Source organism: Micromys minutus (assembly GCF_963924665.1).
Source record: "Micromys minutus genome assembly, chromosome: 4".
Taxonomy (NCBI): domain Eukaryota; kingdom Metazoa; phylum Chordata; class Mammalia; order Rodentia; family Muridae; genus Micromys; species Micromys minutus.
In genome coordinates, this window is record NC_137973.1 from 67484758 (window position 1) to 67773115 (window position 288358).

General features: G+C 37.7%; 2 protein-coding genes and 1 pseudogene across 3 annotated transcripts; 2 read left to right on the forward strand and 1 right to left on the reverse strand.

The window, feature by feature from the left end:
• Positions 1-12559: 12559 nt before the first annotated feature.
• On the reverse strand, positions 12560-128647 carry BANK1 (B cell scaffold protein with ankyrin repeats 1; the record flags this gene model as incomplete). Its single annotated transcript, XM_080916043.1, has 8 exons — positions 12560-12571; positions 15130-15326; positions 34302-34407; positions 42792-42931; positions 47460-47598; positions 55018-55169; positions 90314-90712; positions 128578-128647. The coding sequence occupies 8 exons, from the start codon at positions 128645-128647 to the stop codon at positions 12560-12562; spliced, it is 1215 nt and encodes a 404-aa protein (XP_080772169.1).
• An 82766-nt stretch (positions 128648-211413) lies between these two features.
• Positions 211414-212390, forward strand: LOC308420134 (acidic leucine-rich nuclear phosphoprotein 32 family member B-like; annotated as a pseudogene). The gene has a single exon. The product of its transcript is annotated as an acidic leucine-rich nuclear phosphoprotein 32 family member B-like (transcript).
• A 19102-nt stretch (positions 212391-231492) lies between these two features.
• Positions 231493-233244, forward strand: LOC308419392 (ezrin-like; the record flags this gene model as incomplete). The annotated part of the gene is given in 3 exon segments (XM_080915114.1): positions 231493-232482; positions 232484-233066; positions 233069-233244. Coding segments are annotated over 3 exon segments (1749 nt in total).
• Positions 233245-288358: the final 55114 nt, after the last annotated feature.

Here is a 288358-nt window from a genome sequence, read left to right on the forward strand (position 1 = left end):
GTGTGTGTGTGTGTGTGTGTGTAATAATGAATATTAAATATAGTATAACCACTTGATGGATATTACAAAATGATTGTGATCATAAAAACAGTAATGGTTCTTGCATATTCTTCAATTGTATTCAGTGCACATAGAATGAAGGAAAAAAAATACAAGAATGCTAGATGTTTGGAATCGGCTCATCCAATGAGGTCTTATTACTTTATTTGGATCACACTGTCTTCTTTTGTCCTAATTCAAAACCTTTCCCTTTCATCCTTGAAACTAATCTGAATTTGAAAGAACCCTGGTCACTAAGAAACTCATGATACAGCATCATACATAAGTAGGATCTTACTATAGGAGTAGTTATCTATCTTTGGAGGACTTGTTCCATTGTTCACTAACTTGACAAATGTTTTTTTCCCCTGACAATATAAACTAAATACAAACTCCTTAGAGGCCAGTGAAGACACAGAATGCGGGACGATGCATAAACTTCTAACCTAGGCTAGCACATAATAGACTATCAAGAAATTTCAACCTCCAAGTGCTTAACTCTTCCAGAGCAATTGAACTGTGCTGCAGGCTTGTTTAGCAATGTGACCAATATTGCAGTAATGAACCAGATTGCTAAGATAATTGGCATTCTCTCCCCCAAATGCAAGATTGATGGGTTCAATATAAGCCTGTGCAGTTACCCGTTCTTGCAATAGAGAGTTCTCATTAAGGAAATGGATTAATTGGCTTACTGATGTTTTACTGAGAGCCAGATTTGAATAAGTGGACTTGGCAAAACTGAGAAAAGAAAATTAAACACTAATAATGGGAGAAATGTACGTGCTTAGGCTGAAATCTCATCTACAGGCTCAAATCAAGAATCTCAGATTGGTGTTTGTCAGTGGGAATAAACATTTATGTATAACTGATAAAAATCTCCGCCCCCCCCCTCTCTCACACACACACACACACTCACATACATGCCCACACACATATTCACACAGAGGCAGACAGACAGATGGAATGGCGAGCAGGCAGACATTAAATGCAATCATTTCTCCTAAAATTTTATAGTGAATTTTGAAAATTTTATTTTTATAAAATTTGTATCTGAGCAGAACCATGTTATATTATTATTCACTATTGTTCTTCTGGAAAAAAAACCCAATTATAGTTACTAAACTTTGCTTATGCTTTTCCTCAAGGTTTAGTTCCCTCAACTATCTATTTCAAAATATGACCCATTCCAAATTTTCTTAAGTACTATTCTATACAAGGTGGAGACTTACTTCATTCCTGACCTTCAACCTTCAACACTAGTTCTCATCAGATACATCATATGAAATATTATTTCCTTGTTCGAATTTATCTCTTCTGTGCTGGATAGGGTTTTTTAAATTATGTATTTATTTTTCTGTCAGCTTGACACAAACTAAAGCAAGCCATGGAGAGCAAGCCAGTAAACATCACCAGTGCACAGCCTCTGTATCAGCTCCTGCCACCATGTATGTCCTGAGTGAGCTCTTGCCTTCATAGCCATTGATGATAAAATGATATATGGAACTGTGAGGAAAATGAACTCTTTCTTCCATAACAAAGTTTGGTCATATTGTTTCATCACAGAAATAAAAAACCCAACTCACTGTCTCATGATGCTGAAGGTTTGGTTTCTTTGAAATTTCTTGGTATCTCATATTTACTCAGCATTATAATTGAATCAGTCAGTGAATAAAATTGACCTGTGGTGAAAATTAGGGATGCTCTTGGTTTGGAGCTAAAGTAAGAGCTAATTTATGTAAAAAGAATCCTAAATTGTAGTCTGTATTGGAACCATTCACTTTTCCATTTATACAACATGTTTAGGGATACTGTAAGTCGATCATAATGTTAATAATAGCACATCCAAATGTACCACAAAGGAGGTGCTGCTGTCTAAAAAGAAGAGGAAAATCATATAGCACAGGGTATGGGCTTTGCTGTTTGATTATATTCCTTTCATTTTAATATTAAGATCTATGCTTTTAATATGAATTCAGAGAGATCTTTATATAAATTTAAAGCTGTAATCATGCTTTGGTATTAATAGAAAAGTACATATCCAGTCTTCAAAGGATTATAGTAAATACACATCTCTGTCTTCAAATTTCAAACAAGACTGAAACACAAACCCAAATATTAAAAAAGACTCTAAGATGCCTGCTTTACCAATCACATTTGAATAAGTGGTAGTTGCCTACCTTTCTTTTAAAGGAGCAAAGGTATTGTGTTTATTTCATGAGGTCTATTCTCAGACCCTCTGGTATTGCTAGCCATTGCTTTAATTACCATTTCTGACTTCTTTTGCAGATAGGATTTACACTTCCATTAAATGACTCTTCCAGACATAGTTAGTTTTACATGAGTTAGTTGGGAGAAAGAGCCAGGGGGCAGAGAGGGTAACCTGCAGTTTAGGAAGTTCACGAGAAATTAAGAATCAGAGAATTACCCACGGGAAGTTAACGATCATTTAGCCACCATAGTCAGGAATACAATTCTTAGTATGATATTGGAACTGCCAGTACCTGAAGCAAATATGCCAAAGATAATGAAGTACTTGTGTGTAATGAGACACTGTTTCAACCTTGACAAATATTTAACATCTGTATTGGAAAAGAACTGAAAGAACACGGATATTATCTGTCATTGTTACTTCCATGAATGAGTGTATATTACCTTTGTTATTCAATTAATTTTAATGTAGCATGCATCGAAATCACTGCCCAGTGACCCAATAGGTAATCAAAATCATATCGCTGTTTGTCATTTTAGTTCATGGCTGCATTCCCAGGAGCAATGACATTCAAGAGAGTGAGGATCAGAGCTGAGCTATTATAGCTTCTGCATTTCCCATTTGCCACTGGCCACGTATGTCACTCAGTTCTCCTCTGGCAGAAGAAAGTGGGGAGTGGCTTAAACTAGAAATTGAAGGGGCTCACCCTGCTAAAAACAGTAGCTTTCAAAAGGTGAGGCAAAAGGGTCATTCCAATAAATAGTGTGGAGTTAAATATCATTTTGAAATAGTATCAGGACCTCGTTACCAAGTTGTATGTCTCTGTTTCCTTTTGCTCAGGATAATGAGCATATGCCTGTTGTTTGGAAAGAAGGAAACTCTATCAAGAATCATTAATCTTCCAACAATTCTTAACAATCAATTGTGTTAAAGTACTGATCATACATTTAGAGGAAATTGATACAAATGCAGAAACACTGATATTATGATATATGTATATACATATATATGCATATATATTCCCATAAAATAGTACTTTTAGTATATTAAAATTCACAATCAGCCCCACTGAAAAAAGTTTGAAACATGTCTGTATTAATATTAGAGAATATCTGGACTGTTGGGATTGAGGGTTGATTTCACTCGTGAAATAAATGCTACAATGAATTTTCTGCTGGACAGTTTTGTGTCAACTTGTCAAAAAGCTAGAATCATTTGTGAGATTGGAACCTCAGTTGAGAAAATGCTTCCTAAGACTGGGCTGCAGGCAAGCCTGTAGGACATTTTCTTTATTAGTCATCAATGTGGAAATGCTCAAGCCATTGTAGGTAGAGTTACCCCTGGGTTCTACAAGACAGCAGACTGAATAAGTCAGGCTGAGGAAAGGACAAGTCAGTAAGCAGTGCTCCTTCATGGCCCCTACATCAGCTCCTGCCTCCAAGTTCCTACACTGTTTGAGTTCCTGTCCTGACATCCTTTGATGGTTAACAATGATGGAGGCAGAAGTATAAGGCAAATAAGCTTCATTTCCTCCCCAAATTTCTTTTGGACAGGGTGTTTCATCATAGCAGTAGAAACCCTAACTAAGGCAGGGTTACTTGTCTAAACTAAAAGAATATTTGAGATCCATTCATGTTTTCCTCACCCTTATTTTCCCCTAAAGTGAACTGCACTGTGACAGGAATGAACTTTTATCTTCCTGACCAGTGGTGGTTCTCATTCCCCTCAGGGAAGCCGAGTAATGGGAAGTTAATTAGGGAAACGTAAAAATAGTCTATCCTGTAAACAGGCAAGGAGAGAGAATACATGGATGCTGCTAGCTATCCTAGAAACTCTGAGTATACAGGTCATTTATGTACATAGATATACAGTGAGAAATCAGTCACTGTGGCTCCTGTGGGTAGGATTTACTCGGAATTACAAATATGTTTTTACTTGGTTTTGGTAAATCACACCAACACTATTTCAGAGATTATTGTAAAATGCCTCATGCATTGTAAACATGGTGTTAATAGCCATGAGAATTTTTTTCTTAGTGGCCATTTAGATGATGTACAGCCTATGGATGATCGTCTTAATTGGATTCTTACAGTTAATAAAACACATTTGTTGAAATCACTATAACAGCTTCTCTGGTTTGAATTCAACTATGTCTCATACATGTTGCATTAAGCATATTAACTTGTGAAAGGATATATGAAAAACAATTACAGTATTTTTTCCATAGTTAGCAAAGTAGACAAATACCTGCAAACCTATACTCTCAAATATCTACTATTACGGGGTAAGTGAGATTGTTTGGGCCCTGCAAATAATTCTTATTGGATATAAAATAAAAAGCCTATCATTAAAGGTTTTCAATAGACTTACTGTCTTTCTTCTATGTACTCACTGTAAGAAAAACAAGGCTCACATGCATGGTGTGAAGAGTAGTCAGTTACCAAACCAACTTATGGGCCCAAGAAATTAAAGCTTACATGAACTCTGCCTTCTTCCAACAAATTTAATTCTTTTCTCATAGATATGTTGTGTGTATTTCCATGTGTTGTGTGTATTTTCTTAATAGTAACATTTTCATATCTCATTTATGACTTATTGTTTCATACAAATTGAACATAATTTCTGTTGTTTTCATTATGACACTTACAATTTGGGGTATTTAAAATCTTAAGCAGGTATGTAGACATTTTTGTTCACTTTTTAAACCATACTTGGACATTAGCTACCACTCTGTCAAGAAGTTCAGCACTAAAGAAATGTTCTTTTTTTCACTGAGCATATGCTGTTGTGGGGACTGGAGCCTTCTGCATTCACAATTTTTAAAAAATTCCCTTTTTCCTATTATGCAGAATTACCTTACTTAATCAAATGTATATTTTTATTATAGACAAACATTGAATCCATATGTTTTACTATAAATTCCAATAACTGTTTTCTCAAAAAAATTCACCAAGTCCTATCAGAAATGACTATATGCTTTGCTGTTAAACTGTTTCAGCAAACTATTATAAACCAAAAGTAAAAATTTGAATCCATTTCCTATATGATTGTGTTAAAATGATTCACACATTAAATGCAAGAAACCAAACACACAAAACACAAAAAACAAAACAGAACAAAACAAAAAAAAAAAAAAAACCAATCCAACCAACCAACCAACCAACCAACCAACCAACCAAACAAACAAACAAACAAAATCCAAGGTAGAGGTCAACCAGATGGCTGAGCAGGTAAAAGTGCTTGTAGTAGAAGCCTGATAATTTTCCTGATATCCCTAAAATTCTCATAAATGTAAAGGAAAAGAAAGTTGTTTGATGACCTCCCCACATGCTCTGTGGCACCTACTTGCCCATATTTGCACACATGATACTCATTTTGTTTTTATTTTTTAAGATTTATTTATTTATTTTATATACGTGTAGCTATCTTCAGACACACCAAAAGAAGTCTTCTGATCCCATTACAGATGGTTGAGAGTTGCAATGAGGTTGCTGGTAATTGAACTCAGAACCTCTAGAGAGCAGTCAAGTACTCTTAACCGCTGAGCCAACTCTCCAGGACACCCTGTACTCTTATACTCAGAAAATAAGAAAAGAAAATAGTGTGGGTGAACAATCTCTAGAGTCACAGTATAAACATACTTCTTGGTTTGACAAATGTTTTTTATGCATTTAGATATAGATCTGTTTTTCTCTTTCAGCTCTTTTATTTTGCTGCTTAGAATAATGTACTTTTCATATATCCCAACTTTAAACTTATAAATATGTTTATAATATTATCAAAACATAAATAACAAAAGTACATATAGCAATAGTTTTCTACTTTGAAAAAAAAACTGAGATGTGTAACAGTGTAAAAAAACCAAGAAATACAAGTGATATGAAGATGAAAATGGCTAAAACTTAGAGGACTTTACTTCATGCCAGAGGATAAAGGTCAATACAAGATACTGATGGTAGAGGAAAAATAATACTAACAACATTTGAACAATATATAAGGAATTATTTTATTTACCTAACATATATTATAAATATGGATATATGCAAATGCTTATGCATAGTTTAAATGATATTATGCCATTAAGGGCTAAAAATGTAGCTCTCCTAGAGCCTCAGACTATCTAACCTAACCCCTAGTATCAGGCATGAGAAACCTCATTTTGAGTTGTTAGCAGAGTCGAAGAGACTTCCTAGAACAGTAGAGGTTACAGTTTGCTTCTGAATAATGGCTGAAGTCAGAGTTTTAATATTCAGAGTAGTCTGGTCTATTGAGACACTATACTATAGGTAACAGTTGAGCTATGTTTCTATGGATGCTTTAAAACTATGTTTTCAGTGGGGAGATAGCTCAGTGGATGAAACACTTTCTACAAATCTGTGAAGACCAAGTTTGGATCCATATTTCCAATAATATAATATAGGCAAATATGGCAACTACCGGTAACCCCAGCACTCATGAAGCTGAGACAAGATTTGCAGAAAAAAAACCCTGCTAGTTAGTGTAGCTAAACCTAAGCTTTAGGTACAGAGAGATAACCTGCTTCGGGTAATAAAGTGGAAAGCAATTGAGGAAGACACCAAAAATTCTAGATACTATGAACAATTAATGTATTGAAACATGGTTAAAGATTAAATTACGTGTGCACAAACATGTTAAATGAACATCAGTGGGTAAGTAAAGGCTGCTTCACCTGCATGTGTGAAGGCAACTATTTTTTACTGTGCACCTCCAGATATATAAGACAGAAAACATATACAGGCTAAGTTGTATATGCTTCAGTATAAATACATATAATATGAATATATAGTAAGTTAAATAGAACCATCTAGATGAGAGCAAAATAATATATATGAAGTGCTAGGTTCCCAGTGCTAAGAATTACAGAATAAAGGCTCTGAAAGGGTCACAAGCTCAAGCACAAAGCCTGATCACTGAGTGGGAAGGTTACCTTACACTGAAGGTTCTGAAAAGCACCTTGACAGCTACCTTTCCATATTTATTCCAGGCCTTGACAGTGAAAAGAAGAATTGTAACTAGTAAGATTTTAATGCATACTATCAAACCTTTAAAAAAATCAAGTACTGACAAAAATGTATTCATATACTTTTATGCAATAATGCTTAAAATCTGTACATTTATCTTTGTTTTTTCAAATAAAGTTTTTCAATTAAAAATATGAGTAGGTTTATTGGGCGGGAACCAGTTACAACAGAATTTCTCTCCCTTCCAGGCCATCTGGACACACCTACCACCTATGTACCCATCCACTTAAACACATGGCTTGATGACAAGTAGGGAAAATTTCATGAGAACCTCACAATCAAATTCCTCAGCAAAACGCATCTCACATTTCCCATTTCATAAAATGTCTTAAAGGATCTTTACAGTTCAGAGCTTTATAATTTTTACACCAAACTACATCAACAAAGATGAATAAAGATATTTTCTGAAAGTTATTTCTAATATAAGTATCGGTTGCTTTCCCAGTTCTTAACTAGCCTTCAATAGAGGATCTATATTCTTTTTTTATTGGGACTTTAATGTAAGCATTTCTTAAAGGTTTAATGCTTAAAACATTAAAGCAGGCTAGAATGATTGGGTGACAAATTATTGCAAGGATATGTTACTGATATTATTTTTGCTTTAAAAGAATTTGGGGCATTCTTTATCTTAAACATCAAAGCCCTTTCTACTTTGGTGCCAGCTTCCAGTTTTGCTTTTAATTTCTTAATCTTTATTATTTCAATCACATTTTTACAGCCTTATACTAAGGCTGTATGTTTCTACTTGCCACTTCAATAGTTGAGGCCTTCCTCAAGAACTCTGGTAAGCAAGCTGTGGTTTCTATCCATTTGTAGGTTTATCACCCATTGTCCATACACTTTTAAAAGTAATTCCCAGAGTAGATATCGTCAGACACTAAAACATGGCTATTTAAACTCTTCTGTAATTTATAGAAAGTATGGCTTTTATTTTTAATCTTCGTACATGTATACAATGAAATATAATCATATACTGCCCTCTTCTAGCTCTACCCTTACCTCCCTAACATTACCATCTCCAACTTCATATTTTATTTATTTGTTTACTAATTTCAATTGTGCCAGCCAGAAGAGCATGGGCTTGGTTGTCCCTGGAGCCTGTGAAAGTCATTTAGACATTACATTAACCTGAGAGAAATTCCAGTGTCAGACAGACACGATTGTCAGTTTTGCTTGTGAACATGACTAGATGATGTGATATAAGGGCTTTCATATATTCGTTTCAATATTCTCGATGTCTGAGCTACCATCAACCTCAAGCATTCAACTCTTCCTATAGCATGGTGGAAAGTTTTTAGTCTATATCTTTAAATAAGTTTTTTCAAATATCTCTAGTTAAAAAAATTTAAAGAGAGAAAGATAACTGTTTTTTAATGAGAGGTCACAATTTCATGAGCTGGGGTTTCAGACTGAATGAGAACGAAGAGAGGAAGACAGTGGGGAACAGGTATCCTCCTTTTTCTTCTTTCTGTATCACTGAGATGTGACTGAGCAATTCCTTCACACTCCTGCCACTATGGGTGACCTACTGCCATGGTCACCCCATAAGGACTGATAACTTCAAGCTGTGAGTCAAAAATCAATTTCTCCTCCTCGGATGCTTCTTGTTTGATATTTCATCATGGCGACAAGAAAAGTACCCAAGTTCTTTATCAATACCCCAAAGCTCTTTACAATAAAAATTTCCATTCATAAACTCAGTATAAATTATTTAATTCTCATAGGAAAAAAGGTAATAAAAGGTAAGATGATGATTTAAGAATTTCTCTTGTTTCTTGGCATCAGCAATAGTGTGCGGTTTGGTGTCTGTAGATGGGATGGATTCCTAGGTGAGGCAGTTTCTAGATGGCCTTTCCTTCAGTCTCTGTTCAAATTTTTGTCTCTACCTTTCCTTTAGACAGGAACATTTCTGGGTTAAAAATTTTGAGCTGTGTGGGTGGCTCCATCCTTCCACCGGAGGCTGAGACTTCCTATTGGAGGTTGTCTCTACAGGTTGTATCTCTCCCTTGGTTTGGAATTTCAGTTAGAGTCATTACCATTGGATCCTGGGAGCCTCTCATTTCCCCAGAGTCTGGGACTTTCTAGTGGCTACCCCCAGTTCTCCATCCCCCACTGCTACATGTTTCTATTCAATTTTATGACTCTGTACTTCTCTCTTGTTTTTTCAATACCTGTTCCTGTATACCGTTTTCCTCCTTTCTCTCCCAGGTTCCTTCACCCCTTTACCTCTTATGATTATTTTGTTCCCCATTCTATGTAGAATTGAAACATCTACACTTTGGTTTTCCTTCCTCTTAAACTCTATATGGTTTGTGGGTTGCATATTATGTATTCTGAGCTTTTGGGCTAATATCCACTTATCAGTGAGTACGTACCATTTGTGTTCTTTGTGTCTGGGTTACTTCGCCCAGGATGTTTTTTTTTTTTTTTTTTTTTTTTTTTTTTTTTTTTTTTTTTTTTTTTTTTATTGGATATTCTCTGTATTTACATTTCAGATGTTATCCTCTTTCTGCCAATCCCATCGCACCTCCCCCTCCCATTGCTTTCACGAAGGTGCACCCTCTCCCAACCTCCCTTTCCCACCTCAGTGCCTTGGCATTCCTCTACACTGGGAAAAGAGCCTTTGCTGCACCAACGTCCTCACCTCTCACTGATGGCAGAGAATAATATCCTTTGCTCTATATGCACCTGGAACTATGGGAAATCATTAGTTGGTGTTTTCATCCCTGGGAGCTGTGGTGGGTTTGGTTAGTTAATAATTTTGTTCTTTCCATGGGGTTGCAGACCCAGACCATTTCAGCTCCTTCAATCCTTTCTCTAGCTCCTTCCTTGGGGGTCCCTGTGTTCAGTTCAATGGTTAGCTGCAAGCATCCTCCTCTGTATCAGTATGGCTCTGGCAGAACATCTGAGGAGGCATCCATATCAGATTCCTGCCAGTAAGCACTACTTGGTATCAGTATTATTATGTGGATTTAGTGGCTGCATATGGGATGGATTCCCAGGTGAGGCAGTCTTTCCATGATCTTTCTCCAATCCTTCCTCCTTTATTGGTCCCATTATTTCCTTCCATGGGTGTTTAGTTCTCCCTTCTAAGAAAAACGGAGGCATTCACCTTCTGGCCTTCCTTCTCTTTGAGCCACATAAGCTGGTGTGAATTGTTTCTTGGTTATTCAGATATTTTTGGACTAGTATCCACTTATCAGTGAGCACATTCCATGAGTGTTCTTTTGTGACTGGGTTACCTCACTCAGGATGATAGCTTCAAGTTCCACCCATTTGCCTAGGAATTTCATGAAGTCATTGCTTTGAATAGCTGAGTAGTTCTCCACTGTGTAAATGTACCACACTTTCTGCATCCATTCCTCTGTTAAAGTACACCTGGGTTTTTTTCAGCTTTGGGCTATTATAAATAAGGCTGCTATGAACATGGTAGAGCATGTGTCCTTGTTAGATGCTGATGCTTCTTTTGGGTATATGACCAGGAGTGGAATAGCTGGTATACTTAGGTAGTACTATGTCTAATTTTCTGAGGAACTGCCAGATGGATTTCCAGAGTAGTTGTGCCAGCTTACAAACCCACCAACAGTGGAGGAGTGTTCCTCTTTCTCGACATTCTTTTCAGCATCTGCTGTCACATGAGTCTTTGATTTTAGCCATTCTGAATTCTTAATGGTGTGAGGTGGAATCTCAGGTTTTTTTTTTTTTTTTTTTTTTTTTTGATTTGCATTTCCCTGATGACTAGGGATGTTGAGCCTTTCTTTAGGTGCTTCTCAGCCATTCAGTATTCTTCAGATGATAATTCTTTGTTTGGCACTGTATCCCATTTTTTAAAAAATAGGATTATTTGATTCTCTAGAGTCTAACTGTTTGAGTTCTTTGTATATATCAGATACTAGCCCTCTATCTGATGTAGGACTGGTAAAGATCCTTTCCTAATCTGTTGGCAGCCATTTTGTCCTTTTGACAGTGTTCTTTGCCTTACAGAAACTTTGCAGTTTCATGAGGTAATATTTGTAGATTCTTGATCTTAGAGCATAAGCCATTAGCATTCTGTTCAGGAAAATTTCCCCTGTGCCTATGTGTTCTAAGCTCTTTCCCGCTTTCTGTTCTATTAGTTTCAGTGTACCTGGCTTTATGTGGAGGTCTTTGATCCACTTGGACTTGAGATATTTTTTAGTTCTATCTATTTGCTTGAGACTTTCATGATGTCATTGTTTTTATTAGCTGAGTAGTAAGTACCCCATTGTGTCAATGCTATTGCTGCTGCCAAGAAATGCTTGCTGACCTGACCCTGATAAGGCAGTTTTCTGAGAGCTTTTACCAGCACCTGACTAATACAGATGTAGATACTTACAGCCAACCACTGGATTGAGCCCAGCCATTCCAATGGAAGACTTAGAGGAAGAACTGAAGACGCTGAAGGGAATTGCAACTCCATACAAAGAACAAAATCAACTAACTGGACCACACAGAGCTCCCAGTGACTAAACCCACCAACAAATGTATATACATGGAGGGGCCTATGGTTCTAGTTACATATGTAGTGGAGTATGGCCTTATCTGACATGAATGGGAGGGGCGGGAGGCTTGATGCCACAGCATAGAGGGATGTTTGAAGGGTGAGGCAGGAGTGTGTGAGTGAATGGGGGAGCACCCTCATCGAGGCAAGAAGAAAGGGGAGAGGGGAGAGAGGGAAAATGGAATGGGGGGATTATAGATAGGTAACAGGGAAGGGGATATCATTTGAAATGTCAATGAATAAAATGATTAATAAATAAAGAAATTATTTTGCTCCTTTCTCTGTGCTTCTATATAGTTAACATCATGATAAGGAGGATATGACTTGCTTATGAATACTAGATAATGTCTTTTGTCTATGTTATTCTGAAATAATAATCTTATTTTCCCTTCACTTATTATGACCCAATAAACTAAATATAGCTTCTTGTAAATCAACTATGTCAACTGATAAAAGATTAAGAAGAATTAAATAAATCAGCAAATTGACCAAGGCTAGATTGTGTTTGTAGTGAAAAGTAGTATTCTTTTTTCAGTAAGCTAAATAATATGTCAGTATACTATAAGCTTCAAATTTGAATAGGGGTTGCTTCTAAATTTTTGGGAAAAATAGTTTGAGAAAAATTTGAGGCTATGTCTGAATACATGTAATGGATTAGAATAAGACACAATACTACAGTTACATAAATATTTAAGAAACAATAAGATATTTTAGTAACATAATGAGACTCCAAATCTTTTGTAACTCAGTTTAGATACACATCTAAAGACAGAAATAAAATTATTTAGAACAAGTAACATTAATACTGGCTTATCTTTCATAGCTTTACTAAGGAACTCTTAAATTTGTTTATACAAAATTGATAATTAGAGAAATAATTTATGTGACCTGTAAATCATAAGAAGCACTTTCCAAAAGTGTCACCACATCCTGCAGATATTTACAGTTTCTTAACCACCCAGTTTCAAGAGGAAATTTGATTGCTTGAATATTTATTAAAGCTTAAGTTATCCATGGTCATCAAAATGCTATTACAAATCATCATCCAGTAGTACAGTCACAGCCACAGCTACATTCTCAGTCACAGAAGAATGATCACAGATTGATATCCATCTAATCTATAATGATAAAATCTTCTGGAAACAGCCTGGCAGAATGATTGCTTACACATAGCGTATAAAAATTGCTTTATAAATTCCATGCAATAGTAATCAAGTTGAACCCTGTAAAGTTAGTAATAAGCTAGTACCATAAATAGTCACCTAGAGACCATGAGAACACACACTTTGAATCCATGACATATGCATGGAAGCAGAGACATAGATACCAAAAGAATACAAAACGAAACAAACCAAAAATCCCTACTGTGTCTTATACCTGCCAGTCTTCTTTTTGTGACTCTATACTGTGTTTCATAAGCACTGTCACCTGGATGCTCTAAGTGGTATCTAACAGGCACATGCAATTCTCACTGAGTATCTGAAAGAAAAGTTAAGTCTCCAGGAAAAGACAAGTAGAATTATAACTCTAAAACTAGGGGATTATCTTTTAAAGTAATTGTGGCTGATGAAGATTTAGGCAGAGTTCACCAGAGACTGAAATTAGAGAATCGAGTTTAGGAGACTTGAGGACCGAAGAATGTCAGATGAACATGTTACAGGTGATGTAAAGGTGATACGAATGGCGGACCCGAAATGCACACAAATCCTCTGATCAATGACTTTGTATAAAGGGCATGGAGTAAAATGAATGCATTTATCAGCCCATGTGACAGTCACTACCCACAGTGCACCAGGAATCAGGTGACCATGCTTCGTATCAAAGGCTGTAAACTGGAAAACTGTGCTTCATTAACTTCATTACTAGACTGTAGGCTCTGTTTATTTTGAATATGTGCAAAATACATTCTGTTGCCACTTCAGAGAGCGGATGGCATGCACACGCTCCTGTAATATGCTGATAGTCCTGGTAAATAGAGAACAGTGCCGCATTGATTTTTTTTCATCTTATTCTTTGGGAACTACAATTGACCACTATATTTGTAATTCCAATATCTTATTGAATTTCTGTGATAATCAGTTAAGGGCTAAAAGAGCCAGAATCCATTTATAGGGCTCCATCTTTCTACATTAACTGCTTATTGGCAATACAATTATATTAGTTGTGAAAATTCGAAGATAAATTTTGACATATTTACTGGCATAATGGCTGTCACAGTCAACTTTCTCCTGTACCTTCACAAGTATAGTTTGTTTTCTGAGGCAAAATGTACACTTCTCTTATAAAGCAGTGGCGCTTCTAAACTTGGTTATGAGAACACAGTGTATGAGCTTTATTTGATGCCATAATATCATTCCCTTCTAAAATCTTTCACTTGGTGCCTTCTCATTAAATTATCTGTCTAGAATGTTCTGAAGTTAGGGGTTTATATAGAAACAATAAAGAGGGAAAGTCAACAGAGAGATAGAAGGAATCACACAAGAGAAATAAATTCCAACAATATAAATTCACTTGCTATTGAGCAGGTATTTCTGCATGATTGCCAAAGTGTTTCCCTTTAAGCCAGCACCTACTGACCTGTGTCCATGTACTTAACAGACAGTAGATTCTTAAACAAAGAAACGAAGGTAAATAGTTTCTTTGCCTTTTTGCCATCTCTTCTCTAATATTGGATTGATTCCTGAGATGCCAGAAGGACAAATTGGATTCAAAGACAGATGAGTATGGCTGAGTCAGATTTGGGTTATATAGTTCACTAATCTTATAATGTTTTTTTAAGATAATGGACAACTCTAAGCCTTTAAAGGCTAAATAAAGTTAAGCTGTGAACCTCACTGGCCTAGGAACAGATACACTATGAGCTACTGGAAACTGTTGTCCATACAACAGGCCACATGTTTTCACCCAGCAAAGCAACCAAGTATACCTCATGTGCTTGGTCACACATAGCTGATAGGTACATGGGCAGGAGGTACATCTGAATGTATACTTGGATAATGGTGGAAAATACCTTAGCACCATCAGGGTTTGCTTTTATGGGCACCCTACTGGCCTGAATTTGGGGTTATTCCTTCTGGAATCCCATGTATGGAATTGATCAGTGTCCATTTTCTGGGCCAGTATCAAATAAAGTTTGATAGTTGTGAAACTGGTTTTGGTCCTGAGGATTTTCAGATTAACAAACCAACAGAAGCTTTTATCCTACACAAAGTTTCTAGTTGTGGAAGTTCACCGTTTTCAGAATAGCAAAGTATTCATGTTTAGACACATGCACATGTTAAGAACCAACTGCAGATATATGAGGAGAGAAAAAAACTTACAAGAAAGTCTTCAAAGATTTTCTTGAGTTCTTCATGACCATGCATTTCAGCAACATGCAGCAAATCTGACCCGTTTGTAGACATCATCCTAGCTGCCCATGCAGCTCCTGAACACTGCAGCAGATGAAGAGCCAGGTTCTTTAAGCCAAACTTTGCAGCACAGTGGAGGAGTGTTGGGAGCTTTGTGGTGTGAGTATCTGGGGACACACAAAATACCAAGCTTGAATATTTCCTTATATCTGTGCTGACATGAAACAGAAAACTCAACAGAAAATACAATCTATTCTCGAAAGTCACACTCAGAAAGCTGAGCAGAATTTCAGTAAATGCAAACAAAACAAAACAAAACAAAACCCACCAGTGGTTGTTTCAAGGTAGACTATCTTTTCTACTTTGTTAAAATAAATACAAAGGACTCTCTAGCCTTTATACCTTAATCTTAATTGTGCAACAGCCTAAAATTTCTATAAGGATCTTACCTTTCCCATTTCAAAAACTATACTGGGCCCTTTATGATATGAAATGGGTTAAAGTCTGACATTTTATAAGGTAAGAGATGAGATTTATAGGCAATAACTGACAGTATTTAAAATTGGTACCAATTTTCAATAAAAGTAATGTATTCTCTTGAAAACAAGTAACATATAAATTCCTATGTACTTGCAATAATTTGCATTATGGATTTTTTTTGCTGTAGTTAAAATAGGTCAAAGTTAATACAGATATCTACCTTATATTGATAAAATTCTTTTATACTTTGATCAACTCATCTTTTTTGCTACAGTAGAAAATCTACTAACAGTGCCATCTCCTTTGAGCCCATGCTGCCTTTCAGGTTGGTTAAGTTCCTATATATCAGTTCCAGCATTTTATTAAATATGTATTTATTTATCATAGGAATGTACACATTCATAACATTAACAATATTTTTTCAGTATTTCCAAGTTAGTATACTATATTGCACCACAAAATAAAAATCTTCCTTGGTAATCTATATCCACACAGCAGAAGGAATGGCCACCATTGTCTAATGGCTCTTTTCTGTAACGTGAGCATGTCTCCTGTATCAAAGAAAGCAAGTTGATCAGGTTTTGTACCCACAACTCCATTGTATTATGGCCCTTTTTTTCTATCATCACCACCCTGGTTAGTTTTATGTCAATTTGACACAAGCCATACTCATTTAATGGTAGGGAAGCTCTATTTAGAAAATGCCTCTATTATATGAGGCTGTAAGCAAGCCTGTGTGACATGTTTTTAAAATCAGTCTTTTTTGCCTTGGTACATAAATGCTAGATTAACTCAATAAAATTAGCTAAAGCTTGAAGAAGAGCTAAGGCAAACAACACACAGAAAAGCTGGGTTTAGTCTTTCTATAGTTGTATGTGGAGTCAAAGAATTTGCTTAATTCTTTTAGTTGAAATAATGTATTTTGACCTGTATTAAAATTTATTGATTCATTCCTTATTATGTTGTTTCAATTACTAATTCTATCTTTATCTATCTGTCTGTCTGTCTGTCTGTCTGTCTATCTATCTTTATTTCTATCTATCTATCATTATCTATCTATCTATCTATCTATCATCTATCTATCATTTATCTATCTCTCTATCTTTATATTTATCTATCTATTTATCTATCTATCTATCATCTTTTTATCTATCTATCGATCTTATCTATTCATTGTCTTTATGTCTATCGTTGTCTGTCTATCACTTGTGTATTCATCCATCCATTTATGCATTCATCCATCCAGCGGTCAATTCATTCGGTGTCTTACTACATAGGTCTGGCAAGCTTGGAACTCACCATGTAGACCAGACTAGTCTCAAACTCATGGAGAGCCCCCTGCCTCTGCTTTACAAGTGCTGAAATTAGTGGTATGTGGTACCATGCCTGACAGTCCATTTATTTTTAAACAGTTTTCTTTGAGAGTTTTTCTTTACTATGTTTTCCATTTCACTGATGAAATTTCTCCTTTTATGCCTCCACATCAACTCACTTGGTAGGCTCAGTAGAATGATCACTTTCATTATTTAAATGCCCATTACTGACACGTTCAGCATTAGCAGTATTTCCATGACTGCTTGTTTCTGATGCTACTTCCATAACTAAGGAACTCTCCCATTCTTCCTTTTCACACATCTTGCAATATTACTGCATTGCAATATTTACATGGTACAAAAGGACCAAAATAATCAGAGTTTATCTTACAATAGGGCATAGAATTCTTAGAAAGCCAAGCCTACTCTGATGGTTGAGAATTAATGTGTAGAGTGAGCAGAGGGTGCATTTCCGAGCCAGGGCTTTACTCAGGCTCAGATGATCATCAACATCAAATATACTGATGGTCAGGTTATAGCTTCATCTTCAGCAAGGAGTGAAGACTGAGCCCTGGTGTGCTACCAGCTTTTCTATAGACACTGTTTGGCTCCTTAGGGTTTGTGATTTGCCCTGGGATTACTTCACATTTAAATCACTTTCAGCAGGTCCTCTGCAGGGCAGTCAGACAACATGCATAGCTCAAGGCATTATAGCTTGGAATTGCTTTTTCCAAGCATTCACTGTACACTGTATTTACATTTTCATATGGCCAAAGATTTTTGCAATATTTGGCTCTGCAACTGTCTTAGTAAATATTCAGTTGTGGTGAAAAGGCACCGTGATCATGGCAACTTATAAAGGAAAACATTTAATTGGGGCTGGCTGAGAGTCTCAGAGGTTTAGTCCTTTAATATCATGGTGTGAAGCATGGCGTGTAGCTGGCAGGCATGTGCTCAATTGTAGCTGAGAGTTCTAGATCTGGATTGACAGCAGCAAGAGAGTGAAACGCTGGGCCTGGCTTGAGCATTTTGACATCAAAATCCACCCCCAATGACACACTTCCTATGACAAGACCGCTCCTACCCCAACAGGCCACACCTTCTAATAGTACGGCTCTCTGCTGACCAAACATTCAAATCTATGATCCCATGGGTTCATTCCCCATTTTTCTTCAGTGGCTTTTATAGATGCCACAGCATCTTGTCATGGGTCTATTCTACAACATTTGTTATTAGAGCTTATAAGCAGTACCTTCCTCTATAACAAGGGCTCTTTGCCACAGACAATCATCACAAAGTTTACCAAATAATCTGTTGCGAGATTTTGTCTTATTCTATCTATGGGTGTAGTTAAGAAGTTCTTATTCTTACTTGCAATGGATCTTTCACATTCTGGGAATAGGTTTATCTATGTTTCTTCTGTAATTAATTTTCTGCTTGGTAGTCCCAAGGGCCAGCAAAATAAATGGAAATGTAGAACCTTGGGGGCTGTGAGGTGGAAGGACCCTCTAGAAGATACTATTGACCTGGAAGGTAAGAGAATCTCAGGACTCAAAGGGAGGGACCTGAAATGGGCCAAAAGTGAGAAGAGGAAACTTACAGAGTCTACTTCTAGTAGAATAACAGGAAATTAACTAGAAGGATGGAGTTGCTATCTCTCAGTAAAAAATTTTGACCCAGATTGTTCCTGTCTAAAAGAACTACAGAGGCCAAAATGAAGAAGAGACTGAGGGAAAACCACCAGACCAACTTGGTATCTCAAGGGAAGGCTCTATGGCCTGGCACTTTTACTGATTCAATGGTGTGCTTATAGACAGGAGCCTAGCATGGCTCTCCTCTGAGAGGCCCAACCAATAGCTTACTGAGACAGAAGCAGATACCTATACCCATAAATTGGACTGTAGTTGATGACCTTTATGGTTAAATTAGAAAAAGGTTGGAAGAAGCAAAGGAGAAGAGTAAAACCCCATAGGAAGACCAGCAATCTCAATTAACCTGGACCTCCAAGTTCTCTCCAACCCTGGGTCACCAAACTAGGCAGAACACACAGCTAATCTGAAGCCTCTGGCACATCAGAGGACTGCCTGGTCTGGCCTCAGTGGGAGAAGATGCACTTAACTCTTGAGGGACTTGAGGCCATAGGGAGTGGGGAGGCCTGGCATGGTGTGGGGGAAACATCCTCTTGGAGACTGGGAAGGAGGAATAGGACTAGGAACTGTCAGAGGTGGGCTGGGAGAGGGATAATGACTGAACTATAAAAAAATTTTAAAAATGTGTTTTGTGAGGTGTACACTTATACTCTCGGAACATGGGAGGTAAATGTAGGAGGAACAGGAGCTCAAGGTTCTCCTTGACTATATATAAAATTTGAGACCAGCTTCTACCACATGAGAAACTATCTTAAAGCACAAAACTAATGTCAATATCCACAAATAAATAAACTGTGAGTTTTGAATTACGTATTTTTATCTCAGTGTAGGAGTAATAAGAGAAAAGTAATACATCCCAATTGGGGGAGGGGTTCTATTAACCTTTGTTCTTATTTAGACATTTTCTTAAACTAATTGCATCTAATCAACGGACAGCTCATAACATTATTAGAAAAAAGTAATAGATTTCTTCAAAAACTACAAGAATCTGCTAATGGTTAGTTATCAGTACATAAATTTTTGTTCAGTTTTATTTTTGAAACAAGGTCTCATGCAGTGCTGGAATTGCATGTGTGTGCTGCTATGCCATGCAATAATTGTAATTAATCAAGGTTTCTTGTGAATTTGTGTTATTATTGGGGGACAGAATTAAAAGGCTACTATTCACAGTGAGATATGGCAAAGATCACTGGGTTCCATCTACCCCAACTAAAAACTATTATATTTTAGATCTATCAGCCAATGTTTGCCCAATGAAAATTTTAGAATAGGAGACTAAAAGGTCTGGGCGATTCTTCGAAAAGACCATTTAATCAGACATGTCTTTTACCAGGTAAAGTAAACAGAGAAGGAAATTGAGTCATGGACATTCTGTACAGGGTGCTTAAACTGTCTAAGGTAATCCCTAAAACTGATAGCCAAGAATGAGATTGGCATATTCAAACCAGGGCTTTTAAAGGCTTAACCTGGCTAAATCGAATAAAAAATGGAATGGAACGTGTCCAGGTATAAAATACAAGAATTAATGTACAATTTGACAGTGAGGAGAGCATGAGAACTGGCAGTGCAAGACACATAAGCCGTTTGTTCTCACAAATTACTCTCTTGGACATTAAGCTTTCATTCACATACAGGGAAGGGCCAGGTGGCCACTTTGGGACAACACAGTGAGTCACATGAAGAAGAGATTAAAAGACAGGTGATGTGCATTTTAATCCCAGCTCAATCAGTAAATCTTTGCCTCTTAAAACATTCATTCCTTCAACCCTCTGTACCTCAGCCTCTCTATTTCTAAAAGTAGAGGGTTAGAAGTGAGGATTACAGTAACTCTAATAGTATTCTGTTTATGCCAAATATGCTGGGACAGGGAGATTTCCCTGGATGTAAAATGCAAAGAAGTAGGGAAAGGGGCTGGAGAGGTGGTATAGTTGGCAATGTATTTGCCATGAAGGCAGGAGGACCTGAATTTGAATCACTAGCATCGCTAGCACATTAAAAAGCAAAAGACCACCCACCACCTCCATCAATGCAAGTTCACACACACACACAAACACCATCACCACATCACCCCCACCACACTGATAAAGAATGAACAAATCCAAAGTCAGGTGTGCCACTGCCTGTATTTGTAATGCAAGCACTGGAGCACTAGAGAGACAGACACAGGACAAGAGAGTGACTGGAACTTGCTAGCCAGCTGGTCAGGCCAGCAGGTAAGCGCCATAAACCTTTAGATGTGTTTATTCTCTCTGTCTCTGAATGTCTGTCTGTCTGTCTGCTTGACCCTCTCCTCTGTGTATGTATTTGTGTGTGTGTGTGTGTGTGTGTGTGTGTGTGTGTGTGTGTGTGTGTGCTTGCCCCATGAAATGTCCAGCCCTGACAGACACAATGGACACCAGAAGATGGAATGTAATAGGAAGAGGACCAGAATGTCTACTGCAAGATTTTATCTTCTATATAACACAAACAAAGAATGACCAGTGACATCAGCTGTCATAGCAAGTTGGACTTGTAAATTTCACAATTTCTCAGTAATATGTAAAGAACTATAGGAAATTAATGACTTCTGAGACAGTGAGTTCCCTAATTAGTTATAAAGTACCAAGGGATCTACCTTAAAACTATAGAATCAATATTAATTGGATTAGCATGTTGTATTAATACATTTATATGTAACTTATAAATTATAAGCATAACATACATGTAACAATAATGATCAAAAGGAAGCAATAGAACATAAATAAAGCAGGAGGAGAGTCTGGAGGTAGAGAAATAGAAATTATTTGAAGAACAAGTGGGATAGGATAATGGAGGGACTTGCAAAGCATCAGTGTATGAAACAGTCTATACAATAAATGCTGATAAAATGTAGGTTAGCCAATAAAAACTATTTGTCAACTTTCAACTTTGCATCTACAGTGTGCTTACTGTAAAAGAATAAAAACCAGGAGAACCAGGAACAATAGAAGTATGACAGCAGACATGAGGGTTGAGATCATGAGTCACTGCTGAAGACCATGCCTTACAGGGGAATTGCTAAGCTTATTTCCCAACATGGATATCACAAAAGTCCAAATAATGTGTGGTACAAAGCAGTGAATGGATATATAAGGTTGGGGTGCTCCAGTTCACTAAAGAGGAATGGTTAGCCTTTATTTCAAGTCCTTTGTTGTCTAGAACCTGAGATAGACTTACAATATCAAATGACTAATATTGTAAAAATAATCAAGGCCATGAAGAAATTTGGACAGTCTTTGACATATTAAAGGTACTGGGAAGTATTTGACATTATTTTCAGGAGAAGTATCATATATAATACTGAGATTTTTAAAAAATATAATATTAAAATGATTATGAAACATCTAAAGTTCACATTGCCAGTACAATTAAATACACATCTATATCCTAGCATCCTTACAGTGAGGTGGGAGACAAAGAAAAGAAAACTTGGGAATCCTGAGGCCACATAACTCAGTATATGTAGTGATGGACAATAAAGAGACCTATCTCAAACAATGTGAAAGTTAAAGATGATACCAAGGATTGTTCTAAGACATCTACACACACAAACACACACACACACACACACACACACACACACACACACACACACACACACACACACACACATTATTCAAACACATCATACATACCAATTTTTGAAGTGTATTTTATAACTCTATGTCCATTAATATATTCAGTTAAGATTTATTACATACAGTTTATATATAGGTCTAGTCTGTCTATCTACATAAAAGAATTTTAATCCAACAACAGTGCTTCTCTGGCAAGGGATCACATCCAAAGACCTTCTAGGCCTGCTGATCTGGCTGGAATACAGATACACCTTTAATTCCTCTGGCTGGAATACAGACATGCCCTTAGTACACACCTTTAATCCTAAACAATGGTGGTAAATTTAGTTTGTAGAAGGAAACTGTCATGTTTGAAAGTGATGCCTAATTGAAGGTCAGACAAAGTGACAAATCAGAAAGATTTGACAGGATGAGTCAGAAATGGGTACACCCAACTAGTATGAGAACAGATAGGAAAGAAAAACAACTTAGGAGCATCTGAGAGTGAATCAGGTATGGAGAAGAGCTCAGTTGAATAGAGTTTGTGCAATTTGTGTAGTACAGGTCAGCAGTGGCCATTAAAGCCAGAGATTTTGGAGGCAGAATATTAGAACAAATTGAAGGTGCAAGTTTGAGACCAAGCAGATTGATTCAGTGAGAAGCTGAGAAAAGCTTAGTTTGAATCAGTCAGCTTGGAGAGGAGTTTGAGCCAAAATAGCTGAGTTGAGCCAGTTAGCCAGGGTACACAGAAAGAACTAGAAAGGGTGAGCTGATTCAGAAATAAGCCCCTGAGATGACAATTAAATCTGGCAAATAAAATAAGTAATTACATATACCTGTATGTCTGTTAGTCTATCTGTCTGTCTATCTATCCATCTATCTATCTATCTGTCTGTCTATCTATCCATCTATCTATCTGTCTGTCTATTTATCTATCTATCTACCTATCTATCTATCTATCTATCTATCTATCTATCTATCTATCCATCCATCCATCCATCTCATATTTATCTATCATCAGTATATGTATATATCATCTATCTATCATTTTTCAATGTACCATCTCCTCATCATCAATCCTTTTATACATCACTTATCATTAATCTATCATTTATCTCTCATCTGTTTATCTATCTCTCTATCACCTGTCTATCATCCACCATCTACCCACACATCCATTTCTATGTTTATCTAAGGAAGTAAGGTGTACCACAGAAAGGAAGATGACTGTGGTACTTTGCAAAATATTGCCTATCAGAATAAGATATGTGTTCTTCCATTACTTTCTGCCTCTTTCCTTTTATAATAAAGCAGTTTGAGGGTTCACAGTTTTAGATATTTTAAAACAGTTTAGTAAAAGCAGCACTCCTAGAACAGTGTATCATTTCAAAAAGTGAAGGAAGGTTTTCAAGGTGTAAATTTTTAACCAAGTGGTAAACATAACGGTTTGGACATGCCAGGATTTGTAAAGAAATTTAGGTCTGAGCAACATTGCCTCACAACTACAATTGAGGAGACTCTGTAGTTATTACCTTATGCAGGACAGGAATGCGATGAGTATTTTCATTACACTGTTTGTGTGTGCTTCTGTGTGTCTAATTGAGGCTAACCCAAACATGCATTTTCTTTATTAAAATGGATAGTAGAGAGTTTATTCCCTATTAGCTGTCGCTAATAGCTGATGTTTATGTTTCCTTTCCCGAAACTGACATACTCATAGATGTTTATTACTTTTGACCCTAATAATAAACCTGAACTTTTGGTGCTAGATTTATAGAAGCAGAAAAGAAAGACTCAGTGCATAGGGAGGTCATTGAAGCATCTTAAGAAGGCACAGGGGCCAGAATTTTACTCTGTTTTGGCAGATGCTAAGAGAAGAGGATAAACTATAGGCAAGAATCATGAGATCTAAATATTTGCTTTATTTTACTAAAATAAAAACTCATTTTTATATTTGAAGCTCAAATGTATTTCCATCCCTATCTATGGGTGATAATTTATAGTAGTCTGTTGCCACTAATGAATAGATAAATCTAATAAATTTGTACTATTCTATTGCCACTAATGAATGGATAAATCTAGTAAATTTGTACTGATACTTGAAATTTGGGAGCACAGAGTTTTGTCTTAAAGGGAGGAATTTGCCATGAAATGAAATGGATGCTTTGAAGCCAATCTTGCTAAATGAGATAAAAATCACCATTTTTGTTGAGTTGAAAGATATAATAATGTGAATGCATGAAGTTATTTCAAATTTATTACATATTAGAATGATGTATATAATTTTTAGAATGGTAAGCATTGTTACAATGCTATAACATTTTTCTTCAAACATGAGAACAATTCCCTATATCTCTTTTTAGCTCCAGCAAGCTCTCATCTTTTTTCTCTTGTCTTTGCTGTTGTGATCTCTAACATTCTGGAAATATTTCCCATGGTGTACATAGTTTCATTGCCTTTGTTGCTATAGTGCAGAACGGCCTGTGGTGCATCCTGCACTCTGGACTGAACATTCTCCATACACATCTCCTATGGCCCTGCAGGATTTGGTACCAGTCTCCTCATCTGATGCCACTTTGCCTCAGTACCATAGAAGCATGCAGGTCTGTGGGATTTCAGGATATTTTTTTATCCTTCTGTTGTACTGGAACATGTAACTTCCAGGATGTTTATAGGACCACATCTTGCTTCTGGCTCCTTCTCTTCTTTATTATGTGTTTTCTACTGCCATATATCAGAACCTACTGAGTACAGCAAAGCCCTTTCATGTGCAGTCTGTTGGTACAAACTGTGAAACTAAACTCTAAATTTAGAGATGATATCTGGATTTGGGAATGCCAGAGTACCCAAGGAACTGACATGCTCTCATGCTTTGTAATGTGTGTAATTGCTTCACAGACTCTCTTTAGTGTCCTCAAACCAACTGACCATTGCCTACAAGTCAACTGTTGGACTTCTCCATATTTGTGTGAACAATGAGAAAGTGGTTCTTTCAAAACAAACCTGTTTAGCTTTCAAGATAAAAGGTTGTTACAAGACCTCATGAAGAGATAAAAGTTATTTTTATACCCACAAATAGTGGGACTTTCAAATGTAAGTTCCGTGTTGCTTCTTGGCTACTTTCAGCAGATGCTGATACAATATTGAAAGCAAAGCTCTGGGAAGCAGAGTCAGCCTCACTCCAATTATTGAAACTCCTGTTATTGAGGTAGAAACAGAAAAGAAAAGTGTTCTGGATTTCAGAAACTTGACCTACGAAAACTGGAAAGCTCTCCCACTAGAGTTAATAAATAGGACACAGTGCCAATCAAACTGATTATTAATGCTACTGATAGTGAAATTTTTTTTCTTCAAGCAACACAATCTGGCCAAAGACAAAGTTCTGGAAAGAAGACAAAGAGAAAAATGTTGTGTAGCCAATGGTTTCTACACATCAAGGAAAGTGACTAAGTCAACTGCTACTCGGAGGTTGAAGCATATGGCTTGATCACTCTCATCTCAAGACCTATCGAGTTGCTCCCATGAGTCCTAGAAGTACCATTGCTTTCCTGAAATTCAGTTTTGATGGAACCCTTTAAAGCCAGAAGCATCTATAACTCAAAATGGAGCAAATGAAATATTAGCACAGAAAAAATGAAATTATGAAGAGCTTTAGATTCACTAACAGACTGTAATAAAGAACATGGCTTAAATAAAAATGAAGCTTCTATTTCAAATTCCAATCACCTTTCTATGAAAGGAGCCATATCCCTTGAAGTTCATGAGTTGTCCTCTAATTGAGCGTTTGGTTAAATCATTTTCTGTACTTTCTTCTGAACATTATTCTGAAAGATTTGGAACAATTATGTCTTTTAGCAAAGTTGTGCCTGACAGCAAGGCTATAAGGGACCTTCTAAGGCAAAAGAGGCTACTGATGGTAGGTAGTGAGAATTTTGCTATCTTAAAAAACACAGTTTTGTTTTGTAAGCATGTATTTGTTTTAATCCTAGGTTTAGGATATGAGGATACTTCCTATTGTCCACAATGGTAAACTATTTTCCTCCTAGGTGCTTTGTCAGGGGTGCGGCTCTACCAGATGAAGATAGTTTAATTTTAGGGATTCTAGAAAGGGTATAAACAGACCAAAGCTCTAAGAGAGGAGGTGTAGCTATTACTACTACTGGTCCCTGCTTTTGCTGGTTTGTCAAGTGATTGAGAGAAAAGAGACAAGAAGAAGTTGGAGGTGTCCTGATGAGACAAAGATTGAACTTGTCTCAAGGAACTCAATGCCACTAACCAGCAGGAAGTAGTCTAAAAGGAACTCAAAATCCCTTTTCTCAACTAACTTTCTTTCTCCCCACCTTGGGGTGTTGAAAGGTATTAGGGTGCAATAAGGGTTGGAAGAGAGGTAGATGTACAAGGACCCAATAAAGTATTTTTTAAAATGCAGAGAAGCCTGATACTCAGAGCAGCAAAAGTCAACATGCTTTGTATCATAGAGAACAAGATTTAAGTGGCATAGACCATAATGGAAACAAGATAAATGTTGAAAAGGATCGTTTCCCTGTTGGATGGATGAATTTGCCTCTTCCTAATGATGGAATGGCAGTTGATGATAATACTAACCAAAACACCAACTTTCAGGAGTGTAAGGAATGGGTCATTCTAAAGCTACCTCTCAGGATGTGCTGATGAGTAACCTAGAGAAAAATAGCAACTCGCAGAATAACTCCTCCAAGAAGAAGCCAAAATGTCCCTGTAGGTACCATTATGTAAAAGTCTCACATCAGAAGCTTCCTTCCTGAGTCATCAGTCCTAAGGAGGAGACCCAGTGCCAAGATCATACCATACACTTGTCTTATAGTGGTGGTCTTATCATCTTCTCTCCTCTAAGGCCCTAAAGAACAGGAGGGCTTCCAATTAAAAAATAATTCCAAACCCTTTTCTTCACATCATTAATTCTCTGATAAATTCGTAAACTATTGGAATATGTAAACATATGCACGAGTATTCACTTCTATTTGATCAGTATATATTATATTATATAATGCTTTAATGTTCAGGGGTCATCAAGACACACTTTAGTGGTGATACTTTAAAACTTCTCTAGGTTATTTAAACTATTAAATATGAAGCAAGTTAAAAAACACATATGTATAATTGTGGTTTAACATAGCCATCCCTTCAGCAGACATCTTCCCAGGACCTATGGCTTGGGGAGGTGGGGTCATGGCCTGAGAGATGGAAAAATTCTGAGCTACAGAAAGAAGAGTCATTTCTGAGCTTTTTAGCCAACATTAATAATAATGTAATGGTAATAGTGAGGTTTTAGAAAATGTCATTCTTGCATCATAATTTGGTGGAGCCATTGCTGTTCCTATACTTGCCAGAAAGAGACCCAGCATTGACAAACCACTGAGAAAGTGTGCATTTGTTACATGCTCATGGAACCAAGAACAGAAGAGAAGGTAACGCTACAGCACCCATTAAGGATCAGAGTCTTTCCAATAGACTTTCTCTTCTGGAAAAGGTACCTGACTCAGCTCTTGACTTTCACTTAAAATTAAGAACAAATAGTCAAGAACACAAGATAGTCATGCCCGCTGCTAGAAAGCATCTTGAAGACAAGACTCTACAGTGTGATTTCAGCCATACGAGCATATTAGAAAACTGAGAAACTTTAAACACTGACAAACTTGGACGCTTCTTTTAATGATGAACAATTTAGGATGATCATTTAGAATAATATTTTAAACAACTGGAAATTTTAGGGATGATCTATGAAACAAGAAGACAGTAATAACCACAAAATGCATTTAAGTTACCTGCAAATGGAAACAGTATCTTCAACTATTGGATGAAAGCAGAAACATAATACAAGCCAACCAAAGAAAGCATCTCTGACCACCCTATTGTCCTCATCCATCCCCTGTGAGTTCCCAATTGCCCTTGAGAATTCCCAAATTGAAATTTCACATTTGGTCTCAGCACTTAGGTTCCTTCCCTGTTGTTTTCCTTTTCTCCTCTTTCCTAAAACAGTTTTCTGAAGTTCTTAAGGCAAGAGAGAACCTCTATGGAGTTTTCTCGTCCCAGCTTTTCAGTTCTTTTGACACTAAGAAGACTGCGCAGAGACTTCTTGGCATTACTGTATTGTCTGTGGCCACACGTGAGAAGATCATCCTTAGTCCAAGCTTTATGCCGACCACTCTCAGTTCATCAACGCTAGGCAGGAAAACGGCATGTGAGCTGGAGTGATGGATGGATGTGCATTGAAGCAAGGACTCTGCTGATGAAAGCCACAGACGCTAGCTTGTCCCTGTAAGCCAGAGGCCAGCAGGTCACACAACAGACAGCAATGTCACAGAACTTATATGCTAAAACAATACCTGGAAATGTTTGCAACAAGGTACAGTATCTGAATATGGTGAAGAGCACCAGGTATTTAGCTTTCTTCTCAAACAGATTAAAGATCAGATTTTTTTAATATATTTAAGCATATCTGAACCAAATTTTAGTAAGTAATGTTCTTTGAAGAATTGGGGAAAAGGAAAACATAATCAAGTATGTGGGGAAGACAGGAGAGAATTCCCCGAGAGTCAGAAGAATGAATGAAAATATGCAACCTTGGGGGTGTAAGGTGAGGAGACGCTCTAGAAAGTACCAGAGACCTGGGAGGTGAGAGACTGTCAGGATTTATAGGTAGAGACCTTAGGTGAAATGTCCAACAGTAAGGAGAGGGAAGTCAGAAGTCTACCTCCAATAGAAAGACAGGGCATCAAGGGATGGGGTTTCCATCCCACACTCAAATACTCTGATCCAGAATTGCTACTGTCTAAAAAAGCTTCAGGGACAAAAATTAAGAAGAGACTGAGGGATAGGAGGTTCAGGAAGAGGTCCAAATTAAGACTCATCTCAAAGGAAGACTCCAGAGCCTGAAACTATTACTGATGCTATGGTATGCTTAGGGACAGGAGCCTAGCATGGATGTCCTCTGAGAGTCCCAACAAGTAGTTGACTGAGACAGAAGCGGATAGTTATACGCACCTATTGGACTGAAGTCAGGGTCCCCTGTTGTTGAATTAGGAAAAAGCCTAAAGAAATCTACAGGAGGGTGACCCCATAGGAAGACCAGCAGTCTCAAACCAGACTCCTGAGATACCTTAGACACTGAGCCACCAATCAGACAGCATGCACCAGCTGATATGAGGCTCCAACACAGATACAGCAGAGGAGTGCCTGGTCTGGCCTCAGTAAGAGAAGAAGCACCGAACCCTCTAGAGACTTGACACCTCTGGGAACTAGAATGACTGGCATGGGTGGAGGTACATCTTCTTGAAGACACGGGAAGGAGGAATGTGATGAGGAACTGTGGGAGGGCAGACTGGGAGGGGGCAATAACTGGACTGTAAAAAACTAAAAGTAATAAAAATAAATAAATAAACAGATACATAAAATGATGCCCCACTCAAAAAAGGGGGCTTCCTATATGTGACTTGACATCTGACATCCCAACATCACTTCTGTGAGGTAGAGATTAAATGGTAGCACAGGAACCCTAGAGGAATTAAGTTAACATATGTAAGGCATTTCATCTCCTGTTTGACACAGTTAACCACAAGTCTCAGGAGCTAGCTGTCAAGGAATAGCATTTATTCTTGTGGTTTTCTTTTCTCTTTCCTCCTCTGTTCTTTCTCCTCTGAGAGGGAGAGGGAAGGCTGTCACTTACTGGGCTTAACTGAGGCATCTCACATTTCTTAGTGGATCTAACAGTTTGGGTAAAATAATGTAGTTCCTTCCTTTGCCTAAACTAACTCCCACTTGAACAATCAGATTAATTAATTTTTTTCTGTCCATGCCGCAGAATGGCCCGTATTAAACAGATGTTAGCAGGACTATGAAGAACATTAGGGGATCGTGAACTGTTTTAAGTGGTTCAAATGTGCAAGCAGCCGAGAGCTATAGAACAGTTGCAGCAATTGCATAGACCCAGCCTTTCCATCACTGAAGCTGCCTCCAAACTTCCCGATAATGAACAAACCACGAGTGTTCATATATAAATCAAAAATCAAGTAGCAGATGCTGAATGTGGTCCTGACTCCTTCTAGTGCTGTTCTTTGATAGTCTTGGCTTTAGTATCTGGTAGACCAGCAAAAACTCTTCAGTAAATCCCTTATGTAGATTTACAGTCCACCGTGAGCCACGTACCAGCAGGTCACACATAAATTCAGGACTCTCCCAAATTTGTTTGAATGTTTCTTGTTCTTTTCCAAGAGAAAACTGTTTGTATTTGGAACGTTTTGTCCAAGAGAAAAATTATTTATAAGTCAATAGGAGCATTACAAAGAAAGAGAAGGTTGAAGCAGATTTAACCTCTTCAGTACGTCTACCTTATCATCACCCATCCACAACCTTGTCTGCTGGGAGTAAAGAATGAACGTTCATGGAAAATGAGGAAGTGTGTTGTCTAGACAATGATGAAATAACTGAGGTTGGCTTGAAATAGTTTTTTTATTTATTATAAAAGAAGAGTCAGGGAACTGAACCTAGAATTTCCTAAAATGCCCCTTTAAACAAGACTGTGTAGGAAAATAATAGGGTCATCACAAATATAGCTCTTACTTTTAAATAAACACAATGTCTGTGGTTCATCCCATGACATTATATAGGCAAGTCTGTGTTGAACACATTTTCAGTCCCCCATGGGTACATTCACCTAACAATGCCCTGGCCTTCTATTCATTTAAACTAAAATATAAAGAAACAAAGAATATATCTCAAATAATGAAATATTTCAATGAGTTGGAGACCTGTTTTTGGAAACACACTTATGGTTATACCTGCTTCACTGTTTGGGTTGCCTACTGCTCAAATATGTTTTGTGTCTCACTCAAAATCTGTGCTTCCCCCTTGATATTCCTGGTAAGGTTTTGAGTAAGACACAGGGCATCTAAAACCTTTTCATCAATGCAACATGAACATGATGAGACACAGGTGTGGGGGCTTTAAAGGAAGACATTTTGAAGAAAGCATTGAAATAGAATTTCAGTGACAGAAAGATAAGTTATTTTGTTGCTAAACACCATGTTCCAAGAACGTTTAGGAGAAAACGGTTTCGTTTAATGTAAAGTTTAGTCCACAATCAAACGAAGCCAAGGGAGAAACTCAAGGCAGGAACTGAAGGAGAAACCATGGAGAAATGCTTCTTTTAGGGTTTCTTCTAGAGACATGCCCCTTGGCATTTGATACAACCTAGGACCACCTGCCCAGGTGGCACCACCCACGTGAATCAAGCAAAGACCCCATAGACTAGTCTACAGGCTAATCTGATGAAGGCAATTTTTTAACTGAGGTCCCTTTTTCTTCTACTTTATGTCAAGTTGAGAAAATCTCATTGGCACCTGAACTGAACCACATTCACATCTATCTTGGTATTTTATTGTGTATTGTATTTCAAATGGGAATTCTTGTGTCATAAGTTTTGTAGCAACTACTTTTCTAGGTATACTCAGCCATAAAAATTAATGAATTATGCAATTAATTTTCTTCGTTATTCAGTGCTTTGAAAAAAGTTATCTTATGAAAAGTTTTGTTTTAATTTATAAAAATTTATCAAATTCTAGTAATGGTTCACAGCTTCCTTTAGCCACCATTTTTATAACTTCCAAAGACAGACTAACAAATGTTCTATGTCAAGATCTGGTATAAGGATAGATTGTTTTGCTGGTGTGTTTTTAAATACTTTCAGATGGGGAAATGCATGTCACTGGGGATTGCTGGCGAATGTAATCACTGTTGATACCCTGAGTTCTCACTAATTTGTGTTGAGCATGGCTGTAGATGATTAAAGTATTCAACCCTTGATACTCAAGTGAGGCCCAAGGGTTATTAGCATCATCTTTATCTGTGTTTGTTAGCAAGCTATTTAAGACTGCCTTACTGCTTCAGAGCAACACATTCAAAGGTTGTGATTCAACTCATGTGATATATACCATTTAAGAACATAAAGGACCCATCCTATTGCACCCATTCTCACTAATCAAGTTGACCTTATTTATAAATAAAATACTCTCAATACCAGAAGGAAGAAAGGTTTAGGTTCGCCATGGTTTTAAAGAGATAGGGAAGGGCTCTGATTCTCCAGTCCAATTAAAGCAGCTGTAAAATCTACTCCTAGGCCTAATCTGCAAAGGCTCAACCACCTTGTAACATAAGCAGTGTGGGAACTTATGCTTTAATCAGCGATGCCTGAAGAACCATCCAGGTTCAAACCAGGACACACATGCACTCAAAAATTCTCATTCTTTTAAAGTTATTCAGAATTCTCCTATGAAATGAAGGACCTAAACCATTCCATCTTTCTCCACTCCACAACTCTGATTTCATAAATCTAAATAAGTATAATGCTGAAAGAGTTTGTGAAAGCTGTACTTCAGTTCCATTTTCATACCTGAGCACATACTTTCACTCATCTAGAATTCTTTTTTCCTTTCTCTCCCATCACTGGGACTCATTGTTTGCGGCCTAAAGTCCTATTTTTTTCTGATAACTCCATAGGCCAGAAAGTGTGTTCACACTGTTTAGATTATCACCTGCATATTATCTTGTTTCCTCAGTGAAATTATAAGTATCTTGAATAAAAAATTAGGCTACATTCCTTTTCTCTCCTAATTTGGTTCCTTATCTTGTACGTAAATTACACAATTCAACTTTTTCCGCTACTCTTACCTTTTAAAACACTATATGTCTCTGGTGCTTCCATGTAATTGACCCCCTGATTATTCAGCCATTCACTTATTTAGCTACCTCACAACCAGATGGGCTTTGGGATTCTTCTTACTGCAGCCCTGAAGGCTGAGTAGCTAATACTAAATCTGCGTACGTAGCATAAACACCAGAAAGAAAATGCCTTAACCTTTCCATGTTAATATGCAAATAGTCAACTTCTCATGTTGCTCAGCCCTGTGCCTGTCTCAGGTACCATTATATCTATCTTTGTGTTTACAGATGCTGGATAGCAAGTAGATTAGAAACATTATCTCACTAAACTAAGCAGGAACAAAAGTATTTCTAAAATAGGCCATGAAGTCACATTAATATTGTGGTTATATAACTTTGACAGGCAGCTCTGATATATCTTCTTCATGTTTTTATATTTTTGTATCACACAAATAATAACTAATAATTTTAGAAAATAGACAGTCAGAGGTCAGTGTGATGGCTCAGAAACAAGTGTCTCTCATACATGGGGCCACATCTTAAAACTTCAGTGCCTTTGTTGTGATCCAATGGAGAGAAGAAAATTGACACCCAAAATTTGTCTTCTAATTTCCATGCATTGTACACACACACATGTACAAATAAGAAGTTTTAGAATTTTTTTAAAAAAAGAAAACCCATAATTTGTAAAGTAAAAATTCTACAATTACTTAAATTTTATAAGTCACACATAACACTACAATTAGGTAAAATTATTAATTTACATGATACTGTGTATATTTATTATTCAATATCAAAACAATAAAGCCAGGAAGACATCATGATAAAATTAATTTCTGTTCGCCACCTTAATATCTGTGTCAAAATTTATATAACCACTGACCTTAGAATAATAAGTTATTTCAGTTTTGAGAATCTATAAACAATGATGTGATAAATAAAATTCATCACTTATGTCATTATTTAAACATACCCTTAGAATAAAAATCAGGAGGTAAGAGCACTAGTTTTAGAAAGTACACCCAGTTGTCCAGCATGTGATAAATACATGGAACCATAAACATTTGAACTATTGGGGTTGACACAATAGATCAGCAGATAAAGTGTTTCCTGAGAAAACCTCCTGATGAGTTCAATCCCCTGTGTAAAGGAAGATGGAGAGAATTGACTGGTCCAAGTTATCATCTACCTGCTGCATGTGTGTTCATATTTATATTCACATATATACATCACACATACACACATGTGCATGAATGTGCATATACAACTATATACTAATAAGACTTATTTCAATTTTGTTCTACTTTAGTATGCCTTCAAGAGTGAGGATTTATGTAAAACTCTAAGTGGTCTCTTTGCTACCTCATTTCTTAAGTGGTTGCAGAGATTAGGATATAACAAAATGAATTATAGCTTTGCAAAATACTCACGTCCTTTTTGAGGATAATTTTCAGTTTGGAGATGTTTGAATTCATAATATGGTATCTCACATTTGAATATAGATGTAAGAACATTATCAAGCTCTTCGATGTTTTCCTGTTTTCAAATAAAAAGGAAATTTAAAATTAGCCAGTAGGATGTTCATGTTCCAGTGAATGGCTCTGCCTTAATGCACATGTAGGTAGTATTAACTAGACTTAATGGGTTATAAACAAGAAAGATATGACGTTAGCATTGGGACATATTGGGGAGCATATGTGACTGTGCTTCACCATACACATACACAAGAACAGGAAAAAAAGACAAAGGAAAAAAATTGGTGTCAACCCCAGATTAGAGAGTTAGGGAGCTGGTAGCCTGATGATTCCAAGTCATGCTTCTATTCTCTCATATTCATAGCCATAGATTCGTGAGTCACCCATGAGTGATGCCCCTTTGTGCTGTGGGGGACAGTTAGTACAGAAACCCATCACTGGCCAAATTACTGAGCAAAGCAGATGCTGGGATGATTCACTTAGGAAATGAAACAGTTGCATGCCCAGTGTAAGGCTCAGGAAACACCACAGAGCAAGAGCTGAAAGCCTGGAAGATGTGCAGCCGAAAGATGCTTTGTGGATATGACACGGCTGCTGAACTCTGGAAACCACTGAAGCCATGGAGACCAGCATGAGATCGGTCAAGTCAACATTTCATTGAGGACAAGGAAGCAGTTGATGAGGTCCCATTGCTCCATGATAGACTATTGGCAGTTAACAGTTGTTGCAGGATGGGTTATCATTTCTTTAGCTGAAAAGCAACTCATGTGAACATAGAAAGTGGAAGCAAGTGGGATAATGGCTGACTTCGGGAGCTGATGGGTCCTACCAGCTACACTGATGCACTTGCACACAGGAGAGCAGAACTCAAGAGCTGTCTTCATATATTTCACGTCTAAAAATCTCTCACACAACTATATTTAGTGATAAGACGGGTGAGAACCTACCTTGTGGAACAGTGCATCCCCAGTCTTCATCAAAGGAGCTTCTCCTTACAGTGAATGATAATTAACATGGAGACTCTCAATTGGTCAATGGACAGATCATAATAAACCATTTTATAACCATAAACTAAAGCCTGAAGACACTATCTCTTCCTTATCTATTACCAATAATTTGTAACAACTTATTGCTAAGTATGTAGCAACAGGACTTTGAGCACTTATAACACTGACATATTTAAAGAAGTATCTTTTGAAAATAGCTTATAACAGGATGGCACAGTTTTTTGCTAAAGGAGTTTTGGTGTTTTTCTTTTGGCTCATTCGGACAGCCGTTTTGTTCTGATCGTGTAACACATTGGTCACATCACTCTGTTCTTACAGCCATTATCTTTGGCCATGCTCCTTCAGTGGCCTTTTACTTTCTGCTTTCATCAGAAGCATTAATATTTCAGCTATGTCCCACTAACTCCCAAAACATCTTTTCCAGTGTTATAATGGCTGTTGGAACACAGAGCTCTAATTATTTGGTGATTAGAGACAGGGAGAGAAGCTGACTGTGTACCGTTCACTGTGACCCTTTCATTCATTTCCCCAACAAAGTGCATATCAAGCAATCATGTGCCTAGCAATATCCATGGTTCTGAAGATGAAGTGGAAGCATGAATAGAGAATGTTGTACTTTGGGGCTTTCTTAGTTAGGGTTTTATTGCTGTGAACAGACACCATGACCAAGGCAAGTTTTATAAATAACATTTAATTGAGGCTGGCTTACAGGTTCAGAGGTGCAGTCCATTATCAAGACAAGAGCATGGCAGCATCCAGGCAGACATGAAGGAGTTGAGAGTTCTACATCTTCATCCAAAGGAAGACAGGAACAGACTAAGCATCCTCCGGCAGCTAGGAGGAGTATCTTCAAGCCCACCCCCAGAGTGACATACTTCTGCCAATAAGGCCACACCTTCTAATAGTGCCACTCTCAGGGCCAAGAATATACAAACCATCAAAGGGGCCTTGAATATGATGACAGACATTAATTTAAGAAATAGTGTACATTAAGTTAGATGTCATTGGTATTATGAAAAGATACATTAGGAGATCATGCTTCAGTCCTTCTTAGAAGGGTGAAACTATTCTCAAGAGGAAATATGGAAACAATGTTTGGAGCAGAGACTGAAGTGAAGGCCATCCAGAGACTTTTCTTTCTGGGGATCCAGCCCATATGCAGCTGCCAAAGACAGACAATATTGCTGATGCCAAGAAGTGCTTACTGACAAGAGCCTGATATGGCTGTCTCCTGAGAGGTCTTGCCAGAGAATGACAAATACAGAGGTGGATGTTCACAGCCAACCATTGACTTGAGAATGGGGTTCTTAATGGAGAAGTTAGAGAAAGGACTGGAGGAGCTGAAGGGCTTTTCAATCCCATAAGAACAACAATACCAATGAACCAGAGCTCCTGGGAACAAAACCACGATCCAAAGACCCATGGCTGCAGGTGTATATGTAGCAGAGGATGGCCTTGTTGGGCATCAGTGGAAGGATAAGCCTTTGGTCCTGCCAAGCTTTGATGCCCCAGTGTAGGGGATGCCAGGGCAGGGAGATGGGAAGAGGTGGGCAGGAGGGTAAACACCTCAGAGAAGCAGGGGGTGGAGGTGGGATAGGAAGTATGAAGGGAAAACCAGGAAAGGGGATAAGACTTGAAATATAAATAAAATATATCCAATTCTAAAAAGGAGATCATGAGAGAACATCACTAAAAAAATACACTGGAATTAAAAAATGTTGTAAGTTATAATAAACTAAGTGAGGTTAGTAGTGAAGGAAACGAGAAGATTCCTTAAAAGAGATGTGCAAAGGCCCTGTGGCAGAGTATAGAATCTGGCCTCAGAAACAAAATAGCATACCTCATAGGTAGAAAAAAAAGAGGAGTGATATCAACTTGGGCAGAAAATTAGGGTTAGTGTCTGTAAAGCTGTTTCTCTTATTCAGCATTCTTTATGTATATAAGTTGAGTACATTTGTACCTATTATGAGTGTATGCATATGGAAGCCAGGATCCAATACTGGTTGTCTTGCTCCATTGACCACCACCCACCCATCTTTTTCATAAATGGTCTCTCACAGAATCTCCAACTCATGTCTACCCCTTTTGTCTTCCATAAATGGTAGAAGAGCTCAATTTGGATGTGGGAAAATGACTAGCAGATAAAGGGAAATGTGATGGTGGCAGCCATAGGTAACTGAGTAGTAGGTACACAAAAGCACACACTGCAGAGGTAAGTTCTAATAACCAGAGCATAGTGCAGTGGCCTCATCTGAGTGTAACCTACTCCATACTGTGAATGGCATGGGTAGAAGAGCCAGTGCTGTGCAGATGAAGAATGATCCAGGGGAGAGAAGGGTCATGACCTGCATTTCATCAGTATGCACTGGACATGTTGGAATACCACATTATTCTAGTCGATGTGTATAATTATTAAATTTTAATCTGAAAGAAGACCTGGAGAGCCTTCACATAATTGCAAGTCAAATCACTTGAAAGGAGAATTGTTATAATAGAGTAAATGAACATTTCATCTTCGAACACAAACTCATGGGATATTTGAGCTTGAAGAAACCACAGTGAGTGAGTATTCAAGATACCTCATTGGACACCCAAAAAGTCCTTTATCATGAAAAAAAAAAGAACTCCCACAAACTAAGTGCTTGCCATTTTAATAAGGAATTACAAGGTATGACCATGATCAACCCAAATCCCTGAAGTTGCTCAGTGGACAGCAAAATGTGCCAGCACACGGTCTATCGCATTGTAAAACATGAAGAGGAATTAGAGCTTCATCTGCCTGGCCTAACCCACTTCTGAGAGTGCTGATGGCATGAGCTGCAGCTTATTTTATCTATGAACCGCAAAGTATTTTTAGGGGAGACTTTCACTTCCTTCCCTGTCTTCTTTGCATACTGGGTCGATAGTTTTTCACTAAGTTATTCAAATGATGTTAGAAAAGAAGGTGTCACTGAGTTTTCCTCATATTCTGAAGTAGTAAATGCTAATTGTGAGCCATACACAAGGAAATAACTGTGGGAAAGACTGTGGTTTCACAAAGATGAAATCATAGCCACCCGTTAACCAAGTGTGTTATGATACAAGTGAGTAGTGCTGAAAAATATTTTTGCATAATAAAGACACAAAAGGGCCTCCAAAGAATTCTAAGTTGAAGGATGACACAGTGAAGAAACATGGAGGAGGGATGCTCTGATAAGAGATGGTTCTGGAAAAGGTATGAGGCCCTGTATCGTGCACATAAATGATTTTCCACTCTTGTCCTTTGAGAGGGTAAAGTTGGCTGCAAGAGTGCATTCTGACTCAAGTGTGACTCCCTGCATTTGCACCTTTGCATCAAAGGGGACTGGTGAAAATAGTCAGGTTGGCACCAGCATTTTGAGCCTGATAAGAGTCTGATGGAAAATTTAGAAAATTACTAGAAAGAGAAGGGGTTCCCAGAAGAGAATCTTCAAAAGAAACAATCTGGGGCTGGAGAGATGGCTCAGAGGTTAAGAGCACTGACCGCTCTTCCAGAGGTCAATTCCCAGCAACCACATCATTTCTTACAATCATCTACAACAAAATCTGGTACCCTCTTCTTGTGTGCAGAAATATAGGCATGAAGAACACTGTATACTAAATAAATAAATCTAAAAAAGAAAAAAGGAATGTGGCATTCCATTCTCAAAAAGCACTTTGCATATAAACCTCCTTTGTTAGAAAAAAAAACCTAAAAATAAAGAAAGAAAGAAGAAAGAAAAAAGAAAGAAAGAAAGAAAGGAAGGAAGGAAGAAAGGAAGGAAGGAAGGAAGGAAGGAAGAAACAATCTGGGCACAAGCTTAGCCACTTAGCTGGGTGAAGAAATTCCCCTTAAGGAAATTAATATATAAGAAGCACACTGGGCACACTTGCACGGTGTTAGGTTCCCAAGCCAGTTCCCGTCTCATTCCAAGCCCACTTTACCGTTGGTGAGGTTTTCCTCACTGAAACAGAATGGCTGAGAGATATGGCAAAGGAGGAAAGGGAATTCTGGGTCAAGGATTTCACTTCATGGTCAACTGGCATCACCATTTTTAAGCCTGTACCAAGGCAGAACCACTGGGCAAGAAGAGAGTGAGAGAGGCAAGTGGCTCCTTTTGGCAGCTGAGAAGAAGGAAAGAGAGAAAAGCTGGGTCTAAGAACAAAATCTGTCCTTACAGGGCACACCCAATAATATAAGGTTCTTTTAAAGAACAAGATGACTAAGAATTACTTTATTCTTTTAGCATTTGGCCTAGTTTCACATGTGTACCCTATGTAGTGACTTCTTTAATATAGACAACATTTTGCTGTCCCCAAGACACTTGTGTAAATGGGATGGAAGTCTCATAGGTTTTAATTATCTTGGTGAAAGAGAAATTGCAGTATTTCTACCTCCAGTATTTGAATCTTAATTATCTCCCCCCTCCAACTAAGTTTAGATTTTTTTTTCACTTGAAGAGCTCATTTTGTATGTTTTAAGTGAGGCACTATAAATTGAGCCTTCATTAGCCTTTGACTGGAATTTTAGTATTTGTCACTCTGGGAAAAAAGAAAAGAATGATGAAGAAATAGATCATGAAGTTAATTGAGGTAAAGTGTTCTAAACCTTAATGGACATCATTACAATAAACCAAAATCAGTTCTTTCATTAATTCTTTATTAAGCCTCATAGAATGATTATGATACCCTGTTGTTCAATAGCTGTTAAATACCATGTAAAGTCTCTTATCGTGATGCCTGGAAGAACCAAAGAACAAAATGCACAGATTTCTCATTAATTACTCTTTCCTCAAACTCAAACCGATTTACACTATTATATGCCCAATAGCATTGAAGTGGCTCTAGAAGAATCCTGTTAATAATTTCAGGCTTACTGAAATCATATCTGCCACTGAGCTGTGGGAGAACTTCACAGCAGAGTTTCCAGTATGTCCTTTCAGCCAAGCAGGCAGGGTGTTGACAAACTCACACTTGTTGGTACATTTTCTTGAAAATAAACAATAATTATGGTGAGAATGATTACAATGGCGTTGCGTTTTGAATAGAGGTTGTCAATGGGCCATTTGCAAAGTGTACAATTATTGGGTCTAGTGACAGTGTCACAGAAGGGGAAGAACCACTGTAGTGTTCTATCAGAACTCACAAAAGCAGTTTGTACATGACTGATCTTAAAATGCACCAAGAAAATGTCTCTGCAGTTCTTCCTCCATCAAATGTAGGACCTTTCTTACAGTGAGTTTACAGATACTGTGAGCAGATTTAGACAAACCCCAGTCCACATGAGTCTATGCTCTAGGATACAGAACTAAGCCAGGCTACTTGCTCTTTCTAGCCTATGATAGAACACATGGGCTGGCCTAGAGCCCAGTGAACTTGCCCAGAGCCCACTGTGCCTGCCTTAATCCCCCAGTACTCCCTGGGCCCTAAGCTTAGTAGCAAAATCTTCACAGTTCTCCCTATTCAGGTACATTAACCTTAACTCTAAGGTCTCTCTTTGCCAGAGGGAAGGTTGCTGTCCTTAGGGAAGACTAGCTCTGTCTTTGGAGACTCAGACTTTGCACGCTGATCCTGATGGCAAGGCTGCATCCAGTCCATCTTCCCTGTACAAACTCCTGGGCTTGGGGGAGGGAAAACTTATTTCACAGCCATAGTCTTTTCTCACCTCCCATTTCAGACATAGGGTCAAAATAAATTAGCATTTTTCTAGTTTCCTAAAATCTGCAAATTTACTTCAAGCTACAGTGGAAATCATAACTTATACATTATTTTATTCTTAAAAATGCATTCATAAGTACTACATTAAATTTTCACTATCTATTATCTGCCCCCTGGCATTAAACTTAGTGCAGACATGTATTTGGAAACTACTTTACTTCTATACCAGCTGTAGACAGAGAACACTGTATATTCCCTTTATTAAGTTTTAGTTATGAATAGAACTTTTAATACAAGACAAGGTAGACCTGACACAAGAAAATGAAGCAATATGGATTTCCAGCTCTTAGGTTTGTACTTGTTTTGTGACTGCAAAGTAGACAACTTGTCAACTGCTTCAGACTTTCCAGTTTGATAAATGACATTTCAGTCTCTGTTCTTTTCTAAGACATTTGCCTTTTCCACTCTCCTAAAAGGTACCACTCACAGAAGAATGCTGAAGAAAAAAGTGTGGCACAAGGTAAGTCCTGCCCCCAGTACCAGTCGATAAAGGCTGTTGGCAGTCCTTTGACTTCAGTGTCACGGCCAATTTTGCTATAGTTCTAGAAGGGCTTGCCATGGTCACTGTGAAGATCACATGGTTTGACTGAACCAAACCTACCTCCTCTTCCACTCTCTCCTAACCTTCTCTCCCAGTAAGACAACTAAAGAAAGTTTATAACTCTAATTGCCAAGTAGAAAAAAATAAAACTAAGCAACCAAACAAATAAACAACTGAAAAGAACAAAAAAATCCCACAATTTTTTGTACTTCTCATATAACATCAAGACATAAATTTTCTATTTCACACTAAAATATGTATTTCATTTTGAAATGCCATGGAACAAACATATAAATGATTAAAAGTTTATTAAAAGTAAGTCAAGATTTTTTTAAATGCTGAATTTAAATGGATACCTTAAGTTTTCTGAAAAATAGTTCAGATTCTTTCATATATCCAACACATAAGAAAACATGCCAAGTATTGGCAATTCATCATGAAATCCCCTTCTCTGAGCCAGATTTTTTCACGTGACAGGAAAGATCTGGTGATTAGGACTCTTTCTCATGGCATAGTTTGTCTGATTTTTTTTTTTTGTTGTTGTTTGTTTCCTGTGTAGTAGCCCTGGCTGTCTTAGAATTTGTTCAGTACACCAGGCTAGCCTCTGAACTCATGAGATCAGCCTGCCTCTACCTCCTCAGTGTGTCACAAATTCTTAATGAGCATGGGTGACTCAAAAATTTTTACTATCAGGTAACAGTAAGAAATGAAAGTGAGAACAATCTAAAAACGTCCACATGAATGTAGATACAAGGTTCATTCCAAGTTCTCCCTGTTAGGTGGTAGCTTGGATCTCTGACAGTCTTAAAGCATCAGACACACAGTCTGATTTTCTTTAGTTTTGTGTAGTTCACATCTAGGTAAAGAAACTCATTTCTCAATGGTGCTCCTTGATTCTTTCTCTTCTATTATCCATCTGCCCTGTAATCGCTTTAAAGAGAATCTGTCCCGATTGCCATGATGTAATGAACAAGCTGTCTCTGGCTGGCATTATCAGGAATGACTTGACTGAAGCAAAGAAATGTGTCTGTATCTCTGCACCTCAGAAGATGGCTCCTTCCCTTTGTGTGGATCATCCATCCATTCACATTCTACTAAACCTTACACCAAATTAAGACTTCTCTCTCCCTGCATTACCCCTTTGGCGTATACTTGATTAGCTGGCTAGACAGATCAACTTACCTGGCCCAAACACTTGTCGGAGTCTGACACTCTAAATGGACTTCCTGTTGCTTTTGCGGCTGAGTAGTATTTAATCTCTGTTGTGGCCTTGATGACTCCATCACAGTGGAGATTGACAGTAACCGAACCAGCTGGAAAATCTTACAAAACACAAACAGGAGTGAAGAGCAAAGTATAATGCACACCTGGGCGTCTGCTTCAATTTTATGAAGAAGAAATACAATTAATTACATGCAAGTGTCTAGAAATTTTATGTTGAGGTAAGATTTATTGAAAGTCCAGAAAATGTATCAAATTATTAGAGTGAGAGACCCTGGGGAAAGCAACTACATCCAGAATCTTCAGAATGCTCTCTGGGTAACATCCTTCCCTTCTCTCCCTCCATCCCTCTCTCCCTCCTTACTCCATTTATCCATCTTTCCATTTATCCAACCTTCCATCTATCCATCTATCCATCTACCCATTCACCTGTCCATCTAAAGCCTTTCTGTAAACAAGTTGTTCAAACTGTTTTTTGACTGACAAACTGTACTTTGGATTTTACTGTAATATACCAACAGAATTAAGATTACATAGAAACCTAGGACATTTCATCTAAAAAAGCAATTATTTCAATATAAAAATGATGTTGTAGTGTAGCAAGTTTAAGAAAATTTTGTTCTTGGATCTATTTGAAGGATAAATTTGAACAGCTTTTACTCTGTCATTGAGGTATTACTCAAATTATCCTGGAAAATGTCATTCAAAATCTGTAGTTCAGAAGCTGTCTAATGAAAAGACTGACATCCTGCGCCATGAATGATTAATTTTCTTAACCATTCTTCACAGTCATCTTTTTTATTCTCTTTTTTATTGGATATTCTCTGTATTTACATTTCTTTCACATGTCATCTTGTGAAGAAGTAAATACACCCTCACCATTTAGCTCAGGTAAATTTAATGCCAACAAAAAAGAATCTGAAACTGAATAAGAACAAGATGCTAAAATCTCCATCTTTATGTTTTTGAAAAGGTATTTTACTTGTATTATTAAAATGCTATGCACCTGAAAGTATCACAGTCTTTCTGCCAAATAGATATCCAAGGAGAATAAGAGAAATAACATAAATCTTATGAGCTAACGTGGGGACCATGTGGTTGAGAGGAAGTTAGTGTTGCTAGAACCAAATAAAATTGGTTTCAGTAGATTTTATGTAACTGGTTGCAGCTTAATGTATGGTTTCAGATTAAAACATTTTTAGATTGTTTTCCAGAAAAATACCTAGAACTCATAAGTGGAACACAAAGATCAGTTTGAACCATAAAAGTTCAGTACAGTAAGCAGGGTCTCCCAACATTGCTCTTTTCATGAGATATGAAGTTATAATTTATATTACATAGAGCACAGTTTCATAATCAATAAAAAGATCCAATGCTTTTGTTCGTGTATTACATATTTCTTTCAACTTTTAATTAGTTTCCCCCATGCTGTTAGGTTTGTTTCCTCGTGGTTTTGCTGGCACCAGAGGGATACTTTGTTTCTCCTGCATAGAAATTAGTTAATATTTCTAGTTGAAAACTTTAGCATGTTTTAAAGATGTAGCTATAGGCTGAAACTATAGTAATTTCTAATGGCTTTAGCCATAGGAAAAATTGGGCTTCTGGGAAAAATCAAGTGATTAGAGAAACATCAAATTATTAAGCAGATAGTGTGGGTAGGCAGGCCCCTAACGTTTTCACAGGTAAAAAACTGACCACAATAGTCAAGTAGGTCAAAGGGAAGGAAAAAAGTATCGACATTCCTTCCTTCTGAGCATTACTGATTATGGTGTTGAATTTTTTTGCATGGTTACCAGATGAAAACATGTTCCACTGGTGTTATCTCCTTCAAAAAGTCAAAAATTCAAGAGTTACTGATTCAGTTTCCAACATTTAGCTCAGTTCAAATTTCACAAACGAATGGCACTATGGGGTATCTGCCTTTTCTCTTAAATGGCTTGTTTCACTTGGTGTCTCTATTTTCCTTCAGCTTGTTATAAATACATGGTTTTATCTTGTATATGGTTGAATAATCTTCATATAATTGCACATAAATCACATATATCATTTTTACCCATTTCTCTACTAATGAGCAAGGAGGGTGATTTCTTTCCTTGGCTACTGTGGGCAATTCTGCATTCAGCATGGCAGTGGAGGTCCTCCTTCATGTATAATGATCCCCCTCCCCGGGGAATACCCCTGATTGAACCTGTGGGGTCAGAAGGCAATGGTATTCTCAACCTCAATAGGAGGCTTTCTTTCCATAATGTTGAATTGTTCCATTCTTAGCAACAGGGTAGAAATTCTCCTCACATTCTCTTCAGGGCTTGATACTTTTTGTCCTTTTGATAATAGCCATTCTGATGGAATGAGGTGGTAGGCCTGCTGGTTGTTGTTTTATTCCCTCATGATTAGGGATCCTGAGCATTTTACTTTGTATCTGTTGGTCACTTCTTCTTTTATCTGTGTATATGATTTTCCTATTCTTTGTAATTGAAATTTACACATACTTTGATCAGAGCTTGCTCCTCCCAATCCACCTCCCTTCTCTTTCCTTCCTCCTCATACATCCAACTATCTGTCTCCTTTCTCTCTCTCTTTAGGAAAAAAACAGGGAAAGGAGAAAAAAGCAAACAAACCAGATTTTTAAAAAATAGCAAAACACACACATAAGAAATAATAGGACTACTTTATTGGGATTGAATTTCATATTTTTCTGGATATTAATCTCTTATCAAATAGTTTATAAAATCTTTCTCTCATTCTCTGTCTCTTAACTCTGCCAATTCCCTGCTCTGTTGTAGATCTTTTGTTTGTGTTTTTATTTTTTCTGTGAGTGAGTGAGGGGGTTTGTGTGTGTGTGTGTGTGTGTGTGTGTGTGTGTGTGTGTGCATGCGTACACACGTGCACACACACACACACATGCATTTTGGAGTTTTTGTTTAGTTTTGTTTCTTTGGTTTTTTTTTTTTACTTTTTATTTTAATAAAATTTCATTTTTCTATTTTTGTATTTCTTGCTTATTCTTTAAAGTATCCCACAAAAATTTAACCCATCTCAGTATTAAGATGTTTTAAAAATGTTTTCTTCTAATTGTTTTAGAAACATTGGTGAATTTTATTCTTTCTATCACTCCAGGCTTTAAGTATACCAAGCAAAAATCTTAAGTAATGTGACTACCTTTATTTGACAACTTGATCTCATACCTGGGAAATATTATTTAAGTCCTTCCTAATTTGTGATATTGACATTTCTGTATTGATTTATTTTAAGTACATTTACTTTGATCCCTAGTACTAATTACTTAGAAATTGTTATTCATTTAATCATTTAAGAACCTGACAAGTGTACTAGGGGCTAGGAAGAAAAAAATAAGGAGGGGGGATAGGGTTCTTCTCTCTACATTGCTACATGTTTCTCCACAATAGGAAAGAGTGTCTGAATGTCTGCTGAGTTACTAGAATAGAGATTGTGCTTCTGAGAGCCCAACTGCACTCCCAGCTCAGTGCAGGAACGACAGTGAAATTAAAAAAAATTTAAACTTGCTTAGAAATATAAATACACTGTATAACCTCTAGCTCAAGATTTACTTAATATACTTTGCAATTATAAGTACTTTATATTTTCATATTTGTACAATTAAATATAGTTTTCTATAAGATATTTACAATGTTCCTATTTTGAAGCCTTGCATAATAATTTTGTGCTAATTTTTTTGAAAAGCCATAAAAATAACCAGTAGTCTTACATTTTAAAAATATTGATTTTCACTAATTTTAATATTTGCATCTAGGTACATCTGTGTATGGGTACATGTGTGTAAAAGCAGATGCCAGTGGAAGCCAGAGTGGGTGTCACATCCTCAGGAGCTAGAAATATTGGAAGTTGTGAATAGCTCAAAGCAGGTGTTGGGAATCACTGTTGGGTCTTCTGTGAAAACAGTATGTACTCTTAACTTTCCAATCATTTCTCCAGCACAAAGTACTCTTTTACTTAAGTAAAATGTTTCCAATATTGATAAGCTAATTTGTATTTAAGTACAAGCATATTGTACTATGAAGAAAAGAAACATGCTTATTCTGTCTTAAATTTAGAATTCAGTGCAGTTTAGTATGGAGCAAGAAAAAAATCAGTAATCAAATGATTAGCTTCACAAATAAGAAAAGGATGAGAAAAAAGGTATAGAAATGATACCAAGATTAGAAAACACTAAAAAAGAACTAGAATTTGTAAAACAGCCAAGCATTTTCCAAGGCTAGGACTGAAGAGAGAATAAAAAAAAAGGAAACAGAAAGTTCTTTAATAAAAGTAAACACATATGAATCCTCATGCCACATAATGGAAATAAATTTAATTCCATATTTAATAGCTACTATATATCAACATATTCTCCACTGACATATTTAATGATGGTTGATGTTTCTGGCTGCCATTTCCCTAAATGGTGGACAAACTAAGTTCTAAGGATTTACACAATCTCACTTTTGCAAATCAGATTAATAATAACAAAGTTGAACATGTGTGAATTAACACAGGAAGCACCTGCAGAGCAAACTCAGTTTCTGCAGGGAAGTGAAACCATTTATCATAAATCACAGGAAAGGAACTCACGGAGCGGATTTATTCTTATTAAAACACAAAATTTCTCACCTGCCGCTTTCATATGCCAGACACTCTTATTCCAATGTGCTGGCCGTATCCTGAGGCGCTTGCTGGTTGATATAAACTCAACTTCAAGAATTTCGCCAATTAGTTCATCTTTCAACAGAATGAATATCTCACCAGGATTCTGTATGACAAAGATGGAATATATTAAGCATTTCAAATAGTTGTCCTTCCCCAAAATGCCTGCCGTGTTGATTAGTGATCAGATTCTAAAAATGTCAGTACATAAGTCTGTCCTGTTGTAGTTTCAACCATGTTCAAGTATAAATTCATAAGTTGTATAAGATGACTCATTGCATTTATTACTTTGCTTTCTGTCACATTCAATTCTATCCCTGAGCCATGCTTTACAACTGAGATTCAGTGACAACACAGTTCCATCCTTTACCCTGGCTTCTTTCTGCACATGGCTTTCCATTCCAGGGTATCAGACCTCAGACCCAGTGCAAAGACAGGAAGATTGAGAGCAATTAGTCCAGTAAGCAAGTCCTTTGCCCAGTACATTCTCTTACCTTTCAACAGTTTCATTTACCTCTCTCTATCTCCTCTGTCTCTGTCTCTCTTGTCTCTGTCTGTCTCCGTCTATCACTGTCTCTTTGTCTTTGTCTGTCTCTCTGTACCTTTGTCTCTTTTTATCTCTGTCTCTCTGTCTCTCTGTGTGTGTGTGTAAACAATGTGTTTAACTTTAGAACTTCCTACAATTAAAACACAATGAAGAATATTGATGCTGTATAGTTCCACAGTTTGTGTAGTAGACATTCTCTTGGTGTTTGCTTATATAAGGGACTATGATAGCTTCCGACATGAATAAACTTACACAATTGAAATATTCAAGATTCACTTGTGTTGAAAAACTTTGATCTGATAACAGACATGAAAATATAGAGACTGGTTTTGGGGGTACTAAATCTAGAAGAATATACAATAATCAGAAAGAAGAAATTAATATGGAGATTAGGATTAGATAAGCATTTTTAGATTTCTAGCTACTTTATAAAAACTATGACAAATACTTTTTATATAAGGGTATCATCTCAAACAGAAACTGAAACACAGATAAATACATATATGCACACTCATGTGCACACAAAGCACACAATATACACACATGTATGCATGTTCTGCATGCACACATACAATCACGTGTTTGCACGCACATGCATATACACATATCTACACAAACATACTCATGCATATACATACATGCATGTATGCACTGCATGCACGCGTGTGCACACACACACACACACACACACACACACACACACACACACACACTTGTTCTGAAATGGAGAAGACTATAGCCATTCTCTCTCACAAGTAATACTATTTAATATTATATTATAAAACCTATTAATAATTATCTAACTTGCAGATCCACATTATTTCTTATGTTATCAGATATTGTAAAAGTAAAACATTTTATGATTGTCTTTTTTAAAGTACATTGTTTTTAGTAATTTTTAGAGTTTATATATAGTTTCTAACTTTTTTTAAACTCTTTTTTATTTATTTTATGTATATAAGTACACTGTAGCTGTCAGACACACCAGAAACGGGCATCAGATCCCATTACAGATGGTTGTGAGCCACCATGTGGTTACTGGGAATTGAACTCAGGACCTCTGGAAGAGCAGTCAGCACTCTTAACCACTGAGCCATTTCCCCAGTCCCCTTAAGATTGTCTTAGGTATCATCTCTCAAAAGCTCTTGTCACTGTAAATTCCTCCTGACAGTAAACACATAATTCACTGATATATTTTCATGATACATTTATTAAAAAGCCATCGATTTAAAGTTTTCTTACTCCAGTGTTACTGCTTTAAGTGAAATCACACACTGGTAAAACTTCCATCTCAGTGGGGAATACCAAGGCCTTCTGACAAATGCTCTGTGATGCTACCAACCACACAGGTCCACTTTAGGCATTCTCTATTGCAGTATATTATCCACATCCGCTTTAAATTTCTCTTTACATGAGAGAACAGATCCCACCTCACAGTAATCGCCATCATCTTCTGCTCCTGCCCCTGACATGTAACCTGTCAGCTCCTAAGAAACGTGGTCATATCTGTTTTTCATATGTTCCATGTCCTCGCACCTCTCACTCAATTTTGAACAATGACTTCACATTTCATTTTGGGTCTAGCCTGCACTAGTCATTGTTGAAAGTGTTCCAGCGTCCGTTTCAATGCCCATGTTGCTCCTTTCTTGACTCTCTGGAATTGGTAAGCACAGCTGTGCTCTCCAAATATTTTATTCACTAAGATCTCTCACTCTTTATGAGCAGCCCTACATATGATGTTTCTGATGCACTCAAGTCCTGTAATAATAGAGGGCAGAATGCCATCTTTTAACCATTCCACTCAGGCTTTTATTTGCCCTATTCCCCAGCAGGGCAGGAGGCGATTTGATAAACCTTAACCGCAGTCCCCAAGACAGGAAATCCCAAAAAGGGCGGGATGGTTTCCACTACCCCTTCCCTGCACCCAGAACATGATTTAAGTTCTGCTTGCTTCTTTAGCAAAATATTCTGGTTTCTAGAAGAGGAAGTCTCTCCAACAAGGCCCCCATGCCTCAGGCACCACAGACCACAGTCTGAGAGGCCACAGCAAAACCTGTCCTGGGCCACAATACCAAGGCCAACTCTCAGGACCTCAGGCAGATCATCCTCAGCTGGATTTGATCTTTTTCTTCAGCTTTGCATGAAATAAAGAATCAATGCAGCCACAAAAAAAAAAAAAAAAAAAAGAGTTCCAAGCAGGAGACACCCTAAGTGAAGTGCCCATTTGTACCTTGTACCGTGGTCTGGTTTCCTGATTCCAAGACCCTCACAGGCTCACAGGGCTTAAAAAATTTTCTGCCACTGTCTTGAAATGCAAACTAGTTTGAGCAAATGCTTGCATTTGCATTCTGCACTGCAAGTAGCTGCTTCTGTTTAGAGACAGTGCTGATTTTTGATCAGCTCTTCCTTCCTCTGCTTCCTCACAGTGATGCTTTCTACAAAAGTCTAACTCAGATGTTATAGCAACCCTCCTCTGTCTTATCCTGTAAGAATTTTAGAACATTCAAGTAAGCACTAACACGTTCACATCTGCCTCTGTACCTGGCCGTTGCTAAGTCAACCTTTTAATTCTTTAAGTCTCCTCATCCAAAATACTCTGATAGCATTTTTTCCTTACCACTTTATTTTTTTTTTAACAAAGAGGGGTATATATACATATTTTTAAAGGTATTTTGTCATAACATCAGATGAATATTTTTGTCAGTACTTAATTCTTTTAGAGATTTGATAGCATGCATTGAACTCTGATAGCATTTTTATCCACAATACTTTGATACATCATTTTCATATCTTCTGAGCATTGTGGATATAGTGAATCCTCTAACAATAAAATATGTCTGTGAAAACAGACAGCTGTGTATTGAATATGATAGGCTTTGTTATGAACCACCCTCCATGTGGTGGCCTTACACACATTTGCATCTCCCTGAAGAAAAGTGAATAATCCAGGAGGGAAGGTCTGGCTTTAGTTTCATGGCTACATTTGACCCAAGGAGAAAGCTTTAGGATGTTCAAATATCATAAATTTGTTTTTTATCAATTTTGAAGCTGTCATTTAGTGCTTTGTCTTTTTGACCCTGGAGTTTGTATACTTTGTTGGGGGTCCAAGAATTCACAGAGACAATGGATTATGATAATTGCTACCTTTAAACTCTGAAAATTGCTGTACTGTTCCAAAAACTTAAAAATTTCATTAAAACCAGTGATTTGGTCTATAATAAAATAAGTACGCAGTGCAGTTTTGCTTAGGTCTTTGGGCAAAATTTAAAGAAAGGTAGAAGATTGAGACCTCAGTAGATTACTGTTAGCTCAGTAAAGCTTTTGTGCAGTGGCCTATGGTTTTTTCACACATTTATGACTACTTTATGTTAACAGACACCACCTCTACAAATATAGGCGCATGGGACTTGTTAAACTTAATTTGTGGGCTTCTGCAGTTAACACCAATTTGCCCCAAAACAGTAGAGAAAGAATTAGAAGGAAGGAAGAATTTATGCAAGAGACGCATGAAGGATCTTCCACACAGATAAAAGAAGATGGACTTTTAAAGAGCTAGCCTTCAACTGCTGTGCTTCTGCAGAGGTAAGAGAGACTTCCTTACATCATCTGTGATGGGGACTCACAGACCTAGCAGGAGAGGCGAGGGTTCTGAGAAGAAAACTGCTGAAAGCTTTGTGGAAGATGTTAATGTAGTCACAAAAGAGCTGGCATGTCTCAAAACGTAAGTGAACACGGAACAACTGCGCCAACCTCACAGAAGCCTCAGGCAGGAACACGAGTTCTGAGTGCCACCATTAGGCAGAAGTGATGATGACTCATTGGTTGTAGGTGTACACCAGGAGGTAGGATTAAACTTTAGTAGGATTGCTACTTTGGATAAGTTGCTGTCACGAGGGTGCCTTGTACATTATGTAATACTTTGCATCTTCTGGTTTCCGCCAACTAGGTGTCAGTAGCAATTGCTATAATCAGAGATTCTTGCAGGTTTGTTCAGCTTCTACCCCTATGAGAAAAGGGAAAACTCTTCCCAGTGGAGAATCACTATAGACTCAAGTCTTTGAAGCCTTGGACAGTGCGCACCAGAGTTGCTGGTCTAAACATCATCAACGAACTCCTCCCATGTGGATTTCATCAGAAAGGTGAAAATGGGTGTGTTATTTGAGCAATAGACACTTTAAACAGTCCTAAGTAACACCAAATTCCTTATATCTGTTACTCCACAATACAAAATCCAGAGCAATGTGCTACAAAGCCAAATGTCCTGAGCAATAAATACATGAAAAGGTTCTATGCTAAAATAGAACGAACTATACAATCCTATAGAAACTTAAAGAAAGGCTCTACCAACCACAGAACATATACAGGCTGGTCAGAGACTCCCAGCACATATGCAACAGAGGGCTGTCTTGCCTGGCCTCAGTATGAGAGGATGAACGTAATCTTGTAGAGACTTGATGCCTCAGAGTTGGGGACATGGAGAGGGGCACTCCCTCAGAGGCAAAGGAGAGGGATGATATGGGGAGATCTCTGTGAGGGGGACCATGGGGGGAGCAACATTTGGAATGTGAAGAAATAAAATAATTAATTAACAAAAATAAAATATAACAATTTATTTTTTTAAATGCTCTATCAAGAAGCCAGTTTAAGTGAACAGAGAAGGCACCTACTTATTTATTTCTGTAAGAGTTAGGGAAGAATCCTTATAAGTAGAACAATGGATCAATACTGAAGAGAAAAATCACATTTTCTCCTGTTTTGAAATAGAACAAGATTGTCAAGGCTTATGGAATTGATAATCTGTGGAGAGAAAGGTGCTGGGAAAGGTCACACAGCAGAGGGGTCGATGCTCCCCATCTCCTGGGCCCACAGGCAGTGAACAGGCTACAGTTCCACCTCAGTTAGCACTTTACAAAAGCCATCTCTGTAGAGCAAGAGTGAATAGTGAGCTAAAATGCCATAGGAGGCAGGTCTATAGACCCAGTTTCTGGACAGCTAGAAGAAACAAGGCAGGGGAGGTGGTGGAGAACGCAGTGGGGAAGAGGGACAGCAAATAACTAATTCTCTTCATAGGGAAGGAAGTCTGTGACCTTATCAGACATGGTCATGTCAGCATGTTGGAAACGTAAAACTACAAAATGGATTTCAACAGTGCTAGGTATGAATGATGCTCACTTCCAATGGCCTGGAAACGAACAGGGATAGCTCTGCTAGGTTCTGGAAGTTTTAGCATCTCAGTTGTCCCTCTTTAGAAAAGTCACTGGTCTCTGGTCTCTGCCCACCTACTATCTAGACGACCTCTCAGAAATGAGGTGAAGTTAGAAGGTTGATATTTCAGATATTTGGCATATACTGAACATTCTTCAGGGAAACCAGACATACAATTTTCACTCATCTGGAACCAAATAGCCTTTTCTGTGGTGCTTCAAGTTATACTAAGCTCTACCTACTGAAAGCCAAAGATTTGTCTGGGATAACTATTTTTGATCCAAAGAATGAGATTATTTTGAAACTTTGAAGCATAATGCTGGGTTAAAAATGTCCTATATGATCTCTTGATTTCTAGGGTTCCTTTTTAATAGTAGGTTTCTCAAGACAGGTTTGAAATTGAAATCATTTAACTTCATCAGGCCTGAAAGAATTCTATCTATATTCATTTCAAAAAGAAAAGAAAAGAAAAGCCCAACATGATCTGTAGAAAAGACCGCCGATGAGTCAGCCATATAAGGAATGTTCACTTGAGGACAACTGAAGCCTGCTACCAAACGTCACTTTTTGTATGACAAATATACGGAGGGTTTTATAATGCTCAAATTATACTGCTGCAGGTATTTTTTAAATCAGCTATTTAGACTCATTGCATAATTCCTGGGGAGCTATTTTTACTCTAAGTGTCATTTTATTTCCTACTTGGATTTCATCTCTTTGAGACTATATCATATGGCTTTTGTTACCTTCCTTTCCCAGTTTTCTTTTTTCCCATTGTTTCTGACTCTGTAGGAGCTGCCAGTTTGGCTATATAGCCCCTGTCTCCCCAGTGTAAGTTATGTGGTAACGTCTTTGCCTATGCATTTATGGCTAGTATCTGGAATTCCTAGTGTGTCTTTGGTAGTATCGGAGTGGTTCTCTTTCCTAAAGACCTGAGAGGAAAGCGACTTAAAGAAGCAATTTTCTCAGAACTGCATGCTGAGTGGAAGTAAGGAATTTAAACTTTGGTCACCCTACTAAACATTCAGCTTTGATGACCACAGCATAGACAGACAGCATCAGAGACTTCCTGATGTCAGGTCATGTAAATCCAGCAGTCTCTTCCAGATGGACCTTTTCAAGAATCTCCCATGAGGCTCCTTTGTGGTCCTTTCTGCCCAAGAATACCATGGGTATTGTGATCCAGCACCAAGATCCAAATTCTTCCAGTGGTTTATTTTATTTGTTCAATCCAAGAAAGACATAGGGGAAGAAACATCAAAAATGCTTTTATATTGTTACTTTCTCCAACCCTCCCTCTAAATATATTCTTATTTGTGAGATTTAATTCTTCTACCTTGTATAGTGCCACCATTCTATAACATATTTACATTTTTCAAATGGTGATAAAAATAAACAATTTTAAGTTCTATTTCAGAGTGAATATTTCTTTAGGAAAATAAAATATTTAACTTGCTTATTGTGAAATCAAGTTATTAAAAGTAGCTTTATATATGATATATGTATATAAATAAAGTATATGTATATATAAAAATATGTATATATAAAGTATATATATGTATATATATATATATGCCTCTATGTATCTTTTTAAAGTGTCAAGTCATGTGTTATAAAAGCCAAACATTTGTATTAAATGCCTACTAGGTGCTAGACATTAGTCTACATTCTGAGGACATAGTTGTGAAAAAGAGCAAAGTACAATCAAATCACAGTAAAATGTGGTGTCTGTGAAAACAACAGGGCACATTAATGAAGGCCACCAGCACTGACCTCACATGAAATTTCCGCAGGAAGCACTAGTACCCGAGGCGCAGATGGTCTCAAGGCCTCTAAGCCGTCAGTTCCCTTCTGTTCACTTATGTCCTCAGAATATTTTGCTCTTGAGTCTGTTGGAATGCTGAATTCAAGGTAATCTTCAGTACCTGGAGAAAAATTACATGAATATAAGTTATTATATAGTTCCATCCACTACTAAAAGACCAATTGCAGTGGAATAAATTTTATCAGTACAAAGAATGAGTCTTGGATAGTTGAAATAATAATCTTTATTGTTAAAATAATATTTCTTGATTAAATACTATTATAATGCTTATGACTAAGCCACACTAGTTATGTGATTATATGTTCATCTGCTTGTTAAATGTTCACAAAGCTTTCAAATATCACAGTTTTCTATTGCTATTAATAAACTAGTGGATTATTAGAAAATTCATTATACATGACAACAATAAAGAATAAGTTCTGTTAGTACATTTAAGCTGAGGTACTAACTTGTATATACATATTCTAAACTTTAAGTACTAATTATAAGCCATATATGCCGGGAACAATCATTACACCTGCAATTCCAGAATTTGCAAGAGGGAAAAGGTAGCTATGCTAAAAGTTCAAGTTCAGCTTGGGTTACATAATGAGTTCCAGGACAGTTATGGGCTAAAACATAAATATGAAACAATTATTAAGCAAAATAACACTACTCATTAAGTTTAATAATGAGACCTATGCCTGGCTAGATGACTTAGTAGTTCAGAGCCCTTATCGCTTTTTCAGAAGACCCAAGTTTAGTTCCAGTACACATATCAGGCAGCTTGCAACTACCTGGAACTCTTGCTCCAGGAGATCTGATAACTTCTGCTAAACTCAGACACTCATACACATGTACATATACTTACATTGATAAATATACACATATATAATAAATAAAAATAATAAAATATCAGTACTCATCAAAATAATCAAGTGTTCTATAAAAATAAGCATTAAACTCATATGAGGTCTTTATGGCAATTCTAGGAACAATGAAATATATTTCTATGTATTTCAGAGCTTAAAGAGGGGTAAAATGACTGTTTATATAGTTTAACATGTAGCAGTAGCATTTAATCTCATCCAAACATTGTTCTCAGTTGAGAGAAAAAATTAAAATGTGATGGATAATAAACTTATTAAAAACTATTCAGTGTCTCAAAATCTAAAGAATGGTCATTCAGACCGTACAGTTTGAATTAGAATTTTCAGAATGAGGTCACATGTGTAACTTTTAAGATAATCTTAAAGTATTACTCATACCCCCAAAGAAGAGACTTGTGAAAGAAAAAGGAAATTTTCCAAAACACTGCCCTGGACAAGTAAAAAGAGCTTGTCTTTCCAGGATAGGTTCTTGCTGTTGTGTTGAGGAATACTTCCATGTTACCAGACAGGGTCTTCTGCCATTTAGAAGACATGCTGCAAATATAAACAGTATCTATTCATTAAAGATGACCAGCCACCCCCAATTCTGGCTGGTGCGAGTGACTGCTATTTCTTTACAGCATTAGTGTCCATTCTAAGAAAAGCTGTTGATGTATAAAATCTGAAAATTACCCCGTGATACCTTAGATGGACTCAACACTTCTCATAGGTCTGTAGCAGAGAGTTAAACACGACTAGATATTGTTAGGATTAGGGTTTCTGATGGCATCTCTACATTGTAGGTACCCTTAAAATTCACTGTTCCTGGGATTAACCAAAACCTCTCTGGCCCCTTGAATGACAGCTAACAGAACTTTCTTTAATATTGCTTGCTATAAGTATGGGACTACCCATATCTAGGTGATATGATATAGGGTTAGTATGGTCACCTGACTGCTTTGAACATTTCAATGATGCCTCGAGGGAGCACATGTTTCTCAGAAACACTGGAGACTCAAATGCTGATGCCACTTAGCAAAAGACATGGCATCAGCCATACAAAAATTGCTACTGCATAACTATACTTCTGATAATGTTATAAATTGTTATATAGATATCTGTGTTTTCCAATGGTCTTAGGCAACCCCTGTGAAAGGGTAGTTAGACTCCATAAGGGAGACCACCCCACACTGTCCTAAATGGCCTTTGGTGCCCTCTTGTTGTCTTATCACAGACAGTACAGAGAAGGCTCTAGTCAGAGCTTCCCACCCCAGGATTGGCAGCAACAGTGAGAAAAAAAAATATGTTTCAGAGAACAATGAAAAAAGTAAATGCCAAAAATTATCAAAAGCTCAGAAAATCAAGAGGCAGTATAAGAGAATCTAAGTGTGACTAAGGGCAACAGGGACAGAATCTAATACTACTAAGAAATGAGGTAGTATTGACAAGAGAGATGATGAGCATCCAAAGGCAGAATCTGAGACTATGAAGACCGAGAGTCTCCAAAGCTGGAAGTGCTAGAGAGTTATCAAGAATTCAAGAGCTTCAGGTTCTCAGAATCCAAAGTCCATGAGCTAGCACTCTGTTAAGTGTTAACTGTTAAGTGTTGTCAGCATAATCCTAGAACCGTAAGTCAATGCTTTGATCATTTGATCAAAAGCAGTGGTTTCCACCTGTGGATTGCAAACAACTTTGAGGACTGAATGACTCTTCCCAGGAGTTGCCTAAGATTTTCTGCATGTTAGATATTTATATTATGACCAATAACAGCAGCAAAGCATAGTTGTGAAGTAGTAATAAATATAATTTTATGTTTGGCCCATCATTGTAACATGAGAGACTGTATTAAGTGGTTTTAGCATTAAGATGTTTGAGAAACACTTATCTGTGGAGGGTCTGCCCTGATTTTTGTAGCAGGAGTTGCCACTTAAGCTATTTTTGCTATCACAGTATTTGTGGAATTTCCCCACCCATGTTGGAAGTTCTGCTTTTGACCTTATAAGAACGACCTGTACTGAGAAAAGGAAATCTATGCCATTGGTTACTGGCATGAGGTGATTTACATTATCAGTCACATCTAGGGGTTGGGCTTATGGGTTTTGCCTTTATAAGCCTGCTGCTTTGCAATAAAATTGGGCCTTGACCAGCACTTTGTCTTGGCTCCATTCTTCTCTCATCCTTGTTCTTTTATTCCCAGACTCCCACTCAAGGTACCTACATTGACTGGTGGTCGAGGGCTAACAACACTTATCTTAAACTATATGTCCTTGATCTTGAACAAACAAAACTATATGAGTTTAATGCTTAGAGCTTAGAGCTATAAACTGCGGAATTTGTAGCCAGGTATGAGTTCAGAAGTCAAGGCCATCAGCAAGAGAGATGTTCATTTTCAATCTGTGCTTATCCTACTGGCTCACAGTATTATAGAAAATCATCTGTCACCTTAAGCATACCTTTTGTGCTTGCTTGCAAGAAAACACCTTGACCATCACTAGTGAGCCTGTGAATACCAACCAACATCCGATGTGGAAGGATGGGATCTGGAAGACCATTGGACTCTCATGTGAGATCTGAGCTTCTACACTCTTCCTCATTTGTACACAGCTCTGCCCTAATTGCACATGGTGTCTGGGTCCCTGGAGGTGCTAAGATATACAGAATGGCAAAGTGTAAGTGACAGGGAAACTTTTCGAGTAGCTATGGGAAGCCACTACTATACTGGTCAAAGACATTCCAGTGAAGTTGCTTTAGAGTCTGCCAAGTTTCTGTTAAACTGATTGATTCCTAGTGGTGAATTTTGCTGGAAACATACTTCAGTTTGTCATAATTGTGGCCTTTTAAGGAGGAATTATATGGTTCTGTCTGTCCATGGAAAGAATCTTTCTATGCTGGAGTGAACGAATATCTATGCAACCATTTTGACATCTCCTGGCACAAGTAAGTCCTATTTACCTGGCTCTCCTGCAGTTCACATAGCGCCAGATTAATTTTATGTTCTTTACTAATACACTTATTTGTACGTGGTTCTCCGTAATGTATGTCTCTTCATTATAGTATATACAACATCCAGATAATCAAGAAGAGGTATGTTTTTGTGGTCTTCATCTAAACAGAAAAGAGTCAAAGATGGCGATGGCTCGGCACAGTTAGATTTTTGTAACAATGACGAAAAGACCCCCCTATCCTTCAGGGAGAGAAACTTTCTCCTGTTCCAGCTCATTTTCTCCCTTAGGTTTCATTTGCTATAAAGAAAATAATTTCTACTTCTGTATGTGTCTTGACTCATCTCCTTATTTGGGGACACAAGTATCTAGAACCACTCTGAAGGTTGATCCCAATCTTGTCCAGACAAGGAAGTCACCATCTCCAAAATGAGAATGAAGATTAGAGAAGCTTCTAGAATGGGCAATGGAGCAGACTTCATCTGCTTGTAAGAGCAACTGCATTTTGTTTGGCTTCACTTCTGTTTTGTGAAAATCAAAGAATCAGGGCACAAAGCAACCTACATTTTCCGATTTCTGCTATTTCTTTTCTTGTTTACAACAGATAAAAGTGGGCCTTTATTTCTCTAGCAATTTAAAACTGTTCTTTGAGCAGTCTCCTTGTGCCTTTTTGCCTCGTCCCCCGTATTCAATGTTGCATAAAACTGTGTTTTTAATTGATGAGAAAAGTAAGAGTCAGATTTTACCTAATATAGCATAAAACAAGGCATCCTATCATAGCAGTATCAAAGTGTTGTTGTCTTGAAAAAGATTTTTTTCTGTAATATTAGATTATAAAGAGCTATTTATTTATTCTAAGGATACATCAAAAAGAGATCACTGTGATTACAAACAGAAAACTGGAAGCCAAATAAGCAACATAAAAACAGATAAAATATGCTGTAAGATAAAATATTTCACCAATTAAACTCTAAGAGATAACAGTTAATATTGAGAAATACTTTTAAAGCATAACATGAAAAATCCAAACTGTGAACTTAAAAGGTTATGCATATAAATATTTATATATGGTACTATGAATGATGAAGAACAGACTAACCATTTAGATAACAAAATCCTAGGAGTAGCTGTCTCTAGATTCTAAGTTTTATCATATATATTATATTGTAACCCTTTTAATAAATCAGTTGGGGAGTGTCAGTCTCATCATCTATCTATTTGATACACACACACACATAAACACACACACACATGTACACACACACACACACATATATGATCAATTGTACATACAATCATGGTTTTCTACAATAAATGTATTTTGCAGAATAATTTATAAAATAAATATATGCATTTATGTAAACCAAGGAATGAATTGATCATGATCACAGGCTAAACATATGCATCTATCTCCTTCTATAATATGCGAGTAAGACATAAATTGTCTAAGAAAATAATTGCCTGAGAACACTAAATATTGACATGTACCACTGAGTTAGAGCAAACACTTCTGAAAGTCTCATGTTAATCAGAAATTAGATGAACACATGATGCCCAAGCAGATCAAACTGGGCCCAAAACATGATTGAAAAACATAATTTCAAGTATAAGGTTGGCTGTCCAAAACTAATTACTTTCCAAAAATAAAGAAATTCCAGATTCAAAACCAACAAGCAGGGCCTCCTGAGACAAACAAATCAGACCAGCAGAGGCCACAGGAAATCAAAGTTCGTGTCAACAAATTAAAATCAAAGTTCTGACAACTCAGAATACCGGGACTTTCCCAGCTATAACTGTTGTTTGGGAAAAGCATTTTGCTTTTGTCTGAGTAACACATTTATTTTTTAGATAAAATATATTAGACAAAAATGCTGGGCGCGGAAAAAGTAACATGCGGAACTGAATATATTTTCTACTCAGTCCAAGTAGGCAGAGAAAGATAAAAAGAGCTAGCTAGTGCTTCTCAGAAGTTTAAGAGAGTTGGTGAACATGGCTTTGTGATGTCTGTGTTAGAATGAGTGTGATCATGAAAGCTGCAATAGCAACCAACATTTGACAATAATTTGCAAGATAAGCATGGTCTCTCACTAAAACTAATCACTCGCTGGATCAAATATCTATCACATAAGAGTCACCAAAATTAATACAAAGAACATTAACACTGACAACATCAGTTTTATTTAATAGAACATTTCAGAAAACTCGTTAGTCATTGTGATAGTTAACTTTCCATCAATGTGATAAAATATCCCAGACAAATATTTAACATAGCTTGGTTCAGAGAATGCTTGAATAGAAGTCATGAAGCCCTGTGTTCTAGCCCTGGTGCTAACTAAAGGAGGCATGGGATCAAATGGACTTGGCTGGATCAGGAGTTCAAGATACCTGTGGCTACATGAGTACAAGGCAGGTGTGGACTGTATACCATCTTCATACTGATACTTCCCACACTCTCTTCTTTTCAGGTTTATTTTATTTTCAATAACACAAAACTAATCTCCAGTCAAAGCTGGGTTATTCAATTTCAGTTGATCATTCAGAGTGATTTGTAGATAACTTTTAATCTTATGGGTTAAATAATTCTCCTCCATAAATTGTTTAGACAAAGTTCTTTCTTTCCTAAAACTTATCAAAGTCCCAAAGGAAAGAGACCTTTTTGCAATGGTGTTAAGATTCAAAGAAGCAGATACAATTAGCCTAAAGTTATAAATAGTGCTTAACAGTAAAATTTTGACTTGTACGAAGTAAGGAAATAAAAAAACTATAGATTTTTCTTCGCTGAGAAAAATATAAAACTGCAATATTTCTTAGGAAATAGTTTGGTTATTTGCTACCATGTAAACTTTAACATTCATAGGGGATATTTACAAAAATGTAATTTTTGGCATGTAAACACAAGTTGTTGTATATAACTTACATAATATACATAACATGTTATTTGTGTATAGAGTATACTTGTAAATATATATATTTATTCAAGTTATATATATTTTAAAGATATAAGTATAAATTTAATACACATAAATTATGTGTATAAATAAGAATTATAAATATAGTATCTTAAGAATTCTTGTATAAATATACATACTTCTCAAATATGAGTTTATCTTTTGTAATGAATCTCATATAGCATTAGATTCCAGGTTGGTTTCCTCAACAGAACAATGACTGAAAAAGAAAAATCTTAATAGAAATTGAATACATTTTCTTACTACTCCTTTCTCCATTCTCTAAAAAAAAAAATACTATTTGGTTCCATGTTGAACTTGATAGGCACTCAATAATTATCTGTAAAGACAATTGGCTTTTTCTCAATATATAAATATAAATGAACTCCCATTTAGTAGAATTATAAAATTTTTTATCTCCAAAAAATATTTAATTTTAGATTAAAATACCTAGTATGACCCTGTCTCTTTCTTTGCTTTATATGTGAAGTGTAAAAATCTAAGTCGGTCCCCAGTACATCCTTTAGCAACTAGCTTTTAGCTTTGTTTTGATCCTTTATCTTACAGCATGAAATGGTAGAGTGGAGTAAATATTACTTACATTTAGGAAATACCATTCAAATGTCTTTCCAGAAAAGTAATTATTGTGACTATTAAGAACTGGTTGATTACAAGTTAGAGCAGAACATGTCTAAGTAAAACAAACATTGTGGATAATGAGTAAACATTTCATTCGAATGGTTCAATCATCATAAAGGGTTTTTTTTTTTAATCTCTGCTTTACAGGTCTGTGCACCTCAAGATTTAAGATTTAAACTCTTGATGTAGCTTGAAGCTTTGTATTATACTGAGCTAATGGAGATTAAAAGTCGACCTTTTTACAGGCTCTATGCAAGTGGCCCTCTGCTGCTGTAAGTTTTGGATCTACAGATCCAATCAAACACTGATTGAAAGTAGTTTATAAAACTATGCCTCTACTAGACAGCGACAGACATTTATGTCATCACTATTTTCCTAAATAATACAGTACTTACAATATTATATTACATTAAGTAAAAGTAATTTAAAGATTGAAAGTACTTGGGTAGATGTGCATAGGACATACACAAATGCTGAAGTTTTTACATAAGGGGTGTGGAGAACTTTTGAGTATGATAAACCTGACATTCTGGAGTCAACTCCCTGCAGGTAACAAGCTCTGCATTTTCAGGGTTTCTTCACTTTGATATTTACACGGATGTTCAGGAGAGCCTGGGAGTAATGCAGATGACTGCTTCATTTTAAACAAACATAAGAACGACCAAAAAGAACGGAGTAAAGAAACAAATGCTGCAACAAAATAAAACCAAACAAGAACTCATCAAGATTCAAATAAAAATCTTTGAAACAACTAGAATATGCATCATAAACTCAGAATTTTGAAACCTGAGCCTCTCAGAAAAAAAACATCATTTATTTAATCAATTACGTAAAGCAGAGAAGTACTTTAGGACAAAAGAAATCCCTTTGTAAAGTATCAGATACCTAAACTCACATTCATAATTCAGATTTTTGAGGAATATACATTTCAAACAATCCATCATTTTAATTGGAATTCTGAAGTAATAATGAACCATTACTTTCTTAGAGAAAGAAAATGGCAGATATCTAATTCCAAAATGTTAAAGTCACATAATAATTTTTCAGAATTTACTAAGTTCTATAAGTTACAAAACAGTACTACTAGCCTTGATCTTAAATGTATTAAGCCATTATTTTACCTTTACTGTTGGAATCAACTAATTATTGTTTAAATTAGGGGAAAAACAATGTAGGTTATCTTAGAGTTTACATTGCTGTGAAGAGACACCATGACCACAGCAATTCTTATAAAGGACAATATGTAATTGGGACTGATTTACAGAAGTTCAGAGGTTCAGTTCAATATCATTATGGTGGATAGTATGACAGCATCCACGCAGGCATGGCATTGGAGGAGCTGAGGGCTCTACCTCTTGTTTTTAAGGCAACTAGGAAAGACTAACTTTCAGGAAACTAGGATGTGGTTTTTAAAGCAACACCCACAGTGACACACTTCCTCCAACAAGGCCACACATCCTCCAACAAGGTTACATCTCCTAATTGTGCCACTCTTTGGATCAAACATGTTAAAACCAACACACATGGCCTCTGAATCCTGATGGTAATTAAAAATGTTCAGGTAGAATTAGATGCTGAGAGATCTAGAGGAATTTTAGTATATTTTACAGGTCGTGCAGAATCCCCTAACTTAGTGAGCATTTGAGGAAAGAGGGAAGACAAAGGCTACTCACTAGGAAATGCATATCTTGCAAGGATAGCTGCTGATTTCTGCCAACAGATGAGAGAACAGACGTGTATACAGCAGGGGTACAGTTAAATGGGAGAGAGAAAGGTCTCTGTGATAGCTTAGAGTCATGGTCAATGGCACAGTGTTTAATATAGAACATAATAATTAGACTCATTTTTTTATAGAAGCAAGAGAGGAGAAAACAATGAATTAGCAAATGTTAAGATGGGATAGAAGTAATATGAAGCCTAATAAGAAAAGTGTTCATTAGAACAATGAACAAGAGTTCTATAAGGATTTGCCAATTTTCCCAACCCACCAACCTACAAATAATTGTACTGTGATACAAAAACAACTGGAAGTGAAGCAGCTGTCATTCAGCATGCAAAAGTCAGAAACACCAAACACTAGTAACAATGCAACTACAATTTAAAACAGTATACAATCTATTTAAGACTGTCCCTCATGATGCAGTAAATGTCATGGCATTGAATTTTTTTCTGAAATTTTATAGCAGTTCACAGACATTTATCTATACAAGTTTAATCTATCATCTATCTATCTATCTATCTATCTATCTATCTATCTATCTATAGTGAGTATATATACATATACACTTTCATGAGAATTTATATATCTATGTGTATATCCATTTATGTTTACATGGACACATATGACCAATATATCTGTGTAATAAAATGTAGGTTCATGTTAAGGTAATACATGATTGGACAGTGGAGAGGTAGGAGTGGAAAGAGTGTAGAGAGAATAAAAGGAGGGGGAGGCAGAGATTGATGGAGGAAGAAGATGGAGGCAGACATGTATGTTTCATTTGGCGTATCTCTAGCTTGATAGTGTTATGATTATTTCTAAGGGTATCTATGAGTCTACTTTATCTTTTCTGTATGGTCAGTTTGTATCTTTGTCCACTGGTTGTAAGCATATTGTGTAGTTGGTTTGCAGTTTGAGAATTTAACATGTAAACCTGTTTGATAAGTTAATGGATGAGGGTCATGTTTGTACTGGCTGCAGTGGACAGTGTGCGAATGCAACATGCTGAGTAGGTCATAGGCCACCCAGGACAGAAACAGGGATGGGTGGGGTGAATCACACCTCAGTTTTTAGAGGCAGCATAAAGCCACCAAGCTAGAGATCCTTGCAGTGCCAGATGGATGGGAGCCGGCAAAGTGCGGGATTAAAGGTTATGACATTCTTATTAATATTTACAGCAACAATAAAGCTCTGTAAATATTTGTATAGACATATACATTCATTTGTCTTAGGTAAACAGTAAGAAAATAGCTGGAAAATATGGCAGGTTTTAGTTTGAGTAGCTAAGAAACTTTTTTCCATAGTGGCTGTACCAAAACAGATGTCTACAAACAAACAGCATTGGGAGTTCTGCTGCTAAAGAACAGCCTTGTTAATTCCAGACATTATAGTCGCTATGTATGGCTTATAGGGGTTTTAATTTTTATTTACCTAATTAATTTTAACATTGATAATGCTTTCCTTGCTTCCTTGCATTCTGGATATTTTGTTTGATGACATATCTATTTAAATCTCTCGCTGAAAATTTTGGTTATATCATTTGATTTTTTTATTATTGTGCTTTCTGGATCTCTACATATACTGGATTAAAGTCCTATACAACAGATGTTCTTCTTGTTTATGAGGGAAAAGCATCTTCTTTGTATGCTAGGCCATTTTTAATGTGCTGCCAGATGTGAACTTTAACATGTGTTTATTTCTATAGTTATTCTTAGGTTTGTTTGGAGTAGAAGTTTTATTATTATACCAAAACAGCTTGATTCCTTTTAAATCTTACTATTAAATTTTGCAGAAGAACCAGTACAGTTCATTACGCAGGAATAATTTTGCCTCCAGTTCCCAAATATCTGATGCTTTGGAGGTAATGCATTTTTACCACATTTGCTAGAAGAAACGCAAACTACAATTTGCCTTGAGTGAGCCTGTGTGTTTCTTGGATCCTTAGGGTGGTTCATTGGTTTTGTGTAGATTCTTCATATACATGAATGAACTTATGGACAGAATCCCACTTAAGTGCATTCTGCACAGCCCTCTGTATAGGTTCTTTTCCACCACCAGCCTCCAAACTCCAATTACGTTAGCCTTTTTGAAACATCCTTGCCATCCCTTGAACTCTGTGAAGTCACTAGTCCACCTTCATTATTTTTCCTGATGAGGCTTGGGAAGCTTCAGTTTGCAGGTAGAAATGGTAGTCATTTCAGTACTAGTCCAACTATTGTCTCTCTCTTTAAAATGATATTCTTGAGCTGCTAGATTCCAGCATTTCAACAGTATTGCTTCATATCTGTCAGATAAACAGAAGTCCCAAGTAACCTTTTCATATTCTGTGTGTCAGCATGCATAATATATGTTTACAGTTTAAGATCAATACTTTGAAACCAAGATGGCTTCAAGACTTATTCTACTGAACAGTGAACATGTTTTTTTGTGGTCAGTCAGACTTCAATTGTGACAGGGATCTTGAGAAAGATTAAAGTTGTATTTGTTATTGTGAGTAAGACTAATAATATTCATTGTTATTGAGAAATCATGCATCTTTCATGAAAAAATAGGATTTTGGAAGAAGCATATGCCTACTATGAGATGGAAAGCTTCCAAAGACTTTCCTGACTAGGGTAATAAGAAAAATTGTTAATGTGGTTTTGGGGTGCTATGTGATGCAGCATGTCAGTATTTAGAAGATTGGTATAATTTGTAATACCAGAATTTTGTAAGTGGTCACTGTATGATGCCATGTAGATAACCATGAATGCCAGAGTGAGATTAGCCCAAAGTAACAGACACTGTGAAAGCAAGATTCTGAGATTATAGGAACGCTGCTCATAGAGGCTTGGCGTGGCACTGAAGAACCATTTCCCTTACTAACTGGAAAACGGGGAAAGAAAGAATTGTATCTATTTACAACATATTGATCAAGCAAGTATAAGAATGTAAATAATTTCTCTTAAACTGAACATTAAAGACACTTGAAAATGGAAGAAAATGTCACTTTTCCATTGAGTTTTGTTTTTAAAAATATGTAATTTCTGTTCACATGTGTTTTAAGATTTACTGTGAATTAATACTTTTAAATTTTTATGTGGTTATTTTCCTAAGGCAAATAATAAAAATTTAATGGGCCTGGTTGAAAAAAAAATGGAAGACTAAAGATAAATAAGAACAAACAATACACACACAAAAGTCACAACTCTGTATGTATGGGTATATAAAAATATATATGCATATAAATATATATTCTTGAATATTAAAACACCACAATAATTTTTTTAAATAAAAACCAATATGTATTCTTTACTTGTGTATGTGTATGTGTGTATATGTTTACACATACTACTCTATGCAAACAAATACACACTTGTATGGAAATCAAAGGACAGCTTGAGTGAGTTGGTTCTTTGCTTCTGCCATGGAGATCCTAGGCTAGAGCCCAGCTCACCAGGGATGGAAAAAAGGAGTTTAATCCTCTCAGCTCTCTTGCCAGTACCTCACAAAACACATTTCACTAACAGTAAAATGAGCTTCCTGGGGATCACAGCATTTTTTACAAAATTGTGTTGAGAATAAAATATTTGAGAATTTCTAGGCTAAAATATTCCATCCAGCATTTGTCAGTATAGAGATGACTTAAACAATACATTGCACAAGGATTCACTCTGAAATAGGACTCCCTTTTGTCTGCTCAACTGTTTCCTATTATGTCAGTCATAATTTATCTTGTTAATTCTTTCACTGAGGTCTACATCATGTCTCCCAAGTCATTATAACATCTAATTCTCCCTAGGCACAGGAGGAATGATCTATATATCACAGTGGTAGAGTAATTACACCTGGTTATATTTTATTCACAATTGGAAGGACTTTGAATTCAGTAACCCAGAGGTAAAATTTAAACTCCACAAGAGAAATTGTTTCAGACTTCCACCTACCACAGTGAAACACTCTGGACCCTTTTAAACAAACAAACAAAAAAAAAATCACATGTAAATCTTCCATTGTTGTCCTTTAAAACTATGCACCTCACAAAGCATGTTCATTCCAACCACATTAACATATTTCAAAACTGAAGTAATTAAAAGAAATAAGAACAAATAATTCCATCAAGAAATTTCCATATAGACAGGTGCTTAGGACATCTCCCACAAGAAATAGCGGAGATCCAGGGACACAGGCCTGGTGAGACAATACTCCAAGAAGCAGGGAAACAAAGAGGCCTGTGCCTAGTGCTGAGAAAGTGCACCCCTGATTGGTTCAGAGGAGCAGGAACCCTGACTTAGGGTGTCTGTTTCCACCAGGCAGCCAGTATGTGCAGAACAGTCACTCAGGCCATCAGCCACAAGGAACAGCGGGGATCCAAAGACACAGGCCACATACAAGGGAGAGACAAGAACCGATCACTGACAAGAAGACCATGTATAATCACAGTCAACAAGATGGCAAGAGGAAAGTGAAAGAACATACCACAAAGGAACCAAGACAACCTAGCAACACCAGGACCCAGTTCTCCCATCACAGCAAAAAGCAGAATGCCAAACACTCCAGAAAAAGAAGACACAGACCCGAAATCATACCTCAAGATGATGATAGAGATCCTTAAAAAAGAATCGGAGGAAAAGCATAAAGAAATATAAGATTTTAAAGAGGAAACAAGAAAAACACTCAAAGAAGTCAAGAACTAGAGGAAAACAGAACCAAAGAGATGAAGGAATAGAAGAAGGAGTGTAAAATGGAAATGGAAACAATAAAGAAAACACTAAAAGTGACAACCTTAGAGGTAGAAAACTTAAAAAAGAAATCAGGAGTCACAGATGCAAGCATCTCCAGCAGACTTCAAGAGATGAAAGAGAGATTCTCAGGGGGTCAAAGACAACATCGAACACATAGACAAAACAGTCAGAGAAGATGCAAAAACCAAAAAGCTCCTAATCCAAAGTGTCCAGGAGATCCAGGACACAATGAGAAGACTAAACCTAAAAATAATAGGAATAGAAGATGGCGAAGAATATCAACTAAGGGGCACAGTAAATATCTTCAACAAAATTGTAGAAGAAAACTTCCCTACCTTTAAGAATGAGATGACCATGAGCATAAAACAAACCTACAGAACTACAAATAGAGTGGACCATAAAAGAAATTCCTCCAGACACATAATAGTCAAAACGCCAAGTGCCCAAAACAAAGAAAAAATACTAAAAGCAGTAAGGGAAAAAAGTCATGTAACAAATAAAGGCAGACCAATAAGAATCACACATGATTACTCAACAGAGACTATGAAAGCTAGAAGATCATGGACAGATGGACAGACATCATGCAGACCCTAAGAAAACACAAGTGCCAGCCCAAGCTGCTATACTCAGCAAAACTCTCAATCACTATAGATTGAGAGACAAAGATATTCCAAGACAAAACTAAACTTACACAATAACTGACCACAAACCCAGAACTACAATAAATTATAAGTAAAAAAACCAATACAAAGAGGGAATCTACATTCTAGTAAAAACAAGAAAATATCTAAGCAAGAAAACCAAAAGAAGAAAGACACACAGGCACAATTCTACCTCTAAAAGCAAAAATAGCAGGAAACAGCAACCACTATTTCTTAATATCTGTTAACATAAATGGACTTAATTCCCCAATAAAACGATATAGGCTATCAGACTGGATACATAAAGCATACCGAGCATTTTGCTGCATTGAGGAAACTCATCTCAGAGACAAAGACAGAAACTATCTCAGAGTAAAAGGTTGGGCAAGAAACTTCTAAGCAAACGGCCCCAAGAAGCAAGCTGGAGTGGCCATTCTAATATCAAATAAAGTAGATTTTCAACCAAAAGTTATCAAAAAGATAAGGAAGGAGACTTTTTACTCATTACAAGGAAAATTTGTCAGGAGGAACTCTCAATCCTTAACATATATGCTCCAAATACAAGAGCATATTCATAATGAAACCCTATTAAAGCTCAAAAAATATGTTGCAACCCACACAATAAAAGTGGGAGATCTCAATACTCCACTCTCACCAATGGAGAGATCATGGAAACAGAAACGGAACAAGGACACAGTAAAATTAGCAGACGTTATGAACCAACTGGAATTAATAGATATCTACAGAACATATCATCCTAAAACAATAGAATACACCTTCTTCTCAGCACCTCAGGGCACCTTCTCCAAAATTGACCATATAATCGCTCACAAATAAAGGATCAATAGATATAAGAAGATTGAAATACTCCCATGCCATCCTATCAGATCACCATGCTCTAAGGCTGGTCTTTAATAACAACAAAGAAAACAGAAAGCCCATATACACATGGAAACTAAACAATGCTTTATTAAACGATAGCTGGGTCAAAGAAGAAATAAAGAAAAAATTAAGGATTTCATAGAACTAAATGAAAACAAAAACACAACATACCTAAACCTATGGAATGCAATGAAAGGAGCACTGAGAGGAAAAGTCATAGCTCTGAGTGCTTCCAAAAAGAAACTGGAGAAAACATACACTAACAACTTGGCAGCACAGTTAAAAGTTCTAGAACAAAAGAAAGTAGATACACCCAAGAGAAGTAGACAGCAAGAAATAATCAAACTCAGAGCAGAAATTGACCAAATAGGAACAAAAAGAATAATTCAAAGAATCAACAAAACCAAGAGCTGGTTCTTTGAAAGAATTAACAAGACTGATAAGCCCTTAGCCAGACTAACAAGAGGGTAAATAGAGAGAATACAAATTAAGAATACCTAAATTGTAGGGAGCCATTTGTGCGGCACCCAAACATGGCGCCGGCTTCCCGCCGAGAGCTCAGCAAACAGAGCTGCTGCCCAGCCAAGAGACTTAATGCGCATGCGCCACATATGTCATTAGCCCGCTCTCGGGGCATACTATTGAGTTACTGGAGGGCACACCAATCAGGTAGCGACACAAGTCTCCTAGGCATATATAGCAGTGCATTTCTTCCCCCAAGAGGAGAGGAAGACAGGAGAAGAGGAAGACAGAGAGAAAAAAACCACGTGGAGGGATGGCGGAGAGATACCACGTGGAGAGAAACCCAATAGGAGAGGTTGCGGGAGATCCCACGTGGAGAGAGACTCGGTAATAGTGATTGCGGGAGGTCCCGCGTGGACAGACTGGACAGAAAGATCGCTCGTGGGGGACTGCACGTGAGAGGCCGTCTAGATAGTAGAACTCGGTAGGGAGTCCCCGACTCAGAGACAAGTTTCCTGCTCATGAAGCCCCTGCTCAAAGTGCTGTTTAATAAAGGTTATCCACAGAAGAAGCTGTTCGTTTTGTTGCACGCCTGTTCCTAGCGGCGGGAAGCGTGGGCGCGTGACACTAAATGATAGTAGAGAAATAATAACTGAAACTGAGGAAATTTAAGAAATTATCAGATCCTACTACAAAAGCCTATACTCAACAAAGCTGGAAAATCAGCAGGAAGTGGGTGAATTCCTAGACAGATATCAGATACTAAATTTAAACCAGGACCAGGTAAACTATCTAAATAATCCCGTAACACGTAAAGAAATAGAAACAGTCATCAAAAGCCTCTCAACCAAAAAGTGCCCAGGTACAGATGGATTCAGTGCAGAATTCGATCAGACATTTATTGATGACATAATACCAATACTCTCCAAAGTATTCCACAAAATAGAGTCAGATGGAGCACTACTTAACTTAATTTCTGAGGCAAAACAATCCTTGTTCCTAAACCACACAAAGACCCTACAAGGGAAGAGAACTTCATACTAATTGCACTTAGGAACATTGATGCAAAAATACTCATCAAAATCCTTGCAAACCAAATCCAAGAACACATCAAAACGATCATTAACCATGATCAAGTAGGTTTCATCCATGGGATGCAGGGATTGTTTAATATACAGAAATACGTCAACATAATCTACCATATAAACCAACTCAAAGAAAAAAAACACATGGTTATCTCACTAGATGCTGAGAAAGCATTTGACAAAATTCAACACCCCTTCATGTTAAAAGTTTTGGAAAGAACAGGAATCCAAGGTCTATACTTAAACATAATAAAAGCAATATACAGCAAACCATCGACCAACATCAAACTTAACACTGGGACTCATTAAAATCAGGAACTTGACAAGGCTGCCCACTCTCCCCCTACCTATTCAACATAGTAGTAGAATTTGTGGACTGAGCAACTAGATAGCAAAAAGAAATCAAAGAATACCAATTGTAAAGGAAGAAGTAAAAACATCACTACTTGCAGATGACATGATAGTGTATGTAAGTGACCCCAAAAATTTCACCAGGGAACTGCTACAGCTGATGAACAAGTTCAGCAAAGTGGATGGATACAAAATTAACTCAAACAAATCAGTAGCCTTCCTCTACTCAAAGGACAAACATGTGCAGAAAGAAATTAGGGAAAAGATACCCTTTATAATAGTCACAAACAATGTGAAATACCTTGGTGGGACTCTAAGCAAGAGAATGACCTGTATGACAAGAACTTCAAACCTATAAAGTAGGAAATCAAGGAAGATCTCAGAAAATGGAAAAATCTCCTATGCTCATGGATCAGAAAGATCAACATTTTAAAAATGGCCCATCTTACCAAAAGCAATCTACACATTCAATGCAATCCCCATCAAAATTCCAACTCAGTTCTTCATTGATCTGGAAAGAGCAATGTGCAATTTCATTTGGAATAACAAAAGTCCGAGAATAATGAAATTCATCCTCAACAACAAGAAAACATCTGCAGGAATCACTATCCCTGACCTCAAGCTATATTACAAGGCAATTGTGCTGAAAACTGCATGGTACTGGTACAGAAATAGGCAAGTGGATCAGTGGAATAGAATAGAAGATTCAGAAATGAGCCCTCACGTACATGGTCACCTGATATTTGACAAAGGAGCTGTAAACATTCAATGGAAAACGGACAGTCTATTCAACAAATGGTGTTGGTCCAACTGGCACTCAGCATGCAGAAGAGTGAAAATAGACCCTTTCTTATGTCCTTGTACAAAGCTTAAGTGCAAGTGGATCAATGATCTCCACATTAAACCACGTACACTACAATTATTAGAAGAGGAAATAGGAAAAACCTTAGAACACATAGGCACAGAAAAAATTTACTGAATAGAGGAAAAAATGGCTTGTGCTCTTAGGTCAAAGATTAAAAAATGGTACTTAGTGAGATTACAAAGTTTTTGTAAGGCTAAGGACACTTTTAAGAAAACAAAATGGCAGCCAATAGAATGGGAAAAGATCTTTAATAACCCCACATCTGATAGAGGCCTAATATCCAAGGTATACAAAGAACTCAAGAAGCTATACACCAGAGAATCAAACAACCCTATTAGAAAATGGGGTACAGAGCTAAACAAAAAGTTCTCAATTGAGGAATATTGAATGGCTGAGAAGCATCTAAGGAAGGGCTTGACATCATTAACCATCAGGGAAATGCCAATCAAAACAACCCTGAGATTCCACCTCACACCAGTCAGAATGGCTAAGATCAAAAATTCAGATGACAGCAGATGCTGGCGAGGATGCAGAGAAAGAGGAACACTTCTCCACTGTTGGTGGGGTTGTAAACTGGTACAGCCACTCTGGAAATCAGTCTGGCAATTTCTCAGAAAATTGAACATAAAACTACCTGAAGACCCAGTTATTCCACTTCTGGGCATATACCCCAGAGAAGCTACAACATACAACATAGTCACATGCATCACAATGATCATAGCAGCCCTATTTCTAATAGCAAGAAATTGGAAAAAACCCAGATGTCCTTCAGTAGATGAATGGATACAAAAATTGTGGTATATTTACACAATGGAGTACTACTCAACTATCAGAAACAATGACTTTATGAAATTCTTAAGAAAATAGATGCATCTAGAAAATATCATCCTGAGTGAGATAACCCAGTCACAAAAGAACAGACATAATATGCAGTCACTGATAATTGGATCCTAACCCCAGAAAGCTCTGAACATCCCAGAAACAAGTCACAGACTATATGAAGTTCAGGAAAAAAGAAAAGAAAAAATGAAAATTAAAAGCTATTTTGCTTAATCTTTACATACCAAAAATCTTTGACTAATTCCAGGTTACATGTACTTTATGTACTTGTTTTTTACATGTACTTTATGCTCTTTGTTACTAGCAAGATCTTAATGCACACTATCAAACCTTTAAAAAAAACCAAATACTGACAAAATGTATTCCTATACTTGTATTTAAAAATGCTCAAAATTTATACATATATCTTTGTTTTTTAAAATAAAGTTGTTCAATTAAAAAATTTCCATATCTATATCTATATCTATATATCTCTATCTATCTACCTACCTACATACATACATACATATACATATACATATACATATACATATACATATACATATACATATACATATACATATACATATACATATACATATACATATACATATACATATACATATACATATACATATACATATACATATACATATACATATACATATACATATACATATACATATACATATACATATACATATACATATACATATACATATATATATATAATTTGGGTGTGTTTCGTATGTGTGATGTATGTGAACATGTGTATCATGAGACATGTTTGGAGGTCTGAGAACAACTTTTGGAGTCTGTTCTGTCTATCTGTATGTGAACTTTTAAGAGATTGCACTCAGATTTCTAATTGCCTGGAAAATCTCCTTACCCTCTGAGCCACCTCCCTGGCTCTTAGATAATGCTTAATTACTACATGCATCTAGCTAGCATGCTTTACTTGCATGTTGTAACTACATAATAATTACTAAAAGAAAATTTCCTTCCAATCTGATAAATTTGTTTCATTATAATTGTCCAAGAATGATCTAAACAAAATGCTTTATATTCTTGGGGAAAAGCTTTTTTTTTCTCTTTTATGATGTCTTCAAATTAGAGGGTGCCTGCTCACTGCATTAGCCTGGAGATTTGATGTAAGTTTTAATGGGCTGAGGTAATGAAGATTTGTGTTGTTAAGTAATTTATAAATAAGTTTAAAGTTTTTTCAGTTTTTTAAAATTTTCGATGATGCTACAGTCATCTCTCCAAACATCCAAGCAGTGGCCTGGGCACAGGTTTAGAGTACCCGGTGGACAACACACCCAAGGGGTTCCTTATTGGAATACAGACTGCTGGAGTTTTACACTAGAGGGAGTCTCCAAAGATGGTCCCAAGGGGATAATTTTTGAGATATGGTGTTACTGTTACAACTTAATTAATGTCCCATACACATGTTATTCAATTCTCACATTATAATTCAAATAAATAAATAAATAGGTGGTCTTCTACTTTCACTAGTATAAATGTATTTTTGATCTGCTTCTGAACCTAGCGTGTTGATATCATACATAACAACAAAATATGGACCTAATTATTTCATATCTTGCCTACAATGAGATGAGGTACTTATCATTCTTCATAACTCAGGAAAGATGAGAAGGTAAAAATGCAGGCTGCATATATTCAAGTAGATCTTGTAAGAGCCACAGTTGGTTTATTGTGAAAAAGTGACAAAGTCTCAATGGCTAAGGAGTAAACCCCCACTATCAGCTTCGGCATAACACATTTTCTATCAGTATTTTTACATGAAAATTAATTTAAAGTTGCTTTAATAGGTTTTTCTTTCTTAAATTAGAAAGTCTATAGATTGTGTACTATTACTCTACTAAGCCATTTGAGATGCTCTGTTTCATAAATGGATTGTGACAGAGGAAAAATGAAGCAAGGAGTGACAAAACAAAGGAAAAAGCAGGTTTTGTTGTATGGCATAAAGGCTCACAAAAGCCCTGTCATGCAATGCTTTTAAGATCTTGATTAGTTGAAATGTCTAATCATTTAAAGTTCTGCTCCATTCCTGAGTGGAAAAGACCTGTTTCTTAGTTTTATGTAGGTTTTTCAACAATGAATTTATAGAAGGGTGACAATGTGGAGACTTAGGACTTCTAGTTTGTTGACATCAAAACCAAGGTATTAATAAGAATATCAATTACAACAGTACCTTAATACATGAATGAACTTTGAGGACTTTCTCCTTGACCCATATAAGAAATCATCACCCCAACCCTACTGTTCAGTGTACATCTGTGGCTGATTACTAGCTCTTGTCTCTCTCTCTCTTTTTTTTTCTTTTTTCAATTTTATTGGATAGTCTCTGGATTTACATTTCAAATGTAATACCCCCCCACTCCCACTTCTCCTCCCTCTCAACTTGCTTCCATGTGAAATTTCTGTATGTGGGGCTGATGGAGTTCCTGACGTTCCTGACACATTATACAGCAAGGCTTGGTACATGATCAAAGAACCTTTTCTACTTATCCTGTCTATCCTGGGCACTCAACTTAAAAAACGTTGTTTTTCTTTGGTATTTCTTGCTTTCTTTCTTTTTCTTTTTTTTTTTCTAGCTTGCCTATTCTATCTTTGGATTCCCTAGAGGTAAGACCCATAACTGTTTAGGAACTGGGTAGATTCTAACAAATATACAATCCCAAAGTGGAAACTCAAACAGAGTTTAAAGTGATCTCAGGTGTAAATTCAATTTCTTGCAAAGAAAGACCAAAATGGATTCTTTAGCAAACAGGTTGAAATTAGGCCTCTGGGTCTTTCCACAGATTGTTTCCTGTTACAATGATTATAGAGGAAATTACTAAAACAACCAGAAACAATCCTCAGAGAGCCATGTCAGCAATCCACATTTACTACTTCTAGAAAAAAAAAAAAAAAGACAGTAATTTAGTGCTAAGTTCATGAAGAAATTAGAAGAGAATATCAGGATGTGATGAAATCAAGCATGGTTCTTTTATAGAGCATCCAAAAGGAACTCTTAGAGATAAACAGTGAGGTAGCACTTGATAAGTGGGATTAGAAACAGAGACATTCAATGGCAGATGAGAAACAACTACATCTGTCATCTAAGAGGTAGATGACCAAGACTAAGTACAGTGACTAGACAGAACATGAAATGCGAGCATGAAAGTATCCACAGTACAAGGAGAGGATGGAGACTATCACGGGAGTCTTTACTGAAGGGGAGTGGTCTTTTTTATGGTTTCTATTGCTGTAATAAGACATCATAACTAAAAGCAACTTGGGGCAGAAGGGATTTACATTGTATGTACTTTCATATCACAGTCTATCCTCAAAGAAAAATCAGAGCACAAATTTGAGGAAGAGACCTGGAGGCAGGACCCTCCTTCCTGGGTCTAAGCTGCATCTAGACCTCTTTGGCAACCCTATATTACCAGAAATCTTTTAACAGTAGGCATAACAGTAGCAACATTACATTTATAATGTAGCAACAAAAACAACTTTATGGTTGGAGTTGCCACAACATGTGAAAGGATAGTGAAGGAAAATAGCACTAAGAAGGTTGAGAACCACTGCCCTACAAGATTGCCAATGGGCAAACTTCATGGACTCATTAGTTGGTAGTATGTCTTCTCAAATGATTCTAGCTTGTTTTAAGATGGACACAAAAGAAGCCAGGACAAGAGGACCAGGCCACAGTAGGTGTAATTACAAGTTTTCAGAGCATCAAAAGTTATGATTGCTCAAATCTAAAAATCAAATAAGCATATAGTGGGTGAATCCACATACTGATACTAGACATACCATTGCGATACTTCAGAAACCTGTAGACCACAGAAAAGAGGAACTGGATATCGAGTAGAGGAATGCTCATGAACATACTTCTTATTAGTCACAGCAGGTGAGAAGACAATGGAATGTTTTCAAGGACTGAGGATTAAAACCAGATGTTATTAGCAGCATAGCTATTTTTCAATATCATTGCAAATACTGAGACTTTACATAGATCAAAATAGAAACAGAAAGTTTGCTATCAATGGAATTCACTGAAGAAGGGGAACCATCCTAAGAGAAACACTTGAGATGCAAAAAAAAAAAAAAAAAAAAAAAAAAAAAAAAAAAAAAAAAAAAAAAACTATAACCAATGTTTAAGCTAAGCAAATTGCTTCTTTAATGAACAAAATCAGGAAGTTGAGAAGATGGAATAGTTGTCTTATAAAGTAGGAAAGGGGAGTGATTAAAGTTAAAGCAAAATAGGACCTTTATTATTTTCAGAAGAAAATAAGCTACCAACAATACAGGTGAAATTGGTGAACTTAATATGCAATTCTAAATTGTAACTGAAAGAATTAAAAGGATACAAATGTACTCATAGCCCAAATGAAGACATTTTTCCAACCCATGCCATATCTCCCCCTAAAAACATAGTAAGTAGAGCATACAAAAATCAATAAAAATTTATCATGAATACAAACATACATTTATAGGTCTCACAGTCAATATAAGTTGGTTAAATTATATATGTAAAACACTAACATCTTCACCATAAATTCTTAGCATCAAGCTATCATCCATTTATAAGGTAGAGTAAAAATTAAAGTCTATAAATATAATAAAAATATAGTAAATAAAAGCTTAATAAAGCATCACACACACTGAACAAGGAAAATAAGTGTGATTTTGAAGAACATAGGTTTTTTAGTAATGAAAAAATATCAAGTCATAAAAAATCTCTTATCAGTTTTAGACCAACTGAATAATATAAATCAAATAAAATTTAAACTAAGTAACAATAAAGATAAGCTAATTCCCATGCTTTTGTATATTTATTACAAAGAAATAAGACATATAGACAATTTTTAAAACTAAAAAAGAATAAGTTTAATATGGAATATTTATTAAGAGAGTATAGTATTTAATAGTTATTGTATAAAGGGAAATAATGTGATTCTGTTTCTAAGCATCAAACATTTAAAAGTTCAAGGCCTAAAGTGGAAAATATATTAAGCAAGGTATCAAAATTAATATGTTGGAAATACGATTCTTCAAATCTTCAAAAGATCATTAATTGAGAACATAAATGATGTTAATAAACTTCTAAGACAAAAAAAATCAGTTCATTTTAAAGGAGAAAGGCAAAATGAATGGGTTTAATATTTTATTCTGAGTAGGAAGTAATTCATATCAATTTTATGATAGTAAGTTAATAAAGCAAGCAAGCACTCAGAAAATTAAATTTAAAAAATAACCTAAATAGAAAACATGAACACTTCTGAAAATCTTAAAAGTGTTTTAAACAGGTAATACAAAACGGAACAAACGCCAACATTGTGTCATATAGGCAATGGACCATTCCAGCAGTCAGAGGCATCTGTCTTCAAGCCTCCACCCACCTCTCAGGGAGCTCAGAACCCAGGGCTTTAATTATAATACATAGACTAAAAGAAAGAAAACTGCTCCTACAGGGATTGTTCTTGTGTCACCATTTTTCAAAACTTTAGTCCCTGGTAAATCCATTGCTCCATTACAGTGCTACTTACCACGTTAAGCTGAATCTTTAAAATCATAAGCTGAAATGTGGACGTGGCAATAGGAGGATAAACCTGCAATGTTCACTTTCTTCATGGAAATGTTAGGATTCGTTCCTATCATATGACATGGAAGCAACCTAATGAAACCAAATCTGTCACTGTTAAGAGCAAACCATTCAGAAGCCAAAGGTATCAGAATGAAAAACAAAGAGAAAGGATTCAGAGGTAGAGAGGGCCCTTGTCAGAGAAACATATAGATCATTATCCCTGAAAAGAAGAACCACAGCTTTCACTGTGATAACCAAGAACACTAGCCAGACACTCACAAGCTTAGCTCAACTCACCCAGCTCCTGTACTGGCTTTTCCTGGTGATTCCCTTCAGATTTAGCCTCATACTGTCTTCATACTCCAATGGCTAACTCCAGCACAGCTCTCGAAAAAGAAACACACCTTCATATTATAAGCATGAACTGAAGGGGAAGAATCCAGGTGAATGGCATAGAATAGATCTTCAACAAGATAAAGAAAAGTATAGAAAAGAAAAACTACCCCTGTCAAAGAAGTCAAGACAAGCTCCTATACATTAGAAAAGCCTGAGGTATCCAACATCAAACTCCAGGCAGACACTACGAGAGATGAAAGAACATACCTCCGCATGCCCAAGTCATAACAGGAAAACACAAATGGTAAAAAAGAAAAAAAAAAGGGCAACCCCGAAATCAAAATCCAATTTACCCTGTAGAAATGTTTTGTTAATAAGAATTGCTTACAAAACGTGGAAGCCTCAATCCTTCTTAGAAAAGAAAGAAAAGAAAAAAAACAAAAATCGTGTATTCGTCATATATTATTATGTAACAAATTTTGTGAGCTATAATAGTATTTTATAAAATAAATAAATTTAAAAAAAAGAATTGCCTAGATGAATTCAAGAGCACCAAATTTAAGAGAACAACCATAAATTTCATCAGTGAATTCAAGGCCTTAGGAGACATGAACAGCAGCTCACAGAACTTACTTAATTAGAATAAAAATGAATGACTCCGTGATGTTCAAGGAAACACAAATATGTAGTTGAATGAGAGAGGACAACAATCCAGAATTCAGAAAATTAATTCAAAACATGATAGAAATATTGCAGAAAACGCAAGATTAAATAACAATGGATTTGAAATACTAAAAAAAAAAAAAAAAAAAAAATACAGAATTAAAGGGACTGCTTTATAAGTAGAGTACACCAAGTAGAAAATATTGAGAATTAAAAATAAAGCAGAGAAATTAAACTATTCAAAAAAAGAATATGGAACATCTTTCTAACCTATAATCTTTTTTAAAAATGCCAAGGTCTGATACACATACATAAAGCTCTCCAAAAATATCATCTAGTTTCCTTTGTGTTGGCCATCTTTTGCTGGGGATTGTATACTCTGTGAGAGTTCACTGGAACAAACTATACTTTTTTATGTTTAAAAACACACAAAAAAAAAAAAAACCACAGAAAAGAATATATAGAAATTAAGGGACACCATGAAACCACAGTCTTCATGAAATAGCCATAGATGGAGAAGAATGCCAAGTATAGAAAAGATCTTCAACAAGATCTTAGAAAAAAATCTTTTCCCAAATTAAGGAAAGACAAACACAGATACAAGATGACTGCAGACAACCAAAGAAACGGGACCAAAAGAGAAACTTCCCCATGGTATTATTGTACTTAATATGGTGAAGGTGTGTGTGTGTGTGTGCGCATGTGCATGTGTGTGCATGTGTAAAATTTCATCAAGATAATAGCTGATTTATTAATGAACATTTTGGAAGCTGGAAAATTCTGGATCCCTGTACTTTAAATTCTAAAATACCATAACTACTGTAGAGTACTATGCCCAGAAAAAACTATTTACAATCATTGAAGGAGAAAGAGAAACTTTCCATGACATAAACAAGCCAAAAGGCAGCACAGAGAATTTGGGGAGCAATAGTTTAGACTGAATAGAAAACTAGCACAGCTAAGAGGCTCCATAACTAAGACCACTATAGAAACACAAAGTAGGACCAGGGATACAAACAGTAAAACCAAAACAAAGACAATAGCAACTAGTACACATGTTTCAATAATAACATTAAATATCAGTGACCTCAACTCCACAAATAAAAGACATCCGTTATTTTAAAGGATTAAGAAGCAAAACTCTCTTTCTATTGAAACTCTACAAGAAACTCATTTAACCTACAAATACAGACACCACCATGTCAAAGTAAAGATATAACTGGGAAGCAAGCAGAGTCAGTTCTCATAACAGCTGATACAAGACTTCAAAGACAAAGTAATCAAAGATAAATAAGGACACCTCTTTATAATCACGGAAACAATTAATAGACAACTGACAAAATCCAACATACTTTCATGATAATAGGACCTAGAAATACTGAAGTAAACAAACCCTAGCATATTGTATAAAATCACAGATTGTTTTTTCCCTCAATGAAGAAATCCTGGAAGATAGCATGAATGCTTAGTATGGCAAATCTAGCCAGCTAAATAGTCATGGCAGTTGAGGATCTCAATGCTAAATAAAGGAAAAGATGCTATTATTGCCAATTTCCTAGGTCAGTATAATTTCTAACTGCATTTTTAATACATATCCTTATATCCACAGGTAATTGCAGCTCTTACCCCTCATCTAAGAAGCTACTTTTTATTACAGATAAATACCATTAAAGAAATTGACAACAAATCAAAACTCAGAGAACAAAAGATGATGGGGTAGCCCACCCCAAGCATTTCATCTACAAAAAGACTGTATAGACTCAAGTCCCGGGAAAGATTGTGGATGGGGTCTAGAACGACTATGAGTGCCAGAAGACCTAAACCTTTGTATGAGATAGTGTTGTCTACTAATGATAGGAAATAACATAAATATAATCTAAATTATGTAGTAACCTAAACTAGATCCGCACAACAACACCATTGATAGGTCAACGTGAATAGAGGGTGTGCCACAAAGCCCTACCCTTAGATGAAGCCATTGAAAACTGCAAAAAGCAGAAGATTCATTCTTCAGGAACAAGGTCTCTGATAGTTTATCTAATCTCGAGTGATCAGCACTAAACACATTTTATTTAAGAATACATATGAAGTCTATATAAGTATATGTATTTATGAAATGTATGTGTAGTGGTTTGTGCTTATGAACAACACTTAAATAGATTGTATTAATGTGTGAATATATCTGTATGTATGAGTGTGCATGAAACAACACTAATTAGGGAAAAGGTCATTAATTTCAGAGTAAGAAATGGGGGCACAGGAGCAGTTGGACAGAGAAATGGGGATTGGACATCAACCCAAAAGATGCCCCACCATGCCACAGGAGCATGTGTTCCACTGTGTTCATAGCAGCCTTGCTTATTTGAGCTAGAAGCTAGAAATAACCCCAATGTTCTACAACATAAGAATAGATACAAAAAATGGCTCATTTACACAACGGAATACTACGCAGCTATTAAGAATGAGGACACTAAGAGTTTTGGAGGCAAATGAATGAAACTAGAAAATTTCATCCTGAGTGAGGTAACTCAGACACTAAAGGGCATGTGTGGTATGTACTCACTAGTACATGGATATTAGTCCATAAATGGATATTAGTACATAGAATTCCTAGGATACAAAGCACAGAATGCCAAAATGTTAACAAGCAGAAGAGCCTAAGTGAGGATGCTGCAATTCCTCTTGGATGGGGGGAGAAGAAAGCAATCACAGAAAATGGGGAGAGAGGAGGAGACCTGGGTGGGAAAGGCGACAGGGAAGGGAAGAGGGGAACATGATTGATCAGGTTTTGGGTGGGGGAAGCAGGATTGAAGCCCTGAGGGCCAGCAGAAAGAATGAACCTTCCAGAATGTACTAGACACCTGGGAGGTGGTAGAGTCTGGGGACTCAGAGGGAGGCACCTTAGATGAAATGCCCTACAGTGGGGACAGGGACTTGTAGAGAGTTCCCTCCAGCAGAAAGACAGGGCAAGTGAGGAATGATGCTGCCGTCCCCAAAACTTTGATCCCTAATTGTTCCTGTCTGAAAGAACTGCGTGGACAAAATAAATGGACAAGAGCCCAAGGAAACAAACGAACTGAGCAAGCAAGAGTCCCAAAGTTGGGAAATTCTGACACTATTCCTGAGGCTATGGAGAGCTCACACAAAGGGGCCTATCATGACTGCCCCCTGAAAGACCCAACAAGCACCTGAAGGAGTCACATACAGATTTTACACCGTATCAGTGGACAGAAGCTACTGACCTCCATGGTTGAATTAGGGAGAAGCTTGAAGAAGCTGAGGAGGAGGGCTACCCTATAGGAGAACCAGCAGCCTAAGTAACCTGGACCCCTGAGATCTCTCAGACACTGGGCCACCAGTCAGGGATCATACACAGGATGGGATGAGGTCCCCAACACATATACAGCAGAGACTCAGTCAGAGAAGGTGCACCTAACCCTCAAGAGACTGGATGCCCCAGAGCATGGGAAGATCTGATGGGGTGGCGTGTTGAATGGGTGGGGACATCCTTGTGGAGATGAGGGGAAGACGTATGGGATGTGAAACAGTCAAAGGGTAAACCGGGAGGGGGATAAAATCTGGACTGTAAAAAAATTAAATTAAAAAATTAAAAGAATAAATAAAAATGCTGAATAATTTATATTATATATGTGCATGTATATACACATACATACATAAATCTATACATATTATAAACAGTGTTATAGGAAACTTAGATGAAAATACTAAAGTATTATGTCTAGAGCCAAAGTCAAATGAAGAAATGAACAGGAAGAAGGTGAAATGCTATCCATGTGTGTTGTAAAACAGCAAGGAGAAAGATCACAAGGATTTGTGTTTGTCTCCTTTTGAGAATTAAGGAGACAGGAAATTTAGTTTTCTTAATTTCTTAAAAGGAAATAAAATACTTGGATGAAACGTGAATCACGACTTAACTTTTTAATGTCATAAACTTTGCCTGAGTATTGTAATTATTAAATATCTTTCTGTTTCATTAAATTTTGTAAAATTTCCTGTGATTTTTCTTTGTCTGTGTGAATATAATACACATTTAATTATTTTCATGACTTCCTTGGCATTTTTATTATCCTCTTTATCACAGCATGTTTCCGAATAAAAGGTTCTTTTTTTATCCTGGTGTAACTTCTCCACTGGGTGAGGAGAGGCAAAAATGAATGGTAAGAATTTGGTTCCACATCTCTGTCTTAATCTATCCATATTTTATTGTTTATGTTTAAAAAACAAGGTTTACATATTTAGTGTGAATGGCAGTGTGAAACATCAAACAAGGTAGTGGACAGCTAAAGAAGTGGCCAAAGCAAATAAATCGTTAACAGACCATAGGGATTGAGGACAAACTGATGCATAACTGTTTCTGACCCCAAACAGTTCAACTTTCTAGTTTCATCCCAGAATCTCGGGTGAATACATCATTTAAAATTTTAAATGCACATGTAATTTTTTGAGTATTTCATGTATATACACACACAGAACACACACAGAACACACACTCACACACACATGCACACACACATAACACGCAAACACATGTACACAACATATACACACATGCACATAACACACACACATGCACACACAAAAAACACACATACACATGCACAAAACACACACACATGCACACACACAACACAAACATACACATGCACACAACATATACACACATGCACACACAAAAACAAACATACACATGCACATAACACACACACATACACACACAACACACACATACACATGCACAAAACACACACACATGCACACACACAACACAAACATACACACGCACACAACACACACACACACACCACACACATACACATGCACACAACACACACATACACATGCACACAACACACACATACACACAAACAAAATACACACTCATATGCACACACACACAAAACACACATACACATACACACACACACACTGACTGGAGAGAGAGACACACACACAACAGTAAGAGAGAGAGAGAAAGAGATACGGGAGAGGGAGGGAGGGAGGGAAAGGAAAAAGAAGAAGGGGGAGGGAGAGAGAGACACAGAGAGGGAAAGAGAGAAACAAAAAGAGGGAGGAGAGAAGAAGAGAGAGACTGGGGCGATCTAGTAGAATCACTATGGTAAGTTCCTTCACCATGAGTTATTGATATACTAAATAATGGTATTTTTTAAAATTGGTTTCGGGGAAGTTAAAGGTGTTAAGGAAAGGTAACCAAGAAAACATTAAAAGATGAGTGGGATCAAGCCAATAAGTGAGAAAAAAAAAAAAAAAGTATGGTAAAAATTAAGAGGAAATTTGAAGTAACAAGAACATAATCCACCATATAAATAAACTCAAACAAAAAAGCCACATGGTCATTTCCCTAAATGCTGAGAAAGCATTTGACAAAATTCAACACCCCTTCATGTTAAAAGTCTTGGAAAGAACAGGGATCCAAGGCCCATACCTAAATATAATAAAAGCAATATACAGCAAATCAACATCCAACATCAAACTTAACGGTGGAAAACTTGAAGCAATCCCACTAAAATCAGGGACTCGACAAGGCTGCCCACTCTTTACCTACCTATTCAACATAGTACTAGAAGTCCTGGCTGGAGCAATTAGATTGCAAAAGGATATCAAAAGGATACAAATTGGAAAGGAAGAAGTAAAAATATCACTGTTTGCAGATGACATGATAGTGTATTAAGTGACCCCACAAATTCCACCAGAGAATTTCTACAGCTGATAAACAAGTTCAGGAAAGTGGCTAGATATAAAATAAACTCAAACAAATCAGTAGCTTTCCTCTACTCAAAAGACAAACATGTGCAGAAAGAAATTAGGGAAAAGATATCATTCACAATAGTCACAAAAAATATGAAGTACCTTGGTGTGACTCTAACTAAGCAAGTGAAGTACCTGTATGACAAGAACTTCAAAGAAGTTCTAAAGAAGGAAATCAAAAAAGTTCTCAGAAAATGGAAAGATCTTCCATGCTCATGGATTGGAAGGATCATTGTAAAAATGGCCATATTACCAAAAGCAATCTACTGATTCAATGCAATCCCCATCAAAATTCCAACCCAATTCTTCATAGAGTTGGAAAGAGCAATGTGCAATTATATCTGGAATATTGAAAGACCTAGAATAGCAAAATCCATCCTCAACAAGAAAACATCTGCAGGAATCACTATCCCTGACCTCAAGCTGTATTACAAGGCAACTGTGCTAAAAACTGCATGATACTGGTACAGAGATAGACATATGGATCAATGGAATAAAATAGAAGATCCAGAAATGAGCCCTCACATATATGGTCACTTGATTTTTGACAAAGGAGCTGTAAACATTCAATGGAAAAAGGACAGCCTCTTCAACAAATGTTGTTGATCTAACTGGCACTCAGCATGCAAAAGAATGAAAATAGACCCTTTCTAATCCCCTTGTACAAAGCTCAAGTGCAAGTGGATCAAAGATCTCCACATTAAACCAGATACACTGAAATTATTAGAAGAGAAAGTAGGGAAAACCTTAGAACACATAGGCACAGGAGAAAATCTCCTGAACAGAACACAAATGGCTCATGCTCTAAGGTCAAATATCAACAAATGGGACTTAATGAGATTGCAAAGTTTCTGTAAGGCTAAGGACACTGTCAAGAAAACAAAATTGCAGCCAACAGAGTGGGAAAAGATCTTTACCAACCCCACATCAGATAGAGGCCTAATATCCAAGGTACACAAGGAACTCAAAAAGCTAGACACCAGAGAATCAAACAACCCTATTAAAAATGGGCTACAGAGCTAAACAAAAAGTTCTCAATTGAGGAATGTCGAATGACTGAGAAGCATCTAAGGAAGTGCTCGACATCATTAGCCATCAGGGAAATGCAAATCAAAACAACCCTGAGATTCCACCTCACACCAGTCAGACTGGCCAAGATCAAAAATTCAGATGACAGCAGATGCTGGTGAGGATGTGGAGAAAGAGGAATATTTCTCCACTGTTGGTGCGTTTTTAAACTGGTACAACCACTCTGAAAATCAGTCTGGTCATTTCTCAGAAAATTGGACATAGTATTACCTGAAAACCCAATTTTTGCACTTCTGGGCATATACCTCAGAGAAGCTCCCACATACAACAAAGACACATGCACCACAATGTTCATATCAGCCCTATTTATAATAGCCATAAGCTGATACAAACCCAAATGTCCTTCAGTAGATGAATGGATACAAAAATTGTGGTACATTTACACAATGGAGTACTACTCAGCTATCAGAAACAATGACTTTATGAAATTCTTAAGAAAATGGATGCATCTAGAGAATATCTTCCTTAGTGAGATAACCCAGTCACAAAAGAACAGACATAATATGCAGTCACTGATGATTGGATACTAAACACAGAAACTTCTGAACACCCCAGAAACAACTCACAGAATATATAAAGTTCAAGGAAAAAAATGAAAAACTATTATGCTTAATCTTTACATACCAAAAAAACTTTAACTAATTCCAGGTTACATCTTGTTTTACATGTACTTTATGCTCATTGTAACTAGTACAGTCTTAATGCACACTATCAAACCTTTAAAAAAACCAAGTACTGACAATAATATATGTACACTTGTATGCAAAAATGCTTAAAATCTGTACATTTATCTTTGTTTTTTAAAATAAAGTTGTTCAATTAAAAAAAATAAGTGATAACTAAAACTGGCTTAGAAGATGCTGAATTTGAAGGCTGGGAAATGGCTTGGGTCACAAACATGAGGACTGGAGTTTAAACTCCCAGCAACCGACATAAAACCTGTACACAAGAACATAGATCAGTTATTCAATTTCTGGAAGTGAGGGTTGACCCAGGAAGATGACTTCTTCTAACCAGCTAAGAAGCTACACTGATAAATTTTTGGCTTAATGAGACATGCTGTCTGAAAATATAAGGCTAAATATGGAGGAAGAAAACATGATGTTGATATCTAGCCTGCACACCTATGTGCACATGACCTACACAAATGTGCTCACTCGACACATATAAACAGAAAAATGTATTGCATCTGTAAAGGCCAGTGTAATGGCTGACAGGGATTTTTATTTTGCTATGTTCCGTTTAAGATATGCTGGTACTGAAACTCAGCAGTCGCAGGTGATCACCATATTGAGAATAGGCAGAAGTAATGGAGGTGTGGTCCTCCGTCCACTTACAGAACTCCAACATGTGCAGAACCCACATCTGGGTTAAAGACTACAGGTTGTGGTTGCATTGCTTCTCTGTTGATGAATGCCACTAACTGCACATTGGGAATCAATGACAGTTTTGGCTTGTATGGACAAAGGGTAAATGACAAGTCATTCAGGCTGGTGTAGGGCAACTGGGAGAAACAGCCAGTCTGGGACTTTTTCTAAGAAACTTCAAGGAGCCCTAACTATAAGGAATAGTAATCTCCCTGAGCAGGACAAATCATCCCACTAAAGAGCTTCTTCAGAGAATGTGGATATATGTTCCAACACAAAGATCCAACCTTGACCTCTGACATGGCCAATATGAAAAAATAACTGCACCCTTCCCACCTAACGCAGAACCATTGCTACAAAGCTGGGTGTTGAAGGCCACGTGTAAGTTGAGAAACCAAGAATGGAACTGAATATAGCACACTCTGTGGCACAGCGGAGATGACTGTTGCACAGGAACGCAGTGGGCTGATGAGCGAGAACTTGCATTCTGTCATTTCTATCCTCACTCCGTGCTTAACATCAAATTTGCTGTTTAAAATCAATGAAAACAAAAGCATTCGTTCTGTAATGGTTAACAGTGTGCAATGATTAGGAACAACAGATGCGCTACGATTCTAACTCAAATCTTCAAGACTTTGGACTGCTGTTGCCTTATGTCAGCACAAGTGCATGCGGATCGCAGCAGTTCATGCTTCATCTGTTATTCCAGATGTTCTGTTAGAAACAGAGGCATGCACAGTCCAGCAGAGCTTTCTTCTATCGTTATGGTGGCACCAAGTTGCCTGAAGGAATTATATGTATGCACTAGCCATTTTTAGAATCAATGATAAGCTTTGACAGGAAGGAAGGCAAAAATGAAGAACCGTAACACATTTTTTTGTACAAGATAGAACATTGTCAGGTGAAGTTGGCATCTATGCTCTGACCTTATTTTGACACCAGCTGTTTACAGGCTTAAAAGTAACTTTAAATTTTTAAATTGCAAGACTTAAGAAAAATGGTAATTTCTGTATATAGGAATTTTGCCTGCATGTAGCTGTACCATGCATGTACCAGGTGCCCAGAGAGACCAGGAGATGGTATTCTACCTTCTGAAATTGGAATTATTGCCATGTGGGTGTTGGGAATTGAACTTGAATCCTCTGGAAAAGCAGGTGGTCACTATTCTTAACCATTGGGCTATCTCTCCAGCCATTACACTGCAAAATAAAAGCAAATGAAGGGGGTTGGAGTGATGGCACAATGTTTAAGAGCACTGACTGCTCTTCCAGAGGTTCTGAGTTCAAATCCCCAGCAACCACATGGTGGCTCACAACCATCTATAGTGAAACTTGATGTCCTTTTCCGGTGTGTCTGAAGACAGTGTGCTCATAATAAATAAATAAATAAGTAAATCTTTTTAAAAAAACAAAAATAAATAAATAAAATAAAAGGAAATAAACATTTGAAACCAGCCAAAAATGTTTGGCATTCCTACCTTGGTCCAAAATCTGTCTGATGACAGAAATGTAGTCGTCGGGCTCCTGCTCCGTTGAGATCTCCCACCTCCTTCTGGGGATCCTTAATAAGTGACAGAAGGGGTCTGCGCTCGCCAGTCCACAAAGCAGAGTCACCACACTTCCTGTTGAGTGAAGTATCTTCTCCAGAAACTGACACTTCTTTGGCGTCAGGTCTTTAAGTAGATTATTAGATAGTATCAGAAGCTTACATCTGTAAGCATTTAAGTTTAGCAATTCCAAATGAGAAGAAGAAAAACTGCCCAAGGGATATAACAGGATTTCTTCTCTTTTTACAACATGGATAAATATTTCTCTCAAGTACAGAGCCCATTCCTTAGCATCTTCTTCATGTAGCAGTAGGATATCTTTTTCATTTCCTAGAAAAGGAGGGAGTAAAAAGGGTTTCAATTTCTTTTTTCTAGTTGAAGAGCTAACAGCACATTATACTCAAAACTTGTAATATACAATTTGGGAAACACAGTAATTTTCTTATATCAGATATCAATATTGTAAAACAGCACCACCTTTATTGCAATAGTGCAGATTATAAATATTAAGATATAACACAGTCTACATCTTGCAAGAGTCTTCTCTGTACCCACTGCATGAACATGACTCCTCACTACCCAGCGGAACAAACGCATTTACATGAAGGAACTCAACAGTGAAAACCAAAAGGTTGTAGGCTAATGATGTTTTATAGGTTAACAAGTTTGGATTAGCTCGACTGCTTAGTGGGTAAAATGCTTGCCATCAACCTGAGCATCTGACTTCAATTTCTGTCCTCAACATCATGCAAGAAGAGAACGGAGTCCCATTTGCTGTTCTCTGACTTCCATACATTTGCCGTGGCCCATGCACATCTACACCTCTCCATATACAATAAAAATTATTAAGATTAAAAATAATAACATGTTACTGAAATGCACAGTGGGTTATTATAGACGAACTAGAGAACTAGAGTCTATCTCCCACTCAGAACCAAGATGGATGAGGAATAAGAGCCATGAAAATGTTAGGATCCTCACGCATCTCTTTCCTACCTGACACTGCATCACGGAGCATCTCTGTCAAGATCCTACACAATTGGCTCAAAGCTGAGTCTGACAAATAAGTCAAGCACACAAACTCAACCTCTATCAGAACAGAGGGGAGGACCACACAAGACCTCCACTGCAGAAATTCACAAACTACCCTTGTCTTTCTCATTTCTTTCAGTCTATATGAGTAGGCACGAGAAGCCAGCCATTTAATAACACCAAATACAAGAAGGAAGAAAACAAATAGAGATACTTTCCTGCACATACTAAAACAGAAAGTCTAATATTCATTTACATAAATATGAGAAGACTAAATATTAGAAGTACCAATTTTTTTCTCCAATGGGAATGATTATAAAATAATTGCAAAAATATTTTTATTTTTATATTTATATATAAATAGTTATAAAGTATTTATAATTTCAATAATATGTCAATTAATTATAAAAAGCAAGATTTGTACAATAAAAATATAATTCAGCATATAAGGATTAGTGAAAATAATTAAGAAGGAAACTGACAGGTCTGCAGAGTATAAAATCTACTGGAGGTTGAGTAAAACATGTGTTGAAAGACAATTTAACCTTTTTTTAAAGGCTTCATTGTCCAGATAAAGTTTCAAAAGTGGGAATATTTTAGTTTCTAACCTGAAATAAAGCTGGATGGTTCAAAGCAGATGTTGTAAAAGCAAAAATGAAAGCACTGTAGAAAAATATGATAGTTAGAGTAGTTTAAAGTAAAAAAGAAAATTCTTCGATGCATCAATAATACAAAATCTTGAGGTCGAGATGAGAAAAGGCTGCACTGAATCCCTGTAGAGAGATTCGGAGAGAGGACAGTTGATAAGAACCTGCTTTACTAACAGGACGCCTAAGCTCCAAAACCCACATTTAAAGGAGAAAGGAAGAAAGGAAGGCAGGGAAGAAGGGAGGAAGGGAGGAAGTTGGATACAGCATCTGTACCCCGTACACTGCAGGGCTAGAAACAGGCAGCTCCCTGGAATTCATGGGCTAGTCAATCTAGCCAAGACTCCGTAAGACTCTAGCTTCGGGCTCCTTAAGAGACACTGTAAGGTGGAAAGCTACTGAGAAAAGCATCTTACACTTGCCTCCTTACACATACACATACATGTATAAGCACACCTATATGCATATGTAAATGCACATGAACATATGTACACATTACATATACCTGTGCTTAACCACACGTGAATACAAATGCAATATTCTGAAGGAGAAGTTGTCTAGCTTCTGAGGCAAAGGGGGCAATGGAAGTGGGAGAAGAGGTGGGAAATGAGGATGAACTTTATAAACTTTTCATAATAAAACCCCATTATTATATATGCTTAATACATGTTAGCAAGTTGTAAAGATATTTTAATAATAAAATAAGCTATTTTATTTATGCATGTATTGTATGTTTATGTATGTTTATGTGTTTTATGTATGTTTGTATGTATGTGTATATATATGTATATGTGTATGTGTATTGTGTATGTATGTATATATGCATGTGTATGTATGCATGATGTGTGTATGTGTACACATATGTATGTGTGTATGTATGTATGCATATTTGTGTATGTATGTATATGTGTATTGTATGTATGGTGTGTGTTTGTATGTATGTATGTATGTATGCATGTATGTATGTGTGTACATGTGTATATGTATATGTGTTGTATGTATGGACATGCTGCATACCTATCACATGGCAATGAGAAGGCAACTTTCAGAAGTCAGTTGTCTCATTCTATCTGAGATTTTGGATCAAACTCAGGTTGTCGGTCCTATGTGGAAAAAAATTTTACCTACTGAGCCATCTTACCTGCCCAAGATTTTTACTATTTTTAAAAAACCCTTGTACTAATGAATACAAGGAACCAGCTTTATGAATCAATGGGGGTATAACTGGAAAATAAAACCCAAACCTTGGTTAAAGTGACCTTTAGTTTAATGGTTATTATAAAATTTTCTATATCAAGAAAGAAAAACTGTGTCAAGCACAAGAAGAAGCAGAATATTTGCTATAATTTCTTCAGAGAAATTTCAACATATTAGAGTGAATCATAGGTTAGTTCTCAAAAGGCAAATCCTCCTCAAGTACTGTAAAACCTTCTGTGCAGCAGTGAGAAGGAATGAGCTGTGGCTACATGTAACATGGATAAATTGAAAGATAACAATGAGAGGACTGAGCAAGCACATGGAGCAGACATATGGAATCCACCAGACACAGATAAGAATATTTGAGACAGGCGTTAGTCGGTCAGGCTGAGGAAGCCTGCCGCAGCTCAGGAATTACTGTCTATCTTGGTCTGGGTAGGGGTTACATAAATATATACATACAGAGAAATGTATTCATTGTATACATTTGACACTAGCTCTTTCAACTCTGGATCAGGACTCAATTAGGGGCGGTTGTAACAAAATGGTAAAAGATTCCTGTACTCCTGGCAACCAGAATTCCATTCCACATCAAATGCATACGTAAGCTTAGGTGTTTCTGGCCATGTGCTCCTAAGCTTACACTGTGCAACTTCACTACAGAAGCTTCTCTGTGTTCACCTCTGAACACATGACAGGCACAGTCACACTACACACCCTGTCACAAATGCAGAGCCAGTGCATACTGCTAGAAACACTGCAGCCCAGATTTCCAACTTCAGTCTGCTGGGAACTGCAATGTTGTCACTGTCTACACCAAGTTCTCTGCTCCGACAGAAACATGGGGTTTAATTGTAGGAATCAACCTCTTAATATTTAAAGCTGCTGCTCCTCAGTGTGCCCAGCAAACTAGTTTGAATTGTACTGCATTATGATAATTGATTTTAAAAATACTATTTCAGTTGATCACTTCAATTTCTTGAAATGTCACTTGGTAAATTTTAGCCTGTCACTAGAACAAAATTTCCTGTTTTAAAAAAATTCTCTGAATATTATTTTGTCTTTTTTTTTCTGTGATGTTTTCAGGATTGGCTATCATAGAGCATCAACAAAGTTGATAAAACATGAAGATGCTCTATGTTTCAAGTATCAAATATTCAGCTGATATTGAATTCTTTTGGTAAAAATAAACACATTAATTAGTATGCATACCTGGTTGTCTATAATAAATGATAAAAATCATCTCTCAGTCTCTGTCTCTTTCCATATATGTATACATATACATGTATGTATATCAACGAATTTTTAAAATATATGTTCTTACGATTTATTATCAACAAATATTTAACTTGTATACTACTTTATGGAATTTTATACAGCATAACTGGGGTAATAGTACAAAGGTTAGGTAAAAAGTGATCACATGCAGAAATTCTAAGATTTCCTGATTAGAATGCATCTAAACTAAGGTGTAATGAACATGGAAATTAAAGAAGTGTAGCCAAAGGAAGTTCGGAAATGGAGGCACTCTGTAGTCTCTGAAACTGATCGAGCTTACAGCAGGTGGGTTTGGAAAACAGGATGCACATAAATCAAGATGAAAATGCTACTGCTATTTAAAAACCTAAGAGTGGATACTAACCATGGAAGCGTGACAGATCTGAAAGGCAGGTGCATTATAAGATCTCACACATATAATAAAAATCCTTTATATTATCAATTATAATTATATTAATTATCAGGATAATTACATATCATTTAGGTAATATATAAGATCATAACAATGTAATAATTTATTAGTTAGTCATTCATTGAAAGTTGAGATTAAACTATCCTAGAGAATAAGTCAGATGTACTAGGTGATATAAATTTATATATAACATCCTAGTAGACAAATGCTGGCAAATAATAGTTCACATCAAAATGCATAAATAAAAATATTTATCATGGCACAGCACATGCATGCATAATACAGGCAATTCAATCTTTCCTATACCTGTCAAAAATATTTCCAATTAAAAAAGTGATTGATAAATAAATAGCGCAGGTATGGAAGGGAACCAAAAAGGAACATCTGAAGGGATTCTGGTTATTCAGTCCTAAGGGAAGGACCATGTTAGGAACACAAGGGAAAGTTACTGTTGGGCATCACAGTACAGAGCTTGCCACTGTTCTCAGTTACAGACAAAAAATCCAGCCTAAAGGCAGCATGTCCAAAGAGAGGACATGGCAATGCCGAGAACTACACAAAGAACAGAGGTGAGTTAAATGCATGTCACTACAGAACTCAGACCAATGCTGAAGGCATTAGGATTACACCATTGGTCAACAGCTAGCAAGGCAGATCTCTAGCAAGAAGCCAGAGTAGGATACCAAGGTCTAAGTTCCATCCAAAGTCCCACACTGAATAAATAAGCAAATAGTAAATAAACCGAGAAACATTAATGAAATAAAATTAAAGTAACACATGGAGAAATAGCATTGTTTCTTCATTCATCACTGAAGCTGAGATAGGTGCTAAGTTCACCTTTAATAATACAATGTTATTTAAACTTAGTGATTAATATTTTACCCCGAAATTGATGTAATCTATTCTTTTTCTATAATCTGAACCTCTTTTGGTCATGGTGAAAACTGAGCCATCATGTTCATTTAGGTTTGATTTGTCCTTTGCCAATAATCACTTTATGGTAATTTTCAAATGATTGAAGATTAGCACTAAGTATCATTTCCTTCTTCCTGATAGATGAAGTCCGGCAAGTCATTTGATCTTTAATTTTCTCAATTATTATTTACTGAGAGTTTTTGAGTCCTCAGAATGCCACTAGATAACATCCTCTACTGTCACCAGGTCTCATCTTGGATGCCTTGTAATCTTTGTGAAATAATGAACACAAGCCCAAATGCAGTTATTCTAGTTCACACTCTCAAGGGGCAAGAGTAGATGGTGGTAGAAACCATTATTGTTCCAATCAGCAGTTTAGTCAGGTTAATCACTTTGTGTGCTTTTTAAAGTCTCTAGAACAAGCAGCTACCCCTGAGAAACTCTTTCCTGCCCAGGTGATTTATAGACTTATCTTAAATGAGTCTGTAGGATGAAGAAAGTGTTATGAAGCCACCTGATGGACAGTTTTTAGCACTCTTAAAACCAAATTAGATAGTTATTTACTAATGGCATGTACAGTTCAAGAGACCTGAATACAGCCAGATATAAGACCCATTCTTCAGACCAGTAATGACAGCCCAAAGATCAGTTCCTGCTTTCTAAGAACAGTCAAAAGTGCCACATGGTGAACAGTGCCTTGGGGAAATGTGAGAGATGTTCTAGGGGGAAAATGGCAGAGGACCTTTTACCTCAAGTGCATTTTATTCCCTGGATTGGTCTTGGATATGCTACCATGCTTCCTCTGTTAAATATTTACATTCAATTTCTAAAACACGCTTATTCTTGTTGAATGTTGGAACACAGCTATAGAACCCAATCTGGTGAAAGGATATGCTGAGAACGTTCTTCTTCCCTGTTCTCATGCTGTCCCAGAAAGAATCTATAGAACGTGCCATGTAATGGTGTCTAAGTTGGTCTGTTCTGAAAAAAAAAAATTCTTGGAAAGGGCTTCTGTGAATATTTAGTAGGTGTTTAATGGTGTTGATGTACATGTTTTTCTGAATTCAAAAACTTTCCTAGGATCATTGCTTTCTTTGTTACATGAATGTTTATAAGTACACTGAAACTGGAGCTGTCTACAACATTAGACAATAGTCCCATTCTTTAAGGTCTTCAAATCCCAGGTCTCACAAACTTCTACATATATTAATGAAAATTAACACTGGTTTCACAAGCTATTGAGGGAGGGGTTCAGTTCCAGTATACTCTGGGCCTACTGACATGGAACTAACTCCTGAACTTGTTAATTTAACTCATAAGATGAGAGAGTCTTTTGCACTCACTGTCAATCACTCTCAGAGGGGAACTTGTCAGAGCCACAAAGGCAATTAGAGACCTTTGTATTGCCTTTGATTCTTCTCATAGGAAACTGAGTTGAGTCGAAAACCAAAAGTTGGTAGAAGCTGAATTCACTTCTATGACTCTCTTATGCTTTGTCCTAAAACAGAGAAGTATGTACTACATTAATAGATAGGCTGCAAATCCAGCAGGAATTACCCTGGGGTTATCCAGAGTAGTCTGGAGGTAATGCACTTCATTTTACACATTAGAACTAAATCAAGTATCAATCATTATGTTCCGTATTTAAGGAAGGGTGCCATTGTGGAGATCAGCCAACTTTTATTGGTTGAGAAACTAAATAATGAATGAAAACCTAGTTCATAGAAATAAATTTTATTTCTGGAAATGTAAAACATAATCAAAGAACATTATTATATCTATGGAAGATGCAGTTAAAGTCACAAGCTGACTATTCAAAATGTGTGTCAAAAATCTAAGAATATAAAAGTGGTGAAAGAATTGTACATGAGTGTTGAATGACTTCCTGGGGAATTGTGAACAAGCCTCCATATAACTGAAAGTAGAGCCCTGATAGAAGACAATAGTAATGGTCTATCCAAACCGAGCTTAGTCACCAGTGAGTGATGAGTGATTGTATAGTCATAAACAGCATGGGTGAGCTGTTACTTACAGAAAATCTATGACTCAAGATCCATGGTATCACCCCAAAGCCCCATGACAGTGACCCTTGAGTTGCTACATTTAGAGTCCCTCCTTTAGACAAGCTTCCACCTTTTATGTAAAAGAGCACCATCCACCATCTGGAGAAACAATAAGCAGGGGATTGACCAGTAAATTTCAGGAGAACACACTAAGACTCTACCTCTCTTTGCCTACTGGGAAATAGTACAAGGCTAGTTTATATCACCTTAGACCACACCATCATTGTGTAGTTCATTTCTGCAATCACTAAAAGATCCACAGATCTCACTGATATGATCTGTACTACAGGGTAGATAAAAGTCATGTCGAGTTGCTGCCTAGAGACTGTTTCTTTAGTCTAACAAATTGGGTTTTTAGAATAAGATAAAGTTGTACTAGCTTTTTTTACTTACTCTGTCAGATTCAGTAATATCTCATTTGTCTTATAAAGTACTATAATGAAATTTTAATCTTAAAGAAAGTTTGTATTTATATTGACAATCATTTTATATAGAAAATGATGTATGTTTTCAAAAGAACAAGTCTAAGCATAAATCAAAATTCTTTTCTAGAATCTTAGCTGCAAATGAACATTTATTTCCTTTTGAATAAGATCCAATCTTAACCCATGATTTCATTATACATAATGGGAAAATATTGCAAGATTCTAATTCCCAAAACTACACTTTTTTAATTGACAAAAATGAGGAAAAATAGGTCTAGATATTGCTCAGTGTTTGAGTGCTTGCCTGGCACTGGTACAGGGAAAGTCAGGTAGATCAATGGAACAGAATTCACAACCCAGAAATGAACCCACACAACTGTGATTACTTGATAGTTGACAAAGGGGCTAAAAACATTCAATGGAATAGGACAGCATCTTTAACAACTGGTGCTGGTTTAACTGTAGGTCAACATGCAGGAGAATGCATTGATCCATTCTTATCTCCTTATAGAAAGCTTAAGTCCAAGTGGATCAAAAACCTCCACATGAAACCAGGTACACTGAAACTAATAGAAGAAAAAGTGGGGAAGAGCTTAGAACACATAGGCACAGAGAAAAATTTCCAGAACAGAGCACTAATGGCTTATGCTCTAAGATCAAGAATCAACAAATGGGACCTCACGAAATTGCAAAGCTTCTATAAGGCAAAGAATGCTGTCAATAAAACAAAATGGCAACCAAAAGATTGGAAAAGTATCTTTTCCAATCCTACATCTGATAGAAGGCTAATATCAATATATAAAAAGAACTCAAAAAGTTAGACTCTAAAGAATCAAATAACCCTATTAAAAATAGGGTACAGAGGAAAACAAAAAAATTCTCAACTGAGAAATAACAAATGGCTGAGAAGCACCTAAAAAAATGCTTAACAACTTTAGTCCTTTGGGAAATGCAGATCAAAACAACACTGAGATTCTACCTCATACCAGTCAGAATGGCTAAGATCAAAATCTATGGTGACAGCAGATGCTGGCAAGGATATGGAGAAAGAAAAACATTCATTCATTATTGGTGGAATTGCAGACTGGTATAACATCTCTGAAAATCAGTCTGGAGATTCCTCAGAAAATTGGACATAGTACTACCAGAAGACCCAGCTATACCACTCCTAGGCATATAACCAAAAGGCATTCCAACATATAACAAGGACACATGCTCCACAATGTTCATAACAGCCTTTTTATAATAACCAAAAATTGGAAAGAAACCAGATGACCTTCAACAGAGGAATGAATACAGGAAATGTGGTCCATTTACACAATGGAGAACTACTCAGCTATTAGAAACAATGACTTCATCAAATTCCTAGGCAAGTGGATGGAACTAACAGCTATCATTCTGAGGGAGGTAACCCAGTCACAAAAGAACAAACATGGTATGCACTCACTGATGAGTGGATACTAACCACCAAAATTTGAAATACCCAAGAAACAATTCACAGACCTTATTAAGCTCTAAAAGAATGGAGGCCAGAATGCAGATGCCTCAGTCTTTCTTAGAAGGGAGAACAAAACGCTCACAGGAGAAAATACAGGCACAAATAGTGGAGCAGAGAGTGAAGAAAAGAGCACTCAGAGACTGTCTCACCTGGGGATTCACCCCCTATGCAGCCTCCAAACTCAAGCACTATTGCTGATGCCAAGAAGGGCTTATGTCTAGGAGACAGATATGGATGCCCGTGCAGAGGCTCTGGCAGAGTCATACAGATACCGTTGAGGATACTTTCAGCTAACCATCAGACTGAACACAGGGACCCCAATGAAGATCTAGAGAAAAAACTGAAGGAGCTGAAAGGGTTCAAAACCCCATGGTTAAGAACAACATTAGCAACCAACCAAAACACTCAGAATTCCCAGGGACTCAAACATCAACCAACAAGTTCACATGGAGAGACCCACGGCTCCAGTTGCATATGTAGCAGAAGATATCATTGTCTGGTATCCGTGGGAGATTTGTGTCAGTGAAGTCATATTTTCCTAGTGTAGGGGAATGTCAAGGTGCTGAGGTGGACAGGGAGCACCTTCATGGAAGTAAGGGGAGTAGGAGTGGGGATGGGAGTCAGGGGAAAAGGGATAACATTTGAAATGTAAATACAGAGAATATCCAATAAAAATAGAATAAAAAAGAAAATGACGAATATTTTCAAAAGAACATGGCTAAACAAAAATCAAAATTCTTTTCTAGAATCTTAGTTTCAAAGGTGCACTTTTTTTCCCTTTTGAATAAGATCCAGTCTTAACCCATTATTTTATTATACATAATGGGAAAATATTGCAAGATTCGAATTCCCAAAGCTATACTTTTTTTAATTGCCAAAAAAGAGGAAAAAGAGAAGGTCTAGATACTTCTCAGTGTTCGAGTGCTTGCCTAGCGTGAACAAGGCCCTTTTAGATCCCTGGAAAATGTTAGAAAACGATAAAAGTAAAAGTTATAGTCCTGATACTTCATCTTGTGATTATCATGCACGTTAATGCTAAACACGGCTCATTTCAAAGAGTGTAAGAGGTAGTTTATTCTGAGTGAAATATTACTTACCAGGACCTGAGAACATTCAGGTTTCCTGAATGACATGTTCCAACAAAGAAGCACTTAATTATAGAGTGTTTTATCACAGAAGGGGAAAAAATGTTGTAAGGCAAGGAAATGCCTTAGCAACTCAGTGCAAGGCAGCAGGGCGGACTACAGATTACAGTAAAGCAGAGAAGTCCCAGCTGGTAGCTGTCTCCTCAAGTTTGTGGTTTTAGGATTGGTAAACACTAACAATCCACTGAGTGTGCTGAGGCGTTGCAGTGCACTGATGGCCTGAGCTCTACCTCAGGAATCTACAAGGTGACAGGATAACCTAACTTTTAAGCACTATCCTCAGATCAGTGCACATCATACACATATCACACAATGCAGCCACATACAAAAACACTACACATACATATCATACACACACAGACATACACCACATGCACACACACCACACATATCACACATACTACACATGCACATAACACAAACACATGCAGCCACATACAAGCACACACATACACCACACACACATACACACACACACCAGACACATGCACACACACAGATACTATTTAAAAAGAAATCAGCTAGGAATGTTTCTAAAGAAGACTAATGATATTTTTGTCCCCAAATCTGTAACATTCCAGCTTTCTATAATTATGAAATTCTAATCAGTGAGCCTTCTAGAATATGGTGTGTATGTTGTTGTTGTTGCTTTGTTTGGTTTTTCTGGGAAGCTCATGTCCTGTACACAGACCTTTATTTCAGTCACTCAGCATAAGCAGTTGAATCTGTTTCACATTTTAATTCTGTAAAGATATTTTCTGTATAAAAGGAGAAAAAAACTGGGACTTTCTAATGGTTTTTTGATGGTGAAACACTCACTCATATTTCTCCTCCAAGAAAAGAAAAATGGATCAATCAATTATTCACAGCAGCAAAAGTGTCTAATGCTTCTTATATAATTCCCATAAGTCTGTGAAGTCACACTACACACACCCACGTATGTAGTTATGTGTGTGTGAATATGTGTGTGTGTGTGTCTCACAACCCCCAGAACCATTAGTTCTTAGTTCTTCAGCACGTCATTCTGCTTTTGCAGCTCTGGGACATTGTTCAATGCTGTGCACCTGCTCATATGGAGACTATGCTACAAAAATTACCCAATACTCAGAAATTGCTCTAGCTTTCACAATGTGAGAGTCTGAAACGTATTTTGGGGGTGACTTTTTAAAGGGTTGTTCAGATGAAAAGGCATTGTACAAACCTGAATATCTGGATATCTCAATGGGGTTGTACTCATACGGTATTCAAGAGCTAATGTGTTATTTCACGTACACAGATGGCATGAACAGCCTGTTAGCACCACCGAATCTGAAATGCCAGAAGTTTCCTGTTATGACAAGCACAGTAATCAGCAGGCAGACTTCCTCTGAAGGGTTTGATGGTAAATACTTTGGGCTTTGTAAAACATGTAGGCCTCTTCTCTCTTCTTTTCCCATGCCTCCTTCTACCCTTCCTCCCTTTAACAATTGCAAGGTGCAAAAAGAATTCTCAGTTCATAAGTAAGGCACCAACAGGACATGGGCCAATCAGTATCTTTGTCTGTAGTTAGCTAACCTGCTGTCTGAAATCTTCTAACTCTCTTCATAAAGCACTAAGATAGCCATCCACGAAAGTACTGTGCTGTTTGTCCTCTGGATCACAACTGCAAGGGTTAGGATTATGTCATTGTACTGGATTTTTGCTGTGCATAGGGAATAAGGGAGCCTACCCTGCAGGGAACTAATGATACCATTCATAAATAGAGACTGAACACCAATGTTTCTTACCCCCGATGATTCTTGTGGCAATTTTATGGTGAATGAAATGAAAAGATAAAAGTGTATGCCCATAGAGCTTCTTCCTCATAAACAAAACAATTCTAGATTTGAAGATAGGAAACAGAATGGCTGGAGTTACAGAAAGGGATTTTAGAGACTTGTAGAATACCAGCAGACATCTGAAACTGCTAAGTTACCTCTCTAACCTCCGGAGACCCTTAAGCCAATGATTAGACTCAGAGTGCACTAACTGATGGAAGGTCGTGTGCCTTTGGCAAAAAACTAAGCTATCTATGGATCTCTTGAGCATCCACTAATTTTTCCCATACTCAGTGGCTCCAATTCACACAAAATATCAGAGTGGTAGGCATGAAAATTTGTGGAATCTATCTTAATTATAAATGACATCTTCACTATTGCTGTCTAATAATGGCTTCATTGGAACCTATGATGATATTCTATGAATATTTTAATTTTTTTATATTGATAAAACTTAGGACCTCATTTATAGTGTACAACAAGTACCCTCAAATAATTACATTTTATGATATCAATAAGATAATGTAATAAAATAGTAAGTTTGCAATCACCTAGAAAGCAATTGTATATATAAAATCTGTACAAATATTAACTATATTAATACATAATAATCATAAAAATACATATATCATCCCATATAAGATACAAAAATATAAGGTATACACAAGCATATTTATAAAGCTAGCTCCTGAGATACCATTATACACAACACATTTATGCCCCAACTGAAGCATACACCATGTTGAAATATTCAGTTCCTCCATATCAGAAACCTTCTCGAAGCCGGAAGTTTGATAAGTAGACGAGTGTGCTGAAAGATAATATGGCAGATGGCCACATAAGCTTAGAAGCTGTAACTAAAACCTGCAGTCAAGGACTCTGGTACACTTTCAGACAATTTTACAAACTAGCCCATCACTGGATAATGTAGAATTTCTTCTCTCAACAGTGCTTCATATAGTTTTCAGCAACATTTACCAGGGGTTCTGCCACAATTATTCCTCAGATTCTAAAGGAACACATTCCTTATTTTCCTGATGACCTCTTTCTTTTGAAAACTAATGTATGAGTTCCTACTGAGTCCTCATAAAGATTAATTTCTAACCACAGGATTCATGCAATATAGCTAGTCACTAGAGAAATAAATAATTGACTTAGATATGAATAACTATATTTTCTTGCAAAATAGAATCTTATAAAATGTGGGCAATTTGATGGAAAAAGTTGGTATCATGGTTGAGTAGTTCACATTCCTGTGACATTAGCCCTTCCTGCCTCTGAACCATGTTTCAATATATATAGCTTCACCTGGAAGGATTATGTAGTTTGTAGGAAGGGGAAAAGAAGGAGGTGCTTGTTTGGTTGGAAACCTTCTCATCCCCTGGGTGAGTTAAGAAACCCTGTTTGCTATTTTCCCAGTCTCACCAGCATGAAGAAAATTCCAGGTTCACAGGAGATCTCTCCAGGTCTCTGCTTTTCTGGCTACCCACCCATGAGTGCCTGCCCAGGGGCTCTGCCTTTTTTACCTTATATGGGCATAATCCCAGCTCCTAGCTCATGTTTCATCACCCCATGCCCCAAACTCATAAATCCCCCTTGCTTAGCCCTGAGATCAGTGAACTTACCAGAAAGCTGCCTCTTAATAAACTTGCTTTTATGTATCTGATTTGGCATCAATTGGTTCATTTTATAGGCAAAGAAACCAATTAAGGCTTGGCGTTAGTATCTGGAGAAAAATGAAAAAAATGAGAATCCCCCTATATTAATGCACCTACCCATGATGCCACTGAAAGAGAGTGGTGGAAGGAAAAGAGTTTAGTTAACAGCATTTTGTATGCTTTGATCTAGTTAGTCTCTTGCTTTAAAGAGAATATGGCCTGGTTTGAGCTATGGATCTCCACTGAACAAAGGAAGGGAAGGAGTGGTTAGAATATGCCTATTTAACTCAGAATTAAATACCCAAACAGAGTTACTAAATAAGAAACACGCCGAGAAACATAAGCCTCTGTATTACATTCCTCCATATAATGGCTTTCTTATGTGCTTTGTGGGTTATAGAAAGGCAGGTTTGATGTGAATACATTGTCCTAGATTCTTTTCCGAGTACCTGAACCTGTACCAGCCTGTGATCACACTGTCGATGAGCAAATGCTTACTGAAGATGTGTTAGGGTCGCAGCACGTGCTGCAGTAGGATCAACGTTATACATAGGTTTTAAAATACCTCACCTCACAAAGTCCTTGCTCCCGGGAAAAGCCCATCCTATAATCAAAAATTTGACTTTAAGATAAACGTATAATTCCACAGATTTTAGGGCTGGTGTTCTGAAGACATTTAACAGAGATTTTATCAAGATTAAACTTATATGACTATTAGTTTGTTAACACCAGTTTCTAAAGCCCTCTTTAGAGGTACTCAGTTGGGTTGATTTTATTTGTAAAGGTTATACTCTAACACTTCTGGCTATAAAACCAAGTCTTATACAAATTAATAGAAAAACATAAGATTCCTTTTAAAATTCATCTTTAGGAGTTTCAATACAACCGTTAACAAGAAACTATAAAGTATATTTACATTCTATTAATTTTTAAGTATTCATATTATCCTACTATACATATCTATGATGTCTGAACTTGACACCAGAGGATTAAATTTTCTTTAATTATTTAATAGATATTTACTTGTATAATTGAAAGATCAAAAATCTCAGCTTGGAAATTCCAGCTGATTAGTGATCAAGGCCCAGTTTAGTATCTGGGCCTCAAACTGATAATAAGGGTCCTGTGTTCATGCTTACAATTTTATTCAGTAGTTCAGACAACTTACTGTTCGAAAAAAAATTATCTGTAGTTTTATTATGTGGAAAAAGCTATGGAAAATATATTATGTTCCAGCCAGACCATATTTTCTTTAAACCTATGAGAAAAAACAAGATCAAATTGTTTTAAGCAGAGTTGTCTCATTATATTTCAGTAGTAGGTGTCAGCATATGTTCATAATAGCCATTGGCCTGTCTTCCAAAGTTCCTAAACTATATCGGTATTTCTGTCCAATTTTAAGACCTGTTCAACTTATGATAACTATAGATCCTATTTTTTGAAATATAAATGTAAACCAATATTTATTTGTTTTTTCTTCCTAGCTTATTATTGTGTCTTATTTCTTAATACTGCTAAGTGACTGGACATCCAGATTGCTGCACCTCACCCTTGTGACCATGGCAGTTATCTGATGTCATTCAGTGAGGAGCTCTTACCATTTGGTTGTAAATGAGCCGAATTTCAAAATAACTACATTGAAAGCTACTCGTTGATAATAATATGCATTTAGTCTGCTTGCACATTATGGTACACTCTTAGAGTATTCAGGATTTACAGACTTTTGACTCAAACATAAAAATTTAAACTTGAAAATAAATAAGCTAAGAATGCTTAAGAAACATATCCAAGGCCATACGAAAAAGGAACTATTAATCTTAAATATTCTAGTGTCAAACAATGGTTTAGCTATCAAAGAACAGTGCAAATCAATGTTAAGATAAACTGAAATAAAACTTCAGGTTTTTTTTTTCCCTGTGGCATGATCCCAAGAGACAGCAGCAAAAATCATTTGCTGAAATTCAAAAGAACAAAGCCAGCCACAGAGCTAATTCTATGCCTGTGGTGTTATATTTGAGCTAGGGAAAACTGTTGGCTGTCTCTTGCTTTACATTCCCTTCATCTTTCATTCAGTTTAAAACACACACACACACACACACACACACACACACACACACACACACAAGAGAATGAAAGTAATGGGAAATAAGAGAGAGGGATGGGGTGGGGAGAGGCCAATCATGACTTCAGAATGATGACCAAATAACTTCTCTTCCTTCCTGAAATCCTATCAGGAACTTGGCATATTTAGCATGTAAAACAATGCTTGTAAACTAAGCCTTCATTGCAACATGTAATCCCCTTCACATGAGCTGAAATTCTCAAAAGAGCTTGAAGTTAAATAAGCAAACTTTCAATTACAGCTTTGATAGTGATGTCTTCCAAGAGTTTTGCTATGTGAAGAACTGCATGTAACATGTTATAAATACGTATGGATCAAGAACAAACCTTTCATAAGCCTTCTGAAAAAAGTTTAATCCCCAATTATGTAAATCAGAGATTTAAGTGAATGTTGAAGACTGGTGAATGCTTTGGAAAGTTACATACTAGAAAGCAAGTTCATATGGAAACAAAGTCTGGATGAACATTTATACACTTAATGCATGCAAAGCCAGCAAATGAGAATCATCAAGGTCTGGAAGCCTTTATCATTTTTTAACTAGAAGAGAAATGTCAAATCAGCAAAGTGTGTCTCCTGCCACCCACAGAATTTCCCTATTAGCTCCCTGGGGCTCATGTTCACAGCAAATAAGACATCTGGGGAGCAACAAATTCAAATGCTAGAAACCCCTAGAAAATCCTTTTTGGTCTGAGACAACAGTTGACAGCAACTCCTTCAATGATACTTTTAAACCCTCTCTCTTCTTAAAATATGGGGAAAATTCTCCAAAAAACTCAGAATAGTTAAAACAATCCTGTATGATAAAAGAACTTCTGGAGTTATCACTATCACTGATTTCAAATTATAGTACAGAGAAATAAATACTAATAAAAACTACATGATATTGTCATAAAAACAGACAGGTTGATCAATGGAATGGAATCTAAGACCCAGAAAGCACACTCTCTCTCTCTCTCTCTCTCTCTCTCTCTCTCTCTCACACACACACACACACACACACACACACACACACACACAAAACTGTGGACACTTGATATTTGACAAAGAAGCCAGGACCATACAATGGAAAAATAAAAGCATCTTCAACAAATGGTGCTGGTCAAACTGGATGTCTATATAAAGAAGAAGGAAAATCTATCACCCAGTACAAAATTCAACTCCAAGTGGATAAGAAACCTCTAAGTAAAACTAGACATGCTAAATCTATCAAAGAGTAAATGAGGAGCTGCTTTGAATTGGTTGGGACAGAAGGCAACTTCCTGAATAGGACACCTACAGCTCAGCCACTAAGATCAACAATTAACAAATGGGACCTCAGGAAACTGAAAAGTTTTGCAAGGCTAAGGACAGCATCAACAGAACAAAATAAAAGCAGCCTACAAAATGGAAAAAGATCTTCACCAAACCTACATCTAACAAGAAGACTAATACCCAAAATATATAAAGATCTCTAGAAATTAATTAGATATAAACAAACCAAATAATTTCTCATGCCATGTACCATGCTGGATAATTATACCCATGGTTCTTAACTCTTCAAATGTTATTGACAGTATGATAAAAATCTTAGTCTTCCTATGTGAAATGGAGAAATCCATACAGCTTACATTATTTATTAGAAGATTTAGTGCATATTTTTTCTTTAGTCAGCCTCTACCTCAATTCACAAAATAAAGCAAGTGCATCATATGTATTTATATTGTTTATCAAAAGCTATAAAAGGTAAGAGAGAGGGCGAGTGAGGGGAAGAGCTGCTCAGGTCTAGCCAACATGTGATTCAGTGAAAAGTAATTACAAATGGACGACCTCAGACTAACATCTGTAGAGATCTGTTTTACTACGACATATATCCACACTCTGTACCACATTCACAAAATTATAAGAGACAAGAACACCATAACGAAACTGGCCACAAGCCACAGTATGAGAACTAAAGTCATTTGTTTGTTTGTTTGTTTGTTTGGGTTTTTTTGGGGGGGGGTGAGGAGTGTTTTTTGTATGTGACTTTTAAATACTAAACTTTTTAGTACTAAAATGATCAAGCACTGGAAAATCCTAATGGGCCTTTTCCATTAATATATGACATTTGTACATTTATAATATCATGCAACCTACGTATAATTATTAATGAGTATTACGAATATTTATAATTTTCTTTTTTCTACTAATGCATAGGATGCTGTCTACCAATCTTGCGAACTTTCTCTCCTATAAATCTTTCAGGACAGATCACTTTGAACATATGAAAATAAATGCTGTCAAGTTAATTTTTGCTTGTTTGCTTCCTTTGTTTTGTGAAATAGGCTCACTGTATGTGGTCCAAGATAGTCTGAAAATCACAATCTTTCTTCAGCAGCCCTAAGGGCTGGATTTCAGCTACATGCACACACTTAAACATATAAACACACATATAAGTAAAATAAAATATGTTAGGCGATCTCTATATGATTGTCTGGAAATGTAAAAATATGAAACCATGCAGTGTTTGTTACTGAGCATTGAAAATCTTCACACACTCATACTTGGTTATCTAATTTCCCTTCCTCTCTTCTCCAGCCCTCACCTCAGCACTCTAGCACTGTATGCTCCTTGTTTTTCGTCTAGATTTTCAGATTAAGTGTTTTGAAGTGCAGCAGGGTAAATTATAATTTGCCATAGGTACTGCAATGATGAAATATTTATTATATCAATTTATGTTTTCATTTAATATTTAATATACTTATAGAAAGATCATTTTCAGGCTTGAGAGTTAAAAGGAGAACACAATGTAATTCTTGCCTTTAAAGGGAGTTACATGTTGTAAAAAAGAAACAAGTCAATACACATACCATACTACTGTAGTTCATTTCATCCATAAAGGCATGAGTCAGAGGGAAATGGGAATCTTGTACAATGCCTATTATAGCGCTCTGGAATCTGAGGCAGGGAGACCCAAGGGAGACCTAGGTACATTGTAGGAACGTCTCTCAAAACTGTAGAAAGAAAAAAAAAAACCTGTGGCTAAGAAAAATTCTCACCCTCTTTAGCCTACTATTAGTATAAAGTTGTCTTGGGAGAAGAGCTATTGTTAAGTTCTTACACATCAAAAGAGTCTGAACTGAACTAATGCCAAATCAAAACTATCTAAACTTTATAAATACTCTTTTTTTGACAAATATCCCTATGCTGTTAAATTTTGACATTTAAAAATTACTCTGGAAATATATAATGAGTAAGAATGTAAATTAGAGATTAGAAACCATAAGCACGATATGACATACATATGAGACTATATATAAAAATATACATATACATGCATATATATAAACATATATATTCTTAAAATTCATAACAAATGTTATCAATACTTAATTTTGAGTGGATGACTCTGGCATATTATACTTTTATATCATACCCTTACATACATGTACTAGTTTTATTATATAACCCAAAATCTTACATCGTGTGGTTTCATGAATTATGATCCAGACAGGCTAATAGGCCTTTATTTTTATCTGAACATTAAGATACTGTGAATTTCATAAACATCTCTCCATAATGAATCTTGCCAAAGTGAGCCTAGACTTTCATTGATCTGTTCTTTATATCTTATCAAAACTCATTTTTTCATGCTTCAGCTTTGTATCCAGACTGGAATGTGCATGCCTGATGATCAGGTTGTGTGTGATTCATACTGGCTCCACCCACTCTGCAGAGACCAGGGTTGTTGAGAGATTTGTTTCAGCTGCCCATTGATCCCATCTAGACTTCTAAATATGGAGTAGTAACACAAATGTTTAAAGCTGTTACTCTAAGTGAAAGGGGTCTTGAGGCCTACTATCAACAATGGGCATGGTTAACTTCTTTCTGGTGGGCTTAGGGAAGAATCCACTTAATTTCATTTCCTGCCTTCTAGAAGACATCACCGTTGGTGGCTGTGGGACCCAACTTCAACCTTCAAGCCAGAGACACTTAAGTCCTTCCTGGGCAGCTATTGCTTTGTATCTTCCTTTTGTACTCCTAAGAGCATTGTAATTACACTGGCCCCTTCTAGACAGTGCCTAGGAGGTCTCCAACTCAATGGCAGCTTTTGGTCTTCTTCATGCCACCAGCAGTCCTAATCTCCCTCCACTATTTGATTTGACATATTCACAGAGCCAGGAAGGGAATTCTCTGTTTAGCACACTATTAGATGTGAGGGTTCTCTGTCTAACACACCACTGGATGTGAGGGTTCTCTGTCTAGCACACTATTAGATTTGAGGGTTCTCTGTCTAGCACACTATCTGAACACTTCTTTAATCCTAGTCCCTTCTGCCCCTGCCTTCAAGCCTTCTGATTAAAGCAGACACATATGCACCATGCTTAGCTGCTGCTCTGCAGTGTTTGTAGGAGAAAGCTGATTAAATAGCCTAAATGATCATTGTTTAGATTTCCCATTGAGTCAAAGCGAATGATACATTAGAAGGATTTTCTAAGAGTCAATTAGTAAGGGTTTTGAAATTCCTTTGGGGATGCCAAACATTAGGCAGATGCAAATTAGAAACAGTGGGTTTCTAAAAGACTCTTTATTGCTAACATTTTACAGTGTGTTTTAATCACATCTGTATTACAGCTCTGATGATTTTAAATACCCCAATGGCCATCATTAAAAACACGTTTTCCTACATCACATTGTAGCTCTTTCTGTTACCTCATTCACTTACAAGCACTTTGAGAAAACAAAACTTTTCTTTTTTCAATAATCATTTGGAAGCTATGTTTATTGGTTCTTGTAAAAAATGTCCCTGTGATAATGTTCATTTAGTTAACAATATCATCTCGTACAGCTTTCCTATCGTAATAAGCACGAACTACTAAAAAACTCGACAAGTCCAGATGGGCAGAGTAACTTCCTGGTAAGGACAGTGGTATGTATTTATGTGAGAATAAAATAAGTATATTTCAGAGACTGATAATCAGGTCAAGTTCTTGGATTCAGGCTTCCTAGATTCTGGGCCAGTTCTATCATAACAAACTTATATGACATCAAGAAAAAAATGACTTCTTTTATCTAGATCCCTAACCTACAAAAATCTCATAACCGTAAGATCTAGAAGAGGTAAACCATTAGATCATTATTGTGTGTGTGTGTGTGTGTGTGTGTGTGTGATGTGATGTGATGTTTAGGCACTAATTGAAGATGCATCTCGGTTCCCTGAAGAAGGAAATCTGCTTTTGAAAAACATGTAGGTAAGGTACAAACCTCTGGAGACAGAGACATGGGGGCAGAGAGGGGAAACTTCATTGCTTTAGAGTATAAATCTAATCCTGACCCCTTCAGGGACAATCTGTAAGCTAGACATTCTCTATGACTGTAAGAACTCCAGTGCCATCAAAGAAAGAAACAGCTACACACTCACATCCGTCTTTAGCCACAATGTCTTAAACTGCATTTGATTTCTGATCTGTGCACTTGGATACTCCAAACATTGAAATTATACTGGATGGGAAAAGGAAAAGTGGTTGTAGGAGATTGTTTAATGGGCAATATGTATTTATATGAAAATTACCTTATCACATAGCACCACATATAAAGAATATATGTTAAATATAAATATATGTAAAACAATGATGCATATCATTTATTACTCTTTCTGTTTTCCTTTTTCCATGGGGAGAGGCACACATGTGGAGGTCAAGGGCAACTTGCAGGAGGTTGCATTTTTTTTCCCCTACCTTGTGGGACCAGTGATCAAATTCAGGTCATCAGAGGATAAGCCAAAGTCATCAGCATTGGTTCCGAAGTGCTTTTATTCACTTAACAGACACTCTTCTTAAACAGAAAGCCCAGGGCTAAGAAGAAAAGGGCTGATTAAGCCAAGTCTAGGGAAGGAGATGTGAAATGACAGGGTTGGGCAAGTCTGACCCTCAGGGTTGGTGCTGTCAGCTGTTTGTAAAAGGAGTGGTGACTTTCTCGGAAGAGCAGCAGGCCATGCATCAGAAGTTATGCCCAGACTTAGGGGAAAGCACTCAGATGCTACTTGGCCCTACTAACTAGTTCTCACCATTGAGTAATTCGGACCTCTACAAAAGCATAAAACTGCAAGTGGTTTGAGTTACGGTAAACTGAACCAGATCTGCTTGCATCGCCCCGTTCCTGTTTCACGTAAGAATGGTACATGATGATCACAAGTCCTACAGGAAGATTAAAAAATAAAACTAGATCTTTGGAGAAAATGTAAGACATTCATAAGCATCCCATGGGGGCTATATAGTCTAGTGCACTTGTTCTCATAAATATCAGTTTCACGAGTCTACTAAAGCCCAATCCAATCAATCCCACTCTTCTGTTAAGATGTATCGATTCAATCACTACATCCTCCTGACTGACTCTTGCCCGAGCTTATGGTCAGTTAGTGACAGACTCAGTATTGATCAAATGCCAAACATGTTTCCTATATTAATAAGGATTCCATCATCTTCAGGTTAATGAATCTTAATTTTATATGAAAGATGACTTATTAGTTTTAAAGGAGAGATAAGCTATTGTGTGTTTTGTTTCCACACAAAGGAAACTGGAAAGTGTCTAAGCAAGCAATCATTAATTAGAATAAAGTTACAAAGATAAGCTTATTAGAACCAAGAAGAGAGGCTTAGATTTAGCTCAATGTTACAGCATGTGCCTAGCATAAGCAAGGTTCTAAATTTTATTTACAGGACCAGCACAATAAATACTTTGTTTAAATTGACAAAACATAGATTGATTTTAACAGCTAAACAACACATATTATGGGTGTTTTATAACATATTTCATGATTGCATGTTTTCTGTTATGTTCCTGTTTCATATATTTTAGAAAAATAAAAGTAAATTATGCTAACATTCTAAAGACTACATGTGACTAGATTTCATTTGCTTTTCAAGTCTCTCCTTTTGGTATTTATTTTCTCTGGAACATGTCCCCAATTGATAAAAAATGTGTTATATTAAAAGATTATGCATATTTTAGTAAAATAACTGAAATATTCTTATCAGATAAGTGTTAATTTGTTATTGAGAAATGGCCTGAATTATCTTACATCGTGGTATTCTTCCTTTCTTCTAAGCTCTTTTCATAATGAAAGGAAGATTTTGAATATAAGGAAATACTTGAAAAAGATCGGCCAAATGAGGAAGTACCAGAATTCTGAGAATATTCAGAAATGTAGAACTCAAAGTACAAGCAAACAAACAAACACATGAAAGGTTGGGAAAATGACCCCAGCTGTATCTATTTTCAAGAATGTAACTAACTCCGTTGTTCCATTGGCTGACCTAACAGCATCTGTGAGTCTGGTTATCTTTACAGAACTGGACCTAGAACCCTCTGCCTTCTCGAAGGAGCATCCACTCTATATTAAGTAATCAAAGTTATTGTGGAATTATGTTACATTTACGTGGCTTATAAAGCATAAAAGGTGTTATCTTCCTAAATCTATCACAGTGAGCAGCTGCAACTATTTTAGGCAGGAAATGATTGCAAGAATACTTGTCTTGAGTGGCACTTTGTCATGGGCCGTGTGTTCTTGTCAAACATGTGGTTTGGCAGTGGATGAACATGTCTTACAAGAAAACAAGCAGTCTTTGGTCAGACTAATCAGATTGTCCTAAATTCTAGAATGTTTTAGGGAATTATATCACATTTTTAAATGATGATATGCTACAGGTTGTATATAATTAAGGACACAGTTGCAGGTTTTTACAGTTTAATGTGAAAAATCCCTGCAAAATCCATTTCATGAGATTTAGGTACATGCACACTGTTTAAATACCACCTGCATAAATATATATCCCCAAATGTTTCTAATACTCAGGATCCCTGATATACTTTCCTTGTTTCCTTTTACTCTCAGACCTCATGTTCCTTAACACACCATTGTCTTTGATTGTCCTTTGGGTCTTTGGCACATCCCATTGCCACCTAGAGTTGTTTGACATTGTCACTAAGGACTTAGACCTAAAATAGTGTGTGTGCCCAACCCAGGCAGTAATCATCTCCCCCTACCCCAGCATCACTGACTTTCATTTCTATTTTAAGCTTCCTTCCCTCACACTCAGAAGGGACCTATCATGAATTTCCTCCAAAAGACCCAACAAGCAGCTAAATGAGTCAGATGCAGATATTTGCACCCAACCAACAGAAGCTGCTGACCCTGTGGTTCAGCTAGGGAAAAGCTGGAGGAAGCTGAGGAGGAGGGTGACCCTGTAAGAGTCTCAATTAACCTGGACCCCTGAGATCTTTCAGACACTGGATCACCAAGCAGGCAGCATACACCTACTGCTATGAGGCCCCAACACATATACAGCAGAGGACTCTCCAGTCTATGTTCAGTCAGAGAAGATGCAACTAACTCTCAAGAGACTGGAGGTCCCAGGGAGCTTGGAGGGACAAGTGGGACAGGGAGGAGGTATGGGATGTGGAGCAGCAAGAGGTTGGACCTGGAGGGGAATAAAATCTTGAGTGTAAAAATAAAATAAAAAAAATAACTTATGGTGCTGTAAAAAAAAAAAAACGTGACAGACAAGAAGGGATCAGAACTGTTCTTACATCACCGTGGACATAGTGCTGAAGAAAACGGCAGCAGATCCTCAGATCTGTTGCAAAAAGAAGCTTCCACTAAAGAACTATTTGCCTTTTATCAAAGGTGATCACTATGCAGAAAATGATGTATTTCTATACTAGTGACTAGTAACAATGTATCTCAAAATCAAATATGATCCTGACACACTGTGTTTCAGCAAACTATGGAAGCATTATTTGTCACAGAATTTCTTAGATGACAGTGTCCTACCATGTATATATTTAAGACTTAGTACACCACAGCATCCTTACTATAGGAAACATATCTGTTACAGAGTATAGTTTCCAGGACAGAGTCCTGAAGGAAGAAAGCCCTAAAAATATGAGTTTAAATACTACAGGCCTTCACCATCAAAGAGGAAATCATTATCCATTGGAATGTCCCACATGGCTTTTCACTTACTCACCTAGTCACAGAGGTACCAGTTACACAGTACCACTTGTCCTCTAAGGCTTGAAATATATAATATATGGAGGGGGAGGGAGAGGGAGAAAGAGAGGGGTGGGGAAGGGAGAGGGAGAAATCGAGATAGAAAGGGAGGGGAGGAGGGAAGGAGACAAAGAAGGGGACAGGGAAGGGAGGGGAAAGGAAGGGGGAAAAGGAAGGAGAGAGAGAGAGAGAGAGAGAGAGAGAGAGAGAGAGAGAGAGAGGAGAGGAGAGGAGAGGAGAGGAGAGGAGAGGAGAGGAGAGGAGAGGAGAGGAGAGGAGAGGAGAGGAGAGGAGAGGAGAGGAGAGGAGAGGAGAGGAGAGGAGAGGAGAGGAGAGGAGAGGAGAGGAGAGGAGAGGAGAGGAGAGGAGAGGAGAGGAAAGAACTGATGTCCTTACACTGGAGTTACTAAGTGTCCAGCAACAACTCCTGATAGGCACTAAATGATTAAAGATAACTAGGAGTTGTGAAATAATGAAACTGCACATAAACACAAGGGGAACTTTGACGGGTCTTCTGTTATTCCCCAGCAGAGCCAAAACCATGTATTCTAGTCGGTAACTTCTCAGTGGTCCTGTTCTCACAGCCGAGACAGCAGAGATGATCTGGCTTCTTCTCTAAATTGCATTCTTTTCTAGCTTTTTATATGTTACCCAAATAAGAGAATTACTTTAAGGAACCTTTTGATTACCCTTTTGGTTGTGAAAGATATACTTTATGCTTTATGTTTTTAATACCCTATATGAAATAAATTATTTGCGGTATTATGTAAACAATGTGAACCTACTTGTACTCCTCTCTCAACACTTGCTTTTACTTGAAGTTTGGCATTAGGAAAATATTGGTTCCAATGTTCTCAAATTCTAAAGCAACTGCTGCCATCCTATTGTTTCAACATGGCAGGGGTGATAAATATACTGTATAGTCTGTTTTCGCCAAAAATAACAAGTGAAATACATTAATTTTTAAAACTGTGTCTAAATATAATTGTATTACCCAACAAGAGACTTCACATAGTCACTGTTTTCCTTGAGTATAAATCACAATTCTGCACAATATGTTTTGGTGGCAGATTGTAGGTTTTATGAACTTCAATTTTTAGTAAATTGTTGAGTTGTATATGTTTGAGAAATTATTGTACTCAACAAATAGTAAGAAAATTAATAGGGAAAACACTAAAATAAACATCATATAAATACCTCAGTCCTCAGACTCATATTCACATGGCACCAAAGCACTGAAAAATGAGCTAAACATACTTCTTTTAATAAAAGAGAGCTGACCCCTATGCCTCAATCGAAGGGCTATTGGCCATTTGCTAAACAACTTCTGTGCATGCTGCAAACAAGTTGCATACACGGTTGTTTTTAATTATTGTGACATTCCTATAAAATATGTGGTAATCGTTTCAGATGAAAAAAGACTTGCATTGTAAACTAGGCAAAAACTTTGCTCAGTCAAGTGCATACAGATCCCATATTTGAATCAATTTAAATAAATACAAACATCAGTATAACCATCCCAAATAAATGAATAGAGATAGAGGCCTTAATTATCACTTAATATGAATGAGCTTCCTTTTTAATGCTAAATAAAGTATAGGAAGCAAATGAGCTTAATTTGATAAATTTCTTGATATGTTTATTTAAACCAATCAATTCAATGTGTGATTTTAACATGCCAAAGCTGGTGATAGAGTATGCATTTTACTTTTGCATTGTCTTTGAAAGATTTTTACATAATATTTATGACATATTCCAACTGTAAAAAGCAGCATTTCAAGTTCTTCATGGTTTCAAGTATAGTGATTATGGTGTTGAGCCACAAAGCAGAGAGGTTTATAGCCAGTAGGTATGTAATACATAATCACATATCATTCTGAGTCACAGAAAAGTGGTAATATAATTCCTTCTGAAGGGATACAATTTTGTTCTGTCTTTTATTATCATCTCTTGTCAAGCATGTAATAAGGTTTACCTAAACACCTAATCACCTGACTCATCACATTAGGTTGTAGGCAGCACTATTTGCCTCTTGTTCAGACACTGTGAATGAGTGTTTGGATGGAGTTGTCCAGAATTGTGTATCTTGTTCAGACACTGTGAATGGGTGTTTGGATGAAGTTGTCCAGAACTATGTATCTTGTTCAGACACTGTGAATGGGTGTGGTTGGATGGAGTTGTCCAGAACTGTGTATCTTGTTCAGACACTGTGAATAGGTGTGGTGGGATGGAGTTGTCCAGAACTGTGTATCTTGTTCAGACACTGTGAATGGGTGTGGTGGGATGGAGTTGTCCAGAACTGTGTATGTTGTTCAGACACTGTAAATGGGTGTGGTTGGATGAAGTTGTCCAGAACTGTGTATCTTGTTCAGACACTGTGAATGGGTGTGGTTAGATGGAGTTTTCCAGAACTGTGTATCTTGTTCAGACACTGTGAATGGGTGTGGTTAGATGGAGTTGTCCAGAACTGTGTATGTTGTTCAGACACTGTGAATGGGTGTGGTTGGATGGAGTTTTCCAGAACTGTATATCTGATCAAATGATTACCATAGAGGAGAAGTGCTGAGCGGACGAAAACTGTGAGAGGGTGAGATAAAAATGATGATGCAAGGGCTCTAATCTGCATAAAAATATCTATAGAAAAGGCACCTTGGAGCAATTTAGGAGTGTGTGACTAAGTAAGGTCCACCCTCTCTATATATACACACACACATACATACACTCAGTCACACAAACACACACACTCATACATACATATACACATAGTCACACATATATACAGAGTCATATGGTCTCACATGTACACGTACACACACATACTCCTCATACACACAATACTCATACACAGTCTCTCTCACATAAACAGTCTCACACACATATACACACCAATCACATATACATACACACAGTCACACAAACACACACACACTCATACATACATATACATATATATATATACATATACACAGTCACATATACATACACAGTCATACTCTCTCACGTGTACACATACACACACATACTCATACACACAACACTCATACACAGTCTCTCTCACATAAACAGTCTCACACACATATACACATCACTTGAATATACATACACACACAGTCACACATACAGGTACACACATAGATATATATACATTCACCTATTCACACACACAGTCATACATGCAACCATATGCACATAACTATATATAGACATAGACACATTCATACACACAGTCACTCTCTCACACACACATACACACACACACTCACACAATATATTCACACACATTCCCACTCACACACACAATGATACATGCAGCCATACACAAATGAGTTCCAGAATCAGGGAAAAACACAAGAGAGGAGAAAGGCCATTAGGGGTACAGGAGAGCTTAGGCATATGAGAAAGTCTAGTCACCAAAAGAGAATCCTCACAGAATTCTTTTTAAAAGTTTCCACAGGGGAAGATCCACTTTGACAGATCCTAACAGCATTTGAGTATTGGCACCACACCGATTTTAAAGATACAAATAAAATATTTTTAAAATTTTTCACACCTCTGGATTTATTAAGAGAGATATTGGAATGATTACCACACTCAAACTCCAGCCTTGAATGGATAGTAGTAGCTGATTATATCATTTCTTGTGTTATTTATTTTTATATTTCAATTCGGTCAGTTAAAATAAATACAAATGAACTGCAGAAACCTACTCTGAGGGCTTTACAAGGCTTCCAGAAGATATTTTTCTGACATCCATGCCTGTCCTTAAGCCATTTCCTGAGCCTTTCCCTGTATTATAAAAGCAACCCTCATTGGTCGCTGCTGTTTTCTCATCCACAGTTCATTTTTCCCCCTTCTATTCTGATGGAGTTAGAACATCACTGTTTGGTTTTTTGCCAAGGTCTCTGAATCACTAGATGTGGTCTTGGACTAAAACCGTTAGCTTTAAAGCCACAGCAACACAGTCATTTATCCTCTTTACCTCCCTTTCACTTTTATCAATGTGTCCAATTTCTGATAGTTTCTCACTTGTATACAATGTATTGCTGTCACAATTTCCTCATCACACTGTTTTCCTTTGTCCCCAGCCCTATCCCCTGACCCTTTCATTCCTCTCATACATCCCCCTTTCACAGGAGATGGTCACAGCTGCTGTGTGCTCCTGATGGTAACAACCGTGTAATATTCAGAAGAAAATCTATTCATAGTATTCTTCCCTGTCCTACAGGTCACCTTCCCACCCTGTCTTCTGCAAAGCCTCAGGCTATGGAGTGGATGATTTCGATGTCCTATTTGAGGCTCTTATTCTCAGCACTTTTAATGATTCTTTACTTTGAGCACCACTCACCCCCAAGAAAGGCGTTTTTAGGGCTAAGAACTGTGTGTGTCTATGAGTATAAACGTATGAATTTAGAAGGAATTCTAACGATGACATGCTCATTTAGCAAAGCTTCAGCAGTAGATTCACTTTCATAGCCTGTGACATCCTTTGACAACTACAAATGTGATATTTTCCTAATTTTTCCTTCTCTGGCTTCAGTTACCTTTCTGATATCTGTGGTCTTAACATGAGACCAGTTACTTGACATCTCGACCTAACTATTACTCAAGCTTCAGTCTTGAAGTTTCCTCCTATCTGCTTCCTTGGTCTTTTCCAGTGGAGTGAGTGACACTTTCCTGATCCCTTCAGTTTCTCGTTCCATGAGCCTTGGCATTTTTTTTTTTTTTTTTTTTGGTTATAGTTTTGTTTGTGCTTCCATGTTAACATTCCCTGATGAAAAGCAAGTTGGAGATGAAAAGAGATTTATTTCAGCTTATAATTACAGCTCACAGTCTATCACTGGGAAAGCTAAGGTATGGACTTCAAATTATCTCATTCAGATCAGAGAGAGATGAAGGTACATATGCTCTTCTTGCTTGCTGGTGCTCAGCTTGTTCGCTATACTCTTATAGAGTTGAAAACCTCATGCTAGGGTCACACAGAGTTGGCTGGGTCAACCCACATCAACTTAAACTTAGCTCCACATACCAACCCACTTTATATAAGTCCTAATTGAGAGTCTTTCTAGTAGATTCAAGGCTGTGACAAGCTGACAAAGCTTGCTATCACAATTCTTCCTGTCCATTTGTGGAACTTTGGGAATTATAATTTAATTACAGTACTTCTGGCTCCTTTTCTTTCCAATCCTTCCTTATATATCTATTCTTTCTCTCTTTCAAATTTCTGGAGATTTTCTCCACTAATTGTTATTACATAAACATATGTATATGTGTATGCATATACATATATATTCCTAAATAACCTGTTCTATTACTATGGAGTTATTTGTATTTATTTTTTTCAGGGATGAATGTTTGGCACTTAATAAGTGTTTGGTACATCCACAAATGTCTCACACAAATGATCAGCACTTAATAAACAGGGTCAAATGGTAAAGAGGCCCTAGCCCTTGCTCTGGGAGATAGAGTATCTTGAATTGAGCACCCACTGGTAAATTATCAGCCACCAAGAATAGCTTCAAACTCATGGTTACATCGGAACTAATTCATCTCTGTGGGCCACAAAATAAAAGCAGTAGACATGAACATGAAAGTGGGACTTCTGTGGAAGGGATAAGGTAGTCCAGGTGGTATAGAGGTGGAAGGTAGCCTGTACCTTAAAACTTATATGGACTTACAAAACTGTGTAAAACTACTTTGTCTTCAGAGAATATATCAAACCGAAAAGAAAAAAAGAAGAGAAGAAATGAGGAAGGGGAACAAGGACAATGAGAAGGAGAAGAATAGAGAGGAGGAAGAGGAGGAGGAAGGAATATGAAAAGGGAGGAAGACAGATGGAATCACTTGTCAGCAACGGCTCCTGTACTTTTTGGCTCAGAACATATAAAATGGAACAAAAAGAACCACCAGTGTGCAAAAAATCATGGCAGGGGATCTTAAAAGAAAGGGAGCTATAGTACACAGTATTTTAAAACATTACTTACTGTGAGTTGATGTTAGGCAATACATGATTGGACATCAGAGAGGTAGGTGGCACAATGTTGGGAGGAAAGGAAGAGAAAGAGAGGAGGCAGAGATAGACGGAGGAGGAGATAGAAGCAGATATGTATGTTTCTATCGGCGCACGTCTAGCTTGATAAGGTTATTATGATTATTTCTAAGAGTTTCTACAGGTCTAATTTATCTTATCTGGATGTGCAGTCTCTATCTTTGTCCACTGCTTGTGAGTTTATTGTGCAGAGGGTTTGTGGATTGGGAATTTCACATATAAATCTGTGTGATAAATGAATGATTATGAAGTCATATTTCTACCTGGCAGTGGAGGAAAGTGAGGGAAAACAACATGCTGGGGCAGTCGTATCCACCTAGGACAGAAGCAACAGGGGTGGAGGAGTGAACCTTGCCTGAGTTCCTAGATGCAGCAAGCTTGGAGCATTGAGTTAGAGCCCTTGCAGTGCCATGTGGCCACATGGGAGGCAGCACTAGCACAGGGTAAAAGATTTGCACTTTTTAATATTTACCACAGCAACTGACGCTAACCAACTAGATGTAAAACAAAACTCGAAGACAGCTAGAAGGTCTCAGGAATTACTAGTCATAACTGTGTACTTTTTCGATTTTGTTTGTTTGTTTGTTTTCTGGAAGATGTCAGTGCACAGTATTTGATGCCAACATAGAAGTTCTGTAGTATGAAAGTTCAAGGTGCCCATTGTCATTCTAGGAGGGACACAGCTAATCCCGTACAGCATCTGACAGTTTTCATCACTTGGCCCATCTGAACGTTTGCAGTAGGACATAGGTGCAATTTTATATATTTAGAAGTTAAATACTTGTGATGCCAAATATCAAGTTTGTTTCAACAAGGATGCCTAGACAATATGTTCTTTCTCTATTCTTATTTCAGAGCTGTTTCCAAAATTATTGTAAGATACCTGACAACCAAAAAAAAATGTAATAAAATAACAAATGTTACTCAGAGGATTAGTTAATAACCAAGTAAACTGTTAGCCTACGAAACATATACAACTTACATTTGGCCAGAATGGTGTTCTTTATTTTCATTTTTTTAGACGTGTACTGTGTAACTGCATGTGTACACTGTATGCATGTGCCATGGCACAAGTGTATAAAGAGCAGAGAATAGCTGCTGGGGTCAGCTCTCTCCTTCCACGATGTGGGTTCTAGGTATCACTAAGGTCAGTAGGTTTGTTGGCAAGTGTGTTACCCACTGAAGCACTGAACCACCCTCCCTCCCGTCAATAAACATAACATATTCCTTGCTTGAGATAGGATTTTCACTATGACTGTAGTCCTAGTTGTCCTGGATGTTATTAAGATGACCAGGCTGGCCATGAATTCAAATTATCCTTCCTGCCTCTATCTCCATCCTGTTGGGATCAAAAGGCCTATGCTACCATTCCTGGAGTAGATTGGAAGGTTTTATTTTAAACCTGCAGTAATTTTTTTTTGAGAAAGCAGGTTATTCCTCTTCAAACCATTTAAAATATTCCACAGTTTTTGAAACTTACTTTCACCTATATTATATATGAGTTAAACTGGGTCACAAGCGGTACTCCGTGAAAAGGGAAAGTAGATCGTGCACTCATTTTGACCTATTAAATTCCTATTTGAATTTTGTGAAAACTGTTCCAGTTTCATACTCCTTGAATCCATCTGCTCTTGGTTTTTCTCACTGTGGATACCTCTGCTTCTTTTCCTAGAAGTGCTAACCACGCATTTTCCCACAGACATGGCAGTATCTCACACAGGAAGTCATGCCTTGTAAACTCCCCCGGCTCTCAAATTGCTTAGTCATTGAGTTGTCTACCAAACCAGATGAGAAGGCTTCTTAATGTAAACTTTTTGTTTCTCTATTTGTTTGAGACAGGGTTTCATTAGAAGCTCAGGTGTCCTGAAATCTCCTATCCCAGGCTCACCCGTTACCTCAGCCTACCATGGGTTGGTACTAACAGCCTGAACCCAAATGCCCAGCAAGAACTCATCTTTTAAATAGGTAAACACAGCACTGTTATACAATGATCTAGGTGATATAGAAGCACCTATGGCACCCGAATGAGCATGTCACCCGCATGTTCTCTTTTCATTCTCAAAAACAACTTCCAAATGTCTGTTACTGTTTTTCTGTATTTTGCTTTTTGATAAATGACTGACAAGGGTTCCCCATGACTCAGAAGCTGGGTCTGAGACAATCTGTGTCTGGAGGCATCACAGGGGGGCAGTGCTCATTAAAGTGTGTGCAGTAGAAAAGTCCTCCTGCTTACTCCAGGGCTACCTCAACATCCTGATGCTCAGGCCTCACCTCCTAAGTGATGACACAGTACTGAATTATTTCACACTTCAGTGAAAACTGTTTGAAGGACTTTTCTTCTTTAATTCTCAGACCAAGTTACCTAATTAGAACCTTACTCTAAAGAAATCAGGTTTTATCTGGTATCAGGGTGAAACCAGGGGTTCACTTAGTAGGATAAACTCAGGTAATAGTTGGCAAAAAAGCTCTGAATCCTCTGAATGTAGATGGACAGACTTAGACAGCTGTGCTCCACAGAGGTTGTAGCTACACACCGAGCACACAGTGAGTAGGGACACACATTGCTTCTAATCTTTAATGCTTTCTATTTTCACATGGATCTCTTAAAAAACAATGCCAACTAGAACTTTTTAAAGTATGGGACAATTAATTTGGACTTTAATAAATAGCTCTGAAGGAAGGTAAATAGATTTCTGGTTTTTTGGTTGGGTTTTGGTTTGTTGTATTGTATTTCTTTTTGTTTTGTTTTGTTTGTTTGTTTGTCTCTTTCTTTCTTTTTTCAAGACAGGGTTTCTTTGTGCAGCCATATTTGTCCTGGATTGTGTCCTGTAGACCGGGCTGGCCTAAACTCAGAGTGCACATCACACCTGGCATTAGCAGTTAAAAAATAATTAAATCATTTGCTTTTGCATGAAACAGAAGCAGGATTCCTTTGTAGACATGATTCAACCATATCTAGTTAAATCTAAATCAAAAGACACATTGGAAACCCAAGTGCCAGCCACTGCACATTTTGTCTCCTGGTTAGACTATTGCCCTAGTCCTGGTTATCAAGCCTTGCTATCTGCTACTGGAGGGATAACTAGATATGTAATGGTGAGTACAATTCTGATGACAGGATATATTCATTACTAAGTAATGTCTTCATGGGTATCAGACATGCTGACCACTTCACACTTCTTGATACACACACGACTCTAGTCAGGAGACACACACGGCTGTGGTGTTGACACTACCTGACCTCCTGATACTGCTTGTATGGGAAATAGCTCCTGTGGAACATTTTTCTCTTCCCAGAGGAATGCAGTTGAACTAACTGAGCTCCTCCCACCCTCTGCCCAGAACATTAAGCTAAAGGTAACCCTGTGCTGAGAAAAATTTCCCACATAATCTCTACTTCATAAACAGGATGAAGAGGTTAGGAGGCCCTGTGAACCCTTCCTGTCTGAGGGTCACAAAAAGAAATTACTAGACATGAACACAAAAGTGAGATTGTGGGGGAGGTAAGAATGACGTGGTCGGGGAGGCAGAGAATGAAACCAGGCCCTCTATGTTGTACACACTTACAAGACTGTAAAATAACAAACTATACACCTATGGTCACTTGATCTTTGATAGAGGAGCTAAAACTGTTCAATGAAAAAAGTACAGCCTTTTTAACAAGTGGTGTTATTTCAAGTGGCAGTTAGGATGCAGAAGAATGCAAATCAATCTGTTCTTATCTCTGTGTATGAAGCTCAAGTGCAAGTGGATAAAAGACCGCCACATAAAACCAGGTACACTGAAACTAATGGAACAGAAAGGTGGGGAAGAGCTTAGAACACATAGGCACATGGGAAAGTTTCCTGAACAGAATACCAATGGCATGTGCTCTAAGATCAAGAATCGACAAATGGGACCTCATAAAATTGCAAAGGCTAAGGACACTGTCAAGAAGACAAAACAGCAGCCAATAGATTGGGAAAGGATCTTTACTAATTCTACATCTGATAAAATGCTACTATTAAATCTATACACAGAACTCAAGAAATTATACTCCAGAGAAACAAACAATCCTATTAAAAATGGGGTATAGAGTTAAACAAAGAATTCTCAACTAAGGAATAATGAATGGCTGGGAAGCACCTAAAGAAAGGCTGAACACCCCTAGTCATCAGGGAAATGCAAATCAAAACAACCCTGAGATTCTACCTCACATCAGTCAGAGCGCTAAGACAAAAAAACTCAGATGACAGCAGATGCTGGAAAGGATGTGGAAAAAGAGGAACACTCCTCCACTGTTGGTGGGATTGCAAGCTGGTACAACCATTCTGAAAATCAAAAAATTGAACATAGTACTGCCTCAGGACCCAACTATGCCACTTCTAGACATATACCTAAAAGAAGCTCCAACATATAACAAGGACACATGCTCCACTATGTTCATAACAGTCTTATTTATAATAGCCAGAAGCTAGAAAGAACTCAGATGTCCATCAAGAGAGGAATGGATTCAGAAATTGTACATTTACACAATGAAGTACTACACAGCTAATATAAACAATAATTTTATGAAATTCCTTGACTTCATTCTGAGTGAAGTAACCCAGTCACAAAAATCACACATGGTATGCACTCACTGATAAGTGGATACTAGCCACAGAAAACTTTGAATACTGAAGAAACAATTCACAGACCTTATGAAGCTCAAAAAGAAGAAAGGCCAAAATGTGGATGTCTCAGTCCTTCTTAGAAGTGAGAACAAAACATTCACTGGAGGAAATATAAGGTCAAATAGAGGAGCAGGAATAGAAGAAAAGATCATTCAGAAGCTGCCTCACCTTGGGATCTACCCTATATGGAGGGTCTAAACCCAAATACCAACCCAGTCCTTACTGGCAGGAACCAGATAGGGATGCTTCCTCAGGGCCTCTGCCAGAGTCATACAGATACAACTGAGCACACTTGTAGCTAACCATCAGACTGAATCAGGGACCCCAATGAAGGTGCTAAAAAAAGAACTGAAGGAACTGAAAGGGATTGCAACCTCATGGGAAGAACAATATTGTTGACCAACCAAACCCTCCACAACTCCCATGAACTAAAACACCAAGCATTGAGCACACATGCAGAGACCTATGGTTCCAGTTACTTATGTAGCAGAAGATAGCAGTGTCTGGCATCAATGTGAGAAGAGGCCTTTGGTCTAGGAAGGGCATGTTTTCCCAATGTAGGGAATGCTAATTCACTGAGGTGGAGAGGGTGATTAGGAGAGGTGGTACCTCCGTGGAAACAAGTGGAGGGGAAAGGGGGTGGGAGCAGGGTGGGAGAAGGGAATAACTTTTGATATGTAAATACAGAGAGCATCTAATAAAAACAAACAAACAAACAAATAAATAAATAAATAAATAAAAGAACTGGTTTACTCAGAAGAAAAATACTTGCATGAATGAGTTGGGCCTAGGTTAAGTAAAAGATACTACCCACTGCAGTGTGGGGAAGGGGGACTTCCTATATAAAAGCAACTGAAGCAACTGAAGTGCTAACTATTGTATTAAGAAGAAATAAATGGAGAGAAATACATAGAGGGCTAAAAGTACTCAGCAGGACATAAAAGTTTCCTCACTTTTTCTCATGTTGCTCAAAATAAGCACTGTCTTCAGACAACTAACATGAGGTTCAGTGAAACAAAAGTTATCTTCCAGCAAATTCTATTTAACTCAATTGTTGAGTAGAAATTAGAAAAGCGGGGTGAGTGGAATGGAATAAGGGGTTTGCAGAGGGGAAACTGAGAAAGGCAATAACATTTGAAATGTAAGTAAATAAAATATCCAATAAAAAAGATCTCTCTCTCCCTCTCTCTCTCTCTCTCTCTCTCTCATGCACACACATACATACTCACAAAAAAAATTACAAAAGAAGTCTCTTCTTCAAGGTCCATAAATGGGTTGTCTCTGCATGTCTGGGTGTGAAGGCTACTTTGCCGCAGACCCTGAGCCATATAGTGGTGAAGAATTCCAGTGTCTACCATTTAAAATGGTACAGTGTTGCCATGTCATTGGTAGCAGTGTATCTCACACCCTCTTTCATTGTTATTAACACATTCTCCATTTTAACAGATAAACAACCATTCACAATTATTAAGAGTGTATCAGACCCTTAAAGCAACTAGAGCCAAAATGACCCCACCTAAAAATAGATTAGTTAATAAAAATAAAAATAAAATGCTGTGAGAAATTTAATTCTGATTAGTAAATTAAAATAGTTTCAGGCTATAATTTCTTGCTGTATACCTCACCAAGAACATCTCCTATAATGATATTACTATTCTGGTGAAATTTCTTTATGAAAGCTGTTTTTAATTCTTATTGTGAGACCCTCAACTGCATTTAAAAAGAAAACCAAAAGGCACTCAAAGCAACCACCTTAACAGTCATTTGAAAACATAATCTCTGTAAACTCCTTTGACTTAGTCAACCAGATTAAGTCCTTTCCTTTCCTTCCTTCAGGCGCTCCTGGTTCCTGGCTCCTGGGCATGGTTCTATTTCGACTGGCCTGGGGCCAGGGGACTGGGCAACAGAACTAGCTACAAACGAGGCTGTTTGCTCTGTCTATACCTTTCCGATGAGATCTAGCATTAAAGCTGGGTCCACAAAGATTTTTAAAAGGCCTAGATGGTTCTTGGAGCACTCAGGAAAAGTTCTAGGTCTGTTGAAGTTGCATAGCAGCTGGAAGGTACTGGGATAGGAAATGTGCCCCCACCTGCTGGGGTAAGGGCTCCATCAGAGCAGGACCAGGCTGAAAAGTCCTTCAGATTTGCAGTGGCGGGGAAAGTAGTGAAGCCCGTTTAAAGACGACCAGGACTTAATGACTCTCAGGACAAACTGTCTACTGGTTGTCTTAGTCTTAGGAGGACCCCAGGATCATCCTGTTCCTTCCACCCAATGCCCTGACAAACATGAGACCACCCACCTGGAGGCGCTAGGCCAACCTGGAACAGGTCCGGGCTGCTGTCCCTAGTGCCAGAAGCCACAGGAAACATTGCAGGAGGTCGGAGCCTGGGAACTGCGGTGGCCAGCCCTGACTGCAACTTCCCCTGCAGCCCTTGAGCTCTGCTGGTCTGTGGCCCTGCAGCTTGCTTCCTACCCTGGGGACTGTGGCCCGGAAATGCAGCCGGGGGGGGGGGGGGGGGGGGGAGCTCAGACCACAAGGCTAGGGCTAGGCTTTGCTGGGGGGTGGGGTGAAATTGTTTCAAGGCTTGCTCTTGCTTAGTTTCAGAGAGCTATCCTAGGTTCACATAAGATGCCCTCTTCTCCCAGAATAGCCTTATGCTCAGGTCACCTGGAGCCTGGAGCCTTTCTTATTCTGTTCTCTTTCTCTGCTAAGCTAACCCTTCCTCCTGAAAGACTGAGTCACGGAAGTAGACTTTCATAAAAGAAATTACTTGACAGAGGGGTAGATAGAGATACAGGGACAGAGAACTAAAGGTATGCAATCTTAATATTTTCTCTTTCCCAGGCTCCAGGTTCAGTGCCGCTGTTGGAGAATGATTTTCATTCCCACATGAAATGCTTTTCCTGATTCTGCTCTAATTTTGAAATGGGCCAGGTCAGAACTTCAGCAGGCTTCTAAATAGCCCATGCCCTTTTCTTCACCCATGAATTATGACTGTGTTCTTGCTTGTTTTTAAAGAATGACAAATACCAAAAGAGTTATCCCAGAGCCTAACAATAAGCAAGTATCAAAAATCACTAGACTATGACCTTACCAGAGTTGGAGATAATGTGATGAACAAATTGGAAGTGTGGGAGTAGCACACAGTTCCCACGCTCTGCTCTTCCTTCTTCGAAAAGAACCAGAAAGTTCTACTTTGCAGTGTTTTTGGAAAACTGTGACTATCAAGAGTCACAGAGAGTCATTAACTTTCCCTACATACTGGACAAAATTCATGAAGTGCATTTATCTCCAAAAGATACATTCCCGTGTCGTCATTTTGAGTAACTCTTCCAAATTTTGAACAATAAAGCAGACAATTTAAGCCAGTGTATGAAATAATAGTACTCTCATACAGGCAACGGGGACAGGGGAGGGCAGATCTGGGATGGGGGAGGTTGGTGAGGTGGTAACCAGAAAGTGGGATATCATGGGATGGGGGTTGGTGGAGGGGTAGCCAGAAAGTGGGATATCATTTGAGATGTAAACAAATGGGACGATTAATAAAAGATAAAAATATATGCAGACGAGTGAGAGGCTGCTTATGTAGGGTTGCTTTCCCAGAAACTTCAGCCGAGTTCACATAGACATGGATGTAAATCTTTGCTCAATATTTTCAGAAATATGATACTTAGGAAAGATTCCTTCTTGGTAGGGGAGAAAGGAAGAGAGTGGTGTATTAGAGGAGTTTAGGTGTATGTTTAAGCAATGTCGTTGGAAGGAGGGAGTGGAGCGACAAAGAACAATTGTATTTAAGCCTGAGTGTAGATATCTCATTAGAGAATGACCACAAAATTTTCCTTCAGCGAGCTCACCGGGAAGATTATATTCATGGGTACAAACGCTACTGTATGTATTTCTAACTGCAACTTCGACCAACTTAAAGCTCTAGTGTTTTTTTTCTCCTGCATAATTAAGTATATGAGTCTTCAAAGGCATGCATGTATGCGTGGGTAACCCAAAACAGAGTTTACTAGTTTAATTAAAGCCTCTTTCTAGGGCTGCTGCTGCTGCTGGCTCTGGTTTTTGTTGTTGCTGGTGAAATCATCATTTTGAAAAGTCTCATATGCTAATCACTTTATGAAAGTTCAACCATGTTAATGGCTGTTGATCTCAAAATAGTAGTGCTTTAACCCCATTCAACAAATGAGCAACTTTGGGTTTTTAAACTCTTAAGAGGACAAAGGTGTTATTCAGTCTTTTCTCAGATGATCACTGAAAGCCATTTTTGAAGACTGCATAAACACCATATACAAGTATAAATTATGTAATTGCATGTAATAGCAGCCCATCCTTATCCATGAAAATAAATTATAAAATCTCTATTAAACCACAGAGAACCGCTATGAACATTGTGGTGCATATATCTTTGTTGTGTATTAAAGTGTCTCTGGGGTATATGCCCAGAAGTGGAATAGCTGGGTCTTCAGGTAGTACTATATCCAATTTTCTGAGGTATCGCCAGACAGATTTCCAGAGTGGTTGTATTAGCTTGCAACCCCACCAACAGTGGAGAAGTGTTCCTATTTCTCCGCAGCCTTGCCAGCATCTGCTGTCATCTGAGTTTTGGATCTTGGCCAATCTGACTTGTGTGAGGTGGAATCTTAGGGTTGTTTTGATTTGCATTTCCCTGATGGCTAAGGATGTCGAGCACTTCCTCAGATGTTTTTCGGCCATTCGGTGTTCCTCAACTGAAAATGATTTGTTTAGCTCTGTACCCCATTTTTTAATAGGGTTATTTGATTCTCTGGTGTCTAGCTTTTTGAGTTCCTTGTACACCTTGGATATTAGGCCTCTATCTGATGTGGTGTTGGTAAAGATCTTTTCCCATTCTGTTGGTTGCCGTTTTGTTTTCTTGACGATGTCCTTAGCCTTACAGAAACTTTGCAATCTCATTAAGTCCCATTTGCTAATCTTTGACCTTAGAGCTTGAGCCATTGGTGCTTTGTTCAGGAAATTTTCTCCTGTGCCTATGTGTTCTAAGGTTTTCCCTACTTTCTCATCTAATAGTTCCAGTGTATCTGGTTTAATGTGGAGATCTTTAATCCACTTACACTTGAGCTTTGTACAAGGAGATAAGAACGGGTCTATTTTCATTCTTTTGCATGTTGAGTGCCAGTTGGACCAGCACCATTTGTTGAATAGGCTGTCCTTTTTCCATTGAATGTTTACTGCTCCTTTGTCAAAAATCAGGTGACCATATACATGAGGGCTCATTTCTGGATCTTCTATTCTATTCCATTGATCCACTTGCCTATTTCTGTACCAGTACCATGCAGTTTTCAGCACAATTGCCTTGTAATATAGCTTGAGGTCAGTAGCTGGAAGGAACCCAGATGTCCTTCAGAAGACGAATGGATACAAAAATTGTGGTACATATACACAATGGAATACTACTCAGCCACCAGAAACAATGACTTAACCAAATTCTTAAGAAAATGGCTGCATCTAGAGAAGATCATCCTGAGTGAGATAACCCAGTCACAAAAGAACAGACATAATATGCAGTCACTGATAGTGGGATGCTAACCCCAGAGGCTTGCACTCCCCCAGAAACAACTCACAGACTGTATGAAGTCCAAGAAATAAAGAAAACAAAAAATATACATATATTCACAAACAAGAAGACTTTGACTCTTTCCATGTTGCGTTTTGTTTTGCATGTACTTTACGCTTATTGCAACTAGTACGTTTTCAATGCATACTGTCAAGCCCTTGAAAAAAATCAAGTACTGACTAAAAAACATATTCACATGGTTTTATGTAAAATTTATTTTAATGTCTGAAAAAACAGTACTGACAAAAATGTATAATTTTAAGCAAAAAATGTTTAAAATCTGTACATTTATCTTTGTTTTGCAAAATAAAGTCGTTTAAAAAATAAAAAAAATCCTTAAAAAAAAAAAAGAATTATAAAAAAAAAAAAACCACAGAGAATACCACATCATATATCTACTATGTGTTATACATAGACCCACCTACATAAATTAGGCTGCTAAATTATTAAAAAAAAAATAACAACTAGCAACTATGTAGAAGGACTATAATACTACATTTTTCTTTTGATATTTTTATACTGTGTTAGTGAGCCCAGAGAGAAGAAAACTGTAGTTAGGGAGGACCAGTGTATTGTAAAACTGCTTAAGTTTTCTATCCACTTCTATGTCCTGAAGGGATTTAGTCCGAAAAAGCTTCAATTTCTCCTCATTCTGGCACTCTTTTATTTGAGGACAAACACACACACACACACACACACACACACACAGTCTCGCCTGTATGCTAACTTTGCCAACACATATACAAAAACATGTTGTAGGTTGGTCTTCTATCCAAGTAATCAAACACAATATCCACGCCACCCCCAAACACTGTTTCCTTAAAGAAAGACAACTGTCTAAAAGGTTGGCTTATCACTTGGTTCCCATTTATTCTCATGAAAGAGGCACTTAGTAACTGTCACAGTTAGAGGCCTTTTCAGTTAGAATGCCACCAGCAGTGTGTAATTGCAAGTTTCTGATTTTTACCTCCGCTGCACAATGACAAAAGTGCTTTGCCCAGTTGGTTCCTTGTTTCTCAATATATCAAACGCCTGGATCCATTGACTTCTTCCCTTGCAGCAAATTCTTTCCTCTAGCAGCAAGTAGATGGCCTCAATATCATCACCCCCATCTCTGGAGATTACAAGAGCCTCACACTGACACTGTGATGCAGTGATTGGATGGCTAGAGCTGTTCACAGTTGCCCTGTAGCAGTTGCCATGGCTCATTCCCCGTGCCCTTTACAGACTGGATGCATTTGCTCATGCTGTTGAGTTTATTTCTACCTGCAGATTCTCTGCACTTAAAACAGAGCCAGTTCCTTCTTAAAGCAACAGCTTGTTGTAAAAGTGAAATCTTATGTATTTTCCTGGCTGTTCATTAATTACAGAACTTTCTTCTTCAGGAACAAGTCTGGATTCTTAAATGAGATTATTTGTCTGAGCACCATTGTCTTTCCTGTTATCTAGGTCAAAACTAGAATGTCAGAAAAGGGGGAAAACCTTCTAACAATGGAGTTATTAGTGTGTTGCTTTCATCATTTCTTAACTTTTTTCATATTTAATGGAGGTTTGTAATACTAACCTGAGTAATAACCCCCAAATATATCCTGTGTAAAACTCTCGATTCTATATAGATATTGCTTCCGTAAAATACAGAATTAAAAGTGGCAACGTGAAATTGGAATATAAGCCAGGATAAAGGGGTAGATATAATCAATCATGAGAGGCAGAGTCAGGTGATGCGATAAACAGAACAGAAGGATGTCTGAAGAGGGAAGAAGCAGACATGGGTTATAAAATACAGGTGACGTGGAAAGGGCAGGGATAACTCATCTCTACCCATACCACTTTGACTTTTAGCTCTGTGGGACTGATTTTCTATTGTAATCTCTAGATATAAGCTTAAAAAAATCATTTTGGTTTTAGGTTACTATTTTGGGTAATTTCTACTTCAGATACAGAATCTATAATGATGGTATTGAATCAAGGGTTGGGGAGACTCATTAATAAGAAATATCTGCTTACATTTTTTTCTTTCTTTCTTATTTTTATTGGATATTTTATGTATTTACATTTCAAATGTTCTCTCCTTTCTCCCCTCTCTCGTCCCCCCTTCTCCACCCCCCCTGCTTCTATGAAGATGCTCCCACTCCCACTCCCATCTCACCCTGGCATTCCCATACATTGGGGAAACATGGCTTCACAGCACCAAGGGCTTCTCCTCCTAACGATGCTAGACAATGCCATCCACTGCTAAGTATGCAGTTGGATCTATGGGTCCCTTTGGTTGGTGGTTTGGTCTCTAGGAGTTCTCCTAAGGGTTCTTATTGGTTAATATTGATGTTCTTCCTACAGAGTTGTAAACCCCTTCAGCTCCTTCAGTTCTTTCTCTAACTCCTCCATTGGGGTCCCTGTGCTCAGCTACAAGCATCCTCATTTGTATCAGTATGGCTCTGGCAGAGCCTCTGAGGAGCCATCTGTATCAGATTCTTGTCAGTAACACTTCTTGGCATCAGAATAGTGACTGGGTTTGGTGGCTGCAAACAGGATAGATCCCCAGGTGAGGAAGTTTCTGGATGACCTTTACTTTTGTCCCTACTCCTCTAATTGTCTCTGTATTTCCTCTTGATAATATTTTGTTCTCCCTTCTAAGAAGGACTGAATCATCCACATGTTGGTCTTCCTTCTTCTATGGTCTGTCAATTATTTCTTGGGTGTGTTCATATGTCCACTTTTCTTGGTGGTTAATTTGCTAAGACTGTATGGATCATCTCTGTTTGTCTTGCACTGTACTCTAGTGACACAGTGCTAGCCTTCTCTTTTCAGATACATCGAACGGCTTGTGGGATAACCATGTTTCTGCTTTTACTCTGGTTCATATCAACACTCCTGCCCATCAACTCACATCCCTGATGAGACACCAAGTGAAGGGAAGATTGCCGGAAAGATGCTTGATGAGGAGAACAATGTATTATCAATCAATTAAACCAAATATTTGAATGTCAAGAATTCCCCAGCTCTCCTCTGGTTATTTTTGGTTTGATTTGTGAGCTGTGGCAATTTGCTTACACTTTATCCCCCAAATTACTGATTAAATTAGTCTTTCAGTCCCAATTCCTATAGCAATCACAGAATAATATTTTCCTTACCATCTTAAAAAATAAACATGGAGTGTTGTAATTCATCATAATTTGAGCATGGGTTATTCAACAATTCACACACACATACACACACACACACACACACACACACACACACACACACCATGGGTGGTAGGATATAAACCTTACATGAATTGATACTTTACCATGAATTTATGAAAATATACTTCAGGAAAACATTTTTTGTTTTTATTTCTCACTGTGATGTATATCTTTAATCAAAGTCAGTGCTGCTACAACTCCCTTCTGTCCCTTCAAATGGAATACTGCAGACAGAAATGGGTTTCTTATTATTGGAACCTATTATTTTCAGTTGTTCATAATACTGATAATCAAATTATTGTTTTCATTATTTACCAATTAATTTCAAAAGCATTAACTATATATGAGACAGAATAGTAGTTCTTGTGGAAAGATTCCGTCCCCAAGACGTATTTTTTTCATTTATTTTCTTTTAGTATTTTGTGGAGAATTCTGTTCAAAAATATTAAATGATTACATGTTACTAAAGATATTTTGAGATGACTAGGATGTTTCAGAATTTTCTTGCATGTAATATGGTTGTCAAAGGAGATTTGATTATGAATAATTAAGAAGAAACACTGAACTTGAGAGAATGTTTGAAGATAGAGAAGTAGTTGGGCAATTGCTTCAACAGGAAGCAAAGCAAAGATCATATGCTTTGGTCAGTGGTGTAACTAGCTATGATTGTGTGTGTGTGTGTGTGTGTGTGTGTGTGTGTGTGTGTGTGTGTGTGTGTGTGTGTGTGAAGGGATGGGTGGCACTTCCTATACTCATGACCATGACCCTTGCCATGAGCCAAGAAAAGGAAGTGAGTACCTCTCTTGAGTCATCCCTGAACTGCCTAGGCATGCAGATCAGATGTGGTCCAGGTCCACCCTCCTCTGAACTAACACTTGTCTTCTTTTGTTAAGATGCCTGCAGAAGTGTGCTATATAGAGGAAGAGGTGGAGCCCTTTGTCTTTCAGGTAGAAATTTCTCAACTCATGTCTCTTATCATCAAGAATTTCTACTCAAACAAGGAAAATTTCCTTCCAGGGTTGATCTCTCATCATTCTCATGCGTTAGACAAGATTCACTTTGAGCGCCTCATATACTGTTCCAAGTTAGACAGGGTTAAAGCTAAAAATTGACATTATCTCCAACTCTCAGAAGCGCATTCTGACTTTGATAGACAGAGCCATTGGCATGACTAAGGCTGACTTTATACAGAACACAGAAACCACTTCTAACTCTAGTACAGAAGCATTCATGGAGGCCCTCCACGCTGGTTCAGCATCTCTATAATTGGCAGTTTGGTGTTGGATTCAATTCAGCCTTCTAGTGGCAGAAAGAGTGGCTTTAATCACAGAGTATAATGATGATGGGCAGGATGCCTGGGAGTCTTCTGCTGGTGGCTCTTTCACAGTTTGTGCAAACCACTGTGGACACATTGTCTGAGGGAGCAAAGTGACCATTCACCTCAAAGACCAGACAGAATACTTAGAGGAGCAGAGGGTCAAATAAGTGGGGAAGAAACACTCAAAGTTCATAGACTTTCAATCCCCTTGATACAGTCTCAGGAGATTTAATGTTATTATTCATCAACACTGCTTTTAATCTTTCTCCAGATTTTGTTAGTAGTAAACAGATGAACTAAAATTCATATAAACTATTTCCATTGACACCCACAGATTTAAATGCCAAGTAAAGCATTTTTTTCAAAGAGCTTTCTACTCATATCTATAGACATCAGACAAATTCACTGTATCCTTTCTTTTTGCTATATTTCATATTTACTTTGTGTCCCTACTCTCTTATTAATAAAGTTCCCAGACCCAAGTTTGTGGATCTATTAGAGTGACTATGTATGAGGTACATACATATATATGTTAAACCCTAATTATCCTTCAATGAAATTTTAAATGTCTTTTTCTTCTGTTTGTTTATCTTATATCCATAAAAATTTTCCTTTAAATGATTTGTTCTTGTTTATTCAAGAACATACATGGTATCTCCCAGCCAAGGGAACCTCATGAATAAAAAATTATTCTTTGTTCCTTTATTGATGGCCTGAGATTTCTCAATAGTCTGCAAAGACTTGGGGCCAATGAACTGTACCTTACATTTGCCACGGATGTAGAGCCCGAGCAATTGAGAGCCTACTATGTCTGAGCAGAAGCACCAGGACTGATGTACAGGTAGCTTGATCTCTGGGGTGAGGATGTCTAGAGGTAGCAGGACCTTTAAAAGGCCTGCTTCCAGAGTCTTAGGTCACAGAACTATTTCCTGTTAAGAGATTTTGACATTTTCCTGGTTTCCTGTTCTGATGTGTCTTAGAATTTGAACTTCTTTTCATGCATGCTCTCACCATGATGTGATCCTTCATAATGGCATAAAAAATGTAACCTTGACAGAGCTGGACCTGTGCTATTTGAGATTTGACCTTCTAAGACTACCTATTAAACCTTTTGCCAACCAATTTTTGTCTTGGTATAGACTCAAGTCTTTCATTGTATAAATGAAGAGCTAAAGAATAAAAAGGCATCTATCCTGGAATCTAACAGATGATTCATTAGGGCAGTGTGGGTCCTTCATAAGTGTCATCTTCAAAATCATGAATTGATACCACACACAATGTTCTTCTAATGGTATTTAAATTTGGAAAATGAAATATCAAAATCTTAACAATTTTATAATTAAAATTTTACTTTTGCTACATTTAATATATATGGAAAAGTATTAAGTAGAAATATGTTTTGAAAGAGATGGCTTGCATTAAAAGAAACAAAAAGGAGGACAAGAGAGGGTTTATCCAGTTGGTGAATTTCCTAGGACACACCCTATCTGGAGATGTAAACAGTGGCTGCAGAGCATCAGAGGTACTGACCTGGAGCCTAGAAAAGTTGAAGTTGCTTTTTACACAAAGCAGAGCTGTTATAATGAATCATAAAATAAGATGCTAGAAAGCTTAGATGGGCTTTGCTACGGAATATCATAGAAAGTGAAAGCTAATGAGGTGTCTGAATTTTATGTGAAGCTGTATCATTAGAAGATAACCTCAAAAAGTGTGTAGATTCATGCACAGAGGGATGACAACACACAGCTGCCTCTTGTATTCATTTGACTGAGAATTTTGCCTTCTGTTAATTCTCTCCCTGCTATTGTGAGATTCTCTGTAGACTGTGGTCAGTAGCCTGTCTGTAGTCATTCTGTTGTTTGAATCTGTGCTGTGTTAGCTATGCCCATCTCTCTGTGGTCTGTAACAAAGGGCTGTTTTCCGTATTTGTTGAACAGCATAAAAAACATGGTACGGGTAAGGATAAGAGATTCTTTACAGAATTCTGTAACATTTACAAAATGAAATATCACTGACCCCCAAAAGAGTCCCAACTATCACTCAGTGCTGAAGGGTCTTTAGCAACTTTTTGCCACATTTGCAATATTTATGGTGGATATTTGTCTTATTATTGCTTCCAACCTGTTGGCTGCTTTTAGATAATGATTGCCATAGCACATATACATACATTATTTTGGGTCATGTGCATGAGGAAGTACATAAATTAGATGTAAAGGTACACATTAACTTAGGTTGTGAAAGATGCATGAGCACTCTAAGGCTCTGTAAGATTATTCTCTTAAAGGCAGGTTAAACATCAACAGTCTGAGTATACAATAGTTGTATCAGTGCTAGGACACTGAATAAAGTCAAGACAGAAGCTCAGCAGCACAACATCCTGAAGGCAGGAGCTGATGCAGAGGCTAAACTTAATTGGCTCACTCCTTATAGCTTATTCAACATTCTTATTAAACCCAGGACCACCAGCCCAGGGACAGCAGCACCAACAATGGTCTGTGCCAATCCACAGTAACTACTGATGAAGAAAATGCTTGAAGGCTTGCTCACAGATCCATCTTATGGAGGCATTTTCTTTTTCAGTTGAGGTTTACCCCACTCACATGACTATAGCTTAATCAACCCACCACCTAAGCCAAGTGAAACGAAATAAGGATAGTTCCAACTAAGGCCAACACTGGCATGATAGCAAGGGAAGTATCGTGGAGAGGTAGCTATGGATGATGGGAAATAAAAGCACAGTGCTTAGCATGAGATTGCTAGATAGCTAACAGAGGAGCAGCCCAATCTACATATGTTCCTACTACACTATGTGATAATCATGTTTAAAGTCTAGCTATTTTCAAGATTTGGACCCTACAAACTCAAGAAGATCCCGAGCAGAAAGAAGCAGCTTTATCATATCCAGTATACATGCTCATGATTTATTTAGCCCTTTACCCAAATTGTTCTGTTACCAATGGTAAAGGCCGGCGTACTGAAAACCCTAGGCATTTTGTCAAGTCTATATTAAGGGTAATGGATGTTTGTAAGAAAAACAGGATTTTCTTAGATGCAAGAGTAGATTTTATTTTATGCATCAGAAGAAGCAGAACTGAAATATGTTTCCCATCGCTGTTCAGAACTACTATGAAAATGGGATGGTGCTCCTCACAGATGTATATAGTTAATGACTCTGCTCATATATGATTGATGTACATTGGATTGTAGAGGAAGACAGAGGATAGGTAGCTTGAGTTTTAGAGAGATCTGTATCAAGGAAAATAAATCTGTGATTAAATTTAGCCTGTGGCACAGACAGAATCCATGGGAGGCAGAAAGACTTGGATATTAAGGTTTTCCCTTGTAACTCTCTTCTGGAACTCAGACTTATTGCTACTTACAGGGGTGCAGCATCTGGACAGGGTACATGAATTACGAGAATCTCTTTATATTCTCATTTATTCACTCCATCCTAGCTAAAGAATGAGGCATCCCTATAAAGTCATAAAGAAAGAGACACCTTATGGAACAAAAAAGACACTCAGTGGGGGCATAGATCAGAAAAACGTTTCTGGAGGCTGAGAAGATGACTCATTTGTAATTTGCTTGCAATGAAGTATGGGATCTGATTCCAGCTCTCCAGAACCCACAGAAAAGTGGGGCTCTGTACTACACGTTTATAATCTCAGCCCTGGATAGGATAGAGAGACTCCCTGAAGCTCACTGATTTACTAGCTTACCTGAGTTAGAGCACTTCAGGTTCACTGAGAGACCTTGTCTTCCACAAACATGTGGCTGATGAGTCTGAAGTGTCCTTCCTTATCTTTTCTGGTAACTGTTGGTTGAAAGTCAATTTTATTAGATATTAGAATGGATACTCTGGCTTGTTTCTTGGGACCATTTACTTGAAAAAAAATTTTCCCAGCCTTTTACTCTGAGATAGTGTTGTCACAAGTTTGTTGGAGAAGTGGAGAAGTTGGAGCAGTTGAAGAAGATATCAAGTATAAATTCTAGCATCTACATAGATGTACACACGCACATGAATGCATGTACACACACACACACACACACACACACACACACACACACACACACACACACACACACACCCTACATGCATATAGCATATACACAGGAACAAAATCACATCTTCCTTAGTTCGGTTTCTGTTGCTGTGATACAAACTGACCAAAACCCCACTGTGGGGATGAACAAGTTAACTGGCCTACCAATGCATATCACAGCCCCTCACCAAGAGAAGCCAGACAGTAGCTTAAAGCAGAAACCAGCAGGCAACAAACCAGAGATCATAAGTGAATGCTGCATATTAACTGGCTCATTTCACGTCCAGATTCCTGTGAATATAACCCAGGCCTAAATACCTAGGCACTGCCCAAGTTGGCTGGGCCCTTCTACATCAATTAGCAATTAAGAAAATACCCAACAAATAAGCCACAGGAAAATCTGGTAGGGGCAATTCCTCACCTCTTTCCTTTTCTCAGATGATTCTAGGTTTGTGCCAACTTCACAGCATAAGCTGATTTTAAGACCATCTAAACAGAGTTCAAAGCTCTGTTTTCAGATACAGAATAGATTTGGTATCAACCAATTCCCTGTTGCACTATGTGTGTGTGTGTGTGTGTGTGTGTGTGTGTGTGTGTGTGTGTCTGTTTATATGCATATGTACAGAGGTCAGTGTTGACTATCTTCTACCAGTGTTCTGCATTTTAATTTTCTATAATATTATATTGATTATTTAGGAATTTTACATTATTAGCCCTAAGCACACTTGCTTTTCATCCCTCCCAGGTCTGTCTCCCAAACTTTGAGACCCAGAAGAAGAAGGAGAAAGAGGAGGAGAAGGAGGAACAAACAAGTCTAATTTATGTTGCCCATATATTCACTGGAGCATGGCTAACTTTTGATGGTTAGCCACCTGAACAGAGCCATTCCCACTAGTACCAGAAGCCATCCGGAGTGAAGAACATCTTTATCATATTTTATAAAGTTCTCTTCTATGGCTTTCTGTCTAGGTTATTTCTTTTTTGGGAGGACAGGGTGAGGGTACAGGTGGTCTCTGCTGTCACTAGAACACATGCTGATGCCGATGGCACCACAAACATCAACACAGACCTTTGTCCCTGCACTGGACAAGGACACCATCATAGCCCTCAGTGACTGCAGCTCCCAAAGGCATCAAGATGCCTTCAGGCTGCAATGGGACCACGAATCCTGAATCTTATTTATTTATTTATTTATTTATTTATTTATTTATTTATTTATTTAAATCAGGGTCTTTAACAGAATCTGAAGTTCCCCAATTAAACACTTGTCTAGTGAGCTACTCTGATTTGACTGTCTCTGCCTCCCAAGCACCGGTATTACAGGCCCACACTGTCATGGCTTTCAACATGGGTATGAGTGATACCCACTCAGGAGAGCATGCTTGAATAGCAAGACCTTCAAGGAAAGATACAGGGTAATTTTGTCAGTGATCATCTAGATGTAATTAGTTACTAAGAGACTAGAGTATTTAGGCTGACTTGTAATTTATAAGTATAATTTAAAATGCAGCGTAGACCTGCAGAAGGCAGTTTTCTTAAATAAAGACATTTTCTGGAATAATGTGGGATAATAGAAAATGTGATATGAATCTTGTATGCTAGGTAAAATAGCCACTAAAGATTGGAAAAGTTTCTGTGAACAAGAATATCACAGACATCATATATGAGGTTGTAAAGTGAAATAATTTTGTCTAAATGTTCTTAATACAGGTAATAAATTAATTTAAAATTAATTAGAAAGGCATCTCAATAGTTAAAAGCACATGCTACTCTTTCAGATGACTTGGATTAAAGTTTCCAAACCCATATGTATCAAATCTATCCAATGGTTTAGTTCCAGGGCATTGTAAACCCTCTTCTGACCTCTACAGGCACCTCACATGTTGTGGTGCACAAGAACACACTCTGGTAAAACACTCGTACATGTAAATAAAACCAAATAAACTTAAAAAGTCATTTGGAAGAAACAAAATTTTCATGAATCAAGTGGGATAATAGTGAATGTAATATGAGTCTGGTATGCTAGGTAAAAGAGCCATGAATAACATCAAAATAATAAGAGTATTATTTTTATAGTCCAATGATTTATACACATAAATATCTTAAAAATTGAAAGTATAATTTCAGGTAGAGACAAACTTTTAAAAAATGTCTTATGTAAGTTTTATTATCAAATGATCCTAATTTTTAGGCTTTTAACTGCAGGGATCTTAGCTATTTCGGGTTTTTTTTTTTTTTTTTTTTTTTTTTTTTTTTTTTTTGTTGGCTTCACCATTTAATGGTAAATGTTCCTGCTATAACCTCAATGTTAATGATACTCACAGAATCAGGTAGGTTAGCTGAGACAAACTCTGCCTTGATCAACTAGAATGTATTCTGAGCAATGACCTGGGTAGTTCATGAGTCTGCTTGTTGCTGGGTTGATTCAGCTACAGTATTAACCATAGCTACTCTAGTTAGGTGTACCAGAGACTTCAGGGCATGAACAACTATCCAAAGACTATGCAAACATACATCAGAATGTGGTCAGATGCCTACTTTCCCTTGTGATGGATAGACTTTCAGGACCTCCAGACTAAGAAATGCAGGTATTATTCATCAATGATTGTATATTAATATCTATAGCCTCAAAACTGCTAAATATTTTGTAGTCAACACAGATTTGTATGCATAGAAACATATGCAGTGTTGTTCTTTGTGGTAGTTTGAACAGGTATGACCCCCCCCCCATAGACTCATGTATTTGAATACTTGACCATATGGATTGGTACTATTAGAAGATGTAGCCATTGTTGGAGTAGGTGTGGCTTTCTTGGAGGAGATAAGTTATTAGTGTATCGGCTTCAAGCTCTCAGAAGCTCAAGCCATGCCGAGTGTGGCATTCCCTTCCTGCTATCTGCAGATACAGATTTCTGTAGAACTCTCAACACCTTTTCTGGCTTCATGTCTGTCGGCATGTCATCATGTTTCCTTCCATGATGTTAAAAGTATAAACCTCTGAAATGGTAAGTCAGCCCAATTAAATGTTTTCCTTTATAAGAGGTTCTGTGATTACACATCTCTTCAAAGAAATAAAAACCCATAGACAGTTTTAGTGAGCCTTTAGCAGTCTTTAAGTTCTAGCATTAAAATATACTAATGCTTGGGGTGCATCACAGTGGTGAGGGGTGGGTTTTCCTAATTTAACACAAAGGAGACTCACTTGGTAAGAGGGAATTTCAGCTGAAATGATTACCTCCATCAGATTGGCTGATAGGCAAGTCTATAGGGACGTTTTCTGGGTTAATGATTGATGTGGAGGTCTCAGCCCTTTTGGGTGGTATCGCTGCTGGACAAGCAGCTTTGCATGATATAAGCAAGCAAGATTAACAAGCGGCATTCTTCCATGTTTTGGTTTCAGTTCCTGCCTTGAACTCCTGCCTCAATTTCCCTCAATGATGGACTCTAATATAAAATGAATAAACACTTTTTCCACTGCAAATATATTTGGTCACAGTATTTATCACAGCAACAGAAAGAAAACTAAGATAGTAGTCATCAAATTCATGAGATGGGGATCACATGGCATGAAGCCATTTGCAGTAGAGAGAGTCTCATAAGGTTGACAGTTGGTCATACTGAGAGAACGCAGGTCTTGACCCTCACCATTTTCATGTTAAGAAACAAAATAGAAACTTCATCAGATAGCTACCCCGGTAATGTTAACTGCTGCATTGTTCCATTGTACATACCTTCCATAGAGGTACTGGAGTGGAGAAAAACGGACACACACACACACACACACACACACACACACACACACACACACACGGCAGGTTTGGGGAACTCATTTACCAGAGTCTCACAAATTTTTTGTGTATTCTGTAGTCTTGGGTTTTTCGTAGGTATTTTTTACTTTCTGGTTGTTTGGTCTTGCTTACATGTGATGATTAAACTGAGTTCCCACTTGCTTCTGTGGATACCCACATATTACATCATTATCATAGAGAACCACTGGAATTTCCTCTGGGAATGCTGGCAAAAGGTCCTGATTTAGTGTCTTGTGTGGAGCAGAACAGCCCCTCAAGTGAGGCTTTCAAAAAATAACAACTAAGAATGATTAAAAATATGATCAAATGGGGCACTTAAAATCATCCAGTAGAAATTACTAAGGAATCCCCGAGGGAAGCGTCACGCTAGTGTTCCCATCAAAAGTATTTGCTAGAGCAATCCCTTTCCTGCTGGAGGAACTTTTATACTATGGGATAGACAATAGTAACCTTGGTTGGAAACTCTGTACCTGATATAGCTGTATTGTAAATCTTGGGCTATTTAATGATTCTTCCTTAAATAGTCCCTCTACCTTCCTTCTTCTGGTTACAGAATCAGGGGGCTCTGGCAATAGGTCTTTGAGAACAGGAAATAAACTTTTGGATTTCAGGGCAAGAAAACTTTTGTTGCTACTATAAAGCTTAAACATTATACAAAATGTTACCAATATAATGTACATTGTTGTGCAGTAGACCAATATTCCCTCCCAAGGGTTTAGTATGCATCTACCAATATGAAATGTTATTTAGTCAGTTGTGGTGATGCCTACCAGTAGAATTTGCTGATGGGGACAGAGGCAAGAGAATCACGAGTTTGAGGCCAATTTGGTTACACACATTTTTCTCTTCTGGTTACAGGCACTGTGGGAGCCGCGGGTGACTCTGAAGACATGTCAAGTTCAAGAACCATACTATATCCAACCAGCCTGCAAATGGGTCTTACCTACATACTATTTGCAGACGACCAGTATATTTTGCTGTTTTTACAAATAAACTTGAGGCAAAATCTATTAAGAAAATGCTATTTAAATCCTGGACTATATGGCATTAGTTGTATATGATATTTTCAGTTGTACATTAGAGATAAGCCACAAAAGTATGACTCAGTTACCTTATGTTCTTCCTTTCATTGTTTGGTTAAAGTGTCAATAGTGACAACATCTTTGGGTACTATGTCTTCTGGAAGGTCACGGTCATCTATTCATGGTTGCATATGACATACTGGATCCTGACCCATGATTCCATCAGATTATTATGAAAATCAAACTCTACTCTCTACTGGTAGTTGTCTTTTCCTGTTCATTCCAATCATAGTAAGGGTCTTTGTTATGCCTACCTATATAAGTGATGTAAATTGTAACTTGTCATTTTGATAATGTTTCTATACACATTGTCCCTACAGACAGAGGACACTACAAATTCCTGCCAGTGCTGTGAAAAAAAAAGACAGACAGACAGACAGACTGACTGACTGACTGACTGACTTTTGGCAAGAGAAACCATCTTCCAGTGAATTCTATTGTCTTTCAGTTTGTCCAATTTATAATAAACTAGGACATTCTTCTACCAATATTTTCCTCAGAATAAGCCTGTTAATACATTATTAAGAGACAGTGTGTCCTCTTCAGCATCCCCTGGGAACTCTATGGGGTACAAGAAACTAGTCTGAGAAACAGTATGGGTCCTTAGGGTGCTGTGTATATTGTATCTCAAATATATAATTTCTGTTTGATGAAAGACTTTGTGCCTTCTTTCCTTCTTAAATTGGTGGCAGCAGAATTCGTGAGAGCTAGGGAAAGGCTCAGTGACAACAGTGGGTTCAGGGAGGATAAGTTCACTCTTAGTACCCAAGAGTAGGTGGACTACTGTGGGTCAAATCAGAATACCTGGATGTTCCATGAAGAACTTTTTAAAATAGAACCTACTTGGTCATTTGAGTCTGTTATCCTGTTTCCTTCACTAGGCTCCGTGCCACATAGATGAGCTTTACTAAGAACTGCAATCCAAAAGTGTCTGAGTGATCCTAGCATCAGGTATAATGTATATGACTTCCACTGGAGTTTCATAAAGTAGACATTGGACTCTGACTCTAGACCAAGTAATTTCTTATTTTACACAGGGATGGTCCCAAGGCACCCTGAAAGAAACTGAGGACTGGGAGATGTCAAGGAAATTGTCACTTAAGGTATGTTATTACTTGGCAGGCACCTGGGGCTCAATCTTCTGGGAGAGGGCAGAGCAAGAACTAAATCATCTTCAGCGAGGACTAGAAGAGCAGGTGCTCTCATCTGCCACCCATTTGGGAGTATTGCTAGGGACTAGTTTCCCAAAACAACTGGAAGCTGCTCTTTGCCAACAGATCAGAAAAACAGCCTTAGGGCCAAAGGTAACATGTCCTTGCTGGGGAGATGCAGGTAAACAAGGCGTGCACAGCAAATGTGGTCAGGGCAACAGCAGCAGCATTAAATAGCTGAATGGTGTCTTTGCAGATGTGTATGAACTTGTAAAACATCTTAATTTATGGAACCTTCGAGTCAAGTGATGTCACTGACTATTCTCTTAAGACTGTAAATTTAATAGTACAGATATTTAAAAATATAATATCATAGACATTTTTAGACTAGGAAGGAAAAGGAAAGAGAGAGGGGTCATGAAACTTTCACCCCTGTAAATGGTTCAATGGCAGTACAATGTATATTCATAAACATATTACATAAACTTAGAGTACGGAGAAATGTTCTCATTTTGAAAATAAAATACAAATTGACTGCAGAGTGAAAGTCTAAAGAGAAACAGCATTGTAAAATATGTGTCACAGCTTAAAATAAAAAACTTAAGAGTAAATCTCCTGACATATCAATGAAGGTAAGTGATGAATGCTTACACTATTTAAAGTCAATAAAATATATCGTGAGATGCACATACAGATGGAATAAATAGGAGATGGTATCGAGTAATATAACCTTTACCAGAGTAAGATGAAGATAATTCAGCTGTGAAGCAGCAACCTCAACAAGTAGGAAGGGAAAAAAAGGAACCACAAAGATGTCAGAAATGAAGAAAAAAACAGTGATAGCAGATGAAGTCAATGAAGTAAAAACAAAATTACAGAACAGAAACTTCTCCAATTTGAGAAGTTCCCCACAGGAAAAAAATAATCTCGTAAAATTGATAGATTACTGGCAAGGGTATAAAAATAGGCAAAGAACATAACTTATCTTTAAAGCAACATGGCGTGTTTGTAAAGATTGGGCAAATGGTAGAATGACCACATTAGAAAACATATTTCGCCAGGCAGTATCACCAAGTTAGTAACAAAAAAAAAAAAAAAAAAAACAAAGTCACTAACGGATGTTGGTTGGTGCATGGTCTCAGAAAAGGTGGTTAGGTTGGTGAAATTTAGAAGAAACATGAAGCCAGGCCACAGGATGAGATCATGCGACAGGGAGGTAGTGTAGCAATATGTAAAATACACAAACAACTGAGCAGATGTCTTAGTTCAGAGTTGCCGCCTCTTGACTTCTGTTTCCTCCATGGGTACACTAGATGATGGGATACCTAGGAGCTTAGAAAACCTTTGCAATTGTCTGCAACATACTTCACACACACACACACACACACACACACACACACACACACACACACGCACACACACACACACACACCTTTTTGTATATGTCATAGTTTAACAGGGCAAAGGCACACAAAAAATTGTAAGAGAGCCTATCAAAGACACTGCAGAGATTTCTGCTCATCACTGTGCTTTTTGCTATTTTCTTTCTGAGGAGTAGAGGCAGGGGAGGTAAAGTGGTATATATTATTTCGCTAGTAGTTGAGAGGTGGCATTTTGATCGAATACATTAAATTCGTGTTAATTCCTACAGAAAAAAAGTGTCACAAAGATTAAGCATGGTGGTATATTAAACATTGCAAGTTTCTTTCTTCAGGAAATCTGAGAGTACATTTCTGCCTAATCCATATGAGACCACATACATAGCCTACTCTCTTAGTAGACAAATCTACATACATACTGCCAAGCAGCTAAGGTAGGCAACTGTAAAGCACTGGTGTTTATGTACTGATATGTCTTCATATAGTAAAAGTACAAGGAAAACATAATTCAAAGGAGGAAAATGTACACTGTGAAGAGCATGGGTTAGAGAAAAAGTCTTCAATGTATGAGGTATCATCTCACAACCTAGAAAAGCAAAAGCAAAATAAACTCAGAGCAAACACAAAAAAACAGTAATAGGTTATGTTATTTGCTCCCTGCAAGCCTAGAAACTCCCATAGCAATCTTGATTTCACTCAGTGGCTAGGTGGTTAATCAGTGTATAGCAGCACCATAGCGGAGTGGTATTTAGAAATAAAACTGGGGCCAGTTATCTGGACAAGCTGGACAAGCAAGTACTTGGATGAATTTCCAATGAATACTTATGGTAAGCCAGAAGACTATTTGCTGTGTGATTCTAGTTATCCAGCGTTCTTAAAATGACAAAATTATAAAAAGAGATAATGTATTAATGGTTACTGCCATTTAAGAAGGAGAACAGGGTGGAAGAAATTAGGGGAGGGGTCAAAGGAGAATGATGGGAGGGAGAGGTGAGTGTGAGATCAAAGCATGGGGCATCCTGGAGGACATGGATTGCTCTCAACCCTAGTTTTGTAGGTTATTCTGCTCTAGAAGTTTGTAGGATGCTACAACTGGGACATGACATCACTCTCTTATGTTTATAACTTTCTATTAACATTAATTTCAAAAATTAATAAAAATAGCATAGCTGACGTGGAGGTGTGGAGTATGCATGTATAGCACCTACTATAAATGAAGCTTGCAGGAAAGAAATCTCTATGTAGGTCAGTGGGTGAGACAAGAGGACTAGACCCAAAGGACTCAACCTTACATTGCTGCACAATTTATAAAAACCGTGTTGCACCTGAACTACAAAGAACTTAAAAAGAAATTTTTAAATTATAAGCTACCCTAATAATACTGTATCATTTTTACCTTATGAAATTTTAGAAACTTTTAATTCTGACTCTTTTATAATAAGACATAGACACATTAACTTCAGTCTGCTCAGAGTAAAGACCATGAGTAGCTAAGCCTTTTACTGCCACGTGTGGCTTCAGGAGCTGTAACCATATGAGATCTGAACAGACTTCTGAGGTGGCTCTTGAAGGACTGCTCCAAGACTGTCTTAAACTTAACTTTAGTTTTAATTAGCAAAAGTAAACTCTAAAATAATTGTAACATGGAAACCACATAGGAGGATACAAAGTCATTTACTATCAGGTGAAGTACCCTGTACAACCAAAAGCACCCTGATGACTCACATGATTACACCGCAGTGTGTTTGCTCCAGCATCATGCCAAACACTACAGTAGTTGCCTTAGTTACTTCTCTATTACCATGACAGAACACTATGACCAAGGCAATTTATAAACAAAAGCATTTAGTTTGGAAGCTCACAGTTCTAGAGGGTTAAAATCCTTGGCCAGCATAGCAGGAAACAGGGCAGTAGAGAGGGAGGCATGGTGTCAGAGCAGTCGCTGAGAGCTCACAGCAGAATCACAAATATGAGGAACAGAAGGAGCCAAGTGAGAATGGTGTCAGATTCTGAAACCTCTAAGCCATGCTCCCCCAGTGACATACCTCCTTTAACGAGGCCATGCCTCTAAATCCTTCCTAAACTGATTCACCAGCTGGAGACAAATGAGCCTATGAAAGCCATTTTTAATCAAACCACCAAAGAAATGTGTCAGGATAAGATATGGCAATGTCTCTAGGCACTAAGAACATTTTAACTCCATTAGAAACTTACAGACTATTGTTATACATGAGGCTAATCACTGGATGAACGCTATATAACATGTGACTACTCTTATATTTGATTATAAATAACTGAATTATTAACCGACAGTTCAGACTTTAAATTTGACGAAGGGTGTTTTTAGAGTTAGGGCTAAAGACAAGGCTAAGATAATTACCTAAACACGCTGTACTTGTTAGTATATTTGTAACAAGACATTCCATAAAATTTCATCTCTAATCATTTTCACCAGTCTCTAAGTGTAAAATACAAAGTTGAATCTTAAGTGCCTGGAAGAGTAACTTGTCTAGGGTGAAGTCATAAATATGGGGAAATGAGGTCATTCCAGTTATGTATAGATTAGTGTCTGCTTGAATTATTCATCCATCTCTCAACATCTTTTCCCCACACTTCTCCCATGCCATTCAGAGTTATATTTGCTCTGGATTTAAATAATCATTTACAATTAAGACTTTCACTAAGAAATTAATATCAGTACTACATGCTTGTTGTTTAAAAGAAAGGAGTAAGTTCCTAAAGGACTTGCTTGCTCTAAGTATTGTCACAGTTGAAAGAAGTGCTTTAGCTTTTAAATGTTGGAGATCATGATCTGAATTGGCTTGGCATAAACTGTCCAGATAAAGCTTTGTTTATAAGCACACAATGCTTAGGTAATTATATTGGTCTTTAATGGAAAAATTACATAAAATACTTAAGGAAATAATATTTTTAAAATATCTGTCTGTAGTTTCTGTAGATGTAGTCTTTGTTTCTAGCTCTAAATGAACACGTGGGAAACTTTATTTTCACTAAGAACTTTCAACAGTACAAAACTTCATTTTGAGCTGCTTGATTGCTGTCCTCTTTCAGCATTCAGCGCACAAGAATCCAGAACTGTGTTCTGGTACACCTACTTTCCCCTACATGATAGCATCTTAGTGTAATGTCTATTGAAAAGTAACTTCAAATAAAATAAGATGAATTTTCTGTCTGAATATATAATGCATGAATAGCTCTTTCAAAGAGATAATAAATAATAGATCAGCTCTCAGATATTTCTGCCATGTATTATTAATTAAAAAATAAAGATCAGATCTACACTGAAAAATGTGTCTTGATGTCTAGTCTTCAATATCTCTTAACAGCAGGGATTAAATTTTATGGGCAATGAAGTGGCCTTTGTCATATTCATGAAGGCTCTAAGTCTTTGAATGTTACTTTGCTTCTTGCTTTCATATATATACATATATGTATGCACTCTCTCTCAAAGTTTGCAATTTCTGATAATATTCAACTAACCGTGTCTAGTAATATTCCTAAAATAAGCTGAAACCGTAATTGAGACACAAAGTCAAGCCACACAACACCAAAGAGGGGAATGAAGCTTACCCAAGGATTTTATATCTACTTCTGGAGAAACAAGTCCTATGTTTTTCAAGACATAGAAGAATTTTTTATGAGATCACAGGCTCTTTGAAGTTATCTGAGCATTATAATTAGTGACCATGATACACATGGTCACCATCAGTGAGAAAAACTTTCCATGGGCATGAAGGTGGCATTTCTGACCTCGTGGGAGCTGAACAATCACTAGGCAACTATTCTCCCTTCAACCACGAGCATAGAAACTACTCTGTCCATAGGATGCTCTCCCATGGGTTGTTTGGGTTTTCCAGCTGTGTCTCTTCTCACAATTTTTTTCTTATAAAATCTACTCACACAAACTACCATAGCTGCTATGTTTGTCTCTTCATTTCTCTTCCCAGTTCTTTTTTATCTTTCTAGAGCATGAAGTTGGCTTCCATTTTCTATTTTACACATGAGGACAAAGGCCATTATACTTATATTTCAGCACAGAGTCATAGGTTTTATCCATAAGAAAAGTAAAGGACTACACATGGACAGAAAATACAACATAATAATCAGGAAAAAGAAATTCTGAAAACCACAAATTTGGATTTGAGTTTTGTCTCAGGTCCTTCTTCCTAGTGCAGATGTTTTTAGAAATGAGTTGAGTTGAGGGCACTTAACAATTTAGGATTCTAACAGTTTACATTCTGGAAGTTAAAGAAATTTCAATATAAGCATAAAAGATCTCAAGTCAGAGCATGCATTGATATAACTAGTTATAAGAATTTGTCTTTACCCATTTAAAATGTATAGCCTATTAACAAGTTAGTCCTGTGTTGCTTCTGATATAGGGTACAATGTTATTACAACATTATAATATAAATGCAAATTCATGGTCATCTTCGAGTGCCAAGGTAGAAACCAAGTTTAAAAGAATTAATTCAACACATACAAGTGACACTAATGCAAGGCACCACAAACTGTGACCTTAGTACAACATGCCTGAGACCTGGGTTCCACTAAAACATAATGTATTGAGACTTAGATGAAAAGCTTGTATTTAAAGTTTTAATGATAGAGAGAGGCTTTGTCAGTTTAATCAATGAGTATGAAAATCATCCTGGTATCCAAGTTAATCGGGGGGGGGGTGCAGGGAGCGTTGAACAGGTATACATGGAGGGTATTATCAGCCATACCACAGGTTGGCAAGCATGATTTGTTTTCTCATAGATAAATAGAAAGGGTCACATGGATACGTGACAGGGTTGCTTGGAAATTCCAATTAAGTGAGTAATCGACATGATGGTATAGTTAAGGGAAAAGAGGTGATCTTTGTCAAAACTATAACAAATAAAATCCAAGCTTGCTTTTGTCATCTAAAATATATTCACATTGTCATGAAAGAAGATCCCTATAATTCTCACCATAAAACATTTTCAGGTTATGATATACACTTCATTACACTCTTGCAGAATGCATGGACACATAATGTTGGAGCAGGGAGGCGAGATGTGCAGTTCTCAAGAGAATGATGAAATACACACATGGGTCATGTCCTCAAATTTGTAAGAAGAAAGTTACCATCTTTCAGGCTTTGTAAATCCTGACTGTTTGATCTCTCAACAGACTTAGCAGGTATGAGAAGCTGAAGAAGCCCAGAGTGAGTAAAATCCTGCATGAATGTATCCTGTTGATAAGGGTACATCAATGCTAATGACTCCCCAGGACCTTAGACCCATGGGAAATGGCACAGCCTTCCCTCCTAGTGAGTGTATGTGTTGATAGTGTGTGCAGAAAATGTCCTCTATGTTTTTCTACCTTGGATATTTGCATACTGAAGTACTTCCCTACAGAGACCTCCCTTACCAAGATTAATTAAACCTGTCTCTTAGTTCAACTGTTCATAATAACCCAATTTCTTGTTTATCTGTAAAAGATGGGGGATTTGCTCCCACTCTACAGCTCCCAGAATAATGACTCCAAGACTCAAATTATATTACAAATGGTTGACTACAAACTTTGGCTGTTCCTTGACCAGCTCATAAATGAGTCATCCCATTATTCTATGCTAAGTTCTGCCACATGGCTGATTACCTCTACTCAGCTCCCATTTTTCAGTTCTTCTCCATGATCTTGGGAAAATTTCCACCCCACTCCTCTGCACTACATCTGACTCTTTCCCAGAATTCTTACTTCCCACTGGAACTCTAGCCTTTTATTTTCTGTCTCAGCTTCAGGCCAATCAGCTTTATTTGACAGGTAAAGCTTTCATATAGACAGATTTCTATGTTTCTGTATTTCCCCTGTTTAGCTCAATCAAAGGATCTTTCTTCTATAATAATAAATTATATTTAATAGTAACATTATGAAACAACTATGAAAACTATTGGTAATAATTACACTTATAAAATCCAGTATATATTTATTTGGTAATTATGGAGAAAGTATTATATTATCTGTCCTATCTTGGTGGTACTCAATCATTGTCTATCCTAATTTGCATTACTAAAATAAAGCATCTTCTTGGACTAAATACATTTTCCTAAATCCTAAACAACTTAAGCATAACCGTGAAAGTAAAATTATCTAATCTTCAATCCCATCATAGACCTGAGAAGAAATAACTGTTACCTGAGTATGTAAGAAGTATTGGCAAGCAGCTTCCAAAATTATAGAAATGACAGAGAAAGCAGGCTGCCTGGCTAGTCCTCCAAAATTAACTACATAATGCTGGAGTATCTATCTTTAACCTTATGGCCCAGCACACATAACAAACTTTTCGTGAAGCAGGAATTATGAAGGACACACCTAGCTTGTCCTTGCAAAGTTGACAGTAGGATTTGCTGTGTTCCATTTGTCCATTTTGGACAGCATTCTGTCTGCAGTTGAGACAAGGGAATCTCCACCTCCCCAGGGACAATGTGCCAAACTCCATAAGGATATTATTCAGTGTTTATTATTGTCTTTGAAGTACAATGAGGGTGTTGTTGCCATGAGCAGACCTGTCCTGTTGTCCAAAAAAAAAAAAAAGCCTCAAATTAATAAATTATCTTTACATGCCATATTTTATAGATCTCTAAGATTTATGAAGGAATCTATCTAAAGTATGTCTGAATAAGTAAATATTAGTTGTTTTTGGCTAATTACTCTCTGTTCAACCTAGGAAATATATTTCTGAAATAAACATACAATGGTGTCAATAATGTAGACTAGTATCTAACATTACTATTTTAACCAACAAACTATTCATTTGTATTACTTAAATTTCCTAAAGAGTTTGTAATAGCATCATTGCATGCCAAAGAAAAGAAAGACTATGGAGAAGGGCACATGGAAAGGACTCATGCAAAGCATGTCTATAAATAACTTCTGGAGGCTGACAGGTTTGTGCAGAAAAGCAGAGGTGAACGTGATGTGGGTGGAGAGCAATCTCTGCTGAGATAATTAACCATCAAGGCAATGAAAAGCTCTGTGCCCTGCTCCCCTGTACCTTTATTTGTTTGTGTGTTTGTCGAACTCATGGCTCTTTATCCACATCTGAGGAATTTCCTAGAGTATACCAAATAGCTGATTTCCTCCATTGGATGCTATTGTTCTGAGACTGCATGGGACCAAGGCGTCATTCCTCAAAGTATTGCTCAGGGGAAGACTTGGGTTTACCTTGTTTTCTTTCTCTGTTTCTTGGTCCAGGACCAGAGCTCTTTGTTTCAGTTCTAGGGAATATTAGGTATGAGACTCAAGCTCTTCTTTGCAAGTCTGTTTTGTTCAGTGTTTTTGTCATTAAATGGACCAACCTGAGAATCCACAGTTTAGTTTCAATAAAGAAGCTTACTTTGTTCCCCCTTCTAAGAAGAACTGAAGCACCCACTCTTTGGTTTTCCAACTTCTTGAGCTTCATGTGGTCTGTGGATTGTATCTTGGGTATTCTGAGCTTTTGGGCTAATATCCAATTATCAGTGAGTACATACCACTGTGTTCTTTTGTAATAGGGTTACCTCACTAAGAATGATATTTTATAGTTTCATCCATTTGTTTAAGAATTTCATAAAGTCATTGCTTTTTACTTTAAATAATCTACTTTTATTTTTGTCTTTTTTTATTAGATACTCTGTATCTACATTTGATATGTTATCCCTTTACCCCGCCCCACTCCTATCCCAACTCCCCCTCCAGTTGTCTTCACAAAGGACAACTTCTGATCCCCCTCTGACCCCATTGCTTTGTTATTCCTCTACATTGTGAAAACATTCCCTTTCTGGAACAAAAGCCTCTTCTCACATTGATGGCAGACACTGCTATCTTCAGCTACATATACAAATGAATCGATAGGTCTCTTAAAAATTACACAAAGATTGGTGTTTTACTCCATGAAAGTTTTGGAAGGTTCGATTGGTTGATAATGTTGTTATCTTTCCCTGAGGTTGCAACCCCTTTCATCTCCTTAGGCCCTTTCTTTAGCAACCTCATTGGGATCCCTGGGTTCACACCATAGGTTAGATGCAAGCATGCTCAGCTGTATCTACATGACGCTAGCATAGTCCCCAAGGGGGCATCTTTGTCTGGATCCTGCCAGTAAATACTTTTTAGGATCAGTTATAGTTGGATTTTATGACTGCATATGTGGTGAATCCCCAGGTGAGGCAGCCTCTGAGTGATCTTTTCTTCAATCCCTGTTCCTCTATTTGACCTTGCATTTCCTCGAATGAGAGTTTTGTTCTCTTTTCTAAGAGGACTGAGCCATCCCCATTTTGACCTTCCTTCTTTTTGAGCTTCTTAATGTCTGTGAATTGTTTCTTGAATAATCAGAGCTTTCTGGGGCTAGTATCCACTTACTGAGTATGTTTGCATTGATGTTCATGAGAAAAATTGGTCTGAAGTTCTCTTTCTTTGTACTGTCTTTGTGTGAATTAGGTATGAGTATAATTGTGGCTTTGAAAAACAAGTTGGGTAGTGTTCCTTCTGTTTCTGTTTTGTGGAATAGTTAGAAGAGTATAGGTATTAGGTCTTCTATAAAAGTCTGATAGAATTCTGCATTAAATCCATCAAGATAATCTCAAATTCATGGTAATTCTCCTGCTAAGTTTACAGATATTAAACACCAAGCCCAGGAATCTAAGAATGATTTAGTCGTGTTCTAGGGGCATCATATCCCACAGAGCATTAAAAGGGATAAGTAGCAAGATGTTTGTGTGGTCAAATCTGTTTGAGGTAGAATTTCTATTGATGCTGTCTTTCAGAGGCATGTCCACCAAATATTTTCCTATCCATGAAAATATACACTTTGAAATCATTTTGGCATGTCTTTATTTGCTAAGTAAAAACTTGTCAATTTGTGGAAGATTGAACACATGTGTTTGCGATAATTTCAAAGCACCATAAGCCAGATTGATGAGACCCTATTAGTACTATGAGGCAGAGGCGCTCACTTGTATATCCAACAATGCTGCACAGCTGGACCTGTGAAAGAGTGAAGAAACACGGCCTTGCATCCTGGCAGAGAAAAATCCCTGCAGCGTATGGGTTACATGACTGAACATACAAGGTCCATTATCATCCATGCTCCTGGTATGTTTCTTATTTTTATATCCTAATGTGAGAATGATTTTTCTTCTGAAAAATTAGACTGTGGCTTTATTTGCCTAGCAATGCATTCTCTTGTTTCTAGAACTGATTTTGATCATTGCATTTTTAGAGTTGTGAATAGCTAATGGTTAAAACCAAGACATATACATCTCAGGATCTCCCCTTGCTCCAAAATTTGCTCCATTTTGGCTCCCAGCCCAATGAGTTGTGTATGCCTCCTATATTCAGGGAAGGCCTTTTCTGTCTTAGGTCATTGACAGCATGCCGGTCTCCGTACATACCCACACAAACGCACCTAAAATGTGAATTACCATATTCCATGTGTTCTTTGAATTGTCAAGTTGGCAACTAGATTTACCACTATAGGAAGAGAATGGAGAGGTCACTACTGTTCATCAGAACAAATTAAATAAACAATTGTCTGTAGTAATAGCTAACCATACTGTAATGTGAAAAAAAAATGCTAGACCTAAAAGAAAATCAAGAGTGCATATTCAAGCACTGTGCAGAGTTGTACCCTGGACCCAGCTCATCATGTCTACCTTGATGGGAGATGAGCCTCACTGGGAAGCCTAGTGGAAGTCTTCATTCTGGGCCAGGGTTTCTTATTCTCAACACTACTGACAATTTAAGGGAGATGATAACTTCAGGTGATCTCTCATATATAATCAGATGCTGAATACCCAATGTAGCTTTCTCTTCCAGGTTGCATTTATCTACTGATTTTTTCTGTCAAGTGTTCACTGGGAAACAAAATATCTCTTGAATGATGCCTGCTGCATTTTATCAACCATGGAGTGTTGAATGTGCAAACAGTGGCTCAGAAGCTAGCTCATGTGGTAGAGTGAATTTCTAGTTATGTGAACAACCCTTGCTTCAATTCCCAACACTGAAAAAAAAAGACAGAGCATACAAAAAATACACAGCTTTTTTTTTACAACCAAAACTTATCTACTAAGGTGTTATTTGAGTGGTCATAATCATTAAGTTTATTAGCTGTATGGCCAAGGTCATATTTGCTGATATCTCTCTGCTTTTATTTTCTTATGGGAGTGATTGAATTTAAATTAAAGGGTTGTAGATGACATATGTAATCTTTCTAAAGCACATCAATCAATTGTTGCTTGGAATATGATGTTTTATTAACAATTTTAATTAATAACTATTACTATTCATTATATTTCTCTAGTGCTTTCTGACAGACAACGCATTCATTTTTGTCTACTTGACAGTTGCTTCTCTGTATTAATTAAAACTATGATCACTTTCTAATAGAGACTTCTGTAATTTGGTAGGTTTAAGCCCAGAGCTTTATAATTATTCAGAAGCCCCATTCTATCTGTACTGAGATCCTGAGAAGCTGAAAATGGAGTTAATTACAAAGGAATAGTTGCCAGGTGTGAGGAATATCTCTGGGAAGCCATTATTTTAATTTTCCCTGGTTACAAGTAGTTTTGTTGTTATGTTCTCTCAGTTTCAGTGTGTAATTTTTAAATAATATATATTAAATTTCTAGTTATAGGAACAATAGGCATGGCCTTCTCCCCTCTTTCAGTCATGTGATATTGAGCAGGCACATCAACAACAGGAGAGAGCATTGCTAAAGTTTGTCTGATCTCCCCTAGAGCACCAATGGAACTATGAACAGTAACTTGAATAAATTATTTTCTCTAAAGTCCCCCATAAAAGGTGGAGTTATTCTCAGAACACAGTATGTTAGAAATCCATGGGTCTGGGTGTGAAATAAGCATCTGTGTAATTTGGTAATGGAGAACACTGAAATGAACAACATAGACATGCAAGAGAGAGAGAGAGAGAGAGAGAGAGAGAGAGAGAGAGAGAGAGAGAGAGAGAGAGAGAGATGAAGAGAGAAATAAAGGTACCACTGACAGTTCTGCTCATGGCCCTATCTTCAGAGCTGTGGCAGCCATCCATGGTAGAGAAAGGGTCCAACCTCCCCTATTGACATGCTGGCTTAGTGGTCTTTGGAAGATAAAAAAAAAATGCTTTTGTCAAAGAATATTATTATTTTATTTTTCCTAGAATTAACTGGGATAGAGATACCTGGGCTCATTAACAGTGTCCCCTGATTATTATCACACTTTTTGGGGGGCATACATCCTCTACTAAGATGATGGGGATTTTTTTTTCCTTTTCCTTGGATAGTCTCTGTACCTACATTTTAGATGTTATCCATTTCCTTAAAATCAATCCACCTCCCCCTCCCCCTCTCAAGTCTCCATGAAGGTGTTCCCTTTCCCAACCACCCTTTTACCCCTCAGCGCCTTGGCATTCCCCTACACTGGGAAAACAAGCCTTCACTGGACCAAAGGTCTCTCCTCCAATTGATGCTAGACAATGCTATCCTCTGCTGCATATGCACCTGGAGCCGCAGGTCTCTTCTTTAGCTAAAATAAACACTTCAGAGGGAGAGAGCTCAAAGTATTTAACTTTACTATGTACCTTCCAAAATAGAAGATACTAGATGAGGAAATCCAGGGACACAGGCCTGGTGACACAGCACTATGAGTAGCCGGGAAGCAGAGAGGTCTGTGTGGAGCGCTTGTAAAGTGCCCCCCCCCGTTGTTTCAGGGGAGCAGGATCCCTGCCATAGGGTCTCTGCTTCCACCAGGCAGGCCCATGAGTGCAGAACAGGCGCTCAGGCCATCTGCCACCAGAAACATCGGAGATCCGGGGACACAGGCCTGGTGAGACTGCACTGCCAGTAGCCAGAGAGCAGAGAGGTCTCTGTCAAGCACTCGAAAGTGCGTCCCCCCACTTGGTTCAGGGGAGCAGGAAACCTGCCACAGGGACTTGGTTTCCAACTGGAGGACCTGTGGGTGCAGTACAGGAGCTCAGGCCATCTGCCACAAGGAACAGCAGAGATCCAGAAACACAGGCCTGGTGAGAACCCAGATGTCCTTCAGTAGATGAATGGATACAAAAATTGTGGTATATTCACACAATGGAGTACTACTCAGCTATCAGAAACAATGACTTTATGAAATTCTTAAGAAAATGGATGCATCTAGAGAATATCATCCTGAGTGAGATAACCCAGTCACAAAAGAACAGATATAATATGCAGTCACTGATAATTGGATATTAACCCCAGAAAGCTCTGACCACCCCAGAAACAACTCACAGACTATATGAAGTTCAAGAAAAAACAAAGGCCAAAATAAAAAGAAGAAAATGAAAAACCATTATGCTTAATCTTTACACACCAAGAAAACTTTGACTATTTCCAGGTTACATCTTATTTTACAGGTACTTTATGCTTATTGTAACTAGTAAGATTTTAATGCATACTATCAAACCTTTAAAATAATGAAGTACTGACAAAAATGTTTTCACATACTTTTATGCATAAATGCTTAAAATCTGTACATTTATCTTTGTTTTTAAAAATAATGTTGTAAAAAATAATAAATGATTGTATCTAACCATAAAAAAAAGAAGATACTAGATGGGACAAGGTAGCATCATTCTCCTTCTTATTTTTACAAATACTGTCCAAAGTTCATCCACTATCTCATAAGTAGCAAATGAGGATCATTAAATGTATTTGCCTCAGTAAGTTCTTTAAATAATTCAGTGTGGACTGTCGGCACTCTCTTGCTGACAAGGGAGACTTTAGTAATTGTAGATAGCTTTGAGATGGAGAACCAAGCTCCAGATACCAACAAAGCCACTGAGGAAATTCAGTCTTAAAATTCTGTTTCTCTAGGACCACTCGTAGTGTCTCAAGCTGGATTACACAGGACTGACTAATGGAACAGACATGTACGTAAATCTCCACATTAAATTGGCTCGCCTAATATGGTTCAGGGAGAGCGTCTGAGAGTCTATGAGTTGCTTATTCTATAAAGTTTAACGTTTCTGCAATCCCAATCTGGTGCTGAAATCCGGGAGGATTCTTAGAGACCTACTGGTCTGTCTATGAAAAAAAAAAACCTGAAGAATTTGTTGTAATGTAGTGAAGATTCCATAGCCACATGAGAGATGGGCATGCTGTTGAGACTGTGGATAAGCAAGCAAATTGCAAAGCTTCCTTTTTCCTTGTTGTTTGATCTGGGTTGCCACCAGAAGGCACTGCCTACGTTTAGTGGGAATCTTTTCACTTCAAATAATCTGATCAAGAAAATTAGTTGGAGGAATGATGGGGCCCTTGTGTTTTGGGTGATACTAAATGTAGGCCAGTTTGCAGCCAAGGCCAGCCATTATAGGGCATGCTGTTTCTCATAGATGCACACCACTCCTCAAAGGTTCTAAGCAAAGGGAGCACTATGTAGCACAGATCCCAGGTCTGCTGTTGTTTTGTCCCTGATCATAGGATTCCCCTGGATTATTCTCTATGATTGCAACATAGGCTGTGTTACCTGCTCCACAGCCTTTGTTACATGACTGTAACATGCTTGAGAGGGAGATTCAGGGAGGGCCGTGTATCATACTAACCTGTGCAAGAACACAAGTGGAAGTGAGAGATAGATACCTCTCAGGAGTCCTTTGATATATATTATATTGTTTTCCACCTTATTCTTAAAATACAATCTCTCAAGGAAGCCTGGAATTCACTTGTCTTTGCACCATATTCTCCCAGCTCAGCCAATAAGCTCTTTACCTATTTATTTATTTATTTATTTATTTATTTATTTATTTATTTATTTATTTGAAAGTGTCTTAACTATATAGTGACTTGGATAAACTGGATGGAATTCACTATGTTGATCTGGCTTGCTTTAAACTCAAAGAGCTTCACCTGCCTCTACCACTATACCATACTACGTATAAAATATTCTATTTACTTTTTATGAGTGTGTTCCTCTCTGTGTGTAGATCTGGGCATTAACAAGGTTCAAAAGAGGGTAGGAGATCACGTGGAGGAAGAGTTCTAGGTAATTGTGAGCACAGCCTGATGGGAATGCTGGGAGCCAAACTCAGTTACCTGGGATAGAAGCAGTTGCTCTGGAAACACTGAGATGCCATTCAGGTTCCCCATACACCATTCGCAATGCAGATTTCCATCAAGTTTTAAATAGAATGATCAATAGACAAATGAAAAGCCCTATTAAAAAGGAACTAGTATCATTTAAAACTATAGACACCACCCCCGGTTAAGGTAAAAATGATGCTTTTCTTGCATATGGGGGTGACTCCAGCTTTGGATGATGAACATTGTAAAATTCTATAAACAAATACAAAAGTCATTGAGAATATTGATCTATCTGAGTGTTATAAGGTTAGCATTAAAAAGTAGTAAGGACAATGAATTTAAAAAAAGAGGTCATGGATTTGTGAGCAAGGAGGGGTATACAAAGAGGGTTGGAAATGGAAGGGAACAAAGGCATAATTATATTATAATCTCAAAAATAAAATAATATCAAAAGGGAGTACAATAAGACAAAGCAGCAGCGAACAGGTTTACTTCTGCACACAGCCATATGGCAGCAAAAGGGTTTACTTCTGCACACAGCCAATGGTTTTCACTGGGGACACAAGGAAGCAGGAACTTGTGCTCATTTTATCTGACATTAATGCTGTACGCCAAGGAAGTGCTTTTCCAAATTTTAATGATGTGAAATAATCTTAGAGAAAAAGTCTACATTTCATGATGTATCTAAGCTGGTCTTAAGCATCAGGAATGTGAGATTTGAAAAACATACATTGTCAATATTTGTTCTCTATGGTCTATAAGACCAACAGGTGTTTTAAAACAGTAAAGGGTAATATTGACATTCTGATTTACATTGTCAAATGTTTCCTTCCATCCTGTGTCACAGACATTAGTATTTTTAAAGATATTCCTGGACCATTAACATATCCACATGTCATATTTTTTAATCTCTGAATGTACAGTTTATGCTAATTTAAAAACCTTCCACATTTTCCACTCTGTTTGGGTTCCTCCAGATACTATAAAACACAGCTATTTTGTTCCTCTTACATTATTTAGGAGGGATCTGTCTTAACTAGACAAAGCCAGAGAATATATTTAAGTATAGCTAAACATTAGCTGACGTACTGGTAAGTCAGCTGCGGGTCACTTTTGCAATCACCACTGTCACCATAACATGACCCCTGTGCTCTTCTCGAAGAGAATGCCTCATTTCTTCTTGGTTGCAAAGCTCTTCATTGCAAAGTGATTTGTAAAGTCTAGAACACAAGAGATAATTCTTTTAGTTCCTTTCCAAGAATAAGAAAAATTCTAACAATTTTCATTTTACATTTCATGGGGACAGAATCCATTCCTTTCACATTTCAATTCTTGGGTCATTGGAGGGTTTTTTTTGTTTTGTTTTTGTTTTTGTTTTTGTTTTTTTGAATAACTAGTAAATTGGAAACATATCTACTTAAAGACCCATCTATACTAATCCTGAGCATATACCCAAAAGATGCCCCACCATGCCACAGGGGCACATGTTCCACGATTTTTCACAGTTCTATTTTTCTTAAAACAAAATCAGTGGTAACTATTTTAAACATTATGAATTTATTATGAATGTGTCTATCAAAGGAGAGAAGGCAAAGGCTTAGTGATTCTCATATTGCATAGAGAGATGAGTGTAACTAGTTGATGAGGAGTAAAATCAGACTGAAGTCATTCTGTAAAATGCCCTGATCTGAGCAATAAAGTAGCAGGATTCACATGCCACTAATGTCACCCATCCTGATGGGCAGAGGCCACATAGGCCACAATAATAAAACCCACATTTCACAAGTCCCCAGCTGTTTTTCTGTGATAATGCCTCTTGCCATATACTTGCCACATGAATAAAAATTTGAATAACAGTCTAAGGACAGACTTTTCCCATTGGATAAGAGTGATGTATGATGAATTTGCCTAGAATATGTCAATTTATGGACACATGTTACCTTTCTGAGTATATCAGATGTGAAATCTGTTTCACATAATTCTTAGCTGTGAGTTCTAGTACACAACCAAATAAGTGACACTTTTCCAGTAGTCATAACGCATAGATAGAGATGTTGACTGTCACATGGGTGCTTAATCAGCACTTGCTAAGTGCTGTGTATAACTTGTAGATCATGATATTTTCATATATTTGCCCATTTTGTTTTGCAGGAAGTTTCTGAGGTGGGCAGTATTATTCTGGTTTTTTTTTTTTTTTTCAAATGAGGATCTGGGACAGGGAGGGTAATTAAATTGCCCAAGGTCAAAATGTTAGTAAGCAACAGACCCAGGAAAATTCCATAACCACATTTTTTTATCTAATTATGTTGATGTCTGTTTCACAAATAGTTATCTTGGTACACAATCCAGGATATAGTACCATTCAAATCAAGTTAAAGTCATGCTTTATAGAAAAGAAATTTTATAGTTTTCTGAGAAAAACATGTTGTAAAATGCCATACCATCTGATAAAATTAAAATTATTTTTGTATTTTAAAAAAATGACCTGAACATCTAAAAGTTCTTATTGATGTAAAAATGAATATTATTGATTCTAGAACAATAAATTAACATGTTCAAAAGCTACAAAGCAAGAATGTCTGCCTTTAATAATGGTAGGTATTAATTTGAATGAACAACCTCAAAACTAACAGTAATAAACTTACATACATACATACATACATACATTCATGCATACATACATACATACATACACATGTAAGTTAAAATGTATTCACAAGTATACATGTTCTATTGTTGATATAGTGCTGTTTCTATGAGAACACAAGAGTATTTGTGCTTTTGGAAAGGCAGTGCAGAAGGGTAGAGGTCCCACAGTGTTTCTGTGGGGAAAAATGTTTAAGATTTTGCTTTTGGAAGAATGAGATCCAAATAAGAGCAATACATGTTTTCTAAGTACTCTTGCTGATGTGCTTCTGAGAAACACTAGAGAAATATGAAATACTCCCAGGGGCTATAAAAAAAGCTTCTGCCAGAAACTGAAAGCTCTGCATGCATTTTTGATGATCTACAGAAGAGAGCTTAATTTCATAATATGAGTCATATGCATATGTATATATGTATGCATATATGTATGTGTGTGCATGTGTTTAAAAATATTGAAAAAGCACAGAACACACACACATACAAAAGCATGACCCATAAAACACAAAGCAAAAAACAATAATGTATGTACAAAAGACCAGTGAGATAAAAGATCCCAAAACAAAGTAATATGAGACAAAGAAACAAAAAAAGAAAGAAAGAAATTCTCCAAAACACCACTGGGTTTGTCTTGTGTTGCAGACATGGAATCCTTCCTTTACGTGTGGTTTATATATCCAGTCAGACAACATTGGGGGAAAAAAGCTGATTAGTTTTCCTTGCAGGCAGTTGTCAGTTGGGGATAGCTTCTTGGTGATAGAAGTGATGGAAGCTCATGTCCACTGTCTCCACTAAACACTAGGATCCTTTCTGACTTGAACCTGTGCATGTGGCCTTTGTCTCCTTGAAGTTCTACGTTGTCTGAAAAACATTTCCTGGCTTCATCCATCCTGTTTTGCTCTTACAACCATCTCACCTCCTCTTTTGCATAGCTCCCTGAGTCCTGAAACCTCTAAAGAAGGAAATTGGGGAAGATCTCAGAAAATGGAAAGATCTCCCATGCTCATGGATTAGAAGGATCAGCATTTTAAAAATGGCCATCCTACCAAAAGCAATCTACAGATTCAATGCAATCCCCATCAAAATTCCAACATAGTTCTTCATTGAGTTGGAAAGATCAATGTGCAATTTCATATGGAATAACAAAAGACCTAGAATAGCGAAATCCATCCTCAACAACAAGAAAACATCAGAGGGAATCACTATCCCTGACCTCAAACTATATTACAAGGCAATTGTGCTGAAAACTGCATGGTACTGGTACAGAAATAGGCACGTGGATCAATAGAATAGAATAGAAGATCCAGAAATGAGCCCTCACCTATATGGTCACCTGATTTTTGACAAAGGAGCCATAAACATTCAATGAAAAAAGGACAGCCTATTCAACAAATGATGCTTGTCCAACTGGCACTCAGCATGCACAAGAATGAAAATAGACCCTTTCTTATCTCCTTGTACAAAGCTCAAGTGTAAGTGGATCAAAGATCTCCACCTTAAACCAGATACACTGAAACTATTAGATGAGAAAGTAGGAAAAACCTTAGAACACATAGGCACAGGAGAAAATTTTTTGAACAAAACACCAATGGCTCAAGTTCTAAGGTTAAAGATTAACAAATGGGACTTAATGAGATTGAAAAGTTTCTGTAAGGCTAAGAACATTGTCAAGAAAACAAAACGGCAGGCAACAGAATGGGAAAAGATCTTTACCAACTCCACATCAGATGGAGGCCTAATATCCAAGGTATACAAAGAACTCAAAAAGCTAGACACCAGAGAATCAAACAACCCTATTAAAAAATGGGGTACAGAGCTAAACAAAGCATTCTCAATTGAGGAATATTGAATGGCTGAGAAACATCTGACGAAGTGCTTGACATCCTTAGCCACCAGGGAAATGCAAATCAAAACAACCCTGAGATTCCATCTCACACTAGTCAGACTGGCCAAGATCCAAAATTCAGATGACAGCAGATGCTGGCGAGGTTGTGGAGAAAGAGGAACACTTCTCCATTGTTGCTGGGGTTGTAAACTGATACAACCACTCTGGAAATCAGTCTGGCGATACCTCAGAAAATTGGACATAGTACTACCTGAAGACCCAGCCATTCCACTTCTGGGCATATACCCCAGAGACACCGTAGTACACAACAAAGATATATGCACCACAATGTTCATAGCAGCTCTATTTATAATAGCCAGAAACTGGAAAGAACCCAGATGTCCTTCAGTAGATGAATGGATACAAAAATTGTGGTACATTTACACAATGGAGTACTACTCAACTATTAGAAACAATGACTTCATGAAATTCCTAAGAAAATGGCTGCATCTAGAGAATATCATCCTGAGTGAGATAACCCAGTCACAAAAGAACAGACATAATATGCAGTCACTGATAGTGGGATGCGAACCCCAGAGGCTTGGACTGCCCCAGAAACAACTCACAGACTGTGTGAAGTCCAAGAAAAAAAAGAAAAGAAAACAAAACAAAACAAAAAAAAGTTGAATTAGTAAACCTATAATAATTTTGGTCATATGTAGAAATGTATATTTTTGATTCATTAGTTATAATTTCATTTCTATTAATTTCTTTCTTCTTTGCAATATTCATTCATTAAAGGTTATTATATCGTAAAGAAAAAAAAGAAATATACACTTGTGTAGTTGGAGATTACTGGAAAATAAATTAAAAGGTACATGTTATACTAATTCAGCCCTTCCACTACATGTTTCTATTTATAGGAACATTATGTTATACACCATAAATATATACAATTTTTCATATTTGTCAGCTAAAAAAAAAAAAAGAAAGAAAGTCATCAGTGTAAGATAAAGCCTTAGGAGATCTGGATGCTTTTTACAGACCATGAGCAGACCATAGGCAGCTTTGGGTGAAAGGAATAAAGTTTGGGAAGCTAAATGCAACAACAACAATAACAAAAAAAAAGAAATTTGATGAAGGATCATCTTTAGCACTGAGTGTCCCAAAGTCTCTCACTCTCTGCATATTTTCCCCATATGAATGTTTGTGATCGTTCGGTTGCTGTGAAAAACACCATGACCATGGCAACTCTTATAAAAAGAAGCAGTTGAATGGGAGTGGGATATGGAGAGTAGCGCAATTTTCCAGGGGTGGTCCATAATCATAATTGAGGGAAGCAGATGGACATGGTTCTGAAGCAGTGGCTGCAAGCTTAACATCCTGATTCCCAGGCACCAAGGAGGGGAGGAGGCTCTGGGCTTAGCATGGGTTTTATAATCTCAGAGCTCATTCCCAGTGTCAAACCTTCTCCAACAAGACACTATCTCTTAATTCTTCCCAAGTATTTCTGGGACCAGGTGACTAAGCATTCAAAAATACAAACCTATTGGAGCCAATCTCATCCAAACCACCCAACCCAGAGTCTCTTAGTTCCTATCTACTGCAAGAGGAGACTTCTCTAATAACGGATGGGTGAGACACTGATCTCTATTAGGGCAGAATGTTGTTGTGAGTTATTTTGTTGCTATGTTCATATAGTAAAACAGTGGTATTTGGCTTCCCCTAGGAAGTCTGTCTAATATTGGGTTCTTGTCCAACCAGACAGTGTCAGGAATATATTCTACCTCATGGTGTTGCTTTAAATCTAATCAAGTAAAGGGTGGTTTCTTCCACAACATCTGGACCACTATTCTGTTTCAAGTCCAGGCAGATCACTATTGTGGACTGCAGAGTTTGTATTTCAGTTGGCGGCTATGGCTACATTTCTTCTCAGATAGTTTGTAGAGTACCTTACGGTACAATGAACACTACTCAGTAGAGATGAAAGTTTTAATAAGGTACCAGCTCAAATTCTCTGTGTTCCATGAGATATGTAAGTGTTGTCTTTATCCATGGGGCCTTACCATAACTGTGGAGATAGCAAACTAATAAGCAAATAACGGTGTATTGTATAAATATAACATCTGGTTTATCCATTCATCTGTTGATAGACATCTGGTTTGTTTCTACTTTCAGGCTATTATGAGTAGAGCAGCGATGAACATTGATGAGTAAACATTTCTCAATCAGATATAGTGTCCTTCAGGTATGTGCACATGGTGATATATATCCACCTTTATTTCTATCATCTCATTCAAATGTGTGTGTGTGTTTGTGTGTGTGTGTGTGTGTGTGTGTGTCTATACACATACACATATATGGAAGCACCATACTGACTTCCATGATGGCTGCACAAGTTTGCACTTCCACCATCAATGGATGAGTGTTTTTCTTTGCTCACATACTCACCAGCTTGACCCATCATTTACTGTATGAAATGTTGGCCAATCTGACCAGAATTTTCTAAAAAAAATTACTGTGAGATAGAGATTCAGGGTCCACTAAATGAAGAGCACAAAGGTCTTTTTCATTTAGGTATATAGAGGCATATTTCATACCAGATGCATGACCTAGGTCTGCTCCTTCAACCCCTCTACATCTCAGAAGTCGGTAGCAAATAAATCTGTGACAAGCTTTGTTCTCCAAGCTCTAGCAACAGAATTGTGTTTTCTGAGGTCCCTGTGCAGTATTTAAAGGAGTCTATGTAGAGCAGATCCTCCAGAACTCGTTTTTATGCATCTATTTTAATTAGATCATTTAAGGTATTATTTATTACACATTCATTGACCTCTTTTTGATGAACAACAGGAGAAATCTTAGCCTGTTGTTAGGAGCAAGAACACATATTCTCTACTGTCCCTGAAAAAAAAATGCTGTTGTATAAACATCAAGGCCTCATTCTGTAGGTTTCAGAAAAGTAGAACATAATTTTAGGCCTAATTTGGATTACATATAGGCTCTCAAAGTTTTCATGATCATCCTGTTTCTTTTCCTTTATCCTGGTATTTCATTCATCTTTCTTGAGCTTCTAACATCTGCCTTCATTCCTATTTTATATATCACTGTAAATCATGGACCTGCATTTGAGGAAATTTAATAGTACATATCAATTTTCTTACTGAAGCATTGCTGCTTTATCAACATTCAATGGCAAACCACATTGCCTTTAGGGAATATGATATATGTTATATATTTTCACTTGGTAAAATAATGATGTAGTTTAGGTACCTTCTAAGAATAGCCCTACAGTGAGAAAATTGGATGTTCTAGATGTGGTAATTAGCCCTAAGATTTTTACCTACATGTTGGATTCATTAATTTTAGCCTTTTGGCTGCCTATACAATATTTCTTATGAAGACTGGTTTGGCATGTCCAATGGTGATGAACTTTGGTTCATTCCTACACACGGTTGACAGTGACAAGGAAGCTAAAAAATGCTGGAACTTCATTTTACAAAACTTTAAGAAAAAAAGCCAAGAAATCTTGCAACGTAAATCCCACAACAAGTTAAAGGCCTACATCTTAAAAATAAAATTTCAAATATATTTGAATGAACTGTAAGAAAACAATTGCAGAATGTAAACAGACACAGCCTTCTTGGTTATGTGGAGAATGTTACCAAGAAGAAGTAATAGAGTGATTTCACTCTACTGGACAGAAAAAGCGATATGAAGAAAAGCATGAGAAATTTTAAGAAGAGAAATAAAAAGAAATTTAAAAAAACATAAAGATGTGAGAGAGCTGAAACCTCACACGGTTTTCTTCAAATTGGGAAGAAAAGCTATGCTTGAGCATTCTATGAATGGCAAAACAGAAATTCACAAAAGAGACAGAGCAGGAGAAGCAGATGGAAATGTGGTCTATTGGGGTCCAGATCAGAAAATGCAGAGACAAACAGGCACCAGGCACCTTGCTTCATGGTGATGGGTGAGGGAGAAGCTGTGTAGTTGCATGCTGGCAAAGCTGCAGGCCCTTCACTTTCTCTTTGTGAAATAGAAATCAATTAGTGGATGCTAATTGTTGTGACCTTTTGAAATGTATCCTAAACTAACTTCTGAAAAGCACTTAGCCACTGACTAAGCACTTTCCCTTTAAAATCTGTCCTCACAAAATAGAAATAAGTTTTAGGCCTTTTACACAAGATATTTTGTTCATCGGTGAGACAACATTAAAATAAAGGAATGCATAAAGAGGTATCACTCCTAAGCTCAAAGGAGGGTGATTATGTAAAATCAAGTCAAAATATAATTAGCTGTTATGAGTACTGATTCATATCATAGTAGGAACAGTGCACTTTGACCATGAAGAAACAGGAAAGCTGGCTTCTGAGAGTCCTTCTGCTTAGAAATGACCAGAAAATGAGAAAGAGTCAGTTTGGCCTTTGTATTTACATTTAGAACATTTTATTGAGAACTGGGTGACATATGAGAGGTTGCACGTTTGTATTTAGTATGAAGACCCAGCAAACCAGCTACAACGACTTCCTGTGCCATAAACTCAGGTCACACCACCAAAAGTTTTTCTCCATTGTCTTGGAGATTATTAGGCTTGGTCTTCTGCTACTGTGTCCAGCTCTTGGGAGATTCCCAATGCTTCTTCTCTTGTGTTTATGGAGAAATTTTATCATTCTCAAATTTTTAAAAATAGAAAAGAATACTGTTTTGGATAGGGGATTTTAAATGGGGATGTAATATGGGAACAAAGAAGTTGTCAATTCTTTACAAGAAAAAATAGCAAGAATAAAATCTATTTAGATTAACTATTTGCCACCCAAATTCTCCAGCCCAGATATTCTGTAACTCAGAAGGTTTTCTCCATATTTTTTAAAGATAATAAGATGTGTTTATCTCACAAGCTGTATGTGAAGTTCAAAGGCAATACACCAAAGACAGTATTTCAGAAAGGAAAACAGCACAGTATTACCCAACACAAACAAAACATGACTTTTCATATTGAAAAGAGGACTACATCAGTTTAATGAGTTTAACTCCAAAATAATTTTCTTGAAAATTGTGTTGGTTTTTTCTTAACATTTCCCAGTTTGGGGGTTTTGAATTTTAAAGTGAAAGACAATGTGTTTAAAGAAAAGTGGCAATGATGTAGGTGGTGGTGGTGGTGGTGCTGCTGCTGGTGGTGGTGGCAGTGATGGTGATCAACAACCAAAAGAGAGCTAGGCTTGGTGACCTACACCTATAACACCTTCAGTTGGAAGAATAAGGGGAGAAACTTGTGAATTCTGTACTAGCCTAGGTTATAAGGTATGACCTGTCTCAACAAATAAAGGGAAAGAAAGAAGAGAAGAAATTCAAGGAGGAATGAAAAAAGGCAGTGCAGCGGGGAGGGGTTGCAACTGAAGTTGGTGGGGAGTTTGAGGAAGTGGGGTGTCCTGTGGAGTTCCTGGGGTGCCGCTGTTACTCTGTGGAGTAAATTGTGGCTTGCGATTAAAAGATCCCTTCCATCAATTTAGAAGGATCTGACAGAAACTTGCAAAGTGGGACAGAGACACCAGACACAGGAGTTATACAGTCACGGGGAACTCTGCGCGGATGACACTGCGTGAGGGAAATTGGGAACGAGCAGAATTTCTTCATCTGCTTCACGATACTGCTGAATCGCAGCGACATTGCCATGGTTGGCCATGGTTTGGATTGATGACAAAGCCAGGAATGTTTTCTGTTCCACTCGTGGCTCTATTTCAACGTTGTGTGTCAGTTTCTCATCTTAATTAGCCCCCGAATTGAGGACAACTTGGCTGAAACTCACCCAGGAGGCTTGTGGGCAACCCACTTACACCCCTGCATCCCAGCGGATGCCACTCACAGATGGCCAATTTCCCCCACAGAGTGATTATTTTCATCATCGGTGAATAAAGCCCAGGGATTTTATTATGAAACCTTTGTCCTGAAGTAACTTGCTCAGAAACACACAGAACGTGCAAAATCTCTCAGTAAAGCTTCAACTCTCGGCTCCGAGGTCTGCTACTACCAAAGAACTCATTTATCCTTAAAGATTGTACGTGCAACAGAAACTCTGTAATAGATTCAACTAGGTTCTGAGAGCACTTTGTTTTTTATTCCTTTAAAAATGTTTTCCTCTCTCTAGTTCTCTGAACCGACAATATAAACGAAAGTCATTGCTGCTCAGCAGACATTCTATACACCCTGCACTGATAACGTGGGGGGAAGGATGCGTGCACGCCATACTCAGAGTACCAAAGTGAGCATCAATATACTCATATTGAGTTGTCTGCACAAGACTGAAGAGACATAATCGATACTTCCTGATGAAGGTTCCAAACCTGTCCATCAGCTCAGAGTTGCTTTAAATGTGACTTGGTGTTTAATGAAGGACTGGGAAAAGATTAGAGACCACCAGTCTAAAAGGAGGAGCCACCAGGCTGACGCTACAAGTATTTCTTCTCATTCTTCCACAGTCTAAGTGTTTTTAGATTCCTAGAACATTGTTAAATCTTTCCAACATTTGAAAACATCCAAAAATGCTTTATAAAATTACAATGGCAAAATTCGATTTACGCTGAACCATAGTAACATCAGTTACATAATTTGGGCTAATCCTGAGGAACTCTAGGCTATACTTGTTTGTTTTTAAGGAATATTGGATGACTAGACAGAATCCATCATAGTTTAGACATGTCTTGAGACAATTTCATGGCTCAGACTCCTGCTTATTTAATTCTGTAGGTATTCTTTCAAATCTGCTCACATTTCTTGTGATCTGTCTCAAAATGTTGTGAGGGCAAAGTAGGAGAACAATGAAGATTTTGCTGAGAACTTATTTGTTTCTAATTAAAAATAGATTTTATTTCAGACTATATATTCTGTTTATAGTTACATTCCCCCTATTTCTCTCATTCACATTCACAAACTTTCAGTCTCCAAAAACAAATAGGCATATAAGAAATAATAATAAAATAAGATTAGAAAAATTGGATTAGCACTGAACATTCAACAACAAAAAGAGTCAAGGAAAAACACAAGGCATGCATATAGATATAGTGAGACTCCCATTCACATACATAGGACTCCTATCAAGATCCAAAACTGGAAGCTTTAATATATACAGGAGTATATACTATATATTATGAGCCTATAAGGAAATAAAAAAACAAAAACCAAAAACAAAATGAACAAACATCAAAATAGAGAAATCCCCCTGGTACTCAACTGAAAGCTTCATCCTTTCTGCGTATTGTTCATAACGATAGAAGAAGCTATGCACGATACCAGAAAAGCGATCATTCATCTCCCATGGCTATGAATACCACAAGTTACAGTAATAACCGGCCTGACAATGTGTGTCAGTGGCTGCAATAGTGGCACACATGGTATGAAAGTAATCAACTACTTTTGAAAACACTGGATTAAAGCCTGCTTCTCAGTGTCAGTGAGGCCAAGAATCTATGTCTAGAAAGATCAAGGCCATTAAGGGAGAGTCTACTACTATTCTGCTAAGTAGATCTAGTAATAAAAAGGCTAATAATGACTCATTAATATACTCATAAAGTATCAACCATCATTCAGCTTTTATAATAAATGCATCTTCTTGCAGTATATGGCAATTAACACAAAGACTTACAAGCATTCGGCTATAAATGGGAAGTCTATAAGAGCCCCCTACCCTCAAGATTCATGAGCCTATGTTAAAATGAGAGCAGAAAGGTTATACGAGTCAGAGGTGGTGGAGAGTTACATGGAAACAGTATGGCAGATACACATATGACCTCACAGCAACAGGGAAAATATACAGGCTGCATGTCTACACAAACTCAAACTAGATAAAATAGCAGTGCGGAGGAGGGCAGGTGGCTACAAAGCTAATCCCTAGCTAAAGAACTGTGATACTTACTGCTGCTGGAAGAGCACCAGTCAGTTTGTTCAGTATCACCTGGCATATACCACACTCTAGGACAGGCTCCCTCTTCTTCATAAGTAGGTTAACTCAAATTAGACTTGAGGGACCGTGTGTGTTTGTGTGTGTGTGGGGGGGGGGGTTGCTCAGAGAAAGAGAGTACATGAAGTTGGATGGGTAAAGAGGTGGGGGAGTATCTGGGGTGATTGGAAAGAGTGGGATGAATATGATCAAAATACATTGTATTAAATGTTCAAAGAATTGATAAAACTATTTCTTAGGAAGCTATACATGTAGGTGTAAGCTTGCAATTCTTACACTTGAGAGGTAGACACAGGAAAATATCTGGGGCTTATTAACTAGTAAGTTTCAGACCACTTATTGATCTGTGTCACACACACACACACATACATACATACATATTCATATCCCTTTGATTCCATAAATCTAGTCCCATAAGTGACCTGAAATTGTGAATAAAAAAGTCTCCACTTTATGTCTCTGGATTTCTCAAAACATCTTTGTTCCCTCTCTCTTCACTAGACTTCTATTTTTGCAGGGAGTGGCTTCTCATTGCATGTGACAGAGAATAATGGGTACAGTCTTGATTAGACTGCCTCTTAAGGTGGGTTGGAGTTTGTTATCAAATTCAAAATACATGGAGAAACTGCAGTTATACCTCAGTTGTACAGCATATACTGACTATTCATGATACTTTGAGTTTAAGTCCCAGAATTATAAGTAAATAAATTAATATAATTTGTGTAGGAATAAGGGTTCGAATAACTATAACCAGAATTAAAATGGATAGAATATGGAAGGGTGTTTCACTGAGAAGATCACTTAATATATACTCTAGAATGAGTCAACACCTCCAAAAAGCAAACACATTCTGCTATCTGTAAAAGCAGTTCCAAGGATGAACTCACCTAGTGCTATACAAGTGGTATGAATCCAAAATGCTGGCCAAAGTTGGCACTCAAGTTCTGTTCTTATCCTTGTACACAGGTAGAAACTAATGGCTTCTAGCAACTTGGTGACAAAAAGGTGGATATGTAGCTTCCATAATTAGATCACAAGTCTGTATGCACCCCTTAGCAAAGATTCTATTAATTTCTTTTTTTGGTTTATACAACTTCATGTGAATACAACTTCATCTTGTTGTATTTCTAGAGGGATCCTTTCTCACATTGAGATAATACGGTTTAGACAGGAGCAGATTTCATTTTCACTCCTACTTAGTCCTTAAACACAGTGATGAGCTTCATAAAGACATATTCCTATGTGCACATCTCTCTGTCTTGTCACCTCTACCTATGGCCTTCTCCCTCTATCTCTCTATTGTCATATTAAAAAAAACACATAATATTTGCTTTTCTGAGTGTGACCTGGTTCCCTGTATATGATGTTCTCTGGTCTTACATATTTTCTTGTAAGTGACATGGCATTAGTCCTTATGGCTAACCGTACTTATTTATGTATAGGAGTTAAACTCTCTTTATCCTTTCCTCTACTGGCAGGTGCTTAGGCTATTGTGAATGGTGCTGTAATAAGTATGGTGATACAGGTGGCTCTTTAGTGCACTGAGGTAGAATCCTTGAGGCATATTCTGAGGACCTTTATAGCTGGATTACATAGAACTCAAGTGTTAATTTGGGGAAAACATTCACACTGATTTTCACTGATTCCCTTACATCCCCACCAGCAGTGTCAAAGAGCAACCTTTGGCCCACATTCTCCTTCATAGTTGCTGTTATTTGCTTTTTTAGTGATAACTATTCTAAGTGGAAAGAACAGACTGTCAATGTCTTTTTAATTAGTATTTCCACAATGATGAGCATTCTTTCTATGCTTATAACCAATTTGAGAACAGTCGATTCCATTATTTCATTTGTTGATTAGGTTAACCTTTTTAATGTTTAGGACTTTTATTTAATTCCTTGTATGATTTATATATTAATCATCTGTCAGATGTTTTGCTAATAAAAAAATTTCTTCCTTCTGCATTTGGTTAATTACTTCATTAGATGTGTAGACGCTTGTTAATTGCATGTGATTCTATTTGTCATTTCTGGGAATTCTTTTCAGAGATATTGGCACTATGTTCTAGAAGTCTATGCATGTCCTGATGTGCTTGCTCTCTCTGTGCATACCTTTAATGATTTCAGAGATTTGAGTCCTACAATATAGTCTTTAATCCATTTGGAACTGAGGTTTTATTTCTTACAACTTTATTTAAAAAAATAGAGGGATACATATACAGATTTTAAAGGCATTTGCCATTATAAATATTCATAATATATGAATATTTTTCTCAGTACCCAATTCTTCTAGAGATTTGATAGCATGCATTGAAATCCCTCTAGTTACCATAAGCATAAAGTACATGTAGGACAGACAGAACATAACATGGAAACCGATATCTTGGTGTGTATAGATTAAGCATAATGATCTGTGGATACCAAAAATTGCCTCTGAGAGGGTGCTATATATATTTTTTTTTTTAAGAAAGACTGAGGCTTTCACTTTTTGGCATTTGGCTTTTTTTTTTTTTTTTTGAGCTTCATATGGACTGTGAATTGTTTCTGGAGTGTTCAGAGCTTTCAGGGGTTAGTATCCAATTATCAGTGACTGCATATTATGTCTGTTCTTTTGTGACTGGGTTACCACACTCAGGATGATATTCTCTAGATACATCCATTTTCTTAGGAATTTTGTAAAGTCATTGTTTCTGATAGCTGAGTAGTACTCCATTGTGTAAATGTACCACAATTTTTGTATCCATCAGGACATCTGGGTTCTTTCCAGCTTCTGGCTACTATAAATAGGGCTGCTATGAGCATTGTGATGCATGTGTCTGTATTGTTTGTTGGAGCATCTCTGGGGTATATGCCCAGAAGTGGAATAACTGGGTCTTCAGTTAGTACTATGTCCAATTTTCTGAGAAATTGCCAGACTGATTTCCAGAGTGGTTGTACCAGTTTACAACCCCGCCAACAGTGGAGAAGTTGGACTGAGTTTTATAGGGATCTATTTCATCCTCCTACACAAGAATGTGTAGTTTTCCTTGCAACATTTAACATTTGTTAAAGAGTGTGTCTTTTCAAATCTAATGCATTTTTCCCTTTTTTGTCATAATTTACCTGGCTGTAATTATAAGGGTTTACTTTGGACTCATCTATCTATTCATCTGATCTTTGCATCTGTTATTCTGTGAGCAGAGTATTGTTTTTGTTACTATGGCTCTGTAGTTGAAATCAGGAACTGTCTGAGCTTTGTTCTTTTATTCCTTTGCCTATAAATACCTAGGTTATTTGGGTCTGTATGGCTTCCACATAATTTCCAGAATTATTCTATCCTATTCTATCCTATTCATCACACACACACACACACACACACACACACACACACACACACACACACACTGATGTGAATAGAAAGTTCAAGATTTTGTGGTAGTTGCTCAGTCCCACAAATCTTCCTGTCTGAATTGGTGTTCAGTATATGCTGAAATGTTGAAGAAATAAGTTTCATTCAATGCTATTGAAGGAATGGGTGTTCTAGCAAAGCATGGGCAAGCAGGCAAATAGCAAAAGCTTCTTTATTCTATGTCTTTATAGAGCCTTTGAGGAGAATATATGACCCATATGAAAAGTATGTCTTCCTGCCTCAATATTTGAATTAGTCTTTCAGCCTTAAGATTTGGATCAATGGTATGTGTCTTCCTACCTCAAAGTTCCAGATTAGACATAGATGCAGCCACTTCTAATCAAACAGAAAATCTCCTATAGGTGTGCCCTCCATTTTTGGATTGAAGTTTATTCCAGATATACTCAAGTTGACAACGAAGAATAGTCATTCCCAGAGGCATTTTCATCTTCTAGTGCCTTTTTCAATTTTTTTATTATTTTGAACTTTGTCATAGAAGTCGCTTAACTAACTTGCTTAGTTTAATTGCACAGTAGCTTTGGTACTGCTGTGAAGAAAACTTTTTTTTTCTTAGTATGTTTGTCACTGGTACATAAGAAAGCCACTTATCTTTCCATTTTGATTTTGTGTATTGAAGCTTTGATGAAACTGTATTTTTCAGTTCATATAGTTTTCTGATGGCATCTGTAGATACTTATTGGATATTGTATGTAAATAGAGAGCTTCTTTCTATTTGATGTCTTTCTCTCTGTGGTAATGTGAGTGATAAATGTCCTCCATGTTCTCTGACATTTGAACACTCAGTCCCAAGTTGGTGGCACTGTTTCAATAGGTTTAGAGAGCATGTCTTTATATATACATGATGTATAAAGAAAATATATCACTGGGGAGTGGGCTTTGTTTAAGTCTCATGCTGCTTTGACTTTGCTTTCTTTGTTTAATGTTTGTAGTTGAGGCTATGAGCCCTTAGGTGCCTACTCCTGCCTCCAGACCTGAAACCCACTGCCACACTTTCCCACCATGATGAGTTCTGTTTGCTCTGGAACCTTAAGCCAAAAAAAAAAAAAAAAAAAAAAAAAAAAAAAAAAAACAAAACAAAACAAAACAAAAAACAAAAAACAAAAACAAAACCTCCTCATTCTGTAACTTGGTCATGCTATTTTATTACAGTGATGGGAAAAGAACTAATACACGTTCCTGTTTGTATTTTAAAGATTATGCTTCCTCTTGTCTTCCGTGCTCTCCTTTAAGACTTCACTGAGTACATTAAGTAAGAGCAGGGTAAGGTCTCTGCCTTGACACGTATTTTAAAGGAAATACTGTGAGTTTTTTCTCCATTGTAATGCTGACTCTAGATTTGCCACACACATTGAGATAGATTCCTTCCCTCCCTGTTTTCCTCAAAGGCTTGATCACAAAGCATGTCAGACTCTGTCAAAGAACTTTTCTTCATTTATTGTGATGATAACATGACTTCTGAAACTTACTCCTTGATATAATTTCTATAATTTTATTATTTCTGTATAACAGGAGCTATGGAATAGCAAAGGTGTATAGTGTTGAGTTGCAATAATAAGTTACTGATACAGAAACCATACCTTGCCTATGGGGTCTTTAATATGCGAATGCCTTCATCCCAAGCCTCACAAAACTAATAACTGCCTGTTCATTAAAATATAGTAATTTGTGTCCACTTTACCTCCACATTATTACCTCTGAGTGACAGCCATTCTTTCTCTGTCTTGATCTTTACTTCAGAAGTCTATGTGAGTTCTCTAGATCATCAACTTAACTCATTTAGCAAATGTTTATTATGAACCTGCCATGATATGAACACAGCATTGTGTGCCTGTAATACCAATACACGGGAGGACTGTTTCAAAGCTATCCCTACAGGAGTTAGAGGCCAGCTTGAAACTCAGTAGACCCTGTCTCAAAAATAAAATAGCATAAGAAATAAGGTCTTACCTTCAGGGACTCATTCTAACCAACAGGGCTAGGCCAAGCAGACAAAATACATAAATACCTAAACTATTAGGAATTTACATCCTGGCATGGGAGACCAACACAAATCTTGACAAGATAAAGATAATTTTCCCTAATTTCTAAATGTATATTTTTTCACATTTTCACAAATACATAATTATATGTATCTAATAATTGACAGAATGTAATAATCAGATTGATGTCTTCCTGCGATCTTAGTTGTTCATGAAATAAGCATATATGTTACCATTGTCAACTCCCGATTTTCTGAAATATTGTAAGTAACATGGGCAAAAGGAACATTAGCTGAGGGGAATCTGAGATGGAGACAAATGGGAAAAGATAGATTATATTAAATAGTGTGTTAGGTTGGGCCTTCTGCTGACTCACTTACAGGGTGGTTCTGGAACAGAGGGAGGCCATCATTTAGACTGCAGAGGAATGTCACCCAGAGAGAGCAGCTGGAGAGAAAACCCTTCAGCAAAACCACACCTGGCACTTCTGAGGGGGCAGCCCACCAGCCACTTGGCTAAAGTGGGTGTATTACGTAAGAAGACAGGAAGGAAGGCAGTACAGTAACGGGATGCCAGTCAGGTGGGACCGAGTCCAGATGGAGGGCTTTGATGTTTACTTTTGAAGAAGCAAGAAAAGCCACCAAAGGAATTGAGGAGGGGAGGAAGAGGAGGTGACCCAATTGTTTTTTCTCAAAGAGTCATTCTGGTTGAGGAGTTATGCTCAGACTAGACTGAATTTAACATTCTGTTTTTTAAAAATATTTTATGATTAGTATTGAATAGTAAAAGTATTTTAAGATCTCCTCTTTCTTTTGTCTCATTTCAGTCTAGTCTTCATGGATTTTCTTAAGTCATACTTCCTGTTTGTGGTTTATGCAAATAGACCTAGGTTTTATTTTGATTCTGTGTATTTATCTATAATACATATATATGTGTGTGCTACATATGAATATAATACATGTATGTGTACATGTAACTGTAATGGAATCAGTCCTGTTAAGGTCGTCTATTTGTTGGGTATGAGGATAAATACTCATTTGTTTTCTTTAATTAGCATATTTTATTAGGAAAAATGGAACCTAATATTTATTAGGAATAAGGCACACATGACAAACTAGCACAGTACTCTGTGGTTGCCCACTTTTTATGTGTATTATTACTATTTGTCCATTATTCCATATGAAAGCATAAAATCTGATATATGTTCCTGCTGAATAAAATAAACACTTTTATTTTTATTCCCATACTTCTAACAATTCTTGCAATTGAATTTATGGGTTCTATAATAATTTGTATACTGAACTCTCCACTTAAAATCTCCTACATTTCAAGTGGAAAAAAAAAACCCACCACCACCACCACCAACAAAACTCAAAATATGTATTTACCACTAAGTCTCATGGAAACCATAAGTATACATTTAGGGCTCACAGATTCCCCTGAACCCAGGCTAAGTAGGTCTTAACCTTGATTGGGTTAATTTCCTGCCTCTCCCTCCTCTGGTCTCACTAATCACCTAATAGCTCCTGCATGTATCTGAGAAGTCCTGTCACCATTTGACCTGTCTCTGCTGAGGCTCTATAAACCTTATTCTAGATTTATTTTTATTTGTGAGAGTAAAGTAAAAGTTTTATTTCTTCTTCATCTGCCAGAAGTTGCTGTCTACTTCATAGATTATCTAAAAGCAATTTTCATTACTTTTTTATTTCATAAAAACTCAACAAATGTCACTATAATATAGATCATCTTCTCTTAAAATGAAAATAAATTAGAAATAGTTTCTTTGAATAACATAAATGAATAATTTATCTTTTGACATTACAAAAGTTCATTTCAGTTTCCTTTCTTTTTTTTCTCTTTTATTTGTGATGTTAATTGAATCTAGGCTTCATACATGCTATACAAGTGCTCAACCACTGAGCAATAGCCTAAGCCTTATTAGTAATCTTGAGAAGTTTCAATTGCTTGCCTTCAAACTTTTTAAAACTGAAAGTTCTTAATCACTGGAGAAAAAATAGACAACTAGAAAAACATTTGCTTTTCTCACTCACCACTACATTTTCTAAATTCTAGCTACAAATATTCTTCAATAGATAATTATTAGTACCCAAGGTGGTCAACTATTTAATAAAATATAACAGAAGAATCCACAGTTTCTGTTGCCCTTATGTAAGTCCTGTTGATTACATTGGTATTTCCTAATGTTTGAGATTTACTCTGGAATTGCATTGAGCCTTATAACTCATAAAGAACATCAGTTTCTATGTGGTAGGGAAACAAATGAAACACATAGTACCATATGTAGAAGCAGTACCTGGAAGGAATAAGAATTTAGAGCCCAGACACACAATCGAAGCTGAAAATCACTTTCCCGCATAACTACTGGATGAATCTAGGCAAGTTAATTTACCTGTATGTTTGTAGTGTCATAATCTGTGGGCAGACTATTATGGATACTAAATGTAATAACAGTGCTAAAACCTTTAGAATAGGGCCTTATACTTAATAACTAGTTGATAGATTTATACATACACACACATACACATGCATATACACACTTACACATGCACATGTATACTAAGGCACCAATGCTTAATAACCAATTGTAATATTGTTTTATAATCACTGAGGAATCTAAAAATTATTAACGCAGTGGAAATTCAAATTCCTACAGTGAAAAGCAAAATCTTTGGTGCCTATGTTCACATGGCTATACACACACACACACACACACACACACACACACACACACACACAAACACACTCAAATTTAATCATCTCATTTGAACATATTGCTTCAATATTCTTTAACATACATTTATACTGCACTTAACATTTCAAGTAATCTTGGCATGTCTTGAATTCATGTGATTTTTTTTCTATATATAAAAGGAATATGGGTATCCAGAAAGAATGTGTTGTTTTATTCCCTACATAAATACATATGCTTCTACTCCTTTGCAAGCTGAAACATACACTTAGATCCTCAACAAAAACAAAGTAACCCAGAACAGTGCTGTGATTTAAATGTAGCTGTTAATCACAGAGCCTTCTACTTAGCCACAAGTAAACACACTCTTCCTTCTATCATCCCTCTAACCACAAACTCATCAAGAGCTATCCTGGGAGGAACAGTGATCAACTTAAAAGTGAAGAGGAAAGGACTCCAGTGTTTAATAAGTCAAACTACCATCTAGGGTTCCTTCTAACTCACGACATACTGGGAACCTGCGATTCTAATTTCAGAACTATGTAGGCGGGGAAAATTGCTCCCTAGGCCCCCACACCAGATGCTAGCCAGTGCTAGAGACTTGTAACAGACCTAGTTTATGATGCAAGAATATTGAAGTGAGATCTGATAAGCACTATTTCTTAGGTGGCTAACCCTGTCTTGAATTCTAATAATCTTCAAAACAGAGTAATGAAGAGGCATCCGGCTACAGTCATGGGTAGGGGTTACAGATGTGAGTCAGGCTGTGTGAGAACAAGTGTTAGTCTCTGTCTATTTGAAATCTCATCCCTGTAAGAAAGAGTTCCAGCTCCATGAAAGGAGATAAGGCTTGAGATAAGTCTGAGTGGCTCTGTCCCAGTTTCTATACATACACTTCTTAGAGTTCTTTCTGTACATTTTCTCTTTCTAGGCCATTTTTTCTTCACAGTAGGAATGAGAAATTTGAGCTTAGGAGAGACACAAAAAAAAAAACAATTTGAAGGAATTTAGTGTCCTGTTAAAAGTGCCTATATCAAAGCGAAAAGAAGCAACCATGTGGTCAATGCTTACGTTTTGGCAAATTAAATTGGTTCTGGTTAAGGACCCATCCTCTGCTGGAATGTTCTAAGACAGCTCTAGTCTTGTTATCTCTCATCTTGGCTGCACACACTTCAACGTTGGAACTCCGCATGTGTCATCACTAGTCCTGCAGGTGATCGGTGACACTCGATTCAGGTGTTCTGTATCTCGGGCTCTGTGTATACTTCTGGATTTCCAGTAAACACTGCCTGGAAGCATAGCATCTTCTGCCATAGACCATTCCTGATACCACGCATCTCAGGAACACAAAATCCAAAATGAGGACCAAACTTCAGAATTAGCTGGAGAAATTGTTGCAGTAGAGCTGTGTTTGTGAGCCTGTTCGGGATGACAGCTCCACTGTGAGCTCTCTACCTCACACAGGCTTCCAAGAACAGATGCAGAGAAGATGAGGAGTTCCCTTAAAACCAATTGCATCCGAGGACTGCAAAGGGGAAAGATTAAACTGCACTACCAGCTGAGCTAATACCCATGTATAGTCTCTCTTGTGATTTTTATTTACTTTCATTTACTCTTTCTACAGTGCTGTGCTCAGTATTTCAATAAGTGGTTAATCTTATTCTTGATTAGAACGAGTCCTACTTGAAGTACACTGCGGTATATCGGCCAACAATGATGCTTCATCCAAGTGCTGGCTTTCCTCACCACAAAGCCTTCCACCAACTGACTTATCTTGCAGTTGAATTCTGTGGGTGTTCTCTACTCTGCACTTGCAGGTATCCATTTTGACTTCACGGAATCTTTTGCTAAACTGACAACTTAGTATATCATCATTCCACTTCCCAAATCCATACTTTCAATTAGGAGAACATGACCAAACAAGATGGTTTCCATAGTAATCATTTCTGTAGCAAAAGTACTCAACACTTCAGGGGATCAAAGGAACAATGGATGAGCAGGGCAGACGAGTGACTATATCCCACTTTTTAAAAATAAAGGCAAAGTAAAGAATACAATTGTAACCGTAATGACACCATTAACAAAGTAAGGTTTAAAAAAGTGTATAAAATGTGCACACGAATGGGATTCAGTGTGACATGTCTATCCAGGCTCTGTGAACTCATCAGATAATCTGCTTTTGTCTACTTCTCCCCCCATTTCATCTTTAATTTCTGGCAATCACTATTCTTATTTTACAAATGTCTGTCTGTGTTTTGCTTCCATATCTGCAACACAGCACACCATACATTTGTGTGTGTGTGTGTGTGTGAACACATGTGCATGTGTGTATATATGTGTGCATGTGCCCATTTCTCCTAATACGATGTTCTCCCATTGGATTGATTTTGCTGCAACTAGCAAATAACAGGATTTCCCTTCTCCTTCGTGGCTAAGTTACATACCACAGTGCACACAGATACATCTTCATCCATCAGTTGAGTGGATCTAGAATAGGTCCAATTCTCATCCACCATGGCTCCTGCCATAATATAGGCCATGCAGGCATCCCCCTTTTTTTGTTTCGTTTTGTCTGTTTGTTTTGTATGCTGGTTACTTTCTTTGCAAACATACTCATAATCAGGATATATAGATCTTAGGTTTGCCTTTGTTTTCTACTTTGAACAATCTATATACTCTATCTCTTTTTGTTGTGCTTATTTATACTTTTCCCAAGAGTCTTTAAAAGCTCTTTGTCCTCCATGCCTTCACCAGTCTACATGTATGTATTGGGCATTACAAATGGGATGAGATTGTATTGCACTGAAGATTGACTTGCAGTTTGGTACAGGTAAATTTGGGGAATGTCACTGATGAACATAGAGCACATTGTAAATACTAATCACGTCTCCACTTTCCACTGTATCATTGGTTTCACAAGGATTCAGACCAAACTACCTTTTTCATTTCTTGTCTTAATACTTGCTGGTGCTCACTACAGTGCCAAAAACAAATCCTTTTTGAGTGTATGTTGCATAAGATGCAGGGATGGTTCCTATTGGAAAACGAAGGCAAGGAAGATTAAAATGTTTACTGACCATGGTGAATATAGTCAAAGTATATTATGAATGTCATAATAAGACCCAGTGCTTTGTACAATTAACATATAACCATTATAAAAAGAACTTTTTAAAAATGGCACAAACAACAAAGAATCGTTTTCTCAGAAAGCGGCCTGCATTTCTGTGGTCAAGGGGCAATTACATCGGAGGCTGGTAATGCCTGACAAGTAGTGCCTACACAGAAACAGGGACAGAACATTATTCTCCTCAGTGTAGCCTAAGAAAGCAGAGAAAATGTAAATCGAGGCTGCATTCTTAGTAATTATACATTCAAGAAGGGGGGAGGGTAGGGAGGGACAAATATTCATTCGGTGTCTGTCTTCTAAAAAGAGAGATAAAATATCTGTTCATCTCACTGGCATGTAAATGATGCAATGGAATCCATGACAAGTCCTAAGAAAGCCTTTTGAGAAATGGAGTTCTCTGCAACTGCAAAGGAAATGTTGAAATTTGGGTGAATTCCCTGAGGAGCTTTGATTTCATGTTGTGAGCATCTGACAAGAAAACTGTAGCTGCCTCCTGCTGACTGGGGCAGGTGGGGAGGCAGCAAAGTGGGCACTTTAAGAAGGTGGAATGATGAGTCTTCACTAGTGAGCCAAGGCAGGAGTGACATGGACAAAGAGCGGCTCATTCACAGCTTGATCAAAGGACTGTTGGTTTAGTGAAATATTCGTCTGTACAAAAAAATAGATGCTAAGAGCAAAAATATACTCTCCCAGGTGGTGAGTGCGCACCTGTTAACAGAAATAACACTTCCCAGGTGGGGAGTATGGTGTGCACATGGGAGCCATACTTCCCCTTGGGACATACCACCTGTCCATGATGAATAGCTGGCTAGTCTAAGTTAGTGATGATAACTAGAGAAGGTTCATCTTACCTGTGTTTCATCTGTCTGCCTCTGATGATTTGAGACAGACAGATACACAAAAAAATCTAACTGCGGGTTAAGGAGAGTAGGAAGATCCTCTAAGGACAACACTTATTTATCTTCTTCAGATGGTTAATTTATTCATGGTTGCTCAAGTATTAGCCTACAGGTTTGACCATTGATACCACTTGATCAGATCACTGAATTGATTCCAAACCAAGCATAAAAAGCTTTAAATGGACAAGTGATTTATCTAAAGGTAATTATGCAAAGATACAACATTTTCATTGTTTTGCAGAATAGTTTCTGATATTCAGCAAGAGCAACCATGATTTTTTGATAATTTTTCTTTGATGACAAGGAATGAGTTATCCTTCCAGAGCATAGTTTGATGAGATAAGTTATATCATAAGGTAAAAGTTCAATGCTGTTTGTAAGGTTAAATATTTTTTAAAAATAATTCAGAAATTAACATGGGTTATAGAGGGTCTTTCTAACTATAGAAATATAGTTATATATATAAATAAATGCTAATTTATAAATTATGATTATTTTTTAACGACTTTATTTTACAAAACAAAGATAAATGTACAGATTTTAAACATTTTTTGCTTAAAATTATGCATTTTTGTCAGTAATGTTTTTTCAGACATTGAAATAATTTTTACATAAAACCATGTGAATATATTTTTTTCGTCAGAACTTGATTTTTTTCAAGGGCTTGACAGTATGCATTGAAAACCTAATAGTTACAATAAGCGTAAAGTACATGCAAAACAAAACGCAACATGGAAATAGTCAAAGTCTTCTTGTTTTGTAAATATATGTATATATTTTTTTGTTTTCTTTATTTCTTGGACTTCATACAGTCTGGGGGAGTGCAAGCCTCTGGGGTTAGAATCCCACTATCAGTGACTGCATATTATGTCTGTTCTTTTGTGACTGGGTTATCTCACTCAGGATGATATTCTCTAGATGCAGCCATTTTCTTAAGAATTTGGTTAAGTCATTGTTTCTGGTGGCTGAGTAGTATTCCATTGTGTATATGTACCACAATTTTTGTATCCATCCATTCAACTATAGAAATATAGTTATATATATAAATAAATGCTAATTTATAAATTATGATTATTTAAATCACTAATAGGTACATATTTTCTGGAAGGTTGGGGTTCTGCATTAAACAATAGCATGAATGTCCCTCTCGCCCACATACACAGAGGCATCCTCACAGCACTTTCTAATACTATGAAAGCTAGCCAGGAGGGAGGTCCCTTGTCAGTTTCAGATAGTTTTTTCTTGCATCTTCTGCAATATAGTCTTTTCATGTACTTATGGAAGGCAACCAAGAGCAATGGTAATAGTCTGTCTTGTTCGGGTGCATAATCCATACTTCTCACTGTTATTTTAATTTAATAACATGTCTTTTGGGAACATCACTGTTCACTAATATGTGGTACATCTACTCAAACTTCCATTTTAACTCTATTTTCACTAGCTTATAAATATAAATTCATGCCTGGTCCTATAAACATGGTCAAATCCCAGGAATAGGAAGCCATGGGCCCTAGAAGAAAATGTTTGGTGTGTGTGTGTGTGTGTGTGTGTGTGTGTGTGTGTTTCTTAATGGTCATGTTATCAAACTGCCTTTTAAATATTTCTGATTATATACAGAAATCTGTGCTCCTTCTAACCTTGGTCAGAGAAGCTTCTTATCACTGTGGATAATGGTTAAAGCAGAGATTCAATTCTGTACAAAATACTGATTGGAATTGACTATGAATTACCTCCATCCCAAGAATCAGGGAAAGTTGAAGAATAGGGGCCACTAGTGGGGGATGGTGAGGCGTATGAGGAAATGCTATCTTCTGTGTATGACCTTAACTCACATGATAAGCTAGATAAAAGATCCAGTGTGACTTGGAAAGGGCTCCCAAATCCCATCCCTAGCTGACAAGTTATTGACAGTTAATGGCTGATGGAGGGACACAGACATTGGTTTGGGGAATGTGCCTACTGGTAGGTTACTCATGATCCAGTGGATGACACCTCATACACATGTGCATATGGAAAGGACTAGTTAGATTGCATGCATTAAACATGGAAGCAAACAAATAATTTTAAAGATTTGAAGTTGGAAGAAAGAAGGGATAGTTGTTTATAGGGGTGAATTTGAGACAGAGAATGAAGGATGAATATGACCAGGATACACTGTCCACATTGATGAATTTTTAAAGAATAACAAAATATCATAAACATATTTCATAGTGAACTGTACATTTTAACTAAAACCAATTTAGAATAAAAGTGATTGTCTTGGTAACAATGGTTCAAAAGCATTTCAATTTATAGAGTACTTTCTACAAAGGTAAAAGAAAAAAATTGTAAACATTTTTGCATAAATGTATACAAATACAATTGTGTCAGTGCTTGGCTTTTTTCTTTTTTTTTTAAGGTTTGATATTCTGCATTAAGGTCTTACTAGTTACAATGAGCAAAAAGTACATGTAAAACAGGATGTAACCCAGAATAAGTCAAAGTTTTCTTGGTGTGTAAGGATTGAGCATAATGTTTTTTTTGTTTGTTTGTTTGTTTTCTTTTCTTTTCTTTTTTTTTTCTTGAGCTTCACACAATCTGTGAGTTGTTTCTGGGGCAGTCCGAGCCAAGATTGGTCTGAAGTGCTCTTTTCTTTTAGGGTCTTTGTGTGGTTTAGGTACGAGGGTTATTGTAGTCTCAAAAAATGAGTTAGGTAGTATTCTATCTGATTTTATCTTTTGGAATACCTTGGAGAGTATTGGTGATATATCCCCAATAAATGTCTGATAAAATTCTGCACTGAACCCGTCTGGACCTGGGCTTTTTTTGGTTGGGAGAATTTTGATGACTTCTTCTATTTCTTTAGGTGTTATAGGGTTATTTAGATAGTTTACTTGGTCCTGGTTTAACTTTAGGATCTTGTATCTGTCTAGGAATTTGTCCATTTCCTCCAGATTTTCCAATTTTTTGGAGTATAAGTTTTTGTAGTAGGATCTGATGATTTCTTGAATTTCCTCAGTTTCAGTTGTTATGTCCCCACTTTCCTTTCTAATTTTGTTAATTTGTATACTCTCTCTTTGCCCTCTAGTTAGTCTGGCTAGGGGTTTATCAATCTTGTTGAATTTCTCAAAGAACCAACTCTTGGTTTTGTTGATTTTTTCAATGGTTCTTTTTGATTCTATTTGGTCTATTTCTGCCCTAATTTTGATTATTTCTTGCGGTCTACTCTTTTTGGGTATATCTGCTTCCTTTTGTTCTAGGGCTTTTAGCTGTGCTGTCAGGTTGCTGATGTAAGCTCTCTCCATTTTTTTTTTTTTTTTTTTTTTTTTTTTTTTGGAAGAACTTAGGGCTATGAGGTTTCCTCTCAGTACTGCTTTCATTGAATCCCATAGGTTTGGGTATGTTGTGTTTTCATTTTCGTTGAATTCTAGAAAATCCTTAATTCCTTTTTTATTTCTTCTTTGACCCTGCTATCATTTAACAGAGCGTTGTTTAGTTTCCATGTGTATGTGGGCTTTTTGTTGTCTTTGTTGTTGTTAAAGACCAGCCATAGACCATGGTGATCTGAGTGGATGCATGGGAGTATTTCAATCTTCAATTTCAATTTCTTATATCGATTGAGGCTCGCTCTGTGTCCAATTATGTGGTCAATTTTCGAGAAGGTGCCATGGGGTGGTGAGAAGAAGGTGTATTCTTTTACTTTGGGATAATATGTTCTGTATATATCTATTAATTCTAGTTGGTTCAAAGTCTCTGCTAGTTTTGCAGTGTCCTTGTTCAGTTTCTGTTTCCATGATCTGTCCATTGGTGAGAGTGGGGTATTAAAGTCTCCCACTAATATTGTGTGGGGTGAAATGTATTTTTTGAGCTTTAGTAGGGTTTCTTTTATGAATGTGGGTCCTTTTTTATTTGGAGCATATATGTTAAGGATTGAGAGTTTCTCCTGACAGATTTCCCAGTAATGAGTAAAAAGTGTCCTTCCTTATCTTTTTTGATAACTTTTGGTTCAAAATTTGCTTTATTTGATATTAGAATAGCCACTCCAGCTTGCTTCTTGGAGCTGTTTGCTTGGAAGTTTTTTTCCCACCCTTTTACTCTGAGATAGTGTCTGTCTTTGTCTCTGAGATGAGTTTCCTGTATGCAGCAAAAGGCTGGATTTTGTTTATGTATCCAGTCTGATAGCCTATGTCTCTTTATTGGGAAGTTGACTCCATTTATGTTAATAGATATCAAGGAATAGTTGTTTCTGTTTCCTGCCATTATTGCTTTTGTGGGTTGAGTTGTGTCTGTGTCTTTTTCTTCTTTTAGTTTTCTTGTTTAGGAGTTTTCTTGTTTTTACTAGGCTGTATTTTCCCTTATTGTATTGGGTTTTCCACCTATAATTCGTTGTAGTGCTGGGTTTGTGGTCAGATATTGTGTGAATTTTGATTTGTCTTGAAATATCTTCATCTCTCCATCGATGGTGATTGATAGTTTTGCTGGGTATAGCAGCTTGGGCTGGCACTTGTGCTCTCTTGGGGTGTGCATGATGTCTGTCCAGGCTCTTCTAGCTTTCATAGTCTCTGTTGATAAATCGGGTGTGAGTCTGATTGGCCTGCCTTTATATGTTACCTGACCTTTTTCCCTTACTGCTTTTAGTATTCTTTCTTTGCTTTGGGCACTTGACGTTTTTACTATTATGTGTCAGGAGGTATTTCTTTTCTGGTCCAACCTATTTGGAGTTCTGAAGGCTTCTTTTATGCTCGTGGTCATCTCATTCTTGAGGATAGGGAAGTTTTCTTCTACGATATTGTTGAAGATATTTACAGTGCCTCTTAGTTGATACTCTTCTCCCTCTTCTATTCCTATTATTATTGGCTTCGGTCTTCTCATTGTGTCCTGGATTTCCTGGACATTTTGGGTTAGGAGCTTTTTGGTTTTTGCATCTTCTCTGGCTGTTTTGTCTATGTTTACAATGTTGTCTTCTGCCCCGAAGATTCTCTCTTCAATCTCTTGTAATCTACTGGAAATGCTTGCTTCTGTGACTCCTGATTTCTTTTTTAGGTGTTCTACTTCTAGGGTTATCTCTTTTTGTGTTTTCTTTATTGTGTCAATTTCCGTTTTAATTTCCCTCTTTCATTCCTTCATCTCTTTGATTCTGTTTTCCTCTAGTTCTTTGAGTTCTTTGAGTGTTTTTCTTGTTTCCTCTTTAAAAGCTTCTGAATCTTTTTGCTTTTCCTCCCGATCTTGTTTAAGTATCTCTATCAGCATCTTGAGGTATGATTTCAGGTCTGTGTCTTCCTTTTCTGGAGTGTTTGGAATTCCCATGTTTGCTGTTATGGGAGAGCTGGGTTCTGGTGTTGCCAGGTTGTTTGGTTTCCTTGGGATATACTCTTTGGCTTTCCTCTTGCCATTTTGTTGTCAGTGATATGTTCTTGTTTTTCCCTTGTATCTGGTCTGTATTCCTGGATCTCCACTGGTCCAGGTTGCAGATGGGTCGAGCCTTGTTCTATGCCTCAGAGTCGCTGGGTGGAGACAGATGTTCCCAAAGTTTTTTTCCTGGTTGCTGCATCAGACAGGGCAGGGCAGGGCAAGGCAGGGGGTGCACTTTCTGTGTGCACTCTGCAGAGATCTCTCTGCTCCCTGGCAGCCCAGGTCTCCCACCCACCAGTTGCTCAGCCTCTATGAGCCGCCGTTCCGGGTGGCAGATGGGCCAGGCTCCGGTCTGCGTCCTGAAGTCGCCTCTGGGTGGAAACAGAAGTTCCTAAGTTCTGTTCCCGGTAAGTGGATCAGGCAGGACAAGGCAGGTCCAGGCAGGGGGTGCACTTTCTGTGTGCACTCCACAGAGATCCCTCTGCTCCCCAGCAGCCTAGGTCTCCCACTCACCAGTTGTTCAGCCTTTACCTGATGGCCATTTTTAAAATGTTGATCCTTCAGATCCATGAACATGGGAGATCTTTCAATTTTCTGAGATCTTCCTCAATTTCCTTTTTTAGAGGTTTGAAGTTCTTGTCAAACAGGTCCTTCACTTGCTTAGTTAGATTCACACCAAAATATTTCATAGTGTTTGTGACTATTGTGAAAGATATCTTTTCCCTAATTTCTTTCTCCACATGTTTTTCCTTTGAATATAAGAAGTTTACTGATTTGTTTGAATTAATTTTATATCCAGCCACATTGCTGAACTTGTTCATCAGCTGTAGGAGTTCTCTGGTGAAATTTGTGGGGTCACTTAGTCACTTAAGTACACTATCATGTCATCTTCAAAGAGTGATGTTTTTACTTCTTCCTTTCTGATTTGTATCCCTTTGATTTCCTTTTGCTGTCCAATTGCTTCAGCCAGGACTTCCAGTACTATGTTGAATAGGTAGGGGGAGAGTGGGCAGCCTTGTCGAGTCCCTGATTTTAGTAGGATTGAATCAAGTTTCCCACCGTTAAGTTTGATGTTGGCTGTTGGTTTGCTGTATATTGCTTTTATTCTGTTTATGTATGGACCTTGGATTCCTGTTCTTTTCAGGACTTTTAACATGAAGGGGTGTTGAATTTTGTCTAATGCTTTCTTGCATCTAGTTAGATGATCATATGATTTTGTTCTTTGAGTTAGTTTATATGGTGGATTACATTGATGGATTTCCTTATATTAAACCATTCTTGCATCCCAGGGATGAAGCCTGCTTGGTAATGGTGAATGATCGTTTTGATGTGTTCTTGGATTCGGTTTGCAAGGATTTTGTTGAGTATTTTTGCATCAATGTTCATAAGTGAGATTAGTCTGAAGTTCTCTTTTCTTGTAGGGTCTTTGTGTGGTTTAGGTACGAGGGTTATTGTAGCCTCAAAAAATAAGTTAGGTAGTATTCCATCTGATTCTATCTTGTGAAATAGTTTTGAGAGTATTGGTGTTATGACCTGGGATTTTGTGGTTCAGGGGCTTTTGATGAATTCTTCTATTTCTGTAGGTGTTATGGAATTATTTAGATGGTTTACGTGGTCCTGGTTTAACTTTAGGATCTTGTATCTGTCTAGGAATTCATCCATTTCCTCCAGATTTTCCAACTTTGTGAAGTATAGACTTTTGTAGTAGGATCTGATGATTTCTTGAATTTCCTCAGCTTCATTTGTTATGTCTCCACTGTCTTTTCTGATTTTGTTAATTTGTATACTCTCTCTTTGCCCTCTAGTTAGTCTGGCTAAGGGTTTATCAATCTTGTTGATTTTCTCAGAGAACCAGCTCTTGGTTTTGTTGATTCTTTCAATGGTTCTTTTTGTTTCTATTTGGTCTATTTCTGCACCAATTTGATTATTTCTTGCCGTCTACTCCTCTTGAGTGTATCTGCTTCCTTTTGTTCTCAAGCTTCTAGCTGTGCTGTTAAGTTGCTGAAATATGTTCTCTCCAGTTTTTTTTTTTGGAAATGCTCAGAGCTATGAGTTTTCCTCTCAGTACTTCTTTTATTGCATCCCATATGTTTGGGTATATTGTTTTCATTTTCATTGAATTCTAGAAAATCCTTAATTTCTTTCTTTATTTCTTCTTTGACCCTGCTATCATTTAACAGAGCATTGTTTATTTTCCATGTATATGTGGGATTTTTGTTGTTTTCATTTTTGTTAAAGACCAGCCTTAGACCATGGTGATCTGTGAAGTTCCATGGGAGTATTTCAATCTTCTTATATGGATTGAGGCTCGTTCTGTGTCCAATTATGTGGTCAATATTTGAGAAGGTGCCATGAGGTGCTGAGAAGAAGGTGTATTCTTTTACTTTAGGATGATATGTTCTGTAGATATCTATTAATTCCAGCTGGTTCATAGTCTCTGCTAGTTTTGCAGTGTCCTTGTTCAGTTTCTGTTTCCACGATCTGTCCATTGGTTAGAGTGGGGTATTAAAGTCTCCCACTATTATTGTGTGGGGTGAAATGTATTTTTGAGCTTTATTAGGGTTTCTTTTATAAATGTGCGTGCTTTTGTATTTAGAGCATATATGTTAAGGATTGAAAGTTCCTCCTGACAGATTTCCCCTGTAATGAGTAAAAAATGTCCTTCCTTATCTTTTTTGATAACTTTTGGTTTGAAATTTACTTTATTTGATATTAGAATAGCCACTCCAGCTTCCTTCTTGGGGCTGTTTGCTTGGAAGTTTTTTTCCCAACCTTTCACTCTGAGATATTGTCTGTCTTGTCTCTGAGATGAGTTTCCTGTATGCAGCAAAATGCTATGTTTTGTTTATGTATCCAGTCTGATAGCCTATGTCTCTTTATTGGGGAGTTGGCTCCATTTATGTTAATAGATATCAAGGAATAGTTGTTTCTGTTTCCTGCTATTATTGCTTTTGTCAGTTGAGTTGTTTTTGTGTCTCTTTTTTCTTTTGGTTTTCTTGATTAGGGGTTTTCTTGTTTTTACTAGGATGTAGTTCCCCTCATTGTATTGGGTTTTCCAGCTATAATTCGTTGTAGTGCTGGGTTTGTGGTCAGATATTGTATAATTTAGATTTGTCTTGAAATATCTTCATCTCTCCATCTATGGTGATTTATAGTTTTGCTGGGTATAGCAGCTTGGGCTGGCACTTGTGCTCTCTTAGGGTCTGCATGATGTCTGTTCAGTCTCTTCTAGCTTTCATAGTCTCTGTTGAGAAATCGGGTGTGATTCTGATTGGTCTGCCTTCATATGTTACCTAACCTTTTTTCCTTACTGCTTTTAGTATTCTTTCTTTGCTTTGGGTACTTGGTGTTTTGTCTATTATGTGTCGGGAGGAATTTCTTTTCTGGTCCAACCTATTTGGAGTTCTGAAGGCTTCTTTTCTGCTCATTGTCATCTCATTCTTAAGGGTAGGGAAGTTTTCTTCTACCGTTTTGTTGAAGATATTTACTGTGCCTCTTAGTTGATATTCTTCTCCCTCTTCTATTCCTATTATCCTTAGGTTTGGTCTTATCATTGTGTCCTGGATCTCCTGGACATTTTGGGTTAGGAGCTTTTTGGTTTTTGCATCTTTTCTGACTGGTTTTTCTATGTTTTGAATGTTGTCTTCGGCTCTCGAAATTCTCTCTTCCATCTCTTGTAGTCTATTGGAAATGCTTGCATCTGTGACTCCTGATTTCTTTTTTTAGGTGTTCTACCTCTAGGGTTATCTCTTTTAGTGTTTTCTTTATTGTGTCAATTTCCGTTTTAAATTTCTTCTTTCATTCCTTCATCTCTTTGTTTCTTTGTTCCTCTAGTTCTTTGAGTTCTTTGAGTTTTTTTCTTGTTTCCTCTTTAAAAGCTTCTGTTTCTTTTCGCTTTTCCTCCTGTTCTTGTTTAAGGATCTTTATCATAGTCTTGAGGTATGATTTTAGGTCTGTGTCTTCTTTTTCTGGAGTGTTTGGCATTCAGCTGTTTGCTGTGATGGGAGAGCTGAGTACTGTTGTTGCCAGGTTGTCTTGGTTTCCTTGGATATGCTCTTTCTCTTTCCTCTTGCCATCTTGTTGTCAGTGATATGCTCTTGCCTTTTCCTTGTACCTGGTCTGTGTTTCTGTATCTCCGCTGGTCCAGGTGGAGGATGGTCCGAGCCCTGTTTTATACCCCAAAGCCGCGGTGTGGGAACAGAAGTCCCAATGCTGGGTTCCTGGTCTCTGGATTAGGCAGGGCAGGGGCATGCTTTCTGTGCTTACCCGGCAGAGATCTCTCTGCCCCTGGCTACTTGTATCAACTTCTAACCAGGCCTGTACCTTTGGGAACTCCTTCTCCAGGTGACAGATGGGCCGAGCTCTGTTCTGCACCCCGTAAATTCTTAAAATACCTGCCCACATCCTTGACTGGAGTTCTCTGCAAAGAAATAATATCTACTTTGCTGTGTGTCAGCATGATACTTCTTCTCTAAATAACACCTACCTCTGTCTAAAATGACAAACAGTTCACAGTTTTCATATTTCTAATATTAGCCTCCATTATCTCCAGTATTCAGGAGTGATTAACTTTAGTACCAGATACCACTAATGAAGAGATTTCTGTTAATTAATGAATACACCCCATATGTTTAATGTTGAAGAGACTCTTAATATCTTTTTGTAAAGACTTATTTTATGTATGTCATACACGTATGAGTATGGTTGCCCATGGAGGCCAAAAGATTGACAGTGGAATACCTGGACCAGGAGTTAAAGGCAGTTCTGAGCCCATCAACATAAGTGCTGGACACTGAACTCAGGGCCTCAAGAAGAACACCAACCACACTTATATGCTGAGCTACCTCTCCATCCCCTGTTTTTATCATTTTTATACCCATAAATAAGCACCTCTTAACCTTCCTCAAAGAAGTTTTTATCATTTTTATACCCATAAATAAGCACCTCTTAACCTTCCTCAAAGAAGTTTGTTTCTATAGTATATGGTGATTAATACAGAGATTCATCCCTAGTCAAGGAATGATTATTACAAGACTGGAATACTAAGTTATCAATTGGATAGCTCTATCACATGTCCTCTTTCAACAGCTCAAGGGTCGTTGTGGTGGAAGTAGAAAGGGTTTAAGAGCTAAAAACAATGGGTGACTAATGACTAAACATTGTCTGAAAACAAAGAGATAGCTAAAAATATGACCTTAGAGCAGTTGTAACAATGCCCAAGATCTATGAAACCTTAAGCCAGACTAATTCCCAGTATGAAGAATAGTGATGAGCATAAAGTCCCACCCCTAGATAAAGAGCTATTGTCAACTGATAGCTCCTGGGAGTGAGATTTTGTGAGGGTGTAGCCACTGGTAGGTAAGGACAGCACAACTATTACACTTGTCAAAGAGTTGCTAACTTCCAGAAACAGTGATGGCTGATGGTTCATAACAGGATTGTTCCATTAAGGCGGCTAACAAGAGGACAGAGTTAGCAAAGAATCTTTTATTTTGGAATTCTCATGAATTGATTATTATGTCAAAAAAGAAAGTACCTAAAATAATGAAAAGACAACATCTACATTTGTATTTATTAATGCATCAATCTTTAAAAAGCATAAATGTTAATTATTATTCTTATTCCAATCTGGAGATGAGAAAATTGGTTCAGATTTTGTTCTGAGAAGGATCTGGCAAAAGTTCTTCTCAATGATCTCATTAGCACTCTCAAAACTATCTTCAGTATTTCTACTGATAAAATATTTCTTCTTTCTAGATTCAGAATTGCAAAGTTTAATATTATATATTAAGAGCAATTAAATTAAGTATTAAAATTATGTAATAAAAATAAATTAAAGTATGCCTAAATATAATTATATCTTTGCAAGAGTGAGATTTGCCTGTTCCCGTACTAACCTATATCAATACTGGTTATGCCTGTGTCCTGAGAGAACTCAACTCTCTGCATTACTTTTCAATCTCCTTCTCTATCACTAGGGTGATAGCCTTCAGTACCTTGACACAATGCAGTTCACATGTTAGTAACCAGCCAGCTGTGGTCCTTTTTGTTTTAGCTACACAGAAGTTGTGTTTAGGCAGAAAAACAAAACAAGCAAAAACAAAATCAAAAAAAAATAAACTGAAGCTTCGGTCCTTGACAATTTTTTTTTTGCCTTAATGTTTTAATTTAGTCACAGCAAAGGGGTACAGAAGCCAAATAACAGACATAGTACATGGTACCACCTATGTTACAACCCTGTGCAAGCCCTATGAATTAGAAACCTTCATCACATAAGCTTTATGGATCTCTGACGCAGCCTGTGTTATGGCAGGCAGATTGCGTAGGTATCTAGATTCTGTAGCCTGGTACAGTGATTGTGCATGTCTCTTATCTTATAAGGACATTGGGATTCCTTAATCCTTAATGGCAGTCGGCATTAAAGTTCTTAGGCTCAAGTCTGAGTATGTGGGCCCTGTAGAGTTGATGGCTCTCTGAAACTCTTCTGGGGACCAGGAAATTTGAGTTCTTTTTCCTGATCCCCTACAACCTTGTATCTTTTTCCAGTTGACTTCTCATTCCTTTCTTGTTATACCTTTACTTCTACTGTCTTCTCTTCTGCCCCGACTACTCCAAAACCATTCAGTCTCTGATGTTACCTTGGCTGTCATGTTGTCTCCCCTTTCACAACCATCCTATTAAGTGCTCAGTTGTTTCTACAGCTGGTGTCTTTTTGCCTCTTCCTTGGCTGTTACTCTTTCATCTTTTTTTTTCTCATTATTATCAGCACAATCTATACTAAGAAGAAATGAGTAAGTAGAAAAGAAACAGAATGTGGAGAGATATATCTTATTGGGACTAATATTTCAATGCCATGGGGTGCAGTGTAAGAGAGTGTCTGCCAGCTGGATTCTGGTAGCCTAAGCAGCCTGTTACTGTAATCAGAGAAAAGGGACAATGGCTCAGTCAGAGCCTTGACTCTTTATCAACAATTGCAGCCATGGAGGCTTACGAATATACCAATCAGAAGCTCTGTTCTTTAGCATCAGACACAGTAGTCACTCTTCCTTGGTACTCCGTAAAATCCCTGCTCCTCGTTTCTAATGAAGGGCTCTCCTTCAGCTTCTGTGGCGATAGGCTCATCTACAGTTCACAGAGGCACAGAAGAGCAAAAACATTACTTTAAAACTCTTCAAAGAATCTCGACTGAAGTTGTGCCTTCAAAAGATGGAAAAGGCAGCTGCGATAGCTGTATAGTTTCCTTAAAGAGTCTCTGGGATGCTCAGAACATGTTCATGCTGGCATGAGGGTTGTCCCACTGGCTGTTTGACCGATGGTCTCTTAGCTCTCTAGAGCACAGCAGCAGAAGAAAGTTCTGTATTTGCTATCTAAGGAGCCAAATTTTCTATCCACAAACATCTTTGTTTCTTTCTCAAAAAAATTAGTTAAAATGAGTGTACAGTAAGAACTTCAAGAGCTTATCACTGACACTAATCATGATGTTAACACATCTTAACTATGCTTTGCAGTATAGTATTGATGCCTGTTCTGTGTCTTAGAAAAAGGTATGTCCACTTCTTTGTTTCAAACACACTAAAGGACTAACATAGCTCTTTAGTTTCAGTAGAAATAAAAGCTTCTATTGGATATGGGGTAACAAAGGGATTTTAAATGTTTTGTCAAACGATGACAGAAGGACCACTTCTGAATGTCAAAAGTGTACTTTTAGGTGTACATCTGTAGGCATTAACAGACAGATAAAGCGACAAAGAATTTGGCATTTAAACTAGTAGTCACAAGCTTGGTCAGACTTCTAGCCGTCATTAGAATGCTTTCTTTCCAGGTAGTAAAATATCTAGATTTTATTAAAATTAAATAAAATAAAGATAAAGAAAATGCAAATTTAATTACAAGTGTCTTGGTGGGGTTGACTTTGAATTCTGGTTGTTATCATTTTTATTAGAAACTAACCAGCTAACTCCCCCCCACACACTTTCATTTTGACCAGTGTAATTCTTTTAAGAATCATTATATTTAGGTAGTCATTTCCAGATTTAAACTTAGGATAGAAATTTTTTTAAATGGTGTTGGGAGAAGAATTGAGGGAACTGAGGACAGGGACTCTACAGTAAAACCAACAGAGTCAGCTCACCTGGACCTATGGAGGTACCCTAAGACTGAACCCCCAACCAAAGAGCAGATACAGTCTGCACCTAAGACCCCACACATATGTATCAGATATGCACCGTGGATTTCATGTGTGTCCCCTACTAACTGGCGTGGAGGCTATCCCTGAATCTGTTGCCTAGCTACCTGCTTATGGATCCTGTCCCACTAACTTGGCTGCCTGGTCTGGCCTCAATGGAAGAGAATGAAGCAGGGCATCTCCCTTCTCAAAGGAGAAAATTAGGGAGAAATGGGGAAGAATCCGGGTGAAGAAGTACTAGGAGATTGTGCCTTTTAAATATCATATTATTTGGTGAGAAGAATAAGACTTAAAAAGTTACATTAAATATGAAAGAGAAGTATAGGCTTCCTCTCTGACTTTATTTCTAAAGATCTGAGAGTGGTTTCTAGAAACTGTGTCCACCTAAAGAGTAATAACATAAGTCTACATATAATATCCAATGCAGCAGACCTTTCGCAACATCGAAAATGAGTCTAGATCTATTTTTAAACTATGAGGTTCCTACATAAACCTAAGGAACTTTACAACCACATGAATAAGTCTGGAAATGTGTTCCATGGGGGACTTATTAAAACTTTTGACACAAATTAATGCTCATATTAGTAAACTCTATACAGAAATTAATCAATATGTTAATAATAACTAAGATAAAGCACCAAGTTAACTTTACGCCCTCTAAATATAAGATGCAGTGCTTTAAGTGAACATCATTTAATATTTACAACACCCACTGCTAGACTTGATAGTTTCTTGTGCAGGCAAGGCAATTGAAGTTTCTAGTTGCTCAGATTTTGCAAAGATTACACCAAGAGTGAGATTTTAAGTCTCTTTGACATTCATGCTATCACACAAATGGTGCCTGCTGCATGCATGCAGAATAAGACAAAAGAGTCATTGTGTACACAGAACACACATTGAAAACTTCGAAACAATTTGGAATACATTGACGTAATTGCACATGTACAGAACATACTGGTGAATTGGGGAACCAAGTAGGTAAAGAACTTGCTTATTCACACTGAAAGTCCAGCTGCCTTTTCTTTTCTTCACAAAATCACTGCCAGCACAATCTGAGACTGTAACACACTCACTGACAAGCCACAGAGACATGGATTAGGGATAACATGATGATAGAATATCTGAGGTGCTTCTTCAGAGACTTGAAATTCTTGTCATACAGACTTTCACTTGCTTGGTTAGAGTTCCACTAAGGAAATTCATATTATTTGTGACAATTGTTGTTTCACTAATTTCTTTCTCAGCCTGTTTATATTTTGAGCAGAGGAAGGCTACTGATTTGTTTGAGGTGATTTTATATCCAGCCACTTTGCTGCAGTTGTTTATCAAATTTAGTAGTTCTCTGGTAGACTTCTTTGGGGTCTTTTAAGTATAGTATCATATCATCTTCAAAGAGTGATAATTCCACTTCTTTATTTCCAGTTTTTATCCCTATAGCCTCCTTTTGCTGTCTAATTGGTCTGGCTAGGATTTCTAGTATTAAAAAATTGAAGATCTCAGAAGGTGGAATGATCTCCCATGCTCATGGATTATCAGGATTAGTGTAGTTAAAAAAAAAAAAAAAAAAAAAAAAAAAAAAAAAAAAACATTTTGCCAAAAGCAATCTACAGACTCAATGCAATACCCATCAAAACTCCATCTCAATTCTTCATAGAGTCTGAAAGAACAATTTGCAAATTCATTTGAAATAACAAAAATCCCAGAATATCGAAAACTATTCTCAACAATAAAGGAACTTCTGGGGGGATCACCATTCCTAACCTTAAGCTGTATTTAAAAAAAAAAAAAAAGCAAAAAACAAAAAAAAAAAAAAAAAAAAAAAACCAAACTGTGATTAAAAAAAAACAAAACTGTATGGTATTGGTACAGAGACAGGAAGGAAGATCAATGAAATAGAATTGAAGATCCAGAAATGAACCCACACACTTATGGTCACTTGATCTTTGCCAAAAAAGCTAAAATCATTTAGTGGGGAAAAAAGACAGCATTTTCAACAAATTGTGCTGGTTCAACTGGAGGTCAGCTTGTAGAAGAATGCAAATCAATTCATTCTTATCTCCTTGTACAAAGCTCAAGCCCAAATGGATCGAAGACCTCCACATAAAACCAGATACACTGAAACTAATAGAAGAAAGAGTGGGGAAGAGCCTAGAAAACATTGGCACAGGGAGAAATTATGCTCTAAGTTCAAGAATTGACAAATAAGACCTCATAAATTTGCAAATCTTTTGTAAGGCAAAAGACAATGTTATTAGGGAAAAACAGCAACCAACAGAATGGTAAATATCTTTATCAATTTTACATCTGATAGAGGGCTAATATACAATATATAAAAAGAATTGAAGTAGATAGACTCCAGGGCTGCAGAGATGGCTCAGTGGTTAAGAGCACTGACTGCTCTTCCAGAGGTCTTGACTTCAAATTTCAGCAACCACATTGTGGTTCACAACCACAATGAGATCTGATGCCCTTGTCTGGTATGTCTGCATCTGAAAAAAAGAGATAGTGTACTTAGGTACATAAAATAAATAAATCTTAAATAAATAAATATATATATATATATATTAAAAAGAATATAAAGTGCAGAGAATCATATAACCCTATTAAAAATAGCAGACAGATTTAAACAAAGAATTCTCAACTGAGGAATATCAAATGACTGAGAAGCACCTAAAGAAGTATTCAGCACCCTTAGTCATTAAAGAAATGCAAATCAAAAGAACACTGAGATGTCACCTCACACCAGTCAGAATGGGTAAGATCAAAAACTCAGGTGGCAGCAGATGCTGGACAAGAATGTGGAGAAAGAGAAATACTACTTTGTTGTTGGTGGGAACATAAGCTGTTACAACCACTGTGAAAATCAGTCTGGCAGTTTCTCAGAAAATTGGACATAATACTACCTGAAGACCCAACAACATCACTCCTGGACATATACCCAAAATATGGTTCAACATAATTCAAGGACATATGCTCCACTCTGTTGATAGCACCCTGTTTAATAATAGCCAGAAGCTAGAAAGAACCCAGATGTTTCTCAAGAGAAGAATAAATACAGAAAATGTGGTACATTTACACAATGGAATACTATTCAGCTATTAAAATCAATGACTTCATGAAATTCTTAGGCAAATGGATGGAACTAGAAAATATCATCCTGAGTGAGGTAACACAATCATAAAAGAACAACCATGGTATGAACTTATTGGTAAGTAGATATTAACCTAAAGGCTAGAATACACAAGATACAATTCACAGACCACATGAAGCTCAAAAAGAATGAAGACCAAAGTGTGGATGCTTCAGTCCTTCTGAGAAGTGGGAACAAAATACTCACATTAGTAAATAGGGAAACAAATTGTGAAAAGGCCATTCAGAGACTGACCTACCTCTAGATCCATCCCATATACAGTCACCAAACCCAGACAATATGGCAGATGTCAAGAGGTGCATCCTGACAGGAGCCTGATATAGCTGTCTTCTGAGAGGCTCTGCCAAAGACTGACAAATACAGAGGCAGATATTCACAGCCAATGATTGGACTGAGAATGGGGTCCACACTGGAGGATTTAGAAAAAGGACTGAAGGAGCTGAAGGGGTTTGCAACCTCATAGGAAGAACAATATCAACTAACCAGAGAGCCCCCCCCCATAGCTCCCAGGGACTAAACCACCATCAAAGGAGTATACATGGAGGGACCCATGGCTCTAGCTGGATATGTAGAAGAAGATGGCCTTGTTGGGCATCAATGAAAGGAGAGGCCCTAAGTCCTGTGAATGCTGGATGCCCCCATGTATAGAAATGCCAGGGTGTGGAGGTGGGAGGGAATAGGTGGGTGAGGGAGAAAGCAACCTCATAGAAGTTTGAGGGAGGATGGGATAGGGATTTTCTGGAGGAGAAACCGGGAAATAGGATACATTTGAAATGTAAATAAAAAATATCCAATAAAAGAAAAAAAAGAATATCTGTGTTCCCTATTCAAATAAAAACCAAATTCTAAGTATCATGTATCCCATATTCTAAATTGCATATGACTTAAAAAAATGAAAAGTCTCTATTAAAATGTGACCCATAAGCACTGATAGGCTACCTGATAGGCTAGTGGAATGCTTGCTTCACCTACAGAAAGCCCTGGGTTTATTCCCCAACAATGTATAAGCAGAACTTGGTAGTATACATCTCAGAAGTGGTGCCAGGATACATAAACCCATGAAATAAACTTAACTGATGAAGAATCTCAGAGTTTCCATTAGCAGTAAAAAATGATAGACAAGAGCAACCATCGTTCATGTGTGGTCTGAATAACTGAGGCTTTATAACTAGCCATCAAATCAAAGGCAAGATGAAGGATCCTAACTGGGAGGTGTTAAATACCATGTCTTCCCAAGCAAAAGAAGCAGGCATAAGGCTTTCACTAGGTAGAGGACTATCCAGGTTGCACCTTTGCCAACCAGTCACAGCTCAGGCTATTTGTCTCTGCCTTCTTGTAGCATAAAGAGATGAGAGTGAGGAGAAAAACCTGCTATCCAGGAGAGAGCCACAGGCATTTTTCTGGGACTGTTGTGCAATTTTGTTATGTCAATCTGGGAATGAATATGTCTGTATGATGGATAGTGACATCTTTGGCTGACTCTAATGAGGACATGCTCAAATCCAGACCCTTGGGTGACAGGATATGGTGGGTCTGTGCCACCTTTGGACATTCTGAGTATCTTTCTGGATTTTCTGAATGTTTTCTTATACTAAAACTATCATGTCCTTTAAGACCCCATTTTCCCACTGATTAAATATAGCTTGAACCTGTGTTGGCATACTCTAGACTCTAGGCTTATTTGACATGACTATGTGAGTCCACCGCTCCCAGGACTGACTCTAAACACAGCCTACACTACACCATCTTGCCTTCATTCCCAAAAACAATGTGAACACTGAAGACTCAACAGCATTGTTGAGTAGGGAGCATATGACATGAAAGACTATGTATAAAAAAAGAAAGAAAAATAACTACAGGAACAATTGGAGAGTGTAAAGTGCTGTGGACAAAGTTTATTGGGCATGCTGAACTGGAAGGAAGGTCTTTCCCTGCTATATGAGAAATGACGAGAAACTTACCAGGTACAAGAAGAGAAACAATGCATTTTCAGTGTGTCCCCAACAACAGACCCAGAGTTAGAGTTCTATCTTGACTCCAAGAAAGCTTTTAAAATTTCCTCTTGTCTTTAGGGTCCCCCATCAGGCAAAGCTGGTATTTATGGTTATGATGAAGAAAAGAATTTCAGGGAGAGCTAGTAGTATGAAGCAAAAGAGAAAAAAAGAATGAAGCTCTCTGTGAGAGTGAAGAACACCAAAGAGGGCAAGTGAGGGTTTCTCCTGGGGAAGTTACAGGTTTCTTTATATAGGTACTGTTTTAGGCTATATATTGCTGCTACACAACACCATGATCAAAAAGCAAATTGAGGATGAAAAGGTTTATTCAGTGTATAACTTCCATAAGAGCATCCATTATTGAAGTGAATCAGGATAGAAACTCAAACAATAGTATCCTGGAGGAAGAAACTGATGTAGGAGCCACAAAGGAGTGTTACCGATTGGCTTGCTCAGCCTACTTTCTTATAGAATCCAGAGCCACCAGCTTAGAAATGGCACCACCCACCATGGGCTGGGCATTCCCCATATCAATAACAAATGAAGAAGATGCCTTAAAGACAGATCTTATGGAGGCATCTTCTTCAATTAAGAATCTCCTTTTTTTTTCAGATACCGCTAATTTGTTTATCAAGTTGGCATAATACTAACCAGCACAGGTATGTAAAATCTCAAGTTACACCTTTAAAAGCTGTGTTTTATAAATCCAATGCTTTAGTGATTGATTCATAAGCACTGATAGGCAAGCAAAGCTCTAAGTTGCACATATGAAGCATGCTCTTTAGATTGAATGAAGAGAGAAGTGCTACTCTGGGCTTATCTGTATTTCCACTAAGTTGTACCTGGCTTATGCAAGGTCAATGGCTTATGCAATTGAACATCATATTGTTCCAGGACAAGGATCACTTCCCTCTCATTACCACTGAGAAGAGTGCCTTCTGTGTAATGGATAACACTAAGTGTTTCTGGAATGAAATTGCAATCAAAGCAAAGTGAAATGAAAAGTCTGAACTTGTGATAATAAAATCCTCTTGTTCCCCACATACTCATGATGGTTAGTTTTGATTATGAATTTAATGGGAATCAACTAATGGACCTACCTGTGAGTGGGTCTGCAGAGAAATTTCTAGAAAGGCTTAACAGAGAAAAATCTGCTCTGTGAGTAGGAGGGTTACATAAATATGAGTGGGTTAAAGGAAAAACAGTGCAGTCCATGTGTGTAGCTTTCCTTCTGTCAGGTGAGCAAGCTTGTTGCGTTTGTTAGTGTACTGCTACTCCTCTTCATTGTGGTCACCCTCCTCTTTTCATTCCCCTTCTCTTCTTGCTGCTGCTGTTGCTGCTAATGTCATTCTCTACTGACACCTAACTCTGACTTCTTTTGTCTTCCCATATACATTGAAGGCAAGCAACGTTTTCAGGAATCTCCAAGATCTGCACAAAATTTGGACAACAGAGTCATCCAACTTTAATGCTGAGGAGTTACCGGCACCATAGCCTCTGAAGCATATAGACAGCTGTTTTCTGACAACCATCTCATTTTTTAAGGCAATCTAGTGAACCTCCTTTAAACTCACTCACATTTCCTTCCATCCTGTTCCTCTAGAGAGCTCTGCATAGTGAAGTTTATTGCAAAGTATATCTTGGGATGAGAAAGACACAATAAAGTATCAGATCAGAGTTATTGTATTAGCTAATTAATTATTATGACTAGCAGAGAATTTTAACATACAATAATCTTTTTTACATTTTCATGTACCTTAACACAATAAAATGTTACAATACATAAAACGTTAAATTTATTAAATTGAACAAATGGGATATATTAAATTTTAATTGGCTTTCAGAGGCACACTAACAACCTGCTCATCTGACATCTTGGATTGTTTTAAAACATAAATGATGATTAGAAACAAAATGTTTCAGTTGTGTTCTTCTACCTTGCATTCCCGAATTGTTCATTTTGCATTGTTTAAAGTAATTCATATCTTCCATCTGATTTTAGCCAAATTAATCTAAGTCATGCTATAATTATTACTTACATCAGTTATAAGTGCTAATGTTAAGAAATTAATTGTATTTTGATAAATGGTGCTAGTTTAACAGGCCATCAGTATGCAGAAGAATACAAATGGATCCATTCTTATCTCATTGGAAAATTTTAGTCAGTAAATTGGACATAATAGTATCTGAGGACCCAGCTATACCACTCCTGGGCATATACCCAAAAGATTCTCCAACATATAACAAGAACATGTACTCTACTATGTTCATAGCAGCCTGATTTATAATAGCCAGAAGCTGGAAAGAACCCAGACGTCTTTCAATACAGGAATGCATACAGAATATGTGGTACATTTACACAATGGAGTACTGCTCAGCTATTAAAAACAAAGACTTCATAAAATTCTTAGGCAGGTGAATGAAACTAGAAATATCATCCTGAGTGAGGTAACCCAGTCTCAAAAGTGACACATGGTATGCACTCAGTGATAAATGGATATTAGCTCAAAAGCACAGAACACACAAGATACAAGTCACAGACCACATGAAGCTCAAGAAGAAGGAAAACCAAAGTATGGCTGCTTCAGTCCTTATTAAAAGGGGGAACAAATACTGAAGAAAGGAAATACAGGTGACAAACTGAAGAGCAGAAACTGAACCAAAGGCTATCTAGAGACTGCTCCACCTGGGGATCCATTCTAAATAGACGCCAAACCCAGACTATATTGCAGAGGCCAAGAAGAGGTTACTGACAGTAGACTGATATGGATGTCTCCTGGGAGGCTGTGCCAATGCCTTACTGATACAGATGAGGATGCTTGCAGCCAACCATAAAACCTAGCATGGGAACCCCAATGGAGGAGTTAGAAAAAGAACTGAAGGAGCTGAAGGGGTTTGCAATCCCATAGGAAGAACAACAATATCAACCTACCAATATCCCGAGAGCTCCAAAGAATTAATATACCAACCAAAAAGTCCTCATGAGAGACCCATGGCTCCAGCTGAAAATGTAGCAGAGAATGACATTGACTGCCATCAATAGGAGGAGAAGCCCTTGGTTCTGTGAATTGTTTTCCCAGTGTAGGGGAATGACAGGATGATGAGGTGGAAGTGGGTAAGTTGAAGGGGAAACATCCTCATAAAAGCTCCCAGACCCCACAGAGCTCCCAGAGACTAAACCACCAACTCAAGACTATATGTGGAGGGACCCATGGCTTCAACTGAATTGTTGGACATCAACTAGAGGAGAAACTCTTAGCCCTGTGAAGGCTCAATGCCCCAGTATAAAGAAATGCCAGGGCAGGGAGGTGGGACAGATTGGGTGGATGGGTAAGATAATATTCTCATAGAGGCAGGGTAGGGGAATTGGACAGGGGGATTTTAGAAGGTAAACCAAGAAAGAGGATAACATTTGAAATGTAACTAGAAAAATATCCCTTTTTTAAAGGAAGAAAGAATTCAATATCAAACTATAACTGAAATAGTAACAAGTTTTATTCTTATAGATAAGGTATTATATAAAATATACTTTAGCTTTTGAAAACAAATAATATTAACTGGTGATATTTGTTCAATGGGTTTGTATTTCTTAATAAATTCTCTGTAAAAAATAGAATGTTATATAAAAATGAAATTAATTCCAAGATTTTCTGTAGGGAATCAAATTTTGGTAACAATTCATCTACATTGGCTCAGTATTCTGTTGACTACTAAAACACCCATAGGAGTTTTCTGTCTTTTTTTTTTTTTGCCTGTATTTTCTGTCAGTTTAATCATTTTATTTACTTATCTTTACTTCAAACATTGTTTACGAAGACTTTATAATTATTCATGTTTAGATCATTTGGATCCTCTTTACAAATGATAAGGAAAACAGCCAAATCATTATAATATGTATTAATGAAAAAAAGACAATATAGACATGTCATTGACCTAAAGTATTACAACAAAAAAAAAATACATCAAACCTTGGTACATCTTGCTGTTCAGGAAAATTGAGTCCATAGTAAATACCTTTCTTAAGCATGATTACCATGTGCTTATGCTGAAGACATGTGGCTTTTTTGTTATTATTGTTCTTTTGTTTTTGTTTTTATTAGTTTAATTATTTATTTCATAACATCCCAATTGCTGCTCCTCTTCCAGTCTCCCCTCACACAGACCCTCTTCTTCCCCACTCTGAAAAATGGGAGCACCAGTATCACCCCATCTCTTCACATCAAGTTACTTCTGGACTAGGCACATCCTCTCTCACCAAGGCCAGAAAAAAAGTGGCTCCCCTGAATGAAGTGACTCTCCAGGCAGGCATCAGATTCAGGGATAGCCCCCTGCTCCAATTGTTGGGGGACCAGCATGAAAACCAAGCTGCACATCTACTACAAATGGGGGAGGGAGGAGTAAGTTCCAGCCCAAGATTGCTTTTTTGGTTGGTAGTTCAGCCCATATGGGTTCAGGTTAGTTGACACTGTTGGTCTTCTTATGACATCTCTATCCTCTTTGGGTCTCTTAATCTTTCCCCCAACTTTTCTACAAGATTCCCTGAGGTCTGTCCAATGTTTGGGTATGAGTCTCTGCATCTATATCCATAGACTGATGAATAGAGCTCTTAGATGACAGCCATGCTAGGCTCCTGTATACAAGCATAATAGAGTATCATTAACATTGCCAAGTGCATTTTCATAAACTACAAGATAATCTTGCTACAACTCACAGACTAACAGAAGTCAAATAATAAGGAGGGCCTACAAGAGGATGCTTAACTCTTACTCAGAAAGGTAGAGTATCGATCAGAGGTGGATGGAAAAGGGGAAAGGGGAAAAGGAGGGGTGAAGGGTGGGGAAATGAGGTATAGGGAGACTCTTTGGATGTACTCTTTGGATGGTGGTTTAGTCCCTGGGAGTTCTGGTTGGTTGGTATTATTGTTCTTATGCAGTTGCAAACCCCTTCAGCTTCTTCAATTTTTTTTTAAACTCGTCTACTTGGGAACCCCATTCTCAGTTCATTTCAATGGTTGGTTACAAGCTTCTGCCTCTGTATTTGTCATGCTCTGTCAGATACTCTCAAAAGACAGGTATTTCAGGCTCCTGTCAGCATGCACTTCTTGGCATCAGCAATATTGTCTGGGTTTCTGATAGAGGGTCAATATTTAATATATATATATATATATATATATATATATAAAGAACTCAAGAAGTTAGACTCCAGAAAAATAAAATAACCCTATTAAAAACGGGGTACAGAGCTAAACAACAAATTCTCAACTGAGGCATATTGAATAGCTGAGAAGCACCTAAAGAAATGTTTAATGTCCTTAGGCATCAGGGAAATGCAAATCAAAACAACCCAAAACTCAGGTGACAGCAGATGCTGAGGAGGAGGTGGAGAAAGAGGAACACTTTTTCACTGTTGGTGGGATTGCAAGCTGATACAACCGCTCTGAAAATCAGTCTGGAAGATTTTCAGAAAATTGGACATAGACAGAAGCACGGATACAGAAAACGTACATTTACAAAATGGCGTGCTACCTAGCTATTAATAACAATGATCCCATGAAATTCTTAGAATAATGGATGGAACTAGAAAATATCATCCTGATTGAGGTAACCCAGTCACAAAAGAACACACATGACATGTATATACTCACTGATAAGTAGATATTAGCCCCAAAACTCAGAATACCAAAGATACAATTCACAGACCACATGAAGCCCAAGAAGGAAGACCAAAAAGTGGATGTTTCAATCCTTCTTAAAAGGGGGAACAAAATACTCAAAGAGGAAAAGAGACAAAGTTTGAACCAGAGATTGAAGCAAAGGCTTCAATCCAGATACTTTCCCAAATGGGGATTCAGCCCATATACAGCCATTAATAGTCTTTTATTTAAAACGCCTGACCAGTTTTTATATACATTGGGTATAGAAGGAAGGCACAGAAGAGACTATATATGAGTTGCCTGTGTCTAAATAATTCAAGGAATATTTCAAGGTTTTCCTCTAAAATATATATGAGGAGTCCCACACTTAGCTCAGTATTGGGTATCCTTATCAGAGCAAGTAGGCAAGATGAAAGGAAAAGGGGAGAAGTGGTGGTAGGAAGGCCAGGGCCCAGATCCAGCCCCCTTTTCCCACCATGGCTTTTCTCCTTTGAGTAACTTGGCTCTGGGGACTCTCCTGCATGCATGCACACCACATCACAAGGGAGCATGCAGCCTCCTCTCTGCTCAGGCCGGGTCCCCTCTCCCTCCTCTACCCCCTCCGCCAAAAGTTAAGTTTGGAGAGGAGGGACGAGGAGAACATGGATGTGAAGAGGAGGATCCACTTGGAGCTGTGAAACTGGATGCTTGCAGCTTTTTTGGGAACTTATCTTGGACAATTGCAAAGCAATCGATGAAAATTTTGAGGGGTTAACAGATGAATTTGCATACTTAGAGTTCCTCAGATTAATAAGTGTAGGCTTGTTTTCAGTTTCAGACCTCCCAAAGCCTACCAAAATTGAAAAGGCTAGAGCTCAGTGAAAATAGGTCTGGACAGACTAGCAGATGAACTTCCGAGCCTCACACATCTAAGCCTATGTGAAAATGACTTGAAAGAGATTAGCACCTTGGAGGCGTTGAAAAGGTTGGATTGTCTGAAAAGCCTGGATTTGTTTGGCTGTGAGGTCACTAACTGGAGTGATTACAGAGAGACTGTCTACAGACTCCTGCCCCAGCTGTCCTATCTGGATGGCTATGACCGAGAGGACCAGGAAGCACCTGATGCAGATGTGGGGGTGGATAGTATAGAGGAAGCCCCTGACTCAGAGGAACAGGATGAAGAGGGAGAGGATGAAGAGGAAGAAGATGAGGATAGTGGGAAAGAAGAGGATGGAGATGAAGATAAGGATGTAGAAGGAGAATATGATAAAGATGAAGCCAACGGGGAGGAATAGAATTTGGACTTGATGGAGAAGTTAATGAAGAAGTTAAGGAGGAAGAACGTGGGAAAGGTGAAAAGAAAGAGAAACGTGTAACAAAGGAAATGACTAAGACCCGAAACAACCTCTTGAGTATTGGTTGGACTGCTCATGGGTTTGGTAGTTGTTTTCAAAAGGTAGCTGTGATCCCAGCCCCAGTACCCCACCACCCAAAGAGCCAAAGAATAGTTCCCTTGACATTCTGCCTTCCTCTGTTTAGTCCCTTATCCACCAAGCCTGGGGACTTTGTCTCAACAAAGCTGGAAACATTAGATTTTCGTGTAAGATTCTTGCTGTATTGGGGAGGCTGTGATTGGTGAATTGACCATCCTGGCAGCCAGTTACACTGCAATTGTAACAACATCTTAGCTTTCTGTACAACAAGCAAAAAAATTTGTAAATAAAATCTTAACATTTTCGGTCTGCTTGCACATGCTTTTCTTTTCTTTTCTTTTCTTTTTTCTTTCTTTTAGGACATTTTGTGTGATAACTTCCAAGCAGTATTTTTCAAGACTAAGCAAAATAAACACATTATTCTTTGGTTAAAGCCTAAAACCGAAACAAAACAACAAACTAAAAGGAGATGACAGGAAGAAAGAAATTGAATATTTCTTGTTGCTGGTGGAGTAATCACACATAAGAGCATCCCACAAACTCTACCAAATACTAGTAATGAATAATTGATGCATGCAGTAAAACCACAGGACAAAATTTAAACCAACAAAATTAGTTACCATTTAAATGTACTAACAAGTTGCTAGTCAAACAGTGCAAAATCATCCCCTTGCTCGGTTTCAAACTGTATGCCCAAGCTATAGGAATTAGCATGATCTCATCACTTACAACAGATCCATAAACACATTTAACAAAACAGACAAAAGGTAAATCCACACATGTACAATCGTTAGCAAAGGTTTAAAGAGTATATAAAGGGAGACCATTTATTGTGGGCCAATGTAGACTTATTCTTGAAAAGGAAGGAAATTGGAGCGTCCCAGCAGCAATTTGTACATCAAATTCAACTGAGACACTGACAATTTGTGTGTACCCAAGTAAGGCATAAACTGCTTCCAGAAAGACGAAACCTTACATTTCACAGGTAAAAAAATAAATAAGCATTTAGGAGGATGACATTAGTGATACTAACATGCAAACAAACTAAAATGTTACAAAATCAATAGAGATTAAAAATATTATAGTGAGGTGATTTCAAAATGAGCAAGATGTGGACAGACAGATGTCTAGAAAAATGGTTTACAATAAAGTAGTAAAAAGTAGAGAGAAAACCTGACTAATAGCATAATTTTTAAAGGTTCTGGTTCAATATTTTAGAATGTTTTTATAAAAGAAACTGTGGGCTCGATTGGCCTTTACAAATACATTCTCTCACACATTTAAGAAAAGCACAGTTCTAAATTATTCTTGAAATTTGATGGAAAGGAAATCATCACATTTATTTAGGCAAACAAACACGTTACTCAAAGTCTAGAACACAAGCCTTAGGGTGATGGCTCAATCAGCAAAGTCCCTGACACATAAGCATGAGAACTAGAGTTCTCTATGAACATACAGGAAAATAAAATTTCGGGAGTACAGAGAAACTCTGATCAGAGTTGACATCTATCACTGACAAGATAGCCTTCTGGAGCTCTGAGTGTAATGGAGGACTCCCTTCATTGCTGAACTTTCTTCTTCTCTGACTTGTCCAGGGAGATTTAAGCCCCCATATTTACCTCTACTTGAGGAATGTCATATAGACTCTATTAGTTATAGGACCAATTTTTTTTCTCTTCATAAAACCTTTTCAGCCAGCACCTAGGATTCTTAACATAATTCCCCATGCTGAGGAAGCATTCCAGGTACCCTAAGCTCCCAGCTGATAACCCTTGTTCATCCTGGATATCTCAACCCTCAGTCCCCAAAACTCAATAGGTCTCCAATCACCAGAGTAAAGCTGATCTGCTTACTGATAGCTGCCCCTTTGTGGTCTTTCTCCAGAGGTACTCACAGGGCTTCTGAACTCCCTGATTGAAGTCTCTGCTTCCTCTGCCCTCGTGGACTGTATTGACCAATGATCCACATGAGTGGGGATACCCACACTGGACAACAGTATAAGAAAAGTTATAGAATAATGTTACAGTCATACGAGCACAACAAACTTAGAACCTTATACAAAATACAGGAAGTATTCTGATAAAATTATTTCTAGAATTGAAAGACTGTCAATATTAGAAAAACATCTAATTCAGAGTAGTTTTGTCACATGGTCTTATAAAAGGGAAAATTATATCTCTACATATGCAAAAAGTATTTAATTTATCAGCTGTAGTGGATCTATGATTAGAAGGGAACTTTCTTTTTACTATATTATTTATCTTGTGATATGATGTGTTGTGATGTGGTATGTGTGTGTGTATGCGGTATAAACCAAGTTCTATGTGTTTATGCCAACTTTGTGCCTACATAAGCATGCCTGCAGTTTTCCTGAACTCTTTACTGGGCATTTCCTTCTCTGTCAGCCCATGTCTGGACTCCACTCTGGTCTACACCAACTCATCATTTCTCAGAGAGTCACGTTGATACTGTGGCCAAACTCTGTCCCATTTTAGTTCCCTCGCTGATGTTATCACTGTGATCTCTTCTCTGCGGACTCCATAACAGCACAGCCTAAGCTCCTGGAAACCTCTACAGACCTGATGACCCAGGGCGAGCACTCGGCCATACAGATGCCTTCTTATGTTTTGCAGTAGCAGAAATCTTGTCAGACGTTAAGCATCTGGTGATAACTTCATTGTTGCATCTGTATTATTCTGCTTGATGAAGCAGCTATCTTTACACATCATAACTAGGCAGTACTATGAAGCAAATAAAGTATTCATTGAATGGCACTAGTCCTTTCTGTTAGTTTAAAGGCAAAATAGGAAGAAGGTGGTTACCGTGACCACCTTGGAAAAAACTATTCTCTGACAACTCAGGAAATTTTGTTTTGTTTGTAACCTGTGAATTATAGAATATATTCATGGCATATTTTTTGCATGACCCAATAATATTTGGCACGACCCAATAGAAACTGTCTTTCCATGTTGACATTCCTCAGGGACAGTGACACTGGGCTCCAGTTATCTGAATACATCTTCACCATCCCAGGTACCTTTTGTGTCTACTATATAATTGAAATGAAAACAGCAGCCAAGCAGACATTTTCTGTGGCAGATGGGTTAATAGTAACTTTTCCATCTACGGATCGGTATCATTGGTACTTCCCTCTCATTCTCTGGGTGGAAGCCCTAGAACCTAACTCCTTATCAAATCTAAGCGTGCTTCAATAGGCCTCACTGATAAGGAAAGACTTCGACTTTGCTGGATATTAAATCTGTCATATCACAACTGACAGTCTCACACATGCTAGAAGACACTGCCTAGTGGAGCTGCCCTCGCTGAGCTCCTGCCACACCTCTCCTGAGCCATCGTTGAAAGCAGAAGATAAGTGCCTATGGCACTAATGGCTCTGTAATAGCCATTTCAAGGAAAGGTCAGGACACATTATTACTTGGAGTGTTTTCAGCTAAGGCATCCCTAGAGACTCGGGGGGAGAGTAAAGTTCCATTGCTATCACATCCTTGACTTTTACAAGTGTCTTTGCGACTCATTTGCCCACGTACCATGTGTTGTGTAGTTAGAACACTGTGGTAATTGATAGTCCTATTTTTATCACATTAAACTCGCATTTTCAGGACATGAAAAATCTATGCCGGCATATTGACAGAACACAACATTACGTCTAGAGGAAAACATTCTGATTGACTTCTAATTCAAATCTCTTAGAACTATTCCAAATTGTTTCATGTAGGAACATTTTGATATGTAACCACACATAAAACTTATCTCTGTAAATCCTTTGAGTAAAGGCATTTTTAGAAAAGGAAAATAGGATTTTATTACAGATGTTAGATCATGGAAGGAAGGTAGAAGGACCTCTGATTGTTATGTGCTCACTGTGTACATAGTATGCAAATAGTACCTTGAAAGAAAAAAAAATAGACATTGGAGAAAGATCTGATAAACTTTGTATTTTATTTTATATTTTTCAATTAAATGTTCTCTGTATTTACATTTTATATGTTAACCCCTATTTTCCAATCCCATTCCCTCTCCCCCTCCCATTGCCTCCATGAAGGTGCTCCCTCTCCCATTCTTCCTCTCCCAACTTAGTGCCTTGGCATTTCCCTACACAGGGAGAACAAGCCTTTCCTGTGTGACAAAGTCATCTCCTCTCATTGATGCCAGACAATGCTGTCCTCTGCTGCATATACACCTGGAGCCATGGGTCTCTCCATGCGAACTCATTGGTTGGTGTTTTAGTATCTGGGAGCTATGTTGGGTTTGGTTAGTTATTAATTTTGTTCTTGCCATGGGGTTGCAGACCCTTTCAGTACCTTCAGATTTTTCTCTAGATCCTTCATTGGGGTATCCCCAGTCTGTTGGTTAGCTGCAAGCATCTTCCTCTGTATCAGTATGACTCTGGCAGAGTCTCTGAGAAGGCATCTATATCAGGTTCCTGCCAGTTGGCACTACCTGGCATCAGCAATAGTGCTTGGATTTAGTAGCTACATATGGGATGAATCTTCAGGTGAGGCGGTAGAGGCAGTAACTGGATGATCTTTTCTCTGATTCCGGCTCCTCTAATTGTACGGTCTTTGTGTAGTTTATAAATGAGCATAACTGAGGCTTTGAAGAATGAGTTGTGTAGTGTTCCCTTTGTTTCTATTTTGTGGAATAGTTTGGAGAGTATTGGTATTAGGTCTTCCATAAAGGTCTGATAGAATTCCGCACTAAACCCATGTGGTCCTGGGGCCTGTTTTTTTTTTTTTTTTTTTTTTTTTTTTTTTTTTTTTTTTTTTTTTGCTGTGAGGCATTTGATGACTGCTTCTATTTCTTTGGGGTTATGGGGCTGTTTATCTAATCCTGATTTAACTTTGGTACCTGATATCTAATGATCTCTTAAATTTTTCCAGTTTCTGTTGTTATGTGTCCCCTTTCATTTCTGATTTTGTTAATTTGGATACCCTCTCTATGACCTCTCATTAGTCTGGCTAAGGATTTATCAATCTTGTTGATTTCTCAAAGAACCAGATCCTGTTTTGTTTTGTTTTTTAATTCTTTGTGTAGTTCTTTTTGTTTCCATTTGGCTGATTCCAGCTCTAATTTGATTATTCTATGCTTCACGTGTGGATCTGCTTCTTTCTGTTCTAGTCCTGATGGCTATGTAGATGGTTCTAGGCACAGATGAAAACTGGACCAGTCTGAACTTTGTATTTTCACTGTGAAGATTAACTAAAAATCCAGTCAACATCCCCAGTAAATAATGATAGGGATGGCCACGTTCACCCCAGGTGAAGACTGGCTTACTGACCTTGTAGCAATATTCTGTGGAATCAATGATGAAAACCACTATTGTATTTCTACTCCCGAGACATTACATGATGAGATGAAGATGAAAGTACACAGTGGGATCTATACCCATACATTCAGATATCAAAACACAAAGTTGAGTGTGACATTATTAGTATTTTGTGTCAAGAAACAAGATTTTTTAAGAAAATACAAGATGAGTTTTGTGATATTTATAGTGCTCCAAAACCAGACAGTTTCTGAACAATCAACATAGAAACAACTACACAGACCCTAAATGAGGTCTAGCAGGGTACCTTCATTGTAACGTTTTAGATGTAGCTTGAAGTAGAATGGTTTACTTTTGGATTATAGAAGAATGACACTAATCCAGGCCAGGGGGACATGGTAGCACATAATCAGAGGGTACTGTTGATTGTTGATATTGTATAGCCATCAAAGAAGGCAAGAATGAGCAGAAAGTGGGGTTATGTTATAAAGCTTCAAGGCCTGACTCCAGTAACCCACTCCCTCCAGTGAGAATCAATTTCTTAAAGGTTCTACGGCCTTCTCAAACACCACAAGTTTGGAACCAAGTGTTCACATATGTTAACCCTCTGAAGACTTCACATTCAAACCACATCAGAGGAGTAATGCTCTCTCTGTTTTTGCAGTAGGAGGAAGAAACCTAAGAGGCTGTTACAGAAAAGTGAAGGTCAGAGCTGTCCAGTTTATTATAAGCTGTGACGAATGCAGATATTTTTCCTCGTTAAGTTATGAAGTTTCTTAAGAAGATGACTGTGATTAAATGTGAAAACTATTAAGAATTTTCAAAGCAGCCTTCAACTGTGAGTTACCTGAGTAAAAAGTTAATAACCATTCCTGCCAACTAATCACTTATAAAATGAAAATTTAGTTTTGGTAGTTGGAGAAAGACCAAAATTAGAAGAAAGGATTCAAATGATATAAAAAATTTATACCAGTTATCAGTAAAAGGTGAGACTACAGGATCACCTGTTTTTCAGCCTGATCTGCTGTCAGTACTTAAGAACTGGCTCCAAGGTGCCATGAAATCAAAGAAATAGACCTGAAAAAGCTCAGGTTTGGTTGAGCTGTCCTCTTTGGGACTTACTGACAGAGATCTAATTGGGAAGTGACAAAACCAGGTGTATCCTGGTAATTTGGATCAGCTACAGATTTGTCATAAATATTCAGGACAACTATGACTCTACACAAATCCTACTATACCTGGCTAACACAGAAGGTTTTAGGTACTTTCCAGGTGGTGACAGAACTAAGCTCTGGCTCATAAAAGCTCCATGTTTTATCCTAATAAGCTTGTTGATTTATCCTCCCTGAAAATCAAAGCCGAGAAAACTGACCAGGGATATTCAGGAACCATCATGTTGATTACAATTCAAGATGGCTACAGTCATGTCAAACTGAATTCCTAAATCTGATTAGAATTTTTTCATTTCATGAGTTCACAATAATATGAGATAAACTTCCTACCATGTTTTTCTGTGTTGAAGACTGGAAGGTGAGTTAGGGTTTATACCTTAAGAGACTGAATGTTGCCAAGCATCTACAAGACCCTGGGTTGGATCTCCAGTACAGTGTAGAGTTTGGAAAAACACACCTGTAATTTCAGCTCTTAGGAGGCAGGGGCAGAGTGATCAGGAGTTTAAAATCATTCTCATCAATACAGTAAGCTTGAGGTCAGCTAGAAAATGCATATGACCATGTCTATAAGGGAAAGTAAGAATAAAGGGAAAGAAATAGGGAAGGAAAAATGGAGAAAAGCAACAAAAGAGGAAGAAAGAAAAAAGGGAAGGAAGCAATGAGGCAAAGAAGGAAGAGAAGAAAAAGGAAGGAAAAGGAGATAAAAAACATTGTAACTAAGCATTTTTAGTGTTTCTCTTCAGATATCTTAATACAAGCCTACAAAATTATCCCACTCTTAGTAGAGGGCAATTAAAGGAATGACTGAAACAGCAAAAAAGATTTTAAAAAAGAGTCCAAATTGTTTTCATTACTGTCTCTGAAAAATCTCTTCTTTCTTGACTAAGTATCTCTTATTTAGAAAGAAAATGTCGGAGGCTGAGCAACTGCAATTGGGAACAGAAAATCAGAACTTCTGTTTCCACCCGGAGTCGACTTCCGGACACAGAGCGGAGCCTGGCCTACCTGCCAGGCAGAGCAGCGGCTCATAGAGGCTGAGCAACTGTGCCTGATCCAGCAAACACAAACAGAACGTTGGAACTTCTGCTCACACCCGACGACTCTGAGGCATAAAACAGGGCTTGACCCATCTGACACCTCAACCAGTGGGGAACCAGGGACACAGACCAGATACAAGGGAAAGGTAAGAACATATCACTGACAACAAAATGGCAAGAGGAAAGAGAAAGAGTATATCCCAAGGGAACAAAGACAATCTAGCAACACCAGAGGCCAGCTCTCCCATAACAGCAAACATCGGAACTCCAAACACTCCAGAAAAAGAAGACACAGACCTGAAATCATGCCTCAAGACGCTGATAGAGTTACTTAAACAAGAAAGGGAGGAAAAGAAAAAAGATTCAGAAGCTTTTAAAGAAGAAACAAGAAAAACACTCAAAGAACTCAAAGAACTAGAGGAAAACAGAACCAAAGAAATAAAGGAATGGAAGAGGGAAATTAAAACAGAGATTGACACAATAAAGAAAACACTAAAAGAGATAACCCTAGAGTCAGAACACCAAAAAAAGAAATCAGGAGTCACAGAAGCAAGCATTTCCAATAGATTACAAGAGATCGAAGAGAGAATCTCGGGGGCAGAAGACAACATTGCAAACATAGACAAAACAGCCAGAAAAGATGCAAAAAACAAAAAGCTCCTAACCCAAAATGTCCAGAAAATCCAAGACACAATGAGAAGACCGAACCTAAGGATAATAGGAATAGAAGAGGGAGAAGAGTATCAACTAAGGAGCACAGTAAATATCTTCAACAAAATCATAGAAGAAAACTTCCCTACCCTCAAGAATGAGATGACCACTAGCATAAAAGAAGCCTTCAGAACTCCAAATAGGTTGGACCAGAAAAGAAATACCTCCCGATACATAATAGTAAAAACATCAAGTGCCCAAAGTAAAGAAAGAATACTAAAAGCAGTAAGGGAAAAAGGTCAGGTAACATATAAAGGCAGACCAATCAGACTCACACCCGATTTCTCAACAGAGACTATGAAAGCTAGAAGAGTCTGGACAGACATCATGCACACCTTAAGAGAGAACAAGTGCCAGCCCAAGCTGCTATACCCAGCAAAACTATCAATCACCATCGATGGAGAGACGAAGATATTTCAAGACAAATCAAAATTCACACAATATCTGACCACAAACGCAGCACTACAATGAATTATAGGTGGAAAACCCAATACAATGAGGGAAAATACAGCCTAGTAAGAACAAGAAAACTCTTAAACAAGAAAACTAAAAGAAAAAAAAAAAAAAAACACAGACACAACTCAACCCAAAAAAGCAATAATAGCAGGAAACAGAAACAACTATTTGTTGATATCTATTAACATAAATGGTCTCAACTCCCCAATAAAGAGACATAGACTATCAGACTGGATACATAAAAAAATCCAGCCTTTTGCTGCATACAAGAAACTCATCTCAGAGACAAAGACGGACACTATCTCAGAGTAAAAGGGTGGGGAAAAAAAATTCCAAGCAAACAGCTCCAAGAAGCAAGCTGGAGTGGCTATTCTAATATCGAATAAAGTAAATTTCCAACCAAAAGTTATCAAAAAAGATAAGGAAAAACACTTTTTACTCATTACCAGGGAAATCCGTCAGGAGGAACTCTCAATCCTTAACATATATGCACCAAATAAAAAATCACCCACATTCATAAAAAACACCTTACTAAAGCTCAAAAAATACATTTCACCCCACACAATAATAGTGAGAGACTTTAATACCCCACTCTCACCAATGGACAGATCAGGAAAACAGAAACTGAACAAGGACACTGCAAAACTAGCAGAGACTTTGAACCAACTAGAATTAATAGATATATACAAAACACACTATCCCAAAGAAAAAGAATACACCTTCTTCTCACCACCCCATGGCACCTTCTCAAAAATTGACCACATAATTGGACACAGAACGAGCCTCCATCGATATAAGAAGATTGAAATACTCCCATGCATCCTCTCAGATTACCATGGGCTATGGCTGATCTTTAACAACAACAAAGACAAGAAAAAGCCCACATACACATGGAAACTAAACAATGCTCTGTTAAAGGATAGCAGGGTCAAAGAAGAAATAAAGAAAGAAATTAAGGATTTTCTAGAATTCAACAAAAACGAAAACACAACATACCCAAACCTATGGGATGCAATGAAAGCAGTATTGAGAGGAAAACTCATAGCCCTAAGTGCTTCCACAAAGAAACTGGAGAGAGCTCACATCAGCAACCTGACAGCACAGCTAAAAGCCCTAGAACAAAAGGAAGCAGATATACCCAAAAAGAGTAGACAGCAAGAAATAATCAAAATTAGGGCAGAAATAGACCAAACAGAAACAAAAAGAACCATTGAAAAAATCAACAAAGCCAAGAGTTGGTTCTTTGAGAAAATCAACAAGATTGATAAACCCCTAGCCAGACTAACTAGAGGGCAAAGAGAGAGTATACAAATTAACAAAATCAGAAAGGAAAGTGGGGACATAACAACTGAAACTGAGGAAATTCAAGAAATCATCAGATCCTACAACAAAAACTTATTCTCCACAAAATTGGAAAATCTGGAGGAAATGGATGAATTCCTAGACAGATACAAGGTCCCAAAGTTAAACCAGGACCAAGTAAACCATCTAAATAACCCTATAACACCTAAAGAAATAGAAGAAGTCATCAAAAGCCTTCGAACCAAAAAAAGCCCAGGTCCAGACATGTTCAGTGCAGAATTTTATCAGACTTTTATTGAGGATATAACACCAATACTCGCCAAACTATTCCAAAAGATAGAATCAGATGGAATATTACCCAACTCATTTTTTGAGGCTACAATAACCCTCGTACCTAAACCACACAAAGACCCTACAAGGAAAGAGAACTTCAGACCAATCTCACTTATGAACATTGATGCAAAAATACTCAACAAAATCCTTGCAAACCGAATCCAAGAACACATCAAAACGATCATTCATCATGACCAAGTAGGCTTCATCCCTGGGATGCAGGGATGATTTAACATAAGGAAATCCATCAACGTAATCCACCATATAAACAAACTCAAAGACCAAAATCACATGGTCATCTCACTAGACACTGAGAAAGCATTCGACAAAATCCAACACCCCTTCATGTTAAAAGTCCTGGAAAGAACAGGAATCCAAGGCCCATATTTAAACATAATAAAAGCAATATACAGATAACCAACAGCCAACATCAAACTTAATGGCGAGAAACTTGAAGCAATCCCACTAAAATCAGGGACTCGACAAGGCTGCCCACTCTCCCCCTACCTATTCAACATAGTACTAGAAGTCCTGGCTGGAACAATTAGACAGCAAAAGGAGATCAAGGGGATACAAATCGGAAAGGAAGAGATAAAAACATCACTCTTTGCCGATGACATGATAGTGTATGTAAGTGACCACAAGAAAACAAAACGGCAACCAACAGAATGGGAAAAGATCTTTACCAACACCACATCAGATAGAGGCCTAATATCCAAGGTGTACAAGGAACTCAAAAAGCTAGACACCAGAGAATCAAATAACCCTATTAAAAAATGGGGTACAGAGGTAAACAAAACGTTTTCAGTTGAGGAACACCAAATGGCCGAGAAACATCTGAGGAAGTGCTCGACATCCTTAGCCATCAGGGAAATGCAAATCAAAACAACCCTGAGATTCTACCTCACACCAGTCAGATTGGCCAAGATCCAAAACTCAGATGACAGCAGATGCTGGCGAGGCTGCGGAGAAAGAGGAACACTTCTCCACTGTTGGTGGGGTTGCAAGCTAATACAACCACTCTGGAAGTCTGTCTGGCGATACCTTAGAAAATTGGATATAGTACTACCTGAAGACCCAGCTATTCCACTTCTGGGCATATACCCCAGAGACACTTTAATACACAACAAAGATATATGCACCACAATGTTCATAACGGCTCTATTTATAATAGCCAGAAGCTGGAAGGATCCCAGATGTCCTTCAGAAGACGAATGGATACAAAAATTGTGGTACATATACACAATGGAATACTACTCAGCCACCAGAAACAATGACTTAACCAAATTCTTAAGAAAATGGCTGCATCTAGAGAAGATCATCCTGAGTGAGATAACCCAGTCACAAAAGAACAGACATAATATGCAGTCACTGATAGTGGGATGCTAACCCCAGAGGCTTGCACTCTCCCGGAAACAACTCACAGACTGTATGAAGTCCAAGAAATAAAGAAAACAAAAAAAAAAATATACATATATTTACAAAGAAGAAGACTTTGACTGTTTCCATGTTGCGTTTTTTTTTTTTTTTTTTTTTGCATGTACTTTACGCTTATTGTAACTATTGGGTTTTCAATGCATACTGTCGGGCCCTTGAAAAAAATCAAGTACTGACTAAAAAAAATATATTCACATGGTTTTATGTGAAAAATTATTTTAATGTCTGAAAAAACAGTACTGACAAAAAAGTATAATTTTAAGGAAAAAATATTTAAAATCTGTACATTTATCTTTGTTTTGTAAAATAAATCGTTTAAAAAAAAACCCATACTATGACGTTTCTACCAGCTACGAAGTACTAATCTTTTTATTTCCAATTTTTATTCATTTTTAACTTGATTTGTTAATTTACACTATCTTAATAATTTTTATTGTCTTTTTACTCATGCTTCAGCATTGACTTCTCAACTTTATTATTTTAACTGCAAATTAAAATATTCTTAAACTCCTGAACACCAATGACACATAAAAATGTTAGCATTAGAGATCATAAATGTGACAAATAATAACACCATGTTAGTAAACTAAAGAACTTTTCAAAAAACAAAATATTCCTGAAGTAATCTTTTGTTATGTGATCTCTTTATTTAACAAAGTTCTGTGAAAAAAACATAAATGTATTTGCCACTTGAAAAATAATTTTTGAATAGCATTTGTGAGCAAAGATTAGAAATTTAAAAAATAAACCCAGAAATATTATTATAAATTCTAAAATAAAAGGTAAATTTCTGTATCTTGGGAGGGTTTGAAAATGCTTTTATCCCAAGGACATTTCCTCTGTGTTATTCAGACTTGCTTTTGTTGATAGTCAGGACTGAACTCCCTGAATAACTTCATTTAATCCCCAAAGCATGGCATGGAGGTAGGATTATCCAGTCAGAATAGAACTAGACTCCCTGGTTTCAACATCTGTGTTCTAGTCACTCTGTGTTTAGGTGACAATTTATCCTCACATTTTTAAGAGCCAATGACCATAATTCAGCTGTCCAAACTGTCAAATGATTAGATGTAATTCCAGGCTACATCCTGTTTTACATGTACTTTATGCTCATTGTAACTAGTAAGATTTTAATGCACACTATTAAATCTTGTAAAATATCAAGTAAAAAAATGATATGATTCTTCATAATCGCACACACATTCAGGTATGGGGGAAAGAGTAATCCACCTGAGAGTCTTTGCTGAAGTTAACCTGCCGAACACCTAAGCTCACTAATAATAAGTAAAAGATTTCGAATTGAGTCTAAAATGTGGGCCTGACACTGATCCAACTCTAAATAGCTTTTGTTTCTTCATTTTTCATGCAGTTGTTCTAAAAGAAAAAAAATTAGTAAATGCCATTGAATAGGAATTTTTCTGTTTTAGAAATTTATTATTAAATCATTCTTTTTCGTGGTGGATATTTTAAAACAACAGCATCTAAAGTATCATACTCTACAGCACAGTTGAGACCTTACACTCCATTTTCCTCAGTAGTAGAAAGACTGTAAATCTGATTCATATGGAAGCCAAATTGCTCCAGTGTTGGGAATGAAAAAAAAAAAGGTAAAATACCTTAGACTGAAATAAAAAGAATAAAAAGAAAAAAAAAAGAAAATGTCTTTCTCTCCATCCCCACCCACCTCATTCTCTTAGACAGCACCAGGAAGTCCTGCTCATATTGCTTTCCTTATACTCCATAATGTTAGAGAGCAGTTTCTCTGTCTCACTTGGATCAAAAGAAAGAAGTTATCATCTACTTCCTGTGGTGCTTTTGGAGATTAGTTATTGCATATGAGTGAAGTATATTGAAAATGAAATGTATGAAATAAATGGTACACATTAGGGAAGACTGCACATTTAAGAGAATTATTTTAACAGAAAGATGTACCATTTCATTCTTGATTGCCTCCTTTTGTATGCTTTTATAACTGATTTAAGGTAATAACACATGATTATTCAAAGTGGGAATGCATTATTAGGTACCTATAATTCTATTTGTTATCAATTGTTGGAAAAGCTTATTTCTGTCAAGTAAGACCAGTAACATAGCCAAAGGATTTACACCTCCATAGAGCTTGAGCAGTTTTAAAACACCATTATTGATTAAAATTTATATGATTTAGATAGCAATGACAGAAATAATAGAGATTTAAATAATAGGCAATCTTAATATTTTTACTCAGTTTCACATCTTTTTTCTCTTGCATCTGGATATGAAAAGATTTTTTTTAAAGAATGGAGATGGTGAATCTCAGATGGTATAGAATTACAAAGCTCATGATTAAAGAAATGAGTTTTCTTTAGGAAAACATTTTAGTGACTCTTTGGTTATAAGAGAAACCTCCAGTGAGTTATTCTAAAGGAGAACACATATAAAAGAAAAAGAAAATTGGTGCCAAGATTGGAAAGTAGATGGAGAGTTTATAAGAACAGAAGATCAATAATGAGACACAAGCAAGAGGAATCAACAGACACAGAAAGTTGGCCCAACAACATTGTCAGAAGTGTGGTAGAGAGCCAGGAATCCTGTTACATGTTTTCACTGTTTTGGTGTTTTTGTTACTCTGTGATATCACATAGTCCTCCCATAGCTTTTAGCCCACCACCTCCCCATAATAATGACCACAAAACTCCATGGTGTATAAGTTATTTCCTGCATGCTTTGGGAAAATGACACAGAAGGCCTTGCAAACTATATTGTTGGTGGCGTTAGGTGACTCAACAACAGTGTGCACAATTGTATGGTGACCTGTTGGCCATGTTGAATTTCAGAATCCTTTTAAAAACTCTACTAAGTACATAATATAATAGTTAAACGTGGTCACAGGCAAACTGGTCAACCAATAAAGATATCTTACTTAAGAAAAAAGTGAGCAGTCTTAAATTTTGACCTGGAAAGAACATGTGTTACTATAGAACTCCCTAAATTTTATTGATTCTTATGAGAAGGCTGTTGATTTCTCAAAGATTCACAGTTAAAAACTCTAATGATGGTTATTAGCATGCTTTAGAAAACTTGAGTTAACCAAATGTGTATGATTGATAACTGTATAACCTATGTTGATGAAAAGATTGAATGTTTTAAATATTTGTATGATTAAGTCATTTAAGTTGGCGGTAAACAATCAATGTATTATACACTTCAGATGATTTAATATATGCCTTTATTTGTCAAGATTATATTGAAGGCACAATTTAAAACCGATGTACATGCTCAATCAAACCTACAGAGTCCTCATACATTATAAATGGAGACGACACTCGAGGGCCAATTTATGTAAGAGTTTAAAGTTTATGCCTACTTTCTTAGTACTGACATAGTACTTTAAAAAATATTTTACTGATTATTTTATTTATTTATTCCAAATGTTATTGTTCTTTCTGGTTTCCCCTCTGGAAATCCCCTATCCCATGCCCCTCCCCCATGCTTCTATGAAGGTGCTTTCCTACCTATTCCCACTACACCACTGCCTTAGCATTCCCCTACACTGGGGCATCAAGCCTTCACAGGACCAAGGCCCTCCCCTCCTACTGATGCCAGATAAGGCCATCCTCTGCTATATATACAGTTATAGCCATAGATTCCTTCATGTGTATTCTTCGGTTGGTGGTTTAGTCTTTTGGAGCTCTAGGTTAGAGTATGGTTGATTGATATTGTTCTTCCTATGAGGTTGCAAATCCCTTCACCTTCTTCAGTCTTTCCCCTAACTACTCTATTGGGGACCCTGTGCTCAGTCCAATAGTTGGCTGCAAGCATCTGCATCTATATCAGTAAGGTTCTGGCAGAGCCTCTCAAGAAACAGCTTTATCAGGCTCCTATCAGCAAGCACTTCTTGGCATCAGCAATAGTGCAATAGTAACTGGGTTTATTGTCTGTATAAGGGATGAATCTTCAAGTGGGGCAGTCTCTGGATTGCCTTCCCTTCAGTTTTTACTACCCTCTTTGTCACTATTTCCTTTAGACAGGAGCAACTCTGTGTTAAAATTTTGTGAATGGTGGCTGGCCCATCCCTCAACCAGGAGACATGTCTAATCTCTGGGTATGGTTTCTACAGGTTCTCATTCTCCTTTGTTAGGTATTTCAGCTAATATGACCCCCATTGGGTCCTGGGAGCCTCTTGTTTTCCTGGCATCTGGGACTTTCTGTTGGCTACCCCCACCTCTTTATCTCCCATTGTTACTCACCTCTGTTCAATTTGCTGACCCTCTGTACATCTTCCCTGTTTCTTTCCACACCTAATCCTATCCCCACTTTTTTCCTCTCCTCATCCCCTCTTCCTCCCATGCCTCTCCTACCCTCTGCCTCTTGTGATTATTTTGTTCGCCCTTTCTAAGTAGGATTGAAATATGCACACTTTGGTCTTGCTTTTTCTTGAGCTTCATATGGTCTGTGAGTTGTATCATGGGTATTCTGAGCTTTTGTGCTATTAAAAAGAGTACATAGCTAAACCAAAACTTTTCAAGTGAGGAATCTCAAATGGCAAGAAACACACAAATAAACACTCCACATCCTTAGTCATCAGGGAAATGCAAATCAAAACCACCATGAGATTCCATCTCAGACGAGTCAGAAGGGCTAAAACTCAAAAACTTGGTGACAACAGATGCTGGTGAGGATGTGGAGAAAGAGGAATATATATATTCCTCTATTCCTGGTGGGACTTCAATCTGGTACAACAAAGTGAGAAATCAGTCTGGATATTCCACAGAAAATTGGACATAGTACTACCTGAGGACCCAGCTATACCACTCCCGGGCATATACCCAAAAGATGGTCAAACATATAACACACATGCTCCACTATGCTCATAGCAGCCTGATTCATAATAGCCAGAAGCTGGAAAGAACCCAGATGTTCTTTAACAGAGGAATAGATACAGAAAATGTGGTATGTTTACACAATGAAGTTCTACTCAGCTATTAAAAACAATGATATCATGAAATTTTTAAGCTATTGGATGGAACTAAAAAATATTATCCTGAGAGTGGTAACCCAGTCACAAAAGAACACACATGGTATGCACTCACTGATAAGTGGATACCATGATATAGTACTTTTAAAAGGTCCATTTCTCTCTGAAAAATAAAAATTATTGTATGTAAAATTTCAGTGTGGGTTTCCAAAGGCAAAGTAGTTTAATATCCTCCAAGAACTCTTCACTTAGGAAGCTCCTCCATTAAGGTTATAAATTGCATTAACATGAGAATAGTACAATATAGAATGTGTAATGTTTATCAGCTACTAATAAAAGGTACCTACTATTAAAAAATAAGATTCATATGATCATGTAGGTCAGCTGCTAGGATTAAAAATGAGCTAGTGGAAGGGTCAGAATAATGTGCTTCATTATTTAGCTAAATGAACCACTCTGGGGATTACCTCATCCTGCCTCCCAGATACAGAAGACCATAAAATCTGGGAATGAATAAGAAGATCAATTGTACGGTGATAACAAATAAGGTGTGTTGTCATCTCAACCCCACCACAGACCATGTGTAAATCTAGTGAAATGATATATGAAATGACTGTATGTGAGTTGTGACTTATGCTAGGACTCATAAAGCCATTTGTTCTTACCATAACATATGGGCCAGAAATGCTGTAGCTATCAGTGAACAATAAGATAATCCTAATGTTTCCAATAGGAAAACATGCAATTCAAAACATAACCTTCAAATTTTATGGATTAACAGGAAGGTAAAGAATATGTATGTTCTATTAACATAGAAATATCTGATGCAACTTGACAAATTTGGGTAACAGAGAGGAGGGCAATTATTGTATGTGGTGGAAAGTCCTAGAATGTTATGAAAGACTGGCAGATTCCCACCACAGAGCCAGGCTTTCATCATGTTGAAATGCTTGACCAGTCGGGCAGCTCAATGAACAAACGATTGTTAAATTTTGTTAAAAAGTGGAATTGTTGACTCTTGGTTGTTCATATTCTAACAGGCAAAGTACACAGTGGTGACATTTTCTGTCATTTTTCCTAGTTAGAGTCTACGTAGAAATTATGGAATGCTCTTGTATTCAGTAGGTTTGGTGGGATTCTCTTCAAGATCCTGTTTACATTATTTTATAGCTTACTGCTATTGGCTGTGGAATGTTAGTTACTTGTGGTGGGTCTTCTTTATTCCACATCACATCCATTGATGTTGGTTTTTCTATTCTTTCCCATTCATAGAGACCTTAATCTCTCAAGGGGACAACCGGTAATACTCAGATATTCCACATTACCTGAGGAAGACACCAAGGTTCTAGAATTTTTACCTAACTTTATTAGCATCATCATTTATGATTTGTAATGTGGGTTAATGGATGGTGTTATGAATATTATTGGATGGAGATTATTGTTGACATTTATCAACATGAATACTTTCTGATGGGCAATAGTTCATCTTAGTGAAGTTAGCTGGAAGGGAACTGACATCTAGTTGTGGCTGGTTGGGTTTTGGCAGTAGCTTTAATGTTATTGAGGATGCTTCCAAAAATAAAAAGTGGAATTAGTATAGAGAGAATGAGGGAAAAGAAACAACATAATTTCAAAATTCCTCTTTGGAGATAAGTTGTCAGTCATGAGTAAGAAATGAGAATTGTTTCAGAAGCAATGTCCAGTCCAATCACTTTTTAATAGAAGCAGCAGCATGTAGTTGAGTAAATGGTTTGCACATGGTGCCAAGCAGTAAAAGGAGTTGACAGAGTCTTAAAGGTTAAAAAATGTAAGGAAGTAAACTGAGTTTGCAAGTTATGTTATTAGGGTGAGAACTAATGCTTACTAAAACCTAAGAGGATTCCAATACAAATATTGCACAAAATAGCATAGTCTGGGAAGAATTTTAGTAGTGATAAAGCAAAACATCCAGGTATGGTGCTGCCAGTCTGACATCACAGTAGTTCAGTGACTGAGCCCAGGTCAGAAGATCACAATATTCACGGCTTCCTTAAGCTAGAGTGAGTCCAGAATCAGCCTGAGCATTAGTAAGAATCTTTTATATAATAAAAATTTAAAGGAGAAGTTGAGATATAGAACACCCATGTGATGCCCTAGATTCAGTCTCTAATACCACAAAAATGGAGAAAATTTTATGAATTCATTTGTTTTCGTTCAGAAGGATTGTTTTCAAAGATAAGGATTAAGGTTGAGAACTCAGGCCAAATAGTAGCATATGAAAAAGATTTAAGTACAAATAGAGAGTTAGCAATGAATGTGAATAAAAAGCCATTGGTTTGGTTGTGCTTACAAATTCATTAAGTAAGCCTAGAGCCCTGTAAAGAAAATTGTGCTATGCTCATAGGACTTCTGGTGATAGGTCATTAGAGGTTATAGTGTTAAATAGGCCCACATGTTTTTGAAAACTCTTGCTTATTATTAGATTTATAGTTAATGGATTCAGGGCATATAGCTTTAAAATGTGTGTGTGGAGGGCTTCTCTCCGCCTGCAGGTCCCGACACCTCTCCCCAGTCACCGTCGCCACCGCCTCACAGCCGGCTTGCCGAGGACCCACGCAGAGCCACCAGCCAGCCAAGATGCCCAAGCCAATCAACGTCCGGGTGACCACCATGGGTGCGGAGATGGAGTTCGCCATCCAGCCGAACACCACGGGGAAGCAGCTGTTTGATCAGGTGGTAAAGACTCTTGGCCTCCGGGAAGTGTGGTACTTCGGCCTCCAGTATGTAGATAATAAAGGATTTCCTACCTGGTTGAAACTTGATAAAAAAGTCTCTGCACAGGAGGTTCGAAAGGAGAACCCTGTCCGGTTCAAATTCCGGGCCAAGTTCTACCCTGAGGACGTGGCTGAGGAGCTCATCCAGGACATCACACAAAAACTCTTCTTCCTGCAAGTCAAGGAAGGGATCCTCAGCGACGAGATCTACTGCCCCCCAGAGACTGCCGTGCTCCTGCGGTCCTATGTGGCTCAGGCCAAGTTTGGAGATTATAACAAGGAAATGCACAAGTCTCGGTACCTCAGCTCTGAGCGACTGATCCCTCAGAGAGTCATGGACCAGCACAAGCTCAGCAGGGACCAGTGGGAGGACCGGATCCAGGTGTGGCACGCAGAACACGGAGGGATACTCAAGGACAAGGCTATGCTAGAATACCTGAAGATTGCCCGGGACCTGGAAATGTATGGGATCAACTATTTTGAGATCAAAAACAAGAAAGAAAAAGACCTTTGGCTTGGAGTCAATGCTCTTGGACTTAACATTTATGAGAAAGATGACAAGTTGACCCCGAAGATCGGCTTCGCTTGGAGTGAAATCAGGAACATCTCTTTTAACGACAAGAAGTTTGTCATCAAGCCCATCGACAAGAAGGCACCTGACTTTGTGTTCTATGCTCCCCGCCTGAGAATTAACAAGCGGATTCTGCAGCTCTGCGTGGGGAACCATGAGCTTTACATGCGTCGCAGGAAGCCCGACACTATCGAGGTGCAGCAGATGAAGGCACAGGCTCGGGAGAAGCACCAGAAGCAGCTGGAAAGGCAACCGTTGGAAACCGAAAGGAAGAGGAGAGAAACTGGAGAGAGAGAGAGAGAAGGAACAGATGCTCCGGGAGAAGGAGGAGCTGATGCTTCGGCTTCAGGATGATGAGCAGAAGACCAAGAGGGCGGAGAAAGAGCTCTCCGAGCAGATCGAGAAGGCCCTGCAGCTGGAGGAAGAGAGGAGGCGAGCCCAGGAGGAGGCTGAACGTCTGGAGGCCGACCGCATGGCAGCCCGCAAGGAAGAACTGGAAAGACAGGCACAGGATCAGATAGAGAGCCGGGAGCAGCGGGCTACAGAGCTGGCAGAGTACACTGCCAAGATTGCGCTGCTGGAACAGGCGCGGAGGTGCCAGAAGGACGAGGTGGAGGAGTGGTGGCAGCACCGGGCTAAGGAAGCCCAGGACGACCTGGTGAAGACCAAGGAGGAGCTGCACCCGGTGATGACAGCTCCCCCACCCCCACCACCCCCAGTGTACGAGCCTGTGAATTACCATGTGCAGGAGGGACTGCAGGATGAGGGGGCAGAGCCCGTGGGCTACAGTGCCGAGCTCTCCAGTGAGGGCATCCTGGACGACCTTAAGGAGGGAAAGCGGATCACAGAGGCCGAGAAGAATGAGCGAGGCAGCTGCTGACTCTGATCAACGAGTTTTCCCAGGCCAGGGACGAGAATAAGAGGACCCACAATGACATCATCCACAATGAGAACATGCGGCAAGGCCGGGACAAGTATAAGACGCTGCGGCAGATCAGACAGGGCAACACCAAGCAGCACATTGACGAGTTCGAGGCCATGTAGAGGCCAGGCCGGGACCAAGGGTGGAGGGCACCTCACAGCAGGCAGGTGTCACACTTGGCTCTTTAGTACTCCTAAGTCTAGAAACCCCCTTGCTGTGTTCCAGTCCTTTAAAGAGCAGTTACCGGGCCGACGTTCTGCCCCAGGACCCAGTGGAACCCTCTCTGGTTGCTTCCAATTGTATCACACAGTGCCAAACAGGCCAGATTTTATGACAGTTACCCAATCACTTCCTGTTTGGAGCAGGAATTCGGGTGGCTGGCCCGAATGACACAAGATTCAGTGTCACTAGGGACAGCACTGTGGCTCACACACGGGAGCCATACTTACTCCGTAGTTCTTGCAATGAGCTCAAATCGATTTTGTTCTTGATTTCTATGAGAATCCATCTCTGTGTGTTGAGGGGTGAAAATGATTTTGAAATTTGAGTCTTCAAGGACGACCCCACATGTCTCCTTCCTCCAGACCGCCGGTAGAGTCTCCGGCGGTGCTTCAGAGTGTATGGTACAGGACCCGATACAAAATTCTCATGCTTACCTGTTAGCATTGTTGGACTTCTATACCTAATGATCTGCTAGAGAGAATAGTATTTATATATAAGCGATAATAAGGGTTTGTAACTTTAGTTTTAAAAAGGGAAAGTTTTGTTCTGTATATTTTGTTAACCTTTTACGGAATAAAATATTGAGAACTATGAAAAATAAATAAATAAAATGTGTGTGTGAGTAGGAGTGTAGCATCAGTGATAAAATGGTAACTGTTAGGAGATCATTGTTAGCTTAAACTATTAAGTGTAACCTGCTAGGGCACATGTTGCTATAAATGAAGAAGCAATAGCATACATGGGTACTGACGTTGAGTTATTTGTTTTGAATGGGTTAAAGTAGATTTGCAGAAAGTTCTGAAAGCAACTGCTGTGCTGCATGTTATAAAGCAGAACTTGGTGTTCTACTCTCTGTTGCTGAGGGTCATCATGGACAAAGGTCAAATTGACACGTGTTTCCAAAAAATAAAAAAAGAAGAAAAAATAAGAGGAGGATAGGAAGGGATGAAAGGAAGGAAGGAAGAAGAGGAAGAAGAAGATCAAACAGTAGGTGTTTACCAGAGTTGTGGTTGAGTATGAAAATCACCAAAATACATATTGAATACAAGAAAAATTATAAAATACTTTGTTTCATTTGAAACTAGGCTTTGTATAGGCTGGTAAATCTTGTTCTAATTTCATTCTTCTGCATGTGAACAAGTTTTCCAAACACCATTTGTTGAAGATGGTTTCCTTTCTCCAGTTTTAGTTTTTGACATCTTTGTCAAATATTAGACATCTGAAATTATATATACTCATTTTTTTGTCTCTAGTCTTGTTCCGTTGGTCTACAATCTGATTATGTGCCAGTTTTATGTTGCTTTCATTGCTATGGCTCTGTACTGTATCTTAGTCTGGAATAGAAATTCCTCCAGCTTTTTTTTTTTTGTTGTTGTTCAGAATTCTTTCATCTATATGGAGTCTTTTGTGGTTCTATATAAATTTTATTATAGTTTTTTTTTTCTGTCTCTCTGGATAATCAATGGGTTTGATTGGAATTGCATTGATTCTGTAAATAGCATCTGATAAAATGATTGTATTCATAATATTCTACCAATTCGTGAGCATGGGTTGCCTTTCCATTTTGTCTTAGTGCTAGACTTTGTGTCTGTTTCTTCAAAGCTGCAAATCTTAGACTGCTCCACTTCCTCAGTCTGCTAGACATCAGCCTTACAGAACAAAAGGAACAGAAATGGAGAGCAGAGTTTGAAGAGACATGAATATGATGGAATGACTTTCAGAGGCTTCTGCAATGAGACAAGTCTACTTTATTATTTTTAGGGATAGGGTAGTGCCTTAGTCAGGGTTTCTATTCCTGCACAAAATATCATGACCAAGAAACAAGTTAGGGAGGAAAGGGTTTATTCAGCTTATACTGTTCACATTGCTGTTTATCACCAAAGGAAGTCAGAACTGGAACTCAAGCAGGTCAGGAAGCAGGAGCTGATGCAGAGGCCATGGAGAGGATGTTACTTACTGGCTTGCTTCCTCTGGTTTGCCCAGTTTGCTTTATTATAGAACCCAGGTCTACCAGCCCAGGGATGGCACCACCCACAATGGGCTGGGCCCTCCCCCTTGATCACTAGTTGAGAAAATGCCTTGCAACTGGATCTCATGGAGGCATTTCCTCAACAGAGGCTTCTTTCTCTGTGATAATTCCAGCTTGTGTCAAGTTGACACAAAACCAGCCAGTACATGTATGTATATAAGGGCTTTTTAGAGGTACTGGTGGAAAGTGTTAATTGGTCATAGCATCAAGTGATCAGGAAGGGCTGATTAGTTATAATACAGCACCTAATTATTATGTGGACAGGAAGCCAGAGTAAGCCATGTGTGCTGAGTTATGCAGCCTTGCAGAGAGCTCAGTACAAGGTCACTTTTCACACCAGGACAGCCACCTGTGTTCAGGAACATTCTCTAGACAAAGACACTCCCCAGACAGAAGCAGAGATAGGGAAGCCCTCATCTTGCACAAAGCTCATGGAGGACTGCTACCTTATAGCAAGGTTCACCAACAAAAATTTTCATTTATAAAAGTCCTTCACCTCTTTGGCTAGGATAATTCTTACATATTTTAGTTTTGCTCTTGCGACTATAAATGGAAATATATCCATTTGTTCCATAACAATGAAATTGAAATCATGCCTCAGACTGGAAACCTTCCCACTATGTAAGGCTAGAGAGTTCAAATTCAAGGATTTTCTAGGAGAACCCGAGTGATTACAATTCTAATCAAAATCCCTGTATCATTCTCTAGAGACACAGTGATTCTCCAAGGGATGGTTGACTCTTAAGTGTCTATGACTGCATTCTAAATGTTTGCCATTATACTCCCAGACAATCTAGCCCTCATCTCATAAAACAAAGAAACAAAAAACTTCTCTTTGCAACTGAGACCATTACAGAGCATCACAGCCAATCAAAATGCATAATATGAAGCCCAGTCCCAACAGACACACCTACAACACAATTTTCACACCTAAGGCTAAGAGATCATTGTAGAGGAAGGGGTGGAAAAGCTGTACAAGCTAGGAGAACAGGAAGGTTGTGGTGAGAGTGTGTCTCCTAGATGTATCAAAAGCCACATCCATAAAGAGTTATACACATGGTGACCTAAGCATGACATACACAAGGACACCAATATACACAATAACAGACTAGGGAAATCTAAAAAGGTGTCAAATTTAGACAATGAAGTGTAGCCAACCAAGGCCTGCTGAGGAAGAAGTGGTCTTCTCGAGGAAGAAGCACACCACTTGGTTAGTCAAATGGTCAGTTCTGAAATTACATACATCCAAATAATATTATTCAGACTGACTAGGTTGTATTTTGTATTGAGGAATGTGTGTGTGTGAGTGTGTGGGTGCATGTGTGTGTGTGTGTGTGTGTGTGTGTGTGTGTGTGTGTGTGTGAACAATTAAAGAAACAAGGGCATAAGTTTGAATGAGAGTACAGAACTTGGTACATACGAGGGAAGAAAAAGGGAAAATTATGTAAATATGTGTCTCAAAAATAAAAAGTTAAAATAGTAAAAAGAAAGAAATTATAAAATCTGAATATATATCCAAGGTCTTTAATACAATAAAATTGTCTGGATGACAGATATATTTAGATATAAACAACTTTGTAAAGATTATATTTATTTATATTTAAATATAAGCAGCTACATTTACATTTATCAACATCATCATTCAAGGCAAATGATATTTTCACTATGCCTCATCTGACAACAAATGGAAGAGATGATTGGCTATAGCTAATTCTAGGACAGTTCTGAGGATCAAGTAGTGTTTCTATTGGAGTATTTACTTACAGCACTTTGGAAATTCAGTGATTAGTCACAGATGAGAAATGCTACTGGTATAAGTACTATTGAGTTTAATATATTTATACTATATATTATATTATTATATAACATGTTATAATATAATGTATAATTTATAATATATAACATATAATAACAATATTTTATATACACTCAATAATATTTATACGAGTAACACACACATATATAACACATACATACACGTATACATATACATCATACACATATATATACAATGTGTGCATATATATATACATGTGTTTGTGTGTGTGTGTGTGTGTGTGTGTGTGTGTGTATGAGAGAGAGAGAGAGAGAGAGAGAGAGAGAGAGAGAGAGAGAGAGAGAGAGAGAAAGAGATATGCTGGCAACATAAACCTATGAAATAAAGAATTTTACAAAATAAGATTTACTGTAGCTTTAGTAATAATTACAGTAATTGGTGAAATTAACACTAGGAATAAAAATAAGATAGAGGTGGCAAATAAATTACTTCTATTTGGAGTCAGACCAAGGTTTTGCCCTTCAAAGTAGTAAATTACTTTTACCTCTTCATACATGGGGGTCATTAATTAGCATGCCTTTCACATGTCTCAGTGAATGAGTTGTAATTTTTTATTATTAGAATCAATATAATGGTTAATATATAATATGTAAATATGCACACACTATATATATATATATATATATATATATATATATATATATATATATATATATATACATATAAAATGTTCCAACAGAACATTGGAGCAAGGAGATAGAACCAAGAAATGGGCAGATAAGTATCATTTTCCCAAACATGAGCAGGTTGATACTGTTAATGTGAAATGTAAGTGTGGTGAGTATGTAGAGTTAGTACACGGTTATAATTGGTCTGTTAGATCCTGCCATAATAAGGGTAAAACTAAACCATGAAAGTGAGCTATATTCACAGATCTCCTCCTAAGAAGGTGGAATCTGATGATGAAGGCTAGATTTGCTAACCCATACTTATCATATTATTGAAGAGAGTAATGTTTGTTGCCTGCAAAGTAACAACATATGTGGATATGAATTCATTTTAGTTGGAGTCTGTGAGGCAGACGGCTGTTTATGACCTGATTGCATGGGCACTAATGAGGGCTGTAAGCCTGTGGGACTTCGTGGTGTTTGGGCTGAAGGTATACATTTCTGGCATTTTCTAACTGCCTCCATCTTCTGTAAATAATATGTTGCAAGTATTCTTCATGGGGATAATATAAGATGGGTACACTGTGTGTCCTGTGAGTAGATTTATAATGACAGAACATTCAGTTTTATACTGTGACTGAGCAGACAACCCATCTCTACACGTGGCTTGGTGGAGGAAGTAAGAGACATCTTAATGTGGATACTTCATCCTGTTTGACTAGCAATATGACGGTATTTGAACTTAGTTGAGCACTGTTAGAAGTGTGGTGAGTCAGTGGTGTAAAGGATATAACTAACTGCTACAGGAGCCATGACGGCCCCTCGAGAGCCATGCTCTTCATCATTCTGTTTGAATGCCTCACCGAGTAATAACTAAGGCTGATTTTTTTTAAAGAAAAGATAAGCCATCATTTGCTATGTGACTATAGATGCAGTCATTGGGAGTTTTCAGGACAGTAAACACCGACATAATTTTTGTGTGTATTTGAATCTTTGGAAAAGGGTTCTGACTTGCTCTGATTATTAAGGAGAGTCACTGGGGCTTCGGTATTAGAGGGAGCAGTGGATTTCAGTGAATCGTTTGTCTTTTCTTGCTCTCAGTTAAGTTGCTTTACCATCTGCACCATCTTACACATCTTTCCGACGTACTTTCATATTACTCCATATAGATGTGTTAGTTCACGTGACGTTTAACAGAGTCATGCTGCAGATGTAAGTACAGTAGTAAAATTTGAGAAAGTTTACATGGTGCACAGGGTCCAGGCCATGTGTACTCCAAACCATTTCCACAGTTGTAAGCCTTGTGGGCTATAAAACTAACAAAATGACTGGTAATGAGGTGAATGCTGTAGAGTGGGTATTGGAAATCACAGACATCCCTACGATAAGTAATACTATGCCTTCTAAACACAGTGAGCTTAATAGGTATGACTGATCTTGTCCTACTAAGCATGTTATATAAGCTATGATATTGTTAAAACAGAACAATTACACATTGGGAATTATTAAATATTAAAATTTAATGAATTGAAATAATTTACTTTCTTTTTTATCTTATTATTATTTAGGTAGGGAATACAGTTGTTTCTCCAAGACTCGCCTTAGGAAAATAGAGTACAGATTTCATCTCAAAGATTTCCAAAGACAATCTCAGTAGTTATTGTGGAACAGTGTGGGGGAACCCCTCCCCTCCTCATTTCCATACCTGGCAGAGCTCTTTAGCTCTTGCTCTATTTCTCTGATCAGCAAAGGCAAGAGTGACTTTCCCTCTTTTCCTTAGAGCCCAGCTTCACATATGAGCTCCTAAATGCCTGCTTGACCCCACTAACATTGCAGTGAAAGAACAAGAATGGAGGTGAACTCACAGGGAGGGCAAATGTATCTGCCCTTAGATGTTAAATAGCATCACTGTGGCCCAGAGATCTGTTTTAATTAAATGCAGTCACCGTATATATTAGGATAAAGATTTAAATTGTTGTTAGTGTGGGCATTAATGTGAGATGCTCATGACAGTGGGAAAAGAAGTTCAAGCAGGAGGAAAACTACTCATGGGCTCGCTCTCCATGACTTGCTCAGTGCATTAATGTTATGAATACACAGGTTCTGCCAGCATAGGCCAGAAAAGGGTGGAGAATGTCTTGGGATGAGGTCCCTATGATGGAGAGCCACCATGTGTGTGCTGGGAATTGAATCCCAGTCCTCTGGAAGAGCAGCTGGCACTCTTACCTACAGAGTCATCTTTTTAGATAAAGCAGCAAGAATATGTTAAGTATTAAGAGAAATGTCTATGGAAAATGCCATGTGAACAGGTCTGATGGGATAAAATTCACATTTGATGGCCTTTGTCTCGCATAAACATGGCAGGATACAATGAAAATAAACAGCAGCAGGGACATGCATTTGTCAGTGTAGAGGTGATCTCTCCTTTTTAAAAACTGAGCAGCAAAGCCAACCAAAAGTGAGTTGTCCCAACTAATTTAGGGAAACTGCGTTCACTGCACTATAGAAGCATAGTCTAAGTCTTTTAAGACTGTAGTACAAATTCCTCATAGGTTTGCTGTTGCCCTCCAATACACCATGGTGGACACAGATATTGATACTCCTGAGGAATACTAATGGCTGTGGTTCACCAGCATCCTAATTCTTGATTTAGAGCTAGCTTCAATGACCAAAGGCTTAGGCAAGGCCTGAATGAGGAAACTTGTTAATAAAATAAACGTAATTACTTCATAGCATTGGTTTCTAGAGGGTAGTGAGATTTTTGTCAGGTTTACAAATCTAGGATAATCTGGGAAGAGAAAACCTGGGTTGAGAAAATGCCACTATTAGATTTCCTATTTATACATCTCTGGGAAGTTTCCTCCATTAATGATTGATGTGCAAGGGCTCGACCCACTGTAGGGGGTGTCAGCTTTGGCCAGGTAGTCCTAGATGGCATAAGAAAGCAAAATGAACAAAATTAACAAAATGATTAATGGATGTCAAAACTAATATGACCCTACCGATGAAGTATGAGCAGTTTGTGGTCTGCCGTAGTACTGGCTGATAATCACACAGACAGTGCTGTGGATTAAACTGGAAGCCTAATGGCTTCACTAGTTAGTAACATGGGGAGAAATGGAGTGAGTGGTTCTTGTAGCTGAAAATGATCTAATGGTGCTCTCACATTTGTCAGATGCTAATAATGACTATTTCTGCTCACATTAGACGAGCCACACCTAGCTTTATTGATAATTGGAAAGTTGACATAAATTAATAGGGTAATAATCATAGTAAGTTTGTTTCCCTAATAAGTAAGAAGAAGGAAGTTAGTGTGAGCAAAGATGTCTGTCCTTTACTAGTGCTATTTGTTTAGTATTAATAGCATATCATTAAAGGAAGTTTAACCAATTTTTGTTCAGGTGGAGAACAGTGGAAAGGTGATTGTTGAAAATGAAGTGATTGAAAGTTGCAGTTAGTACTATTATCAGTGAGGACATGGTAGAGGTAAGGAGACCTTCAGCAGTTTTCCTTCTCATTGACACGTGTGTTCTGATGTTCTGATATTCTTTGATGACACATTAGAATAAATATAATTTGGGATTGTTAAAAGAATAAAACAAATAGTGCTACAGATATTACAATAGTACTAATAAATAAGACTCAAATTATAAAATTTTTTACTCATTACTAAAGGTAAGTGGTGTTAAACTTACAGTAACATTGTACTGTTGGTGCTAATTGAATCTCAAACTATTTTATTGGAATTAATTTAAGTATCACCTATATATGTTTTTAGTTACATCCTTAAATTTCTGAGCATGTCTGGCATTATAGATCTAGTCTTGTCAATATTAGAATTGCTTCTGTCTAGGAATTAACTTGTTTTTAGGCCTAATGATAAAACATCTCAGGAGAGACACTTATTTTGGATAAGATAATCTACAGGTTTTATTAATTAATTATTCATTTTTGAGCAGCTCCAGCTTTTCTGAATTAAGGCTAGTTACGGGAATTACCTAGAAATAAATAGGTCATTATATTCTGTATATTCATGGTTTCAGTACTATAGATAGTTTGAAGTTTTGACAGTTTGATAAAGAATTATTAATTTTATAATCATATACAGCATTTACAGAAAAAAATCAATTAAAATAAAGCTAATTTAAGAAGAATCTAACCATCAAGTTTTGGAGGGCAATTAAGAATCTCTTGTGAACTCTGTGTTCAACCATGACAACCAGTCTGATGAGATCTGTCATGCCCATGAGTGCAGCATGGTATAAATGTTATAAGAATAGCCAACCTACTTCTGATTGAATTTAAGCCCTCCTCATGAGAGAAAACAAATGCCTGGTACTGGCAATCAGACCAAGAACACTTGGCTGGGAAACTCATACATCCCAAAGGTAAATTTCCTACCATTATTTTGTTAAATAGACATAGTATCAAGCTTCCCTCTAGATTTAGAAGAGTATCTCTCTACTTGTAGGTCAGTGCAGTTGTAAGACCTCATTAGAGAACTTGCTTTGTGCAGTGGGTAACTGTCAAAGCAGACATAATTGGAAAAGGTGCAGACATGGATATCTATGTCACTCCCACAGGCATGTGCAGTTACCATTGCAGAAGAGGAAAAATGGTTAAAACTAGAGGGCAAGGAATATAGTGGTTAAATAATATCTTCTGCAAATGATAAAAGAGCTAAACTCTTGAACACAAAGCAGCTGTTCGTTCCTGTGTAACACCTGCACAACATCAAACCAGTCAACATTTTAGCATGAAAGGGGAGGAGGTTTATGATCTTCTGTTGCTATTTAAGGAACACAGAATTGATAAGTACTAGAAGAAAGAACATCAATTTAAGGGTTGTGGTAAACAGTATTCTCCATGCTTCAGTGGGTGGCTTCACACTCATAAGCATATAGGCAGCACAGATTTGAACCTGTGGACTATAATTAAAAAGAAAACACAAGTTAAGAAGTGATAGATCATGGTAATAGCTAGATCAAAGTGATAGATAAAAGGTAATAGATCACAGACAAGATAAGAAGAAAAGTTTAGACATTAATACAATCAAAATACATTGTATGCATGCATAAAATTTAAATAAAACATAATGAAGATAATAATAGCAGATGAAATAATTAATGTTATCTTAATATATATAGTACTTTGTTGGTTGTTTTGTTAGTGATATCAACAAAATAACATATCAGACTAAAGAGTTATTAAAATACACTTATTAATAAGTTATGCAAGACTGGGAAATTTTTTACTAGATGATATTAAATCTTGAAATCCTAATTCTAATGGATATATCCATGAAGATTAAAATGCTTTATTAATATAATTAATCCTCACCAAGTAACACAATAGTATTTCTAATGTATGACTTATGGATAAAAAAAAATGATGCTGATGGGACTGTCTTAGAATCAAATATAGGGGTTTAATCTTGTTTCTCACTTAAGTTTTACTGTAAGAAAGCTCTTCGAATGTCTGGTGGCTAGGAATAAAATCATTTAAGATTTGTAGTTGAATGTTCTACTGAGACTTCCTGTTTTAAAGCATAAACATAGAAAGTTATGAAGAATTAGCACTACTGCTGTTAGTTTAATAAATGAATTTGTCACTGAAATGAGACTTTATGAGCTACAAATATTAGGAATAGCAAGAGAATGTGAAATTTCTGATCAGCCAGAAAATGTTTTATAGAGCATGACCTCAAAAGAGTGGAAATCAGTGAGAGAAATCTGCAATGCAGAAGACCATGCCGATCAATGATCGTGGGACTCCGCCACTGTGACAATATGGTAGACCCGTGCAGTAAAGCCCTACAAACCAACTGATATTCTGGCTCAGACTACCCCGTGTAACCAATGACTCTTTACATTAAGCATAGTTGTCACACTGTGCAAGATCATTCCTGGTGAGGGTCAGATAATGTGTGTTTCTGGGCCCCAAAAGATAAGAATCAGGATTGACCTAACAGTGGCTTCTTCTGAAACTGGATTAAAGAAAGAGAAGTTAAGAGTATAGTCTGTGTATACTAGTGATGCTAGCCTACTATTAGACAAGCTAACAGTAAGAGTACAGTTGTAATTCATGTTGTTTCGTGGTGCCTGTGCCTACAGCTGATGTTATTATCATCTTAATGGATGTTATGATGTGATTAGTAGCTTCTAAAATTGAAGACACATTTTCTAAATGTAATGTGAAGATAGCAATAACCACAGAAGCCCCTGCGTCTGCAGGATTTCTGGCTAAGAGTGAATCTGACTAGATTCTGCTATGCTGGTTTTGCGTATAATTAATTTAACACAAGCTACAGCCACTTGGTAAGAAGGAATCTTAATTAAGAAAATGTCCTCATTAGACTGTCCTGTTGGCAAGCATGTGGGGCAATTTCTTGACTGATAATTGATGTGGAAGAACCCAGCTCACTGTGGGTGGTGCCACCTCTGACTGCTGGTTATGAGACTCAAAGAAAGTAGGCAGAGCAAGCCAAGGGAGCAAGCCAGTAAGCAGCACTCTTCCATGATTTCTGCATCAGTTCCTGCCTCAAGGTTTCTGCCTTGAGTCCCTGCCCTAACTTCCCTATGTAATGGACTAGAAGCTCTAAGATAAAATAAATCCTTTTCTTCCAAGTTGCTTTGGGTTAAGCTATTTTATCAAAAGAAACCCTAGCTAACACAACTGGTTTCTACTATTGAGGAGGCAAAGTTGAGGAAAAACTTATTAAGAAAATGGCCAGAAATTTATTTTGTAGAGCTGGATGAGTGTTCTACTTGAGCCTTCAGTCAATAATGGAACTAATCATTTACAAGTCCTTTACTTATATTTGTCCTGACTATTAAAAGAGATTATTTAAAATGTGAAAACAATGCTAATGGCATTGCAAATTTGATTACCACATAGTAATGTGCCTGCTTGACCGAATTTGACTTGGATTAAAAGCCTTAGGACAGTAGTTTCTACTCTGGCTATAACACAAAATAATAAGTATAATATGTCAATATATGTCTGGTTTGTTGAAAATAATAAAAGGTTAATGAGCCTGGTTAGGAGATATAAGAGCTGAGCAACCGGAGAACTGTAAACACAGAGACAGTGAGCCCTCCGCATTAACATCAGCTACAGTGGTGACGTTGGTCATGCTGAGGTGGGGATTAGAATAGGGTTCATACATCCTGAGAGTAGCTACCAGCCTTCCGATGGAGTATCTAGCAGGGCCAAAAATCACTTCTGAAAACTAATTAAAAAATTGCCATACTCCTAGAACTATTATAAACACACACACACACACACACACACACACACACACACACACACACACACACAATGTAATACACATTATATAGTGTTAAAATTCTTTACAGATAGTATTTTTTATGAAAACTATAGGTATAAATAAAGTAAGTGCTAAACTGATGGGTTTTCTAAATTCGCTTATTTAGAGTCTAATGGGTTTTACTTTTTCATGAATAAAATATTTCCATTTATTTTCTTTTTCATTAGTATTTTGAAATTCAAGTTCTCTTGTTTGGAAGTAATGGGACTCAATTTTTTTATTTCTTTAATTCTTAATTTTCACTTTCATGATCAAACTCATCCTCCAAAAGAATAACTAGAGCAGCCTAATTGCCTCTCCAGCCGCTGGGGTGTGACAGAGTGTCTCCAAAACTATAGGGGACAATCCTCTGCCACTAGAGCTATTTGGTTAAGAAGAAATGGCAGGCATCCCAAGCACTTTGGGGATTGAAACACTTTATCTCCCAATCCACTCAAGTTATTTATTAGGTGACTAAGTACCACATGGTAACAAAGAGTTTCAGTTCCTGACTCAGAACTTTTATGTTTCTGGAGCTATGTGGAATAACCATATTTTTATCCAGCTTCATGTTTCACAAAGAAAGGAGTTCAGGGTTCTGTCACACACCTGCCACACCATGGGTGACAGCGTCCTGGTGATACCTCAGAGCATGGCATATTCTGCCAACTCTTCTGGAAACTGCTATTTCAGTTAGGAATTAAAGAGTCTCTGAGCATGACTAAATAATCCCATGAACACTATTAATGCGGTGATTTTGAGAACATCACCCACCTGTCTAAAATAGCCAGACTATGTATGTTCTTCAGCTTTTCATGCTAGTCACATGTCTCTCAAAGTGACAAAATGCCTGAAGTAAACATACTCTGTGTGGTTCCAAAGTCACCGTCCTGAATGTTTCTGTTTACCCAAGTAACTAATAGCTTGTGTTCATATACGATTTATATGCAGTGCTGAGAGCAACATTATTTGTATTTGGATTGCTTCTCGGCCTTTTGGCTAAGATCAAGTGTATTTGTGTTTGCCAACATTTGGAAAAAAGCAAGATGTTCCTAAATGGGGTAATTGATATCAGTTTTTAAAAAGTTTTTGCTCATATTATGTATCCCACAGAATTTAGTCACCCTGTGAGACTCTCTTACTATATCGCTTTGATGTTTCCTAGAATTTAAAGGAACGAAGGCTTATTTTTGTCCATGTTTCAGATGTTCTAGTCCATGGTTACTTGGGCACACTCCACTGCTCTGTATATGATACATAACAAAACAACATAGTGGAAGCCAGGCACATGCGCAAATACCTGTCATCCTAGAAATCTGGAAGATGAAGCTGGAGGATGATCATTTTTAAGCTAGCCTGGGTTACGTATTGAGACCCTGTGTCAAATAAACAAGAAACCATCATGCTGAGAAATATGTGGTATTGTTCCAGGTTCTTCCCGTGTTCACATCGGCACACTCAGTGACCAAGTTTGTTCTAGTCTGCCTCCGGAAGGCTCCACCACTCTCCAAAGCTCCGTGGGCTGCGGAGGAAGCTTCGGCAGTTGAGTTCAGGCTGACACAGAAGATAGACGCAACAGGGCTTCTCTTGCCGGTAGAAACAACGCCATTGAGTATTCTCCCCTGTAACACGATTGGCCTGTGTGGAGCACTAAACAAGGCAGAATTAGTCTCTCAACGCTGAGGTTCCCGTAGAAAATACACTGGCTTTCTTCCTGGCAATTGTCGTTTGTCCTTTTCCTATTGTTCTTGGACTGCTTACTCCAAGGAAATTAGCGCATCAGCAGCACTTTGGAGAGGTCCCATAGCAAGGAAATGATGTCTTGCCAATAGACACTCAGATAGATTTCAGGCAGATCCTCCTGTCCTGGTCAGAGCTCCAGAGACAGTAGCCAAGCTGACCGAACGAGCCTCACACACAAGCACGCAGCTGATGGTCCTGGAATCCCTGACCCTCAGACAGTTCAGCAGAGTCAGGATTTATTGTTGCAAGCTGCTGAGGCTTTGGATAATCACGAAAGTACAAAACACTGCACTCACAAACAATACTTTTTTATTTTCTTCTCCAGGTGCATGCTGGGACAAAATAAGGCTTTGGGTAGCATGTGATAAATTTCAGGTTTTGGCAAGGTGGGAAGAAGGCCTTGCTAACCCGTTTGGCCCAGGAGTATTTTTAAGATGAGGAACCTTAAGGATGTTCTTGGCAAAAATAATTTTGACAACTTCATGAGAAGAGATGATCATACCAAGAGGACAAAGTAAAGAGACAGAGTAAAGGAGGGACTTCCAAAGGGGGTGCAGAAAATGACATTACTTTATCTGCTTTCTTTTTCTTTTGAAAGGGCCATGTTGGAAGCCTTCAAAGGAGTCACTCTAAGCAATGGCTCTAAGCATGTCTTAAGTTTTTGGCTAGCACATATTATTTAAAATGTAACAATAGGTTTCACTATAGTTTACATAGGTGTCTAATTTACTGCCATCTGAGAGCAACTTGAACTCTAGGGAACAGGGGAGGGGGAGGGGGAATTCCCTGATCAGGTTTTTTAATCAAACTTCCAGAAGCTCATTTAAAAGTTGGTTGTGAAATCCACTCTTGGCAGAACCTGGTAAGAAGCCAGTTTGTCTTTCCTGTACTTCCGACTTTCTTCCACCTCCTTCCACCTCCCTCCACCTCCCTCCACCTACCCCCACCTCCTTCCCTACACCTTCCCCCACCTCCCTCCATCTCCCTCCACCTCCCTCCACCTCCTTCTACCTCCTTCCACCTCCAGGAAATGCCAATGTTAATTATTTTTATTTTCAAAACCAAAATTCTTTGAAATATTTTCACATAATGTCTCAATCTGGCTTTCTACTGACCAAGTGAAATCTACTTATGTAGGAAAACTTACCTGTGACTATGGCTTCACTGAATCATAAGAGAAACAGAAAAATGTATGCTAAAAATAGGTGACGTTATGAAAAAGATTACAATAATAACTTCACTTAGCTCATTGTGCTTGAAGATTTCAACACATAATCTCACAAGGAAATTATCTAATTTTACCAACTCTATCACACGGGTAATACATTATTTGATTTTTTTCTCACATATATTAAGAGCCATTCCATCAGTGTTCAATGAGAGCCTTCTGCAACCAGGGCACTTGGCAAACCTTCTACAAATACTTGTCTCAGTCATGAGAAATTTTGAGTAGTTGTGATCTAGTGTTGATTAAATTTTATCTTCCTTTCACTTTCCATATCACAAATGTTTTTATATTTATACCTAAATAAACAAATTCAACATATTTCCAGAGGGGAAAAAGTTAAAGTAGTTTAAAGGTATCAGAAAAGAAACCTCTCCTGGATTTAATGAGAGTTAATATCAATGAACTTTTCCCACATTCTTGGACCATTTCACGTGGAGATTGCTGAGGGAAGAGCATCCTTGTGCCAGGAAGAATGATGCAGCTTTTATTAAATCCCAGAGAAGCTAAGAACCTTCTCTTGTGGAGAACTGACTCGTGATAATTTATCCACCTCGTAGACATTAGGGTGTGCTCCTGTATTTTTTCAAGTTCTCTTCACAAACTGGAAAAAGCTATAGTGAATAACTGTTTTGTTTCCAGCCAACCTCTTAGCAGTTTACACTCTTCCATGATGAGGCTTCGGTGGGTTTTATACAGAGTAATGGGTTTCCTAGGCTAAAGGTCTCTTCTGTGTAGCAATGAGTTACTAAAGGCTATAGAATCTATTTCCCTATTATAAAAGACTGCATAACTTAAGACTTGGCTAAGACTTGGGAGCCCAGGGAAGTGTGCAGAGGAGCAAGTAAAAACAGAGGAGAGGAGCAAAAAGCTCTTTCTAGGGATTCTTCCTATCTGTCTATGAATTTGAGAAGGGAGTTCTCATTGATATTAAAACTAAGATGAAGATAATCTATTTTTTTCTAAATTATGGTCCAAAGAACAAATAGCTACATGCCAGGACAAGACAAAAGAGAAAACCAATTTAACCTGCTAGCAAGAGCTCTCCATAAACACATTGTTGCCCCACAACAGTTGGGGAATTTCATATGATCAATAGATCATTAGTAAGTGTGGATTTGGCTGAGACATGGAAAGTAAGTGCCTTGCCTGAGTTTGATCTCCCAAGTCCGCATAAGAATCTTGGTGTGATATTATGAGTTTGTAATCCCAGTGCCTGGGAGAGAGAGAGAGACAGACAGATAAAACCCTGTGCTGGGTGGCCAGCCGGTCTAGGCAAATTGGAGAGTCCCAGGTGTGGAAGAGACACTGCCTCATAAACCAACATGAGCAGTTCCTAAGGATCAAGAGGCTAGGTTGTCCTCTGGCTTCCACACACATGTGCACACACATACAGATACATGCATACACACTAGCACATACACATGAGTGCATTTGGAAGGAAGCTGAAGCATTAAAGTCTGTGATCCATGTAAACCACATGCATGTAGTGGAGAAAAGATGAAAGTAGAAGAAGAAAAGAATGCAGAAAGCAGAAAGGAGCTTCAGCTGCCCCGCCTTCCTCTCATGTGATATTTTAACAAAGGCTTTCCTCGTGAGAACACAACATAGACTACACTGTCCATTTTCATCATTATGCCTGATGTTGCTCGGAGCACTCGGCTGCCATTCTGTCTCCATGCTGTGACTATTGCTTCTGCATTTACCTTTTATAATAAGAGGGCATTTCAGACATGTCAGGGAGCTATCTAGGCCACCCAGTAGAGTATCAACTCCTCCTATGCAAGAACTCATCTTAGAACCAAACCCTCCTTAAACTAAAAAAATATAGTAATACTTCCTGGGTGGTGGTGGCACACATATTTAATTCCAGCAGTTGGGTGGCAGCGGCACATGGATCTCTGACACTGAGGCGAGCCTGGTCTGCAGAGTGAGTTCCAGCTCAGTAAGGATTATACAGAGAAACCTTGTCTCAAAAACAATTCAAAAACAGTAATAAAATAGTCGCATAGATAACATGTCAGATAGTTTTGTAAAAGATGAAACAGACCCCCGTTAATATGCTATACATGAAAACTATCCTCAAAAAAGTGAGAAGTGCCTAAGGCATTATTCTGTGTTCTTTTAACAAATCAAAGTCGATAATGGGTTATTTAAGTTCTTGCAGATGAGAATATTGTATTTGAAAAGCAAAATCAAGTCAACCAACAGTGTCTGTGTGGGACAGAGGGAGGGGGGTTAAATTGCAACATGAGAAACCAAAAATAAATAAAGCAGTGAGAGCATCATTCCCCCAATGTGTTACAAATTCATGCTACTGAATTTCAAAGGAGCCACCACTGCTGATTGGTAAAGTTTGGCTTCCTCTTGACAGGCATAACTCTTTGTGGAGACTCCCCAGTCTTTCTCACATTCTTCTCCCCTACCCTGGAGTCACTTCTCCCTGTTCAACTGAAGCTTCAGTATAACACTTGATTCCTGTTGTGCCTAAGACAGAGGGTGCATTTGTCATAAATCCCCCTCCCCACACTTACCTTCCTCACTCCAGTGGATCTAATTCCTGCTGGACCAGCACCTCCCTCATCCAGAATGCTCAGCACCTCTTTCATCCAGAACACACAGTGCCCCGGCTTCGTGCTTCCTTGGTGCAGCCCCCAGTCTTCCACTGTGCATGTACTCCTTGAGTTTAACACAGTCACACTTTCTTCCCATGAGCCAAACATGTTTTGCAGTGCTGGGAAAAGGAAAAAAAAAAAAAGCCAGGCCCTAATTATAGTAAGAAATTTTTGTCCAAAGCAGCCCACACGGTTTGTCGTTTGTGTCTTCTTAGTACCATGTGTTCGGGCTTCTGGGGAGTAAGTACAAACCACCTGGAAAATAAACTTAACATTTTCATAGTTATTAAACCTGAGGGTAAAAACATCAGAGGGCTATACAAATGTATTTCAAATTTCAAATATTAATTCAAACATAAATTGTACCACAAAAAGGAGATCTAGGTCAAGCCATTTAATCTAAGAATGGAGGGAAAATCATCTCCCCCCCCACACACACATAATTAATTTGTGCATAGAGGAGGTGCTGGTTGTAAGACTAGGGGTAGTTAAATAGTTAGGGAGGCATCAGACCATTAATTTCCACATTTTGTTTTGCCCGCTAGCTTTCATTGACCTCAGTGACTCTCTCCCTTGGGTTGCATGAACATTCCTAAGTCAGCCCGATATGAAAGCGCTGACCAGGTTCATAGCCCTTAGAAGGCCACTCTACACAGCCTCCCGGAGGAGTCTGTCTCTCTCTCCTCTGTCTGTCTCACATCTCCCCAGCTCGGCAGAAGACAACATGCATTCCTTCTGCCAGAGCTTTGTGCTCTAATGCTGAGAACTTTCTCTCAGACACACTTTCTTAGACAACCCACTCGAGCCTTTCACCTTTGGGTTTATGTACAAAAGGAATCTCACAAACCCTTTGCTACCACGTACCCCAAAATTCCCCAGAGCCATGTGGTCTGTGCTGCATCCAGGAGGCCTGGGTCAAGTCCTGGATCTCCCCTTTCCTGCTATGGCTGCTTTTCTCCCTGTATCACACTCCTGAAGCCTGTGTCATCAAACAGCCAATAGAACCATCTCACTTCCATGAATTCTGACCAAAGGGATGTGAAATTCTGAACATCTGTGTGACATTCCTTTACCAATAGGATACTATAATTTTGATACTTCACTAAATCAATCAATACTACAAATCCAATCAATACAGTACAGAAACTGAAACTACTTATTAATGTTACAAAGCATTCTCTTGCCATAGTCCCTTCACATTGACTGTAAGACATCTACAAACACATGCAAACAAGAAAAGACACTAAGCTGAGCTTCCTGATGCTTAGAGCCGGCTTGGATACAGCCCAAGGGCATAGCCACTCTTGTTTGCCTGGCCTTTAAGTAGCCACTCTCATACGCTTCTTCTGCACAGAATTCATCGGCTTTTCCCTGACCACACTGCCGCTTTGTAAGTTCCATAAAGATGGGGGATTTTATAATTGTCTCTGTCCTCCTGTACTTTAAACACTTAGAATAATGCTTGGAAGCTAGTAATAACAGCATAAGTACTCCTACAATGAATGGATGAAGCATTGCTCTTTAGGGCTGAGTGGCAATGATTGTGTCCTTGGCCATTTGGTAGCAGTGTGGCTGTTTCAGAGTCACAAAAAAATAAAATAAAAAATAAAAAATAAATAAAAAAACAAAAAAAGCTCAGCGCTAAGCGTTTTATTGGCTTACCGGGATATTCTTGTTTTACAAATTTGCATTCAACAGAGTTCTGGAAACGGTCACCTTGTCTTGTAGGCATTTGGGCTAACCCCAAGGTCCCCTATGTTCTCCTGGATCCCTTATAACATGCCTCAAGAAGCCGAAAGATTTTTAAGCAAATCAAAACCTTGAGGATTTCTTGGAAAACTTTAGTATTTCTAGGTGACTGTGGTTCTTCTAAAACCATTAGGGAAACAGAATGAATAGGTGTCTCCCACAGAGCATTTCTCTGTTCACTACTACACTGGTTGCTTTATATATGCCAGATGAAGCCATGCACCATGACACAATATTTTTTCCCTACTTGCAAAAAAATCATGGAACTCACAAATGTTATATTTCTTGTTCTAAAAACTAAAGTGCTCATTGGTTGAAAAACATATTTCAGAAGTGGTTTGAGCTTTTTACAAGCTCCACACAGTCATCAATTCTGAAGACCCCCAAGCCTCTCTCATCACCTGTGTTGATCCTCTAGTAAGTTCGAAAGGATCATGGAGATTTAGATTGTCTTCATAAATCAGCAGACACGGGCCATGTGCTCAGCACTACGTTAACTTGCTGCAGAGGTAAAACTAAAGCTCATGAATGAGCATATGGCAGGATTTCATCTATTAAAATCTATTTATTTCTATTCTATTCTATGATGTACAAAAGTCATTTAAAAGTCAGACTCACACTACACAAGGATCACATATTGTCCCTAAGGAATCCATAGATACAGTGAGGCCAGTCTTTTCATACATGCTAAAATAATAAATAACTATAAATAACTCTTATTTATGTTAGTTCCTAACACAATCTATAAGGAAGGAATGACGTAAGCTATAGTAGTTTGCGATAGTCAACTGTGTTAATGCTGATTTTCCATGAACAAGAAATATAAAAATCTAGCCTAAAGCACCAGTCCACAAGAAAAAACTAGAGTATACTATCTCTATGGTAACAAGTCAATAATCCAATCTTTTTCTGCTCCCAGTGCTCTGTGAGATAATGAGCCACTCGAAGAAATATGAATGAAGAATATATTCTGTTGCCATAATGGACTATGTATTAGTTACCGAGTGTTGGTGTGGTTGCTGTCATTCATACCAGTGCATTTTGACAACATCTGTTTTACAAGACCATTTTCCTAAAAATGTAGCCCTATGAGCGCCATATCCCAGGCCTCAAAAGAGGTAGACATAGTAAGTTTTATAATGCTCTGAACTTTCCAAAAATGATAACATTCTACCAGATGCTCATTTATGAACTTTAGTTTTACCTCTATGGTGAGTTAATTGATTTTCCTTCTACCTCTCTTGAAATACAATAGTATCTAAAGTGGTTTTTAAGTAATAGCATCACAATAGCTTAAACAATATTTTTAGTACCATAGTCCACTTGTTCATAAAATGAACGCCCTTAACCTAAAAAAGAATCTTTGAGCTTCTGCTTCCTCTCCAACAACCTCGTTGTATTGTATCACCTTTTTCATATCCAAATTGGTAGTGCCTCTTTCTCTAAGGGAATTGTTTTGCTGGTTGTGTGGGTGGAGAAGCCAGGATTCTGGGGTGACACAGCTGCTCCACCATGATCTGAGAAGCATGCCATCTGTGCTGTTTTATATTTTCAAGAAGTGCTGTGTGTGCATTTGTGTGCTCTGTATGTTTGTATCGACTTGTATATGGTCACATCCTCCTCAGAGTGTGGGAGAAGAGGCCAGAGGTAAACACTGGTTACTTTCCTCTCTTGCTCCTTACTTTTTTGGCCTCTCAGCAACCTGAAACTTGCCATTTTACCTCTATTCACTGTAAACAAACCCTCCTGGCTCCCCTGAGCCAGTTTTACAGCCACGGAATCAGACATGGGAGCCACTAGGACACATGAACTTCTGCACTGGTACTAGGAATCCAAGCTACCTAACCTATGGTTCCTCAGGGAACACCTTAACCTCTAATGCATACTGCTACCCACTTTACCAGTGTTGCTTTTACAGACACTGTATCCTCCTGTCAAGTATCATCACACAAAAGAGAGGAATCAATACTATTGTAAATTATGTAGGGATAATAGTCAGATAATGGTAAGCTGGTTCCTTCCTAGAAAAATCTATTGAGGCAGCCTTGGTGTAGATTATTAGGAAACTATGAAGAATACTCACTTTCATGGTACTTTAAAGTAAAGAGACTTTAAGAGACCTGACACGAAGCTTTAAGTGGCTTGTCATACAACCACAAGGAACAAAACAATGCGGTGAGGCATTTCTGAACAAAACATTTCTAGGCTACATATGATTTCTCATGGGTTGAAACGGTTTTTATTTTATTTGGCCAGTTTTAGAATCAATGTCAGAAGACCGAATGGGCAGCACAATACTAACTAGGGAAAGAGATGATGACTTTAGTCTGGAACTTTCTGGAAAGTCAAAAGCATAACTGACAAACATTCCCAAGGGAGTCCATTCAAAGCAACACAACCCCCTTGTGAACAAACCACTAACATTATATGAGTCAGCCAGTGTTAGTCAGCACGGTTTGCTTGGCATTCTTAGGTTACTCTAAGGGGAATCTTCTAGAATGAACAATTCCCCAAAAGAGAAGGCCAGTCCTGGTGAACCTAGAAAATAAATGCAGTGTTGTCTGCTGTGAGAGGTTTTTAACCAGAGTGTATTACAGAGCACATTGGCTTTCTCCCGCAAGAAGCCAACTCTGAGACAAGATTTCTTTCTTGGGGTGATGAAGTAAAAGCCTCCCTAAACTGTACACAGCAGTGACTCATCATAAGATGGCAGCCTAGACAACCAGAGCTATGTGAAAGGATTATTCTGCTGTGGGTCTGTGGTAATGAATCATCTACTCTTCTTTTCCATCTTCTGCTCTTCTTCCCATTTGGGTAGTTCCTCCCTGATGCAGGATGTTATGAACATTTCATAAACCAGAATTGGGAAATGATTCCCTTGATGCAGATATTTGACAAGGAAAACTTTAAGGGCCCATACCAACATTTCAAAGTTGACTTCAGTGTTTTAATTGCATTGAGCAATTTGGTTTTTCTAAGAAATGTACACACACACACACACACACACACACACACAGATACACACACACACACACACACACACACACACAAATGTGGAGAACTGACAGTTCTTTTAAAAGTTCTCACAAAAACAGATTGATTCTATGATGACCAAAATCCTATTAAAACACATTTGGCCAAGACTGGTGGTTCATGGCTGACATTCCAGCACTTGGAAGGTAGAAACAGGGGAACTGAATGAGAGGTCATCATGATAATATAACTAAATTTTGACTTTCCCTCCTCCTCCCTTTCTCCCTCCCTCCCTCCCTCCCTCCCATCTCTTTTTCTCTTTTCATATCTGTTCTTATGTGCAAATGTATACAGTTACATACATTGATACAAAGACCAATAATAAATTTCAAATGTCAACATTTCCCATTTGTTCTAAACATATCAATATGGATTTCCCTTAACTAATTGGTATGTTTGAAAGTCTGTACTGATATTGAGTTTAAAGTTTCTTTTAAAGAAAACAAGGAAAGGAACAGTTAAACATTCTAAATGTTGCCATCAGAGACGGAAAGGAGCTTAGCCTGTGTATCTACATCTTTGGGGCCTTCAAGTCTGATCATTTATGTCTTTATATCTGTTCACAGGTTTCAGAAAATTAACTTCTTGCAGTGAAAAGCTCACATCTCAATTTGTATCCTTCTTTAGTTAGAAACAGGGATACATCGAGAGGAAAACATGGGAGGATTGTTTTGCATGAATTAAATAAACACTTAGGTTTTGGTCTATTTCAATTTCATTTTAATATAAAACTTTGTACCTAGACTGAATCAGAAACAGGATGAATCCAGCAAAACAAGCAGAGGGTAGATGGGAGACTAGCTGGGACTGTGCTTCATTGACAGTCTGAAAGCCTAGTCTGAACCTCAGCTCTGCCACCACCTGATCCACGGTGCTCCACAGCATTTTTTTTTTTGGACGTTTAGCTTTCCATTTCTCATCCCCACAATGAAGGGACTTGAGAAAAAGAACTAGTTGCAGTGAATTTCCTGATCATGTGCAAATTTATAACCAAAGAAGTAGAAACTAAGGTGAGAACACACAATGACTGACATTTACTTTCTAAGGAAAATGGGCCAAGAGATAGGCATTAGGAAAACTAGCCTCAGGATCTGGCATTTTTTGCTAAGTATCATGAGGTTCTGTGGGGCTTCTTGGTATGTGGTAAAGAAGAGAAGAGCTCTAAGGTTTAATCAAACAAAAAATAATTCACCACAAGGCAAGAATACTCACACACACATACACACACATATGCATAAGTGTATACACATACACACGCACACACAGAGTGTTTGGTAAAAAAACATTCTAATCAAGAATTGCAAATAACAATGCCAAGAAATATATATTTTGAAAGGTACTTGGATTTCTCAATTCCTGCATACTCTTGATAAATTATAATACAGTTTTTAGTATGGCTTTGAATGACATAACAATAGATAATAATAATCGCTACGATACAATAACCAGAAGTGCTTTGCAGACATCACAGAGCCTCTCACACTAAGATGTTATGATGGTTAACCTCCATTGTCAACCTGAAGGGATTTGGAATCAGCATAGAAACAACTCTCTGACATTCTTGTGAGGGCAACCTTGGATTTTACTAAGGTGGGAAATGCTCCCTAAGTGAGAGTAGCATTATCCAGAAGCTGAAGAATCTGAATAGGATGGAAAAGTGAGGCGAGAAGCTACATCCATTTCTCTCAATTTCTTCACTGTGGATGTAGTGAGATCAGCTGCCTCCAGTTTCAGCTGCATGACATCTTCAAGCGATGTACCCTCAACCAGCAATGCAAAGTAAATGAACCCTTTCACCTTGGGTTGCTTTTTATCCGAGTTTTATTACAGCAATAGGGGAAAAAACGTGTCTTTCCTTGACATTTTATAATGAGAAAAATAATGTGTTCACTCTACTGATAAAGAACATCCTTCAGGAGGCAAGAGGGTTGTATCTAAAGCTGCACAGGAGAAAGCTGACAATTCATTTACGTCACATCCTGTCTTTCCAAGATGCCTTCCAACCCCTAGTTCTTGACCACCCATGTGCATGTTCAAGTTACCTGGTTCAAGATACAATTTCATTTTTCAAAGAAGTGATATTCTCATTCTAATTTCATTAAAACTCATGGTTATAGTACAACTTTGTTTTAATAGCTATTCAAGACTACTGCCCCCAGGGCAGCTACCTATGATAAAAAAAAAATCTTAGAATTAGCAACCTTTATAAGAGAAAGAGTAAGGAAATGACAGATATTTTTTCTCCCAGAGCTGAGGACAGAGCCCCAGGCAAGCGCTCTACCACTGAGCTCAATCGCCACATGAGCAGATTTCTTTTTTTTTTTTTTTTTTTTCCCAAAAATGTTTTATTGAAAATTCTCTGCATTTACATTTCGGATGTTATCCCTTTCTCATAATCTCATTGCCTGCATGAAGGTGCTCCCTTTTCCAACCACCTTCTTCCACCTCAGCACCTTGGCATTCCCCTACACTGAGAAAACAAGCCTTCACTGGACCATAGGCCTCTCCTCCTACTGCAGCATATGGACCTCGGGCCACGAGTCTTTCCATGCAAACTCATTGGTTGGTGTTTTAGTACTATCGGGTTTTCAAAATACTTCCTCAAATGTGTACAGTCATCTTTTATTCTTTTTCTATATGACATCAAAAATGCATTTTCTGAAAAAATAAGGAAAGGTATTCAACATTATTTTTAATATTTTTCTCTGCCTGAAGCTTATATTTAGAAGTCAGACTAATGTTCTGATAAATCTATGCACTCATATTAAAAAATTTGTCCTATGTGGAAAGATTATATGAGACAGAGGACTAGAACATCTGGTGAGAGACTGTGTTATCAACAACGAACACGGAATATTCATGAACAAATTCTTGACAATATAATTACCCCAGCACACAGGACCTGAACAATGATGTAAAAGCTGACATGTCAACAGGAATGGGAGAAATCCCACAAGAGCCACCTTTAGGTGAACACTACAGACAATTAATGACTATGAGAGAGGAAGACACAGTCTTCCCGAGGGACAAGCTCCCTAACTGGTCATCCAATATGAAGTGGTGAAACCTAAAAACAAGTACATAAGACCAGCATTAAATGAACACAACAGTTGAATTTACATATATATATATATATATATATATATATATATATATATATATATATAATGAACTCATATAACAATACTAATTATAGTTTACAAAAAAGAAAGGAAGCACAAACAAATCAATAGCCAACCAGGTGGGGACAGCACATGTCTTTAATTCTAGCACTCAGGAGGCAAAGGAAGGAGCATCTTTGTGAGTTTAAGGCCAACCTGTTCTACAGAGTAAGATCAGGAACAGTAACTATGTCTAAAAGATAAGGAAAGGAAAGGAAAGGAAAGGAAAGGAAAGGAAAGGAAAGGAAAGGAAAGGAAAGGAAAGGAAAGGAAAGGAAGAGAAAGATAGATAAAGAAAGAAATACAATAGAAACAATACATGAAAATAGAAGGGTTTTTAAAGGTGAAGAGAAAAGAAGAGAGGTTGGGGAAGGGTGTAGTAATATGGGAATGAAGATGACCAAAGTATATTGTGTATATTGGTGGAGTGTCATAATGAAACACACTATTTTTGTAAAGTCATAAACACTAATAAGAATAGGAAAGAAGGAAACTTGTCCCATGCATGTGAGCAACCTCAAACTAAGATTCATTAAAGACAAGTTTCAAAACTTTGATGTGTGTAGAAATTAGAAATAAGCTAGCAGCTAGCTACATAGATAATATTCAATTAATAATAACAAGTCATTTTAGGTTAATTTCATACTCTAGGCAAAAGAATGGATGTGAAACAGGCTTTGATAGAATACAGATTGATAGGATATAAATTCCAACAAGAAACTATGATTGGCTAGAAAGAATTATGCTTAGAAATAGTACAGGTCAAAGTTTCTAAAATGTCCAAGTTAAGTCTCTATTTGTTTATATTTTAGTGCAGCTTTTAATCTTTCTGAGATCAAGCTTCTACCCTTCTAATATGAGATTTCTACTTTCAGAAATTTACAGACATGAGAGGTTTTGTCTAAAACAATAGCTGATTAAATACTATCAATTTCTAACATTGCTCTGCTCCCTCAAACTAAGTAGACAAGAACACTACTGGTTCCAACTCTCACCAGTTGACTCCATGTTTGGTTATGATGCATTTAAACTGATGAATGTGGACAAGCAACATCCTGCCTACTCACAGGCTTTTGTTGTACTGGGAACTTAGTTCCTCAGCTCTGTTCTCCTTCTCAATAACAGATATAACACCAAGCCACAAGTCCTTGCAATAGCCAATGTATAACAACATAAAAACAAAAACAGAAAACAACAAAAAGAAAAAAACACAAAACCCAAAATCCCTAAGCTTCACATGTAAAAATTGGCAAAAAAAAAAAAAAAAAAAAAAAAAAAAAAAGATCTTTTGATGGGGATACATGAAGAGTCATCTCAAATTGATCATGAATAAATCTGTCTAATGCCCAACTGTTGTACTAAATCAGATGTGGCTCATTGTGATATATCTCAACAACAAATCATGGTTTCATTATGTAATTGCCAAATTTATAAGCTATCAATAATATATACATTTAGAAAGGGAGACAAGTTGGATGACATTATATTCAGGTGTAATCACCACAGGAGTTATTATATCTGTGACCTCTTCAGATTGAGCTCAGAATGGAGGTAAGTCGTCTATCTGAATTAGTTGCAAGAAAATCACTGGAAAAGATTTGTCTAGTCAAAGCTTTCTGAGAGTTTAAGTAGTTCTTATGAAGTCACATGGTTTGTAACCACTGGAAGAGATTGTCAATCGTAATCTGTCCAAACACAATCTGTAATGGAGATATGCACATGAAAAATTTTGTTAGGGTAAGGGCATCTTTCCTCAGTTGAATATGATTCTACTTTTTCCTGGTGGATACAGGCACAAGTTCCCCAGTGGTCCCTGCATTTTAGCTTCTTATTTTAAGGGCTGCTTCTGAACACCTTAAGTTGACCTTTGCTTCTTAATTTTCTTTTATTTCTTGATCCAATCAGTTATCTAGTAAACATATGCATTAAAATATCTAAGGCAGGTCTTTCCATTTTAACCCAAACTCTCAGCCTCCTGTCTGAATTATTGTATTGGCTTCAGAACTCTATTGACTTTCAGACCCTCTTTCACCTACATCCTGACTGAGCACTGTTTGATACACAACAGACTTACTTCCAACACTTAAAAAATAAATAAAATTTCTTATTCTGACTTAGAGATTTAGAGATTACAAAAACAATAACAACAACAAAACCAAAAACCCTGGCTTTATGTACATCTTCAAATTCTATCATGTTGAAGTAGAAATTTCTCTATGTTATGTTTTCTAACTGCTTCTCTATCTTGTTTTCAAGTTTTCATGATTGTTTTAGTTATACAGAAATTATAGTTCTGAATGTTAAAATGTTTCCTTCTAAAACCATATTTTGTCTCTATTGCTTCAATCCCTGCACATTCCAGCAGCTGCTCAGTGTACCGTACTCTCTAGTATCTATACCAGGGTTAATCAATTCTTTCAAATAATAGAAATATGGATTTTCCTTCCCACTTAAAACCTCACTGTTCACTTTATTTGTCAGATTCCCCATTCACATTTTTTACTTGAGTTATTAAAATTAATTTACTGGAAATATCCATGTTTAGGCACCATTAACATTTATTCATCTCCATTTGGAACTTGTTTGTGCTAAAGCACTGAGATATAATAACAAGAATAATAGGAAATAAACACAAGCAGAATGTAAAATGGAACAATTGGTAGTAAATATCTTCAATAATAAATTACAGAGTCTATGGGGCCTCGTGTACATAAGACCGTGGGATTTCAGAGCCTGCAGTTAGACATTTTTAAAAATTCTCATTTTATACAATACTTTCTGACATCAGCTTCCCCCAGCCCTTTCACTTCTCCTAATTCTCCTTCCTCCTCGCTTTCTCAGATTCACTCCTCCTCCCTTTTCCTTCTTCCAGTCTTCCCAGGCATATATACCAAACATAACATAACCAAGCATAACAAATTAGAATATGATTAGTCACCTTCCCTCATATTAAGTATAGCCGAGGCAATCCAGTAGAAGGAAAAGGGTCCCAAGACCATGCAAGAGAGTCAGAGACATCCCCTTTCCTACTATTAGGAGTCCCAGAAACACTTACTCCAGGTTAAACAACCACAACATTTATGCCAAGGACTTAACATAGACCCAGGCAGGCTCTGTGATTGTCACTTCTCTATCTGTGACTTCCTATGAGCCCTGCTTAGTTGATTTTGTGGGCCATTTTCTCCTGGTGCCCTTGACACCTCAGGCTCCTACAGTCCTTCCTTCTCCTGTTTCTTGGGGATACCCCAAGCTTTGCCTAAGGTTTGGCTGTGGGTCTCTGTATTGCTCCCATCAGTTGCTCGATGAGAGGAGTAAGGCAATTCAATGGGAATTTCTTGAGCACGCACTTTGTGTGTTTTTTTTTTTTAATTAAGATTAGCCTTTGACTCTCTGGAGATGATAAGAGGTGAGGGGTTGGTTTATTTTGCAATGACAAGTCAGTTATTTTTAAACTCTCTAAAATTTAAAAAAAAAGTCAAATATCAGGCAACATGCTCTCTCTCTGTTATCCTGGGAAATTTTCTAGGTTCTAAGAAAAGATATTATTGATCTAGGCTTAATACACCTTTACTTAATTTGCTATTCACCTGAAAATACAAACATCAGTAATTGTCATTGGGTAACAATAATCATCTTAAAACTAACCTAGTTATCTTCTTTTACCTTAATTACCTAACTTTAAATACATTCTCCTTAAATGACCTTATATGTTGTTAACTCAAAAAACAGATATGCATTTTTACTATTTCTATACAAAAAATTGAACGCTAACTGGCTTTTCTTGTCGAACAGTGTAAGAAAGGGACAAACATTCCAATTCCTGGGTCAATCAACACTGAAAACATTTAGACAAATAATTTTCCATTGGGTCAATGGCACGCAAGTTTCTTACCAAACTATCAGATTACAAACCAATAAAATGAACCTTATTGAGACTTAGAATATTTAGGTTTTTGACATTTATGTATGTCGTGGTGGTGGTGGTGGTGGTGTGCGTAAGTGTGTGTGTGTGTGTGTTCCTGAATATATGTATGGATATCCTAACATGCATGAAGATAAGAATCTATTGGCATCTATTACCCTGTGAAGGGTAGGGGTTGAATTAAGGCTGTTAGGCTTTGTAGCAAACACCTTTACCCTCTTACCCATCTCACCAGCACATACTGAAACTGACACAGACAGCGGCAGCACATGTCTGTTATCTTGGCACTGACAAGGCTTAAGCAAGATGATTAGGAACACAAAACCAACCTCAGCTACACAGTAAGATCCTTTCGCTGGGGCCCTGTGAGATTTTCCCCTTCTGTGTTAGCATGTCTATTGCTTTTGTACTTGTTCAGGTCTTCTTGAGGTGACCAGATTTTTGAAGTATCATGGTTGAAGCTTCCCTAACATTTTTAGAAGACACAATCTCAGATCAGATCTCTTGCTTCTCTGGCTCTGCCAATTTTCCTGTGCTCTTCTAAAATGTTCCCTGAAACTTAGGTACATGTGTGTTATGTTGCAGTTGCACCAGCTGTGGCTAAGAACCCCATCATTAGCTGTTCTCTACATTTTAAGCAGTTGTAGCTTTCTGTAATTATGTGTCTATAGAAAAGAGAAGGGGTTTTGTTTTTGTTTTTGTTATTATTAAGGTTGAGAGCTAAACTCATCTGAGGGCATAAAAATATGTATGTAGAATGCAGTTACGGGTTGCTCTGGTTTAGTAAAGTACTCATAGTAGGTTCTCCTCTTTGATCCCTGATCTCACTTGGCACAGACTGTTGGCTAGATTTCCAGTTCTAGGTATGCTTTACCTACTGTGGACCATGCCTTATATTGAATGAGACAGCTCTTGATTACTGCTAAGATAGGAGAGCCACTACTGGACCCTTAGGGACATCCTGCCATGTTAGTCATTGTTATAGATCACACAACTTCCAGCTGAGTAGGATCATCATGTGTTTCTTTCCTCTAGCAGCTTACACAGCATCTTTCTGTGCTATGAAATCTAGTCCTCTGGGAGGTTGGAGGCAGGTCCAGCATCCTCTAGGTCCTGTGGCTGAAGTGCATGGTGCTTTCAGCAATAAGGACTTACATTCAACTGCCAAGAGGCAACAAAAGGCAGCAGGAAAAGACACCATTGCTTGGGGAGTGTCTTAGATTCACTAATCAGCAACTAGAAAGGTGAGTTCTGATGTCTGACACTGGAATGGATTTTTGGTTTTGTCTTGTTTTTTCGTTTTTGTTGTTTTTGTTGTTGTTGTTACTCTTGAAGGGATCATTATCAGCTTAAATGACATAACATCATTTAAGCTCTAGATGTATGCATATATATATATATATATATATATATATATATATATATATATATATATATATATATATGGCATTAGCCAACATACAGGTCTGATTCTTATGGCTTTTTCAAACGCCCTTGGGCATTTTTTCTCTTCTCCTTCCTCTCCTTCTGAATTTATGCCCCATTCTCCTTTCTAGTTTAAAGCCCACCTCCCTTTCTCATGTCTTCAGGCATAGCACTCATATGCCCCGTTACCCTATCAAAACCCCTCCCCTGGCACTTGCATGGGCCCATTTCCTTTCCAGGTGTCTGGCGTTAGTAGTACAGGTTATAGGTTCATATCTAAAACCCTTGGAGAACTTTCTCAGTACCATTTGTTGATGCTGTTGTCTTTATTCCAGTAAATGCTTCTAAATGTAATATAGAATTGTAACTTCCATTTCTTTATTCCATAATATGTCTAAGCAATTCAGAATTTTTAGCCTTCTCTTAAAAATGATCACTGTTTTAGAAATGGTACTTCAAAAGGTTCCTTAAATTTGGTCATATAAAATACCTAAAATAATTAGTACAGAAAAACAATGATGTTTGTTAATTAAAAATAAATCTGCACAAATTAAGGTAACTAATATGTTATGTTCTGACTTGGAGACAATTGTGTAAGAGTAGGTTCCTGTCCTACCAGGAAGTGTCATATGATTCTATTCTGATTGTGTGCTATAAGTACCAGATTGTACTCAAACAGAATGAAAAGAAAGAGCAGTGTCAGAATCTTAGCAAAGGTGGAAGATATCCCTTGGGGCTTAAGAGTCAACAGTGCCTTCTGGACAGAGGCTGACCTTAACTCAGACTGACAGAGGCTTCTTTCTAAATGCGAGCAGCATGGCTCAATCTCTTCCCATTGGAAACCATGGCTTTCCTCCCAATGGAAGCAATCATGTCCAATACTGACAGAAAATAAACTACTTTCATGCAAAAATACATGCAAAAAGAGACAGAGAAGGTGTACACTCAAGAGAAGGCAGAGGGGGTGTACACTCAAGAGGGGGCAGAGAGGATGTGCACTGAAGAAGAAGGAGGAAGAGACGGTGTGCACTGAAGATCAGGCAGAAGTGTGTGCACTGGAGAGGAAGGAGGTGGGGTGCATGTGTACTGAAGAACAGCACATGCACAGAATTTCATTTCCCTTCTCAACCATGAATGTAAATCGAATATTTAAGAAAAGACACTCGAGGGTTTGAAATTTTCTGGTTTCTTTTCCATCACATGCATTGTTTACAGACTGTCACCAGTTTACATGTGTCTCCACATAGCAACTGATTTCTCCCTTAAACCTGTTTGGTTCCATCTTGTGTGTGTCATTCTCTGTTTACATTCATCATGGCCCTAACAAATAGAAGTGGTGGTTTTCTGAAACTTGGCCAAGATTTTTAAGACACAGCAATTCTTTAGAATCTAAAAAGGCTTAAACTGTAACCATTTCCTTTTAGGTGTAATGAGTCATGATTAGTCAACAGTTCAGCAGAACTCTTTTTCTCTGTCCCCTAAGTAACCTGCACGATAGAAGGCCTCCTTGTTGCTTATAAAGGAATTTAAAACATAGCACTAAAGGCAACAGGAACTTAGAATTTTTTATATTTGGAATGAAATCCCCCATGGTCTTGAAAACAGGTGACTTAGAGCATTTATAAGAACCCAGAATTTTGTCAGAGCAAGAGCCAAAGCAATTAAATCGGTCAGGAAAATAGCAAGGCAGGGCGCAAACATAAGGTGCAAAGGGTAGGGTGACTTCCAAGAGCTAACATGACCTTTGTAACTAGGGGTCATGAAAGCACATCTCTAATTCCCACTTGCTGCTAGTAGCTCTATTTACAATGGGTTGGGGACCCACTGTGTTCATTGCTTATGTTCAGCTGCTTCTACTCCTGACACTCACAACTGCATGCTTTCTTTCTGCAGTCTCTTTGAGGAGGTATTTTCTGTTCACTCAGTATGAAAGTTCTGTGCCTGGAGCACATCTGACCCTGAGAAGCTACAAAGCCACCAAATCTGGATGACTCAAAACAAGTTGCTCCCACCCAATATTTAGGGCTTGTTTATTGTTAATAGTTAACACACAGGAAAAATTCACCTAATTTGTACAGATTTAATAATAAAATCTTAGAGTCTTTTTTATGTATACTTTGTTAATTTTAATTTCTCTCTCTTTCTCATGTGTATGTGTGTGTATGTGTGTGTGTTTGTGTGTACGTGACTGTGTGTGTGTGTTTGTGTGTGTGTATATGTGTGTGTTTGGTGTGTGTGTGTGTGTGTGTGTGTGTGTGTCCACGGAGGCTGGAGGGTTCCTATGCCCCTGGAGACAGAGCCATGATTATAGGTACTTATGACCTGCACTGAGGAGAAAAATCAAATCCATGTACTTGCCAGTCCAATATTCTTAGTAAGTAAATTTAATTAGTAATTTTGGGTAAATTTTTAGTTTTCATTTCAATTTTACGTGGAAATACTTCCCCTTACTGCATGACTGAAGTTCCATTCTTAAAGCATCAATTGTCAGACAGCATCAGACAGTTAAGATCAACTTTGGAGCTGCTGAGGTGGGCAGGTTATGACTGAATTAAATTGATCACATGGATATGTTTTCATTCACTGTCAGTGATGTTTTCTCTCTGCCATTGGTTAGTTGGCTCTGAAATTTTATTGTTACTCGTTCTCCTACCTCTTAGAATGCCCTCTTTCAATTCACTTGTGATTAAAGCTAAAGCAGTGTTTTATATATATAACATTTAAGTAATATATATATATATATATATATATATATATATATATATATATGTAATAATAAAATTATGGGTGTACTTATATATGTATATAGTTTTGTTATGGTGGTGGTGGTTTTGTTGCTGTTTTGTTGTATTTTGTTTTTTACCAGATATGTTAAACTCAACAGCTCACAAATGCTTAGCATGTGACGTAAGCCTGTATTTTTTCTTTAAAACTTGGGGGTTTTGTTTAGTTTAAGTTTTGTTTTTTAATGCCTCAAGATAGAAAAAAAATGCCTTGTCCAGTGAGTATGTTCTTCAGCTTTTAGGCTCTAAGAGAGTCCACAGAGGTCTGACACAATAAGCTTCACAGCTTTTAAGAGTCCCAGGCAAAATACCCAACAGCAGAGAGAGAGAACCTGAAGAGACCACTTCCAGTGGAGAGGCATGACCCCTTGTAGAGGGAAGGGGCCACTCACCCATCTCAAAATTTTTAACCCAGATTTGTCCCTGTCTAAAAGAAAATGCAGGGACAAAAATAGATGAGTTGGAAGAAAAGGCCATTCAGAGACAGCCACACTTTGAATGATACATTCCAACCAAAGATACCACACCCAAACAGTGTTGCTAATACCAAGATGTACCTACAGTCAGAAACCTGGTATGGCTGTCCTCTGAGAAGCTATGCTATCATCTGACTGAAGAGAGATGCAAATACTCACAGCCAACCATTAGGCTGAGCCTGGGGACCCCAATGGAAGAGGTAGGAGAAGGACTGAAGGAGCTGAAGGAGATTGCAACCACAAACAAAATAACACTGGTATCAACTAACTACATATCTCAGTGCTCCCAGGGACTAAACCTCCAACCAAAGGAATACATGACTGGGTTCATGGCTCCCCCTATTTGTTTAGTAGAGGACTGACTTATTGGGCATAAGTTGGAGAGGAGGCACTTGGTCCTGTGAAGGTTGATGCCCAGAGAAGAGGGATGCTAGAGGAGTAAGGTGGGAGGAGAAAATGGGTGAGGGGAGCACCCTCTAATATGCAAAGGGAATGGAGATGGGGTAGCAGGATTCAAGGAGTAGAGACCAGGTAGGAGGATAATACTTGAAAGATAAACATATAAAATGATTAATTTTTGAGGCCATCTGCCACCAGAAACAGCTGACATCCAGAGATGCAGGCCTGGTGAGACCGCTTTGTGAATAGCCAGGGCGCAGAGAGGTCTGGGTCAAGCACACAGAAAGCATCCCCCGCATTGGTTCAGGGGAGCAAGAACTTTGGCATAGGGACTCAGTTTCCATACAGAGGGCCAGTGTGTGTGGACCAAACACTCAGACCATCAGCCACTGGAAACAGCGGAGATTCATGGACACAGGCAAAGTACACAGGAGAGAAGGGAACCAATCACGGACAACAAGATGGCAAGTGGAAAGCAAAAGAACTTACCCCGGGAAACCAAGACAACCTGGCAACACCAGAACCCAGATCTCCCAACACAACAAACAGAAGATTGCCAAACACTCCAGAAAAAGAAGACTCAGACCCCAAATCATACCTCAAGATGATGACAGAGATCCTTAAACAAGAACGGGAGGAAAAGCATAAAGAAATAGAAGCTTTTAAAGAAGAAACAAGAAACACATTCAAAGAAATCAAAGAACTAGAGAAAAACAGAACCAAAGAGATGAAGGAATTGAAGAAGGAATTTAAAATGGAAATGGAAACAATAAAGAAAACACTAAAAGAGACAACCCTAGAGGTAGAAAACCTAAAAAAGAAATCGGGAGTCACAGATGCAAGCATTTCCAATAGACTACAAGAGATGGAAGAGAGAATCTCAAGGGTCGAAGACAACATGGAAAACATAGACAAAACAACCAGAGAAGATGCAAAAGCCAAAAAGCTCATAACCCAAAATGTCCAGGAGATCCAGGACATAATGAGAAGACCAAACCTAAAGATAATAAAAATAGAAGAGGGAGAAGAATATCAACTAAGAGGCACAGTAAATATCTTCAAAAAAATTGTAGAAGAAAACTTCACTACCCTTAAGAATGACATGACCATGAGCATAAAAGAAGCCTACAGAACTCCAAATAGAGTGTACAAGAAAAGAAATTCCTCCCAATACAAATAGTCAAAACGCCAAGTGCCCAAAGCAAATAATACTAAAAGCAGTAAGGGAAAAGGGTCATGTAACATATAAAGGCAGACTAATCATAATCACACCCGACTTCTCAACAGAGACTATGAAAGTGAGAAATTCCTGAACATACATTATGCAGACCCTAAGAGAACACAAGTGTCAGCTCATGCTGCTATACCCAGCAAAACTATCAATCACCATAGATGTAGAGACCAAAATATTCCAAGGCAAAACTAAATTTACACATTATCTGACCACAAACCCAACACTAAAACAAATTATAGGTGGAAAATCCAATGAAATGAGAGAAACTACATCCTAGTAAAAACAAGAAAATACCTAAGCAAAAAAACCCAAAATAAGAAAGACACACATGCACAGTTCTACCTCTAAAAGCAAAAATAGAAGGAAATAGCAACCACTATTTTTTAATATCTGTTAACATAAATGGATTCAATTCTCCAATAAAAAGACATAGGCTATCAGACTGGATACAAAAACAGAATCCAGCATTTTGCTGCATACATGAAACTCATCTGAGAGACAAAGACAGACAATATCTCAGAGTAAAAGGTTGGGAAAAAAAAAACTTCCAAGCAAATAGCCCCAAAAAGCAAGCTGGTATGGCCATTCAAATATTGAATAAAATAGATTTTCAACCAAAAGTTATCAGAAAAGATAAGAAAGGACACTTTTTACTCACTACAGGAAAAATTTGTCAGGAGAAACTATCAATCTTTAACATATATGCTCGAAACACAAGAGCACCCCTATTCATAAAAGAAACCCTACTAAACCTTAAAAAATACATTGCACCCCAAACAATAATAGTGGGAGACATCAACATTCCACTCTCATCAATGGACAAAACATGGAAACAGAAACCGAGCAGGGATACAGTGAAACTAGCAGAGGTTATGAACCAATTGAAAATAATAGACATCTATAGAACATTTCATCCTAAAACAAAAGAGTACACCTTCTTTTTAGCATCTCACATCACCGTCTCCAAAATTGACCATATGATTGGTCACAAAACAAGCCTCAATAGATATAAGAAGGATGAAATACTCCCATGCATCCTATCATATCGCCAAGGACTAAGGCTGGTATTTAATAAAAAGAAAGAAAACAAAAAGCTCATATACATATGATAACTAAAAAATGCTCTATTAAACGATAGCATGGTCAAAGAAGAAATAAAGAAAGAAATTAAGAATTTTCTAGAATTTAATGAAAATGAAAATACAACATACACGAACCTATGGGATGCAATAAAAGCATCACTGAAAGGAAAACACATATCTCTGAATGCTTCCAAAACGAAACTGGAGGGACCATACACTAGCAACTTGACAGCACAGTTGAAAGCTCTAGAACAAAAGGAAGCAGATACACCCAAGAGGAGTAGAAAGCAAAGAATAATCAAACTTAGGGCAGAAATAAACAAAATAGAAACAAAAAGAAGCATCCAAAGAATCAACAAGACCAAGAGCTGGTTCTTTGAGAAAAGTAAGAAGATTGATAAACCCTTAGCCAGACTAACTAGAGGGTGAAGAAAAAGTATCCAAATTAACAAAATCAGAAAGGAAAGTGGAGACATAACTGAAACTGAGGAAATTCAAGAAATCATCAGATCCTACTACAAAAGCCTATACTCAACAGATCTGGAAAATCTGGAGGAAATGGATGAATTCCTAGACAGATACCAGATACTAAAGTTAAACCAGGACCAGGTAAACCATCTAAATAATCCCATAACACCTAAAGAAATAGAAGCAGTCATCAAAAACCTCCCAACCAAGAGAAGCACAGGTCCAGAAGGGTTCAGTGCAGAATTCTATCTGACATTTATTGGCAACCTAATATTAATACTCTCCAAAATATTTTCCACAAAATATAGTAAAAGGGAACACTACCTAACTCCTTCTTCAAGGCCAAAATAACCCTCGTTCCTAAACCACACTAAGACCCTACAAAAATAAAAAGTGAACTTCAGACAAATCTCACTTATGAACATTAATGTAAAAATACTCAACAAAATCCTTGCACACCAAATCCAAGAACACAGCAAAATGATCATTCACCATGAACAAGTAGGCTTCATCCCTGATTTTTGACAAAGGAGCCGTAAACTTTCAATGGAAAAAGGAAAGCCTATTCAACAAATGGTGTTGGTCCAACTGGCACTCAGCATTCAGAAGAATGAAAATAGACCCTTTTTTATCTCCTTGTGCAAAGCTCAAGTGCAAGTGGATCAAAGATCTCCACATTAAACCAGGTATTCTGAAACTATTAGATGAGAAATCAGGAAAAACCTTAGAACACATAGGCACAGGAGAAAATTTCTTAAACAGAACACCAATGGCAAGTGCTCTAAGGTCAAAGATTGACAAATGAGACTTAATGAGATTGCAAAGTTTCTGTAAGGCTAAGGACACCCTCAAGAAAACAAAACCGCAGCCAACAAAGTGGGAAAAGATCTTTCCCAACCTCAGATCAGATAGAGGCCTAATATCCAAGGCACACAAAGAATTAAAAAAGCTAAACACCAGAGAATCAAACAACCCTAATAAAAATGGGGTACAGATCTAAAAAAAAAAGTTCTCAATTGAGAAATATTAAATGGCTGAGAAGCATGTAAGGAAGTGCTTAGCATGCTTAGCCATTAATGAAATACAAATCCAAACAACCCTGAGATCCCACCTCACACCAGTCAGATTGGCCAAGTGGCAAAACTCAGATGACAGCAGATGCTGGAGAGGATGTGGAGAAAGAGGAACACTTCTCCACTTTTGTTGGGGTTGTAAACTGGTACAACCCCTCTGAAAATCAGTCTGGCTATTCCTCAGAAAATTGGTCATAGTACTACCTGAAGACCCAGTTATTCCACTTCTGCGCATATACCCCAGAGACACTCCAATATATAACAAAGACACGTTCACCACAATGTTCATAGCAGCCCTATTTATAATAGCCAGAAGCTGGAAAGAACCCAGATGTCCTTCAGTACATGAATGGATACAAAAATTTTGGTACATTTACACAATGGAGTACTACTCAGCTATCAGAAACAATGAGTTTATGAAATTCTTAATAAAATGGATGCATCTAGAGAATATCATCCTGAGTGAGATAACCCAGTCACAAAAGAACAGATATAATATGCAGTCACTGATAATGGGATACTAACCCTAGAAAGCTCTGAATACACCAAAAACAACTCACAGACTGTGTGAAGTTCAAGAAAAAAAAAGCAAAAGAAAGAAAAAAAAAACATTATGCTCAATCCTTATACACCATGAAAACTTTGACTAATTCCAGGTTGCATCCTGTTTTACATGTACTTTATGCTCATCGTAACTAGTTAGACCTTAATGCACACTATCAAACCTTTGGGGAAAAAAAGCCAAGCACTGCCAAAAATATATTCGTATACTTTTATGTAAAAATGCTTACAGTTTGTAAATTTACCTTTGTTTCTTAAAATAAAGTTGTTCAAAAAAAAAAATTAAATGACAGCAGATGCTGCAGAGGATACGGAAAAAGAGGAACACTTCTCCACTGTTGTTGGGGTTGTAAAATGGTACAACCACTCTGGAAATCAGTTTGGCAGTTCCGCAGAAAATTGGACATAGTACTCCCTGAAGACCCAGTTATTCCACTTCTGGGCATATACCCCAGAGAAGCTTCAACATACAACAAAATCACATGCACCACAATGTTCATAGCAGCCCTATTTATAATAGCCAGAAGCTAGAAAGAACCCAGATGTCCTTCAGTAGATGAATGGATACAAAAAAATGTGGTATATTTACACAATGGAGTACTACTCAGCTATCAGAAACAATGAGTTTATGAAATTCTTAATAAAATGGATGCATCTAGAGAATAATATCCTGAGTGAGGTAACCCAGTCATAAAAGAACAGACATAATATGCAGTCACTTATAATTGGATACTAACCCAAGAAAGCTCTGAACACCCCAGAAACAATTTACAGACTATATGAAATTCAAGAAAAACAAAGGCCAAAAAAATGAAAAATCATTATGCTTAATTTTTACACACCAAGAAAACTTTGACAATTTCCAGGTTACATCTTGTTTTTACATGTACTTTATGATCATTGTAACTAGTAAGATTTTAAGGCATACTCTCATATTTCTACAAAAATGAAGTACTGACAAAAATGTATTCATATACTGATATGCAAAAATGCTTTTAAAATCTGTTCATTTTCTTTGATTTTTAAAATAAAGTTGTTTAATTAAAATAATAATTTTTAGAGTCCCATCAACTACCCTATATGTTATTTAAAGACCAGTCTATGAAAAGTTTTTATATTTGTTTCAAAAATAAATTAAATAATGATCTTTGGCAACAACTTAGTGGGCTGTCATGTTCTAGACAGAAGTTTAGGGATCTTATGCTAACAAGAGTGAGTCAGATGTCCTTTCAACATCTCTGAATTCATGTAATGGCTCCTAATGAAAATAAAGTAAGAAAAAGATGAGTTTTCTGCTCTCAGATTGTGGAGGCTAGGATCTTTGGTCTGATTCTCAAAGCCAGGTTGTAGCTACTTCGGGCCATTCTTACACACACACACACACACACACACACACACACACACACACATGTTCTTTTTTTTTTTTTTTTTTGCTTAAACTAGAGGTCCTATTGAATCCATATGGCACCGCCTGTGAAACCATATGTGCATTTGTTTTAGCACTTTTTAGTGCTAAACTAAAACATTTGTTTTAGTTCTAATATGTCTACTGGGGTTCCTCCTATGGTTACATGTCCTCTGTTTCATTGAGGGGAAAGAAGACCTCCAAGAATTTCAATGACACAGCTCTCTTAAATGATCTTATCTTATGCACATATATTTTATTCTGGGTGAACCATGCCTATATATAAACCTTGGAGAGTGGAAAGGGGTTTTTCTTAGGGTAAAGTTTTATTGGCTGGAATTAAAGTTCCAAATACTTGTTGAGTAAGTTCTTATCTGGAAAGAGACAGTTGAACTTGTAGTTCATGCTCCCCAGATCAGAAAGGGAAGAAGAGGCCCAGCTAAGAAAACGGAGCCCTCTTTTTTGTGTGAAGTTCAGAGGAGCTATCCAGATATGGTAGACTACAACCTTAGTATCAAGGTGAAAGGTCTTTGCCTGTTTTGTTTCCTAATGGAGTGGTCTCAACAGTAATACTCAGCCTGTGTTGGGAATGGTTTGGTATTCAACCAGAACCTGATTGGCAGCATGACCAAGGAAATTCTTATTAAAGAGAACGTCTAATTGGGGCTGGCTTACTGGTTTGGAAGTTCAATCCATTATCATCATGGCAGGAAGCATAACAACATCTAGGAAGACACGGTGCTGGAGAAGGAACTGAAAGTTCTACATCTTGATTGGAGGGCAGCCAGGAGATTCTCTTTTCTACAGGAAGCCAGGAAGAGGCTGTCTTCTGTATTGGATGGAACCTGAGTACTAGGAACCCTCAAAGCTTGCCTACACTGTGATATACTTCCTCCAACAAAACTACACTTATTCTATTCCAACAAGGCAATACTTCTAAATAGGGCCAAGAATACTCCAATCACCACACAGTCATTTTTATAATGCTATTTATCAGCAGTTTTAAAATCTGGATGAGACAGGGTGCCGGGAGAAACAGGGCTTCAATAGCCAGTGCAGGGCTAAGGAGGGAAAGAAGCCAAGGTACAAGGGATGTGAGTACCATGGGGTTGGGTTATCAGGAACACAGCATGCTCAAGAAATCCTATTAGAGGTCCTTATGGATATCTTTGAGCTTTGTACATCTTCTTTCATCAGCCCAGATTTGTTAACAACATTCCTGTCTCAACATAAAACAAGTCATCAACTTCAGAGCTCTCTGGTTTTGGAGTTTATCTGTAGTTGAATGGACTTCAGACTGTCTACAAAGGAACCCATCATCTGGTCAAGTTTGTCCTGGCAGCCTCCAAGAAGCTGATGTGTCTAGATGAAGGCAGCTGCTGTGGCTCCAGGAGATTCAGGAAAGATGGTAGGTGTTATTTCTTCCAGTAAAGGAAGGACTATCTCTTGTCTCCATCTGGCCTACAGCAAAAGCTCTGCCTTCCTTTCCACATAAAGATAAACCTATGGAATAGTTACAACAGGACTGCAAATTCCTGGCAGGTAGAATTCTGCCCATGGTATTATTTTGTTTTTCTTATACCAAGAGAGAGAGTGAGGTGGGGGGGCAGAGAAAGGGAGGAGAGAGGGGGACAGAGAGGGGGAAGTGAGGGAGGGAAGGAGTGAGGAAGGGAGGGAAAGAGGGAGATGCATTAAGCCTGTAACATTTTGATTAGCAGTACATCTTTAGTCTGTTGGTATAAGCCAGGAAAAAGGCAAGGGAGTAATTGTTAGTTTAATCTTAATCCTGGGTTGGCATTCTTTAAGTGGGAAGTTGGGTAACTTCCACCTGTGTTACAGTAAGGAAAGCAGAAAAGGATGAAAATACTTTATCTGACCTGCTTAAGGTAGCTGAGAAAAGAAATGCCATGATACTGATGTATCTGGAATAGGCTTGTATGTGAAAAATAAACTGGCTGTAGTAGATGGTCTGATTTTATTAATTGAATAGTTGTCAATGTAGTCCTCTTGGCCTGTGGGGGGGGATAGATCCAAGATGACTCTCTGAAGTGTAAAAAAAAAAATTAGTTTATGAAAGGAGATCAATTCTAGGTAAGTCAGTATTAGCACTGTATGCAATCTGTAAAAAAAAAATGGGGTTAAGAACATGAATATTCTAGGTATTCCTGTTATTAGGGGGAAACAAGCATTGAGATAAAACTCAAACAAAGAAGCAGACAAATTTTAAGTCTTGGGTAGGCTGTGTGGTCCTAGCCATGCCAATTCAAACCTTAGCATCAAAACCCTGCCTGCCATTCTTGTAATTTTGGTCTTACAACTCTCTAATGGCTAGTGCTCATAGTCAGCCCTGAGGATTCAACTTGGCGCGAGCATCTGGCTAGGCCAACAATCTAGCTGGTCTGGAGGGTACTTGGGGTTCTTTTAATTTAGACACCAGGACTGGCAGAAGAGCCTGCCCTGCTCCCTCCAGGCACCTGCTCCAGCTGTCAATGGTGCAGATAGGTCAGTCTTCTCTACATGTGTTCCTGTGCATATTGCTTGTGCATTGGACATTGGCCATGCACCATCATCCCCTGGTGGGATGATCATCAACTGAAAATGTCCAGAAATTATAAACAAATGGGAAGCAGAGCCAGTCAAGGGACCGACCGATGCCCTATGTGCTCTTGTCTGGGTGGAGGAGGTCAGTGGTTTATGAGGCTCTTCCTCTATTTTCTTAGAAAGTTCTTAGAAAGTGTGGCTATGTGGGTCAGAGGAAAGAGAAGCAGGAATCTCTCTCTCCCCTTTGGCAGAGAGAGGAGGGCTGGGAAAACCCATGAGTTAGCTTAGTGATTCCCCTATGTTGGCAAAGGCATCCTGTATTACAAAGACAAGGGAAAGCAGGTGGAGGGGACCACAGTCTGTTGTGGTGTTATATCCATTTTTTAATGGAGTCCTGAAGATTGCAGTGTTTGAGCAGGAGCAGGGGAAGTTGAGAGCTCATCCGACATTTTGGTGAGATTTATTTATAGATTTTAATAGTATTTTTTTTTTAATCTGAGAGGGTGTTGGCTTAGAAAGTATCACTGTAGTAGGATTGTAAGCTCTTTGAGTATATGTCAGTTAGGGATGTGAGTGGATAAGGATTTAAATTAGACCTATATAATCTTTCACCATCCACAAAAGTAAACATGGCCCAGAGATCTCAAAGTAAAACCCTAACCACCAAAACTTCCAGAGGAAACATGGCAGTGCCATGCTAGAGGCCAGAGAGAGGTGTTGGAAAGGGCTTTGCAAATTTTACTCCATTTGTTTAGCAATCAAGGTTAACAAATGAAAAATGAGTGGGAAAAGAAACAATGAGGTAAACCGGAAGCCCATGGAGAAAAAAAAAAAAAAGTCCTTGCCAGTCATGCATCTGATAAAGGATTCATGTTCAGAAAATAGAAAGAACAAAAAAACAAAGAATCAAAACCAAAACAAAAACCACAGCCCACTGATGGAATAGGCTATGTATCTTAAGTGTCACAAAAGAAGATATGAAGATGGCTAAAAAGTACCTTTAGATTTGAGTAAACAGGGAGACATTGGATTAGAATTCCTATAGTCTTTCATCTCATACCAGTCAGAATAGTCAAGATCAAAAAAACAAGTACGAACAAATGCTAGAAGAAAACAGAATGCTCTTTCACTCTTTGTACAGCTACTATGGAGATCACTGTGCAGAAATCTTTAAAAATTAAGAATAGGTCTACCATCTGGACAGCTGCTGTGTGAGATGAGGTCTCTTGCAGCACAAGCTGCCCTTGAACTTGCTATACAGCCAAGAATAACCTTATTCTTCTAATTGTCCTGGCTCTGCTTCCCAACTTCTAGGATCATAGCCCCATACTGTCATGTGAGGTTTTGTGTAGTACCCAGATATTAAACCCAGGGGCTTACATATGTGAGGCAAGCACCTGCCAACGGAGCTATATTCCAAGAGCAGCAGATAGATCAGACATATTTTAATAAAAGAAAGTATTTTACTGACCATACATTGTGAATATTTATGCAATAAATGTACACTATACTGATTATGCATGTATAAATACACACACACACACACACACACACACACACACACACACAAGGAGCTTTCACAAAAGTATAATTAGAACTTCTTTACTGTTTGGCTGATCATAATATGGGACTGGAACATTGTCTACCTCATTCCTTCTTGACAAAGATTGAAAGTATCTTTACTTCTACCTGCTACATTTTCTGAATTCTCCTCTCTTCTTAATCCCCAGTCAGTCTTTAGCTGTCTAACCTTTCCGTGTCTGTAGTTATTTCTCCAAATGTTCCTTACAACACAAAAGAGAAATAAAAATCAAAAGGCCTAAGAGTGGGCTCAATTTTCTAATGTAGATCATAAACATCCCATGTGCTACCCCAGAAATAAACAATTCCTTTCTTGTGCTGGAGTGCTCTGACCTCCACACATCCCGCAGTAACACCTCTGTGTAGATGGTGGTGTTTATGAAGACATCACACGGAAAACAGATGGTGACAATCTAATCTCCAGTGACTGCTCAGCATGACCTCGTCATCACCAACTCTACAGTTTCATTAATCTTACTTTGAGCACCAACTGTGTAACATCCCATTTCTGGGACATGCATTTATTCTGTGAATTTCTCAGAGCTTCTCCAAAGAAAAACACAATCACCTTAAGCCAGTAACGGGTGCCTGGGAACATCTAAGACTTAGAGAGCCTTCCATTATGAAAGCTGCCTAAGGTCTTTTCACTACTCAGACAGAAAGCAATTGCACACACTAAAAACAGGGATCAACATAATTATTTATAGAGAAGAACAAGTAATTTTTCCATGTTTCATGATATATTAATTTCAGTTTTCTCTTATCTCTTATTAGAGAAAACTGAGGTTTTTAACATAGAGGAAGTAAAAATAAATAATTTTGACAGTTCATATTATCTGTTTTACTTGTTCATTTGAAAATAGTTTTGATTTATTCTTTGAAGTTTCCATATATTTTTTACAATGTATTTTCATATCTATCTACCATGACCTCCCTCCAGCTGTGCCTAGTATTTTTACATCACCTCCCTCTCAACCATGTGTCCCTTTGTTGTTACTTTAAGTCTTTTGAGTCCAGCCAGGTGGTAGTAATGTAAATATTTAATACCAGCAGTTGGGAGGCAGATGCAGGTGAATGTCAGAGCTAGGGGCCAGCCTGGTCTACCCAGGATAGCCGGGGTTACACAGAGAAACCCTGTCTCATAAGACAACAACAACAATAAAACAAAAAAAAATACAAACAAAACCAAAATCCTGAGTCCACTCAGCACATATGATGTTAGAAAACATGGCATTTTCAAACAAGTGTGCTTTGTGCTTCTCCTCTGTCCCCAGCTCCCCAGTCTCTTGCAACCCTTGTCTCCTTGTAGCCTCCCCTTCCCAGATCCTTTCAAATCTTTTCTGTCCCATGTGACTGTAAGTTTGAGTGATTAAATGATAGAGATATTTGATCAGTTTCCAAAAACTAAAATACTAAAGATTGATGCAATCTGGAGTAGCCAGAAATATATATTTTATTTTATTATGTTTTGTTTTTTTCTTCTAGATGTTGTTCTTTTTCGTGTGTGTGTGTGTGTGTGTGTGTGTGTGTGTGTGTGTGTGTGTGTGAAGGGTTATTGCAATTTCTTATTCACTTTACACCCTGCTCACTGACTCCCAACTGGTCACGCTCTCCTACAATTCTTACTCCATCCTTCCTACTCTCATCCTCCTGGTACATCAAGTCTCTGCAGGACAAGGCACATCCTCTCCCACTGAGGCCAGATAAGGCAACCCAGCTAAAGGAACATATTCCAAAGGGCGGCAGCAACTTTTGGGCTAGTACCTGCTTCAGTTGTTCAGGACCCACTTGAAGACCAAGCTGCACATCTGCTACATCTGCGCTGGGAGGCCTAGGTTCAGCTGGTATATGCTTTTTAGTTGGTAGCTTAGTCTCTAAGAGTCCCAAGGTCCACGTCAATTGATTCTGTTACTTTTCCAGTGGAGTTTCTATCCCCTTCATGACTTAAATTGTCTCTCCCATTCTTCCATAAGAATTCCCAAGCTTTATCTACTGTTCGGCTGTGAGTGTTTACATCTGTCTGTCTGAGTCAGCAGCTGGGTGGAGCTTCTCAGAGGACAGTATGCTAGACCCCTGTCTGTAAGCATAACAGGGTTTCATTAATAGTGTTGAAGATTAGTGCTTGCCCATGGGTCTCAAGTTGGGACAGTTATTGATTGCCCATTCCCTCAGTCTTTGCTCCATCCCATGTCTCTGCATTTCTTTTAGACAGGCTAAATTTTGGGTAGGTTGTTGTCCTGATTGCTCCACTGCCTATAGGAGGTAACCTCTTCAAGTTTCACATTCCAAATGCTCTGAGTTACAGATAAGGTCATAAGTTCTTAGGTACATCCTTTATCCCTGGTCTCTGTCATGTCTTGGAGATGCGAGCTCAGGATTTAAGTTAAAAAACTGACAAATGGGACCTCATGAAGCTAATAAGCTTCTGTAAAGTGAAGCACACTGTCAATAGGACAAAATTGCAGCCTACAGATTGGAAAGGATCTTTAGCATCCCTACATCTGACAGAGAGCTAATGTCATAAATTTATTAAGAACTCAAAAAGTTATAAACAAGTTAACTTAATTTGAAAAATGGGACACAAAGCTAAACAAAGGATTCTTAACAGAGGAATCCCAAAAGGCCAAGAAGCTTTAAATAAATGTTCAACGTCCTTAGTCATCAGGGAAGTGGAAATCATAAACAATTATGAGGTTCCATCTTACACCCATCACAATGGCTAAGATAAAAAACTCAAGTGATAGCACATGCTGGATGTGGAGAGAGGTGAATACTCCTTCATTGCTGGTGGGAGTAAAAACATCTACACCACTATAGGAATCAATTTGGCTATTTATCAGAAAATTAGAAATACGTCTACCTCAAAACCCAGGTATACCATTCCTGGGCATATATCCAAAAGATGTTCCACTATTTCACAAAGACACTTTCTCAACTATTTTCATAACAGCTTTATTCATAATAGAAAGAAACTAGAAACAATGTAGATGTCCATCAACTGAAAAATAAAGAAAGGAAATGTAGTATATCTACACAATGGAATACTATTTAGCTATTAAAAACAAAGACATCGTGGATTTTGAAGGCAAATGGATGAAACTTGAGAATATCATCCTGAGTGAAGTAGCCCAGACCCAAAAGAATACGCAAGGTATGTATTCACTTATAAGTAGATATTAGCCAAAAAATACAGTTTACCCACACAACAGTCCACAGACCCAAAGAAGCTAAACAAAAACGAGGGCACAAGAGAAGAGTCTTGAATCTCACTTAGAAGGTAAAATAAAATAGTCCTAAGAGGCAGATTGAGAGAAGGAACTGGGTTGGAGAGGTGATTGGGAAGAGAATGGGGAGAATCAGAATCAGATGTGGCAAGGAAGAGGAGAAATGGCCAGATGGCTCTGACAATCAATGGAAATCTGCAACTGACTGGAGTCAGGAGGTAGGGGACTTGTTCTATTTTAATGAGGGAAAGGGAGAAAATTTAGATGGGAGGGGAGGTTTGGAGGAACTGAGAGGAACACACGGAGAGAAAACTGTAATCACGATATAGTTTATGAAAAAAAATATTTTTAGTAAAAAGGAAAAATTGAAAAGAAAACAAAATATGTAAAGCTTCTTTCAAAAACATTATTATTTTTCAAAATTGTTTCCTCAATTAGGTAGTTCCAAAGAGTTGCTAGCTACCAGAAATAATGACCTCAGGATCCTGTATTTGTACTTTTCCCTTTCCCAAAATCAAATACCCAAAAAGATGCAACTTAGGCTTGGTATAATTTCCAATGTGAGGGTGCAGTCCACTGAGGCAGGGAGAGTATGTTAGAATTCATGGCAAAGCAAACAATTGGCTGAAACTCCTCACATTTCAGTAGATCAGGAAGCAGAAAGGGACCAGGGCAGGGTCAGGGTATGTGGTCTAAGTTCCAACCACTGGGATCTAGTCCTCCAGTTAAGCCTTACCTGCTAAAGATTCCATGGTTTCTCTGAACTGCTCCACCATCTGGGAAGCAAGTGCTTAAGCAAATGTGATGGAGTGCATGGCACACTGAAAATTCAACAACTCTGATGTTCTGATGTTCTATCATTGTTATGATGGGATCTGGTTCTGCTATGAAACCAGTAATACAGCAACAGAGCTTAATTTTCCTTAATTGTCCATTGATTCCCTAACCTTTATTTAAATAGCATTAAATGTATTCTCCCTGAATTCTGGAAAGATTAAGATGTTATGATTCTCTCCCTCTCCCTCTCCCTCTCCCTCTCCCTCTCCCTCTCCCTCTCCCTCTCCCTCTCCCTCTCCCTCTCCCTCTCCCTCTCCCTCCCTCCCTCCCTCCCTCCCTCCCTCTCTCTCTCTCTCTCTCTCTCTCTCTCTCTCTCTCTCTCTCTCTCTCTCTCTCTCCTTCCCCCCCCCTTCTTCCCTCCCCAATTTCTCTGCTTCCACCCACCCCCTAACCTCCATGTTCAACTACTTGGACAAAGCAGCTGTCCTCAGAGGTTAAAAGACAGGAAAGTTGAACTTGAGCTCAACATTTTCATACAAAATGTGTGTGAATCACTTATTAAACCACAAGTCGAGGCTGGCCAGTGGCATTCTGTTACTATTATCCCCAAAACATTTATCAAACACCTCTCTTTATTGTCCACTCTCTAGAATCTGAAGCAAACCTGTCTTGCCAGGCACACACACATTCCATCTTTTAAATGACTATTGCTGATGAGGATTTAATCTCTGAAATTTGGCTCCCACATTTGAGACAAGAGAAAGGACATAGTACATCCAAGTCCTCTCTCTTTCCTTCTATGCTATGGATCTTGCCTTACATTGCAAACATTCTTCAAAATGTCTTTGGAATCCTAAATCTCAACAGTAGATTTTGCTATTCAGAGGGATGGAAGAAAGTTGTTTTCCAAATTCTGACTCCTATAAATGCACCATGAGAACCATTTATACTACCTAGTCTATACCTACCTAGTCTATACTTACCTAGTCTATACCTACTTAGTCTTTACCTACCTAGTTTATATCTACCTAGTCTATAACTACCTAGTCTATACCTACCTAGTCTATACCTAGCTAGTATATACCTACCTAGTCTATATCTAGCTAGTCTATACCTAGTCTATACCTCCATAATCTATACCTACCTAGTCTATACCTACCTAATCTATACCTACTTAATCTATACCTCCCTAGTCTATACCTACCTAGTCTATACCTATCTAGTCTATAACTACCTAGTCTATACCTCCCTAGTCTATAACTCCATAATCTATACATACCTATACTCTAGTCACTTTCTATCACACTGGAAGTCCACACAGAGCAAGATTAGCATTAGGCTCTAATGATGTCACCAGAGTCCCAATCATTTCACAATAGCAGTTCTGATATTATGTAATAGCGGTGCAGGTGACAGTGATGCAGCATAGAAACTTTTACCCCAGAGTCTCCCAGAGACAGATAGTAGGGGAAGGGGTGTCTTTGTATATGAAGAGATCTGCCACTCTGCTTCCTGGGTAGGTTGAAATCTTACATTTTTCTCAGGAAGGAGCTATAAATTCACCTAATCTAATCTAAAGGTTTTTGAGAAGTTTATTTTTATTTTGTTAAACTCCCTTTGCCCTATAGACAGTCTTGAAATGTAAGCTAGCAAGCAAACAAACAAACCCAAAATATGTACAACCAGCTCTCAATATCTGTGAATTAAAACATTCATCTTTGAATACAATATATTAGGGAAAGTTTTTCAACCATATTTAACACGCACAGATTCATTCATTTAACACCTAAATAATATAACATAACCACTATTTCCATAGATAGCATTTCCTAGCATCAAGTATAAGTGATAGTAAAGTAACTGAATGTACCTAGAGAAAGAAGAGTGAAGTTATATGCAAGTCTCATATCACCTCATGATGAATCAGCATCAGGGCCTTTGGTCTCCATGGCTCCTTCTGGAACAGACACTAGGTAAAAGGATCATTGCATGTAAATAAAATGGTTTTCTAAATAGTAATATATACATTTATACTCATTTAATCCAATCAGCCACTATTACCTAAGTGTCAAGCTTCCTAACTGCTCTATCTTAAACCATTCATTTTTAAATGAACCTTAATTGGCCCATATTTGATAGTGGTTTTTGGTAAAGATTAAATGAGATGGTATGCTTGTTTTTAAACAGTACTCAAAGTGTATAAGTTATTCTTCTACAATTCATTAAAGGTATCTTATTATGTATAATATGACCTATAGCCAATTAATCTCTTCACTATGTAAATGAAATTCTTGAAGTCCAGAAGGAAAACTGCCTTGACAAGTTGGCAGTGATGCTTGCAAAGCTAGGATAGTTCCCAGTGTGACAACTCCTGCTGCCAACAGGTCACAGTGGCAAAAGCTGACATGCAGGTTGCTACTAGGTATGAGGTCCTATACTAAGAACTTTCCATTCGTGGGTTGTCATGGTCCTGTAAAGTAACTTTAAAAGGCAACTGATGTTCCAATTCTAATCTTATGCAGGAAAAAACTGGGACACACACAACCTCCAAGATACTGAACTCAGGCAAAATGTCACATCTAACAAGTTGCAGAACTACATTTTAACTCAGCTATTGCTCACTCCAAACATTGGTCAATCAATGCCTTACCATATGCAAATTCCTTCACACTAATGATAGCATGTCAATGAATTCTCTGAATTAATTAAATTAAGCATGTGAAGATCATAAAACCAAATGTTTTCCTACAGACTTGGTTTATCAAGAAGGCACTTAAGAATCACAAAGAATCCAGTACCTTCACTTTCAGAAATGTGACCCAAATCCACCGAGTGTATCTGTGTCTACTGTCTGTCTTCAGCTTTTCTCTAAGCAGTGTGACACACTCATGTCTAGACTCATTTCTCACTCAGCACACTTATTTTCTTTCTGAAATTCCCAGTTGCCTTTCTGTATTCTTGCGAAAAATTCTTCAGTACCAGTAGTGCAAGTGTAAGATCTCCAGTTCTTTCAGACTTGTTGGTGAGAGATTAAGGCATTGTCAGGCCTGAATGTTAAAGCCTCTGCTGAGCCCCTGGCATATATGTTCGTCGGTGTAGAAAAGAATCTACACAATGAATAAATGTTGAATAGATTTGTTTATGAGCCCAGACATAAGGCCATGCTTTCTCTTTTGAATAAGAAAGAATCCTCAGCAACCTTTTGTGTTGAAATGTGAAATTACTCCATCCTTTCCATTCCTCCCTGCCTTCAGACATTGCTCACTGGTATTTTACAGTGAGTCAGGCCTGCCACAATCATAGCCATGCCTTGTTTTACTGTAACCACCTGCTTTCTCATCAGCCCAACTGATGAAAACTTCATGCCAAGCTGAAATGTGTGTTTTAGTTATTTTTGTGTTCAGACAGAAGCCTTTGGATGAGCATTGGAAAGCCACAGCCACACATCTCTCTCCTAAAACACAAAATGGAAGTCTCAGTAGTCATGGGAAAGCTGGCTACTTCAAGAAAGATCTCAAGTACTTATTTCAGAGACTGCTTACGAAAACGTACAGACCATTTTATCTTTACATACAACAGATGCGTCCCATCTTTAGTTGTAAATCTTTTTTTTTTTTTTTTTTTTTTTTTTTTTTTTTTTTTTTTTTTTTTTTTGCCAAAGTCAGCTAGTGAAGGGAGATATAAATGTTCTGTAAAGGATTTTGGACAACATGGTGGTTAATCTTATGTCAAGTCATCTATATGAGAGGATGCCCAAATAGGAAGGAAACACTATTTCTAAATATGTCTATAATGTTTCCAGAAGAAATTAGACTGTGTAAAGATCTACCTCCCCATGTGAAGAGGCATTACTGAATCTATCAAAGGTCCGACAAGATGACAAATGTGAAAGCAGAGACCATCTGCTCTCTGTTCCAGGACATGCACCTACTTCTTTTACTCTTGCTTATCAGAGATCTCCATTGTTAAGGTTCATATTTCAACCAGGGGGTGGTAGACTGTGTAATCATTCATTCTTAGAACTATAGGTTGGGTTGGAATGAGACCATTACCCTTCCTGGGACTCTGGGTGACATATAGGGGATAGTAGAACTTCCGAATAATTTTATTTATATGCACCAACCTTGTATAATCTTTTATACATCTTTTCTATACATACGTATGGGTCCTACAAGTTCTGTTGTTCTAGAGAACTCAGACAAACACAGGCAATTTATAGTAACACCAAGAATGAAAACTAAATGACAAAGAGTTGTTAAACTAAGCAACCACACACCTACCAGTGTACTGATGCATACAATCAACTTCATAATTGTCCAGTGTAAAACAGAATCCCAAGATCACACTGAGTTCCATGTCAGTGTTGACTTACCATTAATGGAAAACTGCTTTTTTACCAAGTAGTTATGATAAGGCTCAATGAGAAGATTATTACCTAAGCCTTTCAAATAATTGTGTGCTGTTAAGAAAACCATTTAGCCTCTCCAGATACTCATTATCTCATTTGCAAGGTGAGAAGATTGTAAATGCAGTCTCCATTTTCTCCTATCACTAAATTATGTTTACTATCTATAAGCATCACAGGGATTAGCCATTTGGAGAAAATAAGCTGAGACTGGTTACATCCGTGCAGCATTTCCCTGTGACATTCAGCAGGAAGGAAGCCATGACTTGCAATATTTCCCAATTCCCCTTGTGCAAATAATTTCTACCATCACCATATTCAGTTGGATGGTATTAAATACAAAGTTCTAAAGAGAGATGTGTATTTGGCTCTTGAGAACTGGTATGAATGGGTTACCGCACACTTCTGACTCTACTTTCTAGATCTAAGGTTTGTTTTCAAATGACTTGGAAAACATCCTTTATTGCTTTAAAACGATGCCTTAATATCAAACAAAACTGAAGCTTTGCAGAGGAACATTTTCCTATTTGGAGGAAAAGATACACATTACCCATTTGTTTTGGCCTTGGGGAAATAAAAGTGCAAGCTAATATCCTAAATGAATCACACAAAAACACATCTCCATTTCACTTGCCACTAAACTAGGTTGCAAGTTTGCAAATTCCTATTCAACACAGGACCACAAGTGAGTACTTTCACTCCGATAGGCTGGAAATATTTCTTGTAACATCATGACCAATTTACATAAAATAAAGTCAAGGACATACAAAGTTTCAGATGAATAATTCAATTGAATGCATGCAGAAATCTGCAGAAGACAAATATTCCTTTCCTGAAGGCATCGTCAAAAATATCTTCTCTACCAAAAGATCTTCAGCAGACCTTCGCCATTTATAGTAGCAGCTATATTTAGATTATAGAGAGACTTTGAAGGAAGATTGGCTTTTTAGCCTGGATACCCAGCAGGGAGCACACTCTTCATACAAAGGCTCAGGTATTAGTAGTTTACTCACCAGGTATTAGTAGTTTACTCACCAAAGCGGGGTGGGGGGTGACAGAAGCAGAAGGGAGGAACAAAGCGGTCAAGGACAAAGGAAAACCAGTTGCGGTACTGTGCTATCAAGCTGGCTAATGCTGCTGGCCACTAGACTTCCCAACTCCTGAGTGTTTGCTGCTTTTGCATGACTAGCTCACAGATGATAAAAAATAAGAGAGGAGACTTTTGTTAACACTGTGAGTTCATAATGAAATTTTAGTTCTTTGTGACATGGAAAACATGTTGGTTGGCACATAATTCATTGGTTTTACATGTACCAAGACAGAAAGGAGAGAGTGGCCTTAATTTGAGGTAGGTATCTCCTTCAGCCCCCTTAGTCCTAGTAACCCATTTCTACCAGCCAGCCTCTACCTTCTAAAGCACTACTAGCTGGAGATGGATTGCTCAAAACATGAGCCTTCTGGTGTCTTTCCTCATTGTGCCAAAATACTCGGTATAATAATGTATTTAAGACTTTTCTGCCCCAGGCTGCAATCAAGAATATTTAACTTCTACCTTTTCTCTTGCCTTAGTTAAGAGTGAGTATGTTTGCTTGTTTTGTGTTTGCTTTACTACTTTATTGAAATAATCTGCATGGAAATATTCCACCTAAAATTGAGATACCATTTGAGACACATGCCCATAAATTATTACCATAAGAAGACACCCAAATCATGATCATTGTCCCCTAAATTATCTCATGCCACATTTCTCTTTACCTTATCATTACATAGCTAAGCAACCAGTAACTACTAGGATTCTTAATAGAAATATACATACATATGTTTAAAATCTGGAGGGAAAAACAGTCATTACAATATGGCATTATTATTATTATTATTATTATTATTATTATTATTATTATTATTATTATTATTTTGCAATTGGGTGTGCTCAGCAAGAAGCTCAGCTTCTATATGGATGCAGATAAGCACAAACCATAGTATGATACATGAATATGTAGTTATGCTATGGTATAATCTACCTAGTTTATTACCTTGCAGAAGTTTCTTGTTACCAGAATAACAAAAACCCATCTTGCCCATGTGATTCTTGCTGTAAAAACCATTTGAAGGGCAGCCTGTCAAGTGATTCAAGTTTCACTGTATGATTTATTTTGCTTACAGATTAAGACAGTTTTGTATAATACCTCAACAGTAAAATAAAAGTGAGAAACTTGTTAAACTTTGTTTAGATGACTTATTTCTTTTTTTAGTGGAAAATAAACATCCAAGGGTAAGAAAGAAATTCTCTGAGATTTGAAAAGAAAATCTTAATAAAACAACTCTTTGAATATTTTTATGAAAAATTCT